At 43.7% G+C, this 278385-nt stretch overlaps 3 protein-coding genes across 5 annotated transcripts; all 3 read left to right on the forward strand.

Annotated features, from left to right (window-relative positions):
- Positions 1 to 23365: 23365 nt before the first annotated feature.
- FKBP5 (FKBP prolyl isomerase 5) lies at positions 23366 to 139941 on the forward strand. Of its 3 annotated transcripts, XM_055571613.1 has the most exons (13): positions 23366 to 23523; positions 29116 to 29220; positions 47130 to 47160; positions 74034 to 74159; positions 84444 to 84588; positions 102492 to 102634; positions 103573 to 103687; positions 122690 to 122846; positions 127293 to 127383; positions 129874 to 129957; positions 134339 to 134524; positions 136657 to 136896; positions 137614 to 139941. In XM_055571613.1, the coding sequence occupies exons 4-13, from the start codon at positions 74055 to 74057 to the stop codon at positions 137719 to 137721; spliced, it is 1374 nt and encodes a 457-aa protein (XP_055427588.1). In that variant the 5' UTR covers positions 23366 to 23523; positions 29116 to 29220; positions 47130 to 47160; positions 74034 to 74054; the 3' UTR covers positions 137722 to 139941. The 3 variants fall into 3 exon arrangements, with proteins under 3 accessions (XP_055427588.1, XP_055427587.1, XP_055427586.1); XM_055571612.1 differs by lacking the exon at positions 47130 to 47160 and having other exon boundaries at positions 74031 to 74159; XM_055571611.1 differs by lacking the exon at positions 47130 to 47160.
- Positions 139942 to 235239: 95298 nt separating this feature from the next.
- Positions 235240 to 250124, forward strand: TULP1 (TUB like protein 1). Its single transcript, XM_055571617.1, has 14 exons — positions 235240 to 235378; positions 235477 to 235528; positions 235893 to 235971; positions 236231 to 236398; positions 237064 to 237213; positions 238458 to 238763; positions 239112 to 239230; positions 242411 to 242416; positions 242509 to 242679; positions 242843 to 242955; positions 243943 to 244054; positions 244136 to 244234; positions 246578 to 246749; positions 249544 to 250124. Exons 1-14 carry the CDS (start codon positions 235332 to 235334, stop codon positions 249675 to 249677), a joined length of 1728 nt encoding a protein of 575 aa, XP_055427592.1. The 5' UTR covers positions 235240 to 235331; the 3' UTR covers positions 249678 to 250124.
- Positions 249888 to 273833, forward strand: TEAD3 (TEA domain transcription factor 3). Its single transcript, XM_055574423.1, has 14 exons — positions 249888 to 249999; positions 250129 to 251145; positions 260456 to 260707; positions 262595 to 262659; positions 267880 to 267942; positions 268760 to 268771; positions 269315 to 269452; positions 269560 to 269609; positions 270197 to 270258; positions 271072 to 271205; positions 271379 to 271552; positions 271730 to 271870; positions 271975 to 272127; positions 272357 to 273833. Exons 1-14 carry the CDS (start codon positions 249888 to 249890, stop codon positions 272468 to 272470), a joined length of 2487 nt encoding a protein of 828 aa, XP_055430398.1. The 3' UTR covers positions 272471 to 273833.
- The last annotated feature ends 4552 nt before the right edge of the window (positions 273834 to 278385 follow it).

Below are 278385 nucleotides of genomic sequence, written 5' to 3' on the forward strand. Positions count from 1 at the left end.
CTGCAAGTGATGGGCTGGGTTGGGTGGTCAGTGGAGGCTGCTGTAAGGACAGTTACCTTTGAGCTGAGACCGAGATGGCAAGAACAAACCAGTATGTGAACGTGCGGGGCCTTAAGGTTCTAGGCCTAGGAAAAAATCACTTGCGAAGGGCCTGAAACATGACGGAGCTTGGTGTCTTTCAGGTTTAGAAAAATGTTGGGTTCATTACTCTCCAGCAATTCTAGGCAAGGATCATTGTACTCATTTTGTAGAGATGGAAACTGGGGCTCAGAATGGTTAAGTTCCTTGGCCAATATCCTAACTGGTAGTCCAAATTTGGGCTCTAAATCCACTGCTCTTTTTTTTCTACAAAGTATCATGTTGCTGTACAACCAGTGTCCTAAATTATTTAGAACCATCCAGTTTCCAAAATTCTGCCTCACTGTTCTCTGGACATTCACCCTGGACCTTCTCTGTGTCCCAAATCATGACTTCAAGCCCTGTCTCTGCCACGTTCTACCAGCAGCAGCCGAGAATGGGCGTATCATCCCCCTAAGCCTCAGTTTCATCATCAGCAAATAGGGAGAGTAAGAATCCCAATGGCATAGGCTTGCCAATTGAGGATTGAATGAGGTCATCTATGTACGGTCAGTACAGTGCCTGGAGCAGGGTACACATTCCACTTGTGGTTGTTCTTAAAACTGGGGTCGCAGGAGAATGGTTCTGTCACCACATGCAGGCCTCTGACGCATGTGCGGGGCCTGGGCGCTGCGGGGGCAGAGGGCAGCCGGGAGGGCCTCTTCCCTTTGCCCAGCCGCCGGCTTCTCGTGCCGGGATCCCATACTGACACATCTTGTACTTCCCGTTTCCAGGGAAATTCCTCGCCTCTGGACCGCACCCGCCCTTGAACACCTCCCGGTCTCTGGGCAGAGCGCAAGCCAGACAGAGCTGGGGACAGTGAAGTGGCCATCCTCAGCCCTGTGTGTGCCAGGAGCCCCCCCTCCCGGGGGGTGGGGGGAGAGTGGCCCCGCTGCAGGAGGGCAGGGGCGGCAGAGGGAGCCTGGTGTGGGCGGCTGGGACAGAGTCCTTCTTGAAGGAGGTGGGGACCCCGTGGAGTACGTGACTTCTGACCCTTCAGCCTGCATGCTCCAGTTAGCAGGACAGAGACCCCTCCCCACGCATCCCCAGCCTTCTCGGGCTTTCTGCCCTGCGGGGAGGCCCTGTCACCCCGCCCCCCGCAACACCCCTCCCAGGCATCCTTGAGAGGACCAGCTGGAGCTGGGGGCTGGGAGCAGGCAGAGTCCTGCCAGGGCTCTCAAACCCCTAGCCTGTCTCCCCCTACCCCTCCCTCGACCCGACTGCTGCGCCGCTTCCAGGTTTAAAGCAAAACCTGGTTCCATCCTTTCTGCTGCTCGGTGGTGCTGGCACTGCTGCCTGGGGTTATTTTTAGCAGGGATGCGGGAACGCACATTTCTCCCGGACTTTCACTGGGGACACCCCCACCCCGCCAGCCAAGACTCCCCCTAGGGAGGCTGTTTCGGAAACCCCCCCTCCCAGAAAGGGGAAACGGGTGTGCTTTCTGTTCCTCCAACTCACCAGAATAGGAGCTGCAGTCAAGCCTGGGGCTACCCTGGTGGGAAATTCTAGGTTCCAAAGCCCATGGGCTGCCCTCATCCCTGGTCTCTCTGTTCCCTTAAATCTGGGGGGCCTGATGCCCAGTGTGTGGGAGTTGGGGTCCAAGGAGAGCCAGCATTATGGACTCCATGGGGGCACCAGTTATTCTGGGTGGTGTTTATGTGGATACTTGCTTTATAATTCATTAAACTGATCTTGCCTGGTCTGTGTATTTCTCTGTATGGGTGTCTTTTCTGCTAGCAGTAGTTTATTGAGGTATAACCAATACCCAGTAAAATGCACAAATCTTAACTGCACAGCTCAGTGAATTTTGACAAATATGTATACCTGTGTAACCATCACCTAGATCAAGACTTTGAACGTTTTGAGTAACCCTAAGTTCCCTTTCTTGACTAAGAAACCTATATGCAGGTCAGGAAGCAACAGTTAGAACTGGACATGGAACAACAGACTTTCCAAATAGGAAAAGGAGTACGTCAAGGCTGTATATTGTCACCCTGCTTATTTAACATCTATGCAGAGTACATCATGAGAAACGCTGGGCTGGAAGAAGCACAAGCTGGAATCAAGATTGCCGGGAGAAATATCAATAACCTCAGATATGCAGATGACACCACCCTTATGGCAGAAAGTGAAGAGGAACTAAAAAGCCTCTTGATGAAAGTGAAAGAGGAGAGTGAAAAAGTTGGCTTAAAGCTCAACATTCAGAAAACTAAGATCATGGCATAATCAATAAAGCAGAAATAGATGTTTTTCTAGAACTCTTTTGCTTTTTCCATAATCCAGCGGATGTTGACAATTTGATCTCTGGTTCCTCTACCTTTTCTAAAACCAGCTTGAACATCTGGAAGTTCATGGTTCACATATTGCCGAAGCCTGGCTTGGAGAATTTTGAGCATTACTTTACTAGCGTGTGAGATGAGTGCAATTGTGCGGTAGTTTGAGCATTCTTTGGCATTGCCTTTCTTTGGGATTGGAATGAAAATGGACCTTTTGCAGTCCTGTGGCCACTGCTGAGTTTTCCAAATTTGCTGGCATATTGAGTGCAGCACTTTCACAGCATCATCTTTCAGGATTTGAAATAGCTCAACTGGAATTCCATCACCTCCACTAGCTTTGTTCATAGTGATACTTTCTAAGGCCCACTTGACTTCACATTCCAGGATGTCTGGCTCTAGCTGAGTGATCACACCATCATGATTATATGGGTCTTTTTTGTACAGTTCTTCTGTGTATTCTTGCCACCTCTTCTTAATATCTTCTGCTTCTGTTAGGTCCATACCATTTCTGTCCTTTATCGAGCCCATCTTTGCATGAAATGTTCCCTTGGTATCTCTAATTTTCTTGACGAGATCTCTAGTCTTTCCCATTCTATTGTTTTCCTCTATTTCTTTGTATTGATCGCTGAGGAAGGCTTTCTTATCTCTTCTTGCTACTCTTTGGAACTCTGCATTCAGATGTTTATATCTTTCCTTTTCTTCTTTGCTTTTCGCTTCTCTTCTTTTCACAGCTATTTGGAAGGAAAGTTATGACCAACCTAGATAGCATATTGAAAAGCAGAGATATTACTTTGCCAACAAAGGTCCATCTAGTCAAGGCCATGGTTTTTCCAGTGGTCGTGTACGGATGTGAAAGTTGGACTGTGAAAAAAGCTGAGCACCAAAGAATTGATACTTTTGAACTGTGGTGTTGGAGAAGACTCTTGAGAGTCCCTTGGACTGCAAGGAGATCCAACCAGTCCATCCTAAAGGAGATCAGTCCTGGGTGTTCATTGGAAGGACTGATGCTGAAGCTGAAACTCCAATACTTTGGCCACCTCATGCGAAGAGCTGACTCATTTGAAAAGACCCTGATGCTGGGAGGGATTGGGGGCAAGAGGAAAAGGGGGCAACAGAGGATGAGATGGCTGGATGGCATCACTGACTCATGGACATGAGTTTGGGTGAACTCTGGGAGTTGGTGATGGACAGGGAGGCCTGGTGTGTTGTGATTCATGGGGTCGCAAAGAGTCGGACACGACTGAGCGACTGAACTGCACTGAAGTTCCCTCGTGCCTGCTCCTAGTCAGGCCCCACCCTTGAGATGACCAAGATCTGATTTCTATCCCCATATTTATTGGAAGGACTGATGACTGATGCTGAAGCTTAAACTCTAATACTTTGGCCATCTGATGCGAAGAACTAACTCATTAGAAAAGACCCTGATGCTGGGAAAGATAGAAGGTGGGAGGAGAAGGGGACAACAGAGGATGAGATGATTGGATGGCATCACCGACTCAATGGGCATGAGTTTGAGTAAGCTCCAGGAGTTAGTGATGGACAGGGAGGCCTGGCGTGCTGCAGTCCATGGGGTCACAAAGAGTTGGATACAACTGAGTGAGTGAACTGAACTGAAGACTGGTTTCGTGTATGTGTGTGTGTTTTACAGGTTAGAAGAAATATAGCTGCTGTCATAAAAGAAAGAAATGGGCAATAAAAAATTTAACATGAAAGGGAGCCTGAAAAAAGGAGGGTAATTGGAATTTGAAAAAAACTAAGGAAAAATTGGCATGGAAATGGGAGGTTCCAAACTAGCTCAACCCCTCAGCTTTGGGACTGGAGGGCTTGGGATATTCCCCTGAGCAGAGAGGCAGTGAGCAGGGCTCACTCCTGGGCTCACTCCTGCCAGGGCTCCTCCTGGGTCCAGCTGCCCCCATTTTCTGCTAGAGATCCAGGCCCTTCCTCCAGCCCCCTCACCACAGCAGGGTTCAGCAAGGCCAAGGCTGCAAGGAAATGGCACTCTCAAAGGGATTCACCTAGAGACAGGGAGAAGTCAAAGCCTCTGTTCAGTCAAAGTTGTTAGTCTTTTCTGCCTTCCCTTTCAAGATCTTTGTGATTCTGGGCCTCCTTCACCCTACATGAAGGGGAGGGGAAAGGCTGAGGCTCTCAAAGGAGGGTAGGAGAGGAAGAGTCAAGGAGCCCATCATTCCTTCTTTCCTTTATTTTAAAACACTTATTTGGGACTTGCCTGGTGGTCCGGCGGTTGAGACTTTGCCTTCCAATGCAGAAGGTGCTGGTTCGATCTCACATGCCTCACAGCCAAAAAACCAAAACATAAAAAACAGAAACAATATTGTAACAAATTCCATAAAGACTTTAAAAATAGTCCATATCAAAACAAGCCTTAAGAGAAAAACACTTCTTTGAGCACAAGATACAGCACCCACGTTGCTGTATCTTCTGCTCCTGCTGGAGACTGGAGAATGACCATGACAGACTTCAGCTCCCTAGGGAGTCAAAGATAGCATTCCCAGGCGGGCCAAGGCCTTATGCCCACTTCCTGATGGAGAGGAGGGGCTCAGAGAGGTACAGTGACTTGGTCAGTGCCACACAGCTGGCTGCTGGCGGAGGGAGGGGGTCCCCGACTCAGCCTAGCTGGGGATGAGAAAGCAAAGGAAGCGAAACCAGCAGCCTGGCTCCTCGGCTTCCTTCCTCGCAGGCTCTCAGGAACAGCAGAGTGAACGCGGACCTGGAGGGCAGGAGCCTAGTTGCGTCTAGGGCTCAGAAGCATGTCCTCTCTATGGGCCTCGGTTTTCTCCCAAGTCCGTTGAGGAGACAGCCTCAAGAGGAGCTTTAAGCTTCCTTTAGCTCTAAGTCTTTCAGGCGAACTGGGCATCTTCCTGCCTCAGGGCCTTTGCTCAGGTTTTTCTCCTACTGGAAGCCCCTTTTCCCTCCAGCTTCCTTCCTCTGACAGCCTCCCAATCTTTTGCCATCTAATCCCAGGGCTACCCCCTGAGGCCCTTGCAGTCCAGGGCATTTTTTGAGGGGGTATCCCCCAGGTCTCCACTACCAGGACAGGCAGAGCCTCCCTCCCTTTGTGCCATCCACCTCCCACCTTGGGATGGGGCCTCCTGTGGGGTGAGAAGGTGTTTGTTCTGTCAGCCACACCGGAGGCAAAGTGAATTTTTGCTCCCACCCCACATTTCCATGTGCTCCTTTCAACTTGCTGAGAATGAGCTCATCCTTCCTCGGGGCCTGCAAGAGGTTGTGCCTTCCTGCTGGGCAGCCAGCCCTGCCCAGGGCATCAAACTGGGGCCCTTTTGGCAAAGGTGGCTGCCCTGGGAGGCGAGCATAGGAAGGATGGGAAGGATGGGCAGGGTTTCAGGCAGAAGGATGGCTGCTCTGCCTCACCTGACCCATTCTCATTCACAGACACCTGGGCAGAAATCTTTGCTACCACAAACATATGGCTCCTGTTCCCATCGCCACACCCAAACCTACGCCTACCCACTTGCTCACAAACAGACCGGCAACTTTGTAAACATGCACCCCATTGCTCCCTCTGCCCCTCCCCCAGACAGGCATTGCGCACATGATCATCACACATAGACACGTGGGCACACACAGACACAAGGGCACACATGTGGGTGCATCACAGGCAACAGTCATGCCCACAAGGACCTTGCGGCAGGGAACACTCACATGCATGTGCACACAGGCATGCATGTTTGCACACATGCACATACTCTCCTCTCCACCCTCAGCTCTCAGATGAAGGGGCCCAGCTTGTACTTGGAATGAGGAGAGTGCTCCATCAATGGGGTCTGGTGTCTCTGGATTTATATCAAACTGGAGAATTTTGTTCCCCAACTTTCCATAGGGATGGCCCTATGGGAAGCAGGGAAAGCCCTAAGAGCTGTGAGCTCAATCCAGGGCGGCAGCTGGGGTGGGTGACAGACAGGAATGGGGGCAGGAGGGTGGGGGGGAGGACTCTGTCGCTCTTGGGGACGATGTCTCCAAGGAGGCTCGTTTTGCTAGGCTGATCTCTCCGCTTTCACTCTCATGCTCTTCACTCCTTTCCATCCATTCATGGGCCTCAGGCCCATGTTCTCTTCCTATGTGGGTGTGTGGAGGGGGGTGGGTGGAAGTCTTTGAAGAGGGCCCAGTCCCAAGCTTGATATGGCATCTCTGAGGCTAACAGCAGGGTGCCAGGCAGGTTGGCCCCCCTCAAGTGGAAGTGGGGGCTTCGCTTGGATTCCTCCAGGGCAGCACAGCAGTAGTCCAGAGAACAGGAGGTGGAATGGTTGTGTTTGTGACGTAGTTACCTGATCTAGAGGGTCGGGCAGGGAGCAAGCTTGGATTCTATTAAACCCAGTTTAGCTGCAGTCAGAGTGCGCCTGATGTGGTGTGGGGGTGGGTGGGGAGAAGGGGGGGTGGATTCAGAAATGAGTAAGACACAGTAACTATTTTCTTAGAGTGAGTGAGTGTGTGTGTGTGTGCGTGCGTGCGTGCATGCGTGTGTGTGTGTGTGTGTGTGTGTATGTGTTTTGGGTGGTAGCCCATGAAACCCCACACAGGCAGAACAACCCCTGGGAGGAGAATTTAAACACAATGTGCTCCGCACGGAAGCCATCACCTCTGCCCGTCCCTGCCCAGAGCATCACAAACGCGCCCTCTGCCTGACCCTCCTGCTGGGCTTCCTGTGTGGGTTTATTGTTAATATAAGGCCATGTCGTCCCAGGGCGACACCTGGGGGGCTGCCCCAGCCCTGCCCTCTCCTACCCCAGCCGTCAGCCCCAATCCTGTGGGTTTTCTCGTCCCATCTCTTCCATCTGCTGTCTCCTTTCAGGGTTCATGGTCTGGGCATCTCTCACCACCTCCCTCCTGGACTTTGAAGGGATGGAGGAAGTCTCACATCCAGGTGTATATCATCCCATACACTGTTGCCACGAGCACCTGCCTCAGACAGTGGCTGTCACTTAGAGGCCTTCACTGGCTCCCTACTACCATTAGAATAAAGTCCTAAATGCCTGACACAGCGCAGGCATCCATCTGTATACAGCACGCGCAGCACCCCTGTACCACGTAGTCTGCCCCCAACTCCCAGTTCCCCCAACTGGCATTGCTGGTGGACACCTCTAAGCCTTCGTATGTGCTGTTCCTTTTGCCTGGAATGCCTTTCCCTCATTGACCTAGCAAGGACCTCCTCATCTTTCCAGACTGAGGTGGGGTCCTTCTTGGTCTCTATGAAAACACATTTTATCAGACTGCTAACAAAAGCGACTTAAAAAAGCCACATACTAGGCACTCTTCTGACTCATCACTTGATATATATTATATATACATATAAACTTGTTTAATCCTCATAACAACCCTGATAGAGATTATCATCTTTATTTATAGATTGGGAAATTTGATACCGAGAATTTAAGTGACTTATTCACCTAAGGTGATATGCCTCGTAAGTGGTGGAAGCTAGCTGAAGAGTCTATGCAGTTAATCCCTACACTACACTGCCTCACTCACTATTGTGTTTGCTAATTTATATAGCTTTTGAGCAATCAGAGTCAGTTAATGTCTGATGAATAAATAAATGAGTGACTCATTAAAATTGAATGGAATGAAGAAGTAGGGCTCCTCCTCATTTATAAGATTCTGCCATGCTAAAGCTGTTTTATAGAACATAGAACAGTTTAAAGAAAATAGATTTTGAAGAAAAATCCCATACATCGTGTTTTCATCTTATCGTCTTGCTTTTTATGTAAAATTTCCATGGATCTCTAAGCCTACGTTTTTTTCAAGTCAATGGAGACAAATGTCCTGCTTCTAATGACCTGCTTACCATGTGCTGCTGCCCCCAGGGAGACAGACCCACTGAGAAGTGGCCCAAGGCAAGGTGAATTGTGGCAGATGCTGGAAGCGCATCCCTTCTCATCACACAGGCCTGGGACAGAGTCATCCCACCCAGGGATGTCAGTGAGAGCTTTCTAGAAAGGATGAGATTTGGGTTGAGTCTTAAAGAATTGGGATAACTGTCAAGAAGGGAGACGGGCGGGGAAGGCCAGTGAATGTTTGGACTCCAGAGTTGGGTGGTAGGAAGGGCAGGGCAGGAAGACGGGAGAGGGAAAAAGCATGTGATGGAAGGTGAGACCAGGCAGGTAACAGTGTCTGGTGGTGTGGCAGGTGTGAAATCACCTTCACTTCCACGCCAGGCAGCTGTACAGTTTTGAACAAGTGGCTGATTTTAAAAGTTTCTGCAGGAATTCTTGGGTGAACCAGAGGTTAGTGCTTTTACTGCTGGGTCCCAAGTTCAATGCCTGGTTGGGGAACTAAGATCCTGCAAACCACAACACATGGTCAAAAAAAATTTTTTTTTAATTTTCTGCTCTCCTGCGGGCAAATTGATCATTTAAGCCTGGAGAAAAGCTCAGATGAGCATCCCCAGGACAGGATAGATTGCTGATCCTCCAATGCCAACAGCTCAGTTCTACACTCACCTCTGGAAGGTGGTATAGCTTAGAGGGTAAGCCATGATTCTGCCACTTGCTGTCTTGGCAGGTCATTCAACCCGTCTGTGACACAGTTTCCTTAAGTTGTCATTGAAGATTAAATTAGTTAAAGCGTTTAATTATCTAGATCATTGGAAGCATCCAGCTTCTCACAGCTGCCAGTAGACTCTAGCTAGTATGGTCACTGCAGCCAGAGGTCTTCATAATGGTGTTAAATTTCATTGAGTTATCCCTTGTCTGGGCCACAGGATTGAGCCTTTGCTGTGTGGTTCCTGTTGCCCTCCTCACTCACCAAATGCCCCAAGTCAGTGCCCCCAATTTTTGCCCCTGCCCACTTAATGCCCTTTTCATACTGTTCATGGAGTTCTTAAGGCAAGAATACTGAAATGGTTTGAGAAGGGAGTGACAGAGGATGAGATGGTTGGATGGCATCATCGACTCAATGGACATGAGTTGAGAGAACTCTGGGAGATGGTGAAGGACAGGGAAGCCTGGTGTGCTGCAGTCCATGAGGTCGCAAAGAGTCAGACACGGCTGAGCAGCTGAACAACACCCTGTACCCACTGTGCTGATACACTGGCTTCTTGCGATGAGGTTAATTTTGCTTTGTGCCCGTAGGGCTGGGAACGAGAAAGCAAAGCTGCGAAGAAACCTGAGTAAATACTTCCTGGGAGTGCTCAGGGCATGGGGCCAATTTCAGTTCGAGAGTCAGCCAGGTTCCACACATGGGAGTTAAGTCCCTGGGAGACGGCACTGGTGCCTCAGCGTCTCCTGGAGTGGGTGTGGGGTGCCGGCCACCTCGCAGCCCTGCAGCGAGCCAGGCCTGGGAAATACCTGTTGGTTCTTTGCATGGCAGGGTGAGAGCAGAATCCAGCTATGCAATTACAGGCTGAAGATCCTGAGAACCAGGCTGGGATGGGCTACAAATGTGGCCCCTCCCAGCCTAGGTTCAGGTGGCAAGGTGATTAGCTTCCAAAATAGAACCTGGGCACTTTCCTGGGGCCAGCCCAGTGGGCTGCTCCTTAGCAAACCCCCAGGGCTTTGATGATTCTCTTTGAATGATCAAGTTCACCTTCCCACCATTCTGCCCTTCTTAACCTGCTCCTAGGGCTTTCTCCTAACACCTTCCATCCTGCAAAAACTTTCTCTTAAATATTCTAAGGCAGAGTTTCTCTTTATCACTTTTTTTTTTAATAGTTTGATAATGATGTGCCTTGGTGAGATTTCCCTTGTGTTTATCCTACTTGGGGCTCATTCATCAACTTTGGAACAGTTTCTGTCATTACTTACCCTATCCCAACTATTGTGTCTCAAAGATGGTTTGCAGGGAACCACCTGGGAGCTTGTTAATGACGTCCCACCCAAATAAGAATCCCCTGGGAGTCTGTTTTGAACAAGTTCCTGGCTGAGTCTTTGGTGTACTGAAGGGAGACCACTTCAAGGAGACTGTGAGTGCTCCAAATGGAGGGCCTAGGTGTCACGCCTCTCTGTGTCCCTGAAGGGCCTCACTGTTGAATGGAACACTCAGCTGCAAGGGTTTCTCTTCATTCATTGAGTCAGCAAGATTGGTGCCATCTGCCTTCCCATGCTACTAAAGCCCGATGCTGAACGGATGACCCTTGGACTCATGAATTTCAGGCACCAGGTAGCAGAGGAAAGAGACTCCGTGGGTGCTTTAAGAGGCTCCCCCAAACCCACCAAGGATGCTTCTGGGGAAAGCATGCCTGCTGACATAACCACATGACCGGGCGTGGGAGGAACTTCCTTGGTGGCGCAGTGGTAAAGAATCCGCCTGTCAGTGTAGGAGGCAGGAGTTCGATCCCTGGTCTGGGAAGATCATACTGTGGGGCAGCTAAGCCAGTGCACCACCACTTCTGAGCCTGTGCTTTAGAGCCTGGAAACTGCAACAAGAAACAACCACAGTGAGAAGCTTGTGTACCGCAACTAGAGAGTAACATCTGCTTGCTGCAACTAGAGAAAAGCCTGCACAGCAACAAACGCCCACACAGCCAAAAATAAATGAATAAATAAATATTAAAAAAAAAACAACAAGGGACCCCTGTCCTCTGTAAAATGCAGATAAGCATTTCTGTATGGAGGGTTGAGATGAATGAGTCAGACTCAACAGTTAGAAATTCTGGGTGACAGGTTTAATTCTCTTTGGAGTTAGGAGTAGAAAGAAGAACAAGTAAGGAGGTTAGAAATGATTATTTGCAAGCTACTTCCTAGAAAATACAGTGGGAAGCAGATAATGTACCAGACAAGTAAATAAGCAGGCACATGGTTGTTTTCCATCAACTTTACTGAGGCAAAAATTTACATAATAATACAGTACACCCATTGTACAGTTTGATGAGTTTTGACAAATGTGTTTGCCTGGGAAACCTCTATCACAACATAGATTATTTTCTTAAAAAATTTTCTTTGTTCCTTTTCGCAGTCAATCCCCACCTGGCCTAGCAGCCCCTAATCTGCTTTCTGTCACTTTGCATTAGGTTGGTATTTCCTAGAATTTCAAGTACATGTAATCACACGCTTTTGCAACTGGCTTCTTTTGCTCACCATAGTGATTTTGAGATTTGTTCCTGTTTTGGCATGTATTAATAGTTTTTTCCCCTTTGATTGCTGTATATTATTCCATCATGTGACTGTACCATTATTTGCTATCCCTTCTCTTGTAGTTGGAGGTTGTCCTTTTTAAAATATTTGTTTATTTGGTTGCTCCAGTTCTTAGAGGAGGCATGCGGGATCTGTGAACTCTTAGTTGCCACATGTGGGATCTAGTTCTCTGACCAGGGATGGAAGCCGAGTCCCCTGCTTTGGGAACAGAGTCTTAACCACTGGACCACCAGGAAAGTCCCTGATCATTGTTTGAGGCTGTTATGACAAAGTTGCTATGAGCACTCTTGTACAGCTCTTTCTGTGAACATACATTTTTGTTTCTCGTGGGAGCAGAATTGCTGAGTTATAGGGTAACTGTATGATTAATGTTAAAAAAAGTTACCAAACTGTATCCCCAAGTGGCTGTATGTTCCCACAGGGAAAGGACAAGAGTTCCAATTTTTCCGCAGCCTTGCCAACTCTTGGTATTGTTGGTCTTTTTCATTTTAGCAGTACTGGTTAGGTGTGCAGTGGTCTCTCACTGAAGCACACATATGCCCACTTCTCTAACCTCTTCTAGGACCGCTGCCCCCACCCCCACATTTTTCCCCAGTCTCCCTGACCGTCTTTCTGTTTCTCCCATGTTCTGGGCTTTTTTCCTGGAATTCTCATCCTCTCAAACTTTCCGTAACTCGTTCCTTTTCATGGTTCAGTTCTCAGCACAACTGTCGCCTCCTCAGAGGCCTCCTCACCACCCTCGCTGTTGGTGTCCTCAACATTTTTGATCATATTACTGTTTTTTCTTCCTTTGTAGCAGTGAGTCCTATGTGAAAGAATCTTATTTGTTTGTCTACTTGTTAATTGTCTGCCCAATAATAACATCAGTTCCAGGACCAAACACACTTTGTGTTTTTTGTTTATCTAGAGCTTAATAGAGTAAATGTTCAATGTGTATCGTTGAACAGATTTGCAGTCAAAAATGGATGTTTGATATATTGATATTTGAAGTTCTAGGAATTAAAGGGTATGCATATCAACAGAGAAAAAATATTTAAAGCATAAATTACTTTTATTGCCTGGGAAAATTTGGTTTTGCATGTACATATGTTTAGAAGTCTAAAAATACAGAAAAGTAGAAAGAGGAGGAATATCAACTATAGTTCCACCAAACATTGTGGTTTTAAAATGTAAATCACTTAACATTATTAACTAGGTTTAAAATTTGATTTTTTTAAAGTTAATATTAACTTAATTAAATAATATTTCAACATGGAAAAAAAACAGTGTATCCTTCTGGAAAAGCTACTCATATACAAACATAGCTATAGCTATCTGAATTTCTTCCCAAAATAGTACCATTCTGTGTACATTGCTTCTCACCTTAGTTTTTCATTTAACAATTTATCATAGAAATCATTCTACATCAATATGTTTATTGGTTAAGATTAGGTTCAGCTACAAGTGATGAAAAATTCAAAATATCAGTGTCCTGAAAACTTAGACATTGATTTCTCTTCCACTAATGACTTCCCTGGTGGTTCAGATGGTAAAACATCTGCCTACAATGCGGGAGACCCGGGTTCAATCCCTGGGTCAGGAAGATCTCCTGGAGAAGGAAACGGCAACCCACTCCAGTATTCTTGCCTGGAGAATCCCATGGATGGAGGAGCCCGGCAGGCTACAGTCCATGGGGTCGCAAAGAATCGGACACGACTAAGCGACTTCACTCAATGAAATCCAGAGGAAAGTAGCCAGGCAATACTAGGACTACACAATTATCAAGGACCCAGATTCCTTCTGTCTTTTGCTATGCCATACTCAACATGGGGCTTCTACCTCATGGTCCAATATGGCTGTCTGAGCTCCAGGCATTACATCTGCATCTAGCCAGAAGAAAGAGGGGAAAAAAAGAGAGAGACATCCTTTCTCCCATGAAGACATTTCCTATGACATTTCTGCTTAGCTCCCATTAGTCAGAGCACAGGGACACATCTAGTTACAAAGGAGGCTGTGTTCTAGGTAGATATGCATACCAGTTCAAAAGGCAGATGGGGGAATCCCCTGGTGGTCCAGTGGTTAGGATTCTGCACTCTCATTGCTGAGGGTGAGGGTCCAATCCCCCTAGGATCTTACAGGCTGCAAAGCATGGTCAAAAAAAAAAAATAAGCAGAGGAGAAAAGGAGAATGGATATTGGGGGTGACTAACAATCTCTGCTAGAGTATACCTAGATTTGCCTCATTTTCAAAACTGGAATTTTTTTTATATCCAACTGTCCAGTGGAAAGTGGGAGCCAGTCACCAAACCTCTTGTCCTACATTTCCAAATAGAAATTTCCAAATTCTCCCTGAGGTGTGTGATTTGTAGAGCTATGATCCAGCTGCAAGGGAGGTTGGGAATTTGAGTTCTGATTTCCAGGTTGAGAGGTGAAATTTGTGATAGAAGAATTTCCCCAGATACAGAAACGCCATTTAGAATTCAGACCATTCCTCTTATCAAAGACAGCTATATACATTAGACAAATACTTTTGAATCTTAAAAGCATCAAAAATCTAGCAAGGTAGTGAGGAATTACTGGACCAAGATACACGAAAAGAATCCAGAGAGATTAGAGTTGCTAGATAAAATACAGGACTCCCACTTAATTTCAGATAAACAACAAAATATTTTTTAGCTTAAGTATGCCCATGAAATATTTGGGACATAGTGGTACTAGAAAATAATTTGCTGTTTATTTGAAATTAAAATAAACTTGATGTCCTGTGTTTTTGTTTATTAAATCTGGCAACCCTAACAGAGAAGTGAGTCCAGCACTCGGGGCTGCTTTTACCCAAGGGCATTTGCCAGTCTGAGTCATCAGAGAGGCTGAGCTGTGCTTTTGTATAGAACTGTAATTCAGGGCCTCCCGAGGTTGGAGATTCTGATAGACCACTCCTGTGGTAGGCTATTCCTTCAGTGACCCCCCAGGGAACCATAACTATGGGTATTCTCCTGACTCTGGGCTGGCCCTGTGATACACTTTCCCTGATAGAATGTAGGGCCAGTGATGTTGCGCTGGGCCTGGTTCAAGCCTTAAGAAGATGGCTTCCATATTTTGGCTCTGGGGGATGCCAGCTGCTACGTAAGAAGTCCTACTGCCTTAAAGAACTGGGACCTAACCGAGGAATGGGTGGCAGGTGCCCAACTAGACTTCAGAATTGTCATGGACCTGTGGCTGCTATAGGGTTTCTCTGGTGGCTCAGATGGTAAAGCATCTGCCTGCAAAGTGGGAGACCCGGGTTCAATCCCTGGATCGGGAAGATCTCCTGGAGAAGGAAATGGCAACCCACTCCAGTAGTCTTGCCTGGAAAATTCCATGGATGGAGGAGCCTGGTAGGCTACAGTCCATGGGGTCACAAAGAGTCGGACACGACTTCATTTCTTTCTTTCTTTGTGGCTGCTATGTGTCTGCCACTTTCTCCTTTCTGAACAGGAGTATCTATTGGAATTTTCCTTCTTCTGCCTAACCATTACCTGAAGGGAGTAGATAATTTGTCTCTAATTCAAAGTTGTCAGATTCAGAGAATTCCTTGAGAAACCTCAATCATACGTGGACCTGAATTAGATGATGAAATTACGGACCTCAAGTTCAATCTTGGTACCGTAATGGGGTGAGATGGGAAGGGGTCTTTTTTAATATTTATTTGTATTTGGCTGCTCTGGGTCTTAGTTGTGGCATACGGGATAGTCAGTCTTCATTGTGGCATCTAGGATCCTTAGTTGTGGCATGTGGGATCTAGTTCCCTGGATAGGGATTAAACCCAGGCCCTCTGCATTGGGAGCATGGAACTTAGCCATTGGACCACCAGGAAAGTCCCTGGGGAGAGAGGTCTTGAGAGGTGTATTTTGCATATGGGAGGAAGTATATCATTAGGGGACAGAGGGCAGATTGTGATAGATTATTACTTCAACGGGCCCCGGTGAACCACGTATCTCTGAAATGACATTATTATAAGTTCCCTCCCCTTGAATCTGGGCTGGCCTGTGATCTGCTTTAATGAACAGAACATAGTGGAATGACACGGTCAGTTCCAGGCCTAAACATTAAGAAGGCCTGGCAGCTTCCACACTTGCCCTTTGGAGGAAGCCAACCACCATGTTTAGAAGCCCAGTTATGCAACTCAGTGGTTTTAATGTTCTCACAGATATATGTCACCATCACCGCAGTTAACTTTAGAACATTTTCATCACCTCAAAAAGAAACCCTGTGCCATTTACCTATTATCCTCCTATCCTTTCTTCCCCTACACTCCCAGTTCTAAGCAATCTCTAATCTACTTCCTCTCTGCTGTCTCCTCTCTTATGGACATTTCATATAAATGGAATCAAACAATATGCAGTCTTTTGAGACTGGCTGCTTTTACCTAGCATAATGTTTTTGGGATTCATCCATGTTAAGAAGGCAGGGGACGTGGGTTCAATCCCTGGTCCGGGATGATTCCAAATGTTGCGGATCAACTAAGCGTGTGTACCACAACTACGGAGTCCAGCAGCTACAACTACTGAGCTTGTGCGCTGCAATTACCGAAGCCTGCAAGCCCTAGAGCCCATGCTCTGCAACAAAAGAAGCCACGGCAAAGAGAAGAAGCCTGTGCACCGGAACAAAGAGTAGCCCCACTTGCTGCAACTGGAGAAAGCGTATGTGCAGCAACGGAGACCCAGTGCAGCCGTAAAAAGTAAACAAATAAGATTCATCCATGTTGTAGCATCTATCAGTACTTCATTCTTTTTATGGCCAAATAATGATTCACTGTATGGATATACCACATTTTGTTTATCCATTGATAGACATTTGGGTTGTTTCACTTTTTGGCTATTATGAATTTATGCTAATACTTAAGTTGGTGTACAAGTATCTGTCTGAATCTTTGTTTTCAAATCCTTGGGGGTATATACTTAGGAGCAGAATTGCTGGGTCATACAGTAATTCTTTGTTTAACATTTTAGGAAGTGCCAAACTATTTCACATTCCCACTAGCAAAACATAAGGGCTTTGATTTCTTCCCATACTTATCAACACTAGTCGCCTTGTGGAAAATCAGCTCACCATAGATGCATGGGTTTACTTCTGGATTCTCAGTTCTTTCATTGACCTAATATATTTCATTGTCAAGGATATGTATACCCATGTGCTGTTACCAAGAGTTGATTACTGTTGTCTTGCAGTAAGTTTTAAAATCAGGAAATGTAAGTCTTCCTACTTAGACTGTCTTTTTAAAGATTGTTTTGGCTATTCTAAATCCCTTGCAATTTCATTTAGAATTTTAGAATCAGCTTGCCAATTTCTGTAAGGAAGTCAGATGGGAGTCTAATGGAATGGTACTAAATTTGTAGATCAATTTTAGAAGTATTGTCATCTTAACGATGTTAAGTTTTTTGATCCATAGGATGTTTTTCCAGTAATTTAGGTCCTTAATTTCTTACAATGTTTTATAGTTTTCAGTGTATAAATTTGGCACTGTTTTGGTTAAATTCATTCCTAAGTATTTTATTCTTTTTGATGCCATTATAAATGAAATTTTCCTTAATTTTATTTTGTGCATTGAAAGTGGATAGAAATATAATTGCTATTTTAAAATGTATCCTTTATATTTTATTATTTTAAATTTATTTATTTGACTGTGCTGGGTCTTAACTATGGCATGTGGGATCTTTAGTTGTGGCAGGAGAGCTCTTAGTGGTGGCGTGTGAGATTTAGTTCCCTGACTAGGCATTGAACCTGTGTCCCCTGCACTGGGAGCATGGAGGCTTAGTCACTGGACCACCAGGGAAGTCTCACAATTGCTATTTATTATTGATCTTGTATCCTGCAACCTTTTTGAATTTATTAGTTCCAACAGGTTTTTGGTGGATTCCTTAGGATATTCTGTACACAATACCGTGCCATCTGTGAACAGTGATAGTTTTACTTTTTCCTTTCCATTTCCTTTCCTTTGTATGTGTGTGAATGTGTTTTTTATTCAAGTATAGTTGATTTACGGTATTATATTAGTTTTAGGTGTACAACAATGTGTGTGTGTGTGCTCAATCATGTCCAACTCTTTGCAGCCCCATGGACTGTAGCCCATCAGGTTCCTCTGTCCATGGGATTTCCCAGGCAAGAATATTGGAGGGGGTTGTCATTTCCTTCTCCAGGGGATCTTCCCAACCCAGGGATCAAACCCAAGTCTCCTGCACCTCCTGCATGGGCTGGTGGATTCTTTACCACTCAGCCATCTGGGAATCCCAGGTATACAATGTAGTGATTCAATATTTTTATAGATTATATTCCATTTAAAGTTTTACAAAATAATGGCTATATTTCTCTGTGCCATATGATAAATCTTTGTTGCTTATGTATTTTTTTTTAATGTTTATTTTTCGCGGTGCTGGGTCTTCGTTGTCGCATGGGCTTTTTCTTTAGTTGCGGCCTAGCTGTGGTACGTGGGCTTCTCATTGCGGTGGCTTCTCTTGGCGCAGAGCACAGGCGCTAGGGTGCGCGGGATTCAGTGGCTGTGGCACATGGGCTTAGCTGACTCACGGCATGTGGGATCTTTCTGGACCAGGGGTCAAACCCCTGTTTCCTGCATTGGCAGGTGGATTCTTTACCACTGAGCCACCACGGAAGCCCCACTTCTGTATTTTATACATAATAGTTTGCATCTTAATCCCATACTCCTATTTTGCCACTTCCCCTTCCCTCTCCTCAAGGGTGACCCCTAGTTTGTGCTATCTTTAAGTCTGTTTCTGTTTTGTGATATACATTTGCGTGTTTTATTTTTTTAGATTCTACATATAAATGATACCATAGAAAATTTGTCTTTCTCCATCTGACTTACTCCACTAAGCATGATAAATTCTAGGTCCATCCACATTGTTACAAATGGCAGAATTTCCTTCTTTTTTATGGTTGAGTAATATCCCATGTAGAAGTAGAAGTGAAAGTCGCTCTGTCGTGTCCAACTCTTTGCGACGCCCCGGACTATACAGTCCATGAAATCCTCCACGCTAGAGTGGGTAGCCTTTCCCTTCTCCAGGGGATCTTCCCAACCCAGGGATCGAACCCAGGTCTCCCGCATTGCGGGCGGCCTCTTTACCAGCTGAGCCACAAGGCAATATTCCATTATATATATATGTGTGTGTGTGTGACATTTTCTTTATCCACTGACCTGTTGATGGACACAGGTTGCTTCCATATGTTGCATATTGTAAATAATGCTACTATGATCAGTGGGGTGCATTTATCTTTTAGAATTAGTGTTTTCATTTTCTCAAGCTATATACCCAGGAGTAGAACTGCTGGATCATATGGTACTTCGTTGTTGTTGTTGTTGTTGTTTTTTGAGGAACCTCCATACTGTTTTTCATAGTGGCCAAACCGTGGGTGCCTTTTAATTTCTATTTCTTGACTAACTGCTCTGGCTAGGACCTCCAAAGCAATAGTAAATAGAAGTGGCAAGAGTGGACATCCTGTTTTGTTCCTTATCTTGTTTTCTGGACTTGTCCAATTTTTCAGTATTAGGTATAATATTTCCAAGTTGTGAGCTCTTTTGCAGCTATTCTACCAGGTTGAGCACGGCTGCCTATCTTTACAAATGAAGCTTTATCATTATATAGTCAGGCCATTCATTTATGTGCTGTCTATGGGTGTTTCGTACTATAATGACAGAGTTGAGTAGTTATGACAGAGGCCATATGGCCTGCAAGCCTAAAATATTTACCATCTGGACCTTTAAGAAAAAAAAGTCTGCTGACATCTGTTTCAAACTGCTAAATCTGGGGACAGTTTGCTATGAAACAGTATATAACCTAAAAAAAAAAAAATCCTCCCAGTTTTGAATGGGACCTCAGAGAATTGTAGCACTGCCTAAGGGAAATCCATAAATGAACAAACCCTCCTGCAGACTCTTCAAGTTATCAGAGAGGCTCAAAACCAAAAGCCCTGAAATTGGGTTGCATGCATGCTAAGTTGCTTCAGTCGTGTCTGACTCTTTGCTACCCTACGGATCATAGCCCGCAGGGCTCCTCTGTCCGTGGGATTCTCCAGGAAAGAATACTGGAGCGGGTAGCCATGCCATTCCTGAAGGGAATCTTCCTGAGCTAGGGGTTGAACACGTGTCTCTTACGTCTCCTGCATCGGCAGGCAGGCCCTTTACCACCAGCACCGCCTGGGAAGCCAAAAGTGGGTTCAGGATCCTAACTTGCTAGTGTTTCCCCAGGATGGGGACACAAACGGAGATCCTCTCTTTTTCCTTCTTTCTTTTAGAAATCATTTTACTTATTTAGCTGCACTGCGTCTTAGTTGAGGTATGCATGCAGGGTCTTTGTGGCACGTAGAATCGTTTAGTTGGGACATGTGGGCTCTAGTTTCCTGACTGGGGATCGAACTGTGGTCCCTTGCACTAGGTCCTCAGAGTCACAGCCACTGGACCACCAGGGAAGTCCCTAGAAATCCTTTCTGGAGGAAGATATCATTGCTGCCTCAAATGATTTTTTAAATACAATGTCCAAAACATAACTAGATACATGTGGAGATAAAACAGCATGAAGGAGAATCAGTAGGGAAAACTGACAATGAGACCCAGGAGAACTCCAGATTGTGCCCTGCCGCCCACCATGGGCACAGACCCTGAAACTACTATACTTACTATGTTTAAGGAGAGAAAAGCCAAACTTGAAAATTAAGTAGGGCACTAAGAGAAAATGACATAGCAGATCTGAAAAAGAACCAAATAGAAATTCTAGAACTAAAAAAAATAAGAAATAGAATAACCAAATTTGAGAGCCCAGTGGAGGAGAATTTTTTAAAAAGCTGAAGAGAGAATTAGTGAATTGAAAGAGAAGAAAAATTTTTAGAATAAAGCATTTAAGGACAAAAGACAGAAAAAAACAGAAGAAAGGGATGTAGTGAGAAGGTATAATATATATTTCAACTAGGAGCCCAGAAGGAAAGAGGAAAAGGTATAGAAACAGTATTTGAACATATAATGGCTGAGAGTTTTTCAAAACTGATGAAAAAGTATATAAAAGGTGATATCCATGAAATGACAGATACTCATCCCATGATATTGTGACTCAAAATCCTTCATTTACAAATCTGCCTTTGAGAGGATTCCAAAACCAATATGGAGGTGGCACTGTAGCGAATGGAATAGTGCCCAGGAGGGCTGAGTTCAGGTACAAACTCTGCCACCTCCTAGCTATGCCACCTGGAGAAAGTTGCCACACTTCAGTTTTCTCAACTGACAGGACCAGTAACACAAGCCTTCTCCACATTATCATTGTGAGAATGAGGGATACAGTGTATGAGAACAAACCAAGTGAATGCCAAATGTTTTTTCTTATTTTGGCTGCACTATGAAGCTTCTGGGATCTTAGTTCTCTGATCAGAGAATGAACCCACACCCTGAGCAGTGAAACTGTGGAGTTCTAACCACTGGGCCACCAGGGAGTTCCCTGTGCCAAGTGCCTTAAGTAAGATATGGCTTGAGCAGTAGCCAGGGGCATTGACAGGGACAGGTGGGACTGACAATTTGTCCAATTGCAAAATAAAAATGTGGGCCCCTTGTTAAAAACTTATTAAGAATTTCAAAACAGCGACAACAAAGCGTTAATCAGAACACGGGTCACAGGCCGGTGAGGCCTGCTGTGGTGACAGGTTTTGCAAACTGCTCTGTGCCTGAGGAGAGGGTTGCTCACCCCATACCCGGGTGTTTGTAGCTGGGGCCCATGTTATCTTCGAATTCTGAAGGGCAGCAAAGCTCAGGGAAATTGCAAAGCACGCGTGTTTCCAAGTGCTGAGGAGGGCAAGTGCAGTGACCGGAGTGGTTTTCTGAGAGAGGGTGGGGCCAGCCTGGCTGCCATCGGAACTGACTGTTCCCCCACAGACTCTGGACCAGAAAAAAAAAAAAAAAGCCTGCAGCTGTATCTACAGAGCCTGTTGTTGTTTGCTGCGGTGTGTTACAACACAGCCTGGCAGCCTCCCGCGTCTTTCTCTCTTCCTCCGCCTAGTCCCAGGCCATGTGACATGGCCACACGGCATAGCAGATTTGACCACACGGTTCCTGCTGTTCCCTCAGTTACTAGGCTCTTCCAGGTCTGCATTCTTCTTGCTCACGCTATGCCCCCTCTCTTCCACCCCGCCCCCCCACCCCGAGTTTCTTTTCTTCCTCTTCCACATCCATCAGCCTGGCAAACACCATCTCTTAATACTCTTTTACGACTCAGATCTAGCGTCACCTCTTCAATGAGGCCTTCCCTGACTCCCTTCCCCAGGAAGAGCCGATTGCCCTGCTCCTGGGAGTCCACCACTGGTCTATGCATAGCGACTCCCTATGCAGGTATCTTGTCACAATCTATGAAACATGAGGCCCATGGACATGCAATGTGGATGGCACTGTCTCTTAGGTCTGGGACAATGTCCTCTCACCTCACTATACCGTGCACATAGCACAGTGCTTAATTCCATGCTGTTAAAAAGCATGTGGGTGTATGCTAAGTCGCTTCAGTTGTGTCTGACTCTTTGAGACCCTATGGACTGTGGCCCGCCAGGCTCCTCTGTCCATGGGGATTCTCCAGGGAAGAATACTGGAATGGGTTGCCATGCCCTCCTCCAGGGGATCTTCCCAACCCAGGGACTGAACCCGTGACTCTTGAAGTTCAGGCCTTGGCAGGTGGGTTCTTTACCACTAGCATGCCACCTGAGAAGCCCCATTAAAATCACAGTAGATGCTTAAACGATTGGTGTTAGTATGCAGAACTAATGCACAAATAAACTGTTTCAGTGACACTTCTTGGCACCTGGTAAAAAGGTAAGCTTCTAGGCATTGAAGCAGGGCCTTTGCCCTCATTGAGGAGGTTTCAGTGTCAGCTCTAGTGGTTGTTTCTGCGGGTGGCACCTCTTGAAGGCAGGGATGGTTATTTGTAGAAGAAGCTCTTCATAAGTACCTAAATGACCCTAGGTGATATAGTGCTGAGGCCAGATGTGGAGTTGGAAGATGTTAGGTTTCCATAGGTAATTATTAAGCTCCACAGCTGTGGGACTTCAGGTTTCTGTTTCCTCAAAAATGAGGAGATTGAGCGAGCCACTCCCTAAGGCCCAGGAGCTGCTAGTCCAGTCCCCTCCATCTGAATCTTGGTTTGGTCATTTCACTCCAGGGGCCTGAGCCCCCTCCTCAAGTCCAGCTGCTCAGCAGACCTACCCGTTGGCAGGCGGAAGAGAATACAGACATCTTTTAAGAGAACACAGAAATCCTCTGCTGTCTCAGTCACCTGGGATCTCATGTTTGAAAGGTAGAAGACCGTGGGAAACCCTAGTCTTAACAGTCCCTGAGTGTCCAGAGGCAAGTGCTACGTGCTATGCTTCTCCAGATGGGACTTTTTTCCTCCAGTTCCAAATGGACAATACCAGTTTCCCTGGTATTGTTTCCCGGGGCTAACCTGGCTTGCTTACCTGACGCAAACAAGCCTGGCCTGCCCCTCTCCATCCCCGGATCAGGTCGGGTGGGCGGACCGGAGGGCAGAACTGTCAGAGAGAGGTCCCAATGTGAAGTCCACTAGCTTGCTTGAGCATTAGTGTCCTCGGAGGTAAGGGATGGAGTGAGGGGGCGTCGGTCAGTTTCCTCCATCTCTTCCCTACAGCGCCCACAAAGGGGCAAGGGCTAGACACGTGGGCTGGCGTGGGGGAGGCGGAGGTTACACCGAGGCGGAGGTGCAAATGACCCGGGGCGGGGCCTTATTTGCATGGACGGCGTTCGGCCGCCAATCGGGATGGGAGGAGCGACAGCCCGCGCGTCTTTTGGGGGCGGACTGACAGCCCCGGGGCCCTATGGGAGGCGGGTCCTGCGGCCCGCGGGGGCGGGACTGCGCCGGGCGCTGCCCCGGGGAACTCGGGCCGCTTCGCGGGCGCTGCCAGTCTCCGGCGGCGGCGGCGTCCGGCGCGCGGGCGGCCTGCTGGGCGGGCTGAAGGGCCGGCGGCGCGCGGCTGAGGCAGAGCGACAGAGCGGGCGAGCCGCCACGGCGACAGGTACCGGCGCCATGGCCATGGGGGGATGAGGCGGGGTGGCCGCCCGGCCCCGGGAGCCGCGTTCCCTCCTTCGCGGTCCTGCCGCAGCTGCGCTGCTTCCTCACGCGGGGCCCCAGCCCGGGAACCGCGCTGCGGGGCTGGCGGGGCCGGGACTCCTCGGAGCGGGCGCGCTGGAGGCGCCCAGGCTCCCCCGCGGGAATCCTCTGCGTCCCGCCGGGCGAGCGGGGCCGGGGCTCCCTTCCCCTCCTGGAGGCGCGGAGCCGGGCGGCCGCGGGAACGTCTCCCCGCCCCTGCCGCGCTCTCCCTCAGGGAGACGAGGCCGGTCGCGCCCCGCTGGTCCTCACTCGGCTCTTTTTTTTTTTTTTTTTTTGGTTTCCCGCCCTGGGTAACAGGTCCCGGCTCCGGCTCCCGTCTCGGCGGCCCTCGACTCGCCCGCCGCCCGGCGCCCGAGAGCCAGGCGGCCCGTGAGCCGCCGCCGCCGCCGCCGCGAGCGGGAGAGAAACTTCGGTCTCCCGGCCCCGGGCGGCGGGAGAAGTGGGCCCGCGGTGAGCCGTGCGCCGGGACGCATCGCGGGCGCGATGGAGCCTTGCTCACCTGGCGGGCCCGCCGTGGGAGGGATAACGGAGCGTCCCGCCGCAGCCGCGGTCCCCGGCTTTCGGTCTGCGCTCCCGGGGCGGTGGGTGTGGATATGCGCGTTCGCCGCCTTTCACCTGCAGCCCCGGGAGGGGGACCAGTGACTGGGAACACGGCCTCCCCGCCCTCGACTGCCTGTAGAGGGGACCGGGGCAGCGCCGTTCCAACAGGTGATTATCCCAAGTGCCAGGTGAGAGCCACTGAAAAGTTGTTTCAGGGTTCGATAATTCAATTCACTCCCTGGGCTTTGTTAAGCCTTCTCCCATAATGATTTTTTTTCTTTTTTTAAGGTGTGCTGACCGCAATATCGGAGTCAAAAACCAGTATTGATTGGGGTGCGGGGTGGGTGGGGAAAGTGGGGAGTGTCGCCAGCGTGCAGATTGCCTTCTTTCCATTGACTTGGCCGGGAGGAACATCTTAGTTTAAAAATCGGTTTCTGCAGTGGTGGTGAAAGCATGCATAGTAAGGTACAAGTTGTAAATGGAGAATGCAGAGCTCGAGATATCCTTCGCTGTGGTTCAGGACAGAGTGTACAACGTTTGGCCGCCATTCAGTAAATTCTGCATGAAGCAGTTTGAGCTCGTGGTTTTGGATTTACTTTACAAGAGTGGAATAAGGCTAAGCTTTGAATGGGAGCTTTCTTTGCCTCTCTGAGGGCACACAGGAGTGTTTATTTTCATTGTCTTCTCGTTTTGTTAGATTGTAGACAAGCGAAAAGTTAAGGCTTATTTTGGTTCAGTATTTTTAATAGTCTATGGGAATTCTCCTTCACCCATTCCCCCCCTCCCCCGCCCCGCATAAGAGTATTTATTTTAAAATTCGAGGGTAGAGTTGAACAACTTTTTATTCTTGTGGAAGTTTTTATGTTATACTTTCACTTATTTTCTGTTTCTCTCTCTCACAGCTGACCTCACTTAAAATCTACAGTTATGGCCCTGACCAATTTAGGGCATTTATAGAAAAAGTTTTAAAATAATATATAATTATTTTAAAATATATTATGAAGGTTTAGATAACTCAGATTTTTCTTATGTTTTTTTTTTAAAATGTCTGTGCTGGATATGATTTGAATAAGAGATGTAAGGAACTTCTTAAGGACAGTTACACTTTTGATTTAATTATGTTATTTTATTAGTGCTTCATTGAATGGTAATTTTAGTCACACGTTAATTAATAACACCTTTGAAAGGTGCAGTCTAACCAATAGGGTAGTTGTGACTGTTCGGGATTTTTTTTTTTTTAATCAAAGATTTTATAAAAAATTTTTTTGTTTCTCTAAAACAGGCTTATCTGCTGTGAGTTCTTTGTCTTTCAAACATGAACATTTTAAAATATTGGATTAGGCAACTAGTGAAGTCTTCAATTTTCTGTTTATTCTTGCATTGGAAAAAGAACTTATTTCGGTTGTTTTGTTTCCTAAAGTCTTAGCTTAGAACAATCAGTCTAGAGAAGGAAGAACATCCTCTTTCTATAGCTGTACAAGAAATTATTACTGTTGAAAGCTGAGTTGGCTTTTCGATGCTTAGCGAAGGTAGATTGAGCAGTGACTTGTTCAGAGTGGGTTTTATTCTGTATAAGTAGTTCTGAGGAATCTTACGAGACTAGGGTAATGGGTGATCTATATAATTGTTGTTTAAAGTGTATAGGAGTATATTAGTCTAACTATTGTGTATAATTAGAAGTTTTAAGTTTTTATCTTGTGATGCTTAAATGTGCCACATACCATAAATTAAAGCTGTATTTCATAGTTTAATTTACAAAAGCATGTTTTGGGAACTTTAACTGTAAAAGTGCCTTTTAATTAAAATACTGTTTTCAAATTCAATTTTTACATGTTTTAATTACTGATTTCTGTCCACTTTTAACTTGTGATAGACCGTATCGTAAAATGGTCAACCACGTTATAGTTTCAAAATTAAATATAAGTTGAATTCTTACATCTACATAATAAATGTTGGGAGTATTTTTAAGTCACTTACCCTCAGGTGTGGCTCCTTTTGAATTTGGGGGTGGGCAAATATTTTTGATTAAACAAAGCTACAGAAAAACAGGGACACATGTGAAACAAGCTACGTTTGAGGGTAAATCACATGATACTGTTAGATAGTAATACTTATTTATTTAACAGTAAAATGCATGCTGTATCTGTTATTAAGAATATTTTCTGTAGGCCTTTAATATAATTTTTCACAATTCCTAACCAAGAATCTATATTGTACATATTTTGGCACACTGAATTCTGTACTTATTTTATGCTGAACAGTTAAATATTTTATACTTTTTATAATTCTGAAACTTTTTGAACTTTCTAACCTAGCTGATTAAGTAATCAGGTTTTGTTTTTCATTATTTTACATTCTGAATTTTTTTTACAGTGCATTTTTAACTTCTGACATTATACCAGGAAAATTAAAAGTTTAAGGAAAATTAAATTTACAGTCAGTCATTCAAGACTAAGTGGAAGTTGGTAGGTAAATCATATAACTATTGATTTAAAAACAGTAGCCACTTAAGTGGGTTTTTTTTTTTTTGCAAAAAGATGCTTATTTATTGTGTAAAAGATAGTTCTGCCAAATGAAACAGGTTAAAGTAATTTATAGCAGGACCTTGTGGACGTAACTAAGTTCCTAAGGATATTTCAGTAGTAGTTAAAACACTAAAATTCAAGCACTCAAATTATTTGTACTTCATTTTTGTCATGATGAGGCTTGACCTGCATTCAGCTGAAACTCAAACATGTAAGGCTATAATCCTTAAATGTGGCACGTATTTTAGTGTTCTAGCCTTTAGGAAAACAGCTAGTTAATAAGAGTGAAGGACCACCAGAGGGAGTATGGGGTCTACACATTTGATTTGATCTATTTTCTACTCTTGGTCTGGAAAAGAAACATTTTAAAAACTAGGAATAAAATTTTAGCTCTCTAAAACAGGCAAAAAGATATTGAAAGTTGGGAATTGTAGCTCTTTGGAACTGCTCTTATTTTTGTAACACTTAATCAAGTTTGTTTTTTTCTTTTTATAAAAAGGTACAGTTACTAGAAAAATAAAAATTATGTATTTTCAGAGTGCAATAATGGGTTTTTAAGTAAACAGTTCCACATCTGTGAAAGTTATGGAACATCCGAATGTTAAGAATGTTTTTTAAGATTAAAAATACAGTCCATTTGAGTTGTATGGTCTTGAAATTGCTCATTTTTTGGAAGGAGGAATAAAAGATGGAGAAAGATCAAAGACTAGAAGAGGGGTTTTTTCCCTTTTGTAGTCTGCAAACGTTTGCTAAAGCAGGCGATGGTAAATTTTTGGAACCATTTGTGATGTTCAGTTTGTAGTCTTGGCCGTTTGTGTGTGATGTTAAATGAAGAACCACTCCTAGTCCCCTGCAAATGATCATCTGATGATCAAAAACAGGGTTGGGGATTTCAAATTGATCTCATCAAAAATCCAGTTTGTGTGTATGTTTCTCAATGTTCCTGTCTCTGGAAATTAAAGATCCTTGTAGCTGCTGAAAGTTACACGTGGAATCTGAAGGTCAGAATGTCTCTGTCACAGATAGTGCTGCAGTAGGCTGCTTTTTGGAATGGAGGTCTTTTTCTGAATAAGGGTGAAATGGCCTTTACTCATGTTAAATATTAGCCAATGGAATTATTTCCATGTTTAACTTTTTAAAAAAAGCAAGACAATAAAATAAAATCTTGTAACCTTGACATATTTTGGATTTTACCCCCTAGCATTAAAAAATTACTTCATGATGGATGGTCATATTTAACGTTCTGAAATTCTAGTTTGGAAAGGGGATCTGTTGTGAAAAGATGGTATTTCACTGATGCGAAATAGAGTAGCTTACATGGAGAGAAATTTGTTTCTCTTTTGAATTATACTTAGGTTAAAATATAATATACTTATTAAGAATTGAAATGTCATCTAAATTTATTTTCATTGTGAACTTTATAAGTTCATTTAATATATCTTTGGGGTTATTCCTAGGTAGATCTCTCAGAGTCCATTTGTGTACACACACACATAAATACATACACACAGGTAGGAAGATAAATATCTATACTGTATGTATTTGCATTATATATGTAACTGTATATGTTTATTATATGTATACATATAAATCATCTATATGACTTCACAGGCTTATTTATATGTGAATTCTTTTTTTTCAAGTGAAATCTTGCTTCATCAAGAGGAACAAAGTACATGTCCACACAGAAACTGATAAAAATGTTCGTAGAATCTTTCTTCACAATAATAATAAACTAATGACTCATGGTGGCTCAGAGGTTAAAGCGTCTGCCTGCAGTGCAGGAGACCTGGGTTCAATCCCTGGGTTGGGAAGATCCCCTGGAGAAGGAAATGGCAACCCACTCCAGTATTCTTGCCTGGAGAATCCCATGGACGGAGGAGCCTGGTGGGCTACAGTCCATGGGGTCGCAAAGAATCGGACACGACTGAGAGACTTCACTTTCACTTCACTTTCAATGACTCATACAATGACATAGAAGAATCTCAGAAATATTATTCAGAGCAAGAGAAGCCAAACACATGTATGTATTGTTAGATGCCATTTATAAAAAATATAAGAACAGACAAAACTTAGGTATGGTGATAGAAATCAGGAAAGCAGTTTCTGGGTAAAGGCTGTAGATAACTGGAAAGGGACAAAGGGGAACGTTTTCTGTAAAGAAACTCTTCAGTTTTCAAAAAATTAATTAATATGACTTTGCTGGGTCTTTGTTGGTGGCATGTGGGATCTAGTTTTTTGACGAGGGATCAAACCCTGGCCCCCTGCATTGGGAGAGTGGAGTCTTAGCCATTGGACCACCAGGGAAGTCCCAAAAGGGAACTTTTGAGGGTGATAGAAATATTCTATAGCTTGGTTTGGGATTCGAGTGATTAAATTCACGTATACGGTTTCAGGGTAATTTTTAATTTTCATATATTTTTAACTTACAGAACAGTTTCAAGACCAGTACACAGAACTTCCAGATTCATCAATTGGTGTTGTATACATTTGTTCAAATTTACCAAGCCGAATATTTAAGATCCGTGCATTTTATGGTATGTAACTTTTACTTTCATAAGGAAAAAAGCTATAAATATTTGTTGAAGATGAGAATGACTTTGTTATCTGAAAAAAGTGAAATACCTCAATTTGAAATATGAAAGCAGTACTTTAATAATGTAGAAAAAGAATTACTGACATGTCTTTTGTCTCTATATGTATCTGTGTTCCTTCTCTCTGAAGTCTCATGACATCATATTTCTGTTAGAAGAAACAGAATCCTGAAAATGATTCAAGGCACAATTGCCAGCAGGGAAACTGGTTCATTTTGTTATGCTGTGTAAGGCACCTAGGGAACAAGACTGCTACCCAGTGAGAGCACCCTGGGAATTAAAGGTACTGGTAATCCCCGTTAAGAGGGTTGCACATCTTCAGTGTGCTAGGTTTTTCTCCAACATGTACAATCTTTACTGTCCTAGAATTCACCAAAGAAGAGGGAAACAAATTTGGTTGTTCTCTTTGGGTGGTATGTATAATAGGGAGGAAAGAGTGGTGTGTACTAACCATATAAACTAGTCTTGATCATAGGTAAGTGGTAAATCTAAATGGTGAATTTGGTGCTCTCTATTAGTTTTAGTGCTGCCATAGAGTGATTTGAGGTAAACCTATTTAAGTCATATCTTAAAATATGTCAGTCGTTAAGACATTCAACTTTTTTTTTCTTAACTTACTATTTTATGTAAGCTTAAATATGTTCTTCACAATTTAGTATTGGGCATTATTTATGGATATTCACTTTTCATCCTTTTTTTTTTTTTTTTTTTTGCATCTCCATAAGAAATTTGTTTATTTGGTTATACTAGAGTGGAAGATGATTTGAAGTAACAGGAGAACTAACCAACAGGCTTAACAAATTAATCATTGATGACTGGGGATAAACACTTATGTTGCCTGTACTAACCAAAACTGTACATATATATTGTCTGTAAATTTTTTCCTTAACAAATATAAGTTCTTTGATGAGAAAAATGACAAACGTCGAACTTGGCCAACATGGGTAATAGGACTGACTTTCTTCATTTAGTGAACACGCTCCTGTTCCTCATGTCCTGTTCTCCCTTTTATAGACACTAAATTTCACTGATCTGTTGAGCATGAATAAAGCATTATTTGAAAAAAAATTTAAGAATTTTGTTTTGAGTTGTCAAGCCTTAACTGCAGATAGAACTTTAAAAATACTTATAGGTAGTTTTTCTTTTAGACTTTTTATTATGAAAGTTTCAAACATACACAGAACTGGAGACACTAGTATAATGAACATCTATATACCTATTCTCCAGGTTTATTAATTATCAACAGTTCAGTTAACATGCTTTTAAAACTGTTACATTCTCACAAATATTTAAAACAGTAGTATACCAGATTTTTTTTTTCCCCCAAAATTTTGTTGTACATAGAGAAACCTGAAAAGTGGTGTGTTTTAGTTCACACTTAGCTTTGGACGATCAGTAATTCTGAAACCATTCTTATTCTTAGTTTCTTTCCGTCAGTTCATAGCCTGGAAAAGAAAGATAAATTTTTTGGCTTTTTCTTTGTAGTAAATTAGTTCAAATACACTGTAGAATAAAGTACTGTTCATCTGAAAAGTTAGATTATCTTCAAAATGTAGTGTCTGAGGAATGCTGTTGTTTAAATGTTTCGCTGTTATTTTCTCTTTCTCTAAAAACTAAGTCATTGCTGTGCTTTTTTAGGCTCCAAATCTGTATCTTCTTGAGGCCTTCCAAAACTGAGGCCCAAATTTTCACCTGTGTCTTGAAACTAAATATGTTTAAATACCAACTCTGTAGCAACTGCACACCAACACCCCCTCCCTCCACCCCCAGTCGAAACACTTTCTTGACTTTCTTCTTTAGCTGTTCGTGACACGGTTATTCTTACTGGTCATTTTTTTTTCCTCTTACTCTTCCTTTACTTAAGCTCAGTGAGTCACTAAATCACTTTGTTTCTAAATTTATGCTTTTTTGTCCTTTTCATTTCCACTCTAATTGTCCTAATTTGGGTAACATGTTAGCAGGAAGTTATCCTTAATCTATAATGAACGTGATATATATCAAAATTAAGATATATTACTAAAGTAAAATAGGGCATTTTCTTCCCTTTCAGAGAAGGCTTCAGTCTTAAAAGCAAACACATAATTTTTAAGGCCTAGGAAATCATTGTGTTTGAACCAAGGTGACGTAGATGATCTCCAAACCACTCAACCTGGTGAATGATGGCCGGCAGGGGTATAGGTGCAGACTTCCTTACCACAGAAATGGCCCAAGTGAGTTCCTTCTAGCCCAGAATATCTGCAGGTGCTTTGCAGTGGGGCAGATACTACGTGTATGTAACACATTTTCAGGACGTCTTGTGCTTCTGTGGTAAAAATAAGGGATCTATTGGTTTACCTGAAAACTCTTCTCCTGTTCCTTGTGGCAAATTTCCTGTCCAAGATAGTTCTCATCAAAAAGCCATTATGCCAAAAGTGACTTGACACTCTTATCTCATTACTTTCCCTTCTCTTTACAGGCTCCTAGAATTGAGGTTTGTCAGAAAGATAGCAACTGAGGTTAGTTGAGAGGATGTAAAATAAAAATGGGAAAGTAAGGGATGTCTGTTGCACTTCACATGAGCAGTAGCCAGCCTCCAGTGGTCTTGGGCCTGAGTCCTTTCCAGATGGATTGTAGCTTATGAACTTGGCTTGCCTTTGGTCAGCTTATGGAGATCTTTCTTCTTTCTGCTCTTCTGGGAATTGTTTGAATTTCCTCCTGGTGGAAATCAGGATGCAATTTTACATTACTGACTCGGGGATAAGAGAATAAAATTTGATACTGTTTTAGATAATCCAGTATATCTGATTATTTTCTTCTGTGGGAAGTAGGAATAATACAGGGATTCTGAGATGCTTATGCAGAAATTAATGGTTATTCAGAGTGGAAAATGGAGGAGAAAATTACACCATTTATAGGAAGGCTAGTATGGTGGGGGCTAGACCTTTGATAAGGAGTATTGCTACATGATCTTGGGCAAGTTACAGTTGTTAGGATTAGTGGGATCCTTCTCTATAGTACAGAAACTAGAGATAAGTCCTAGGGTATAGGGAGTGGGGGAGCCTGAAGGGAGAAGGAATGGGATGGAAGAGTTTCCAAGGATTATTTTGGTTTAAAATATAAGTTAAAATCTTCCTGAAGTTTTGGGGATGGCAGCTCTGCCTGTGGCATCAGAATGTGGTCCTGAGGCCCTCTTGCACTGTGAGAAGCTGTGCCTCTTATCCTGAATGCTTGGTGTTCAGAATAGTGCTGCAGAGTAAGTGAGAGTTGAATTGAGTTGTTAGGACTGATTTTGTCTTCAGGGTGTTTTGTGGTTGGGTGGAGACTAAGAGTCTGGTTAGACCCTTAGGTAAGACTGTCACCACCGCTTTGTGATATGGGACAAGATACATAGCTTTTCTCTGAGCCTCAGTTTCCTCATCTATAATATTGGGAGGTGCATGCAGTATTAATACCTACCTAAGGGCTGTGAGGTTTAAATGAGACAATACATACAAAGTACTTAGCCCATAACCTGGCATATGTCTTCAGTAAATATTAAATACAATTATAGTTTCATTAATAAGCAGTTTTGTGTTTGGATAATAAGTTCTGTTAGGTTCTAAGTGTTGTTACAGAATAAATAAGATCCTGTCCTTAGACAAGATAGAACATGTACACAAAAGATAAGTAACAACCCAAGTCCTGTGGTAAGTGATAAATGAGTGGTGTACTTAAGAACTCGTGAGGCAGGAGTAATTGCTAAGCTGATGAGAATTTCAGGAAGGTGACGGAACTCCACCTGAGCTTTGTAGGACTAGTTAGCAAGTTAAGGGGATAGGCTCCTTGGAGCCAGACTGCCTGTGTTAGAGTCCTGACTCTGCTACTGTGTAATCTTCAGTAAGTTACTTGACCTCCTTCCTAGGATTGTTGAGAGAATTAAATGAGTTAGTACATGCCAAGTGCTTAGAACAATGCCTCAAATGTGGTTAGAAGACCCAGCACAACCCCAAAAAAACCCAGAAACAAGCCATGTAATTAGCGCATGATAAACTGTTGCTATAAATTGAGAGAAGGGAGAATGCATTTCAGGTAGAACATTGAATGACAACGAAGGGGAGGTATGGTAAGTTTGTTTGAAATGATGAAGCCGAATGGATTCAAGGGAATAACCTGTGGAAAATAGTGGGGGATTGTGTTGGGGCAGAATTATGAGTGATTAAGCCAGGGACTGTGACATCTTCTCCATATATTTCGGGGGAACTTGGGAAGATGTTTTGGGTTATTGTAAAGCATCCTTGTGTGCTTGAATAACATTTCTAAGTCGTGTCTCTTGCATTTCTCACTGTCATTCCTGATTTCAGTGTAACTTAAACTGCTGTTCATACTAATTTTGACAATGAAGTTCATGATCCTCTACTTTGAACCATTATGGCTCTTTAATCTATCCATTTCTTTTTGTAAACATGTATTTTGGCTAACTTTCCCTATTTCTCTCCTTATTCTATTTGTTTACATAATGCTTTTTCCTTTTCTTCAAAGTTTAGTGGGTTTCTGCTGTTTTCCACTCTGCCCTCAAAAATCCCAGTAGAGATCCTAAATCACCAAAGTCACAAAGTAGAAAGGGATAGGGCAAAAAAAGGTGAGGAAAGTGGGGAAATATTCTCTAGTCCAGCAGTCTTATTTTACAGATGAGGACATTGAGGTCCAGAGGAAGTTATGTGAAGATCCACAGCTAATAATTAGCAACCTATACCTTTCAGAGCTAAACAAGGGCTGTTTTTGTTTTTGTTTTTGTTTTTACACTGTTATCCTAGTATGATTCTTAACAATCTGGGTAGGAGTTAGAGTAGTATCACTAATAATATTTCTACTAACAACTATCAGACCCCAAGGTAAGAATAATTTTACTGCTAGGAATAATGTGATAATAATTCACTCTCTTCTTAATGAGAAGCCCATGATTACACCTATTAAACTAGCATTACTATTCTTTTTTTAAATATAAATTTATTTGTTTTAATTGGAGGCTAATTACAATATTGTATTGGTTTTGCCATACATCAACATGAATCCGCCACAGGTATACACGTGCTCCCCATCCTGAACCCCCCTCCCTCCTCCCTCCCCGTACCATCCCTCTGGGTCGTCCCAGTGCACCAACCCCGAGCATCCTGTATCCTGCATCAAACCTGGACTGGCGATTCGTTTCATATATGATATTATACATGTTTCAATGCCATTCTCCCTAATCATCCCACCCTCTCCCTCTCTCACAGAGTCCAAAAGACTGTTCTATACATCTGTGTCTCTTTTGCTGTAATGTTTAAAACCAAACTCCAAAGTGTGCTTTAGAAAGAAAAGGATTTCTTTTATTTTTAAAGTTTTAAGTTATAAATAGTATTATAAATAACATTCTCAAAAAAAGTGGACATTTTGTTCCTATCATAGTGGAACACAGGTTCTCTTATAGAGTGATTGATGGGCCCGTAAGGTTAGCATGAAATGTTGGGAACTATTGTACTTTCACCTCACAGCCCCCAAACGTGTACTTCTGCTCGGACAGTTGTCTCTAAGCTTACATCTTCTTCAGTGTCTTACGTAAAGGTGAGAAGCTTACTTAAGCAGTGTACTCTTCTAGATCGTTTTCCTACCTAGATGTAATCTGACAGACTATATTTTATAAAGCCCTAATCTTTATTTAGTGTCTGGATACTCTAGTTGCTCAATAAATGCTTCCTTCACTTTTTACAGAGCACGTAATTTTTTCTCAGTAATGTCAGTTCCTAATCTCTAAATCACTGTCACACCACTTTTCTGCTCTTGCAGTGTCTTGTTTTAACTTTGGCAAGATGCTCCTCTTGTGTTTTGAAAACTTGTGTGATGTGCAAATACTTTTTTAGTCCCTTTAAGCATAATTTTATGATAAAATTATTTCACAGCTGGTAATATTTCCATGTTCTGTATTCTTCCCCAAGATGAAAGAAAGAAGAAGTGTCATGGGTTACATAAAGACGCCCCTGACCTCTCTGCTCATCCTGCCCTATCCCTTAAAAAAAAAAGGCTTCTAACCAGATTCATTTTTACTGAAATACGTATTTTTCTTTATCATTTTCAAACGCCGTGAAGCTGAAGTGTATATACACAAAGAAGAACTGTGTCCGTGTCCTCAGTGCTTTGTATCAGATCCCTTAGTTGTATTGTCTAGGCTTTAGTTTCTTTTTCCTGTCTTCATTTTTCTGAGGATTTTTTTCTCTTATGATCTGCAACTTGTTTTGTATAGATGATTATTCTTTATAGGAAATTATAACTTCTATTTATGCTAATAGGAAAGATAAATACTTCAAAATTAAATTTTGGATTTTTTTGATAGCTGTGTGTGTGTTTAAGGATCTCTTAGCCTCTTTCTTCAAATTATAGGAGTTTGTTTTCTGTTTTTAAATTTTTTTCTTGTAAACTGTTTTATTGTTTTAAAGAAATTTGTTAAATTATATTTTATGAGTGGTTTTTAGCCTTTGTTTCTATATACATACAAATATATATATAGAAGCAAAGGCTTCTATATATATATTTATAGAATATATTCTTTATATATATAAATCATTGTGTATATAATATGTGTACTGTGTATAATACTATATTATATATGTAATATATAGCATAAATATTGTATATGTTAATATAATTTAGCTTTGGGTGTAAGCCTTCCAATTCTCGTATGATGAGAGAGAAAGGAACAATTGGTTTTTGTAACCTTTATATAAATTATTTGGCTGTCTTGCTTACTCCATTTATTATTTTCCCTTTTTTATTTGTGGCTTCTGTAAGTGGAGAGCTTTAATATTATACATTCTTATAGACTGTAGTCTTTGTTATAAAATGAATTTATTTCTTTTTCCATTTTTAATATGACTATTTAGATTTTCTGTTCAACTTATGGTATATTTTTGTTTAGTTTTTGGTTAGATTTGTCAGTTTGTAGTTCATTTTCCTATTGTTTTTGTTCATTTTATTCATATCTCCTTTAATAAACTATTTGGTATTACCATGTGCTGAATATTTTCGTGTTTGTGTATCTGTAGCTGCTAAACAGGTGTGACTGAGTTTTCCTCTTTAAGATTCCTAAGTAAATATTTTTATACCTGTTATCTGTTTTGCATCTGAAATGCTGGTAACAGTAAACAAAATTTTAGTACAGTTTATGTGAGTTAATTTTTTATGACAGTTATCTAGCTTTGCCAGGCCAATTTTGTTAGAAAATTGGAAACGTTTAAAAATTAATAATTCTCCTAATCTAGTGTCCCTAATTTAGTAATTTGTTTTGATTCTAGTCTTTTATTTTGAGAACTCAGCAATGACTTTTAAAAAAAGGAATCATGAAATGTGTGAAACAATTTTAAAAGGGGAAAGTAAAGATACATTTTAGGACCTACATTTTTTGTGAATTGGATTAACAGATTATTCAGTGATATAAAGATACGTCTTTTAAATTAAGTTTCTTCTATATTCATTGAAAAGATTTGATATCTTGTAATTAAAATTAAAAGGCAAACACTATTAAAAACCAGAATTCAAGCATCAAATAGTTGAGAAATAATGAGCAGGATGAGAGTGGAAAGAAATCTCTAAACCAATAATCTGAGGCAAGATATTTTCTGTATTTAAACATTGAATTTAGCTCTGAGCTTCCTGGCAAGCAAGAGAAAAAAGGGAATAGGATGGGTTTCATCGTTATTGTCTAATAAAGAAAGCTTATCAGTTTTTAATGAGAGAGAAACCTTTTCTGAGTTCTAAGTGTTATGTGAATTCTTAAAAAGGAATATATTTATATTTCCATTTTTATACCTTAACTATTGCTGTTGCTGTGTGTTAGCTGTCATATACCATTCATATGCACTGTAGTTCTATTTGGTCATATTAAGTTTACATCCACTGTTGTCAAAAGTGGAAATACCATGGCTAGGGTGTGTTTATATATTGCCTCTAGAATTGTAGCCACTGACGAACAGGAAACTGAAAGCTAAAAGTTCAGGAAATGTATTTAAACTTTGTGGAAAGAATGTATAGGATACTTTACTGAAATCCATGGCTGTTTGAAGACTAAAAAATTATGTGTGCATTTAGTTAGAGAATAATAATATGGATTCTTACAATGCTGTCAGATGCTTAAATATGATAATAAATACAGTATGCACATTGTGTGCCAGGAAAATTGTGCAATGCTAGAAAAAAATGCAACGGATTATTATATGTGTTCAGCTATACTCTCAAGAAATAAAACAGCTGGCACAGCAGTCGAATTCTTCAAGGATGTCTTATTTTCAGAGAATTACAGAGTGTTGGTTTTAGTTTTAGTTCCAGGGAAGGAGAGGTCCCTGTTTTACAAGATAGTCCATTTCACTCTTAGGAAATTCTAATGGTTAAGTTTTATTTTCTCATATTGGGTTGAAGTTTGTTCCCTTGTAATTTATTCATGTACTCTATAGTTTTCCTAGTTTTGAAAAGAAAATAGTTAACTGATAAAAAAAAATTAAAAAAAAAATACATTTCAAGTGTTTGGGTTTTGTTTGTTTGTTTTAGGTATTGTGGCATTTTAGGTGCCTCAGGAAATACTAAAGGTTGAGGTCTTTATTTTTGAAGTGGTTTAGAAGATTTCTGTCACGGGACGTATGATTAACGTGTATGCTGGGTAACCTATTTCTTACTGTTTCTATACTTACCTGTTTTAACAGGATGTGATCTATATGGTTTCAACATTCTTATTGTTTGAAACAACGTGAAGTTTTAGTAACTTCTTAGAAATGGGAATTTTCTAATACTGTGTTTTGTTGTTGTTGTGGTTGTATTTCAACAAAAGAGGTTGGTTATGATTCTTTCACTCCAGTTTTGTGATTTGAAGTTACAGTCACTCAGAATATTCAGGGACCACATTAAATGAGAATTCTATTTATTACAAAGTTCTTCTAGGAAATTTAGCTGTATTATATGTCAGCAATTATCATTTTAATAGCTTCATTAAAATTAGCCTTTTTCAGAATTGATTGGATTTGGATCTGTCATGTTTTTGCCTCTGAACTATTGGGATGGCCAGGGGGCTTGAAGGAGCTGACTGGTGGGACTGGGGATGGGCCTACCCCCTGGGGTGAGGAGCAGTGATTCCCTGGTGGAAAGTCCCAGAATGCTGTTTGCAGTAGAGGGTGGAATGGGCTCTAGGCTGACAAAACAAAGAGTCTTAACCAGGCCAGACCATACGGGGCCTGGTGTAATGAGTTAGGGGGGTGGACTTTAGGCAGTAGCTGATCTGTTTTTGTAACAAAGGGTTCTTTTCAAGAACAGCTCTTACTTTCTCCTTATTGTATAGTACATGTTTATTGTAGAAGAATTTAGTGAGTATATATAAATCCATACAGAAAAGAAAAATTTTCTATGTTTCTTCCCTTTTGAATTTTCTTAGCTAATTTCCCTTAAATTTCGTTTACCATCTAAGTTACTTTTTAAAATTTATTTGAAATGGTGCTTGTTGAATTGTTCTTTCACAAAGTGTGTCTCTGATAACTTTTTCAGTTAATTATGAAGGAGATAGGAGTTAACCTTTAAAGCCCTTGTTTTTGTTTGATGTAATTATTCTATTAATTTCTATCTATTTTATGGGAAACTATAGGCACACAGTGAGAACACAAACCTGAAAGTCAGAGTGGTTCTTACAAGGCAAACAGGAAAAATGGAGCAGGGATGAGGTCCTTCTTGTTCACCATTATGTCAGTATCATCAGGTACAGTGCCCGACATGTAGTTAGTGTTCCATAAATAATTGTTGAATGAATGGATGAGTTTCTCATTAAGCACTTTGAGTAGCTCATAATTCCTGCACTGTAGATAATCAAGTTCAATTACATTCATCCAAAGTTAGAGTCTTTGCTGTGCTCAGTCCTGTTTTAAAAATGAAAGTTAAGATGATTTTTTAAAAAAGATAATGTATGTGCACACACACACACACATACCATACAAAAAGTAAAACTCCCTTGTTTCTTTCTCTGAATCCCTTTCTCCAGAATTTGCTACTGTTAATGACTGGTATTTTTTTCCTAGATATTTTCTTGCATTTACAAATATATGTACATTTTCTTTATACATTGTTGTATAACTTGCTTTTCCCCTTCTTAAAGGTCTTTCCATTATCAACTCATATGTAACAGCTCCATTTTTAAAGAATTTTTTAAAAATTATTTATTTATTTGACTGCAGTGGGTGTTGTGACATCTTTAGTTGCAGCATGTGGGATCCAATTCCCTGACCAGAGGTTGGATCTGGGCCCCCTACACAGGGAGTGCAGAATCCTAGCCACTGGACCACCGGGGAAGTCCTTGTAACTGCTTCTTTATTTTTAATTGCTGCTTAATATTCCACTGTGGAAATGTATAATAATAGTCAAGGAAGTTTCAGTAGTGTGCCCACCTTTTTTTTTTTTTTTAAACCATTTCACCAATATTGTGTTTAATAACCTTCCACATGTAATTTTGTTTTCTTCTGTGAGACTATCGGAGAAGGCAATGGCACCCCACTCCAGTACTCTTGCCTGGAAAATCCCATGGATGGAGGAGCCTGGTGGGCTGCAGTCCATGGGGTCGCTAAGAGTCAGACACGACTGAGCGACTTCACTTTCACTTTTCACTTTCATGCATTGGAGAAGGAAAGGGCAACCCACTCCAGTGTTCTTGCCTGGAGAATCACAGGGACGGGGGAGCCTGGTGGGCTGCCATCTCTGGGGTCGCACAGAGTCGGACATGACTGAAGCGACTTAGCAGCAGCAGTGAGACTATCTACAGGATATTTCCTGGAAGTGCTATCGGAGGGCTAAAGGATATTTGCACTTATACTTTTTATCAGTTCAGTCACTCAGTGATGTCCAACTCTTTGTGACCCCATGGACTTGAGCACACCAGGCTTCCCTCTCCATCACCAACTCCCAGAACTTGCCTCAAACTCATGTCCATTGAATCAGTGATGCCATCCAACCATCTTATTCTCAGTCGTCCCTTTTTCCTCCCGCCTTCAATCTTTCCCAGCATCAGGGTCTTTTCCAGTGAGTCAGTTCTTTGCATCAGGTGGCCAAAGTATTGGAGTTTCAACTTCATCATTGGTCCTTCTAATGAATATTCAGGACTGGTTTCCTTTAGGATTGACTGGTTTGATCCCATTGCAGTCCAAGGGACTCTCAAAGAGTCTTCTCCAACACCACAGTTCAAAAGCATCAATTCTTCGGCACTCAGCTGTCTATATAGTCCAACTCTCACATCCATACATGACGAGTGGAAAAACCATAGCTTTGACTTGAGGGACCTTTGTTGGCAGAGTAATGTCTCTGCTTTTTAATGTGCTGTCTAGGTTGGTCATAACTTTTCTTCCAAGGAGCAAGTGTCTTTTAATTTCATGGCTGCAGTCACCATCTGTAGTGATTCTGGAGCCCAAGAAATAAAGTCTGTTACTGTTTCCATTGTTTCTGCATCTGTTTGCCATGAAGTGATAGGACCAGATGCCATGATCTTAGTTTTCTGAATGTTGAGTTTTAAGACTACTTTTTCACTTTCCTCTTTCACTTTCATCAAGAGGCTCTTTAGTTCTTCTTCACTTTCTGCCATAAGGGTGATGTCATCTGCATATCTGAGGTTATTGATGTTTTTCCCGGCAGTCTTGATTCCACCTTGTGCTTCATCCAGCCCAGCATTTTGCATAATGTGCTCTGCATATGTTAAATAAGCAGGGTGACAATATACAGCCTTGATGTACTCCTTTCCCAATTTGGAACCAGTCTGTTGTTCCATGTCCAGTTCTAAGTGTTGCTTCTTGACCTGCATACAGATTTTCTCAAGAGGCAGGTCAGGTGGTCTGGTATTCCCATCTCTTTAAGGATTTTCCACAGTTTGTTGTGATCCACACAGTCAAAGGCTTTGGTGTAGTCAGTAAAGCAGAAATAGATGTTTTTCTGGAACTCTCTTGCTTTTGTGATTGATCCAGCAGGTGTTGGCAATTTGATCTCTGGTTCCTCTGCCTTTTCTAAATCCAGCTTGCACATCTGGAAGTTCACAGTTCATGTACTGCTAAAGCCTGGCTTGGAGAATTTTGAGCATACCTTGCTAGCACGTGAGATGAGTGCAATTGTGTGGTAGTTTGAACATTCTTTGGGATTGGAATGAAAACTAACCTTTCCCAGTCCTGTGGCCACTGCTGAGTTTTCCCAATTTGCTGGCATATTGAGTGCAACACTTTTACAGCATCATCATTTAGGATTTGAAATAGCTCATCTGAAATTCTATCACCTCCACGAGTTTTGTTCATAGCAATGCTTCCTAAGGCCCACTTGACTTTGCATTCTAGGATGTCTAGCTCTAGGTGAGTGGTCACATCATCGTGGTTATCTGGGTCATGAAAATCTTTTTTGTATAGTTCTTCTGTGTGTTCTTAGCACTTTTTATAGATGTTGGAAAATTCCCCCTTAAAGATAGCATACTGCTTTGCACTCATTAAGGACATGAGTTGTTGTTTTCTAATAAGTACATGCATTCATTTTGTGGGTTAGAAGAGTTCAACTTTTGAAAATGAATCCTCCTTCTGGTAATTTGAGTGGTTCAGAAGATGGATTAAATCAAATATCCCCATTGCCTGACATAAGTAATTGAAGTCAAGTGGAAGATGGTAGCCTATACTTTCTACAGACTTAGAGTATACATTACACTGATCCAGATGTGAAAGATCAAAATGTTGGTTTTCAAAGGTTTTGTCTCCTTGGGATGTTTAAGCTCAACATTTACAAGTGACCGTCTGAAAGGATGGAAGGCCCTGAGTATTGGTTTGAGAAGTTTGGTTTCATTGTTCTCAGGAACTATTTTAAGTCCTTGAACTGGTGCGTGTACTGTATGAGAGAGGTTTACTGGTGGTATGTACTGAATGAATAGAAGGGAGTGAGTAGGCTGGAGGGCTGTGGTGACTCAGGAAGGAAAGGAAGAAAACGCAGAATGTGGTGATAGCTGTGGGATTGAAAAGCTCAGACGGTAGGAAGCAACGTGCAGTTGGCAGGCCCTGTCGATGAAGTGGGGAAAGTGAAGTGTTTGAAGTTGCGGAAGAACAGCCAGACAGTGCAGATGATGAAGTCAACAGAGAAGGGGCCAAGTTTGGAAAAGTTGATTAAAAAAAAAAAAAAAAAAGTAGGGCTATAAAAGGGTTCTTAAGTATCTCTAACCAGGCAATTCAAGAGAGAATAAAAAACTGGAGAAAGGAATCGGAAGAAATTAACTAGATCTGGAAGTTATCTGCAGATGAAGTTGAAATTAAGAGTGGATGAGTTCTGGGATGAAGTGGTTGACAGGGGAAAAGCTGTTGATTGAAAACTACATTTTGAAAAGAGGTACTTGCAGTAATGGGCTTCCCAGATGGCTCAGTGGTGAAGCCTCTGCCTGACAATGCAGGAGACGTGGGTTCGATCCCTGGATGGGGAAGGTCCCCTGGAGAAGGAAATGGCAACCTACTCTTGTGTTCTTGCCTGGGAGATCCCATGGACAGAGGAGCCTGCTGGTCTACAGTCCAGGGGTTGCAAAAGAGTCGCACACGACTTAGTGACTAAACAACTTGCAGTAATAGGAGATGGGATGAAAAGAGCAATTAAGAGAAGAAGTCAGTAATCTGAGAAACAGGAAAAGAATCGGGAGAAATCTTATTGGGAACTCACCTTCGTTTTGTTTTTTTTTTAATGGCCTTATTTTTAAATTTTAATTAATTAATTTTTTGGCTGCACTACGAGCCATGTGGGATCTTAGTTCCCAGAGCAGGGATCAAACCCCAGTCCCTGCATTGGAAACATAGAGTCTTACCACTGGGCTACGTGGGGAGTCCCTCACCTTCATTATTTTTCTCTACATATGGTATTGTATTTACTGGATGTTTTCCAGGCAGCTGCCATGTTCCTCCTTTGGTGTAATACCTCAGAAAATTTTGCTGTGTGTATTTTAAAGTTGGAGTTAGTTTTATTCCTGAAGTTGACTATTACACTTGAAAAAAAGTCTTGGAAAAGTAGTTTTGGTGTCATGCTCTGTGCTCGCTCTGTGCTCCTTCTTTGTGTGGTTTCATAAAATCTTTTCATTTTGTTTTAATATCTGTGGGTCCAACACAAGAAAAAAAAAATGCCAGCTTATTATTGACTAGATACAAGTCCAGATACCTTGTGCATTTTAACTGATCATTTAAAAAATGTTTCTTGGCTTTGGAAACTCAGCTAATAACAAATGATAAGAATGAGTATCTTTTTTTTTTTTTTTTTTTTAAGAAGAACGTAGTGTGAATTTAGAGTGTACTGTCATGGTGCTTGTCAGGATGGAGCCTAGTCACAGGAAATAATCTAGAGTCAAAGCCAGGGCCCTGTGACTTCACCAGAGTTAGTAGGTGAAATGGTTCAAATGCAGGCTCAGGAGTCATTCTGCCTGGTTCCACTGCACATGAGCAGTATTATGCCCCTGAATTTCACCATCTGGACATGCTAATAATAGTTTGTATATCAGGGTCATTAAGAGGATCCATCCTGGAAGAAAATTAAAGAGAGACGGGAAATTTTTAGATAAATACGTGTGCCAGGTGGTAAGTGGGGGAAAATAACGGTAGGCTTGATTGTCGCTGTTCCTTGCTCTTTTATACTGGGTAATAGGGAGGGTCTGCCTGATAAGAAAGTGTTTGAACAGAGACCTGCTGGAAGTGAGGAAGCAAACCAGAGACCAGTGAGGAAGCTGATTTGGGGCAAGAGTTTCAGGTGGAGGGGACAGCAAGTGCAGAAACCCTGAGGAGCGGCATATTGAAGGTACAGCAAGAAGGCCAGAGTCACATGGGCAGAGTGAGAGGAGGAGCAACAGGAAATAATTTCAGAGATAGCCACTGACCAGCACGTGGGTTTTCCCCCCTTTATTCTTATTATTTTTAAAAATCTTCATTGGCGTTTAGCTGCTTGACCATGCTGTGTTAGTTTCTGCTGTGCAGCAAAGTCAATCAGCTGTGCATATGCATGTACCTCCTTTTTCAAATATCCTTTCCATTTAGGTCACCACAGAGTACTGAGTAGAGTTCCCTGTGCTATACAGTAGGTTCTCATTAATTACCTGTTTTATAAATAGCATCGATAGTGTACATGTAGAGTTTTAAGCATAAGAAGGATTTGGCTTTATTCTGTGTGAAATGGGAAGCCGTTGGGAGTATTACCAGAGTTCATTTTTTAAGTCAGTCTGATTGTCACTTCTTTTCTTAAAAATGCTTCAGTTCTCTACTTGCTTTGGAATAAAAGTTCAAATGCTTTCTTCTGGCACACAAGGTCCTTCATAGTCAGGCCTCTGCCCATTTAGCATCATCAGCTTCCTTCCCACATGTACCCTCCACTTTAGCCAAATTGGGTTACGTGCAGTTCCCTGCATGGGTCACAGTGATTTGTGTCTTCGTGTTTTTCTGCACGCTGATTGTCCTGGGAGACACTCTCGCCCTCAGCTCACATGGTCATGGCTCTGTTTCAGAGGGACCTCTTTGTGCTCCCAGAGCACCCTGTGCCTTGTTCTCTCACCGTCCCCTCCCCAGCCACTTTGTACTCTAGTCGCAGAGTCTTGTTATGTGCTGTGTTCTTTTACCAGCCTTGATTTGATTTCACTCTTGCCACACCCTTGCCAGTTGAAATTTTGCCCATCCTTCAAGAATCAGCTGAAACACTGCAATCTTTTCTCCCCTTTATGAATCTTTATAAACCTGCCGTCATAAATACTTTGTATCTTTGTTATACTTAATCATAATTATCCTGAGTTAAAATGCTTCTCTGCCTTACCTCACACAGAATCCTCTGCTTGACTCATTTCTAAGTTTCTGTTGTAGCCCCCAGTATAGTGTCTTGCACAGATTTCACATTAAGTAGATGCTCAGGGTATGTAGGATTTATATGATAATTAGAAAAACTGTTGGGTTTCAAGCTGATAAGCTATTGGGTTTCAAAAGCAGCACAAATGAACTGTTAAAGTGAGATGCCTATTAAGAAAACAAATTTATTGTAACATAGTGTTGATGATGGCATGGTTACTCTGATTCTCTCATATAGTTACTACTGCCAAAAATTAGTGCACCCCTTTTGATATGTGTCGGAGAAGGCAATGGCACCCCACTCCAGTACTCTTGCCTGGAAAATCCCATGGACGGAGGAGCCTGGTAGGCTGCAGTCCATGAGGTCGCTAAGAGTCGGACATGACTGAGCGACTTCACTTTCACTTTTCACTTTCATGCATTGGAGAAGGCAATGGCAACCCACTCCAGTGTTCTTGCCTGGAGAATCCCAGGGACGGGGGAGCCTGGTGGGCTGCCGTCTATGGGGCTGCACAGAGTCGGACAAGACTGAAGTGACTTACAGTTTGATATGTGTAGTTTGGCAGGATGTATTCAGACATAAATGTCCATGGTTTTTTTTTTTTTTTTTTTTGAGTTAGTGATACTCCTTCTGGAAATCATCTTCAGAAAATAATGCAGACTAGAATAACAATTACAATAGCTACCTCTACAACTAATGTTGAAAGTTTACTACGTGACAGGCACCATGTAAAGCCCTTTACACACATTACTTTATTTCTCAGAATCCAAAGACGTATCGATGCTAGTAATCTCATGTCGTGTATGGGGAAATTGAGGCACAAAGAAGTTAACTGACTTGCTGCCATGTTGTCAAGCCGAGAGTCCTACAAACAGAATTCATACCCCTAATTTTATAATGTGATAAAAGCCTAGGCACAAAACTATTCACAGCTGTGTTACATAGAGTAGATAAATTGGAAGCAATGTATATAATTAATTATGGTTCATCCATTCAATAGATTAATCTTTTAATAGCTTTATTGAAATAAAATTCACATAGTATTTATCTCTTTAAAGTCTACAAGTCAGTGGTTTCCGGTATATTCACAGTTACACAACTATTACCATTACCCCACTTCAGAACACTTTATCACCCTCGAAGAAATCTCATACCCATTAGCAGTCACCCCCTTTTCCTGATTACCCAATAACATCACCAGTCTATTTTCTGTCTCTATAGCTTTGCCTGTTCTGGACATTTTGTATAAATGGAATTGTATAAGATACAGCATTTTGTGCTTGGCTTTCATTTAGCATAATATTTCAAGGTTCATCCATATTGCAGCAGGTTATAGTACTGCATTGCTTTTCATCACTGAATAATATCCTAATGTATGGATATATGATTTTTATCTATCTCATGGACATTTCTGACTAATGTCTAATGGACATATCCGACTAATGGACATTTGGAGTGTTTCTACTCCTTAGCTATTATGAATATTCATGTCCAGGTTTTTGTGTGCACATATTTTCATTTTTCTTGGAATTGTTGATCAGATGATAACTAAATTTTAGAGGAACTCCCAGACTATTTTCCACAGCAGCTGCATCCTTCTACTTTTCTCCTAGCAGTGTATGAGTACTCCACCTTCTCTACATCTTTGACGATACTGGCTGTTATTGGTCTCTTTGCTAATAGCCATCCTCGTGGTTTTGGAGTGCTATCTCATTGTGGTTTTGATTTGCATTTCCTTGATGCCTAATGATGTTGAGCATCTTTTCGTGTGCTTATTTGCTGTTTGTAAATCTTGTCTGGAGAAATGTCTGAATCCTTTGCCCCCTTTTAACTGAGTTATTTTTTTTATTATCGAGTTAAAGGAGTTCTTAGTATATTCTAGCTACAATCTCATTATCAGATATTTGATTTGCAAAATTTTTCTTTCATCCTGTTGTGTTTTCACTTTCCTGATGGTGTCCTTTGTAGCACAGAGTTTTTAATTTTCATGAAGGCTGATGTATTTTTTTTTTTTTTGCTTTCAGTTTCACATAAGAAAACAGTGCCTAATCCAAGGTCAGTGAAGATTTACTCCTGTGTTTTCTTCAGAGTTTGATAGTTTTAGCTCTTATGAGGAGGTCTCTGGTCCATTTTGAGTTGATTTTTTGTATGCAGTGTGAAGTAGAGTGTCCAACTTCATAACCGTTTGCATATTGAGATCCAGCACCAGTTGTTGAAAAAAGGCTGATCTTTCTCCTATTGAATTGTCTTGGCACGTTTTTCAGATATCAATGGACCATAAATGTAAGAGTTTATTTACCAGCTGTCAGTTCTGTTCCGATCTATGTGTCTGTCCTCATCTTAGTACCACACTATGTTGATTCCTGTCACGTAGTAAGTTTTGGCACCATGAAGTGTGAGTCCTCCCAACTTTGTTCTTTTCAAGGTTGTTTTGACTGTTTTGTTCAGTTTTGCTGTGAACCTATAACTGCTGTAAAAAATCTGTTTTTAAAAAAGGACTCCTAAATTGTGGTGTTGGGATTATGGTGATTTCTTTCCTCCTTCATTTCCTAAACTTGCTGTAACATATAACTATATTATATTTATAATTTAAAAAATTTTAGTTTACACGGTTTGGCTAATGGAATACTTTTTTTTTTTTTTGGTAACTCAACAGGCAACTCTTAGCTTTGTAGCTAAAAACCAGAGTAACCCAACTTTCCAGGGAGAATGTATGAAGGTGAAGAGCTGGGGCATAAGGTGACGGTTAGAATGAGCCAGACTCAGATTTAACACTCGGCTCCATGGATGCGCCTTTATGTCTCCAGTCAGTTTCCATCAGTTTCTTCTTTGCCATCTCACTCTCCATTAAAAGCCTCCCCTCTCACCTTAACTAAGACTTTCCTCCAAATATTTAGGTGAATTTTTTGAATCTGGCTAGTCTGTATAATTGCCATCCATAAATGGAATGAATGATGATTGAGTAGCATTAGGGCAAGGATCCAGATGGTGCAGTCTGAGCTGCATAAGTCACTTTGATGGAAGTTGATTTTGAGAAGTGGACGGGGGAAGTCATCCAAGCAGAGCTCTTTACTGACTTCTCTGCCCTTTTGTTCCTTCAGCTCTTTGCATCTGTGTATATTGTTTTCTTAGGAAATCATGGTGAGGGTAGAGATCTGCAGGTGGTGCTAGTTAAAAGTTTAAATAGGTGCACAGAGAAGCAAGCCTGTGACCGACTCAGTGACAGACTGCTTTTCCTGTGGTGTTTGTCAGTACCACTACAGAGTGTGTGTGTGTTTTAAATAGTCTGGGGACTTTCTTTCCAGTGGAAGCAGTGTTAAAATCTCAGTATATTGAAATACTTGATAGGTTTGTGTATCATAAGTGTCCATTTGAAGTTTGTTTCAAAACAAAAGCAAGTTTTATAGACCTGCAAAAACTATTAATACCAGTGTCAACCACAAGCCAACTTTTTTGTAGTATTAAGACTTTGAAATATTAAGATGATTTGCACTGTATTTTTTAGCTGAATTAATAAAAGAAGGGGATTTTTAACCCGGATTTTTTTAAAAGCTGTGTTATATTTATTAATTGCATTTAGAAATGTAAAATCATACTTTTTTATTCTCATAAGGCTTAAACTTCTTACATATGTTAAAGAAAAACGAGATGCTGAAGTTATGCAGGTTTTCAGAAATATTTGCAAAGCCATAGTTTTGACAGTTGTCTTAAAATCAAATACCTGCCATTTTAGGAGAGAGATGTCTTATTGCCAGTTATAGGTTTTGGCTTTTGTAATATTATGGAAAAACTACATCCTTTAGATTTCAGACTGTAAAAATTAGTTCTAAATAATTCTTATTTTATAAAATACTTTCTTCCCATTTGAAGTTCCATTCATAATTCTTGTGTCTCCCTTTATCTTAAAATACTTGCTTAAAAATACACTTGCAAGCTTGTGCTTCTGTCCAACATAGGATAACAGAGATTGGATTTACTCTCTCAGCTGTAATCACATAACAAACGAACAAACAAAACCTCCATAAAAAAATATATGAAGTTTCAAACACTGAACAACTGGCAGCAAAGGATGATAATTCCCAAGAAAGCAGAAACAGAGAAGTCTACAATTATCATAGCTTACTGCCTGGAGAGAGTTTCCAGGCTGCAGCATGGGACCCAGCCTCATCCCAGCAGTCTCTCTAGTAGAGGAGACAGAGCTGGAGGTAAAGGAGGCTATAGTTCGGAGAAGAGGGCACAAAAAGGAGACAGAGGTCTGCAGAGTGTTCCCCCTTAAGCTTTCAGATGAGTAATAATCAGTGCATATGTTGTATGGAAGCTACCTAAAGCCAGGAACCATCTGAAGAGAGTAGAGGGAATAATACCTGATTCCTTTTCAAGGTTAAAGTGGTATGTATTCCCACCAGCCAAAGGGATTAAACCTCCCAAGCCACAGGACATCGGGTAGTGTATTCAGAAAGGTGTTGCCCCAGCAGTGGTGCTAAACTATAGACTGCTCTCAGCCCTTCTAACAAAGCTTAAAAATAGGCCTCAAAAGGATCAAACTGTTCTGACTTGCTTCACTCTGTGTAATAGGCTCTAGGTTCATCCCGCTCATTAGGACTGACTCAAATAGTTCTCAGAAACCAACACAAGATTGTAAAGCAATTATCTGCCAATAAAAAAATCAGTCATTGTTGACACCATTTAAAAAAAAAAAGGATCAAACTATTTCCAAGTAATTTAACTGCACCCCAGAACAAAGCTCAAAATGTATAGTTATACAAAGGCTAGCACTCTGTTGTCCAAAAGATAACAAACAACAAGTGTTGGTGAGGATGTGGAGAAAAGGGAACCCTTGTGCAGCTGTTGGTGGGAATGTAGATTGGTACAGCCATGGTGTGGAGATTCTTCTAAAAATTAAAATAGAACTACTGTGTGATCTAGCAGTTCCACTCCTGGATATTTATCCAAAGAAAACAATACTAATTAGAAAAAATATATGTAACCATACGTGCTCATTGCAGCATTATTTACAATAGCCAAGATATGAAAGCAACTTAATTACCCATCAGCAGAGGAAAGGATATCGCAGATGTGATGTCTTTATACGGTTGTTAAGTCAGACAGAAAGATTAATAATGTGTGATTTCACTTACATGTGGAATCCAAAACACAAAACCAATGAACAATCATAACAGAAACAGCATTACAGAAACAGAGAACAAACAGGTGATTGCCAGAGGGGAGGGGGCTAAGAGAAAGAAAGAAATAGGTCAGAGAAATTAAGAAGTACAAACTTCTGGTTGCAAAAAAAAGAGTCAAGGGTCTGAAATGTACAGTGTGTGGAATATAGTCAGTAACTATGCATATCTTTGGTGACCTGTTGTGACTAGACTTTCTGTGGTGATCATTAGACTTACTGTAATTATCATTTTGAAATGTACAGAAATACTGAATCACTATGTTGTTTAACAGGAACTAACAGTGTTGTAGGTCAATTATAATTCAAAAACAAATTCATAGAAACGGAGACCAGATTTGTGGTTACCAGAGGTGGGGGCAGGAGAAGGGGAAATTGGGTGAAGGCAGTCAGAAGATACAAACTCCCAGTTATAAGGTAAATAAGTACTAGGATATAATGCATAACATGATAAATATAATTAACACTGCTGCTGCTGCTAAGTCACTTCAGTCGTGTCTGACTCTGTGCGACCCCATAGACGGCAGCCCACTAGGCTCCTCTGTCCCTGGGATTCTCCAGGCAAGAACACTGGAGTGGGTTGCCATTTCCTTCTCCAATAATTAACACTGCTCTGTGTTATATAGGAAGGTTGTTAAGAGAGTAAATCCTGAGTTCTCATTGCAAGGAAATTTCTATTTAATTTTGTATCTGTATGAGATGATGGCTCTTCACTAAAATTATTGTGATCATTTCATGATGTGTGTAAGTCAAACCATGTGCTGTACAGCTTCAACTTATATACAGTGAAAGTGAAGTCACTCAGTCGTGTCCGACTCTTTGTGACCCCATGGACTGTAGCCTGCCAAACTCCTCCATCCATGGGATTTTCCAGGCAAGAATACTGGAGTGGGTCGCCATTTCCTTCTCCAGGGGATCTTCCCGACCCAAGGATCGAACCCTGGTCTCCTGCACTGCAGGCAGACTCTTTACTGTCTGAGCCACCAGGAAAGCCCTCAACTTATACAGTGCTAGATGTCAATTATATCTCAAAAAACTAGAGGGGGAAAAAAAAATAGCACCAACGTAAAATTCACATTTGATCTCTAATCAAAAGCATCAGACTTGCAAGGAAGCAGTCCTTGAGGAGGAAAATTAAAAAATAGAAACAGATCCAGAAATGACATAGGTGGTAGAATTAGTGGACGAAAACGTTATTTTTGTTCACTAATATCTAGCACTGTATTATTTGAAGGTGTACAGCATATGGTTTGACTTACATGCATCTTAAAATGGTCACAATAAGTTTAGTGAACAGCCATCATCTCATATAACTGAACAGTAGACAAAAAAATTAGTAATGATTTAGAAGAGTTAAACTAATATCAACCAACTGACCAAACTAACGTTTATATGACATTCTACCCAATACAAGCAGAATATGTATTTTGTCCAGTTGTACAGAAGAACATTTACCAACACATTTTAGTCCATAAAATAGTATCAATAAAATTACTTAAATCATAAAAGGTATGTTATCTAACTGAAAGGGAATTAAATTTATAGTCAACAATAGAAAGATATGTGGAAAACTTTTAAACATTTAGAAACTAACTGATTTTTAAGAAGCTCATGAGTCAAAGGAAAAAAAGATGAATTTAGAAAGCATTTTGTAGTGAATGAAAACACAACATATCAAAATTTGTGGGATGTAGCTAATGTAATGCTCAGGGGAAAATTCACTAAATACCTACATTAGAGAAAGTCAAGTTGAGCAAATCATTGTCCTCAGCTTCTACCTTGAGAAACTAGAAGAGAATATCAGACCCATAGTAAGCAGAAGAAATGAGCTAAAGATCAAAGCCAAAACCATGAAATAGAAAAACAGAAAGTTAATGAAATCAAAAGCTGGTTCTTTGAGAAGACCAATAAAACTGATAAACCTCTATCCTGTTGGATCCGGAGAAAAAGACACAAGCTAGCAGTGTCAGGATGAAGGAGTCAGCAAAGCTGCAGATACTGTTGTCTTTAAAAGGCTGTGTAAACAAAGGGTATGAATGATTTGATGTCAGTACATTAGACACTTAAATGAAGTGGATACATTTTTGAAAGATACAAAATACCAGTGCTCACTCAGGAAGATATGAATAGCCTGAATAATCTTATGTCTGTTAAAGAAATTGAATTCCCCCAAAGAAAACTCTGGGCCCGGATGACTTCCCTGATGATTTCTAGCAAATATTTTTGGAGGTCATGATACAAAATTTAAACAAATTCTTCCATTAAGTTGGAGAGAATCCTTCTTAACTCATTCTATAACAATTGTATTGTCCTGATACTAAAACCAAATACACTACAAGAAAAAGTTACAGACTAGTATCCTTCATGAACACAGATGCACAACTCTTAACAAAATTTTAGCAAATACACTCCAACAACATATAAAAAGATAAAAAAATACAGTGACCAAGTGAGATTTGTCCCAGGAATTCAAGGTTGGTTTGACATTTCAAAATCAATATCATATAGTAAAGTAAAAATGGAAAACCCTGTGATCAATTCAATAGATGCAGAAAAAGCATTTAACAAAATCCATCATTAAAAACTGCCAACAAATTAGGGAAAGAAAGAAACTTCCTCAGTCTGATAAAGGACATCCATGAAAAACTAATAGCTGAAATCATACTTACCACTGAAAGACTGAATCCTTCCCTTCCAACATTAGGGACAAAGCATGATGTCCACTGTGAGTCACAACTTGGATTCAGGATTGTACTTGAACTTTTAGCCAGTGCAGTCAAATAAGAAAAGAAATAAAAGGCATTCAGATTGGAATAGAAGAAGTAAAACTTTATCACAGATAACATGATTGCCTATGATTTCTTTAAAAAGAAAAAAAGCTATTAGAATTAAGTGCACTTAGCAAAGTGGCCCCCTTTATGGATCACATCTTTGTGGCAAAGAGACTCGCATAATTCAGTGAAGTTATGAGCCATGCCGTACAGGGGCATCCAAGACAGATGAGTAATAGCGAAGAGTTGTGAATCAACTCCGAACATTCATTGGAAAGACTTGCTGAAGCTCCAATACTTTGTCCACCAGATGTGATGAGCTGACTCATTGAAAAAGACCCTGATGCTGGGAAAGGTTGAAGGCAGGATGAGAAGAGGGGGCAGAGGATAAGATGGTTAGGTAGCATCACTGATTCAGTGGATATGAATTTGAGCAAATTTCTGGAGATAGTAGAGGGCAGAGGAGCCTGGTGTGCTACAATCCTTGGGGTTGCAGAGTTGGACATGACTTAGCAACCGAACATCGACAAGCAAAATTGCAGGATATAAGATCAATACAGAAAAGTCAACTATATTTCTATATACTAGAAAACAAACAGCCAGAAGTTGAAATTTTAAAAGAATACCATTTGTAGTAAAATTTGAAATACTAAGTACCTAAGGATAAATTTCCTAAAAGATATGTAAGATCTCTCCACTGGAATCTATTAAATATTACTGAGAGGGATTAAGGAAAACTCAGATAAATGAAGATATACTGTACTCAAGGATTGGAAGCTCAATATTGTCTGTTTTCTCTAAAGGTATAGATTCAGTGCAACCTCAATCAGAAATTCAGCTGGCAATGTGTAGAGAGTGTCAAGTTGGTTTTAAAGTTTATATGGTAATGCAAAGGTCCTAGGATAGAAGAGGGCTTCCCTTGTGGCTCAGCTGGTAAAGAATCTGCCTGCAATGCAGGAGACCTCGGTTTGATCCCTGGGTTGGGAAGATTCCCTGGAGTAAGGAAAGGCTACCCACTCCAGTATTCTGGCCTGGAGAATTCCATGGACTGTACAGTCCACGGGGTTGCAAAGAGTCGGACATGACTGAGTGGCTTTCACTTCACTTAGAATAGAAGAATAGAGAGGACTTAAAACCATCTGATTTCTAAAACTTACTATAGCTACAATAATGAAGACAGTGATATTGATGTAAGTAGACCCATGGAACAGAAAATACGGTCAGTTTCTGAGTACAGTGCCAAATCAATTAAATAGAAAAATGGTTAGTGTTTACAACAAATGGTAGGGGAACAACTTGATATTCATATACAAAAAACTAAATCCATACCTTATTCCATACCTTATATGCTGCTGCTAAGTCGCTTCAGTCGTGTCCGACTCTGTGTGACCCCATGGACGGCAGCCCACCAGGCTCCCCCATCCCTGGGATTCTCCAGCAAGAACACTGGAGTGGGTTGCCCTTTCCTTCTCCAATGCATGAAAGTGAAAAGTGAAAGTGAAGTTGCTCAGTCGTGTCCGACTCCTAGCGATCCCATGGACTGCAGCCCACCAGGCCCCTCCGTCCATGGGATTTTCCAGGCAAGAGTACTGGAGTGGGGTGCCATTACCTTATATATAAAAGTTAATTCAAAATTGACTATAGACCTAAATGTAAGGCCCAAATCAATAAAATTTTTAGAAGAAAATATTTTTGATTTTGGGTTTGGTAAAGATTTTTAAGATACAACACCAAAAGCATGATTTATAATAGAAGAAAAAGATAAATTGTACTATATCAATTAAGAACATCTCTTTGAAAGCCACCTTTAAGAGAATAAAAGGACAAGTCACAGACTGGGAGAAAATATTAACAGATCACATCTGATTAAAGACTTATATTCAGATTATATAAGGAACTCTCAAAACTTTAGAAAATTAAGTCAAAATGGACAGTTCACCAAAGAAGATACACAGATAGCAAGTCAGCCCATGAAAAGATGATCAACACTGTTACTCATTAGGAAAATGCAGATTAAAATCACAATAAGACACCACTATGTAGATGTTAGAATGTCTTCAGTTAAAAAGGCCTACAATACTATTAGTGAGGACATGGAGCAGCTGAAACGTTTACACACTTCTGTACAAAATGGTACATCTACTTTGGAAAGCAGTTTGCCACTTTCTTAAAGACCTAAAATATACACCTGCTCTGTGATTTAGCCTTTTGCACACCTAGGCGTTTATTTAAGAGAAATGAATGCATATGACCACATCAAGATTTGTACCCAAATATTCATAGCAGCTTTATTTGTAATAGGCAAAAATTGAAAACAGTCCAAGTGTGCATCAACAGCAGACATTGTGCCCTGCCTCATGCAATGGAATACTACACAGCAACAAAAAGGAACGAACTATTGATACATGCAACAATGTATTTTATTCTCAAAGTAAGAGAAAGAATTCAGGAGGAAAAAAAGACATTCCATTTATATGAAATTCTATAAAATACTATTCAGAAAGCAAATCAGAGATTGCTCTGATGTATACCAGAAAGAAGTGAATCATAAAGAGATACAAAGAAAATTTGTGGCTGACAAATATATTCATTATGTTGATTGCAGTGATGGCTTTATGAATACGTATATGTATGTCAAAACTTACAAATTGTATATTCTTTAAATATATGCAGTTTATTGTCAACTCTTAAAAAAAATTTTGTGTGTTCTACATTTGCGGATAGCAAGCTGCTTGCATTTCAGAATCAGATAAGGGACTCAGTTTTTAAACTAATTTTTAAGTGATTAAGTTTGAGGTGAGAAAACATGCACTGTATTTATCAAGTTTACTTATAATTTTTAACTTATTACAAAATTGAGAAACTGAATAAATGTTCTAATTTGGGCTTTGTGAAAGTCTGAAGTATTTTTTATAATAATGTATCAAATGTTAGATTTAATTCTGTTGTCAGATTAGAACATGGTAAACCAACTGGATGGTAAATAAATGGAGAGAGAGGAAGGAATGTTGAAAGAATACTGAGTGTAAGATGGTGGAAGTCAACAGAATTCTAGGCTTGGGAGACATTCTTACGATCTTGTTTGGATGACTAGGTGTCTAAGGTAGATAGAAGAATAAAGATCCCTCCAAAGATGCCCACATCCTAACTCCTGGAATTTATTAATGTTACCTAACAGAGAAGAAGGGACTTTGCAGATATGATCAAGGTTAAAGGTTTGAGGTGGGGAAATTTTCCTGGATTATCTAGGTGAGCCCAACATAATCACAGGGATTCTTAAGAAAGCAGAGAAACTTTCCCATCTGTGGCCAGAGGGAGAAGGTGACCATAGCACCATCTACATTTGGGGATAGCAAGGATGACCAGAGAGAAGACGATATTGCTGGCTTTGGAAATGGAAGAAGTGCGCCATAAGCCTGCTTATATAACTTATATGCAGAGTACATCATAAAAGCCAGGCTGGATGAAGCACAGCTGCAATCAAGATTGCCAGGAGAAATATCAATAACCTCAGATATGCAGATGACACTACTCTTATGGCAGAAAGTGAAGAAGAGCTAAAGAGCCTCTTGATGAAAGTGAAAGAGGAGAGTGAAAAAGCTGGCTTAAAACTCAACATTCAAAAAACTAAGATCATGGCATCTGTTCCCATCACTCCATGTCAGATAGATGGAGAAACTATGGAAGCAGTGACAGACTTTCTTTTCTTGGGCTCTAGAATCACTGCAGATGGTGACTGCAGCCAAGAAGTTAAAAGATGCTTGCTTCTTGGAAGAAAAGCTATGATCAACCTAGATAGCATATTGAAAAACAGAGACATTACTTTGCCAACAAAGGTCCGTCCAGTCAAAGCTATGGTTTTTCCAGTGGTCATGTATGGATGTGAGAGTTGGACTGTGAAGAAAACTGAACGCTGAAGATTTGATGCTTTTGAACTGTTGTGTTGGAGAAGACTACTGAGAGTCCCTTGGACTGCAGGGAGATCACACCAGTCAGTCCTAAAGGAAATCAGTCCTGAATATCCATTGGAAGGACTGATGCTGAAGCTCCAGTTTTTTGGCCACATGATATGAAGAACTGACTCACTGGAAAAGACCCTGATGCTGGGAAAGATTGAAGGCAGGAGGAGAAGGGGATGACAGAGGATGGGATGGTTGGATGGCATCACTGACTCGATGGACATGAGATTGAGGAAGTCTGGGAGTTGATGATGGACAGGGAAGCCTGGCGTGCTGCAGTCCATGGGGGTTGCAAAGACTCAAACACAACTGAGCGACTGAATTGAGCTGATGGGCAGCCTCTAGAGTCTGGAAAAAGCAGAAGACTCTTTCCTAGAGCATCCAGGAGGAGTGCAGCCGTGCTAGCACCTTGATTTTAGGCCAATGAGACCCATTTCTATCTTCTGCGCTCCATAACTGTAAGATAAGAAGTGCATTTTGATATTTGGCAAAACTAATACAATTATGTAAAGTTTAAAAAATAAAATTAAAAAAAAAAAGTGCATATTGTTTAAGCCATTACATTGGTGAACTGTTGTGGCAGCTGTAGAAAATATCTAAGAGGATAACCCTCAGAATTAATAAAGTTTTACCAGAAGGTTGCAGTAGAAAGTGAACTCTATGATACCAGAATAACTTTTTCCATTCCTTAGAAATTGTTTTCCATTCCACATATCAAATGTCATTTTCCTATAAGGTAAAACATGCACTTATTCATTAAAAAGTAATCCTAGATATAAAACGTTAGAGTTGGAACTTCCTTGGTGGCTTACTGGATAGGAATCCGCCTGCCAAGGCAGGGGACGTTTGTTTGTCCCTGGTCCGGGACGATCCCACACACCCTGGAGCAGCTAAGCCCGTGTGCTGCAACTCCTGAGCCCAGGTGCCCTAGAGCCTGTGCTCCGCAGCCAGAGAAGCCACCACAGACACCCCTTGCTCCAACTAGAGAACGCCTGTGTGCAGGATTGAATGCTCAGTGCAACCAAAAATAAATTTTTTTAAAAATTAGGAGTTGGAATAAACCTTAGATTTATCACTCTAGTCTAACGCCACCCCCTCCACCCCCGCCCCCAAAATTTACAGATGGAGAAATGGAAAACTGAGCAAGAACCGAAGATCCTGTAGCTTAGTTACAACAGGTTTGAGGTTAAATTCAGGCACAGGGCAGTACTCTACCGTATACATGCCCTATAATTAGAAATTTGTTCTGGAAACATGGAATATATGAGTCATTCCAAAGAGGGTGTTTACTTGGGAAGATAGACAAATCTTTATCTAGCTGGCAGGTTTCACTTAGGAGGTTAACTTGTCAGCTTGGAAGGTCCTCTCTTAGGTATGGTGTCATTCTCCAGGTTAGATTTTTCAGAGTAGACCTAGAAAAGGAATATAGTCAACTGATAATTAAATTTCAGTGCTGATGCCTTACACTGTCTACTATTTTATTATCTTTACATTGATTGCTTTTGAATGTTACAGTTCATTTGTGTTCATCAAGTGCCTCTTGTATGTCCATTTACACTAGGTGGTGGGGGTTCAAAAATGAATAGGACACACTCTGCCTGTGTGATGTTTACAGCCCTTCTGCCATATGTTACCTTGTTGTCCTGTTCTTAGAAATCATCAGCAGACTTGGAATCAAACTGATCCTAATGAGTCAACTCAAGTTAATATACCTCTGTGGCACAGGTGGAAATTTAATTTTTCTATCAAAACATGAATAGAGGCTCACTCCTGTGTTTACCCTTAGCAGCGTGTAAGTTCTATGGAAATTATTTCATCTGTACTGCCACAGGGCATAGTAATCAGAAGTGAGGTTGGGACATTAAAGTTTGAAAGCCAATTTCACTTTCCTAGAAGCAATTGCAACTGTACTTTTATCTTTTTTTTTTTTTAATATTTATTTTTATTTGTTTGGCTGTGACCAGGGTCTTAGTTGCGTCTCTGATCTTTACTGAGACACGCAAGATCTTCAGCTGCGACTTATGGGATCTAGTTCCCTGATGAGATCAATCCCAGGCCCCCCTGCATTGGGAGCACTGAGTCTTAGCCACTGGACTATCAATTAGGGCGCCCCTATACTTGTATCTTAATTACCTTGTAGAATCTGATAACTCCCAAATGTATACTGTCACCCAGAGCTCTCCTGAGTGCAGGCTTCATCTCCCGACTGCCTTCTGGATCTCTTACAAGCACCCCTCACTCAACCAGAGTTTGCTTCCTCTACATAGGAGGCACTCCACCATGTTTGAATTAAATTGAACAGAAAGAATAAAAAATCCTAATGAGTGCAATGAAGTATTTTCATCATTTCATCTTTTTTAAAAAAAAACTTGTCTTAAAAATCATGAAAGAAATACATACTTAGCGTTAATATTTAAATGATAAAAAATTTTACAAATGAAAATTCCTTTTTACCCTCCTAAATCTCATTTTCCAGAGGTAACACTGTCTTAACAGTGGTTAAATATACATTTCTTGTATATATTAGTAAATGTACACCATTTTCTTCCTAAAAATAGGATCATACTAATTCTTCTGCAGCTTCCCATTCACTTCATAGTACATGTTGGACAGTGTTCCAACTTTCATGTCATTGTTAGAAGATTGCATATCTAGAATAAGGGCTTCCTTGTGGCTCAGCTGGTAAAGAATCTGCCTGCAGTGCAGGAGACCTGGGTTCAATCCTTGGGTTGGGAAGATCCCCTGGAGAAGGGAAAGGCTACCCACGTCAGTATTCTGGCCTGGAGAATTCCACGGACTGTATCATCCATGTGGTTGCAAAGAGTCGGACATGACAGAGTGACTTACACTTTATCTAGAATAGCTAAGACCTCACCTGTTTCCTACGAATATTTTTAGAGTTTAGTTGTCTTAACTCTAGGAAAGAACAATGATGAAAAAGACATTTTGGCATGTAATATTTACATAATTGTAATCCAGTGCTCTAAAATGATTGTATACACCAAATCTATACTGGGAACCATAGTTGGTTACTGCAAGTAATTGTGATATACCACATTGTCTGTACCACATATATTGTCCCTTTTGACATCATCGAGTGACTTTGGTTTTGTTTACAGCCCAGAGAACCAAATCATTGGGCACTGTGCATTCTAACAACACATTTCATTTATTACAGTGGTGTTCTTTTTTAATGGATGGACATCTACAAAATCCTTTCTCAGTTCATTTGTTTTGATGTTTTTGATGTTTAGACTCTTAGCTCAGTATTCTCTTTAGATTTATCTCATCCTTTTTAAAGACTGAATAATATTCTTATGGTATGAATGTCAATTTTCATTTAAACATTCCTCTTGAGGAAAACCTTACTTTTATTTAGCCATATTAATTTAGCTGTAAGTTAAAGAAAGTGAAGTCACTCAGTCGTGTCCAACTGTTTGTGACCCCATGGTCTGTAGCCTTCCAGGCTCCTCCGTCGATGGGATTTTGCAGGCAAGAATACTGGAGTGGGTTGCCGTTTCCTTCTCCAGGAGATCTTCCTGACCTAGGGATTGAACCCAGGTCTCCCGCATTGTAGGCAGACACTACCTTCTGAGCCACCAGGGAAAATCTATGCTTGTGTTCATACTCTCAAATCATTACTTTTTTGTTTCCCTGTGACTTTTTCCCCTGTGTATTTAAGCTTGTCTAGTTATTTCTTATTCTTAAGGCTTCACTCTTCAGTTCCCTTTCAACCAAAGCATTTTACTGTTTCCCTTTGTAAGCATAATGTGAGTATCAAAATTCTCACCTGTCACTCTTGCATCTTATACATACCCTTCTACTTTACATTCACGTATGCTGCCTTTCTCTCCTTTCTGTTTAAGTGCTCAATCTTCACCACTGCCTAGTGCCTTTGGGAGATACTAGAAAATGAAGTCACTCAGTCGTGTCCGACTCTTAGCGACCCCATGGACTGTAAACTACCAGGCTCCTCCGTCCATGGAATTTTCCAGAGTACTGGAGTAGGTTGCTATTTCCTTCTCCAGGGGATCTTCCCTGACCCAGGGATTGAACCTGGGTCTCCCCCATTGTAGGCAGATGCTTTACCATCTGCACCACCAGCGAAGTCGGGAGATACTAGGGAATACATAAAATCCGCATTTTTTTTCCTTAAAAACTTTTTAGCCACATACGTATCCATGGGAGGTGTCCCATTTTATTCTAAGAATCTTCAAAAACATTTGGGAGGTAATTGCATCCATAAAGTAAGGACATGCTAAGAAAAAATGAGAAATCAGATAATAAGAGTATACAGAAATAAACATTATTTTTAAAAATTCTTTGTACAAATTAAGTGACAACAGTGGACATGGCTGACAAACAAAAGGTGATCTAGAAATTTCATCAAAAGATATCTTTTAGGATATAGAGCAAAAGGACAAAGATGGAATCTGAGAGAAAAGACCAATGTTTCTCAACCCTGTGTGCACACTAGAATCATCTGAGATGCTTTCTAAAAACACGGATATCCTGATCACAGGCCAGTTCCATCCAGACTCTCTGAAAGTGGGTCCACAGGCATCAGTGACTTTTTAAAGCTTCTTGAGTACTTCTGATGTTTATCCCAGAAACATGTTTAGGAGACCTGAAGGATATAACCAGGATATAACCAAGGATATACCCAAGTCTGTCTAATAATACTTCTGGAAGCAGAGGACAGACATTGAAGGAAAAGAAATAGTAGGAACTTCCCTGAGATCTCCAGAGACTTGTTTTCAGTATTTAAGGACTAGGATGTTAAGGCCCTTGCACGGATGAAGGAAAGAAGACAAATGCTATATATATCCTAGTGGTATAGCTGAACCTCTGGAATAAAGAAAATTTTTACCTCTTTATAGAAGAAAATGGGAGCCACCTTGTGCACTCGGGAAGGAGGGAAGCCTGCCTGTCCTAATTGATGGAACACTGCATCTGCTGTCCCCAGGCGGGGCTCTGCTTAATTTCTCTGCTCTTTGGGAGGGTGTCCAGGTTCCCTTGGGAAGAGCTGTTATAGTTGGTGTTTAGAAGGCAGTTTGTTCTTTGTTCTCTCCTTGGGACTGATCTCTTCTGCATTCTAGTTCAGGGATACATTTTTTCTTGTTTTCAAGCTCAGAGCTTTATAAGTTTTTCTGTCTCTCCAGTGCCATTTCAGAGGGAGAAAGTTGACCTTGGTCCTGTCTTTCAACATTTGCCATTTGGATGTTCTCGTGTTTTCTAGATTTTTTGTTTTGTTTTGTTTTAATACTAATTTAACTCTTTGCCTCCTACTCATTTAAGAACAGTAATTTATCCAAGTAAATGGTTAGTGACAGGAGTAACTATAAATTTGGTCTATTAACTTTGCTTTCTTCAATAATTACTGGGAAAAGTGAATTTACCAAAGCATTGTATGCATCTGAGAGAGACAATAAAGGAGGAAGCAATTTGTAGCTATCAAGCGGTAGTTCAATTTAGGATTCTCTTTCCTCTCCCATCTTTATGATTGGACATCCCGGAATCTTTGGTCTCTCCCTCCAGAATTGATGCAGAACGCTTCTGGAGGCATGACTCAGAACTGTGGGATTGCACTGGAAATGCAGAAGGTGTCCTCAATTAAGGGGAAGGTCAGAGGACTAAGGAGAGTGCAGTGGTTACGTACTTCACGTTGCTGAGCAGTTATCACCACCACTCTCTTTCAGAACCTGTATATCTCCCCCAAAAGACACTCTATATCCGTTAAACCACTACTCTCTATTCTCTGCTCTCCCAGCCCCTGGTAATCTTTATTCTATTTTCTGTCTCTGTAAACTTGCCTATTCTATATACTTCATATATGTAAAATTATACAATATTTGTCCTTTTGTGTCTTATTTTACTTAGCATAACATTTTCAGGTTCCTCCATGTTGTAGTGTGTATCAGCATTTCATTCCTTTTAATGGCCAGATAATATTCATTTTCACATATATAATTCATACTGCACACATAACCATATTTTGTTTATGGACACTTGGATTTTTTTCTAAACTTTTGGCTTTTGTGCATCATGCTGCTATACCTGTTTGAGTCTCTGGTTTTACTTCTTTTGGGTACACACCCAGGAGTGGAATGGCTGAGTCCTATGGTAATTCTACGTTTAAGAGGAACCACCAAACCTTTCCACAGAAGCTGCACCATTTTACATTACTACCAGCAGTGCATGAGGGTTCCGATTTCTCTACATCTTCACCAACACTTTCCCTTTTTTGATAATAACCATCCTGATGAGTGTGAAGTGCTATCTTATTGTGATTTTGATTTGCATTTCCTTTATGAATAATGATGCTGAACATCTTTTCATGTACTTATTGGTTGTTTGCATATGTTCTTGGAGGTTTCTTTTTTAAAGGAGGAAAAGTAAATGTATGAACATGTCTTAGAGTGTTTTTTGTCATCTCTGCATTCCCCACCCCAGTGTAAAGAACTGAATAACTGGAGGGACATAGGTGACTAGATACAGTGTGCGATTTCATATAGACGTATAGTCTATACATTTGGTGTTGCTTCCTGTGCGTGCATGTATATCCTGTCTTTTATATGTATGTATTGTCTATAGATAGATAACTCCTCCTGACACTCCTCTGTGACTGGACTTGAGAATTACTGGCCTGGGATTGAAAGTAAATGAGGGCTTTCCAGTTCATCCTTTCATGAATATTCTCAAAATTAGGATGCACTTACACTGCATTCAGTCTTAAGCCCTTCCTTGTGTTTTCTTCCTTTTGTGCTTTAGTTGTAGGAGACTAAAAACCTTTATGGCTCAGACATATGTGGTACTTAAAAATGTAATTTTCTGTGCTCCTACCAAAGTAGCCAGTTTCTCTATTCTTTTCTGCCTTCTTTCTGAAAACTCTTGCTAGACAGTAGGATAATCTTTGATACAAGATACATATATTTTAACAAAGAGAACAATGAGTAGATTATGTAATATGCAAGGTTAATTTAGTGGATAAACCTTTAGAATGATTTCTCACTTGGGGGAATATGACAATATAGTTAGGTAAATTGAAGTTTTCAGTGCAGTGTTGATGAAATGCTCAGCATAGTCTCATTTTTCTGTGCTGTCTCAGGTGTTTGCTGACCAGCACTTTGGAGAATGCATGCTTATCCATAACAGAACGAACTGTGTGTTCTCTTTCTGAGGCACTGGGCAACAATTTCCCCCTTTGGACAGTTCAGAACAGTAAGCTTTATCATAGATTAATATCCATAGCTACAGAGTGATTTTAAATCCAGAATAAATGTAGGGTAGGGAACAAAGACACAGCTCTCTTATAAAAAAAGTGAAACTTTCTCAGTGTGTCCAATTGGTTTTTAGGAAGTATCTGTTCTTACAGCCTTTTTTTCATGTAACACTGGATCAGAGAAGTTTTTGTTTGTTTTGTCTGATTCAAAAATCTGTATCAGATGGCATAACTGGAATTAAGGGTAAGTACTTAGAAAGTTCAGTTTATTTATTTATTCTTCCAGATTCATCTGCCTTTGAAAGTTCAACAAAGCTTTAGTTTGGTTTTTATCTTTGTGTTTTAAGTATTTGTGCTACTTCTTTTCACGTGGACTCCATACTGGTCAAAATCATTTTCAGATCACGAAGGTTATTTGTATCCCTTCAAGTGTTAGAACCAAAACTGAAGAGCAAATTCTTTTATCAAATGATATTTGTAAAGCTTGCAAATCAATGTATACAAGTTCCCTATTTATTTGAATTTGAGCAAGCCACTGTTTCTAAAGGGGAGGGTTAGAACCAAAAGAAAATGTTTTTTTGAATCACAGAGTTTTCATCTGAAAGTTTAGCTGATCACCAAATGACGAACATTCAGAAGAAAGGCCTTGCCTTTGGATGTGTTGCATTCGTGCTTTCTGAATGCTTTGTTTTTAGCTGTTTGTGCTCACACAGGCTGTCAATAATTTGAAAGTAAGAGGCACACATCATGGCACCTCATCCCTAAATGCTTCAGTATGTCTCCGCTAAGAATGAGGAGATTATTCTATACAGAACCACAATACTATATCACACTCTAGAAAGCTAACATTATACAATAATGGTAAGGTAATGTATAGTCTGTTTTTCCAAATTTTCCTAATTCTCCTCAAAATTTGCTTCTGTAAATTTTTGTTCCTCCTAATCCGGTATCTAGCCAAGGATCACACATTGCATTTGGTGGTTGTGTCTCTTTAGTCTTTCTAAACCCAGAGCAGGCCCCTTTCCTTTCTTTAAATGTTTTTTCTTTTATAACATTAACATTTTGAGGAGTCTAAGCCAGTTGTCTTGTAGAATGTTCCACACCCTAATTTTGTCTTTTCTTCTTGCTTAGTTTCAGGTGGAACGTTTTTGGTAGGAACCACTTGTGTACTCCCTGTTACACCACAGCAGGAGGCACAGTGGTACACCAGCCTGTGTTCAAGAAGGTGCAGAGTGTGGTCACGATGTAGGTTACTTGTGTGATCAGACCACTCCACTGGAAAGCCCTTTTCCTTTTTTTAAGTATAAGTAGTCTGTAGGGTCATGCTTTGAGACCCTCTGACTGTCCTGTTCCCTAATAACCTCTCACTTGATGGTTTTAACTTGTTTAACTTGATGTGGTTTCCCTAGGGGTTTACTGATGGATGTCAATGTATCTGTAAAGCCCGACCTCCAAAATATTTAAAAGATCTTTTCTCCCTGTTTTTGAAGCACTTTCTGCAAATTTCTATGCATGAGAGAAGTGTTTTGTGAGTGGTAGGTTACTAGAATTTGGGTACAAATCTTGTTCATCTAATTTTCCTGTCTTGCCCAGCATCACATACAACAACTAGGTACTTAGTTTTTGTTGTTTGTTTGAGAACACTTTGTTCTGACCTTTCCCTTACCCTGAGCCAAGCATTTGGATCTTTGGTGTCGGGTATAAACTGTACTAGTAAATAAAGCAAAGGGGCTTAGCCCCTGGTTTTTGGTGTTGTCTTTGAAGATTTTTGAGTACAGCAAAGTTTGATTTGTGTCTTTGTTGACATTGAAGTAAGTTTAGGTCAACTGGAAGTGAGTTAAGATACATTTAGTTGTTTAATCATCAGTTTTATCAATAAGACATTTGTCACAAGTATAAAACAGTTCTTTTTGACTGTGTAGGCAAGAGGATCCCACAGTGACTTAGGGAGCCTTAACGTCCTTTATTAGCCTAATACCGAATAACTGTGGAAGTTACTAAGTCTTGACTTTTCCTGCTCAGCCACTAGAGCTGTTAGGGAATTCGTCATGACAGCAGGCAGTGAGATGTTTTTTTGTTTTGTCTGTTGATTAGCTTTTCAGTATTTGCCTTGCATGAAAAGGTGTCTGTCGTTTTAGATGACTGATGATAATAAGAGCTAGTATACTTTTAACATATACATTATACCATTTAATTCAGAAAGTCACTCTGTGAAAGGAGATGTTACTGTTACTCTGATTACACAGGTAGAGATAAAAGGCTTGGAGAAATTAAAAGTAAACAACATCACACAGCTTGTAAGAAGCTCCAAATTCCTTGCCCTTTCTGTCTTATCAGTCTAAAAGGTAGAGGTGTTCTGGAGAATCTAAATAAGGACAAACCATGACCCTGCTCTTAGGGATCTCTTAAATCTGGGCCTTCTGGTTCAAGATGGCAGACTAGAAGGATGTGTGCTCATCTGCAAGAACACCAAAATCCCAACTAGCTGTTCAACAACCATTTATAGGAGGACGATGCAACTGACCAAAAAAAGATATCCCGTGTCCAAAGACAAAGAAGAAGCTGCAGCGTGATGGTAGGACGGGTGCAATCATGATAAAATCAAATCCCATACCTGCCGGGTGGGTGAGCTGGGGATCCAACAAAGGGACTGGGGATCCCCAGGGAATCTGACCCTGAAGGCCAGCAGTATTGGATCACAAGACCTCCACAGGACTGGGGGAAACAGAGACTCCAGTCTTGGAGGGCACAAACAAAATCTTGTGCACACCAAGGTCTAGAAGAAAGGAGCAAGTGGCCCCACAGGAGGCTGAACCAAAACTACCAACTGGTGTTGGAGGGTGTCCTGTGCAGGCGTGGGTTGGCAGGGGCTCACGACAGGGACGGGGGCAATGTCCCCCTTGGTGTAAGCCCTTTTGAAGGTCCCTGTTAACTGTACTATAGAGCCCAGGGCTGATTTGTCTCAGGCCAAACAACTGCCAGGGAGGGAGTGCAACCCCACTCATCAGCAGATAGTTGGATTAAAGCTTTACTGAGTAAGGCCCTGCTCATCAGAGCAAGACTTAGTTTTTCCCACCACCAATCCCTCCCATCAGGAAGCTTACACAAGCTTCTTAGCCTCCTCCATCAGAGGTCAGACAGAAGAAGCAAGAAGAACCACAGTCCCACAGCAGCTAAAACAAAAAGCACATTACAGAAGGTTCATTAGAATGAAAAAGCAGAAAGTTATGTCCCAGATGAAGGGACTAGATAAAACCCCAGAAAAACAACTAAATGAAGTGGAGATGGCAAACTTCCAGAAAAGAATTCAGAGTAGTGATAGTGAAGATAATCCAGAATCTTGGGAAGAAAATGGAGAAGATGAAGAAATGTTTTATCAAAGACCTAGAACTAAGCTAGTAGTGGTGATAGAATTCCAGCTGAGCTACTTGAAATCCTAAAAGATGATGCTGTGAAAGTGCTGTACTCAATATGCCAGCAAATTTGGAAAACTCAGCAGTGGCCACAGGACTGGAAAGGGTCAGTTTTTATTCCAATCCCAAAGAAAGACAATGCCAAAGAATTTTCAAACTGCTGCACAATTGTACTTGGCTCACACACTAGCAAAGTAATGCTCAAAATTCTCCAAGCCAGGCTTCAACAGTATGTGAACCGAGAACTTCCAGATGTTCAAGCTGGATTTAGAAAAGGCAGAGGAACCAGAGATCAAATTGCCAACATCCATTGGATCATCGAAAAAGCAAGAGAGTTCCAGAAAAACATCTATTTCTGCTTTATTGACTATGCCAAAGCCTTTGACTGTGTGGATCACAACAAACTGTGGAAAATCCTTAAAGAGATAGGAATACCAGACCACCTGACCTGCCTCTTGAGAAATCTGTATGCAGGTCAAGAAGCAATACTTAGAACTGGACATGGAACAACAGACTGGTTCCAAATTGGGAAAGGAGTACGTCAAGGCTGTATATTGTCACCCTGCTTATTTGCAGAGTCAGTTCAGTTCAGTTGCTCAGTCGTGTCCGACTCTGCGACCCCATGAATTGCAGCATGCCAGGCCTCCCTGTCCATCACCAACTCCCGGAGTTCACCCAGACTCACGTCCATCGAGTCAGTGATGCCATCCAGCCATCTCATCCTCTGTCGTCCCCTTCTCCTCCTGCCCCCAATCCCTCCCAGCATCAGAGTCTTTTCCAGTGAGTCAACTCTTTGCATGAGGTAGCCAAAGTACTGGAGTTTCAGCTTTAGCATCATTCCTTGCAAAGAAATCCCAGGGCTGATCTCCTTCAGAATGGACTGGTTGGATCTCCTTGCAGTCCAAGGGACTGTCAAGAGTCTTCTCCAACACCACAGCTCAAAAGCATCAATTCTTCGGCGCTCAGCTTCCTTCACAGTCCAACTCTCACATCCATACATGACCACTAGAAAAACCATAGCCTTGACTAGACCGACCTTTGTTGGCAAAGTAATGTCTCTGCTTTTCATTATGCTATCTAGGTTGGTCATAACTTTCCTTCCAAGGAGTAAGCATCTTTTAATTTCATGGCTGCAGTCACCATCTGCTGTGATTTTTGAGCCCCCCCAAAATAAAGTCTGACACTGTTTCTACTGTTTCCCCATCCATTTCCCATGAAGTGATGGGACTCGATAAAGGACAGAAATGGTATGGACCTAAGAGAAGCAGAAGATATTAAGAAGAGATGGCAAGAATACACAGAAGAACTGTACAAAAAAGATCTACACGACCCAGATAATCACAATGGTGTGATCACTGACCTAGAGCCAGACATCCTGGAATGTGAAGTCAAGTGGGCCTTAGAAAGCGTCACTACGAACAAAGCTAGTGGAGGTGATGGAATTCCAGTTGAGCTCTTTCAAATCCTGAAAGATGATGCTGTGAAAGTGCTGCACTCAATATGCCAGCAAATTTGGAAAACTCAGCAGTGGCCACAGGACTGGAAAAGGTCAGTTTTCATTCCAATCCCAAAGAAAGGCAATGCCAAAGAATGCTCAGACTACCTCACAATTGCACTCATCTCACATGCTAGTAAAGTAATGCTCAAAATTCTCCAAGTCAGGCTTCAGCAATATGTGAACCGTGAACTTCCCTGATGTTCAAGCTGGTTTTAGAAAAGGCAGAGGAACCAGAGATCAAATTGCCAACATCCACTGGATCATCGAAAAAGCAAGAGAGTTCCAGAAAAACATCTATTTCTGCTTTATTGACTATGCCAAAGCCTTTGACTGTGTGGATCACAATAAACTGTGGAAAATTCTGAAAGAGATGGGAATACCAGACTACCTGATCTGCCTCTTGAGAAATCTGTATGCAGGTCAGGGAAGCAACAGTTAGAACTGGACATGGAACAACAGACTGGTTCCAAATAGGAAAAGGAGTACGTCAAGGCTGTATGTTGTCACCCTGCTTATTTAACTTCTATGCAGAGTACATCATGAGACACGCTGGGCTGGAAGAAGCACAAGCTGGAATCAAGATTGCCGGGAGAAATATCAATAACCTCAGATATGCAGATGACACCACCCTTATGGCAGAAAGTGAAGAGGAACTCAAAAGCCTCTTGATGAAAGTGAAAGAGGAGAGTGAAAAAGTTGGCTTAAAGCTCAACATTCAGAAAATGAAGATCATGGCAGTATGTCATGGAAAATGCTGGTCTGGGTGAAGCATAAGCTGGAATCAAGATTGCTGGGAGAAATATCAATAACCTCAGATATGCAGATGATACCACTCTTATGGCAGAAAGTGAAGAAGAACTAAAGAGCCTCTTGGTAAAGGTGAAAGAGGAGAGAGAAAAAGCTAGCTTAAAACTCAGCATCCAAAAAATGAAGGTCATGGCATCGAGTCCCATCACTTCGTGGCAAATAGGTGGGAAAACAATGGAAACTGACAGACTTTATTTTGGGGGGCTCCAAAATCACTGCAGATGGTAACTCCAGTCATGAAATTAAAAGATGCTTGCCCCAAGTTAGAAAAACTATGACCAACCTAGACAACATATTAAAAAATAGAGACATTACTTCACTGACAAAGGCCCGTCTAGTCAAAGCTATGGTTTTTCCAGTAGTCATGTATGGATGTGAGAATTGGACCATAAAGAAAGCTGAGTGCTGAAGACTTGATACTTTTGAACTGTGGTGTTGGAGAAGACTCTTGAGAGTCTCTTGGACTGCAGGGAAATCAAACCAGTCAATCCTAAAGGAAATCAGTCCTGAATATTCATTGGAAGGACTGATGCTGAAGCTCCAATAGTTTGGCCACATGATATGAAGAACTGACTCACTGGAAAAGACCCTGATGCTGGGAAAGATTGAAGGCAGGAGGAGAAGGGATGACAGAGGATGAGATGGTTGAATGGCATCACTGACTCCATGAACATGAGTTTGAATAAGCTCCAGGAGTTGGTGATGGACAGGAAAGCCTGACATGCTACAGTCCATGGGGTCACAAAGAGGTGAACACAAAAGAGCAACTGAACTGAGAAGAACTAAAGAACAGACAAAAAAATAAATACACTAGAAGGAATCAATAGCAGAATACCTAAAGCAGAAGAAAGGATAAATGACCTGGAAGACAGAATGGTGGAATCACTGCCGCAGAACAGAATATAGGAAAAAGAATGAAAAGAATTGAAGACAGCCTAAGAGATCTCTGGGACAACATTAAATGCACCAACATTCACTTTATAGGGGTCCCAGAAGGAGAAGAGAAAGAGAAGACTTGAGAAAATATGTGAAGAGATGATAGCTGAAAACTCCTTAACATGGGGAAGGAAATAGCAGTCCAGGAAGTGGAGAGTCCCAGGCAGGATATAAATCCAAGGAGGAACACACCAAGACATAGTAATCAAACTGACAAAAATTAAAGACATAAAATATTAAAAGCAACAAGGGAAAAATGACATATAGGGGAACTCCCATCAGGCTATCAGCTGATTTTTCACCAGAAACTCTGCAAGCCAGAAGGGAATTGCACTTTAAAGTGATGAAAGAAGAAGAACCTACAACCAAGAATACTCTACCCAACAAGACTCTCCTTCAGATTTGATGGAGAAATCAAAAGCTTTCCAGACAATCAAAAGTTAAGAGAATTTAGCACCACCAAACCAGCTTTACAACAAATGCTAAAGGAACTTTTCTAGGCGGGAAACACAAGAGAAGGAAGAGACCTGCAGAAAATAAACCCAAAACTGTTAAGCAAATGGTAATGGATCTTACATATTGATAATTACCTTAAATGTAAATGGATTAAATGCACCAGACATAGATTGGCTGGGCAGATGAGAACATGTGCATGTATGCAATTCTACTTAACCACTTCACTCTGCTTGACCACCCCCCCAGATTGTATAATTATTTTATAGTGCCAGGTTAGTCATGTTTCCATTATGGCTTGCAGTTGTAATAATCTTCTATTTTTGGTCTGGCTATTGAGTGTGAAAACTGTTCTTTTTGTTTGTTTGTTTTGATTGTGAAAACTGATAAACATCTTTTACTATTGTGATTGTGCAACTCTTACTTAATACCATTGTATTATGACTGGTCAACAGAAAAACAATAGAACTCTATATCACCAAAACTACCATTTAATAGAAAAACCTGTAATCACTTTTTAAAATCCAGATGCGTATCAGAATTATTGGAATTTTTGAAAAATAAAAATGCCCAGGTATTGCTTTTTTTCTTCAGAGCTCCAGATATGTTTCTAATGAGCAGCCATGTTTGAAAACAACTGAACTACATGATGATCTTTTACTTTTATCTTGTTTGTTCCACTTTTTCTATTTCATATTCATTGCTCCCATTTCATTTAGTTTGTTTTCCAGTTTTTCCATCTCTTCTTTTTTGTTTTTTGATGTTCTTTCTCAAGCCTTTATCAACTAGTAGAAAAGTTTGTATACATATATGTAAAAACAATATGTATAGTAAATATATTTCAGAAAACTTAGAATTTTTGCCTAACTATAAATTTTATGACATTTTGATTCTACTTGTTTGACTTAGTATGAATAGAATGCTAGATTTCTAATTAAAAAAATAGATATGCAACAACAACAAAGGTTTACTGTGTAGCACAGGGAACTATATTGTCAGTTCAGTCGCTCAGTCGTGTCCGACTCTTTCCGACCCCATGAATTGCAGCACGCCAGGCCTCCCTGTCCCCATCACCAACTCCCGGAGTTCACTCAGACTCACGTCCATCGAGTCCGTGATGCCATCCGCCCATCTCATCCTCTGTTGTCCCCTTTTCCTCCTGCCCCCAATGCCTTCCAGCATCAGAGTCTTTTCCAATGAGTCAACTCTTCACATCAGGTGGCCAAAGTACTGGAGTTTCAGCTTTAGCATCATTCCTTCCAAAGAACACCCAGGGCTGATCTCCTTCAGAATGGACTGGTTGGATCTCCTTGCAGTCCAAGGGACTCTCAAGAGTCTTCTCCAACACCACAGTTCAAAAGCATCAATTCTCTGGTGCTCAGCTTTCTTCACAGTCCACCTCTCACATCCATACATGACCACTAGAAAAATATGACCATAGCCTTGGCCAGACAGACCTTTGTTGGCAAAGTAATGTCTCTGCTTTTTAATATGCTGTCTAGGTTGGTCATAACAGTCAGTGTCTAGTAATAACCTATAATGGAAAATAATTTCAAAAATAATATATGTGTATATGTATAACTGAATCACCTTGTTGTGTACCTGAAACACTGTTAAGTCAACTATACTTCAGTAAAATATACATATTAATAAAAAATTTTAAAAAGATCTCTTCAATCCAATGCATGTGTCTTCTTATGAATATATTACAGAAAACAAATCAATGGAAGAGCTAAGAAAGTAAAGGGCAGACAACTGCAAAATAGAGGGTTAAAGTTGGTACAATGAAGGTAGCATTTGAGGGAAGGTACAATGAAGGGAAGAATGGGAAAGAAAAAGAATGCCCAAAGTATGGAGATGGGAAAGCACAGGACTTGTTGCAGGAGAAGCCTGGTCTGGTTTGGCTAGAGCGTGAGCCACATGTGAGAAAGTAAAGAAAGTAGTGGAGGCTCGACCTGAAACATAGGTTAGGGTCATGTTGAGGAAGGCGTTGAGTGCCATGGTAGAGAAGAACATCATTCTGTAGGAAAACTTGAGCAGGAAATGAAAAATGTGGCTCTATAAAAGAACCAATAATCATCATGATAAATGTTTACATTTTTAAGTTATGACTTTGTGCTCATCCCTTAACATTTGTTATCTCCTTAATGCCTCATAGTAACTATGAACTATGGACGTGGAACTGAGGCTCAGTGATCTTAAGTAGGTTGGCAAATATCAAACATATGGTGGGAGCTGAGGCTCAGACTGGGGTCTATCATTTTCCAAAGCCTTGTCCTATTTTCCACTGTGATAGATTGCTGTTTCTTTTATCAGATCACCTGATAAGTTCTTAATTCTCTGTCAAGAATATGGTTGTAGGAAAAGGACATTTTCAAGTTCTGAAAGGACGACTTCTCAATGTGTAATCATACTAAGGAATATAATCACTGCCAAGCCTGACTTGTGCTGCTCTCTAATTTGGGACCAGAGCTAGATGGGAAATTGAAGATTTGGATGATGTTTTATTTACATGCCTCATGACATCAGTACATGCTCATAGCAAACGTTTTTATTTTCCTTTTTGGTGTTAAACCTTATTGGCCCTATGTAAATCTTGGGTCAGGTAAAGCTGTGTTTCTAGGGGCATTTTAAGATACATAATGAAGTGATACTTCTCCTAGCTAAAATTTGTTTCTTCTCAGCAGGTTTTCTACTTTTAAAAAACAATGACTACTGATGAAGCTGCCAAGAACAATGGAGAAAGCCCTGCAGCAGCTGTTGCTGAACAGGGAGAGGATATTACCTCCAAAAAAGATAGAGGAGTATTAAAGGTGAGGCCATGACATGTAAGGAAATTTGCTATCTGGAAAGAGTGTTAATAAAAATCTTTTTTTGTTTTTGTCTGGAGGTGTAGATGGATTGGGGCTTCCCAAGTGGTGCAGTTGTAAAGAATTTGCCTGACTATGCAGGAGACGCAAGAGACGCGGGTTCCATCTCTGGGTTCGGAAGATCCCCTGGAGGGGGAAATGGCAACCCACTCCAGTATTCTTGCCTGGAGAATCCCATGGACAGAGGAGTCTGGTGGACTACAGTCCATGGGATCGCAAAGAGTCAAACATTACTGAGCATCTGAGCATTGAGATGGATTATGTTTATTGAGACTTACCAAGTACCAAATGCTACAGCTAAATTCTCATTTGGTCTTTATAACTGCAGGTTTATTTTTAATCCCAGATTATAGATAGTAAAGCTGAGGGCTAGCTATGTAAATTAACTTGCCCCAAATCATGTATCTCAGTAAATGCAGGTCTGAGGATTTATGTTATGTCTGGCTCCAAAAAGACTGTCTCTCTCTATTCTCACCAGAGTATAAATGGGCTATTATTTTAATATTTAAGTATATTAAAGCTGCTGCTGCTAAGTCACCTCAGTTGTGTCCGACTCTGTGCGACCCCATAGACGGCTGCCCACCAGGCTCCCCCGTCCCTGGGATTCTCCAGGCAAGAACACTGGAGTAGGTTGCCATTTCCCTCTCCAATGCATGAAAGTGAAAAGTGAAAGTAAAGTCGCTCAGTTGTGTCCGACTCTTAGCGACCCCATGGACTACAGCCTACCAGGCTCCTCTGTCTGTGGGATTTTCCAGGCAAGAGTACTGGAGTGGGGTGCCATTGCCTTCTCCAATATTAAAGCTAGTTAATGACAATTTAAAAAAAAACTTTCTTAAAAGAAAAAAAAGTTAACTTGAAAAGTTCAAAAGGATTTGTTTTTTACATAGAGTTCCTGTGTGTAATGAAAACATTTTTTTGAGGTTTAATCAGAGAATGTATCTCACTTTTGAATTAGTGTTCCTCCTTAAAAACACTTTTTTCACTCTGTAATTATGTTTACAAGTGGTTTTTTTTTAAACCTCACAGAGGTCTTTTGAGACAGAGCACATTTGATTCTCCCATTTATATATGGAAGATATATGTGCTGTTATTCCATATAACAGAGAGGTTAAATGGGTTTAGTCATAGTAAGTTCTTTTTTCTCCTAACTGTTGTGATATATTCAGGTTTTGTAAGGTTAATTTTTTTGCTGAAAAGATTGAACTTTTTAAGTATTATCAATAAGCTGAGTTTTAATATAACCTATGTTATCAGTAGCAAATGAGATTTTTCTTTTAGTTTGTTTTGGCTAATCTTGCTTACGGGAAAGCTTTCTTCACATATTCACAAACATCAATCTCTTCTGAATATACATGTTTTACTATTAGCTTGGTATATGCTAAGCCAAAATTTGAAGACTTGCAAAACAAAGATTTTAGCATTATAGATGTGTACCATGCTATCTTCATTCAGAGGGCTTTCAACCCTGTAGCTCTGTGAATTCAGTTCAGTTCAGTTTAGTTGCTCAGTCGTGTCCGACTCTTTGCTGCCCCATGAATTGCAGCACGCCAGGCCTCCCTGTCCATCACCAACTCCCAGAGTTCATTCAGACTCACGTCCATCGAGTCAATGATGCCATCCGCCCATCTCATCCTCTGTCGCCCCCTTCTCCTCCTGCCCCCAATCCCTCCCAGCATCAGAGTCTTTTCCAGTGAGTCAACTCTTTGCATGAGGTGGCCAAAGTACTGGAGTTTCAGCTTCAGCACAGTTCTTTCCAAAGAAATCCCAGGGCTGATCTCCTTCAGAATGGCCTGGTTGGATCTCCTTGCAGTCCAAGGGACTCTCAAGAGTCTTCTCCAACACCACAGTTCAAAAGCATCAATTCTTTGGCGTTCAGCTTCCTTCACAGTCCAACTCTCATATCCATACATGACCACTAGAAAAACCATAGCCTTGACTAGACCGACCTTTGTTGGCAAAGTAATGTCTCTGCTTTTCACTATGCTATCTAGGTTGGTCATAACTTTCCTTCCAAGGACTAAGCATCTTTTAATTTCATGGCTGCAGTCACCATCTGCTGTGATTTTTGAGCCCCCCAAAATAAAGTCTGACACTGTTTCCACTGTTTCCCCATCTATCTCTCATGAAGTGATGGGACCAGATGCCATGATCTTTGTTTTCTGAATGTTGAGCTTTAAGCCAACTTTTTCACTCTCTACTTTCACATTCATCCAGAGGCTTTTTAGTTTCTCTTCACTTTCTGCCATAAGAGTGGTGTCATCTGCATATCTGAGGTTATTAATATTTCTCCCGGCAATCTTGATTCCAGCTTGTGCTTCTTCCAGCCCAGCGTGTCTCATGATGTACTCTGCATAGAAGTTAAATAAACAGGGTGACAATATACAGCCTTGATGTACTCCTTTTCCTATTTGGAACCAGTCTGTTGTTCCATGTCCAGTTCTAACTGTTGCTTCCTGACCTGCATACAGATTTCTCAAGAGGCAGGTCATGTGGTCTGATATTCCCATCTCTTTCAGAATTTTCCAGTTTATTGTGATCCATAGAGTCAAAGGCTTTGGCATAGTCAATAAAGCAGAAATAGATGTTTTTCTGGAGCTCTCTTGCTTTTTCGATGATCCAGTGGATGTTGGCAATTTGATCTCTGGTTCCTCTGCCTTTTCTAAAACCGGCTTGAACATCTGGAAGTTCACGGTTCACATATTGCTGAAGCCTGGCTTGGAGAATTTTGAGCATTACTTTACCAGCGTGTGAGATGAATGCAATTGTGCAGTAGTTTGAGCATTCTTTGGCATTGCCTTTGGGATTGGAATGAAAACTGACCTTTTCCAGTCCTGTGGCCACTGCTGAGTTTTCCAAATTTGCTGGCATATTGAGTGCAGCGCTTTCACAGCATCATCTTTCAGGATTTGAAATAGCTCCACTGAAATTCCATCATCTCCACTAGCTTTGTTCGTAGTGATGCTTTCTAAGGCCCACCTGACTTCACATTCCAGGATGTCTGGCTCTAGGGAGTGATCACACCATCGTGATCATCTTGGTCATAAAGATCTTTTTTGTACAGTTCTTCTGTGTATTCTTGCCACCTCTTCTTAATATCTTTTGCTTCTGTTAGGTCCATACCGTTTCTGTCCTTTATTGTGGCCATCTTTGCATGAAATGTTCCCTTGGTACATTTGGTTCCCTCTAATTTTCTTAAAGAGATCTCTAGTCTTTCTCATTCTATTGTTTTCCTCTATTTCTTTGCATTGATCACTGAGGAAGGCTTTCTTATCTCTCCTTGCTATTCTTTGGAACTCTGCATTCAGATGCTTATATCTTTGCTTTTCTCCTTTGCTTTTCGGTTCTCTTCTTTTCACAGGTATTTGTAAGGCCTCCCCAGACAGCAATTTTGCTTTTTTGCATTTCTTTTCCATGGGGATGGTCTTGATCCCTGTCTCCTGTACAATGTCACGAACCTCTGTTCATAGTTCATCAGGCACTCTATCAGATCTAGGCCCTTAAATCTATTTCTCACTTCCACTATATAATCATCAGGGATTTGATTTAGGTCATACCTGAATGGTCTAGTGGTTTTCCCCACTTTCTTCCATTTCAATCTGAATTTGCCTGTAAGGAGTCATGATCTGAGCCACAGTCAGCTCCTGGTCTTGTTTTTGTTGACTGTATAGACCTTCTCTATCTTTGTCTGCAAAGAATATAATTAGTCTGATTTCGGTGTTGACCATCTGGTGATGTCCATGTGTAGAGTCTTCTCTTGTGTTGTTGGAAGAGGGTATTTGCTATGACCAGTGCATTCTCTTGGCAGAACTCTATTAGCCTTTGCCCTGCTTCATTCTGTACTCCAAGGCCAAATTTGCCTGTTACTCCAGGTGTTTCTTGACTTCCTACTTTTGCATTCCAGTCCCCTATAATGAAAAGAACATCTTTTTTGGGTGTTAGTTCTAAAAGGTCTTGTAGGTCTTCAGAGAACCGTTCAACTTCAGCTTCTTCAGTGTTACTTGTTGGGGCATAGACTTGGATTACTGTGGTATTGAATGTTTTGCCTTGGAAACGAACAGAGATCATTCTGTCGTTTTTGAAATTGCATCCAAGTACTGCATTTCGGACTCTTGTTGACCATGATGTGTGAATTACTCATCCCAAACTCCAGAATGCCTCTCAAAGACAGTGGAAATTCTGCAGGTTGTTATCTTCTGCTCTTTTATCTTTTCAGAACACTGGTACAGAGAACAACTTGCCTCAGGCCCTTCTTTGTTCTAGGGAGTAAATCCAATAGGATTTTTAGGCCTGTAAGAAACATTTTGAGATTGTAAACCCTTTAAATCTTACCATTTATCACTGTCTAAAGCCTCAGGTTTCACCATAGGGCTTTTGGTTAAGATTAAATAGGTCTGTGGACTTCCCTAATAGTCCAGTGGTTAAGACACCAGACTACTGCAGGAGCACAGGTTCGATCCCTGGTCAGGGAACTAAGATCTTGCATGCTGTGCAGCACGGCCAAAAAATCAGTTCAGTTCAGTTGCTCAGTCATGTCTGACTCTTTGTGACCCCGTGGACTGCAGCGTGCCAGGCTTCCCTGTCCATCACCAGCACCCGGAGCTAACTCAAACTCATGTCCATCTAGTCAGTGATGCCATGCAGCTGTCTCATCCTCTGTCGTCACCTTCTCTGCCCGCCTTTGATCTTTCCCAGCATCAGGCTTTCTTTTCAGTGAGTCAGTTCTTCGTGTCAGGTGGCCAAAGAGTTGGAGTTTCAGCTTCAGCATCAGTCCTTCCAATGGAATATTCTGGACTGATTTCCTTTAGGATTGACTGGTTGGATCTCCTTGCAGTCCGATGGACTCGCCAGAGTATTCAGCACCATAGTTCAAAAGCATCAGTTCTTCAGTGCTCAGCTTTCTTTATAGTCCAACTCTCACATCCATACATGACTACTGGAAAAATTATAGCATTGACCATACTCACCTTTGTCGGCAAAGTAATTTCTCTGCCTTTTTAATATGCTGTCTATGTATAGACAGCATATTAAAGGAGTAAGTGTCTCTTAATTTCATGTCTACAGTCACCAAGTGCAGTGATTTTGGAGCCCCCCAAAAAAGTCTGCACTGTTTCCCCAACTATTTGTCATGAAGTGATGGGATCGGAAACCATGATCTTAGTTTTCTGAATGTTGAGTTTTAAGCCAACTTTTTCACTCTCCTCTTTTACTTGCATCCAGACTCTTTAGTTCTTCTTCGCTTTCTGCCATAAGGGTGGTGTCATCTGCATATCTGAGGTTATTGGTATTTCTCCCAGCAATCTTGATTCCAGCTTGTGCTTCATCCAGCTTAGCATTTTGCATGATGTACTCTGCATATGTTAAATAAGCAGGATGATAATGTACAACCTTGACGTACTCCTTTCCCAATTTTGAACCAGTCTGTTGTTCCATGTCCAGTTCTAAGTGTTGCTTCTTGACCTGCATACAGATTTCTCAGGAGGCAGGTCAAGTGGTCTGGTATTCCCATCTCTTTTAAGGATTTTCCACAGTTTATTGTGATCCACACAGTCAAAGGCTTTGGCGTAGTCAATAAAGCAGAAATAGATGTTTTTCTGGAACTCTCTTGCTTTTTCTAAGAAGAAGATTAAATAGGTCTATTAACTGCCATGACCTAGGGCAATTTAGTAACATATCTGTGAGAAGTTTCCTCATTTGTAAAATTTGAATAATAATACTGCCTATCTCATAGAATTAAGATTATATAAAGCATTTAATACAGTGCCATGTTTGTAATTGTCTCTTATTAACTCATATATATATATATATATATTTTTTTTTTTTTAAGACCAAGGCAGATCTGAGAAGTCAGTCAGAAACTAGCCCAGTAATATAAAATTTCTTTATGGAGCTTACATTTTTAAGCTGAATTGAGACTAGGTTGTTTTCTTAAGACATCTCCAGATTTAGGCACTAAACTCAGCTTGTTGGGGAAACCTGAAGTAATACCACAGTATTACTGTGGATGTAAACAGCGTTGACTCCCTGGGTGCCCTTCACTCCATCAGCCCAGTTACTTGGTTATAGTCCTAGATATGCAGATGCCCTCCAGGGGCAGCCGAGGCTCCCCAGTACCGCATGCAGTTCATGAACATGAGCACTTTCAGAATATTGTGAGATTTCTCTTAGATTAACGTTTTTGGATACATTTTTTCCTCTTGAGCCCTAGAAGGGCAGTAATGGTTCTCCTGTTTGTTTTTTTTTTTAATTAGCTTTTTAGTTTTTAAATTATAACTATTTTTTCCCAGCTGTATTGAGATGAAATATAACATGTAAGTTTAAGGTGTATAATGTGATGATTTGATACATTTAAATGTTTCGAAATGACTACCACAAAAGGGTTAGTTCGCCCCTTCATCACCTCAGATAATTATCATTTCTTTTTTGTGGCGAGAACATTTAAGATCTATTCTCTTAGCAGTTCTCAAGTATATAATACACTGTTGTTAATTACAGTCACCATTCTGTACATTAGATCTTGAGAATTTAATTCATGTTATGACTTGGAAGTTTGTACCCTTTGACCACCATCTCCTCATTTTCCACCATGCCCTTTTCCTCTGACAACCATCATTCTGCTCTTTGTTTCTGTGAATTTAGCTTTTTTAGATTTCACATACATGTAATATCACACCATTTATGTGTTTCTCTGACTTACTTCACTTAGCATAATGTCCTCAAAGTACATCCATGTTGTCACAAATGGTATGGTTTCCTTCTTTCTTGTGAGTGAACAATATTCTGTTATGCCTATGTATGGGTTTCCCTGGTGACTCAGAAGGTAAAGCATCTGCCTGCAATGCAGGAGATCCAGGTTCGATCCCTGTGTTGGGAAGATCCCCTGGAGAAGCTAACCAGCTAACCTGCCTCAGAATTTTGGCCTGGGAAACCCATGGACAGAGGAGCCTGGAGGGCTACAGTCTGTGGGGTCAGACACAACTGAGTGACTAACACTACACAGTACATATATATACCACATCCCTATTCAGTATTTCTTTGAGATAATAATTTCATTTCCTTTGGATTTATACCCAAAAGTGGAATTGCTGGATCATATGGTAGTTCTAGTTTTAATTTTTTGAGGAAAGTTCATACCATTCTCCATAGTGGCTGTCCCAGTTTACATCCCTATCAGTAGTGCGCAAGGGTTTCCTTTTCTCCAAATCCTTATTAACAGTTGTTATTTGTTGATTTTTTTTTGTAATAACCATGAGTTCCGTATATATTTTGGATATCAAATATATGGTTTGTGGATATTTTCTCCCACCCCATAGGTTGCCTTTTCATTTTGGTGATTGTTTCTTTTGCTGTGCAGAACCTTTTTAGTTTGATATTCTACCTATTTATTTTTGTTGCTTGTGCTTTTGGTGTCATATCCAAAAAAATGGCTGCCAGGATTAATGTCAAGGAGGTTTTCCCCTTGTTTTCCTTCACATGTTTTATATAGTTTCAGATCTTATGTTTTAAGTCTGTTGTTGATTTTGAGTTAGGTTTTGTGAGTGGTGTAAGATAGGGGTCCAGTTTTATTCTTCATGGGGTTATTCAGTTTTCCTTGGCACTTTTTATTGAAGAGATTATCTGTTCCTCATTGAGTATTCTTGGCTCCCTTGTCAAATAGGAGTTAACAGTGTATGCTGAGGTTTATTTTTGGGTTCTTGATTCTGTTCCATTGGTCCATGTGTCTGTTTTTATTACTGTAGCTTTGTAATATAGTTTGAAATCAGGAAATATGATGCCTCCAGGTTTTTTCTTGGGATTGCTTTGGCTATTTTGGGTCTTTCATGGGCCTGTTCTTCTATTTCTGTGAAAAATACCATGGGAAAGTTGATATGGCTTGCATTGAGTCTGTAGTTGTCTTTCAGTGGTATGGACATTTTAGCATTTTTAATTCTCCTCATTCATGAACATAGGCTGCCTTTTCCATTTATGTGTGTCTTCTTCAGTTCTTCCATTAGAATCATGCAGTTTTCAGTGTACAAATCTTCTACCTTCTTGATTAACTTTATTCCTAACTGTTTGATAGTTTTGGATGCTATTTGAATGAGAGTTTTATTGAGGTATAATTTAACAGTTTCTTAGTTTCAGGTGTGCAACATGATGATTTGACATTGGTATATATTATGAAATGGTCACCACAGTAAGTCCAGTTAATATTTGTCACCACACGTAGTTTGAAAATTTTTTTGTGCTGAGAACTTTTTAGATCTATTTTCTTAGCAGCTTTCAAGTAGGCATTACAATATTATTAATTGTCACACCCTGCTGTACGTTACATACATGGCTTACTTATTTTGTATCTTTTGACTCCCTTTACCCATTTCTCCCACCCTCCCCTCAAACTCTGACCTCTGGCAACCACCAATCTGTTTCTGTTCTGTATATCTGTAAATTTGGTTGTTGTTTTTTTTTTCTTTTTGGATTCCATATGTGAGGTCATACGGTATTTGTTTTTTTGTGTCTGACCTATCTCACTTAGCATAATGTCCTCAAGGTCCATCCATATTAGAAACGGCAAGATTTAATTCTTTTTTATGACAGAATAATAATCCATTGTGTGTGTATACAAACATACATATATATATATATATATTTTTTTTTTTTTTTAATATTTATTTATTTGGCTGTGCTGAGACTTAGTAGTGGCATGTGAGATCTTGTTCTCTGACCAGGGATCGAACCCCTTTTCCCTGCTTTGGGAGCATGTAGTCTTAGCCACTGGACCACCAGGGAAGTCACCATATATATGTATATATATTTTTTTCTTTATGCATTCATTTATCAGTGAACATAGGCCGTTTTCATATCTTGCCTAATGTAATGAACATGCAGTGAACATGGGGTTGCATATATCTTTTTTCAGTTAGTATTTTCATTTCTTTTGGATAAATACCCACAAGTGGAATTGTTGGATCACATGGTAGTTCTACTTTTAGTATTTTGAGGAACCTCCATACTGCTTTTCATGACATCAGTACCAGTGTATATTCCCACCAACAATGCACAAGGGTTCCCTTTTCTCCACATCCTTACCAATACTTGTTATTTCTGTCTTTTTGATAATTGCCATTCTGATTCATTTGCATTTCTGGGATTTTCTCTACAGTATTTCCTCTTCAGATATTTTGTTGTGTGTAGAAACACAACATATTTCTGTATATTGAATTTGTAATCCTGCAGCTTTACTGAATTGATGAAGTTCAGCTTTTTATGAAGTTGCAGTTTTTTTTTTTTTCCCATTTAGAATGTCTGGGGTTTTGAACTAAGAAAGTTGTAGAATCTTAGTTCACAGTGTTTATATGATGATATGAGGGTGGAGCAAGGAGGTTATATCTCAAGAAAGAATTCAGGAGCAGATAATTCTTTCAATAAAAATTCAGACCCTTCCCCACAAAAGATGTTTAGTTACCATCCTCTGTTATCTAGCAAAAATGATTAATTTGGCATAAGTGATTGACAGAATAAATTATACACCACATGCCTGGATTTGATTTTCTTTTCCCAGAACTTGACCAACTCTATTAGTGTCTTGCTCTGCCAAGAACAAAATAAATATACTGGATTTTATGATAGTTAAATATTTTTCAACTTGGAACTTTCTGACATTTCCTTTACTAGAACACAAGTTATTCAGTATCATATCAAACTTTTTTTTTTACACATTGCATATTCTTCAGATAGTAAGAAGTATAACCTGTTGTATCAGAAAATTGGGCTTTTTGAAATAAAACCAAACTAATGGAATCTAGTCAGAAGCTAATGTTTTTAGCAAAGGAGAGAAGTGAAAATCTTACCTTTGAAACTTTGCTTCAGACTTACTTTTAAATGTTTTTGAAAGTCCACTAATCTTTTTGGTCTAATTCAGTTTGTACATGAACTAGCTGTGTGTTTTCAGAGATTTTAGTGTCAAAACATGGGGCATTAAAGCAATAAAACAAGCTCTATTGGTTTATTATTTTGAGAGAATAGTGTGGTTAACAGTAAAATTAAATATAGTATTAAATATTTAGTGGTATAGGACAGTTTTCTAACAGTGAAGGTTATTGCAAGAACTGGGAGGGAGGCCTTTAGAAAGGACAGACAGTTGTTTACAAATCTGCCTGAGTGACGTGGCATGGACTGAGAGACATTTTTATTCTCAGATTAAAAGAAAAATGTTTAACCTCCTTTTTTCTTGACGTTTGTCTTTCCTAGATTGTCAAGAGAGTGGGAAATAGTGAGGAAACACCAATGATTGGAGACAAAGTTTATGTCCATTACAAAGGGAAATTGTCAACTGGAAAGAAGTTTGATTCCAGTCATGATAGAAATGAACCATTTGTCTTTAGTCTTGGCAAAGGTAAGAGGGTTTTTTTTTGTTTTTTTTTTTTTGAGTTGTGTTTTGCTTAGATTTATTGCTATTTATACTATGTGGGAGCTAGTAGATCTTATCCTTGCCAAAAGTGAAGATATTTTGGAGCAGTAGTTATCAAAGTGTGGTCCATGGATCCCTGTGGGGTCCCTGAGATTCTTTTGGGGGTCCATAGTGTCAAAAATGTTTTCATTATAATACTGAGATGTTACTTACTATTTCTTACTGTGTTGACATTTGCACTGATGGTACTAAGCTGCAGGGGTGAAAAACTGCTGGAGCCTTAGCGCAGATCTAGGCAGGGATATCAGATCACACCAGTAGCAGTGTGTTCTTCCTGTCCTCACTTACCGCTTAAATAAGAAAGACAAAGGAAAGCAAGTTTCACTTAAGAATGTCCTTGATGCGGTGTAAAAAAATATTCATTTTGTTAAATCCTAATCGTTGAGTTTCACATTGTTTTGGTATTTTGAGACAGATGGGAAAACACACGTAAAATACTACGCCAGCCCCCCGCCGCCCCCCCGCCCCCTACACACAGAGGTTATCTCAAGGGGAAGCACTTGTGCACTTTGGTTGAGAACTGAACTGGCTGGATTGTTTCTGTGCAGCATCATTTTTATTTGAAAGGGCAAGCTGTGATTATTCAGACTTGGCTATTCTGTATTTGGAAGATAATTTCTTGCAGATGAATGCAGTGAGCCTGTCACTTCCAGGACAACAAGTGACAGTGTTTCTACCATTGAGTTTTCAGGTGAAAAGTGCAGTATGGGAAAATTTGTATCTGCTACTCAGAGCTGGTCAGCTTCCCAGAATGTAAAAGATTTCTGAATAGATCAATGAGTATAAATGAATGTGTTTTAAGATAGTATACAATGAAATATGTTAACATTTGGAAGATTGTGTGACTCAGTGAACAGTATTTTCCCAGGGACCAATGCAGGATGTTACAAAATCACTCATGAGTAAAAGGTCCATTGGATGGATTTTAATGTAACATCATATGAAAAATTCATTGATATGATCTCAGATTCCACATTGCAACTGACCCTTATGAAACTAATACCTGTCCAATTTTGATGTAGTATCAGATGATTGTATTCATGATTATCCGAAAAGGCTGTTAAAAAACTCCTATCTTTTCTATTATCTTTGTGGGTTTGGATTTTTTCCATATACTTCAACCAAAACTTGTAGTTGCAACAGATAAATCTAAAAGTAGGTATGAGAATCAAATTGTCTTTTATTTTCAGACACATTTTACATCTTCTCACTATTTTTGTTTTGTTTTGTTTTGGGGAAATATAATTATTTTCCATAAAAATAATTTATGCTAACATATGAAGCTATTGTTACTTTAAATGAACTGGTAAAGATGTAATAAGGTCCTAAGAAAAAAAATTGAGAACCACTGTTTTAAAATCTTAAATGTGATTTGTTTTACTAATTTCTTTATAAATACTTTTAAATGTCTTCAGTTAGTTTAGTATTCTTTTTTTTTCACTCTTGGAAAAAGCATACCCCATACAAATTGAACTTCATGGACCATGTGACTTGTTGGAAGTGAGTGGCTGAATTACAAAGTCCTTTTAGCTTTGTCAGTCACAGATAGAGCAGATTTTAGTTTGTTCCCAGGCCAAGTGTAGGAGAAAGGAGGCAACCCCCCCATCCCATTCACCACCATGCCTCAGTGTTGAATAATTTCATTCTTTTTTCCGACTCTACATGTTAGTTGAGTTGCTAGCTAAGCAAAGATCTGGGAAAGGAAAAAGCAAGAAGCTAAAGAGTTAAACTCTTTCTGAGTTTCTGCTTTCCTTGTACCCATAGGCATTTGTATGTCATGGCGACTTCTGCTTCCTGTCCAACAGTCCTGTCTTCAAGCTCTAATGCTGGCTGGGTCACTGCCCCCTTCTCCTTTGGGTCCTTTGAGTTGATGGCTCATGGGAGATTAATCTTGTGTTTAGTAAGATAGCAGTCAAAATCAAGTACAGATTTTTTTCCTTAACATAGCAGAAAGTGACAACGGTGAAACATTTTTTCATTCTTGCTGATGTAGGGATGTGAACCTCCAGGGCCACCAGCATGGCTGTGGCATCATTATTTAATTGAGAGGACCCCAGAGTAAATGGCCTCATCAGACCTCTTTGTTCCTGCTGCTCCCCCTTTGAATTTCTGTCTTGGAGTTGGTAGATTTAAGATAATAGGTCTTCTGTCACCAATTATCTTTGCAAGAAGACTGAAAAATTGCTGAGAATCTATACAACCACCTTCTGTACCCAGATTTTCTCAGTAAAATGCACTATGGTGAAAGTAATGGAAATTAAAATAAACAAATGGGACCTAATTAAACTTAGCTCCCTTCATTGTGTAAAAACTTCTATCAGCAAGGTAAAAAGATAACCTTCAGAACTGGAGAAATAAATAGCAGATGAAACAATGGACAAAGAACTAATCTCCAAAATATGCAAGTAGCTAATAAAGCTCAATAACAGATAAACAACCCATTCAAAAAATAGGCAGAAGATTTAAACAGACATTTCTCTGAAGAAGACATACAGATGGCTAATAAATACATGAAAACATGCTCAACATGGCTTATTATTAGAGAAATGCAAATCAAAACTACAATGAGGTATCACCTCACACCGGTCAGAATGGCCATCATCAAAAAGTCCACAAACAGTAAATGCTGGAGAGGGTGTGGAGAAAAGGGAACCCTCTTGCACTGTGGTGGGAATGCAAATTGATACAGCTACTATGGAGAACAGTATGAAGATTCCTTTAAAAACTAGGAATAAAACTACCATACGACCCAGCAGTCCCACTACTGGGCATATACCCTGAGGAAACCATAATTGAAAAGACTCTATTTCCATAAAATAGAACCCCAGTGTTCATTGCAGCACTTTACAACACCTAGGACATGAAAGCAACATAAATGTTCCTCAATAGATGAATGGATAAAGAAGTTGTGGCACATATACACATTGGAGTATTACTCAGCTATAAAAAGCAATGCATTTGAGTCAGTTCTGATGAGGTGGATGAACCTAGAGCCTCTTATACAGAGTGAAGTAAGTCAGAAAGAAAAAGACAAATACCATGTATTAATTAACTCATATATATGGAATCTAGAAAGATGGTACTGATGAACCTATCTACAGGACAGCAGTGGAGATATAAAGAACAGACTTTTGGACACAGTTTTTAATGTTTCCTGGAATTTTGAGCTGAGAAGAGGCAGCTTTCAGTTGACGTGGTACCTTCGACACGCCTATCTAGAGGTCACATGGTCTCATGGGGAGTGCATCCGGCTGGGTGTTAGGGAGCCAGCGTTCCTGTCTTTGTTCTTCCCTGTGGTATGTTAACATGAATAGGTCACCTAACCTTCCCTACTCTTACAAAAAGAAGCGTCTGTAGAAGAGCTTTAAGATTAGTCCTGAGTCTGAGATTCCATTCTTGTATATTCTGTGAAGAGTACAGGGACAAAAACTGTAAAGGATTAAACCCAACACAAAAACAAAAACCTTTAGAGGATCCCTGAAGATGATAATTAGGAATATGAGGCTAGAGCAGTATCACTGTGGTAAAACTTCTATAACATAATGTGTTTAGTTGCCTATAAAACAAACATTGGCTAGGCAGCTTAGTTTTATACCTATATGTTATGGCAGTAACTACTTCATCATAATGAAAAATAATACAAATGGACTCCAGCATAAGTATTGTACACTGAACTTTCTTGATTCCTTATGTACTGGACTTACTGGCTGGCTTTACAATGGAGGGGAAAGAACTGTGTTACAGCAGTTTGGGTCCTCACTCCTGTTTACTGTGCTTGCATACAGACCTTTTAAAACAATGCTTACGCATCTTTTTTAGCCTCAGAAAGTAACTGGATCAATCTAAGACAGCTGGTTATTACCACTATAGAGTGTGTTACAGAAATTAGAATGAAACAATGATGGTTTCCCTCACTGAATTTTTTAAAGTAAATCTTTATTACATATTCTGAATCCCTAGAACTGTTCCATAGCCCATCTTAAAAGAAGCTAAAATAAGAATGACTCAGGATTTTCAAGTATGCTTCCGTAATAGGGCTTTTGTTCTTTCCCTCTCCCTCCAGCAAATATGCTGTCACTAAAATTGGGAAGGGATGGATTTGGGGGCTGCAATAATTATATCTGGTCTGTTCTTATAAGTAAATCTAAGGACACTAACGCTTCACCCACCTACCCCTATGAAGATCTGGTGATTTTTGATAAAAGGCTATTTCAGTGAAGTTGTCTTTGGTGTTCTTGGTATATGACTAAACACAGTTGGGAATTATGAAGATAAAAATCTTATCTCTTATATTCTTCCCTCAATTTGAGAAGACAAACCAGTCATTTTGGATTTTTGACATTACTATTCTTCTTACTATTGAGAGTAAAGCGTAATGAAGTAAATGTGAGTGATCTGCCTTTAATCTAACCTTATTAGATGCATCATGATCCATGATTATTGTCAGTCATTAGCATACTGGGGTAAAAGGGAGAAAGTATATGTTGAAAGACTAATAGCGAATACTTTCTAGGACTTGCAGTGCAAGGCAAAGGGCTTATATGCATTATCTCATTTAATCCTCACATCAACCCTATTATTCTTTTTTTAAAGATTTTTTAAAAAATTTATTTTTGGCTGTGCTAGGTCTTTGTTGCTGCATGGACTTTTCTGTGGTTGAGCTGAGCGAGGGCTGCTCTCCAGTTGTGTTGTGCAGGCTTCTCATTGCGGTGGCTTCCCTTGTTGCAGAGCGCAGCTCTAAGGTGCGTGGGCTTCAGTAGTTGCAGCACACGGACTCGGCAGTCGAGGCTTCCAAGCTGTAGAGCACAGGCTCAGTAGTTGCGGTGCACGGGGCTTAGTTGCTCCGTGGCACATGGGATCAGGGATCAAACCCAGGTCTCCTGCATTGGCAGGCAGATTCTTTACCACTAAGCCATCAGGAAAGCCCCTACTGTTATGTTTTAGATTCTTTTTTTTTTCATTTAACAAATATTTATTGAGCTGCTACTATGTGATTGATTTTGTGCTAGGAGCTGAAAATATAACAGTGGGCAGTACAGTTATGATCCTGGTTGTCTAAAAGCTTATTTGTCAATAGAGGATACAGATACTAAAACAAATACATAATTTTAAATGTGAGGTATTTAAAATTTATACAGACAATTCAAGAATTCATAAATGTAACTTTACTTTTTTGCATTCAATTTTGCTCTGGAATGCCCTTTTTTTTCCCAATAGTGGGAAATTCCCAATCTTGCCATCTTCAAGTAACTCAGTCACTCCTGAGTATATTTTAGATTTTTGGCACAATCTATTTAGTATAGTTTAGGTGGCAGTTGACTAAATATGGATATCCATAATAACATCTGTGTCTTGATTTTTTTTAAACTGGGGTACTATTTACATATATTAAAACTCACCCTTTTAAAGGTATAGCTTGATGGGTAATAGCTATATGACCACCACCACCACAATCAAAATATAGAACCGTTTTCTCACCCTAAAAATTTGCTTATAGTTCCTGGGCCATGCAGTCACTAATCTGGTTTCTGTTACTACAGTTTTGCGTTTTCCAAAAATTCATATAAATGGAATCATATGTCATCTTTGGCGTTTGACTTCTTTCACTTACCATAATGATTTTGAGATTCATACATGTTGAATTTCAAGTAGCATTTTACAAGTATGGAAATACTACAATTTGTTCATCCATTCAAAAACTGGACATTGGAGTTTCCAGTTTGGGGCTATTGTGAATAGTGTACTGAACATTCACACACCTGTCTTTGTGTGGATATATTGGGTAAATTTATTTTGGGGTAAAGACCCAGGAGTGGACTTGTTGATCACATGGTGAACATATGTTTAGCTTTAAAAGATGCTACCCTACTGTTTTTTTTAAATTGTCTGTACCATTTTGCATTTTCACCAGCAAGGTTTGAGAGTTTGTTTTTCATATCCTTGTCATTTGTTAGTGTTGTCAGTCTTTTTAATTTTAACCATTTTAATGCACATGGAATGGTGTTTGACTTTGGTTTTCAGTTGCATTTTCCTGGTAATTAGTCACATTGAGGGTGTCCTTTCTTGTGCTTAGTGTACATTTGTATGTTTTCTTTTGTGAAGTATCTGTTCAAATCTTGTGCCCACTGAGTTGTACCCTGTAAGACAAGCACTTAATCAGATATGTATTTTGCAAGTGTGTTCTCCCAGTCTCTAACTTGCCTTTTCATTTTCTTTTATTTTTGCCTTTTCACTTTCTTAATCAGTCTTTGAAAGAACACAAATTTTCAATTTTAATGAAATCCACTTTACCAATTTTTTTAAATGTCTTGAAAGTGGAAGTGAAGTCGCTCAGTCGTGCCCGACTCTTTGCGACCCCATGGATAGTCTGCACCAAGCTCCTCCGTCCATGGGATTTTCAAGGCAAGAGTACTAGAGTGGGTTGCCATTTCCTTCTGCAGGGAATCTTCCCAACCCAGGGATTGAACCCAGGTCTCTCACATTGTAGACAGATGCTTTACCATCTGAGCCACCAGGGAAGTCCTAAAATGTCTTGCTGCTGCCAAGACGCTTCAGTCGTGTCCGACTCTGTGCGACCCCATGGACTGCAGCCTACCAGGCTTCTCCATCTGTGGGATTCTCCAGGCAAGAACACTGGAGTGGGTTTCCATTTCCTTCTCCAATGCATGAAAGTGGAAAGTGAAAGTGAAGTCACTCAGTCATGTCTGACTCTTAGCAACCCCATGGACTGCAGCCCACCAGGCTCCTCCATCCATGAGATTTTCCGGGCAACAGTACTGGAGTGGGGTGCCATTGCCTTCTCCCACAATGTCTTAGGTACCTACTGTAATTAGCTATTTTAGTTTTCTTTTAGTTGGTTTTTGTTTACATATGAGGAGGCAACAGGTAGAGTGAGAGCACAAAGTTATAATTATTACTATTATTTATAGGTCTAATAATTAGCCCAAAGTTATACAGTAAGTGGCAGAGCCAGTTACACAGTTATGGCAGAGCCATAACTCTTTCAAGTTATGTTAGATATTAAGGTTTAAAACTAGCCCCAAAACTAGGTACAGAAACAAAGTAGGTCCTGGTCCAGCAGAATTTACTGAGTGCCTGCTGTATACCAGACATTTTTCTTAAAGGAATGATGTAGTTAATGAGGTTTATCAAAAGCAAAATTATTGCTATTATATGCTTGGTATTGGTGCCTAGTTCCTAGTTTTAGTTTTAGTTTTATTTGAAATGGGTTTTTTTTTAATGTTTTATATTCATTTTTGGATATACATATATATTGTGAAATAATTACCACAATCAAGTTAATTAATACCTACATATATCCCCCTTCTCTTGAGCCTCCCTCCCACCCCACCCCTCCAGGTCATTACAGGGCACCCAGGGGAGCCCCCTGTGCTGCGCAGCAGTTTCCCACTAGGGAGCTGTTCTATACTTGGTGCTGTATGTGTCAGTTCTGCTTTCTCAGTCCGTCCCACCTTCTCCCTCTGTGTATACAAGTCTGTTCTCTACGTTTGCGTCTCTATTCCTGCCCTGTTTTGTTTTGTTTTGTTTTTTAAACATATTTTAGGCCTTGACAACATTTTACAGCGAGTAAAATACACTCACTAGTAACGGGTAACCATACAGCCAGTGTCCTGTGGGTTGTTTGTGGTTTAGCCATATGTTCCCTTTAAATTTCTATTGATACTCTTGCTCCTCTGTAAATATAGTCTTAACATCTGTTTACCTTTTTTTTTTTTTTTTTTTTTTTTAACATGCAGTTTAGGAGCATTCAGGATTTGGAGGGAAGGCTTATGGGCCAAAATATTCAATTTTTCTGTCCTTCCCAAAAATGAGAGCCAGAAAGACAACAAACTTTCAGTATTTTCTTTGGATTTACCTGGTACTTTCCAATGAAGGAAGAATGCTTCCAGTTTTGTCACTGAGCAGATATTAAGGAGAAGCTGATTTAGGCATGGGTGAGAGTAGACTAGGGGAAGCTAACATTTTTAATTCCATGTAGATATTGCAGCATGGACTGTGTTCCTTTATTAAGTGTAATATTTGGTGGTAAGTTCTTTGGGAAATAAAAAATAATTAATACATGACTGCTGACTTCAGGTATCTAGCAGTTTACTCTGGTAGCGTTGACTATGATGGCTGTCCCAAAACATTATTTTTTCTCCTTGTCTTTGAAATGATAAGTCATGAGGATGGGGAAAGATCATCCAGTGATCAGTTTTCTTAGTAATTAGAGCAATGGCAAAAACAGAATGTAACATAAGACATATGAACACTTTAAAAGAATCTTAACATATAAATTAGTTTGTTGAATTCATAATCATATCCTTTTGGTAGGGAGTGGGGATGATTTATCAGAGTTCTTTTTTATAAGACATTTAAAAAATAAGATAAAATTAATATGAGGAAAAAATATACAGGAAAAACTTTATCTAGTATGAAAAGAAGAAAGACAATGTCAATATTATCAATGATTTCACATGCAAACATACATTTAAAAGTTAGTCATTAATTTTATCAAGGATGCCAAGACCATTTATTAAGGAAAGGAAACCGTTGACGCTGGGAAAGCTAGATATTTACATGCAAAATATGAAGCTAGACCCTTGATATGTAAAATTTAAATGAATCAAAGCCCTAAATATGAGACATAAAATAGTTTTTTTTAGGAGAGAACTTGAGAAGAAAGCTTTATGACTTTAGATTTGGCAATGATTTCTTGAATAAGACACTAGAAGCAAGGCAGCAAAAGTAAAAAGTACATAAATTGGCTACCTCAGAATTAAAAACTTCTGTGCATCAAAGGATACAGTAATGGAATGGAAAGGCAGCCTAGGGGTTCCCTGGTGGCTCAGTGGTAAGGTATCTGCCTGCCAACACAGGAGATGGAGGTTTGAGCCCTGATATGGGAGGATCCCACAGGCCAGGAGCAACCAAGTCTGTGTGCTACAGCTATTGAGGCTGTGTTCCAGAGCCTGGAAGCCACAACTACGGAGTCCACATGCTGTAACTACCGAAGCCCGCACACCCTAGAGTCTGTGCTCCGCAACAAGAGAAGCCACTGTGATGAGAAGTCTGCCCACTGCAACTAGAGAGTACCCCCTCTCACTGCAGCTGGAGAAAAGCTCGTGTAGCCATGAAGACCCAGCACAACCAAAAATAAAAAATAAAAGTGAAAAAAATTAAAAACCTATTTTAAAAGGCAGCTTAAAGAATGGAAAGAAATATTTGTGAATCATGTATCTGACAAGGGGTTAATATCTTAAATACTTAAAAGAACTCCAGCAGCTAATAATCATCCAGCAGCTAAAACCCTCAAATAATCTGATTATAAAATGGACAGTGGAGATGGGATGGAGGTTCAGAAAGGAGGGGATATATGTATACCTATGGCTGATTCATGTTGAGGTTTGACAGAAAACAACAAAATTCTGTAAAGCAATTATCCTTCAATAAAAATTTTTTTAAAAATGGACTTAAATAGACATTTCCCTAAAGAAGGTATACAAATGTACTAGAAGCATATGGAAAGATGCTCTGCATCACTGAATCATTAGAGAAATACAAATCAGAACCACAATAAGATATCACCTCATATCCATCAGGTACTATAAAAAATATTACAAGTGTTGGCATGGTTTTGGAGAAATTGTGCATTGTTGGTGGGAATGTAAAATAGTGTAGCCACTATGGAAAACAGCATGGGAGTTTCTCAAAGAAAAAGCTAACCTATGATCCAGCAGTTCCATTTCTTGGTATATACCAAAAGAACTGAAAGGAGGATCCTGAAGAGATATTGTACACCCATGTTTGTAACATTATTCATTACAGCCAAAAGGCGGAAGCCACCCAAATGTTTGTGGGTGGGTAAACAAAATGCCTTAATGTACTTACAGTGGTATATGCGTGCAGTGGAGTATTATTTAACTGAGCAAAAACTGATGAAACTTGAGGACATCATACTAACTGAAATAATATAGTCACAAATAGCCAAATATTGCATGATCCCACTTACATCTAGAGAAATCGAGAGTAATCAAATTCATAAAACAGAAAGTAGAATGAAATCTTGCCAGAGACTTGGGGCAGGAGGAAGTGAGTTTTAGTGAGTGGAGTCCTAGTGTTGCAAGATGAAAAATTCTGGACATTGGTTGCACAACAGTTTGACTATACCTAATTGAACTGTACACTTAGTGGTTGAAATGGTCATTTTTATGTACGTTACCACAATTTAGTCTTTCCCTTTTTACAACACCCCCCCTCCAGGGTGGTATGCTTATTACAACTGGAACCTACATTGAACCTATAAAATTTGGTTTTGTTTTGTTTTTTAATCAGAAAAAATTATATAATACTCTGCAGAAAGAAGAAAAAAGTACAGTGCATTGTTTTTATACTGAGCTTTAAGTATATATTCTCATTTCATATTTTGTTACTAATAGAATAGGACTGCTGACACTGATAAATTGTACTTGAGGTAGTAAAATTGAAGTCCAGAACAAGTGGGAGAATAAATTGTGTTTTTATATTCTCAGTGTATCATACCTATAATTAAGACTCTAAAGAGACCAAAAGATCACCAAAATCAAGAATCTTAAAAATGTTTTTGCTTTGACCCAGTAAATCTGCTTTTAGGAATCAGTTCTAAGGAAATAGGTAGGAGCTTGCTTAACCAACTCCAGTGTAACTGGTACTCTCCATTCTGCTTGTAAAGACGCTGAGTGATACCCCTTGTTTCCTGTTCTTTGGTGTGGCCCTGCACTCTGCCTCAGCCAGCTGAGAGAGGCATCAGTGTCCTTCAGCCACAGACCACTAGAAACACAACTGTAGTGAACAGGTTGCATTTATTACTCATACAGCCTGCACACCATGAGAAGCCAGGGGTGTCCCAGTAAGGGTGTTTGAAAGGCCTGTAGGATTGGGGCTCGTATTAGGTGATTTGGAAAGAGTTTAAGGAAGGGATTTGCTCTGGATCGATATTGTGGAAATGCAGATGATTCTTTGGCTATCTTAGCAGATCTCAGCTAGGAGGAGGGCTGACTGGAGTGAGGCTTGAGCTGTACCTGTAGAGAAGTGGCAGTCACTCCTGTCACCAGGAGAGGGGGATGTTTGGTATTTTGTAGGTTGCACAGGGACCTTGTTTTTTGTCCATGCTCAGACAAAATTTTGAAGTGTTCTTCTTTTGTCTCACTTTTTCATGGTTTCAGAGTAACCCTGTCCGATACTGATGTTTTGTGAGATTGTTATGTCCAACAGGAGGATAGCATGGCTTAACTGGGTGCCCTGGGCCCATTTCAGAATCACCAAGGCCGAGCTGTGTCGGGCAGTTTCTAGACATTAGGGCCCACTTTTTTCTTTCTCAGATTCTTTCTAAGTATCCGTTTAAACTTGCTTATACCCAGTATCCTTTTTGTAATCATGCAGTTTCATTAGATAGTATATAAAACACTGAAATTATATAACATATAGATATAATGAGAAAGGGGAATTATTTCTATGAAAACTAAGTTGAACATCTTTGGAAAGATTTGTTAAAGTGAATTGCTAAAAGTCTATTTAAAATGGCTATTGAATTAGGGGTGGGTAAATGCCAGGTGAAATAAGTAGGCCATTCAGAACAAATTTTTACCAGACGGATTCTACATACTGATTACAAGTTCTTCTACTTCTTACTCCACTTTAAAGATATCCACATTGTAAATTGCAAGTGCAATACTGTAAATGTGATTTATATAGTGAAGATGAAATAGGACTCTTATTATACTCAGAGACAAGGCTTTGGCCTTCTAACACAGAATTAGTGAATTAATACACTTTTATAGGTTTTAAGTTTAAAAACTTAGGAACTTGGAATGTCAGGTCCATGAATCAAGGCAGATTGGAAGTGGTCAAACAAGAGATGGCAAGAGTGAATGTCAACATTCTAGGAATCAGCGAACTCAAATGGACTGGAATGGGTGAATTTAACTCAGATGACCATTATATCTACTACTGCGGGCAGGAATCCCTCAGAAGAAATGGAGTAGCCATCATGGTCAACAAAAGAGTCTGAAATGCAGTACTTGGATGCAGTCTCAAAAACGACAGAATGATCTCTGTTCGTTTCCAAGGCAAACCATTCAATATCACAGTAATCCAAGTCTATGCCCCAACCAGTAACGCTGAAGAAGCTGAAGTTGAACAGTTCTCTGAAGACCTACAAGACCTTTTAGAACTAACACCCAAAAAAGATGTCCTTTTCATTATAGGGGACTAGAATGCAAAAGTAAGAAGTCAAGAAACACCCGGAGTAACAGGCAAATTTGGCCTTGGAATACGGAATGAAGCAGGGCAAAGACTAATAGAGTTTTGCCAAGAAAATGCACTGGTCATAGCAAACACCCTCTTCCAACAACACAAGAGAAGACTCTACACATGGACACCACCAGATGGTCAACACCGAAATCAGACTGATTATATTATTTGCAGCCAAAGATGGAGAAGCTCTATACAGTCAACAAAAACAAGACCAGGAGCTGACTGTGGCTCAGATCATGAACTCCTTATTACCAAATTCAGACTGAAATGGAAGAAAGTAGGGAAAACCACTAGACCATTCAAGTATGACCTACATCAAATCCCTGATGATTATACAGTGGAAGTGAGAAATAGATTTAAGGGCCTAGATCTGATAGATAGAGTGCCTGATGAACTATGGACAGAGGTTCGTGATTTTGTACAGGAGACAGGGATCAAGACCATCCCCATGGAAAAGAAATGCAAAAAAGCAAAATGCTGTCTGGGGAGGCCTTACAAATAACTGTGAAAAGAAGAGAAGCGAAAAGCAAAGGAGCAAAGGAAAGATACAAGCATCTGAATGCAGAGTTCCAAAGAATAGCAAGAAGAGATAAGAAAGCCTTCCTCAGCTCCAATGCAAAGAAATAGAGGAAAACAACAGAAAGGGAAAGACTAGAGATCTCTTCAAGAAAATTAGAGATACCAAGGGAACATTTCATGCAAAGATGGGCTCGATAAAGGACAGAAATGGTATGGACCTAACAGAAGCAGAAGATATTAAGAAGAGGTGGCAAGAATACACAGAAGAACTGTACAGAAAAGATCTTCACGTCCCAGATAATCATGATGGTGTGATCACTCAGCTAGAGCCAGACATCCTGGAATGTGAAGTCAAGTGGGCCTTAGAAAGCATCACTACGAACAAAGCTAGTGGAGGTGATGGAATTCCAGTTGAGCTATTCCAAATCCTGAAAGATGATGCTGTGAAAGTGCTGCACTCAATATGCCAGCAAATTTGGAAAACTCAGCAGTGGCCACAGGACTGGAAAAGGTCAGTTTTCATTCCAATCCCAAAGAAAGGCAATGCCAAAGAATGCTCAAACTGCCGCACAATTGCACTCATCTCACACGCTAGTAAAGTAATGCTCAAAATTCTCCAAGCCAGGCTTCAGCAATATGTGAACCGTGAACTTCCCTGATGTTCAAGCTGGTTTTAGAAAAGGCAGAGGAACCAGAGATCAAATTGCCAGCATCAGCTGGATCATGGAAAAAGCAAGAGAGTTCCAGAAAAACATCTTATTTCTACTTTGTTGACTATACCAAAACTTTTGACTGTGTGGATCACAATAAACTGTGGGAAATTCTGAAAGAGATGGGAATACCAGACCACCGGACCTGCCTCTTGAGAAATGTGTATGCAGGTCAGGAAGCAACAGTTAGAACTGGACATGGAACAACAGACTGGTTCCAAATAGGAAAAGGAGTATGTCAAGGCTGTAAATTGTCACCCTTCTTATTTAACTTATATGCAGAGTACATCATGAGAAACGCTGGACTGCAAGAAACACAAGCTAGATTCAAGACTGCTGGGAGAAATATCAATAACCTCAGAAATGCAGATGACACCACCCTTATGGCAGAAAGTGAAGAGGAACTCAAAAGCCTCTTGATGAAAGTGAAAGTGGAGAGTGAAAAAGTTGGCTTAAAGCTCAGCATTCAGAAAATAAAAATCATGGAATCCGGTCCCATCACTCCATGTGAAATAGATGGGGAAACAGTGTCACACTTTATTTTTGGGGGCTCCAAAATCACTGCAGATGGTGACTGCAGCCATGAAATTAAAAGACGCTTACTCCTTGGAAGGAAAGTTATGTCCAACCTAGATAGCATATTCAAAAGCAGAGACATTACTTTGCCAACAAAGGTCTGCCTAGTCAAGGCTATGGTTTTTCCTGTGGTCGTGTATGGATGTGAGAGTTGGACTGTGAAGAAGGCTGAGCGCCAAAGAATTGATGCTTTTGAACTGTGGTGTTGGTGAAGACTCTTGAGAGTCCATTGGACTGCAAGGAGATCCAACCAGTCCATTCTGAAGATCAGTCTTGAGTGTTCTTTGGAAGGAATGATGCTAAAGCTGAAACTCCAGTACTTTGGCCACCTCATGCAAAGAGTTGACTCATTGGAAAAGACTCTGATGCTGGGAGGGATTGGGGGCAGGAGGAGAAGGGGACGACAGAGGATGAGATGGCTGGATGGCATCACTGACTCGATGGACATGAGTCTAAGTGAACTCCGGGAGTTGGTGATGGACAGGGAGGCCTGGCATGCTGTGATTCATGGGGTGGCAAAGAGTCGGACACGACCGAACAATGAACTGAACTGAACTGAAGTTTAAAAAAAGTTTGACATCATATATATGTTCTTTTTATGATTCTTCACTCGAAGCAACATTTTAAACTAACCTACCACCTTGGTCCTAATGAGTCAGGTGAGAGGCTTTTATAAAGAAGTCTAATTGTTTATTAGGAGAGTAATGAAAGCATGGCATATTCAAAAGATGAAATTGCATATAGCTATTAAAAGTCATATTTTCAGATACTGTCTTTTAACAGAAAAAAATGCCCATATAAGTGTAAAGAGTAGGCTACAAAATCAAATAAACTATGACCAGAATTTTAAGAATGTATATACAAAAATTTAATATGTGTACAAAGTAGACATACACAATTGGAAGAAAATGAACCAAGAAATTGACGTTTTATTCCAGATGCTGAAATTGCCTATATTTTTTTTTCTTATTGTATTCTCTGTGTTTTTATATACATTCCAAGTGTTCTATAATGAGTTTTTGTTTTTTTAAATCGGGGAAGTGCTTTTTATGAAGAGGCCCAAGATGGACAGCTTTAGAAACATATCCATGTTCATATCAGGCTGGCTCTTTGCTCAACATGTTTCATTCAGTATCTGAAGTTCTGTGTAAGAGAAACTTAAATGTTCCTGAATGAGAAGAAAAGCCAAAGGCACAGACATGATTTATATAGCTTGGGGCTCCTGTGGATTTAATAGCCAGACTGCTGTTTCCAGCTTCTCAGGCCTACCATAGACATCATCTGTGAATTAAGCTTTTGCTGATTGCGCCAATCCCCAGCCCAAGGCAAAAGCCACTATTTGTGTTCTGTGTTGGTGTTCACCATATCCTTAAAAAAACAAACAGGGCATGTGTCTTTCTGCTGCACTAGCCAGACTACGTTGCATGCTTCTTAGATGGAAGAAGGGAACAGCCACTTTCAAATTTTTAGAACCTAGACAGACCTTTGCTCCTCAGTAATTGGCTAAATGTCTTGAACAAATATACAGTAGTACCCCCACAATATGATTTCCTCTTTCCAGTCAAAGAGGGTGTAAGGTATTATTGGTCTTAAAATAGCAGAGTTGAGAGTAAAAAAAGTTCTGTATGGACCACACTAAAACCAGTCATAGTCTTTGAGGAGCATCAATGACTCTGAAGCAGCCTGTCCACAGCAGACTTTACATTTCTTCCGAAGATTCTAGACTGTTCACTTTGGAACCGTGTGTGGGCATATATATTGATGTAGCCCTTTTGGAAGGGCAGTTGGGCAATATCTATCAAATAGAAAGTGCACATCACTTTCGCACTTCTAGGAATTCACTCTCCAAATATACTTGCACAAAATAGGCAAACATAAGGGACAAAAATCCTTATTAGAGTACTGTTGATGATAATGTTTCTCAAGAGTAGAGTGACTGGAATATTCTGAAGCCACTGACAATGAAGTAGGTCACTATGTATTTATGATGATGATGACGACGACTGTTCTTTATTCAGTGTATATAATAGCCAGGCACTTGAATTCTTACAACAACTATATGGCAAGTACTATTATTATCTACGTTTTGCAGACAAGGCAACTTGTACAAGGTCACACAACTAATATGGGCCAAACCTGGTATTCTAATTTATGCAGTCTGGAGTTAAAGCAGGCTGTATTGCTAACTTCTAAAATTCATATCCTCGTATCAGCTGATGAATAAAGATATAAGTGTGTGTATATATACATATATACACACATATAGAAATTATAAACATTTATATATATTTATAGCATTTTATAATGTTATATATTTATATATAATTAAAATATATGTATATATATTTTATATACATAAAAAGCAGTTCCGACCTGAATGTATAGTATGCTGTCCTTTTGTTTTAAATTTTTTAAAAAGCAGTAGTGCACACTGGAAAGATACAAAAAAGAAAATACAACAGTGGCTTCTTATAAGGAGGGGAATGAATGACTTTTCACTTATATCTTTCTCTCTTAGGTGTTTGTAAAAATAGGCATGTATACCTTACATACACTTTAAAATAAGTATATCTGATATTTTGAAAAGTTGTAATGCTTAAGAGTAAGCTGAAGTCATAAGTCACAAATGCTTTGTCCATCTCTACTTATATACGTTAGCATAGAGTTCCCCTTATTTTAATCATCCTTACTGTAATCCTACCATCAGCTCTCAGTTCAAGATAACAGCTGTCTTCAAAACTTTGCTCTTTCTGGTGTTCATTGCTCACCTGGTCTCACTTTGAATACTCAAGTCTTTGACAGAGCACCTCAAATTTGTATATCATCGCTTGAAGTTTTGTACATTCTCTGTTGTTTTCCAGAGGATTTGGGTTAAGCTTCTTCCTGGTGGTCCAGTGGTTAAGACTTCACCTTCCAGTGCAGGGCGTGCGGGTTTGATCCCTGATCGGGAGCTAAGATCCCACATGCCTGTGGCCAAAAAAGCCAGAATAATAAAACAGAAGCAGTAGTGTAACAAATTCAATAAAGACTTTAGAAATGGTCCATATCCCAAAAAAAAAAAAAAAAAATACAGTTTTACAGTTAAGCAGTAAACTTTTAGTTTCCTGGAAATAAGCAAAAAAAAAAAACATTCTGAGTTCTGTAGTTCTTGTGATTTGGCAGAAGAAGACACACATCATTCTGGTTTTTTAGAAAAACAAAAACCACTTTTTTTTTTTACTCTAAATTTTGAGGAGAAATCTGTTTCATGGGCCGTTTTATGCAATTTATACTTTTCCAAATGCTTCTTGTTTGTTGTTTTTGTCTACCCAACTAAATTATAAGCTTTCTTAGGACAAATTCCATTTTCTATACTATTTTTATTCCATCTCTGCCTAGAAAACACGCACTTATTCTTACAGTTGAAATTATAAATTAAGCAACAACTGCAGCCCAGCCACATTTCAGAGATTATGTTACTGCCACTTTTCAAAGACTTAGTCTTTGAGCAGTTTAGAATCTGATACCACTTTCATGCTTCTCAACAGAGAATCTTCTCTGTTAGCTCTCAGGAAAAAAAAAATCACGATTTGTTTCTTAGTGTGTAACTTTTACTGAGTTTTTTTGTAGCCCCTGCTTCCTAGCTGAGAAGTATATAGTTTAAGGAATGGGAAATGTGTTTGATTTTTTGTTTTGTGAAAGTCTTAAAATATAGCCTATAGCTTTCAACCACTTTTTCCTTTCTCCTAGGCCAAGTTATCAAGGCATGGGACATTGGGGTGGCTACCATGAAGAAAGGGGAGATCTGTCATTTACTGTGCAAACCAGAATATGCATATGGCTCGGCTGGCAGTCTCCCCAAAATTCCCTCGAACGCAACTCTCTTTTTTGAGGCAAGTACGTGTGTGAGGTTGCCTTGCTAGCGCCTGCTCTGCCCCAGTGCTGCCTCCAAGGCGGCAGGCAGTGCCACAGGCTGAGCTCGCTATTGAGGATCGGGTCCACTTTGTTTATTTTGGGGCTTGGCGTCTTGAATTGTTTCCCACAAACCCAAGGGGTGTGTGCCAGTGCTTTCTTAGAAACGTGTCTCTGGCACAAAACGGTCATATCCAAATAAACAAAAGAAACCAGGCTTAGAAATAAAGGTTCTGGTCAGTGGTGTGAGTTGTGACATACTCAGACCTGACCAGAGGACAGGATGGGAAATGTGGGAGATAAATGTTGAAATACACCTAAACCAAGTTGTAAAGCTATTTTTATGACAGAGGTTTATGACTGTCCCAGATCTCACTTCCTCATTAGAAGCAGTAGGTGGTGATAAAATGTTATGCATCCTGTGTTGAGTCACACATATTTGGCCACACTTAATTAAAAAATTAAGAGGGAAAATGACTGAAACATTGTACCCAGGTAAAATACACCTTTAGTTGGTTGTAGGCCTGATTCATAGGGTTTAGTCTTACATTTTAAGAAGGGAATTCCATGCATCTGGGGTGAAAAAGTGGTGGCCTCTAGAGTTAAACAAAGTAGTTTTGGGCCAGAACTGTGTCACTCTGGCGTTTTGCCCACAAGGCAGTTTTCCTAGTATTTCCTGTCTGTCTTTGCAGTGTAGCCCCACAGGATGTGGTCCTAGACATTATCATTACATGAAGGTTCTTTCCAGGTATTGAAAAGTGCAGTGTTCTTTTTTCCCTGCTTTTCCAATAACTGAGAAGCAGATAAATATAAAACAGAGTTTTGTTTTGTAAAATGAAGAATAGTTGCCCTAGCATTTAAGTATGTTAAATTGAGTTTGTTTGGGCCATTCTCAGCCATATCCCTTTTTCCTTTCTAGATTGAGCTCCTTGATTTCAAAGGAGAGGATTTATTTGAAGATGGGGGCATTATTCGAAGAATCAAACGGAAAGGAGAAGGGTATTCAAACCCAAATGAGGGAGCAACAGTAGAGAGTAAGTACTGCTGTGAGAGGTCCCAGTTATGTGGACAAAATGGAGCTTTCCTTTTTAAAATCTTTAAACGAATAAATGTACTGAATATTTATCTGTAGAATAGTTTTAAATTGAACATTTATTTAATAAGGACTTCATTTAGTAAATATTCACTCAACCTACATGCGCCAACACTGTACCAGGTTCTTCAAACTCTTTAAAAAAGTGAGTAAAAGGTAAGCCCATCCAATAAGGAATTCTTAGTCTGTGGACTCCTTGGTGTGCCAATAGCCATATTAGTTACCTTACATATTTATTCATTTATTTCTCACAGTAACCTTTTGAGGTATGATTAATTATCCCTAGGCAAGAAAAGTGAGTTCAGAGAAGTTACATAAATTACCCAAGATTACGTTTACTAAATAGAGCAGTAGATGGTAATGCCCTTCAAGGCTCTCAAACTCATCTCACAGGCTGTTGTCAGGATAAAAAATGGTTCATCATATTAGACAGATCAAAACTGGGGATTAATTTATTCTGTTTGGTGTCAGGAGACCTGGGTTCAAGTTCTGCTTAGTCATTTATAGAATTACCTGAAGCTGTTTCATTTTTTTGTTTTATTTGCTAAATAGGGTGTAAGAATAGGGTGAGGACCAGGGTAGCGGAGCACCCTTCCCCCTCCCAGAGGGAGGTGTGCACATACCAGGCGCCACTGTGTACACCACTTGTCACTGTGCCCTCCGGTCAGCACCTGCCCCTCTCCAGTGCACAGTGCACGCTGGACGACAAGAACCTTTCTTCATCTTTTTGTTTCCAGCGTCACTTACAGAGCCTTACACACATTTGGTGTTCAGCAAATGCTTTCTGCATGGATAAATGTTTGTAAGATGCCATTTACTAAGCGAAAGTACTTCAAAAAGACAGTTGTGAGAAAGCATAAAGAAATAACATCCATTAAAATTTTTTAAAAAAATCAAGGGAATTCTCTGGCGGTCCAGTGGTTAGGACTTAGCACTTTCACTACCGTGGCCTGGGGTTCAGTCCCTGGTCAGGGAACTAAAGATCCTACAAGCTGTGTGGTGCAGCCAAAAAAAAGTTGTTTTTTTAAATCAGTAAGGGATTAGTCTCCAAAATTTATAAACACTTTGATCCTTAACAGCATTAAAACACACGGCCCTCTCAAAAAATGGGCAGAAAACCTAAATAGACATTTCTCCAACAAGGAGATACAGATGGCCAACAGGCACATGAAGAGATGTCCAACATTGCTAGTTATTAGAGCAGTACAAATCCAAGCCTCAATGAGATAACACCTTACACTGGTCAGAATGGCTATCATAAAAAATTCACAAACAACAGATGCTGGAGAGGGTGTGGAGAGAAGGGAACCTTCCTACACCGTTGCTGGGAATGTAAATTGGTATAACCACTATGGAGAACAATATGGAGGTCCTTAAAAAACTAAAAATAGAGCTACCATATGACCCAGCAGTCCCACTCCTGGGCATATACCCAGAGGAAAGCATGATCTGAAAGGATCCGTGCACCCCAGTATTGATTGCAGCACTGTTTGCAATAGCCAGGACATGGAAACAACCTAAATGTGTGTCAACAGAGGAATGGATACAGAAGCTGTGGTGCATATAGAGCATGGAATATTACTCAGCCATCAAAAAGAGTGAAACAGTGCCATTTGCAGCAATGTGTGCAGACCTGGAGAGTGTCCTACTGAGTGGAGTATGGCATCCCTTACATGTGGGATCTAAAAAGAAATGATACAGCTAACTTACTTGCAAAACAGAAACAAGACCAACTTACGGTTCCAGGAGGAAGGGATAGTTAGGGACTTTGGGAAGGTCGTGTACACACTACTATATTCAAAACGGATAAACAACAAGGACCTATTGTATAGCACATAGAACTCTGTTCAGTGTTATGTGCCAGCCCAGATGGGAGTGGGGTTTGGGGGAGAATGGTTACATGTATGTGTACGGGCTGAGTCCCTTTGCTGTTCACCTGAAACTACCACAACTTGTTAATTGGCTATACCCCAGTACCAAATAAAAAGTTTAAAATTTGAAAAATAAAGGTTTCATTTGAAATAGCATAATGAACTAGAATATCTAGGAATATATGTAACAAAAAATATGTAGGAAGTCCCTTACAGGGAAATTATAAACTATTGAAAGACTAAACTAAATGGATTGTGTGCCCCAAAAAAGAAATACACACATTAAAAAAATCAAGTCACTAAACAAGGATGGTCACAGGAATGAGAGTTCGTTTTTAAAATGTAAACTAGAATAGTTGATTCTCTCATCTTTAATGTTTCATATTGAACCACAACATTATTTTACCTTCTATTTTGAACCCATTTTTCATTTTCACAGGTCTGGTAAATTAGTTCAAATTTCGCTTTTGTTTAAATTGGAAACAGTTATAAATAGTATTGTTGTCCTATTGTAGTTAAAGTGTTTAGATAGTTATCATTCTTGATAAGTTTAGAATAGATGAAGAAGAGCTCAGATGTATAACGTTGGAGAAGCACCTAGACTAGGAGCTGAGAGAGAGGGTTCAGACTGTGGCCAGCTCTAACTGGATGTTGCCTCTCTAGCTTTAGCTTCTTTCGTGTACAGTGACACAAGGGAAGCTGTCTTGATTTCTAAGGTCCTATTAGCCCTAAAAATTCTATGACCAAATTCTAAATGTTTATGAAAGTTATAGAAATAATAGGAAATTCTCTTCAGTATATTAATTAGCATTTAGAAATCTTGTCTATAACATTTTTAAAATTTTTATTATGAAAATTTTCAAACATGCAAAGTAAAGGATTTTTCACCTATGCTACAGTGACTTCCCTAACTCAGCAATTTATGTTTTAAAACTAGAGGTTTTTGTCAACTAAAGTAAAAGGAAAAACTTCCCAGTTATAGGCAATACCACAAAGCTACCACTGCTAAATTAAATCAAATCTTGCTTTTGGTAATATTTTCAACGGGAGTCATTTTTTTTAATGTTTCACTGAAATAATTTTTAACTTTCAGAAAAGTTGCAAAACTAGTACAGAGAATTTCCTCTTAGCTTCCCCTTTACTTAACCACAATACATTAGCAAAATCAGGAAATTAACATGGATTCAGTGCTATTAACCATTCTGCACATCTTAACTTTAATGTCACCAGTTGCCATGTTGATGTCCTTTTCCAGCACACCATCAAATTCAGCATCCAACATTGTAATTTAGTTGTCTCCTTCAATCTGTGACAGTTTATCATCTTTCTTGTTTTTCATGACTTTAACACTTTTGAAGATAACTGGCCAATTATTGTAGAATATCCCTCAATTTGGGTTTGTCTGATGTTTTCCCCTGATCAGATTGAGGCTACACATATTTGGAAAAATACCACATAAGTGATGTTGCGCCCTTCTCAGTTATCAGGAGGTGCATGACATTGGTCTCACTGCTGGGGATATTAACTTGGATCACTTGGTTAAGGTGGGGTCTATGTTTTTCCACTATAAAGTTACTGTTTTTCTGTCCATAATTACGAAGTGTCTCATTGGGAGGGAAATATTAGGAAACTATGGAAATAACCTCTTTTATATCACACCTTCACACACTAACTTTAGCACCCTTGAATGAATGATTTTTGTATGCAACAGTTATTACTGTGGTATATAATTTGCCTAATGGTGACTTTTCTATTTCCACTGTTTCTTCTACATTTAATTAGAGTTCTGCTGTAAGGAAGAACTGCCTCTTCTCCCCTGTTTGTTTATTCACTTGTTTACACCAGTATTGACCCATGGATATTGTTTTATTCTGTAGGTTATTGTTCATTAATATTCTTGTTGCTCAGATTGTCCTAGATTTGGAGATTGAAAATTCCTTCAGCTTGGCTCCTTTGTCCTTTCAACACTGTTTCTTGAGCACATGCTTGCTTTGGACACCACTGGATGTTCAGGGTTTATTTGGTTAATTTTCCTGCCCCAGGTGTAGAATCAGCCATTTCTCTAAGGAGCTCTGATTCCTTTTCCTGGAGAATGGTATTTAGAAATGAAGATTTGGGTGCTAGGTATACTCATGCTATGGAATGTTATTGCTTCTAGAAGCTCTTAAGAGGTCCAGGAAATACATGTACTTCAATGTGCATCTGTACATATCTATGTATACTTCTGTATTAGTATGTGAATATGTATTAACTCATTATTGACTAGAAACATACTAATACATTTTCTGTTACCTGAACTTTATTGACCAGAGACTTTTCAAGATTTATTTATAAATTGCTGGCCACAGGTGTTAGTTTCTGCTGAAATCCCCTGGTCAATAATACGTTAAAAACTATGGGTACGTACTGACACTTTCAGTTTCACCCCATCACAGATTTGTTTTAGCCTTCTCTCTGCTTCTTTGAAACTGCTTTCTCCTACAGTGAGAAACCTGGCTCTCATTATCCACAGTATATTTATTTATTTGCTTAATCATAGTATACACAGAAAGCAGTTTCAGAATTGCTAACCCATACCCCTCCAATATTCTTGCCTGGGAAATCCAATGGACAGAAGAGCCTGGAGGGCTACAGTCCATCGGGTCGCAAAGAGTCGGACATGAATGAGTGACTGAATGCACACACACACACACACACACACACACGCACGCACGCACGCACCGCCCCCCGCCCGCCCCCGTGAAAAACAGATTTCCTAAGTAGAATGTATCTTGAAAGTAGTTCCTTTTGTCCTGAGCCTGTCATACACTGAAAATACTACTCTCCAACTTAAGTTAGTTCTTTCATTTTCATTCCCTTCGTTGTGGTTATGTTCCTCACTTGTAATACAGTTAAGTTCATCTGTTATGTTTGCCTTCCATTGGCGTTCCCCTCACGCTCTGGTTGGTTTTAATTATTTGTTTTTGGGGTATATGAAACATTACCATGATTCTAGATGATATAAAAAGACACACTCAGAAGTGTTATCCCCCTCATCCTACTAACCTGTCCCATTACCTCATTATTTCCACTCTGTTCCTAAATTTCTGCCTCTTATAAGTAGCCAGTCTCATTAATTCTTGGTTTATTCTTGTATTTTTTTTGCAGAAAAGAGCAGATATATTAATTTTTTCTTATAATCCCTTTTTGCATGAAGGATAATATTCTATCTTATTCTATCTAATATTCTATCAATATTCTATATTGATATATATTATATATTGTATAATATATTGATAGAATAGTAGAGATCAATCAGTTCAGTTCAGTTGCTCAGTCGTGTCCAACTCTTTGCGACCCCATGAATCACAGCATGCCAGGCCTCCCTGTCCATCACCAACTCCCGGAGTTCACTCAGACTCATGTACATCGAGTCGGTGATGCCATCCAGCCATCTCATCCTCTGTTGTCCCCTTTTCCTCCTGTCCCCAATCCCTCCCAGCATCAGAGTCTTTTCCAATGAGTCAACTCTTCGCATGAGGTGGCCAAAGTACTGGAGTTTCAGCTTTAGCATCATTCCTTCCAAAGAACACTCAGGACTGATCTCCTTTAGAATGGCCTGGTTGGATCTCCTTGCAGTCCAGGGGACTCTCAAGAGTCTTCTCCAACACCACAGCTCAAAAGCATCAATTCTTCAGCACTCAGCTTTCTTCACAGTCCAACTCTCCCATTCATACATGACCACAGGAAAAACCATAGCCTTGACTAGACAGACCTTTGTTGGCAAAGTAATATCTCTGCTTTTCAATATGCTATCTAAGTTGGTCATAACTTTCCTTCCAAGGAGTAAGCGTCTTTTAATTTCATGGCTGCAGTCACCATCTGCAGTGATTTTGGAACCCAGAAAAATAAAGTCTGCCACTGTTTCCCCATCTATTTGCCATGATATATATCTATATATATATATAGAGAGAGATATCTATATATTAGATGTATATTATTATCTATATTATCTATAATATATATCTACATATTGATATCTAATATTCTATCAACATGCTATATTGATATATAATATTCCATATAGAATTCTATCTATTCTATAATATTCTAATATATTCTGTGAATAGAATTTTTGATATATTGGAATAATCTTTTATATAATTTTATTCTTTTCTGTCTCTAAATATATTAAGAAAAGGCAATGACTAATTTTTTTGTCTCTCTTGTTAGTCTGTATTTTCCTGGGGAATTTTAGAGTAAATGGTTTATTCTTTTTTATCCCAGAAGCCCTTTTGGGTTTTCTGGAACAAATCAATTTTATAAAAATTTGTTGTATTGTCAGTTGTCAAGGTTAAGGTGTTCCGCTCTCCCTCTGTGAAACCTATATGAAGCTCTTTGCAACTCTGTGTGGGAGGAGGACAGAAGGTTGACTCAGAAGTGGTCCCTGTCAGAAACCAAGATCACCTTGTTCCTTTTAAAGTCTTCTCAGTCTTGTCTTGACTGATGTGCCTTTTTTGCAGCATCACTATAGACTATTCAAAACCGAGTAGAAATCCTAGAACTAAGGTCAGTTGTGAAAGAAAAACTACAGACAATGATCATCCATTATAATGTGTCATTATAGATATACAAGAGGGACTGAGTTTCTGTCATTTCTGTATAAAGGTACAATGAATAGTCAGGGGAAGGGGCCCACAGGCTTCAGAAGTGATAGACACGAATTTTGAATCTCAGAACCACTACTTGATATTTTTATGACTTTAGACAAGTTCCTTAATCACCTTGAGCATCCATCTTTCTCATCTGTAAAATGAGAAGAAGAATTTTTTACCCCCACAGATTGTTGTGACAGTTAAGAAAGGTGCTTAGAATGTGGCAGACACTTAATTTCTTTATCTTCTATATTATGTTTATAGCATATGTTTTGCTGTCTTTAAATAGATTTAAGGAAATAAACCCTAGACTTCTCTTTCCCTTATACTCTCCAGCCAATCCATTAGCAAATCATTTTCCTTTACCAGGGTTGATCTGGAACCCATAATCAGTTTGTCTTTGGTAACAGTCTTTAAAATAATTATATACCTTCTTAGTAATCTTACCTAATCATATTTCTCCAGGATTTTTGTTGGTTGGTTTTTTGAAGAACAAAGTTATGGATGGAATCAAAAGGCTTATATTGAATTGTGATCTTTTGCTTCCTTTTAATGGTTTCTTTGTGGAAGACAGAATTGCACATTAATTTGACAGAACTTAATCTTTCTCAAAGAAATTGTGATATTTTACTCCCTCTGTCAGGATCCTAATGGTTGCAGATCAATAGATCCTGTTCCAGTGTGTGTTTTTATGTCAATTAAGATGACCATCTTGTAATTTTTATGCAATGCTGTCCTTTTTCCATTAAAGAAAAGTTACTGTGTTCTAAGGTCCTCTAATTGACATTATCATGATGACTGATACTTTAGTCATCATACTTTAGTTTCATTGCCAGTAGTGGCTACATTGTTACTTTTAAGCTTTATTTTCTTAGAAAAACCAATTGACTGACATACAGCTCTGAAGAGCTACCAGCTCCTCTTCCCCCACCTCCCATCTCTCACCTCTTCTGATTTGTTAACTTTGTGCTTGGAGTAGGTACATCAAAATGCTCTCTGAGTTAAACTAACTCTTGCCTCACAGTACTTTCAACCACATCTGAATGCAGAGTACAGACAGTCGGCAGTATTTTCAAATGTGGAAATTTCAACAGAGTGATCTACAGGGAGTTGAGTTGTTGGGAGTACCTTTCCCCCTCACCTTCTTTCCCTCCATGAATCCCACTGAAATGAGAGTTGGGGAAGGGAAGGGGATGGATGGAGAATGATTTCAAAAAAGAGGAAGAAATCCATGTTAGTGGTAGAAAACAGGAAAACTTCAAGAAGTACGTCAAAAATTATGAAGAATTTCTGGAATATGTAGATAAAATTGGACTGATGGAAACTAGACTCAGGAAACCCAACCCACAACAGGTGTAAAGACCTCTGCAGAGCTACATACTGTTCTTTTCCACAAACTTGGGCAGAACTCCAAGCTTGGTTAGCTGGTGCAAGGGAGCCAAAGCAGGCTATGGGGCAGTCATCAGGGTTGTTATAAAACAATACTGGATGCTTGGGGCTGGTGCACTGGGACGACCCAGAGGGATGGAATGGGGAGGGAGGAGGGAGGAGGGGTCAGGATGGGGAACACATGTATACCTGTGGCGGATTCATTTTGATATTTGGCAAAACTAATACAGTTATGTAAAGTTTAAAAATAAAATAAAATTTAAAAAAATTAAAAACAAACAATCAAACAAAAAAAACAATATGGAACCGCTGGGCCAGCAAGCCTCTTATGTAGCAAGTTCTCAACTTTGGCTGAATTTAGAATTACCTGAGGAGCTTTTAAAATCCTGATGCCCAGGTCTCAGTCCAGACCAGTTAAATAAGAATATTAGATCTCAAAGGATGGAACTCCAGGCATAAGGATTTTTTTTTAAAAAACTCCCCAAGTGATTCTACTTTGCAGCCAGGGATTCAGAATTACTACTGTAGGGCTTGGCTGTGACTTTTGCTCCCAGACTAAAGTCACTAAGGCTAGATTTCTAAAATAAAATAGGGATCTGCCTCGGAAGATTCCATGTGTTAGGACTTGGACTGCAGAATAAGAACATAAAGTACCTTTGAACTTTGAAAACAGATTTGAAGGGGGGAAAAAGTGAAAGAGCGACTCTGCCCAACAGTAAATAAGCTGAAGTGTCTTGTTCCTGAAGTAAAACTTTCTCCTACATCACCAGTGGAAAAAGGTGTCCTCAGCCTTCCTGTGCACATCATCTCAGCACATAGTAAATGCTCAATAAATATTTGTGGACTCTTCACCCAGAGATCCCCATGATCAACCCACCCCTCTTGGGAAAAGGTTTACCTAATCCAAGGCCTTAGAAAACCTGTGCCAGCTAACTAAACTCACTTGATCTTTCTGAATCCTTCCTTTATAATATGGCCAAATAATACAGAATCCTCAGCAGATTCTGAAACAGAAACACTCAGATAGACTTGTCTAAGTATTCAAAATACTAAGAAATAGAAGAGAACTTTCAAAATACTAATTACTATCTTCAGAGATATTTAAAACAGGATATTGAATTCATGACTCAAGATCAGCTTCTCTGAAAATGAAGAAGATAAGAAAGTATGTGTAAATTAAGAATGTGATTATCAAAACTGGAATACCAAGGAAGGATTGAAAAGCAAAATGGACAGTCTCAGAATCCTGAATTAGTGATACAAAAGATGGTAAAGAATATCTCAGAACACAGAGAAAAAAACCCAAAGAGATGAAAAATTAATCAAGGATAGGTAATATGTATCTTCCTAGAGGAAGAGAGAAGAATCTTAAGGTTGAAAGGGCCAGTTGATAGTGGCACAGGAGTGCATTTTCACCTAGATACATCCTGATGAAATTCCTCCCTCCCTCTTTCTTTTTTCTTTTCTTTCCTTTCAGTTGAAGTATAATAGACTTAAAATACTGGTTTCAGATTGGGTTGGCCAAAAAGTTCATTCAGCAAGCTGATACTGAATGAACTTTTTGGCCAACCCAATACATTAACAAAATGATCACTATGGTAAGTGTAGTTACCATCTGTCATCATACAGGGTTATTACAGTATTACTGACTGTATTCCCTATGCTGTACATTATATCCCTGACATTTATTTTCTAACAAAGTTTGTACCTCTTTATCTCCCTCAGCTATTTCACTTATCCCCACTCCCGTCTGGCATCCCTGTTGATTTCTGTATCTGTGACTCTGCTTCTGTTTTGTTAGACTTGTTTATTTGCTTTGTTTTTTAGTTTTCACATGTACATGAAATGAGATGGTATTTGTCTTTTTCTGACTTACTTTACTTAGCATAAATACACTCTATGTCCATCCATGTTGTCATAAGTGGCAAGATTTCATTCTTTTTATGGCTGAGTAGTATTCCATTGTGTTTATATCTGCTGAAATTTCTTAATTCCATTACTTAAAATTTTGCATGCTTCCAAAACTGTGCAAAGGACTAAGAATCAGAATGACCTTGTGAAACTACATACGAAAAGACGTTTTGAGCATTGTCCATGAGTATTTTGAACCTAAAATTCTATCCCCAGCCAAATTCCCACTTAACTATAAGAACAAAATTAACTATTGGGAGTATGCAGACTTGTGCCCTTTTTGGGGGGGGGGGGAATAGGATATACTATAACATCACAAAAGATAAAGCCAAGAAGTGAAGACTCATCCATAAGAAACATCAGTGAGCATAAAAGTAATTTCCATACCAGGACAGCTGAAGTTGGGATCCCTGAAATGGTAGAACTAATGTTAAAAATAGTAATTGTTTAACAGTCTGGGTCATTTTAACAAAATGAGATGCAGATGGGAAATGAAGGAAAATGAGAGGAAGGAAATTGGCTAAAATGATTTTCTTATTCAGATTCTGCCGATTAGTTCACTTCATTTCAGTCGTGTCCAACTCTTCGTGACCCCATGGACTGCAGCATGCCCCTGTCCATCACCAACTCCCGGAGCTTGCTCAAACTCATGTCCATCAAGTCACTGATGCCACCCAACCATCTCATCCTCTTTTGTCCTCTTTTCCTCCTGCCTTCAATCTTTCCCAGCATCAGGGTCTTTTCAAATGAGTCAGTTCTTCACATCAGGTGGCCAGAGTATTGGAGTTTCAGTTTCAGCATCAGTCCTTCCAATGAACACCAGGACTGATTCCTTTAGGATTGACTGGTTTGATCTCCTTGCAGTCCGGGGACTTTCAAGAGTCTTCTCCAACACCACAGTTCAAAAGCATCAATTCTTCGGCGCTCAGCTTTCTTCACAGTCCAGCTCTCACACCACAGCTCTGACTAGATGGGCCTTTGTCAGCAGTGTAATGTCTTTTTAATATGCTGTCTGGGCTGGTCAGAGCTTTTCTTCCAAGGAGCAAGCCTCTCTCAATTTCATGGCTGCATCATCTGCAGTGATTTTGAAGCCCCCAAAAATAAAGTCTCTCACTGTTTCCACTGTTTCCCCATCTATTTGCCATGAAGTGATGGGACTGGATGCCATAATGTTAGTTTTTTGAATGCTGAGTTTTAAGCCATCTTTTCCACTCTCTTCTTTCACTTTCATCAAGAGGCTCTTAAGTTCCTCTTCACTTTCTGCCGTAAGGGTGGTATCATCTGCATATCTGAGGTTATTGATATTTCTCCCAGCAATCTTGATTCCAGCTTGTGCTTCATCCGGCCTGGCATTTCACATGATGTACTCTGCATATAAGTTAAATGAGCAAGGTGACAATATACAGCCTTCCCAATTTGGAACCAGTTCGTTGTTCCATGTCTGGTGCTAACTCTTGACCTGCATACAGGTTTCTCAGGAAGAGGTTGAAATTAGTTCACATTGATAAATATGTGTGTGTGTGTGTGTGTGTGTGTGTGTTAAATGATTTGTTCAAAATTTAATTTTAGGTGCCAATAAGAATAGTATGTAGAACTTCCAAACCACCAGCATGAAGTGGACAAGTAAAGGAACAAGGAAAATTTGACTGAACTAGTAAAGGTAATAAAGGAAAAATAACAAGAAAACATTATATAGGAAATAAAAAATAAGATGGTAGGAATAAAATCAAAGTCATCTATCACAAAAAATATGAATGAGGTAAAGTCACCTATTAAAGGCAGAAATTCTCACGAGGTTAACACAAAGATGACAACAAAATATAGGTATGTGTTCCTTATAAATAATACATATGTTCTTTATAAATAGCACCAAAAACCAAAGTGAAAGAAAGTGAAGTCATGCAGTCATGTCCGACTCTTTGTGACCCTGTGGACTACCAGGCTCTTCCGTCCATGAGATTCTCCAGGCAAGAATACTGGAGTGGGTTGCCATTTCCTTCTCCAGGGAGTCTTCCCGACCCAGGGATTGAACCCAGGTCTCCCGCATTGGAGGCAGATGCTTTAACCTCTGAGCCACCAGGGAAGCCAAAAACCAAAATGGTCCAAAAATTGAAAATAGAGGAAGGATTTAATGTATGCCCGTGTTGAAATCTGATAGAGCTATCATTAAAGAAATGCAGATCAAAATTACAATGAAGTATCACCTCACACCAGTCAGAATGTCAATTATTTAAAAAATCTACAGACAATAAGTGCTGGAGAGGATGTAGAGAAAAGGGGACCCTCTTGCATGTTGGTGGGAATATAAACTAATACAACCACTATGGAGAACAGTATGGAGGTTCCTTAAAAAGCTAGGAATGGAACTACTACCATATGACTCAACAGTCCCATTGCTGGGCGTATACCCTGAGAAAACCATAACTGAAAGAGCCACACGGACCCCAGTGTTCACTGCGGAGCTTTTCACAATAGCTAGGACATGGAAGCGACTTAGATGTCCATCGACAGATGAATGGATACAGAAATGTGGTACATATATGCAATGGAATATTACTCAGCCATAAAAAAACACATTTGAGTCAGTCCTAATGAGGTGGATGAACCTAGAGCTTATTGTTCATCCACCTAGAGCCTATTGTACAGAGAGGTAAGTCTGAAAGAGAAAGACATGTAGTATATTAACACGTGTGTGTGGAATCTAGAAAGATGGTGCTGATGAACCTGTTTGCAGGGCAGCAGTGCAGACGCAGACAGAACAGACTTGCAGATGCAGCGGGCTAAGAAGAGGGTGGGACGAACGGAGAGGGAAGCATGGAAACCTGTGTATTACCATATGTAAACTAGCCAGGGGGAATCTGTGTGACACAGGGAGCTCAACCCAGTGCTCTGTGACAACCTGGTGGGGTGGGGCGGGGTGGGGCGGGGTGAGAGCTGGGAGGGAGTTTCAAGAGGGAGGGGACATGTGTATACCTGTGGCTGATTTATGTTGATGCATGGCACAAACCAGCACAATACTGTAATTACCCCCAATTAAAAATTCTTTAAAAAAAGAAATCTGATAGAACTATGAGGGTTTTTCTGGTTTTGTTTGTTTTTCACATGCTTTAATGCCCTAGCAAATTTTGTCCAATAAGAGAGAGCAGTTCTTGAAACCATTTTATTAGATATTTTCACAAAATAATGTTGTATGGTACCTGGGTCTAGAGCTTCCCTGGTAGCTCAGCTGGTAAAGAATCCGCCTGCAATGTAGGAGACCCCGGTTCAATTCCTGGGTTGGGAAGATCCCCTGGAGAAGGGATAGGCTACCCACTGCAGTATTCTTGGGCTTCCCTAGTGGCTCAGATGGTAAAGAATCCTGCAATGCAGGAGACCTGGGTTGGGAAGATCCGCTGGAGGGCATGGCAACCCACTCCAGTATTCTTGACTGGAGAATCACATGGACAGAGGAGCCTGGTAGGCTACAGTCCATGGGGTCACAAAAAGTCTGACGTGACTGAGCGACCAAGCACAGCACCTGGGTCTAAAATGGATAGTGTTTATTCTTTCAGATATTTCCATTTTACATAGCTCTAAAGGCCACCTTATGCAAAGAGTTGACTCATTGGAAAAGACTCTGATGCTGGGAGGGATTGGGGGCAGGAGGAGAAGGGGACGACAGAGGATGAGATGGCTGGATGGCATCACCGACTCTATGGACGTGAGTTTGAGTGAACTCCAGGAGTTGGTGATGGACAGGGAGGCCTGGCATGCTGCAATTCATGGGGTTGCAAAGAGTTGGACACGACTGAGAGATTGAACTGAACTGAAAGGCTGCTTAGTCACTCAGTCGTGTCTGACACTTTGTGATTTCATGGACTGTAGCCTGCCAGGTTCCTCTGTCCATGGGGATTCTCCAGGCAAGAATACTAGAGTGGGTTGCCATGCCTTCCTCCAGGGGATCCTCCCAACCCAGCGATTGAACCTAGGTCTCCCACATTGCAGGCAAATTCTTTACCGTCTAAGCCACAAGGGAAGCCCATATAGCTCTAAAAGTTATCTTCAAATCTTCAGGTAGAGTAAAATCTTAGTAGAAAATAATCTTTTTGTTATTTAAAAAATTCAGCCAATGGACCATTTATTTTAGAATAGTATTAAAAACAAAAGCTGCATATCAGTGAAGAATTTAAATAGCTCTTAAGTTTATTAAAAATAGGAGTTCTAATATATTCAAAAGGGAAAATTCCTATAAATGAGTGAAAATTACTGTTTTCCTTAATGCCCTGTTTTCAGATTAATCATTAAGTAAATATTTACTTTCTGGCCCTGAACTGTGTGTTGTACACACAGTTAGACACACTGCGAGGTACAAAAGCGTAAGAGATTGCCTTTGCCTGCTTTGAATTTTATTCACATTTTGACAGCACTCTCTGTGGAGCTATTAACTGGTTTCTCATACCAAGTTCTAATTTTTGTTTAATCTGGTATAATTTACCACTCATTGCAGGAAAATAATCATAGCTAACGTTCATTGAGTTCATCTCTGTGTAGCCGCACATAATAGTGTTTTCACATAGTAGCTGCCCTGACATATAAATGAGTAGATGTCAAGTATTGGGCTAAAAGCTTTAATTCAGTACCTAATTTAATCCTGTCAACAGTTAGCTAACATTGTTTCCCTAATGTATAGATGAGGAAACTGATCTTTGGATAATTTAAATGACCTTGCCTAAAGCCACAATTAAGTGACTGAATGGGACAGGAATCCAGCAGTGACTCAAGTGCTATACTAGTGTGAAGAGGAGAGAGTGGTGAGTTTTGTTGGTGTAGAATGTATTGCTGTGTGTATGCTTCCTGTTTAGACTAAGACATATAACCATTCTTCTGTTCAAGCAGCCAGGCTCCATGCCCGCTCTCAGCTAGCTTCTGTCCCTCAGTGCCTTGAGCAGCCTTCCAGAGGGGGGAGTTGACTGCCGTGCCTGAGGGGAGCAGTTTCTCTTCTGCTCAGTGATTAATATGCCTCTCCTGATTTGAGAAACCCATCTCTGGATCTGCCTCTTCAGGGGGTCATTAAGATCCCACTGTCTCTTGGGTGCTCTGCTCTGTTAGGCAGGAAACGCAGGCAGAGAGAAACTCCCTTAGCATGAAGTAGGCAGCAGAGAAAACCCTTGCTGAGTGGGAGTAACCTGTCACAACCTGGTTTTCTCTGGCTAAATGGCCAGTCTTGTCTAGTAGTAATGCCATTACAACATTCCCATTCAGATCCCCATGACCCAGTAATTGTTTTGGGAATGAGTGCAAAGCTATCAGACACCAACTACTATAATTAGAAAAGAGAAAAACACTCACCAGAGCTAACGTCTTTAGGCTGGAGGGATTACAGCACTTTTAAATTTTTTTTAAGGTTATGGGGCCTCTTTCTCAGTTTTGCTTCCTAAAATACAAATTATACCCAAAATGCAAGTTTTTCAATTCTTGCATTCCAGTGTTTTTTTTTTTCTTTCCTTACTGCAGTGCACTCTTTCCTTTCCCCCCCTATTTTAATCGGAGTACAAATTGCTGTCAGCACATCGAGTTCATGTGCCAGCCACATTCAGAACAGGGTGTTCTGTGCTCTTCAAAACAAAATTGCTCTAGGGCAGTAAGAGAACAATAAGTCAGAGCTCCAGTTTAAGTGATGTTTTGCAGCAGACCAGGCTCACTTGATGTGGTTACACTCGGATTTTGCAGGGAGGTTCGGGTAATTCAGTTTGGTTTGATTTCGTGGGGTTTGGAGGATCTCCCCCCTTTAAGTTACGTAGACTTGAAGTTAAGAGAAAATGTTGTCCCTTTCTAACTTGTGTATTTCTTTCTCTCCCCAAAAAAAGCCCTAAGTAGAAGCATCCTGTATGTACTTTTATTCTCTTTGGGCACGTCATAGATCATTTACTTCCCGTAAATCAGGCTGGTTGGAATTAGCAACAGACCTCCTGAGCCCTAGAGGCCGAGCTCCCAGTGAGTCATGATGGTTATTATTAAATATTTATTAAATGAGTATTTGCACTAAGTGATACAAGGTCAAAAGCAACCACAGGTCTTCCACAGCCAGAGCTGCCATGGTTTTCTTTGGTAGCAATTGTTGAGACAATTTTTTAAAAAACAGTTATGTGGGAGCCAGACATGTCTGCATCTGTCCCCATGATGGGGGACCGGGGCCCTGCTGTGGCGATCCGCAGGCATTTCTGTAGCTCCAGGATGGGGTGTGAGTTCTCATCAGCTGTCACATGAAACATGTCACACCAGTGTTCCAATTTTAGAAACCAGTTAACCTAGCGATAGGGTTTGCTAGTAGATGTAAACAATCAATGGGCTCTCTACTAGCTAAGGCTGTAACACCTCCTCTTGCATTGACATTCCAGATAATGTCAATATTAAAAGGTTTTATATACACACACAGACTGCTGTGTGTGTGCGCACATGCATATCAGTTTATCAGTTTAAGATTTTGTGGTACTATAGTGCTTGTTCAGGTTCAACCTAAAAGAGATTTAATAGAAAAAAAAGATTAGTTCCTCTATAAGGTAGTAAGTGTTTGTAAGCATTATTGCAAATGTTTCCCTATTGGGTGGCTAAAACACTGGTTCTCCCAGTATTATCTCTCTTAGACCAGCTGCGGTGAACTTTTTTTTTCCTTTCTTAATTTAATTATAATTTGACTTGAACTTTTTTTTTTTTTGCTTGCTTGCTTCACTTATCTTTCCCAACATGTTTATTAGTAGCCAGTCTTTTCTTTCCCTAACATAAAGGGTTGTCACATGTAAGGAGAATTTCTGAAATCATTTATAGAATCTTAAGATCAAGTATATGCATCAAGCTGAAAATCAGCCTAGGAAACTGACACACAGGCAGGAATCTTTCGCAGAGTGTCTGGATTTCCTGTTTTGAAAACACATTCAAAGTTGATCAACCTAAAACCACAACGAATGTACTGATAGCTTCCTCCCCCACTAAATGTTCTCTCCTTCAGGGAGGAAAACACTTCTAACAATAAACCTCACACAGAAAAAGTTGTGAGCTACTAGGATCATAAATCTCAATGCCTGAGATGTGCTACAGTACGTGGGCTGAAATTCACTTTGCTCAGCAAATCTTTTTTTCATGAAAAGTGTCATCACACTAGTCTAAATTTCTTAGGCAAATTTTAAAATATATAAGAACATAAACTTTTTAGAACTCTCAAATCCTTTAGAAATACGAGCTTTTACTCTAGTAAAAAAAAAATATCTTAAAAAAAAAAAAAATATTACTTGGCTGTGCCAGGGCTTAGTTGCAGCATGCAGACAGACATTTAGTTCCCTAACCAGGGATGGAACCCAGGCTGCCTGTACTGGGCGCACGGTCTTAGCCACTGGACCACCAGGGAAGTCCCTCTAGTAAAAATATCTTAAGCTTAGAATTTCCTACAGAATCTCTCAGGTGTGTACGTATTTGAAAATAATAAAGTTGAATTTATTTGGGACTGTTTCCGAGAGAACTTTCACCGTGCTGCAAGCTAAGTTGTATTTTACATAGAACGTTCCAAAGGTGAGTTAATTGAGAGTCATCTGTATCGAACAGAACAAAATTCCTCTATTCCAGCTCCACTCTGAGAGCCAGTCTAGCTGTTGCCCCTGTTTAGAGGGTCTGACTCAAATCAGGCCTTCTCTAGTTTGGCCCAAGTGTCTGGCTCCATCCTGTATCTGTGATGGGAACAAATCAGGATGGTATTAATCCTAGTGATTAGAAAAGGGTAGAGAACTTGAAAGCACAAATGTCCATGTGACATTTTGGCCCCTAGTATCTATGCCACTGCTGTTTACTCTTCAGGGTTTCTCCCATTTCCTAGGCCTGGGCTAAAGGTAACCTGATCAAATTACAGGAATTAGCTTTGAAACTAGTTTCTGGTCTGTGTCGAGAGTTACGTTACTGGGTCATAGAACTAATAGAGTTTTAGAGTTTCAAAGGAGCTTTGAGATTCAGAAGTTGAAAAGTATACATTGGAATTGAATTTGTATTTGGAACGTAACTGTCTCATGGAACGGGTGTAACAGAACAAGTTATGTTTAGTCTCTAAAGCAAATTATTGATCTAAAGTAAAGTAGCCCAACCTCGTAGAAAAGAAGCATTTTAGGAATTCATTACATTTGAATCGAGGCCATTATATTACAGAAGCAGGAATAAAGAATTTTTTATGAAAGATAAATTATTATATTGCTTTTTGGCTGCTGTGCTGTCGTGCAAACCATCCATTTTTCTTACTGAGTCAAAGACCTAAATGGAAAGGAATGAATATCCTTAATACTAAACATAGTTGGAAAGTTTCAGAGAATTGTTTATCCCAGAAGGAAAAGTCTAACCAATCAAGAGGAAAATACATATCTATATGCATTTTTTCCTATATTATACTAACATAAAGCCACTTATCTAATATGAAATTACCCTGAAAATGAGCTGAGTTTGAGTGCAGTGGCTAAGTAGGCCCTGAGAAATTGACCTCTTAACATATCTGAGGAGGTGGCTGAGAAATTTGATTTTTCAAGTTATTGTAGACTTGATTCCATCACATTTTACATTTATTATTCTACTAAGGGATTACAGCTGTGTTAGTTATTGATGATGTTGCCTTTGGCTTTTCCATTTTATTTAAACGTTTGTGAATGAGGTTAAAGCTCTTAAAAAAGAGCTTCTGTATTCAGTTAACCCTCGTATATCACTGGAGAAATAGCCATTCAGTTGTTTTTCAACCCAGACATCTGAAGCCAAGAAGATGTTTAAGCCTTTATCTACTTGGTATTAAATTTGTGGCATTTTGATAATTACCTACTAAATAGTTTTTCTTGTGTTACAGTAGAGGATATCTCTGTCAGCTTAAGTTAGAACTGTTTCCACTTTATTATCTGCTAAACTATCTTATTCATACAGTTACAGTAATTTTTAAGTTTAAACTTAAAACAGAAATAAATATGATTGCGCTTAAATTTCCCAACTGGGTGGACTAAGCTTCAACAGGACATAATGCATATGTCTCCAGATGCAAAGAAGAAGGGACTACTTTTATACTTTTATACTCTTTTATCACGGCCCTACATTAGCCAGTCACAAGGAGCAGCTCTGCTGACTGTCCTGTCTCCCCTCTCTCAGTCCACCTGGAAGGCCGCTGTGGTGGAAGGACGTTTGATTGCAGAGATGTGGGGTTCATCGTTGGTGAAGGAGAAGACCACGACATTCCAATCGGAATCGACAAAGCCCTGGAGAAAATGCAGCGTGAGGAACAATGTATTTTATATCTTGGACCACGGTAAGCAGTGTACTGGTTCAGTACACAGTGACTGACGTTATCTAAAGAACAGGGATACACTTGTTTTTTCAATCAGCATTTTGCTATTTTCAGTGAAGTTAATGCCAAGAGTGGAAACAATTAATTAAATCAGGCTACAGTTAGGGTGAGTTAATGGGGCTTATAATATTACAGAGGTTTGTAAGCCTGTTCACTTGATTGATGTGTGTTCAGGGTAGGACTGACAGGCAGTTTTGCCGGCCATGTTGCCAAGACAGGAAGCTCTTGCCCCTTCTCCCTTTTTCTCTGAATTAGGCTGGAGGCAGTAAAATGTGGGGGCTGGAAGTAGAAGCAACATTTGGATGATTTATTACCACTTGAATCTGTGCCACCTGTTCTTATACAGACTCTCTGAAAAAAGAGTGCTCTTCCTGGATCTAAAGGCAGAGGAGATGACTCATTTTTGCCTAAATTTTTCCCATCATAAGGATATCCATTAGCACTTCCAAGCTTAGAACTATCAGGCACTAACAGTCTTTCTTGTGAAAACATGTTTGGTATTATTTTTAGACCTAAAATTATACCGTGGATCTAACCCTTCTATCTTGAGAAATGGACCCTTGAGAGAAACCAGGGTGTTTTGATTCTATTTGTGTGAAAGTGCATCTGCTTATCTCGTGTCTCTTCTCTCCCTGGATCCTTGGGTTTCAGTCAGTAGGATTTTGAGTTACTGGGAATCCTGATGACCTGCACTTGCCAATAGGTATTCTTGTGCCTTTTGTACAATTGCGTGCCTTGTGTAGCCTTAGTCCTAATCCAGTGGCATATTTACCTTTGCCCTGACACTTGAGTCATAATTGTATTTCTCAAGTGATGTTCCAGTCATGCCACTAATCCACTTGAAAAGCCTTGCAAAATGCTCTACATCTCGAACCCTTTAGAGCCTTCACTGAGGCACCTTTTATTTAATACCTTCTTTTTCTCTGCCTTATTCCTTTCTGAACTAGTATATTCCCACCTTTGTGTTTTATTTGCATTTACTATGTAAATAGTAGTATGTACTTCACTCAGATGAATCTAGTTCTCTCTTCTATAAGAAACTATTTTTTAACTCAGGTGGGGCATAGACAGGCCATCTCTTCCATATCTAAGTAATATCTAAGTATTTTTAATCCAGCATCCCAAAGTTACATTAGTTCTAAGCTCATATAAAGAGAGTGGTATTTATGCACATATATTTTCAAATTTAAGTTCCTTGCAGAGGAGTTCTGCATGTATTGTAAACATATAATATTATATGAATCAGTGTATTACGTTTTGACCTAGCTGACAAGCCAGTTGTGGGAACAGATGTCTCAATTGTAATGGGCAGAGAGAAGCCAGAATTACCTTTACATTTATTAATGCAGATGGTTCCTTGTAGGTTTAAATTGTGGTTTTAAAAAAAAGAAACAAAAAAAAACATGCAGCTTACCAGCCGTGTATACTTGACTCTAAGTCTGTTTCCCTTTCTATAAAATGGGGATAGCAGTATCTGCCTCACAGAGTTGTGGAGGACTAAGTAAGAGAAGGCATGTAAGGAGCGTAGCAAAGTGCCTGACACACCCGGACCCTCAGCATATTGGCTGATATTGCTGTCCTGATGACTCTCCAATTTGACTCTCAGACCACAAGGAAAAGGAAACCCTGTTTTAACATGTGGTAGATTTTTCAGGCATAAAAGTAGGCAACAAGTTTTCATGAATTTCTAGGTCTAAAGGTTTTTCATATGTTTTGTGGAAATAGCATGGTTAGAAAGGAACACGTTATTCCTCTTTAAGATGTTGCTTAGTATGTTAAGGAGTCACGAAGTGCAATGCCTGTAACAGGAGACTGCCCACACGTGCACCATGTAAGTAAGATCTGTGTACGTAGAGAATCCGGGCGTGGGGGAGCGTGTGCAGTGAATTCGCTGGTCTTACCAGGTTCCCACTTAACAGACACACTGCAGCTGAGTGTGGCTATAAATATGGCTATTGGAAATATGTGTTTGGTATTACTCTTAGGGTCACCTGTATTTCATTCTCCAAAAGATTTCCAGGGCATATACCTTCTCTTTGATTCTGACAAGACTCCTTGACAGGATGTTTTCATAATAAAGAATTCATAAAACACATCCAGAGAATCCCATTTTCTCACCTCTCATCAGGACAATGTCTTTTAAATATGGTGACTGGTTAATCTTTCTTGTTTTAGGTAAAGTGTGGCTAGTTTTAACTTTTTTCTTCCTTGTCTTCTGTACGGCACCAACCCCAAACAAAAACAGGCTGTCAAGAGCCAGAGTATCTCATTATGAGGCAGTGTGGTTCAAAAACTAAACAATTTTCTGGGACCCACACAGTCTGAATTTAAATCCTGGCTCTACCACTGCCTCTGTGTGACTCTCAGGAAGCACTTCTGAGTCTTAGTTCCTTCATCTGTAAAAAGGGAATAATTGCATGTAAGGTACAGGTGGTTCTTGTGTGCACAGAGGGTATAATGGTCATGAGCAGTCAGTGATCCTCTGCTCTCCGCAGGCACCTGTCAGTTTAAGAACACTGATACTGGATTCCTTCTGTTACTGTAACCCAGCCTGTCTTTTGGTTAAGCCTGAAATTCCATTTGTGGTGGTCTTTCACTTGGGCTCCCCGGGTAGCACAGTGGTAAAGAATCCACCTGCCAGTGCAAGAGATAGTGGGGTCGATCCCTGTGTTGGGAAGATCCTCTGGAGAAGGAAATGGCAGCCCACTCCAATATTCTTGCCTGGAGAATCTCATGGACAGAGGAGCCTGGCAGGCTACAGTCTATGGGGTTGCAAAGAGTCGGACATGACTGAGAATGCATGTCTTTCAATCAGATGAATTTGTGGGTCCTTCCTCACCCAGCCTACTCCAGAGTAAATCAGACAAGCTTCTGTATAATTGGAAGTCAGTTTAGATGCTCCCAAAACAGTTCCCTGGGACTGTGTTCCATATACATCTTCACAGAATAGACTGTACAACTACGCTGTCAGTAAGCACAGTGCTCAGCAAGGACTCACCTGCCTACCTGCATCCCAGCAGTTAAAGAATGTCCTTTATTTACCAGATGGCAGAAACAAAATAGGAGATACAGCAGTCTGAGAGCTCAAAGTAGAAAACTAGTCACCACTTCCTACAGTTGGCCACTGGTAATTATGTCCGCTTTTATTTCTTCGCTGAAGATACCCTTTGCCCTGCTATTAAAACCGCCACACCCCATTCCCACAAGCTTTCAGTCCGTCTCTGTGCCTTCTCTGGCTCCAGCTTCCACTGTCTTGTGTGACAGTGGAGGTATGTGAGTAAACATTTTCTTCCTGAAAAATTCAGGCAGGGAGGAGAGAAGTGGTGCAGACAGCAAGAGATGAGTGTTCCCACTCCAATCCTCTTACCCCAGAGAAAACTGAAGCTATTAACACATCAATCCGGTTTTGGCATCTTTCATCCCATAGCCTGAGTGTTTGAGTTACTAAGTTTTTTGCAATGCCATTCCATATATTAAAGAGAAGTTGGCTTGAAACACATGGGAGTAGAATTATTCCAGGGAACATTTTCCTATTATGCTGGGCATTGTTCTACATGCTGGGAAACCGCTGAACCAGACAGACAAAGCTCCATCAGAATTTCCGTTCTCGTAGACGTGTGCTCCCTCGAATGGCTTGCATTTGTTAAAATCTTAAATGGTCTGAAAAAAACAGATTTCTATATCCTCAGTAATTCTATTCAGTAAGTTTGGCTAAAAAATGCAGTGTTTTGTAGTGTTACAGCCAGGGAGCTATGGGGATGCAGTGCAGCGTATTTCTCTTGATGAGGCGTTAGAGCTTGCTGGGGCTGCTTTTTTAAATTATATTTTGTGTTTTCTAGTATGCTTTCTAAAAGTCTTGAAGAAATACTGTGAGGATATATATCTTTTCTGGTGTGTGATCCTTTCCCCCCATTTATCTGACTGGAAATGGCACTTCTGGAAGGGGACAGTATTTTAAAGTTAAAAGCTCATTAAAACATACCTCTCCCACATAGCACTGTAACAATTATAGTGTCTGTCTTCTCTAGGTCCTGATGAAGCTTCAGTCCTGATAGTCAAATAGTGGCTGCTTTTTAAAAAAGAACCAGATATAAAATCAAGCAGAGAAAAAGACAGTGACATTTACAATTATATTAAGCAAGCTGTCCCAAGGAGTCCAGGTGTTGCATCACACAGGAATGTAAGGAAGAAGACTAAATGGAGCCTGGCTTCTTAAAAAACCACAGCAGTGGTACTTGGCACTGTATGTTCTGACCAACATCTGGTTTATCTTCAGGGTCTCTGATGTGTGTAGTTTGCAAATGAGAGCTCTATGCTAATGTGATGCGTCAAGATACCGAAGGAGGTGCCTAGAAATAAACCAGTTCTTTAAAGTTGTTTGGTTTTTTTTTTCCCTTTCCATTTCAGATATGGTTTTGGAGAGGCAGGGAAGCCTAAATTTGGCATTGAACCTAATGCTGAGCTTATATATGAAGTTACACTTAAGAGCTTCGAAAAGGTGAGAAAAGACCAACTTCTCTGAAATCATGACAGATTTTCTTCTCCATCCACTTCTTGTAAATTAGTATCTTACATTACCAGATGGTATAGATAGATGGTATTTGTTTGTATGTCGTGCTTTCCATGACCGAGTTTGTCCCCCGTCTCTGATGCTGCTCCTAAAGCACAACCAAGGAGCCCAGGGCTCTTATTTTGTTCCTGTGTGTCAGCCTTTTTTTTTTTTTTTTTTTTTTTATTAACTTTTTTGGGTAGAAGCCAAGACTTGTTCCCTTATTTGTTCCTAGACTTGTTCTTTTTGTACTTTTTTTCCTGGGTTGAAGACAAAAAGGTTCATGTTCTTGCCAAGCAGCTCCTTGGGGGAGTGGGGTGCAGTTTTCCAGGGCTGAACGGATTGTACCCTTCACAAGAGTTGCGAAGAGGCCGTCAGTGTGGCTCCAGGTTATTATCCAAAATACAAGGCTTCGTGCACCACCAGGCTCCATGAAAAGGGACACAAGGAACAAATCTGTTAACCTTAGACCTTTTCTTTTCATACCTGTCCAAGTAGAAAAAAGTGTTGGCCTCAGGATCCAGAAATGGCACGCCTCCTTGAGCATACTTCCATCTCAGATCCACCTCTGGAGGCTCCCGGCAGCAGCTTCCCTGGACAAACAAAACATTTGCCTGAGCTGGGTACACTGTCACATCCAGCTATGTCCCTGCCCACCAAAGTCCCCCTTCCCTGAGAGCCTTGGGAGTGCATTTTGTAGACATTTTTCATCCCCTCCCAGCGCTACCTCCATGTTCCTTACTTTAAGCTTTGGACTAGAAAATGACCATTTTTTTGTTATTAGACACAGAAAGGAAATCATTGTCCTGAGGGCCTCTTAATGTTGGGCTGAGAAAGGGGAGGACAGCTTTGGGATCCTTTCCTAATGGTGATGTTCCTAATCATAACACAAACAAACACATGCTCTTTTCACGGCTATTGCTTGTTGTCAGATAATGTCTTCTGAAGTCCTGATCCTCCAAAGTTGTCTTCATGGCACAAAGTGGTTTTAAATAGGGAAAAAGGGATCTTTTGCACATGGTTATTTAGGCCTTTGGCTTTCTTGTTTCCATTTCAGTAAAGTAACCCCCACCCCTTCCCATCGTGGCCCTGTGGCCCTGGCCCACTCAGGCGCCCTGTCACTCCTGAGTAGTACTGTGGTACACCACAGCAAGCCTGTGCTCAGTCACGGCCCCAAGGGCACATTTGAAACCACGTGATCAATCCACGAAGATACAGCAGTCCAACATAGGAGCACCTCAATATATAAGGCAGCTGTTAATAGACATAAAAGGAGAAATTGACAGTAACACAATCATAGTGGGGGACTTTAACACCCCACTTATATCAGTGAACAGATCATCCAGACAGAGAAATCAGTAAGAAAACACAGGCCTTAAATGACATATGACAGTTAAGACAAGATGGACTTAATTGATAGTTATAGAGCAGTCCGTCCAGAAGCACCAGAAGACACATTCAAGTGCACATGGAACATTCTCTAGGACAGGTCACATGCTGGGCCACAGAGCAAGCCTTGGTAAATTTAAGAAAACTGAAATTGTATCAAGCATCTTTTCTGACCACAGTGCTATGAGATTATACTTGAAACCATGTGACAGTGTGTGGTGATGTTGGTAGCAACATGATTTAATTTTCTGTTTTGTAATATTAAGAACAGATTTATAATCCACTGAAGCTTCATAATTCTTATCAGTAAATTGACAATGGCTGTGTCAGTGCTTTTCCCCTAAAGGACCTCAGATTGTTCTCGTGACTCTTTATGATCCAGCTGTTCTTAATAATAAGTGCAGTTGTCCCTGGACCCGTATCTGTAATGTGGGAAAGTAATGATACACACAAATTAGCAGGTGATCACGAAAGCGCTTGTTGATGTCTTTGCATCACCTCCGTCCTCCCACTTATGTTTTCCTTGAAATTCCCCAAGTAAACTTGTGCTAGTTTGGAGGCTCCAGGTCTGATTGTTTCACAGTGAATATAGACAATTACATGACCTGGAATTTTTAAAACTGTGTATGAGTATATAACTGTGACTTGCCTGCAGTAGTGTTCCCATTTTAGAGTTAAAAACTGAATCTTGAGAGAAACAGCTTGCCAAAATTGTAATAACAGTATAGAAGCAGAATGAGAAAAGAGGCCCCAGCTTTCATTGTGTGGCCTCACCTTGTAATTCTAAAGATGCAGTCTTTAAGAGTGCTCAGCAGTTCATGTTCCTTACAGTGTTACCACCCAAGCCTCCCTCTTGAGCAGCGTGGGTCAAGCTACACCTTTGTTCTCATGGAGGGTGAGTTGTAACCTACCAGCATCAGCAAGGGCACACAGTTTTAAAAGCCACTGTGTTTTGAGGTGTAGAAGTAGCTATAGTTTTTTCTTAGTTTTTTCAGCTGATGCTTTTTCCTTCTTAGTTCATCTAACCATCGTCACGCATTTATACAACAGGCCAAAGAATCCTGGGAGATGGATACCAAAGAAAAACTGGAGCAGGCTGCCATTGTCAAAGAGAAGGGGACTGTGTACTTCAAGGTACGTTGAGTCTTTGTACAATACTTTCCATCTCAAAGAATTTACTCAACTATGAGTGAATCGTGCTGATATCCCCTATCCTGAATTCTGTCAGTACCCTTCAGGATAACAATAAGCCTGAATTTTTACAAGTCTGTCATTTTCAGTATAAGAAATGATGAGGCAGAATGAATTAAAGTGACACAGAATACAAATGCCTCTTTTACACATTCTGATCTAGACTGTAATCATCCATAGCATCAGACCAGGTCTGGCTTGCCCACTCACCGTGTATCAGTTAAGGCCTAAAGCCCTGTGCTGGGAACATAGTGGGCCATCACCAAGTGTTTGTGCAACAAAACAAAGAATGAATAGAATAATTGTGAGCAAATAGTAGCATTCAAAGGGATAAGTTTCATATCATTTTCCCTTTCCACTGTTTTGGGGAAGTCACTTAGGTACATGATAAAAGTTCATGCACAGATTTCAAAAGGAACTGAACCCAATATAAAAAGTGCAAAGAGAATTTGTTACTAGATTTTTAAATAATAAATTGTTAGGAATCAACATAGGGTTGCCAGAAAGGCTAGTAACTCTCATTATTCACTCTAACAGTGACACCATGAGTATAACACCATCTGTCACTTTACCCGCTTAAATGAGTTGAGTGGGTACAAATCATAACTTAAAACATTTCTTACTGTGGGTGTAGATAATATATATTTATTTGTAACTCATATATACTGGATTCCTTGGTGGCTCAGAGGTAAAGAATTTGTCTGCAATGCAGGAGACATGGATTCTATCCCTCAGTTGGGAAGATTTTCTGGAGAAGGAAATGGCAACCCACTCCAGTATTCTTGCCTGGGAAGTCCCCATGGACAGAGGAGCCCGGTCGCAAAGCGTCAGACACAACTTAGTGACTAAATGACAATATCAACTCAGTGTAATAAAACAGCTTAGCTGTTCAGAAACTAATTGGTTGCTGATCACTCAGTGTTGCAAAGCCAGGTATCATATAGCTGTGTCCTGAATATATACAGAGAGATGGCCAGAATTTGTAATCAGCAGCAGAAATCAGTGCTAAAGTAGCTATACAATTATTGAACTTAGTTGTGTCTTAGCATAATAACTACAATAGTGATTTGTGTATTTCATAATGTTATGAACCCTCTTAAAATTACTGATGTTTGGATAAAACCTGGATCACACATATTATTTTTAACATGCAATTTGATAGACAAAATCTTTCAAAACATTAGTCTATTGGGGGAAAATTAATGAAAAGGTTCAGAACCACTGACCTAAGTAAGACTTTTTCTCCCAGAATGTCTCTGAACGTTTTGCACTAAAAAAAAACTTCCCTGGAGGCACCTTCACATTTATAGGTAACAGATCCTGGCGGCGATCTAGTTTTAGCTATACGACTTTAGAAATGGTAGGTGGGTTCCTATACACATTCCCTTTTCAGATGTCAGGGCAAGTTCCAGTCGGCCTAGCAGCCTTCCTGGGCCTCGACTTTTCAGGGTGTGTGACTTGGGCACAAGCGCAGGGGCCTAGTGTGGCGGCCAGAGCAGAGATGGGGCACGGTCATGCCACCCACACAGCGAGCCCTATTCTCAGTGACCTGTCGGCTTGGTTTACACCTAAGTGGGTAAGTCTCTGCTCTTAGTAGGGTAGGATTGTAGAAAGCTTTTAAATGGAAGTGATTTTGGTGTTTAGAGTGTAGACTCCTCATATGAACCTCTGAACACTAAAGAAAGGTAGGAGAGGATTGTCTTCATTTGGCTTTGAAAATAATTATTAAGCACATGTGACATGACGTTGTACCCGGCACTGTGCAGGTCAGCTAGGCAGACATGATTTGTGCCCTCATAGCTGGCAGCACTGTGTAAGACAGGAGCGTTAACTGTCACACCTGGTCAGTGTCTCTCTCCTCTGACTTGGAGGCGGAGTGGGAAGAAGGCTGAGGATACGTCTTACCAAGAGGTTCTTGCGCCCCCTTGTGCTCCTTGGGGATAAAGCATTCTTAAAGCAGCTGAGTGAAGGGTCATCTTTCAGCCACAGGACCCTTCGCAGACTCACCAGGTTTTGCTATGTTTTGACCACCATTACTGACCCAGGAAGCCAGTGCTCTGATTCAGAAACAAGTTGTCCATGACTCTTGGATTTTAGGTTAAAAACTCAAAACCCTCTTTTGCTCTAGAAGAGTGAAGGAAAGAGAAGACTTATCAACCTTGGCACAGTTGACATTTGAGGCTGTAAAATTAATTCTGTTTGGTGGGAGGTTCTGTGCATTTAGCAGTAGCCCTGGCCCCTACCCACTAGATGCCAGTAGTACACACATATTCTCATGACAACTAAAGAACATCTCTAAACATTACCAGATGGTCACCTGGGGACAGAATCACCCTAGTTGAGAACTCCAGTTTTAGTCCATCAGAAGCAGAAATTGCTCATTTTAAGTTGAGATATAAAAATTATATATACTATATATGAAAGGACTATCGAGAAAGTAAAATGCTCTTTAAGTGTAAAGAACATGTACATAAAGTCTAATACTTTGGGTGTTTTTATTTTCTTTCAGAAACTATAGCCTCTCTACCATTCTGATAGTTAGAACCTACTGAAGTGATCAGATCTGGTCTTTGTCCTCCCTGGCTCTTTCCTTCCTCTATGACAATATATTAGATAGAAAGGTAATTAGAGGAGGATGAGAGAGAGGAAGAAGAAACTAGACATAACAGGGAAAATGCCTGCCCTTCTCACTGAATCTAAACAAAGGGACAGCTTTCATTTTCACCCATATCTCCATTTTGCTCCCAGTGATTGAAAAACTTGATTCCATAGTTATATTCCTTTGACCTTACTATTTACTTAGCAAACCATCATCAAGAACCACCTCGTGTTAAACCCTGAATATTCCAAAAGGGATAGGGCATGATGCCTGTCCCCAAAAGCTTATAATCCAGCAAGAGAAAAGACAATGACAGAAAATGCCAGCCCCTGAAACTGGTAAGGACTTCACTCTTGAGTAGTGGGGCCTAAGGCTATGACAAACTACAAGGACAGCCAGCCCCCAGCTTATACCTGTGTGAAAGCAACATGCATCCGGTAGAAACCATACTTTGAATTTGGGTTTGCCTCTTCCCAGACTGGTGATGTCATCAGCAGTGAGCACAGCTCCCAGCCATGGGATCACGGGGCTGAACAACCGACACAGCGGCTCTGGACCCACACACCTTTCTGGTTTTCACTTTCAGGACAGTATTCAATAAATTACATGAGATATTCAGCACTCTGTTATAAAATAGGCTTTGTGTTAGATGATTTTGCCCAACTGTAGGCTGGATCACACTGAAGGTAGGTCAGGCTAAGCTATGCTGTTTAGTAGGTGAGGCATATGAAATGCACTTCAGTTTCCCTGGGCATACTGGGGGGTGATCCCCAGGTAAGCTGAGGAAGACTGTACCTTCAGATCCAGGCCCTCCACTTGGAACTGTGTCTACCCCATCCTCATCACAGGAAACTGACATCAGGGCTTCCTTTCTACAGTAATAGAGCATATATATCATTCATGTGAATTATACAGTTTTTATTCACAGTTGTTACTGAGTGAAAATATGATTAAGAGAAAAGTCTTTCTCATGTAGTCAGGTGACTAACACCTGTGTGACTTTTGTTTTATAGTTAGGTATGCTGGACAGCTGTTGATTGTGTATATTCCCCTGGTCTGTAGATCAGTGGTTAGCAGACCGCAGCCTGTTTCTGTAGGCAGGGCTCTCCTGGGACTCAGACCACAGCCTGTTTCTATAGGCAGGGCTCTCCTGGGACTCAGCCACCCCCTTTGTTTATATATTGTCTGTCGCTGCTTTAGTAGCCAGGACAGAGTTGCAGCAGAGACTGTTTGGTCTGCAAAGCCTAAAGTATTATCTGCCCCCTTATAGGAAAAGTTTGTCAACCCTTGGTTTAGCTAACGAAGGTCTGCTGGGTTTGGGACTAGCACTTACCAGAATACAGTATCCGCTGTCCAGGGCTGATCATCAGGAGAAGGGGAAAGTAACTTCCCTTCAAGTAAACTACTGACATAGTCTACAGCCACTCACAGGCCTTATGAAAGTTTGGTAAATACTGACACCAAAGAATGTAACTCAAAAGCCTTGATGCCCGTGTGCTGAAGAGGGTGAGATGGTAAGTGCCGGCGAAGAACATCACAGTGCCCACCTTGCAGCAGCTCAGAGGTCACTGGGGTCAAGAAGGAACAGGGAGAGGTGTCTGGAGAGCAGGACACTCGCGCACCCTGCTTGGGATGAGGGGGTGGTTCCCTTCTGAGGATCTGCTTCGCTCCCTTTGAACTCGCTCCAGAGCCAGGACAGCAAATAATTACTAGCTTCTCTCTCAGGGAGGCAAGTACATGCAGGCGGTGATCCAGTATGGGAAGATAGTGTCCTGGTTAGAGATGGAATATGGCTTATCAGAAAAGGAGTCTAAAGCTTCTGAGTCGTTTCTGCTTGCTGCCTTCCTGAACCTGGCCATGTGCTACCTGAAGCTCAGAGAGTACACCAAAGCCGTGGAGTGCTGCGACAAGGTAGAGTGTCCGCGGGTGGGATGGGTGTTACAGAGTCCGCATCTTTTTCCCTGTCTTCATGCTTAGTCATCCTCCACTTCCTCTCAGCCAGGGTTTGGTTTTTTCATTTTGTTTTGTTTGAGATTATTTCCCAGTAAGAACTGGGAAATTCAGAAAGTTTTTTTTTTTTCCTACAGTCATACTTTCCTTATGCCTAGACTGTTTATAATAATACATTATGAGTTAAAAGTTTTGATAAAATTAAGCAATATTTATCCATGACCTTAAGTCTGTGGCATTTGGTACCAGGTTACACAATTTTATAAAAACAGATTTAACTTATTAAGCCTTTTAGGTCTTTAAGAAGAGGCTGTGATGGTTCATCCAGGGATATTTACATATTTTTATTATATTTATTCACTGCCTAGGATTACACATAAATAATTTGCAAGACCCACAAAGCATCAGCATCCTCATTCCATCTGTATTGTTAACATGGTAAGCAGTGCCTAAGCACTAAAGACTGGTAGAAGTACCATATGTATGACTCTGTTCTTGTCTATACTAATGATGCTTCTGTGTCAGGAATGAGGTCCCAGAGTGAACACTGTACATTTTACTATGGGTACAAGCTAGTAACTGGATGTATCTTAAAGACAGACAAAGGGAACAAGAAAAGCAAGCAACTATTTCAGGCCTTCTTTGTAAGATTGAGTTTTAAAATTTTGAGTTTTGTGGATCAGTATGTTATATGAAATATATAACATGATATATTAAATATATTAAATGGCATTTTGCCTGAGAGAATAATGTTACTATTACATTTTTAAACCTTTGTTGTTCTTTCTTATAAAAGTAGTATAAAGTCATTCAATATTCAGACATTACAGAAACATCTAAGAACCTGAGTCCATTCATAAAATTCCCACTGACCCTCTCCCAAGGCCACGGTCATTCACGTCACACACACATTCCTCTTGTTTTTCAATTTCCATAAGTAGAGTAACATGTATGTGTACTTTTTAATGAGAATGTATAGATTTATAGTTCTATAAAATAAGGCCATCTTTCCACATCTTATCAGTTCATCATATTCCTTTTAAAGTCTGTTTAGTATCCAGTGCATGTATCTAGCAGTTTATTTAACCAACCTGTTTTGGTAGATTTCCAGGGTTTTGATATTACAAATTATATAGTGTCTCTCTGAACATGTATGGGATTATTTCTCTAGGATAAAATCCCTAGAAGTCAAAATACTGGGTCAAAAGACATTCTGTCAATATATTTAAATATGTTTAAATTTTAATACTTTATATGTTATTGAATATTATCAGTGATTCCTCAGTATTATTGACAATAGAAAATTCTTATTTTCATTTTTAGTTCTTGGTTACTAATTAAGTTGCACATCTTTTCATTACTTGTATTGAAATAACTAGTATTTCTTCTCTGAATTGCTTGTTTACATCCTAAGATTATAAAAAAAATAACCATTTGGTACTTACACCTACTCCAACTAGGTTTGCTTTTTAAAAAAATAATAACCCTATTATATTTTTATGGGGGTTTGCATGTAAATATATTTGGATTAGAATTTATTTTTGTGTTTATGAGATAAGAATCTAAATCTTATTTTCTACATAGAATCTCTTATTTTCTACATGGATAGTCATTGTTTTAGCCCCATTTATTGAAGTTAATCCTTTTTCTACATGATTTATGTTACTATCTTTGTGATTATTAAATCTTTTTTATATACATACACATGAATCTGTTTCCAAATGCTTTGTTCCACTAACCTGTTTTTTCATGGAGTACTGTTTTAATTTAGTAGTTTAATAGTATAGCTTTTTTTCTGGTAGGTCAAGTCCCCTCATTATTTTTGAGTTTACAGAAATTTTCTCAGCCACTCTTAGGCATTTACTTCTTCCATTGGCATTTAAAATGAACTTCTCAAAAGCCCTCCTCCCAACCCCCCTTGGGATATTTATAGAAACTGCATTAAAAAAAGAAATGAATTTGATTATTTTGACCTGTAGTATATAATTGCCTTGAGCCTGGTCTTTTCTAATTCCTTTGGCCAGAGACATTTCGCTCCAAATTCCCACAAGGTACATGGCATCCTTTCTAAAATATAGCCCATCTGTCCCCAGGCCCTTGGACTGGACAGTGCCAATGAGAAGGGCTTGTACAGGAGGGGTGAAGCCCAGCTGCTCATGAACGAGTTCGAGTCAGCCAAGGGCGACTTTGAGAAAGTGTTGGAAGTAAACCCCCAGAATAAGGCTGCAAGACTGCAGATCTCCATGTGCCAGAAAAAGGCTAAGGAGCACAACGAGCGGGACCGCAGAATCTATGCCAACATGTTCAAGAAGTTTGCAGAGCAGGATGCAAAGGTACGTGCAGAACCCACCCACCTTCAGGTTGGGGAAGGATGGACCAACCGCACCTCTGACTTCCATCCTAAGGAGGTTCCCGTAGGACACAGGCCCAGGAAGACAACCCAAGAGGCCACGAGGAGGGAAAAGGACTTCAGAGCCGATTGAGGCTGCTTGGATCTAGAGGACAAGCTGGGAGGGTGTGCGGTTCAGTTCACCAGAGGCACAGTCGTGAGGCCCTGGCATGTCCATGCAAGAGAAGAGGGGAATTAATTCCCTAGAAGTGCACTAAGGCTTTTATTATTATTTTAAAACCCAAACACAACACTTGCTTATAGAAACTTCCGAGCTTCCTAGGAAATAACCTCTGAAGGGGAAGCCCCACCCCATGCCCTTTACTTTGAGGCTTGAGAGCCAACCTAGCAACCCAAGAGGAGCAGTCGGCCCCCCGGACCGCTCAGGTGTATTCTGGTCCTCACTGACCGTCCACTCAGACGCTCGGTCACGTGGACTTGACGGTCAAAGCTGTCCCTGGGGTGGGCTGGTCTCTTTAACCAAAGAAAAGGGAAAGCTCCCAGGCTAATCGTGGCAGCAGCGCTGGGACTGACCAGCTGTGAGTCCCAATACAGTCGTGCTCACGCCCTCTTGTGTTAGACCTGACCGTCTAGAGGAGCCAGGAAGCAACTGGACGTTTCTTTTTTCCTCTAACCCTCTTGATTCCTGTTTGTTCCTTAGGAAGAGGCCAGTAAAGCAATGAGCAAGAAGACTTTAGAAGGGGTCACCAACGAAAAAGAAATAGGAAGTCCGTCGATGGACGAGCAGAAAGCCGAAGGGCACGTATGACACCACGCCACGGAGGGAAGAGTCCTCACGAACTCGGCCCCTCCTCCATGGGCTTTCACCCAACTCAGGACTAAACAGTGTTTAATGTAAAGTTTGTTATAGTCTATGTGATTCTGGAAGCAAACAGCAAAACTAGTAGCTTCCCAAAAAACCACCACCCTGCTGCTGCCCAGAGGTCTCATCACGGGGGCGGCGTGGGACCACTCCAGGTGGAACAGAGCAGCGCCTGTCAGTGTGGAGAGTGAGCCAGCACCTTCAGTCCTGCTCATTTCAGTTGATGTCAACTTGCAATATCCAATTCCGGGTCCCTTAAGATCATTCTAACAATTGGGGGCTGTCTGTTAGGTTTTACATTTGATTGAACTTTAATAGCACTGCAGAAACCTAGAATTCAATGCTTGATGAGTTTCTTCTTTCCTATAGTTGGGCAGGGGAGAGTTGAGGGTGGGGGAGGTTTTGTTTTCCAAATGACTGAAGTGCTCTGAATGCAAGCTGTTGGCGTTTTTAATGAACAGAACCCACTGTAGAGGGGCCAGGTCCCGCTCAGGTCCACAGCAGCATCACACACTTGAAAGCCAGAACCTCAGAGGCGTCTCGCTTGCTGACTTTGCCGCCTTAATCAAGCAACCCCTCTGTGAGAGCGGTTTCTGCCCCTCAGCCTGTCCCCTGAGGGGGACCCTGTCATTCCTAAAACACTCTTCCATGATGGTGAGCAGGAGGTTCTGGATTAGCCTTCCCTGCTTTGGATGAAGTTCTGAGACACTGAAATGTGAAGAGAGCAGTCAGAATTGTGCTTTTTCTTCCCTCCTCTGTCTGTTAGGAAAGAATGCTGCCTCCAGTAATGCCTGCTCCTTGCTACCGTTCAGTTTCTTACTTCCATTCTGACCTCTCCTATCAAGAATTTCAGACTTGTTCTTATATCTTTGAGGTGGAGTGAGTTTTTATTTAACCTATCTATCTAGGATCCTTGAAGCAGTTTTTTGTTGTCTTTTTAAAATTCCTGTCTCATAAACACGTGTATACTGATATATGGAAGTTTATTTACACTTTTTTTTTTTTTTTTTTACTTTTTACTACTAAGTAGCTTAATTTTTAAAAACAAAATCTGTGAGGTTGAAAAATCATTGCTCTTCTACATTAACCATTTTCCTTGCAGGTTTGACAGGCTGTAGCTTTCTTTTCCTGCACTGATCGCTGCTTTGTTCTGGTATGAGTTGTGGAAAAGAGTTGAAAACAGCTTCCCATGCAGGTACATCTAGCCTAAAATATCCAGTACTTGGGCATTGAATTAGGGCAAGTCTTAAATACGAACATGTAGTTGAATTTTAGTCCTTACGGGTAAGCAAGATTAAGCATGGCTTTCTAGTCCCACAGCCTAAGAAATAAGAAACACTCATAGGAATGCATTTGGCAACCCAAAAAACATTTGTTTCAACCTAGAACATCTCACCTTTTTAAATCCTAAAAAACACTGGCAATTATATTTTAGATTCATTTTTATTTTTATGGTGGTTATTTTAACAAAACACTTTTATTCTTGGGTTAGGACCCATGTTAAAACATAAAAATAAAGTCATTTCCTTTTTATACCAGTTTTCGTCTCTATGGAACAAATGGAATCGAGTTTCTCCTTTAATGATAACTAGAATTCTTTTTAATTTCTCATGTACACATTTGTCTTTTTTCATGAGGTATTTCTTTAAAAAGCCCCAATCTCACCTAGAGAATATAAAGCAAAAGTTGATTTTGCTTATCTGCTTAACTGTCTAGTATTTGTAGCTCTGTTGACTAGAGCATGACTCCAATGAGGCCAAGATTGAAATTAGATCCTAAAAAGGCCAGTTAGATTTTTGCAGGTAACAAGCAAAATAGTATTCCCAAAACTAGGTTCTCTTAGCCCACTGTCTCCCTAGTGTGTGTAATAGGTCACGGGAACAGAAAAGAAAGTGTGTGGAGGGGAGAGAGGGGAAGGGGTGGGCAGGTGGTTCAGAGGAGACTATTTTAAGGTGCCCATCACCACTCAAGACAAAGAAACTTCATGTATTCTTGTATCAGATTCAGTAATTTTAAACAATGTGTGTAGAAATCAACTGTCTCTTAGACTGCATTTGGAGTGGTGAGACAGATGAATTAATAGCAGATTGGTTTTTAAAACTATACAGATGTACTTTTTTGGTGTTCCTTAAATAAATTCAGAAAAACAAATGTGATTTCCCATTATTCTTGTTGTTGTGTTGTTTTAATCACTAAGTCGTGTCTGACTCTTTTGTGACCCCATGGGCTGTAATCCACCAGACTCCTCTGTCCATAGGATTCTCCAGGCAAGAATACTGGAGTAGGCTGCCATTTTCTTCTCTAGGGGATCTTCCTGACCTTCTCCTGCATTGGTGGGCAGACTCTTTACCGCTGAACTACCTGGGAAGCACCCCACCCCCACCATTATTCTTGGTTTTGCTCAAATAGTCTTCAATAAAAAGGTTGTTTTGGTTGGGAAACTACTTTCAGGGCCCAGCTGAAAAAATGAAACCTCAGAAAACTGACAAGAGACAACACTGTCCTGCTCCTTGCTCTAAGACACAACTTGAGATTAGCATTGGGGTACAGGCAATGGAATTATGCATCTTTGTTCAAATGAACCAAATAATCAGAAAAAGAAGAGGATTCTGTGTTTGCATTAACCAGTAGACATTCCACCATTTTCATTGTAAGGTAGGTTCAGTTTGGGAAGTGAAGAGGTTTAATTGTGCCCTTTAATAAATATGTAAAATATAAGTAAGCATGTGTCAGGCGCTGTTGTGTGTTAAACAAGTATTTCCTCTTAAGTAGCATTTTTCTTGGATAGTCACACTGTGAAGGCCTAAAGAGCTGATGTCACATACATTGTGAACCCTTCCTCAGTGCAAAACAAACCAGATATTAGATCCTCACTAGAATCTGGCTGCAGCAAGAAAAGGCAAAAGGTTTTCCTCTGCACCCTGCTGCTTTAGAGCAAACACTTCAGTATCTTTCTTTGGAGGGACCCTCACCTTTTTAACATACTCAAGGGCAAGTAGTGGAACCTTCAGTGATCTGCCAGGCATTGACATGGGGAAGGTTGGTACGAATTGCTAAGAACAGTGCATAGGAAAAGCTGCCCTGCAGCCACAGGCTTAAACGGGTCATAACTACGGGGTGCGTCCCATGCGTCAGACATTTACCCCTTGACGCTTCCACATGTAAAAGGATGTAGCCGCTGCACTGTTGCCATCTTCGGAATCACACAGAAGATCATGTGGTCCTTACTGAAACTATAAGAAAGGAGTTCTGGGATATGTATTTCAAACCTGGCTTAGTTGACACATTATAACTATTCCCCAAGTGTCTAAGCCTTTCCTGAGGCATGAAATATTTCTGTCCTGGGTCTACTTGGATGATGTGCTTTCTTAAATAACTTTAAAGCCAAAAATCATAATGCCTACAGCAAGAAGTTAGCTACTTAAAAGTTTGACCAAGGAGATAAACCAGGAAGAACAAGTAGCTAATGATTAGTATTTGGCAATGCAATGACTAACTCTAGTTACTCTACTGATTTGATATCTGCTTAGAACCACGTTTCCACAGTGAGAACTTCTGCTCTTTTCAGTGTAGAAACATGAACCCACCTATATGCTCTTGCCCTCTTACAGATACCAAAGTCTTCCTAAAGGTGACACCAGCCTAAACACAGTAAACTCAAGACCGTCTGCTGAGACATCAAGGAACTTATACATTCCTTTATTCATCCCCATCTCAGCATCTAGCACACTATACCCAAACTAGTACTCAGTAGATACTCAGCAAATTGGCTTCCTCCCCTTCACATCTCTTACATCTGTGGCCCTTCATTCCTGTTACCCGCCTTGAAATGTGGAGGCCAGAACCACATGATTTCCTAGCAACCCCTGCAACCTAATCTTGGTCCTTGAGGTGCTGGGAACCAGCCAACAACTTGACTCGGGGTGGATCAGCAAAATGCACCTATGGTCTTCAGGCCACAGTGATCTTAAATCTATTTCCACTCAAGGGTACATCAAATGTGAAGTGAACGAGGATTCTGGGAAGATTGAAGAATAGGCAGCACCAGGAATCTCCCACCGAGAACAGCTACAGCGGCAGAATCTGTCTGATACAACTATTTTGGAATTTGGGAGTTTATGAAAGCCTTACCACTTCCAGGCATGGATGGTAAATTGTAGGCAGTTTTTGTTCATTTCAGCTAGCACAATAGAAGCTACCCATCCACTACAACCAGCAACATGGCAGGCAGCTCTGCAAGTTTTCTGACACAGCCTGTGGGAGCTAGGGTGGGCAAACAGGACTCTGTTCCCTGGATATTGAGGATCTGTGCCCTGAGTGGGATTTCTGCTTGACTACTGAGATGCAAAGAGGTAGGCAGCTGTTGTCTCATCTCGCCCCATCAATGTAAGCCTCTGGCTCAAAAGTCCAGCAACGTTTTGCATCTTCCCCTCCTTTTTAGGAGCCAAACATTAAAAACTAGCACATTCAAAAACAACTGCCTATATGGGAAAAATGAGAAAGACCACCTGTGTCCAGGGAAAGGCTCACTAAGACCTGAAGACATTACGTTTATACCTCAAACTGACTCAGTACAAAGACAGCCTACAACAATCATAAAAATAAACAAAAACTCAAAACCCTGAGGATGAGAGAGAATCTGATTTCCAGAGTTAATGCCATGTTATTAGATTAAAATGGCCAGTGTTCAACAACAACCAAAAAAACTTTGCAAGACACAAAGAAACAGGAGGCCCATTTAAAGGAAAAAATAATTCAACAGAATCTTCCCTTGAAAAAGACATGACAGATACACAACCAAAATTTTAAACAACTGTCTTAAAGATGCTCGAAGAACTAAAGGTAGATATGGAGAAAGTCAGGCAAACAATGTGTAAACAAAATTGATCAATCAAGAGATTTTAAAAACCTAAAGAGAAGCCAAAAAGAAATTCTGGAGCTGAAAAGCACAACAACTGCAATGAAAAATTCACTAGATGTATTATTCCAAGGCAGATTAGAGCAGGCAGAAGAAAAAACTAATAAACATTAAGATAGGATGGTGGGAATTATTCAGACTGAAGAACAAAAAGAAAAAAAGACTGAAAAAAGTAAACAGAGCCTAAAGGACCTGTGGGACACCATCGAGTAGATATCATGAGAGTCCAGAAAAAAAGGGGCAGAAAAGTATTAGAAGACATAATGGCTGAAAGTTCCTAATTTTGATGAAACACACAAATGTAAACATCCCCAAAGCTCAACAAATTCCAAGTAAGATTAATTCAAAGGAACCAAAACCAACACATTGTAATCATACTTTCAAAAGGATAAACAATGAATCTTGAAAGCAGGAAGAGAGAAGTCAACACCCCTAAATCACATAAGTTTGCTTCCAGAGGGTGGTGTACTACTTGGCCCCTACAAGGACATCTCCTACACTGGGAACTTTAAACAACTTACCTAAGTTACAAATAACCACAGAGAATTAGGCAAAATGAGGCAACAAAGGAGTATGTTCCAAATGAAGGAACAAGACAAAAGCACAGGAGTACAACTAAGTGAAGTGGAGATAAGCAACCTATCCAATAAGGAGTTCAAAGTAATGATCATAAAGATGCTCAACATACCTGGGAGAAGAAAGGATCTCCAGCACAGGGTTGGATCCCTGGTCAAGAAACTAGATCCCACATGCCACAACTAAGAGCTGATGAAGCTAAATATTTTTTTAAATCAGTGGAATTTCATAGAACTAGAATAATTCTAAAATTTGTATGGAAACAAAAGATCCTAAATAATTGCAGCATTATTTACAGCTGCCAAAATATGGAAGCAACGTGTCTATCAATGAATGACTGGATAAAGATGTGTGTGTGGAACACTTTATAAGCCATAAAAAAGAATGAAATCTTGCCACTTGCAATGATATAGATGGGCCTAGAGATATTATTCCAAGTGAAATAAGTCAAAGAAATACTGTACAGTTTTATTTACATATGGAACCTAGAAAACAAAACAGATGAACAAATAGAATAGAGTCACAGAAGCAGCAACAAAAAGGTGCTTGCTAGAGGGGAGGGAGTGTGGGATGAGTGAAAGAGGTAAGAGAAATTAAGGTACAAACTTCCAGTTTCAAAACAAGTGAGTCATAGGGATGAAATGTACGGTGTGGGGAATATAGTTAATGTATCTTTGTATGGCACAGGCAGTAGCTAGATTTATTATAGTGATCATTTTGTAATGCACAGAAATATCTAATCACTATGTTGCAATGTTGAAGGTCAAATATACTTCAAAAAAAAAAAAAAAAAAGACAAGAAGTCAGTGGGCCAGTATATTCAAAGTGCTCAGATCAAAAGGTCAACCAAAAGTCCTCTACCCAGCAAAACTGCCTTTCAAAAGTGAGGGAGAAGATGTTCTCAGATAAACAAAAGCTGAGGGAATTTGTTACCACCAAGACCTGCTCAAGGGAGGCCTCCAAGGTGAAATGAAAGGATCCAAGACAGTACCTCAAAGGCATATTGAGAAATAAAAATTTCAGTAACAGTAAATACATGGGTAATAATAAAAGTGATGTTATAAAAATGATTTGTAACTGTCCTTAGTTTTCTATACGACCTAAGAGACTAACATATCTAAAGAAAAAACAATTATTAATGTAAAGTTTATATTACTGTAACTTTAGTTTGTAACTCCAAATCTTGTTTTCTACATAATATAGGAAACTAATACATTTGAAAGAATGATTACTTATGTATTGGGCACACAATGTGTGAAGATGTAATTTTAATGACATCAACAACTGAAATGATTGGGGATGGAGCTGTAAAAGACCAGTTTTGTATATTATGAACCTACTATAAATTGAAATAGAATGTTATAACTTTATGTTAAATATAATCTCTATGGTAACTGAAAAAATAACTATAGAGTATACAAAGAAGAAAATAAAAAGGAATTTCAACATTTCACTAAAAAAATTAGCTAAACACAAAAGAAGACAAATGCAGCAACTGAGGCACAAAAACACATAGAAAACAAATATAATGACAGATGTCTCTTCCTATCAGTAATTATTCTAAATATAAATGGATTCAACTCTCCATTCAACAGAGAGATGGGCAAAATGGATGAATACACATGATCCAAGTATATGCTTCCTACAAGAAATTCACATGACATCCAAAAACACAAACAGGTTGAAAGTGAAATTTAAAAAACATATATTCCATGCAAATTGTAGCCAAAATAGGGCAGGAGTGGCTATACTAACATCAGACAAAACAGGCTTTAAACCAAGAAAGTTTACAAGTCAAAGAAGAACATTACATATAAATAAATTGATGGAAAAAAAATGGAAACAGTGGCAGATTTTATTTTCTTGGGCTCCAAAATCACTGTGGATGGTGGCTGCAGCCACAAAACTAAAAGATGCTTGCTCCGTGGAAGGAAAGCTATGACAAACTTAGTGTATTGAAAAAGCAGAGACATCACTTTCCCAACAAAGTCCCATTTAGTCAAAACTATAGTTTTTTCCAGTAGTCACATACAGATGTGAGAGTTGGACCATTAAGGCTGAGTGCCGAAGAATTGATGCTTTTGAACCGTGGTGCTGGAGAAGACTCTTGAGAGTCCCTTGGACTGCAAGGAGATCAAATCAGTCAATTCTAAAGGAAATTAATCCTTAATATTCATTGGAAGGACTAATCCTGAAGCTAAAACTCCAATCCTTTGGCCACCTGATGCGAAGAGCTGACTCATTACAAAAGACCCCGATGCTGGGAAAGATTGAAGGCAGGAGAAGGGGGCAACAGAGGATGAGATGGTTGGATGGCATCACTGACTCAATGGACATGAGTTTGAGCAAGCTCTGAGAGATGGTGAAGGACAGGGAAGCCTGGCGTGCTGGTCGCAAAGAGTCAACAAGAGGTCCTCATCAGGGTTTCACAGTCTGAAGAATCCAGAGGCGCAGTGGCAAGAGTGCACAGTCAGGTCCAGCTCCATGTTGACAGGAAGTGATTTTTGTCAAGCCCCCTCTTCCTGCTTGGGACTTCAGTTTCCTCGCTTGTAAAAGAGCTGATATTTAACTTTCACATTTCAATTGTGGTTAAAAAAACATAAAATTTACCATCTTAATCATTTTTAAGTGTACAGTTGAACAGAGCTAAGCATTTTCACATTATTGTGCAACAAGTCTCTAGAATTTTTTCATTTTGCAAGAGTAAAACTCTATACCCATTAACCCAATTCCCTCTTCTCCCCTCCTGCCCAGCCCCTGGCAACAACCATTCTATTTTCTATTTCTATAAATTTGACTACTGTAGACTCCCTCATTAAAAGATGCTTTTAAAAGACACTTGCTCCTTGGAAGAAAAGCTATGACCAACCTAGACAGCATATTAAAAAGCAGAAACATTACTTTACCAACAAAGGTCTGTCTAGTCAAAGCTATGGTTTTTCCAGTAGTCATGTATGGATGTGAGAGTTGGACTATAAAGAAACCTGAGTGCCGAAGAACTGATGGTTTTGAACTGTGTTGGAAAAAACTCTTGAGAGTCTCTTGGACTGCAAGGAGATCCAACCAGTCCATCCTAAAAGAAAGCAGTCCTGAATATTCATTGGAAGGACTGATGCTGAAGCTGAAACTCAGATACTTTGGCCACCTGATGTGAAGAGTTGACTCATTTGAAAAGACCCTGATGTTGGGAAGATTGAGGGCAGGAGGAAAAAGGGATGGCAGAGGATGAGATGGTTGGATGGCATCACCAACGTGATGGACATGAGTTTGACTAGGCTCCAGGAGTTGGTGATGGACAGGGAAGCCTAGCGTGCTGCAGTCCATGGGGTTGCAAAGAGTTGGACATGACTGAGAGACTGAACTGAACTGAGACTCCCTCATATAAGCAGGATCACGCAGTATTTGTCTCTTTGTGATTGGCTTATTTCACTTAGCATAATGTCCTCAAGCTTCATCCATGCTGCAGCATACGTCAGAACTTACTTCCTTTTTAAGGCTGAATAATATTCCTTTGCATGTACATACCATATTATGTTTATCCACTCATCCATCAGTGGACACTTGAGCTGCATCCACCTTTTGGCTATTGTGAGTAACACTGTTACAAACAGAAGTGTACAAATGTCTCTTTGAGATCCTGCTTTCAAATCCCTTGGATACAGACCTAGAAGCAGGATTTGCTGGATCCAGTTCTACTTTTTGAGGAACCACCATGGTATTTTCCATAGAGGCTGCATGATTTTACATTCCCGCCAACAGTGAACAGTGGTTCCAATTTCTCTACATCCTCACCAACACTTGACATTTTCTGTTTTGCTTTTGTTTTATCAGCAGCCATCCTAATGGTTACAAGGTGATATTTCACTATGGCTTTGACTTGCACTTTCCTAATGATTAGTGATGCTGTACATATTTTCATTTGTTCGTTGGCCTTTTGTATATCATCACTGGAGAAATGTCATTTTAGTCCTTTCCCTATTTTTTTATTCTGTTTATTTGATTTTTTGGTTGTTGGGTAATAATAGCTTATATTTATAGTGTACATTTATATGTAGTGTACATTATTTCTACATTATAGTGAACAAACTATCCCCAGGACCAAACTAAGACAGGCAGTACACTGGCAGGCTATCACTCTGGTGTCATTTCAAACCCAGTCTCTTTTTTAAATGTAAATACAGTTGATTGATAATATTGTGTTAGTTTCATATATATAGCAAAGTGATTCAAGTTACATATTTTCAAATTATTTCTATTATTTCAAATTATCTTCTATTCAAGATATTGAATATTGATCCTTAAGTTATACAATAAATCCTTGTTGCTTATCTATTTAAAATACTATGTGCTCAGTCACCTCAGTCGTGTCCGACGCTTTGCAACCCCATGCATTATAGCCCTCCAGGCTCCTCTGTCCATGGGATTCTCCAGGCAAGAATACTGGAGTGAGTTGCCATGCCCTCCTCCAAGGGATCTTCCAGACCCAGGGATCAAACCCACATCTCCTGCATTGCAGGCAGATTCTTTACCGACTGAGCAACTGGGGAAGCCCCATTTAATATACTATAGTGCTATGTTAATCCCATACAACTAATTTATCCCTTCCCCTCTTTTCTCTTTTGGTAACTATAAGTCTGTTTTCTATGTCTGTGAGTCTGTTTCTGTTTTCTAAATAGATTCATTTGTATTATTTTTCAATTCCACATATAAGTGAAATCATATTTGTCTTTCTCTGACTTACTTAGTATGGTGTTTTCTAGGCCCATTCATATCGCTGCAAATGGCAACATTTCATTTTCTTATGGCTGAGTAATATTCCATTGTGTATATATGCACCTCATCTTCTTTACCACCTGAGCCACCAGGGAAATTGCCTCATGTGTACCACATCTTCTTTATCCATTCATCTGTTTATGGACACTTGGGTTGCTTCCGTGTCTTAACCACTACGAACACTGGGGTGTATGTATCTTTTCCAATTAGAGTTCAAACCCATAGTCTCTAAATATTTGCTAAATATTTACTTGGAGGGAAGAGGAATTAGGAGAAACTGATTTCCTGTTATCAAAACTTACATATATGGATATAGCATTATTCACATAGTCAAGACATGGAAACAATTTAAGTGTCCATCGAAGAATGAATAAAGATGTGGCGTATATATACAATGGAATATTATTCAGCTATGGCACCCCACTCCAGTACTCATGCCTGGAAAATCCCATGGATAGAGGAGCCTGGTAGGCTGCAGTCCATGGGGTCGCTAGAATCGGACACGACTGAACAACTTCACTTTCATTTTCACTTTCATGCATTGGAGAAGGAAAAGGCAACCCACTCCAGTGTTCTTGCCTGGAGAATCCCAGGGTCGGGGGAGCCTGGTGGGCTGCCATCTCTGGGGTCGCACAGAGTCGGACACGACTGAAGCGACTTAGCAGCAGCATAAGAAAGATATCTTGCCATTTGTGACATGTATGGATCTTGGGGGCATTATACTGAGATAAGTAAGACACAGGAAAACATACAGTATGATATGACTCATACACAGAATCCAAAAAAAGCCAAACCCATTGAAACAGTGGCGGTTACCAAGGGAAAATGGGGAGATGCTGTTAAAGGATACAGACTTGCAACTCGAAGAGAAATAATTTCTGGAAACCTAAGGCACAGCAGAGTGATTACATTCCATACACTGTATTATAAACGTCAAGGTCACTCAGAGAGTAGATCGCCAATGTCACCACCACAAAAAATAGCTCTGTGAAAGCAGAGGTTAGCCAGCACCAACACTGGCAGCCATGCGCGACACACAAACGCACCAAATCAAATGCAACATATAAATGCACTGAATCAAGTTGTGCACATCTTATTTACACCATGGTATAAATCAACTATATCTCAATTTTAAAATATATATATACGTAGAGAAAGATTCATTAATTCACTCCTACTGGCCACAGTCTGAACAAAAAGATTTTGGCTTGGTTCATTTTGTTTATTTCATAAAACCGTTCCAACTTTTCTGAGATTCTCCCTTCAGATTTTGGTCTCTGCTCTTTCAAGCCAGATAAGTTCTTGGGAGGCATATTAAAGGGCTGAGGATTTCGATAATGAAATGAATCACTCCTTGCCGGTAAACAGCATCAAGCCAAGCATTACTCAGTCTCCCAGTTTCAGCCGAGTGCCCTGCCAACTTGCAGGGGATGGAAACAGAGGCTCTGCAGAAGTGTTGGAAAACTGGTAAGATAGGTGGGTGCTAGCAGCAAAGCTTTCCATCTCCTCTTGAGGGTGCTGGATCAAACTGTCCTTCAGCAGTTACATAAGAAGACATCTGCAGAGACCTGAATGGCCTGACACATGCTTTTGATGTACTGATTTTGAATTTTTTAACTAGGAAATATTTGTAAGAAACACATAAGCATTCAGCTTCCCTGGTGGTTCAGTAGTGAAGAATCCACCTGCCAATGCAGGAGACACAGGTTCGATCCCTAGTCCAGGAAAATCCCACATGCCAAGGAGCAATTAAGCCCGAGCACAACTGCTGAGTCTGTGCTCTAGAGCCTGAGAACCGCAACTACTGAAGTTCACATGCCTAGCCCCGCACTCCAAAACAAGCCACGCACCACAACTAGTGAATAGCCCCGGCTTGCCCCAGCTGGAGAAACAAAGACCCAGCACGGCCAATAAGTAAATACATTAAAAAAAAAAAAAATAAACACCTAAGTGTAGAAAATAACGATATCCATTTATCCACCATGATGCATAAACACGTGGTAACATTTTTCATTTTTAAGAAATAAAACGTTTCAGATATAGCTCAAGTCCCACATCTTTTCCCTGACCCTCTCTCCTCAGAGGTACCTATTACCCTGAAGTTAGTGCATGTCATTCCTGTGAATGATTCTGTTTTTACTGTGTACTTATTTTCAAATCGTCTAGGCTATCGCTTTGGATGTTGGTAAGTTTCACATAAATGATAGTGATGTGGCCGTTTGCCACTATTTTGTTTGGTGTCTGAGGCCCCCTCCCAGCAGGTGGAAGAGTCCCTTCGCCACAAGAGCTAAAAGGCCAGCGGGCCGCCTTCCCAGCTGGGGACAGGCCTGTGACCAAGTGAGGCTCCGCAATCGGACCACAGCACCCGACAGCAACGGCATTGCTGAGCAAAGGGCCTGGGGCTTGGCTGCAGCCACAGAGTTTGGTCCTGGATCTCAGCTCCGCAGCTGGTGACCCTGGGAACTACCTTAACTACTTACAGTTAAGAACCTGGTTGAAAATGATACTTTTGCAACTCACTTTTTTCATTCAACTTTTTTTTTAAGATTCAAATGAATATAATTGAAGGGGAGCAGAGTATGCCACCCCAAAATGTGCCATCTTGGCATACTGAGCTTTTGAATTAAAGGTACTTGAGAAATAGGAGAAGGAAGTGGCAGAAGGAATGGAGAAGGTACTTGAGAAATGGAGAAGGAAATGGCAACCCACTCCAGTGTTCTTGCCTGGAGAATCCCAGGGACGGAGGAGCCTGGTGGGCTGCCATCTATGGGGTCGCACAGAGTTGGCCACGACTGAAGTGACTTAGCAGCAGCAGCAGCAGCACTCCATCCCAACACTGCCACCCTTGTGACCCCATAGACAGAGACGTTAAACAAAGAAGGAACCTTAGGAGTGTCTGCAGTTAGCTGGCTACAGAGCTAGTGTGAACTGATGATGATGAGAAATAGGAGAACAGGCTGATCCTTTGTTTTCTGAACTGCAGATCTCCTGTAGTACGAACTGCAGGAGATGAACTTCAGTCCATTTTTCTTCATGCTTCCCTCTTTCTGTTCCTTATACTGATCATCTCAGTGCACTGTCTAAAAGTTTGCTGGCTCTTTTGCCTGCTCAAATATTTTGTTGAGCTCCTCGAGAGAATTTTTCACTTCAATTATTGTAGTTTTCAACTCCAGAGTTTCTGTTTGGCTTTCATTATAGTTTGGATCTTTTTGGATGTTCCCTGTTTAGTGAGATATTGCTCCTAGTTTTACTTTTTTTTTTTTTTTTAACTTACACGCAGATCTTTAATGTCTGATTTGGGTAAAGCAATAGTAACAATTTTTTTTTAAGGAATAAAATGTGTGTCTATATTCCCTCCTGAGTTTTACTTTATTCACTTAATTCTTTATTTCCAATTTTTTAAAAGTTATGTCTTTTTTAAAATTGAGGCATAATCGGCATATAATGTTACACTAGTTTCAAGTATACAACATGATTTGGTATTTGTATACATTGCAAAACCATCACCACAATAAACTTAGTTAACATCTGTAACCATTACATAGTTACAGTCAGTACAGCTGGTATAGTGGTATCATGCAAGATTCCCCCAGTTAGAATTTTTCTTGTGATTAGAACATTTAAGATTTACTCTTAGCAATTTTTAAATATGCAATATGGTATTAATTACAGTAGCCATGCTGTACATTATATCCTTACGACTTGTGTATTTTATAACTGGAAGTTTGTATCTTTTGATTCCCTTCACTCATTTCACCCACCCTTCACTTAGCTTTTTAGAAATTATTTTCTTTAGTTCCTTAAACATACTTAAAACGTTTGATTTGAAGTATTTTTCTAAGGAACTCCCTGATGGTCCAGTGGTTAGGACTCCACGCTCTCACTGCCAAAGGCACAGGTTCAATCCCTGGTCAGGGAACTAAAATTCCACAAGCCATGCGGAGCAACCAAAAAGTAGTATTTTTCTATTTTGTTCCATGTCTAAACTTCACTAGGAATGGCTTCTATTGATTATGTTTTTCTGTGTATGGGCCATATTTTTTGGTTCATGTCTCAATTTTTTGTTGAAAAATGAACATTTTAAATAATACAGTAACTCTGCAAATCAGATTCTCTCCCTCCCCAGAAACTTGTTATAATTGCTATTTTTTTGTAGTTTTTCTGTTTAGTGATGTTTCCAAACTAATCATGTCAAGTCTGTATTCCTTGTTGTATGTGGCCACTGAAGTCGCTGCTTAGCTTGATGGTCAGCTAATGATTGCACAGAGATCTCCTTAATCACCTGACATCAAGAGAACTCCAAATCTTTATCAAAAGGCTCTGCATGCACATTGGGATCAGCCTGCAAGCTGACAACTCTGAGTTAGCCTTTAATCCCTCCTTGCAAGGAGTCTCAAGGTCAGAGTGAGGTGAGAGCTTAGCACCTCCTCAGGCCTTTCCTTAGCAAGTGTACAGCTCTGGCCATGCCTACAACCTGACACATGCACGTGGCCTTCTAGAATCCTAGCAACATGCCAGTGCTTTTTAAGAGCCCTATGGACATCTCGTTTCCCACTTTTCCTTTTAAGATTTCTAGTCTATCATATGTTACAAATGTTAACCACTGCCTCAACACAGCCACAGAGGTAAACAGTTGCCCATCATATTGTTAACAAACACCTTCACCTCAACCCAAAGCAGGAAAAGGCTTTATGCATCAGATGAAGTGAGAGAGGTCAAACACAGATAGATTTCCAGGTAGAGTCTTCCAGGGCACCAGCAGACAGGTCAAACAATGATAATCCACTGAGAAAAAGACTTTGAAGTTCTAGACCTGTTATCTTATCTATACTTATTTTGGGCTGATTTTGCTTACTGAAAAATTCACTTATTGCAAAATTCAAACTTAAATTGAAGAAGGGAAAACCACTAGACCATTCAGGTAGGACCTAAATCAAATCCCTTACAATTATACAGTGGAAATGACAAACTGATTCAAGGGATTAGACATGACAGACAGAGTGCCTGAAGAACTATGGACGGAGGTTCGTGACATTGTACAGGAGGCAGTGATCAAGACCATTCCCAAGAAAAAGAAATGCAAAAAAGCAAAATGGTTGTCTGAGGAGGCCTTACAAACAGCTGAGAAAAGAAAAGAAGCTAAAGGCAAAGGAGAAAAGGAAAGATATATCCATCTGAATGTAGAGCTCCAAAGAATAGCAAGGAGAGATAAGAAAGCCTTCCTCAGCAATCAGTGTAAAGAAACAGAGGAAAACAATAGAATGGGAAAGACTAGAGATCTCTTCAAGATAGTGAGAGATATCAAGGGAACATTCCATGCAAAGATGGGCACAATAAAGGACAGAAATGGTATGGACCTAACAGAAGCAGAAGATATTAAGAAGAGGTGGCAATACACAGAAGAACTGTACAAAAAAGATCTTCATGACCCAGATAACCACGATGGTGTCATCACTCACCTAGAGCCAGACATCCTGGAATGTGAAGTCAACTGGGCCTTAGGAAGCATCACTATGAACAAAGCTAGTGGAGGTGATGAAATTCCAGTTGAGCTATTTCAAATCCTAAAAGATGATGCTGTGAAAGTGCTGTACCCAATATGCCAGCAAATTTGGAAAACTCAGCAGTGGCCACAGGACTGGAAAAGGTCAGTTTTCATTCCAATCCCAAAGAAAGGCAATGCCAAAGAATGTTCAAACTACCACACAATTGCACTCATCTCACATGCTAGCAAAGTAATGCTCAAAATTCTCCAAGCCAGGCTTCAACAGTACATGAACCATGAACTTCCAGATGTTCAAGCTGGATTTAGAAAAGGAAGAGTAACCAGAGATCAAATTGACAACATCCACTGGATCTTTGAGAAAGCAAGAGAGTTCCAGAAAACCATCTGCTTCATTGACTACGCCAAAGCCTTTGACTTTGTGGATCACAACAAACTGTGGGAAATTCTTCAAAAGATGGGACTACCAGGCCACCTTACCTGCCTCCTGAGAAATCTGTATGCAGATCAAGAAGCAACAGTTAGAACTGGACATGGAACAACAGACTAGCTTCAAATTGGGAAAGAAGTGAGTCAAAGCTGTATGTTATCACTGCTTTTTTAACTTATATGCAGAGTACATCATGCAAAATGCTGGGCTGGATGAAGCATAAGCTGGAATCAAGATTGCCTGGAGAAATATCAATAACCTCAGATATGCACATGATACCACCCTTTATGGCAGAAACTGAAGAGGAACTAAAGAGCCTCTTGATGAAAGTGAAAGAGAAGAGTGAAAAAGCTGACTTAAAAGTCAACATTGAAAAAGCTAAGATCATGGCATCCGGTCCCATCATTTCATGACAAACAGATGGGGAAACAATGGAAACAGTGACAGATTTTATTTTCTTGAGCTTCAAAATCACTGCAGACGGTGACTGCAGCCATGAAATTAAAAGACGCTTGCTCCTTGGAAGAAAAGCTATGACCAACCTAGACAACATATTAAAAAGCAGAGACATTACTTCGCCGGCAAAGGTCCATCTAGTTAAAGCTATGGTTTTTTCCAGTAGTTATGTATGATGTGAGAGTTGGATCATAAAGAAGGCTGAGCACCGAAGAATTGATGCTTTTGAACTGTGGTGTTGGAGAAGACTCTTGAGAGTCCCTTGGACTGCAAGGAGATCCAACCAGTCCAAGGATATCAACTTTGAATATTCATTGGAAGGTCTGATGCTAAAGCTGAAGCTCCAAATCTTTGGCCACCTGATGTGAAGAACTGACTCATTAGAAAACCCCCTGATGCTGGGAAAGGTTGAAGGCAGGAAGAGAAGGGGATGACAGAGGATGAGATGGTTGAATGGCATCACCAACTCGATGGACATGAGTTTGAGCAAGCTCCAGGAGTTGGTGATGGACAGGGAAGCCTGGCGTGCTGCAGTCCATGGGGTCGCAAAGAGTCGGACATGACTGAGTGACTAAACTGAACTGATGCTGCTGGTTTCCACTGTGAGTGAAGTCTGTTAGTTTTCAAAGCTAATACAGAGGAGTCCAGTAGTTAAGAATCCACCTGCCAGTGCAGGAGACATGGGTTCGATCTTTCCAGGAAGATTCCACGTGCTGTGGGGCGTCTAATTCCATGTGCCACAACTACTGGGCCCACACAGCCTAGAACCCGTGCTCTGCAACAAGAAGCCACCACAATGAGAAGCCCAAGCACCATGACCAGAGTAGCCCCTGCCAGCGGCACCTAGAGAAAGCCAGTGTGTAGCAACAGAGACCCAGCACAGGCTTTATCTATTGATTTAAAATAAATAAAAAAAATTTTAAAAAGCTAACAGAGTAGAAGAGAAGAGGATGGTACTAGGGGCAAGCTGGAACACTAAAAAGCTCAGAGGACTCTGGGAATGTGGCGTAGTAGGAAGTACCAGGAATAGGTCTCCCTACCTACACAACAATTGCGCTTGCAGAACTTAATTGAACTATTTGGGAACTCTGGAATATGCTGCAGGCTAGCAACTTACAGGAGAAGACATTAATGGTGAATGGTGGTTAACTGTGGTCGCTTTCAGCTCTTATCACAGCAGCAGACACACATCGCCGCTCCCAGCCATGTGGCAGGAAGCTGTGCAAGTTTTCCTGGGGCCGTTGTACACAGCCTGCAGGAGCTAGGGTGGTCAAAATGATTCCTACCTCCAAGTATTGGGTATCTGTGCCCTGACTGCCAACTGCTGCTTCTGATCACTGAGATGCAGACAAACAGGTGGGCAGCCATTGTTTCACCTTCCGCTATTGTGGCAAGGCCCTCCATCTCTGGCCAAGTGACTTCCAGGGGGATTTAAAGGGCCATGCACACCCCGCTCCCCTTTGTTGTTCACTCCTTGTTCTCCTTTGGAGAGCCAGATATTAAATATGAGGACACTCGAAAACACCTGCATGTATAAAGGAAATCAGAAAGTGATCACATATGCCCAGGGAAAGGCTCAGAAAAGACCTGAGAAGACGTTACGTTTGCACTTCAGACCGACTCTCAGCACAGAGACAGCCTACAGCAATCAAGAAACCAAATGAACAAATTAAAAAATACATGGGGAGGGAGGTTTGGAGGGGTGTTCAGGATGGGGAGCACGTGTACACCCGTGGCGGATTCATGTTGATGTATGGCAAAACCAATACAATATTGTAAAGTAAAAAAATTAAATAAAAATTAAAAATACAGCAAAACCTGGAGGAAGAAAATCTGATTTCCAGAATGAATTCCACATTATTAGATTCAAATGGTCAGAGTTGGTCAGAGTTAAACAACAACAACAAAAATCACAAAGCACACAAAGAAGCAGGAAAGTATGGACCAAATGATGGAAAAAATAATTCAACAGAATCTTTCCTTGATAAAGGCCTCATGGCAGATATACTACCAAAATTTTAAAACAACGATCTTAAAGATGTTCAAAGAACTAAAGAAAGATATGGAGAAAGTAAGGGAAATGACGTGTGAACAAAATGGAACTATCAATAGAGATTTTAAAAACCTAAAGAGAAACCAAAAGGAAATTCTAGGACTGAAAAGTACCATAACTGAATTGAAAAATTCACTAGACAGATTGAAAGGCAGACTGAGAAGACAGAAGAATCAGAGAACCTTAACATCAGATCAGATCAGATACTGTCGTGTCCGACTCTTTGCGACCCCATGAATCGCAGCACGCCAGGCCTCCCTGTCCATCACCAACTCCCGGAACCTTAACATAGGACAACAGAAATTACCGAGACTGAAAACGAAAGAAAAAAAGATGGAAGGAAAGTGAGCACAGGGCTTCCCTAGTGGTCCAGTGGTTAAGAATTCACCTGCCAATGCAGGGGACATGGGGTTCGATCCCTGGTCTGGGAAGATTGCACATGCTACAGAGCAACTAAGCCCAAGAGCCGTAACTACCAACGCCCACGCTCCTCGAGACCGTGTTCCACAAGGGAAGCCACAGCAAGGAGAGGCCCTTGCCCACAACAAGAGTAGCCCTTGCTCACTGCAACGAGAGAAAGCCCACATGCAGCAATGAGGACCCAGCATAGTCAAGGATAAATTAAAAACAATTTTTTTCCTGCACCCTCTGCATTGGAAGGTGAAGTCTTAACTTCCAGACCACCAGGGAAGTCCCTAAAAAAATTTTTTTTAAGTGAACAAATGGGATGGGGAGGGAGGTGGGAGGGGGATTCAGGATGGGGAACACATGTAAACCCATGGCTGATTCATGTCAAGGTATGGCAAAAACCACTACAATATTGTAAAGTAATTAGCCTCCAATTAAAATAAATAAATTTTAAATAAAAGTGAACAGAGTCTAAGGAACCTGTGGGACACCACCATATGGACATTGTGAGAGTCCAGAAGAAGAAAATGAAGTAGTGACAATATTAGAATAAAGGTTAAAAACTTCTCAAATTTGATATAAGACATAAATGAAAGTGAAAGCCACTCAGTTCTGTCTGACTCTTTGCGACCTCATGGACCTACACACTCCATGCAATTCTCCAGGCCAGAATACTGGAGTGGGTACCCTTTCCCTTCTCCAAGGGATCTTCCCAACCCAGGCATCGAACTCAGGTCTCCCACATTGCAGGCAGATTCTTTACCAGCTGAGCCACAAGGGAAGCCCAAGAATACTGGAGTGGGTAGCCTGTCCCTTCTCCAGCAAATCTTCCTGACCCAGGAATCAAACCAGGGTCTCCTGTGGATTCTTTACCAACTGAGCTATTGGGGAAGCCCAAGACATAAATATGAACATCCTAAAAGGTAAATAAACTCCAAGGTAGATTGACTCAGAAACCCAACCCAAGACAGATTATAAATAATGTACACTCTCAAAGGCCTAAGACAGAGAGCAAATCCTGAGAGTAGCAAGAAAGAAGTGAACCACCACATACAAAGGATTCTCAATAGGATGCTGAGTGGATTTCTCATTAGAATATTAGAGGCCAGAAGACAGTAGGTTGGTATATTTAGCGCTAAATGGAAAAAACTCAACCAAGAATCTCATATCCAGTCAAACTGTCCTTCAAATATGAGGGAGAAATCAAGACATTCCCAGGTAGACAAAAGTTGATAGACTTTATGACCACTAGACCAGCACTGTAAGAAATCCTCCAAAGTAAAATATAAGGACACTGGAGAGTACATTGAAGCAATACAGAGGCCCAAAGATCTCAATAAATGTATATCAGCAATTGTAAAAGCTAATACTAATGTAACAATGATTTTTAACTGCACTTGGTTTTTTACATTCTGCACGATAATAATACATTTAAAGAAAAAATTATAACGACTTCCCTGGTGGTCCAGTAGTTAAGAATTCACCTTCCAAAGCCGGGGACCCAGGTTCAATCCTTGGTCCAGGAAGATTCCACATGCCAAGGGGCAGCTAAGCCCGTGTGCCGCAACTATTGAAGCCCACACGCCTAGAGCCCGTGCTCTGCAACAAGAGCAGCCATTGCAATGAGAGACCTGCACACCGCAACCGGAGAAAGCCCGCGCTCAGCAGCAAGACCCAGCGCAGCCAAAAACAGAAAGAAATTCTACAAAAAAAGAAAACAAGTGTTACTGTAAAAGTATTATTGTAACTTTGGCTTGTCACTCCAAATCTTGTTTTCTACATAATTCAAGAAGCTAATGTAATTAAAAGAATAATTAGTTTATGTTTTTGGTCCATATGATATAAAAAGATGCAATTCAGTGACACCAAAACTGAAAGAGGTGGGCACAGAGCTGTAAAAGAGCAGGGTTTTTTATGTAATCCCCATGGTAACCATAAAGAAAATATCTACAGAATATATATACAAAAGGAAACAAGAACATTTCACTTAAAAAAAAATCAACAGAACACAAAAGATAGGAATACAAAAAATAAGGAACAAAATGCTCTAGAGCATACAGAAAACAACACAGTGACAGAAGCCCTCTGTGTATCTGTAATCACTAAATGCAAATGGATCAAACTCTTCAATCAAGATTGGCAGAATAGATGAAAGCACAGATTCAGCTATATGCTATCTGCTAGAGACTTACGTGAGATCCAAGGACTTAAAAAGTTGAAAGGGAAAGGATGGAAAAACATGTTCTATGTAAATACAAAACAAAAGACAGCGTGAATGGCTGTATTAATATCAAAAAACAGACCTTAAATCAAAACAGGTTACGAGAGACAAAGAAGGACAGTATAGGACTTCCCGGTGGTACAGTGGATAAGAATCCTCCTGCCATGCAGGGGGACCCGGGTTTGATCCCTGGTCTGGGAAGACTGCACATGCCACAGAGGAAAGCAGGCGCAAGTGCCACATCTACTGAGCCTGTGCTCTAGACCCCACATGCTGCAACTACGGAAGCCTGAATGCTGCAGCTAGTGTGCAACTAGTGCGCCCATGTGCTAAAACGACTGAAGCTCACGTGCCTAGAGCCTGTGCTCTGCAACAGAAGCCACCACAATGAAGAGGAGCCCTCGCTCACCACAACTAGGAAAGCTCATGAGCGACAATGAAGACCCAGTGCAACCAAAACTAATGTTTTGAAAAGGACAGTTTATATTAATGAAAGGCTCAATACAGCAAGAAGAGAAACAATATAAACATGTATACACCTAAAGACAGACTCAATGGACACAAGTTTGAGCAAGCTCTGGGAGCTGGTGATGGACAGGGAAGCCAGGTGTGCTGCAGTCCATGGGGTGGCAAAGAGTTGGATACAACTGAGCAACTGAACTGAACTGAATGACAGACCATCAAAACAAATGAAGCAAAACCTAACGGAACTGAAGAGAGACATAGGTCTAAAACAGTAGTTGGAGACTTCAATACTCAACTTATAAAAATGGAGAGAATAATCAGGCAGAAGCTAATTAAGGAAACAGGACTCAAGCAATGTAACAGACGACCTAGATCTAAGATACACACGCAGAACACTCGACCCAGTAACAGCATACACATTCTTCTCAAACGCACATGAGACATTTTCCAAGGTATATCATACGTTATGCCACAAATTATGTCAATAGATTTTTAAAAGATAGATACAATCCAAAGTATACTCAGAAATCAATAATATAGAGAAAACTGGAAATGTATTTACAAGATCATGGAAATGAAACAACATACTTTGAAACAATCTATGGAACAACAAAAAAAAGAAAATCAGAAGGGAAATTAGAAAGTACTTAGAGATGAATGAAAACAAAAAATACAACATACCAAAACTTATGGTACATGGCAAAAATGGTGCTAACAGGGAAATTTTTACCTATAAACATGTTAAAAAAAAAACCAGGAATGTTTCCAATCAACAATCTAATTTTGCAACTTAAGAACCTAGAAAAAGAAAAGAGCAACTAAAACTAAAGGCAGCAGAAGAAAGGAAATAATAAAAACAAGAGCATAGATAAACAGAATAGAGAAGAGAAAACAAAGTCAGCAAAACCAAAATTGGTCTTCAAAAAGATCGACAAAATTGACAAACCTTTAGCTAGGTGGACTAAGACAAACAGAAGGAAGACGCAAATTACTAAATCAGACATGGAAGTAGGGACATTTCTAACAATGCTAAAGAAATAAAAAGGACATTGTAAGACAGTGCTACTCTATGCACAACTGTACACACACACACACACACACACACACAGACACCCAGATGAAAGAGATAAATTCCCAGAACACAAAACCCAGCAAAAGTAAACCAAGGGACTTCCCTGCTGTCCAGTGCCTGAGACTCTGTGCTCTCAGTACAGGGGGGCCCAGGTTCGATTCCTTGTCAGGGAACCAGATCCACATGCTACAACTAAGAGTTTGCATGCCGCAATTAAGATCTGGTGTGGCCCAATAAACAAATAAAAATAAGTATCTTTAAAAAAAAAAAAGACTAATTCATTAAGAGAAAATCCAAGGAAGCCAGAGCATCAGTTGCTGGTGGTCTTGCACAGCCCAGAAATGAGGTGGGGGAGGCAGCTCTCCACCAAACAGTGATGCTGCAACAGGTCCTGCAGGGCAGCCTGGCAGCAGATGGGTGTGCGGCCACCCCAGGCTTCCACACCAACTTCGGCCACGTGTGGCTGTGCCTGCTGGGGTGCATGTGCTGCCTGGCCACACATGGTACTGATCAAGGTGCGGTGTGTCCAGGTGGCCCACGTGCCCATGGCTGTCTCACCGACTACACCTATATGAGTAGATGGAGTCTCCCATATTTTCCAGGGAAAGGATGATATCATTTTGGACCTGAAAAGAAATTCTAGAATCCGTATGAGTGGTCTGATGTACTAGTCTATGGTATACCTGACCACCTGCAGTTTGTTCCTGTTCCCTGGAGAAGCACTTACACTGGACCCTGGCTTTCCACAGATTCTTCTACTTTTTACAACACAATGGCCATAGCACACCAAAGTCAGCTTTCACTTCATCTTTCTTAAGATAAAGGAAGCAAACGCAGATGGAAAGGCCCCAGAGAAATAAGAAATCAAGGACTCCCTAAAAGTGACTATTCTTTTTTCTTTGAATACAGAGTGGATGGTCTGCAGATAAAATACTCTGTTACCTGTTACATACTCCATTTTAATTTTAACAGACCCAACTGTTTTTTAATTAGCAATGATAACTTTAAATTTTATTCAGGTTTTTTTTTCCATTCTGATCTGAAAGTATTCTCTAATTTTTAAATTTCTCTAATGTTTTTATTTCTCTAATACTTTGGTTAAAATAAAGAAGAGTGGCAAAATGATATTTTATAATCATTGCTATTTCTATTATAATATTTTAATGCAGTTGATTTAAAGAACACTTTTTTGATTGTACACATCCCCTTCTAAAATCTCAGGTTTCTCCTAAATGTTTTTGGATCAGACTACATTTTATATCAAAAATAGTCCTTTTAAAAAATTTCTATTTCTATAAAATTCAATGAAAAAGAAGATGGAATAACCAGATTTCCCCCAAATACTGTATAATAATTTATTGTTATGCTTATCCTAAAGTTCTGCAAGTACATTTTTAGTCTTTTGTGTTCTTTTATTGTGGTTTTATATATATATAGTAACATTTACAATCTTTAAATTAAATTCATTGGTATTACGTACAGTCATAGTGCTGCACCATTTTATCACCACTGATCTCTAGAACTTTTTCATTTTCTCAAACTGAAACTTGGTGCCCATTTAATCTTTCATTTGCAAGAAACAGCAAACTGCAGATTCTGGGACAACCCATATCTTATTTACATGAGGAGTTATCACAGAAAGCACATAATTTATATTTTTTATTCATTTACTCAGTTTTTAAACAGGTGTTGAGTGGGTACTGATGATAAGCCAATAGTGTGCTGAGGATGATGTTGAATAAACCAGATGAAGTCCTGCCCTCAGATCTTACAGTTTGTTCTCTTCTTATTGTGGGAGGCAGAATAAAGCCCCCCCGCCAAAGATGTCCATGTCTTGATCCCTATACCTGTGATTGTGTTACCCTGCAAGGCAGAACGGGATTTTGAGGGGTAAGTTAAGGATATTTGTTTGTGTGTATATTTCTTATGTTTATCTATGTACTTATTTTTGTATCAAAAGAGAGGAAAATCTGAGTGAGTTATCAAAATCCTCCCAAAAAACAAAAGTCTAAGACCAGATGGTTTCACTGGTGAATTCTACCAAACACTTGAAGAAAAATTAATACCAATCCTTCTCAAACTTTTCCAGAAAACTGAAGAGGTGGGAACACTACCAAACTCATTTTATGAGGCCAATATTTTCTTGATACCACAACCAGACTAGGACACTACAAGAAAAGAAAATTACAGGCTAATATTCCTGATGAACATAGATGCAAAAAACCTCAACATAATATTAGCAACCCAAATTCAACAATATATTTAAAGGATTATATACCATGATCAAGGAGGATTTATCCCTGGGATGCAAGGATAGTTCAACACCCCCAAATCAATGTGATACACCACATTAACACATGAAGGATAAAAACTATATAATCATCTCAATAAATACAGAAAAAGTGTCTGACAAAATTCAACATCCATTCATGAAAAAATTCACATCAAAGTGAGTCTAGAGGAAATGTACCTCAACATAAATAAAGGCCCGATACCACAAACCCACAGCATACTCAGTGGTGAAAAGCTGAAAGTTCTTGCTTCAAGAACAAGAAAGGATGCCCACTCTCATTGCTTTTATTCAACACAGCATTGGAAGTCCTAACCACAACAATTAAGCAAGGAAAAAAATGAAAGGCAAGCAATTAGAAAGGAAGAATTAAAATTGTCACTATTTACCGCTGACAGGATGTTATATATAGAAAACTCTAAGAGTCCCGCTCAAGACGGCAGCATAGGAAGATCCTAAGTACACCTCCTCCTATATACACACTGTGTCTACAGTTACATGTGGAGCAATGTCCTCTAAAAAATGAAACCTAAGAACTGGTTCAGTGACTTATACATGAGGCAAACAAGAAAGAGATCACACCAACGTGGGTGAGAGAGGCTGAGAAACAGCCTTGCCCACCCCTGGTCCGGCAACCCACAATCAAGTGGGGACACCAGACCTGGAGCTCCTACCTGAGAGGTAAAGGGTCTGAGCCCCACATGGAGCACCCCCACTATTAAAACCTGAGAACTGAGGGAATTCCCTGGCGGTCCAGTGGTTAAGACTCCACGCTTTCACTGCCGAGAGCCCAGGTTGGATCCCTGGGCAGAGAACAAAGATCCTGCAAGCCATGTGGCAGGACCAAAAAATAAATAAAAATTTTTCAATAAAACCTGAGAACTGAGCCCCCAAAACATTGAGCTTTGAGGGCTTGCATCCACAAGAAACACAAGGCTATAAGGAACTGGGAAATGGCTCTTCAAGACCTCATGTAGGGATTTCCCTGGTGGTTCAGTGGTTAAGAGTCCACCTTCCAATGCAGGGGACACAAGTATGGTTCCTGGTCAGGGAACTAAGACCCTACAAGCTGCACGGCAACTAAGCCCGAGTGCTGCAACTCGAGTCCACGTGCTCTAGAGCGCCACGACTAGAGAAACCCACACACCACAATGAACAGCCCATGCAGTCAAAAAAAAAAAAAAGACCTCATGCACTTGGATTCACCTACCCCAGAGATCAGCCGAATTAGAGCTGCCCACACTTTAAGTGAAAAGGCTCATTGGTTGGTCTTGGAGCACCAGCCTGACAGGCAAGCATCCGGTACTCTCTGTCGGGGGAGGCTGACAGATGCCATGTTTGTGTTCTCTGTCTTGCTCCAGTGGGTGGGCACTGTTTCTTACAGCTCCAGGCCTTTCTTTTTTTTTTTCCAGCAAGAGCTTTTACACACATCTGGTGGCCCAGCTTTCGCTGCTGCTGCCCAGAAGATGCCTCTTGATCACCTGGATCTGCAGGCTCTGTTGAGGTGATTATTTAATTTACTGAATAAAAAACTGACACAAAGAGCCAAGCAAAATGAAGAAAGAGAGGAATATGTTCCAAGTAAAAGAACAAGGAAAAAAGACTTCAGTAAAACAGATAATTTACCCCCCAAAGATTTTAAAGTAATGATTATAAAGATGCTCACCAGGAAAAATTCCCTGGCAGTCTAGAACTCACACTTTCATCTGCTGTGGCCCCAGGTTCAATCCCTAATCTGGGAACTAAGATCCCACAAGTCACAAGGCACAGCCATAATTAAATAAATAAATATTGAACCAGTGACAGCAGTCTCACTTGAAAAATATTTTAAATAAGTAAATAAAATACTTAGGCATAAATCTCTCCAAAGTGGTGAAAGACTTATATGCTGAGAATTATAAAACATTAATGAAGGAAACTGAAGATGATTCAAAGAAATGGAAAGATATTCCACGCACTTGGATTAGAAGAATTAATATTGTTAAAAAGCAAAGTAATTTACAGGTTCAATGCAATACCTATCAAAAGACTCATAACATTTTTCACAGAACTAGAACAAATAATCCTGAAATTTATATGGAACCATAAAAGACCCAGAATTACCAAAGCAGTCCTGATGAAAAAGAACAAAGCAGGAGGCATAACCCTCCTGTACTTCAGACAACACCACAAAACTAACCAAAACAGCCTGGTATTGGCACAAAGAGAGAGAGATGCAGATCAGTTGAGCAGAACAGAGAGCCCAGAAATAAACCCACACACCTATGGACACTTAGTCTTTGACAAAGGAGGCAAGAATATACAATGGGGAAAAGACAGTCCCTTCAGCAAGTGGTGCTGGGAAAGTCGGACAGATGCACATGAATCAGTGAAGCTAGAACACACCCTCACACCGCATACAGAAATAAACTCAAAATGGCTTAAAGTTGTAAATGTAAGACACAACACCATAAGAGTAGAAGAGAACATAGGCAAAACATTCTGAAATAAATCATACTAATGTTTTCTTAGGCCAGCCTCTCAAGGCAATAGAAATAAAAGCAAAAATAAACAAATGGGACCTAGTCAAATTTATAAGCTTTTGCACAGCAAAGGAAACCATAAACCAAATAAAAAGCCAAGCTATGGACTGGGAGAAAGTATTTGCAAATGATGCACCCAGCAAAGGGCTTAATTTCCAAAATATGCAAACAGCTCATATAATTCAATAAAAAAACAAACAACCCAGTCAAAAAATGGGCAGAATACCTAAATAGACATTTCTCCAAAGAAGACATATGGATGGATAACAAGCAGATGAAAAGATGCTCATCATCATTCATTATCAGAGAAAAGCAAGTCAAAACAACAATGAGGTACCACCTCACAGATCAGAATGGTCATCATTTAAAAAGCCTACAAGTAATTAATGCAGGAGATAGTGTGGGGAATAAAGGGAACCCTCCCCCACTGCTGGGGGGAATGTAAACTGCTACAGCTACTATGGAAGAAAGCATGGCGGTTCCTCAAAAAACATAAAACTAGCACTGCCATATGATCCAGCAATCCCACTCCTGGGCACATAACTGAGCAAAACTATAATGCAAAAAGATACAGGCATCCCTACATTCACAGCAACGCTATTTACAACAGCCAAGACATGCTGCTGCTGCTGCTGCTGCTGCTAAGTCACTTCAGTCGTGTCCGACTCGGTGCGACCCTATAGACGGCAGCCCACCAGGCTCCCCTGTCCCTGGGATTCTCCAGGCAAGAACACTGGAGTGGGTTGCTATTTCCTTCTCCAATGCACGAAAGTGAAAAGTGAAAGGGAAGTCGCTCAGTCGTGTCTGACTCCTAGAGACCCCATGGACTGCAGCCTACCAGGCTCCTCTGTCCATGGGATTTTCCAGGCAAGAGTATTGGAGTGGGGTGCCATTGCCATGGAAACAAGCTAAATGCCCACTGATGAATGAATGGATAAAGACGTGAGACACACACACACAACTGAATAGCACTCAGTCACCAAAAGGAATGAAATAATGCCATACTGCAGCATATGAATGGACCTAGAAATTATCACACTAAGCAAAATAAATCAGAAAGAGAAAGACAAGGGCTTCCCTGGGGGTCCAGTCGTTAACAATCTTCCAAAACAGGGGATGTGGATTTGATCCCAGGGGGTCAGGAAACTAAGATCCCACACGCCACAGGGAAACTAAGCCCACATATCACAACTATTGAAGGCCACGAGCCCCAGTGAAGACCAAGCACAGCCAAAAAGAGACCAATATCATACAATATCACTCATACGTAGAATCTAAAATATGCCACAAATGAACACATCTACAAAGTGAAAACGGACTCACAGATACAGAGAACAGACTTATGGTTGCCAAGGGGGAAGGGAAGGATTGGGAGTTTGAGATTAGCAGAGGCAAACTATTATACATAGGGTGGAGAAACAACAAGGTTCTGCTGTTACAGTGCAGGAAACTGCATTCAGTATCCTGCGATAAACCACAGTGGGGAAGAATATACATATATATGTATAACTGAGGCACTTTGCTATACACACAAACAAACACAAACTTGCAAATAAACACAACATTGCAAATCAACTACACTTCATTAATTTTTTAAAGACAATGGCTAACAACAACAAATGCAGAAGAAAACAAGCATTGAGGGCATGGAGAAATTTGGAACCCTTATGTGTTGTGAGTGGGAATATAAAACTGTTTAGCTGCTTGTGGAAAACATATGACAATTTCTAAAAACTTAACCATAGAATTATCACATGACCCAGCAATTCAACAACTGGAGTATATCCCAAAGAAATGAAAGCAGGGACTCGCACAGATACCTGCACACCCATGTTCACTATAGCATTATTCACAATTGTCAAAACAGAGAAGCAAATCTACTATAATTTAAAAAAAAAATTTAAAGTAGAAGCAACCTAAGCATCTGTCATCAGGTGATGGATGAATAAAATACAGTATAATCATACAATGAAATATTGTTGCTGTTCAGTTGCTAAGTCGTGTCCAACTCTTTTCAACCCCATGGATTGTAGCATATCAGGCTCCTCTGTCCTCCACTATCTCCTGGAGTTTGCTCAAATTCATGTCCATTCAGTCAGGGATGCTATCTAACCTTCTCATCCTCTGCTGCCCCCTTCTCCTTTTGCCTTCGATCTTTCCCAGCATCAGGGTCTTTTCCAATAAATTGGTTCTTTGCATCAGGTGGTCAAAATACTGAAGCTTCAGCCTCAACGATAGTCCTTCCAATGAATATTCAGGGTTGATTTCCTTTAGGATTGACTGGTTTGATCTTCTTGCAGTCCAAGGGATTCTCAAGGGTCTTCTCCAGCACCACAATTTGAAAGTTTCAGTTCTTTGGTACTCAGATTTCTTTACGGTCCAACTCTCATATCTGTATATGACTACTAGAAAAACCATAGCTTTGACTATACGAACATTTGTCGGCAAAGTGATGTCTCTGCTTTTTAACACCCTGTCTAGGTTTGTCATACCTTTCCTTCCAAGGAGCAAGCATCTTTTAATTTCATGGCTGCAGATACCATCCACAGTGATTTTGGAGCCCCAGAAAGTCACTGTTTCCACTTTTTTCCCATTTGCCATGAAGTTATGGAACCAAATGGCATGATCTTAGTTTTCTGAATGTTGAGTTTCAAGCCAGCTTTTTCATTCTCCTCTTTCACCTTCAAGAGGATCTTTAGTTCCTCTTCACTTTCTGCCAGTAGAATGGTGTCATCTGCATGTCTGAGGTTGTTGATATTTCTCCTGCCAATCTTGATTCCAACTTGTGATTCATCCAGCCTGCCATTTTACAAGACATACTCTCCATATAAGTTAAATCAGCAGGGTGACAATATACAGGCTTGATGTACTCCTTCCCCAATTTTGAACAAGTCCATTGTTCAACGTCCAGTTCTAACAGTTGCTTCTTGACCTGCATACAGGCTTCTCAGGAGAAAACTAAGGTGGTCTGGTATTTCTATCTCTTTAAGAATTTTCCACAGTTTGTTGTTATCAACACAGTCAAAGACTTTAGTGTAGTCAATAAAGCAGAAGCAGATGTTTTTCTGGAACCCGCCCCCACGTGCTTTCTTCACAATCCAATGAATGCTGGCAATTTGATCTCTGGTTCCTCTGTCTCTTTGAAACTCAGATTGTACATCTGAAAATTCTCGGTTCAGATGCTGCTGAAGCCTAGCTTGTAGGATTTTGAGTATAACCTTGCTAGCATTGAAATGAGCGCAATTGTGCAGTAGTTTGAACATTCTTTGGCATTGCTTCTTTGGGACTGGAATGAAAACTGACCTTTACCAGTCCTGTGGCCACTGCTGAGTTTTTCAAATTTGCTGACATATTGTGGAGAAGGCAATGGCTACCCACTCCAGTATTCTTGCCTGGAAAATCCCATGGACAGAGGAGCCTGGTAGGCTGCAGTCCATGGGGTCGCACAGTCAGACACGACTGAAGCAACTTACCAGCAGCAGCAGCTGACTTATTGAGTGCAGCACTTAAACAGTATCATCTTTTAGGATTTTTAAATAGCTTGGCTGGAATTCCATCACCTCCATTAGCTTTGTTTGTAGTAACGCTTTCTAAAGCCCACTTGACTTCATACTACAGACTGTCTGAAATAAGGAATTGTTCATTTAATGGGTACAGAGCTTCAGTTGGTGATGATGATAAAGTTCTGGAGGTGGATTGGTAACAGTTATACAACAACATGAATGTTGTTGTGAATGTACCTTAATGGCATTTTACACTTAGAAATGGTAATTTTTTTAAAAAACTTTTTATTTTGTATTGATGTATGCTGCTGCTGCTAAGTCGCTTCAGTCGTGTCCGACTCTGCGACCCCAGAGATGGCAGCCCACCAGGCTCCCCCGTCCCTGGGGTTCTCCAGGCAAGAACACTGGAGTGGGTTGCCATTTCCTTCTCCAATGCATGAAAGTGAAAAGTGAAAGTGAAGTCACTTAGTCGTGTCCGACTCCCAGCGACCCCATGGACTGCAGCCCACCAGGCTCCTCCATCCATGGGATTTTCCAGGCAAGAGTACTGGAGTGGGGTGCCATTGCCTTCTCTGGTATTGGAGTATAGCTGAAGGCAAATAACACTGTGATAGTCTCAGGTGAATAGCCATATATATACATGTATCCAAACTCTTCCCATTCAGGCTGCCACATTACACTGAGAAGAGCTCCATGTGCTGTACAGTAAGTCCTTGTTGATTATCCAAAAAATGGTAAATGTTACATTATATATTTTTCCACAATAAAAAAAAAGAGTGACAGAAAATTAAAGACATTTTTAGGAAAAAAAGAGTGCCTGAATGGATTAAAAAAAACAACAACAAGACCCAGGACTTCCCTGATGGTCCACTGGTTAAGAATCCACCTGCCAATGAAGGGGACACAGGTTGAATCCCTGGTATGGGAAGATACTACATGCCACAGAGCAACTAAGCCCATGCACCACATCTGCTAAGCCTGTGCTCTGCAATAAGAGAAGCCCATGCATCATAACAAACAGTAGCCTCTGCTCGCCACAACTGGAGAAAGACTGCACACAGCAAGAAGACCCAGTGCAGCCAAGAATAAAACAAATAAATATGGGGGGGGGGGAACCAAGACTCATCGGTGTACTGCCTACAGGAGACTCCCTTCAGATGCAAGAGCACACACAAACTGAAAGTGAACTCATGGAAAAGATATTCCATACAAATGAAAATCAAAAGAAAGCTAGGGCGGCTATACTCATATCTTACAAAATTGACTTTAGGATAAAGAGAAAAAGAAGGCAATTACATAAGGATAAAGGCATCAATCCAACAAGACATTTATAAATGTTAATGCTTCCAACACAGGAGCACCCAAATATACAAAACAATTATTATCAGACCTAAAGAAAGAAATACACAGCAATACAATAATTTGTTGTTGTTCAGTCACTCAGTCATGCCTGACTCTTTGCAACCCCATAGACTTTGCAACACCAGGCTTCCTTGTCCTTCACTATCTCCCAGAGCTTGCTCAAACTCATGTCCATTGAGTCGGTTGTGCCATTCAATCATCACATTCTCTGTTGTCCCCTTTTCCTCCTGCCCTCAATCTTTCCCAGCATCAGGGTCTTTTCCAATGAGTCAGCTCTTCACATCAGGTGGCCAAAGTATTGGAACTTCAGCATCAGTCCTTCCAATGAATATTCAGGACTGATTTCCTTTAGGATTGACTGGTTTGATCTCCTTGCTGTCCAAGGGACTCTCAAGAGTCTTCTCCAACACTACAGTTCAAAAGCATCAATTCTTCAGTGATTGGCCTTCTTTATGATCCAACTCTCACATCCATACATGACTACTGGAAAAACCATAGCCTTGACTAGGCAGACTTTTGTCAGCAAAATAATGTCTCTGCTTTTTAATATGCTATCTAGGTTGGTCAGAAGCATGGCCGAGAGGAGCTACCCCTAGCCCAAGGTCAGGGGTGGCGACCGAGAGTGCCAGGCTGCATCAGCACAGGAGCGGCCGAGAGGAGCTACCACTCGCCCGAGGTCAGGGCGGTGGCCGGGAGGAGCAACCCCACATCCAAGGAGCAGCAGCTGCGCAAGTGCAGGAGGGCCAAGAGGAGCTACTACACGTTCAAGGTCAGGAGGGGCAGGCGTGAGGAGACACCCCTCGTCCAAGGTAAGGAGCAGCAGCTGTGCTTTGCTGGAGCAGCCATGAAGAGATACCCCACATCCAAGGTAAGAGAAACCCAAGTAAGATGGTAGGTGTTGTGAGAGGGTATCAGAGGGCAGACACACTGAAACCATAATCACAGAAAACTAGCCAATCTGATCACACAGACCACAGCCTTGTCTAACTCAATGAAACTAAGCCATGCCGTGTGGGGCCACCCAAGATGGGCGGGTCATAGTGGAGAGGTCTGACAGAATGTGGTCCACTGGAGAAGGGAATGGCAAACCACTTCAGTTTTCTTGCCATGAACAGTATAAAAAGGCAAAATGATAGGATACTGAAAGGGGAACTCTCTGGGTTGGTAGGTGCCCAATATGCTACTGGAGATTAGTGGAGAAATAACTCCAGAAAGAATGAAGGGATGGAGCCAAAGTAAAAACAATACCCAGTTGTGGATGTGACTGGTGATAGAAGCAAGGTCCAATGCTGTAAAGAGCAATATTGCATAGGAACCTGGAATGTCAGGTCCATGAATCAAGGCAAATTGGAAGATGGCAAGAGTGAACATCGACATTCTAGGAATCAGCAAACTAAAATGGACTGGAATGGGTGAATTTAATTCAGATGACCATTGTATCTACTACTGTGGGCAGGAATCCCTTAGAAGAAATGGAGTAGCCATCATGGTCAACAAGAGAGTCCGAAATGCAGTACTTGGATGCAATCTCAAAAATGACAGAATGATCTCTATTCATTTCCAAGGCAAACCAGTCAATATCACGGTAATCCAAGCCTATGCCCCAACCAGTAATGCTAAAGAGGCTGAAGTTGAATGGTTCTTTGAAGACCTACAAGACCTTTTAGAACTAACACCCAAAAGAGATGTCCTTTTCATTATAGGGGACTGGAATGCAAAAGTAGGAAGTCAAGAAACACCTGGAGTAACAGGCAAATTTGGCCTTGGAGTACTGAATGAGCAGGGCAAAGGCCAATAGAGTTTTGCCAAGAGAATGCGCTGGCCATAGCAAACACCCTTTTCCAAAAACAAAAGAGAAGACTCTATACATGGACATCACCAGATGGTCAACAACGAAATCAGATTGATTATATTTTTTGCAGCCAAAGATGGAGAAGCTCTATACAGTCAGCAAAAACAAGACAGGGAGCTGACTGTGGCTCAGATCATGAGCTCCTTATTGCCAAATTCAGACTTAAATTGATGAAAGTGGGGAAAACCACTAGACCATTCAGGTATGACCTAAATCAAATCCCTTGTGATTATACAGTGGAAGTGAGAAATAGATTTAAGGGACTAGATCTGATAGACAGAGTGCCTGATGAACTATGAACAGAGGTTCGTGACATTGTACAGGAGATAGGGATCAAGAACATCCCCATGGAAAAGAAATGCAAAAAAGCAAAATGGCTGTCTGAGGAGGCCTTACAAATAGCTGTGAAAAGAAGAGAATAGAAAAGCAAAGGAGAAAAGGAAAGATATAAGCATCTGAATGCGGAGTTCCAAAGAATAGCAAGGAGAGAGAAGAAACCTTCCTCAGTGATCAATGCAAAGAAATAGAGGAAAATAACAAAATGGGAAAGACTAGAGATCTCTTCAAGAAAATCAGAGATACCAAGGGAATATTTCATGCAAAGATGGGCACAATAAAGGACAGAAATGGTATGGGCCTAACAGAAGCAGAAGATATTAAGAAGAGGTGGCAAGAATACACAGAAGAACTGTACAAAAAAGATCTTCATGACCCAGATAATCACGATGGTGTGATCACTGACCTAGAGCCAGACATCCTGGAATGTGAAGTCAACTGGGCCTTAGAAAGCATCACTACGAACAAAGCTAGTGGAGGTGATGGAATTCCAGTTGAGCTATTTCAAATCCTGAAAGATGATGCTGTGAAAGTGCTGCACTCAATATGCCAGCAAATTTGGAAAACTCAGCAGTGGCCACAGGACTGGAAAAGGTCAGTTTTCATTCCAATCCCAAAGAAAGGCAATGCCAAAGAATGCTCAAACTACCGCACAATAGCACCCATCTCACACGCTAGTAAAGTAATGCACAAAATTCTCCAAGCCAGGCTTCAGCAATCCGTGAATCGTGAACTTCCAGATGTTCAAGTCGGTTTTAGAAAAGGCAGAGGAACCAGAGACCAAATTGCCAACATCCGCTGGATCATGGAAAAAGCAAGAGAGTTCCAGAAAAACATCTAATTCTGCTTTATTGACTATGCCAAAGCCTTTGACTGTGTGGATCACAATAAACTGTGGAAAATTTTTAAAGAAATGGGACTACCAGACCACCTGACCTGCCTCTTGAGAAACCTATATGCAGGTCAGGAAACAACAGTTAGAACTGGACATGGAACAACAGACTGGTTCCAAATAGGAAAAGGAGTACGTCAAGGCTGTATATTGTCACCCTGCTTATTTAACTTATATGCAGAGTACATCATGAGAAACACGGGGCTGAAAGAAGCACAAGCTGGAATCAAGATTGCCGGGAGAAATATCAATAACTTCAGATATGCAGATGACACCACCCTTATGGCAGAAAGTGAAGAGGAACTCAAAAGCCTCTTCATGAAAAGGAAAGAGGAGAGTGAAAAAGTTGCCTTAAAGCTTGACATTCAGAAAATGAAGATCATGGCATCTGGTCCCATTACTACATGGGAAATAGATGGGGAAACAGTGGAAACAGTGTCAGTCTTAATTTTTGGGGGCTTCAAAATCACCGCAGATGGTGATTGCAGCCATGAAATTAAAAGGCACTTACTCCTTGGAAGGAAAGTTATGACCAACCTAGATAGCATATTGAAAAGCAGAGGTATTACTTCGCCAACAAAGGTCCATCTAGTCAAGGCTATGGTTTTTCTAGTGGTCACGTATGGATATGAGAGTTGGACTGTGAAGAAAGCTGAGGACCGAAGAATTGATGCTTTTGAACTGTGGTGTTGGAGAAGACTCTTGAGAGCCTCTTGGACTGCAAGGAGATCCACCAGTCCATCCTAAAGGAGATCAGTCCTGGGTGTTCATTGGAGGGATTGATGCTGAAGCTGAAACTCCAATACTTTGGCCACCTCATGCGAAGAGCTGACTCATTTGAAAAGACCCTAATGCTGGGAGGGATTGGGGGCAGAAGGAAAAGGGGATGACAGAGGATGAAATAGCTGGATGGCATCACCAACTCGATGGACATGAGTTTGAGTGAACTCTGGGAGTTGGTGATGGACAGGGAGGCCTGGCATGCTGTGATTCATGGGGTTGCAAAGAGTTGGACATGACTGAGCGACTGAACTGAACTGAGGTTGGTCATAGCTTTTCTTCCAAAGAGCAAGTGTCTTTTAATTTCATGGCTGCAGTCACCATCTGCAGTGATTTTGGAGCCCAAGAAAACAAAGTCTGTCACTGTTTCCATTGTTTCCCCATCTATTTGCCATGAAGTGATGGGACCAGATGCCATGATCTTTGTTTTTTGAACGCTGAGTTTTAAGCCAGCTTTTTCACTCTCTTCTTTCATCTTCATCAAGAGGCTCTTTAGTTCCTCTTCACTTTCCGCCTTAAGGGTGGTATTATCTGCATATTTGCGGTTATTGATATTTCTCCCAGCAGTCTTGATTCCAGCTTGTGCTTCATCCAGCCTGGCATTTCTCATGATGTGTTCTGCATATACAGAAAGTGAACTCATGGAAAAGGTATTCCATACACATGAAAATCAAAAGAAAGTTGGGTAGCTATACTCATATCTTACAAAACTGACTTTAAGACAAAGAGAAAAAGAAGGGAATTACATAATGATAAAGGAATCCATCCAACTCATTGAGTTGGCATCATCAACTCGATGGACATGAGTTTCAACAAGCTCCAGGAGTTAGTGATTGACAGGGAAGCCTGGTATGCTGTAGTCCCTGAGGTCGCAAAGAGTTGGACACGACTGAGCAACCGAACTGAGCTCTGCATATAATTTAAATAAGCAAGGTGACAGTATACAGCCTTGATGTACTCCTTTCCCAATTTTGAACCAATCCATCGTTCCATGTTTGGTTCTAACTGTTGCTTCTTGACCTGCATACAGCTTTCACAGTAGGCAGGTAAGGTGGTCTGATAGTCCCATCTCTTGAAGAATTTTCCACAGTTCATTGTGATCCACACAGTCAAAGGCTTTAGCTTAATCAATGAAGCAGAAGTAGTTTTTCTGGAATTCTCTTGCTTTTTCTATGATCCAATGAATGTTGACAGTTTGATCTCTGGTTCCTCTGACTTTTCTAAATCCAAGTTGCACACCTGGAAGTTCTTGGTTCACATACTATTTGAAGTCTAGCTCGGAGGATTTTGAGCATGAACTTGCTAGCATGTGAAATGACTGCAATTGTGCAGTAGTTTGAACATTCTTTGCCATTGCCCTTCTTTGGTATTGGGGTGAAAGCTGACTTTTTCTAGTCAGTTTTCATTCCAATAATACAATAATCCAATAGAATAGCAGGGGATTTCAGTGCTTCACTTTCATCAATGGATAGATCATCCAGACAATCAATAAGGAAACAACCTTAACACTTTAGACCAGATTAACAGATATATACAGAATACTCTACTCAAAAATATATAGAACACAATCTTCAAGTATACAAGGAACATTTTCCAGGATAGATCATGTTAAGCCACAAAACAAGTCCCAGTAAACTTAAGAAGATTGAAATCATATCAAGAATCTTTTCTGACTATAATGGTATGAAACTAGAAATAAATTACAGGAAGAAAACTGGAAAATTCACAAACATGTGGAGATTAAACAACATGCTACTGAACCACCAGTGGATCAAAGAAAAAAGAGATTTTAAAAATACCTGGAGAAAAATTAAAACAGAAATATGATATACACAAACTTATGAGATACAGCAAAATCAATTCTAAGAGGGAAGTTCATAAGTGATTTAAAAAACCTACATCAAGAAACAAACATCACGAAAACATCATTCTCAATGATGAAAAGCTGAAAGCTTTCCCTCTAAGATCAGGAACAAGACAAAGATGCCCACTCCCACCAGTTATTTTTTTAATTTATTTATTTTGGTTGTGCTAGGTCTTTGTTGCTCCGTGGACTTTTCTCTAACTGTAGCTAGCGGGGGCTGCTCTCTCGCAGTGGTGCATGGATTTCTCACTGCAGCGGCTTCTCTTGCTGTGGAGCCCAGTTCCAGGGCATGCAGGCTTCAGTGGTGGTGGGGCACGGGCTTAGGTGCTCCGTGGCACGTGGGATCTTCCCAGACCAGAGATCATACCCGTGTCTCCTGCATTGGCAGGTGGATTCTTTACCACTGAGCCACCAGAGAAGCCCTCGCCACTTACTAAACATGGTACTGGAAGTCCTAGACAGAGCAATTCGGAAGAAAAATAAAAGTCATCCAACTCAGAAAGGAAGAAGTAAAACTGTCATTGTTTGCCAATAAAAAGATATATATATATATATATAACCCTAAAGACTCCACCAAAAAACTGTTAGAGCTAAGAAATGAATTCGGTAAAGTTGCAGGATACAAAATCAACATACAAAAATATGCTGCTAACATTGAACTATCAGAGAAATTTAAGCAATCCCATCAAAAAGAATAAAATATCCTGGAATAAGGAATTGAAAGACCTGTACACTGAGAACTACAGACACTGATAAAATAAACTGAAGACACAAATAAATGGAAAGATATTCTATGCTCATGGAATGGAAGAATATTTTTAAATGTCCATACTACCCAAAGAAATCTACAGATTCGATGCAACCTCTATCAAAATTCCAACAGCATCTTTCGACACATTTAGAATAAACAAGTCTAAAATTTGTATGGAACTACATAATACCTCGAAGAGCCAGAACAATCTTGATTAAGAAGAACAAGGCTGGAGGCACCATGCTTCCTGACTGCAAATTATACTACAGTGCTATAGTGTCAAAACAGTAACGGTACTGGCATAAAAACGGACACAGAGATCAACGGAACAGAATAGAAATCCCAGACATAAACCCACACACATACGGTCAGCTAATTTATGACAACAGTACCGGAATATACGATGGGGAAAGGACAGTCTCTTCAATAAATGGTGGGAAATGAACAGCCACATGGGGAAAACTGGAGAGCCGCAGGCAAAAGGAGGAAACTGGATCACTGTCGTACATCATACACAAAGATCAACTGAAATGGATTAACGAGTTGAATGTAGGACCACCCTGGTGGTCCAGTGGTCAAGAATCCACCTGCCAATGCAGAGGACACGGGCTCGATCCCTGGCCCAGGAAGATTCCTTATGCGGTGGGGAGACTCAGTCCATGCAGTGCGACCACGCAGCCCACGAGCTGTGACTACTGAGGCTCGTGCACGCTGAAGCCCTTGCTCCACAACAAGAGAAGCCCCCAGACTGTAACTGGACAGTAGCCTTCACTCGTTGCAACTAGAAAAAAAGGCCACGCACAGCAACGAAGACCCAGAGCAGCCAAAAATAATACAAGTTTAAAAGAGAGTTGAATGTAAGACTGAAATTAAAATTAAATTCTTAGGAGAAAAAAATGGAGTGAAACCTCCTTGACATTGGTCTTGGCAATGATTTCTTGGATTTGACACCAAAAGTAAAGGCAATAAGAGAAGGAGGACAAATAAGTGGGACTTCGTTAAACCAAAAAGCTTCTATACAGCCAAGAAAACCATCAACAAAGTGAAAAGGCAACCTATCAAATTAGAGAAAACATTTTTGCAAAGCACATGATGGATAAAGAGTTAATGTTGAAAATAACATGGAGGGGGTGGGATGAATTGGGAGATTAGGACTGACATATACACACTATTTTATACAGAGTATAAGATAGGTAATTAACGAGAACCTACATAGCTCGGGGAACTCTACTCAGTGCTCTGTGGTGACCTAAATGGGAAGGAAATCTAAAAAAAGAGGAGATACAAGTGTATGTGGGCTTTCCTGGTACTCAGACAGTCTAGAATCCATCTGCAATGCAGGAGACCCAGGTTTGATCTGCAAGCTGGGAAGATCCCCTGGAGAAGGGAATGGCTACCCACTCCAGTATTCCTGCCTAGAGAATCCCACGGACAGAGGAGCCCGGCGGGCTGCAGTCCATGGGGTCGTAAAATGTCAGGCACGACGGAGTGACTAAACGACAAACTACAACATAAGTATATAGCTGACTGACTACTGTGCAGTACAAACTAACAACATTGTGAAACAACTATACTCCAATAAAAATTAATTTTAAAAGGATATGTCAATACTCTAAGAAGAATATTAGAAGTATATACAATAAAATCCTAACAACCGTTAGAATGAAAGTTTTGTTTTCCATAGTTGTCCTTTCCTGTGTTTCTATCTCTTTTATAGTATGTTTTACGTTTTTAAGTCAGAGGGGAAAATGGACATTTCAAAAGAGTGAAGAGAATTTAGAGTCCTTTAATACTAAAAAGTAATAAAAACCACATGTCTATTACTTAGGCATCAAAAAATAAATATTTCTTTAAAAAAACAGAATATAAAAGAACTCATATACTTCAAAAGAAAAGAATAATCCAGTTAAAAGGTGGGAAGAAGAAATGAATAGACATTTTCCCAAAGATAGACAAATGGCCAACAGATACGTGAAAATGTACTCAACCTCACTGATTATCAGAAAAACACAAATCAAAACCACAATGAGACATCAATTCCTATCTGTTAGAATGGCTAGTATCAAAAAGATATGTGATAGTTAAGTGTTGGGAGGATGTTAGTATACTGTATTGGTGTTTTTCTTTCTGGCTTACTTCACTCTGTATAATAGGCTCCAGTTTCACCCACCTCATTAGAACTGATTCAAATGTATTCTTTTTAATGGCTGAGTAATACTCCATTGTGTACATGTACCTTGTGCAGTTAGTGGGTCTCTGAATTGCTATTGCCACAGCCACTATGGAAAACCATACTATTCCTCAAAAACTGAAAAACAGAACTACCATGCAATTCAGCGATTCCATTCTGAGTATTTATCCAAAGAAGACAAAAGCACTATCTCAAAAAGACGGCTGCAGCCCAATGTTCACAGCAGCATTATTTACAACAGTAAGACATGGAAACAAGTTAAATGTCCATTGATGGATGAATGAATGAAGAAGTAGTAAATAATATATATATATATAGATTTATATATATAATTCCATATTATATAAGTAGTGAGTTATACATATAATTATATATAATTCCATAATATAATACATATAAATATTATATGTATATTAATTCCATTATAATGGATAATCGCATATTATTCAGTTACAAAAAGGACAGCTGGCAATTTGTGACAATATGGATGGACCTTGAAGGCATTATGCTAAATAAAATTAAATTCATACAAAGAAACACAAATACTGTATGACCTCATTTATACATAGAATAAAAAAAAACTCTCACAGATACAGATAACAGAGATAGCAGTTGCAGAGACCAGGTGAAACAGGTGCAGGCAGGCCATCAGTAGGTATAAACTTCCAGTTATGAGATAAATAACTCCTGAGGATTAACGCACAAGATGGTGACCACTGCATCATATATTTGAAAGTCGCTAGGAGAGCAAATCTTAAGTTCTCAACAGGAGAAAAAATCATTATAACTACTATTTGTGTGGTGGTAGATGTTAATGTATATGGTCATTGTTTCAAAATACATACATATATCAAATCACTATGTCCTACACCTAAAACTAATATAATGCTATATGTCACTTGTATCTCAATCTTTTAAATATCTCCCAAGAAAAATCCTAGGGAATTCCCTGGCAGTTCAGTGGTTAGGACTCTGTGCTTCCACTTGCAGGGGGCCCAGGTTTGATGCCTGGTTGGGGAAATAAGATCCCGTGAGCTGTGCACCATGGCCAAAAAAAAGGAAAGAAAAGTCCTTGATGTGACAGCTTCACTGGTAAATTCTACCAAACCTTTAAATAGGAGCGAACACCAAACCTTCTCAAACTTTCCCCAACAACTGAAGAGGAGGCAATACTTCCTAATTCATTTTCTGAGGCCAGCATAACCCTAATACCGAAGCCCGACAAAGCACTACAAGGAAACTACAGACCAAATCCTTTATGAACATTGATACAAAATCCTTGACACGTTACTAGCAAACAGAAATCAGCAGCGGGAGAAAATATTTGCAAACGAAGCAACTGACAACGGATTAATCACCAAAATATTAATATATAAACAGCTCATGCAGCTCAGTATTAAAAAAAAAAACCAAGTAACTCAATCAAAAACCGGGCAGAAGACCAGAACAGACATTTCGCCAAAGAAGACATACAGATGGCCAAAAAACACATGAAAACATGCTCAACATCACTAATTATTAGAGAAATGCAAATCAAAACTATAATAATACCAGTCAGAATGGTCATAACAAAAAATCTACAAACAATAAATGCTGGAGAGGTTGTGGAGGAAAGGGAACCCTCTTGCACTATTAGTGGAAATGTAAATTAATATAGCCACTATGGAGAACAGTATGGAGGTTCCTCAAAAAGTGAAAAAATAGGAATGCCACATGACCCAGCAACTCCACTCCTGGGCACATACCCAGAGAAAACCATAATTCAAAAAGATACACGTACCTCAGTGTTCACTATTCACAGTAGCCAGGACATGGAAGCAACCTAAATGTCCATCAACAGAGGAATGGATAAAGAAGATGTGGTGCATACATACAATGGGATATTACTCAGCCATAAAAAGGAATGAAAATAGTGCCATTTGGAGAGATGTGGATGGATCTAGAGACTGTCATACAGAGTGAGGTAAGTCAGAAAGAAAAAAATATGTCACACATTAATGCATATGTGTGGAATCTAGAAAAATGGTACAGATGATCTTATTTGTAAAGCAGAAAGAGAGACACAGAGGTAGAGATCAAACATATGGATTCCAAGGGAGGAAGGAAGGGTAGGATGAACTGGGAGATTGGGGTTGACATATACACACTGTTGATACTATGTATAAAACAGGTAACTAATGAGAACCTACCCTGTAGTACAGGGAACTCTTCTCAGTGCTCTGTGGTGATCTAAATGAATGAACTATCTGAAAAGGTTCACATGAACAATAAACTATCTGAAAAAGAAATTGAAAAAACAAGTCCATTTACAACAGCATCAAAAAGAATAAAATATTCAGCAGTTAATTTAACCAAGGTGGTAAAGACTCATACAACGAAAAGTACAAAAATCACTGAAAGAAATAAAAGACAACAGAAATAAACAGTAATATACCGCATGTTCGTGAACTGGAAGACATCATTATTTAAAATGTCAATGCTACCCAAACAACCTACAGATTCAATGCAATCTCAATCAAAATTCCAATGATTTTTTTTTTCAGAAATAGAAAAACTCATTTTAAAATTCGTATAGAAACTGAAGGGCCCTGAACAGTCAAAACAGTCTGGAAAAGGAAAAACCAGATAGCTGATTTCAAAACTTACTACAAAGCCACCATAATCAAAACAGTGTGGTTTTAACATAAAGACAGACATATAGACCAATGGTATAGAATAGAAATGGCCCAGGAATAAACCCTCACCTATATGGTCAAATAAATTTTGATAACAGTGCCAAGACCATTCAATGAGAATTTGTCTTTTCAACAAATGATGCTCAAGAAACTGAGTATCCTCATGCAAAAGAATGAAATTGGGCCCTTATCTCATACCATATACAAAACTTTTAACTCAAAATGGATCAAAAACTTAAATATAAGACCTGAATTAAAGCTCTTAGAAAAAAAATTGGACAAGAGCTTCACAACACTAAATTTGGCAATGATTTCCTGGATATGACACCAAAAGAACAAATAATAAAGAAAATTAGACTTAATGAAGATTTTTAAAATTTTGTACATCAAAAGACATTATCCACAGAGTTAAAAGGCTGGGAGAAAATATTTGTAAGTTGCCAGGAGCCGGCGAGAGGCACTCCACTCATGACAAAGGTCATGAGGAAGGAGGCTCAGCATACGCAAAGGCGGGATCGAGCCTCAGGAGTCCCCCTGGATATTCTAGAGCATCTACCCCCAAAAAACCAGAGTCTGCCTACTTTATTGCTTTGTGCTCTCACCTCTGACTTTACTGGGGGCTGTCCCCCACCACCATCTCGCTCTCTCTGACAAAGAGTTAACTTACAGCTCCAATTAATAAAGTTCCTGGGCATTAGGAGTGTTTAAATCCAAACCCCTCAGATAGCTCTCTAACTCGCCTGACAAGTTTACCTGGACTCCTACAGCTATGCATAGGATTGTTTACAGTCTCCCAGCCTCGAGAGGCACAGGAAGCTTAAGATATTCAAATAGCTTAGAGCCTCCCAGAGAGTTAGAAACTGTCAGAATAAACTAGTAAAAAGATTTCATTGATGAGCCAATGCTTGCTGCCAAGTTTCCACATCTCCTGTATTGTATCCTTGAACATGTATTAATTAATATAGTTGGTATGTAGAAAAAATAAGTAGTGGCCTTGGTGTTAGCAACTTTAGACCCTTAAGGTAATAAATTCTTTCCTTTGTTGTAAACCCATTACACCTCTGCCCTATAGGAATGCAATTTTATCTAACACCTTCGGAAGATGGCGCCAAACCTTAAAATAATTACTCTTAGAGAAAATAAGTCTTACGGTTGACAAACCTTTGTCAAGAGTTATAAAATGTTAATAGGCCTTCTGGCCAGAAGATGATGTAAATCACCTAAACCATTTGTATACGATAAATTTGCAGGAAAGAAACCCTGGTTTTTGATAAGGATCAAAGACTGCTGACTTTGCATGATTTCACATCCCCTATTATCCTCTATGTGTAACTAAGGGTATAAAAACCCCTGTTGAAAATAAAGCTACGGGCCTTGCTCACCAAAGCTTGGTCTCCCCATGTCATTCTTTCTTCTCAATTTCCAGCTGAGTCTCCATCTGGAGCGTGGAGGTCTTCTGTGACCATTTATTTGCCTGGGCTTCTAAGACCCACTCAAGAAGGTGTCTAAGAAGGTGCCTGCGGCCTCCGTGGTCAGAGCTAACCTGGTGTCACAGGTTATATTGATTTTCTGCGTAAACCAAGCTACTCAGCCTCTTTTCTCCACTGAATTTTCCTACTGAGCTATCCTCATTCTATTACTCTTTATATCTCTAATTAATATTTAAATAGTCGCCGACACCGTCTCCCCTTCGAATACCCTGGATCAGCCGGGGCTGGACCTTGGCAGTAAGTCATGTATCTAAGGGCTTAATATGTAGAACAAATACAGAATTTCTAAAACTCAACCAAAAAACAACCCACTTCAAAAATGGGCAAAAGATTTGGACATTCCTCCAATGAAAATAAACAAATGGCCAATGAGCACAGGAAAAGATGCTTAACATCACTCAATCAATAAGGAAATACAAATCAAAACCAAAGTGAGATAGTATCTTATACCCATTAGGATGGCCACTATCCAAAAAACAGCAAATGTTGATGAAGAGGTGGATAAACGGGAAACCTTGAGCCCTGTATGGGCAGTTTCTCAAAAAAATCAGAAACATAGTTAATATAAATTAAAAAGTGAAGTGAAAGTGTTAGTCGCTCATTTGTATCTGACTCTTCTTTATGACCCCATAGATTGTAGCCTGCCAGGCTCCTCTGTTCATGGGATTCTTCAGGCAAGAATACCAGAGTTGAGTTGCTATTTTCTACTCCAGGGGATATTCCCAACCCAGGGATCAAATCTGTCTCTCTTGTGTCTCCTGCATTGGCAGGCAGATTCTGTGCCACATGGGCAGCCCCTCAATTTCTAGTACCAATTCTAAAAACTTACATACATATGCTTCAGTTCAGTTCAGTTGCTCAGTCGTGTCCGACTCTTTGTGACCCCATGAATCGCAGCATGCCAGGCCTCCCTGTCCATCACCAACTCCTGGAGTTCACTCAAACTCACGTCCATTGAGCCAGTGATGCCATCCAGCCATCTCATCCTCTGTCGTTCCCTTCTCCTCCTGCCCCCAATCCCTCCCAGCATCAGAGTCTTTTCCAATGAGTCAACTCTTCGCATGAGGTGGCCAAAGTACTGGAGTTTCAGCTTTAGCATCATTCCTTCCAAAGGAATCCCAGGGCTGATCTCCTTCAGAATGGACTGGTTGGAGCTCCTTGCAGTCCAAGGGACTCTCAAGAGTCTTCTCCAACACCACAGTTCAAAAGCATCAATTCTTTGGTGCTCAGCCTTCTTCACAGTCCAACTCTCACATCCATACATGACCCCTGGAAAAACCATAGCCTTGACTAGATGGACCTTTGTTGGCAAAGTAATGTCTCTGCTTTTCAATATGCTATCTAGGTTGGCCATAACTTTGCTTCCAAGGAGTAAGCGTCTTTTAATTTCATGGCTGCAGTCACCATCTGCAGTGATTTTGGAGCCCCCCAAAATAAAGTCTGACACTGTTTCCACTGTTTCCCCATCTATTTCCCATGAAGTGATGGGACCAGATGCCATGATCTTCGTTTTCTGAATGTTGAGTTTAAAGCCAACTTTTTCACTCTCCTCTTTCACCTTCATCAAGAGGCTTTTTAGTTCCTCTTCACTTTCTGCCATAAGGGTGGTGTCATCTGTATATCTGAGGTTATTGATATTTCTCCCGGCAGTCTTGATTCCAGCTTGTGCTTCTTCCAGCCCAGTGCTTCTCATGATGTACTCTGCATATAAGTTAAATAAGCAGGGTGACAATATACACATGCTTACTATATTACTAAAACACCATGAAATCCTTGTATTGCCAATAGATGCTGGGAACTTCACACTGCATCCTTGAAGAGGCAGAATTCCATTTGCAAGAGGGCCATGTAGTCCTCCCAGCCTGATGGAATAGCTCCCTCCCTGCCCTCATGGTATATATCTTGGAGAACTTAAAGCAAGGCTCAAAGAGGTCTTTGTACACCCATGTTTACAGCAGCATTATTCACAACCGCTAACACACAGAAGCAACTAAGCGTCCACAACTGATGAATGGATAAGCAAAATGCCGTGGACACGTACAATGGAATATTATACAGCCTTAAAAAGAAAATTCTCCAAAATGTTACAACACGGGTAAACCTTGACAGCATTTTGATAAGTGAAATGAGCCAGTGAAATTAAAGACAAATACTGTATGATTTCACTTGTATGAGGTACTCAGAGTAGTCAAATTCATAAAGACAGAAACTAAAATGGTGGTTCTGGAGTGGGAAGAGGGAAGAATAGGGAGCTGTTATTTAAAAAGTATAGAGCAAAAAAAAAAAGTATAGAGCTTCAGTTTTACAAGATGAAAAGAAATATGGTGATGAATTGAGACAGTGGTTGCACAACAGTGTGAGTGTATGTGATATTACTGGACTGTAAAGTTTAAGGTGTTAAATTTTATGTTACATGTATTTCACACAATAAAACACAAATTTACTAAAGACTTCACTGTTCTAAGAGTCAGCCATTTTTCTTGCATAAACACTCCCTGAATCATTGCAAGTCTTTGGTAAATTTCCAGAGTTTGGGAAAGTTAATTCTGACCATTTTAGCCAGTTTTCTCATTGCTTTTATGGAAGAAATTTTGGAGATTCTTACGTTGGTGTTTTTTTCCAATACCCATGGTTTCACATTGTGAATATCTCTGTGGCTGCCTGCTTTACCACCTGGGGAAAAGTAAAGATTATAATAACCCCAGGCCATTAGGAAAATTCCTGCTGGCCTGCAAAAGGGTCCCAGCTCTACCTGAAAAGCTCACCTCAGGCAAAGACGAATAATCAAAGAGGACCCTATGCAAAGATACTAGAAGGAAAGAAAGGAAAAAAAAAGCAGGACAAATGTGAACACCGGAAAACGCTTGTTAGGAAACTGTTACCACAAAGCAGGTGAAAAAAAATCTGACCAGATATTTCATCTTCCGTTTAAAAAAAACAACTCTTCCATGAAACCAGAGCCCAAGAATGAGACTAAGAAGATGCACGAGCATTGCATAAATAACGAGCAAAACATGAGCTGGCAAAACCCAGGAGACAAGTGAAAGAAAGAAAATTATAGTAGCACAGAAGAGAAGATGAAAGGGTCTCAGGAAAAACAGACTGAGAAACACAGAAGAGGGTTTGGAAAACTGGACTTTTGAAGAGTGAGCAAGATAAATGGAAATACTTACACAGGCTTAAAAGGAAATAACATGCATGGCAAAGACAGAGAAAGAGAATGAGAGCGAGCGAGCGAGACAGAGAGAGATCCCTAGGGAAGAAAATCCAAAGAGACTTGAAAACAGAATCTTGACTGCTTTCGGCCATGAGAAAACACACGACGTGACACCTGGAAAGGCCGGGTCCCTGGGAAAGGGGATTACAAACAGTGAAGACGTCCAATGCTGGCCGTTACTGGACTTCAAAGATAAGAATCCTTTGAACCGACAGGCAAACAGATCACATCTGGGCTCACATGACCCTACAGCTGTATTTGGTGTTGGAGCACAGCGGAGCTAAGACAGGCTGGGACCCTTTGCTGCAGCGCCTGCACCTGGACAACACCTCTCCTCCAGCAACAAAAGGCAAAGAAATGATATGGGACTAAAAATAACTGTATGCATGAGCAGCTGGGGCAAATTCTGGACCAAAAAAAAAAAACAGAGACCAAAAAATCCACCTGCCACTTCTGAAGAGTCTGGAGCAGAAACAAGGTGTTGGAAGCAAAGGCAGGGTACTTACACATGGCCCCTGCACATACCACCGCCTGAGGGGTGGGCAAACCGCCTAAGCCACCCCTGCAGCCTGACCCCTGGACACACCTTCACTCGGTATAAAGAACAAGCTCGCCCGCTCCAGTGAGAGCAAGAAAGCAAGGGAACCTGTTGTTCTCACCCCCCCCGCCCAGTACTGCAGCAGGGTCCCCAGCAAAGCCTTGCCTGATTTCCTGCCTGGCCTCTAGTCAATTTCTATTGACTGGGGAAGGCTAAGAACCCTGGTTGGCATCAGATTTATGGCGCCCAAAGTGGGACAGTTGTCCCCTTCTGGGGAGATCTGGGCATCTCCAGAATCACTGGATGCAGTTTTCCCATGGGTGACAAGTGGCCACCTGAGCCTCTTGGTCCAGAGTCATCCCCTTTGCTAAGCCTGCCTTCCTGCCCCCTGGAGGCTTCAGCACCCTCATTCAGACAATGCATTCCCTTCCCTGCTGTCCTTTTCCCTTTCCTGAGATCGCTCTACTTCTCTGTCTTCTCCATCTTTGACAGTGGACGTCAGGCATCTAGAGCATCACTCCTCTCAACCTGTCACCTGATCCCTCTGGCTGGCAAGCTCACCTGGACAGGTGGTGAACAGAGGTGGGAGCAGGCTCTCCCTGATGCAAGGCTTATGAGAGTGATAGAGGTTTCAACCTCACATCATGTAGTGGCTGGAAGTCCTATCATCCCAGGAGTCTCCCCTTTATTTTCCTGCTGTCTCTTTCCCTTTTTCAGTCTTTTCTGTCCCTCCTCTCTGAACCTCTCCCTTGATCCTAATACCTTCACTGCCAGCCCCTTTATCATGAAAACTGCTTGTTTGTGTCTTTAAGATTTTGGCATTGGCATCTTTGTTTCACGTAGTCTTATCTGTCCAACTGCTCCTGCCAGTCTCCGCCAAAATCGTGGGCATGGCGGAACATTTAAATCTTGAAATATAAATGCAACCCACTTTGCTGGAGAGTCCAACCTTGGGTTGCTTGGTGGGATTTTAGAGAACACAAAGAAGAGAAGGAGCTTACATTTTTCCCTCCTCTGCTTTTGCAATGTAACTATTCTGCCTGGGCTCTCAGTAACTGACTGATTCATGTGTAGTCCTCCAGACTAAAGAAAAAAAAGGTGGGAGGCATTTTAAATTCAAACAAGAGGGCAGATTTCCCTAGTGGTCCAGAGGCTAAGACTCCACACTCCCAATGCAGGGGGCCCAGGTTCGATCCCTGGTCAGGGAACTGGATTCCACATGCCACTGCTGCTACTAAGTCGCTTCAGTCGTGTCCGACTCTGTGTGACCCCATAGACGGCAGCCCACCAGGCTCCCCCATCCGTGGGATTCTCCAGGCAAGAACACTGGAGTGTGTTGCCATTTCCTTCTCCAATGCATGAAAGTGAAAAGTGAAAGTGAAGTCGCTCGGTCATGTCACACTCTTAGGGACCCCATGGACTGCAGCCTACCAGGCTCCTCCGCCTGTGGGATTTTCCAGGCAAGAGTACTGGAGTGGGGTGCCATTGCCTTCTCCGCCACATGCCACAGTGAAGATCAAAGATCCCATGCCGCAACTAAGATGCGGTGCAGCCAGATACATAAATAAGTATTTTATTTTAAAAGTGCAAATTCCAGGACTTCCCTGGAGGTCCAGTGGCTTACTCTGTGCTTCCAACGCAGGGGGTGTGGGTTCGATCTCAGGTTGGGGAACTAAGATCCCACATGCTGCGTGTTGCAGCTTAAATAAACAAATTCAAGTGAGAAAACTAGATTTCTGGTTCTACAGAAGTTAGCTTGATTGGCTTAAGCTTGTGGGTTTAATTAACACAGACCTGACTTTAGATTCATCAGAATTCAGTATAGGACTTTTCTGGCGGTCCAGTGGTAAAGAATCCACCTGCCAATGCAGGAGACACGGGTTCGATCCCTGATCTGAGAAGACCCCACATGCCGCAGAGCAACTAAGTCCATGCACCACAACTATTGAGCCTGTGCTAGAGCCTGAGAGCTGCAACTCCTGGGCCCACGAGCTGCAAGTACCGAAGCCTGGGCGCCCTAGAGCCTGCGCTCTGAACCAGACAGACCAAGGCATTGAGAAGCCCGAGCACCACCGATAGATAGCCCCCACTAACACAACTACGGAAAGGCAACCACAGCGATGAAGACCCAGCATGGCCAAAAAGAAAGTAAAACAGGACCTCCAAACTTTGGTAACGTAAAACTAAATTAAGTTACATGATAGGAATTCATTGAATACAGAGGCCACTTCAAATAAAATATTGGGAACATTAATGGCTGAACAGGCCTAAATGTACCTCTTTTGACTTCTTGCAAGAAGTTTGGTGCCACCTTGAGATGTCCTCTACCAATCTATAGAATGCTAATGTAAAAGACAACTCCTGGTTGCTTAAAGAAATGATGTGTTTTTAGAAAAGAAGGTATAAGGAATGGGAATATATTTTGTTCAAGGAAAAAGGGTTGGTTTGTCCTGAAACTGATTATTTCTAAATGAAAAGAATAAGAAACAAAGTCTGGCTACAGAAAAGTGCAGAAGGTTTGTGGAAGAGGAACACTGAGAAAAGAATTTTGTATGTGGTCAGGATTTTCTTTTTTTTTTTTTTTTATCACTTCACTGCCTTTTTTTTTTTTTTACTTTACAATATTGTACTGGTTCTGCCACACATCAACATGAATCCGCCACGGGCGTACACGTGTTCCCCATCCTGAACCCCCCTCCCACCTCCCACCCTGTACCATCCCTCCGGGTCATCCCAGTACACCAGCCCCAAGCATCCTGTATCGAACCTGGACTGGTGATTCATTTCTTATATGATATTATACATGTTTCCATGCCATTCCCCCAAATCATCCCACCCTCTCCCTCTCCCACAGAGTCCAAAAGACTGTTCTATACATCTTTGTCTCTTCTGCTGTCTCAAATACAGGGTTATCGTTATCATCTTTCAGTTATCGTTACCATCTTTCTAAATTCCATATATATGCGTTAGTATACTGTATTGGTGTTTTTCTTTCTGGCTTACTTCACTCTGTATAATAGACTCCGGTTTCACCCACCTCATTAGAACTGATTCAAATGTATTCTTTTTAATGGCTGAGTAATATAATACTCCATTGTGTATATGTACCACAGCTTTCTTATCCATGCAACTGCTGATGGACATCTAGGTTGCTTCCATGTCCTGGCTATTATAAACAGTGCTGCGATGAACATTGGGGCACGTGTGTCTCTTTCAATTCTGGTTTCCTCAGTGTGTATGCCCAGCAGTGGGATTGCTGGGTCATAGGATTCTCTAAGGTTGGATTAAACTTAATTAGGTAAATGGATTTTTTTTTAAGATAGGCTGATGCAAGACTGGATTTGGCCTCTTTCTCATAAGAGAACAAACTTTCCCTGGAATGCTGCTTTTGATAACAGATTGCGTGAATTTCTGTGCCTTTAAGTGATCTGCATTTACTTTTGAAATCTTTTTTTTCACCTTAGCTCAAGGAATAATTGTTTCACAGTGACCTATGATTCTATCTGACTGGGTTATTTTAAAGCTTTATGAAATTTTTGACAGACTTTTCAAATGTCAAATTCTAATTAAAGTTCTTTTGACCTCCAGCTAGCTTTGGGGTGCTTCAAAGGGCCCCTGGACCATCCCAAAGCGAGATCCTAAACTAATTGGCTTGGTATGTTAAATCATACGGGAAACTGTCCGAACTGGCTGTTGCCTGTGTCAGATGGAAACATCAGGCTCTCCCCACCTTGACTGCAGCCACCAGACAGGGGAAGGAACTCTGGGTTCTTCTGCTGCCAAGTCTCTTACCCTACTCTATGTCCAAAAATATCCCCTGTGGGAATACTCCCACCTCTAGGCCTGCAGGTCCTGACCCCTGTGGCACTTTCTGCCCAACTTTAATTCCTCCAGGAGTTCCTTTTTGCACCCCTCGCTCCAGGCCTTGGCAGCCCATATCTTGCTACAGACTACCTATGGGGCTGGCCACCTCCAAGAGGCCCATATCCGAGGCTTTATAGCTGCTCAGTCTTGAATACAACCCGACCTGACACCAGGAAAATTGTTACAGGACATTGGCATTCTAGGCAACAGATCCCCCTTAGCAAGAGTCATGGTTTGAACCATGACTGGTGCAAACATCCACTACCAGGGGACACCGCCGCCCCCACCCCACCGGCAGGAGGGACTGAGTACCAGAGACATCTGGATGAGTGATAGGGGAATAGAGGAAGCCCCAAATCCCATTAGGTAAGAAGGGAATTTGGAGGACACTCCAACCCTCTTCTGACAAAAGTCTCCTAGTCAATGTCTCTGGGATGCTGGACTTCGTTTCCAGGAGCACTCTCAACTGCAGGGGACTCAACATGGGAGGACCCTCTTCTGAGCAAGAAGAAACACCTCTGGAATGTATTCCCCCAAAATGGAAATTTTTAAAAACAGAGGGCTGAAAAGGCAAGAACTTAAATCCTATGGTAACAATGCATGGCCTTTATATAAGTTGAGGGGGATAGAGGAATAAAGGCCTAAAATGGGTCTTAAATTACGATACTATCTTGCAATTGGCTCTTTACTGTCACAAGATGGGAAAATGGACTGAGGTTCCCTATGTTCGTGCCTTCACGGTTCTTTACCAAAACCCTGCCCTCTGCTTCTGTATTCAAGTCTGAGGAATTAAAAAACACTCCCAACATTTCTGATGATCCTCTTTTAACCTTTCCCAACTTTCAGGGAGGAACCCAAGTCTCCCCTGCTTTTCCAGAGCCACCTATTTCCCTAGGGGCACCTATTCCTTCAGATCCCTCTGCCCAGTCCCACACGCCACCTCCCTATGTCCCTTTATGGTCTCTGCTACCCCAGGAGAGAGACTAGTCCCTCTGGGATAACTTGTAGTGGAACTTCCTATCACCCAAGATCGGGAAAAGTGTGCCCTCTGAGGAAAGTGGCAAATGGTGATGAGACAACCAGAGTACACGTGTCCTTCTCTTTAACCCATTTAGCCCAATGCAGACAGAGCCTGGGCCAATTTTCTGAAGACTCTAGTATGTTTGTTGAACAGTTTTAGGCCCAAACTCTGGCCCTTGATTTAACTTGGAAGGATGTCCAAATAGTCCTACCTACTTGCTGTGCCCCTGAAGAACATCAGAGAAGTATGGACAGCAGCCCAGGGGCCTGGGGACCACCTTGCCAGGGACCAACCCGGGCATTTTGTTGTGGGTGGAGATGCAGTCCCAAATCAGGAGCCCCACTGGAATTATAACTCCTGGAGGGAACAGAAGCCAAGAAGCCCACAATCCAGTGTGTGTCAGAAGGGATGAGAAAGCGCGTCAAAAAGCCAGTTAACTATGGATAGTTAAAGAACTGACCCAAGAAAAAAAAGGAAATCCAACCCTCTTTCAGGGATGGTTTGTGGAGGCTTTTAGAAAATTTCCTAACACTGATCCATCCTGAGGGTCAATCCCTGCTGGGACAACATTTTACCAGCCAGTTCGCCTCTAATATTAGGCAGAAACTCCAACAGTTACAATTAGGCCTACAAACCGCAATGCCCCAATTCCTAGAGGTGGCCTTTGGGGTATTTAATAATCGAGATCAAGCTGAGGAGGAAGAGAGAAACTGGCAGGAAAACAGAAGACCAGGGCTCAGGCCAAGCTTACAGCCACAGCCGTCAGCCACGCCCTGCGACCACAGGACAACCCAAGGGGACAAGGAAGCTTAACCATCCACCTGGAGGACAGTAAACCAACAAGAGGGATGCTTCAAATGTAAGTCGACCAGCCACTGGGCCCAAAAGTGCCAAAAAGAACCCCCTGGTCCACGTCCAGTCTGCAACAAACAGGGAGACTGCAAGTGGGATTGTCCCCAGTCCTGAAAGGGAATGGGGGCTCCCGCTCCTGAGACGGCCACGCTGGATGACTGAGGTGGCCTGGCAGCTCTCCTCAACGAGACATCTATCTCCACATAGGAGTCCTGGGTTGTCCTTGACATGGTAGGCAAGAAAATCAATTATTAATCGATATGGGAGCCACTTACTCTGCCTGAGCTCTCACACTGGGCCTCTTCCCTCCAAAACCTGTACAGTGACTGGTGTGGACGGAAAGCCCATTACTTCACTAGGTGTCTCACTAGCCAATCCGAGCCGCATTTAATCTCACATGGCTTTCCAGCGGTGCCTGAGTGTCCTGTTCCACAACTGGGGAGAGACCTGCTCGGCTCCATGGGGCCATATCACGATTAACAGGCCCCAAGCAACCTTCTCTTGATTTGAAGACAAATCAGCTGGAAGAACAAGAGCCTGTTCCCAGCCATATTCTACACATAGCAAACCCTACAGTTTGGGACAAAAGAATCCCTGGGAAGGCTATCAAGTCACTTATCCTAACAAGAGACAGTACCCTATAAAGTTGGAAGCAAAAAACGGTTTGCAAACTCTCATAAATAAATTCTTAAAACACAGCCTCTTAGTGCCTGGTCAGTCTCCATGCAATACCCCTACTTTGCCAGTTGTTAAGGCAGTTGGGAATGTGGAATGGTGCAAGCCTTAGCGCAGTAAACAAGGCAGTGGTCCCCATATATCTCTTACAGCCGATCCTTATATTAGTTCAGATTCCTGGAGATGCCAAATGGTTTACTGTGCTTGACCTCAAGGATGCCTTCTTTCGCATCCCAACTCATTCCTCGTCTCAGTATGTCTGCCCTCAAGTGGATGAACCCCTACTCGGGCCAAACGCAACAGTACCTGGGCAGTATTGCCTCAGGGGTCTCAAGACAGCCCACACTTGTTCGGTGGTGCTAGTGGTAAAGAATACACTTGCCAATGCAGGAGATGCAAGAAGACCCAGGTTTGATCCCTGGGTCAGGAAGATCCCCGAGGAGGAAATGGCAACCCACTCCAGTATTCTTGCCTGGAGAATCCCATGGACAGAGGAGCCTGGCGGGCTACAGTCCATGGGGTCACAAAGAGTCGGACACAACTGAGCAACTAACATTGGGGCTACAGGATCTCCCAGAAAAAAAAGCTCAAACCTCAAAGCAACAAGTTAAATACCTGGGATATATTATAAACCCTGGAAGCAGACAGTTATCTCCTTATAGAAAAGAAGCTATATTAGGCCTAAGTGCCCCCAAAACAAGCGAAAAATCATCCTTTCTTAGGTGTGGCGGGATTTTGCAGAATTTGGATTCCAGGATGCAGACTAGTGGCCAAGCCTCTGTATGAAGCCACTTAAGACCCAGATACAGAACCGTTACTCTAGACTGGTTCTTAATAACATCAAACAGATCCTCACCCAAAGCTCCTGCTCTGGGTCTCCCAGTTTCAAAAAGCCATTTATTTTGTACATAGCTGAGAAGCTAGGGGACAACTCTGGGGGGGTCCCTGTACAAAAGCTAGGAGAAGTTCCTCAGCCTATAGGCTATTTTTCCAAACAACTAGATTCTGTGGTCCATGGCTGCTTCCGGGTGGTAGCTGCCATCTCTTTATTACAGGAAGAAGCTAACAAGCTTACCTTTGGAGTGCCACTGGAAGTCTAGACCCCTCATCAAGTACAAGGGATTCTGGAGATTAAAGACCACCATGGGCTTACTGGAGGCCATCTTACTAAGCACCAGGCTTTACTCCTTGACGCCCCAGAACTAACCCTCAACACCTGCCACACCCTCAGCCCCACGACACCAATGCCTGCAGAAAGCCCAGAACACAGTCCTGCCTTGAAACCTGTGACCAGGTTTATGCCTGCAGCCCTGACCTAACAGACCAGGCAGTAGACAACCCTGAGAAGAATGGTTTACTGACGGCAGTGGTTTCGTTGGAGGCGGCAGGGCAGGGTATGCTATTGTGAGAGCCTATACTGCTACAGAAGCAAAACCTTTGCCACCTAACACTTCAGCCCAGAGGTGAGCTAATGGTCCTAACTCGAGCCTTAACCTTAGAAAAAGGAAAAACTATAAATATATGCGTGCGCTTGGTTGTTAAGTCGTGTCGGACTCTTTGTGACCCTGTGGACTGTAGCCCACGAGGCTCCTTTGTCCGTGGGATTCTCCAGGCAAGAAAACCGGAGTGGGCAGTCATTCCCTTTTCCAGGGACTCTTCTCGACCCAGGGATTGAACCCCAGTCTCCTAAACTTCTGGCAGATCCTTTACCGTCTGAGCCACCAGGGAAGCCTGGTACATGAATACGTGTACAGACTCAAAATATGCCTTGTTTTACATGCCCATGCAGCTATCTGGAAAGAAAAAGGATTTTTAAGTACAAAAAAAATCCCTGTAAAGTATGGGGCTAAGGGACCTCCCTGGTGATCCAGTGGCTAAGAAGCCACCTACCAATGTAGGAGACAATGGTTCAATCCCTGGTTCAGGAAGATTCTACATTGCCGTGGGGCAACTAAGCGTACGTGCCGCAGCTGCTGAGCCTGCTAGCCTACAGCCAGTGCTCCGCAACAGGAGAAGCCCGCACTCTGCGACTGGAGAGAAGCGCCTGCTCACGGCAACTAGAGAGAGCCTGAGCATGGCAACAAAGACCTTGTGCTGTGCTCAGTCGCTCAGTCGTGTCTGACTCGTTGCGACCCCACGGACTGCAGCCCACCAGGCTCCTCTGCCCATGGGATTCTCCAGGCAAGGATACCGCAGTGGGTATGCCCTCCTCCAGGGGATCTTCCCAACCCAGGGATCCAACCCAGGCCTCCCACAATGCAGGCCAATTCTTTACCGTCTGAGCCACCAGGGTAGCCCAAGAATACTGTAGTGGGTAGCCAAGACCCAGCATAGTCATAAAGAAATTAAATATATGGGGCTAAGATTTGACATCTCAAAGAAGTGACTCAAAATCCAAAATAAGGAACAGTCATTCACTGCCGTGGGCACCAAAAGGAAATTGACCTCTGAGTATCTACTGACGGAACAAGGAGGGGTGCGGCCATTGCCAGCACTGCTTGTCGCCATATGTCAATACCTCGTTCCAGGCAGAAACCACTGTTGAGAAAATCCAACAAGTCCCCTGGCTTCAGCAGACAATTAACCACCAGAGCTTGCTATTCAGTGTGGACAGGGAAACCGGAAGTTGGTTCTCTAGTTTGTTCTCTTGCATCCTACAGGATATAAAAAACTTTTTGGCAGGAGGTTTTCATTTTCTTATAACCCTTTTCTTTTCAGTCACAGACTTGGTCACAGGTTTACAGCAGTACTCCGATGTCTTCCCTAGTGTTGTAAACCTGTGACTAAGACTTTTTGGGCCAAGGAGGAGACCTGGAACCAACAGGTCCAGAGCCTCTATTCTAAAAATAGAGAAACATGTTCAACTTTAACCCTGAGAGTAACAAAACATATATACCCGAGCAGAATGGCTTCTTAGCAGGGGTAACAGATCCTCCCCTGTCTGGTCAACAGGTAAGGAAGCCCTCCCAAAGTTAACCTGGCTCCTTCCCTTCTGAGGCCTTTTAAAGGCTACTATTGTTGTTCTCCTTTCTGGTCCTTGTTTGATGAACCTTTTGTTGAAGTTTGGGTCTTTTAGGCTCCAACAGTTGGAAGTAAGGCTCATGATGGCTCAAGGAATTCAACCCACTCCAGGAGAGAGTGGCCCAGGTCCCTACGGGTCCTTGGAACAGTCAGCAAGGGACTTCTACACCTCTTGGGTAGGCTAGAGTCTGCTGCCTCTGTCCAGCAAGAAGCAGTTTCAGAAGATGAGACCTTCAGCCCCTTACTCCTTAAGAATAAGGAAGTCTCTCAGAGGGCATTGAGACAAGCTGGGACCTGGGACCCTTTTGCTGAAATGCTTGCACCTGGACACACCTCTTCTCCAGGAACAAAATACAAAGAAACTGTATGGGACTAAAAATAACTATGGGTATGCAAAGTTGGGGCAAATTCTGGACGAAAGAGATCAAAATACCCAACTGCCACTTCTGAAGAGCCTGGAGCAAAAAAAAGGGTGTTGGGAGCAAAAGCAGGGTACTGCACATGCCCCCTGCACCACCAAAGGGGTGGGCAAATCACCTAAACCACCCCTCCAGCCCAACCCCTGGACACACCCTACCCTCATCCCATATAAAGAACAAGCTTGTCCCTGCCCAAGAAGCAAGCAAGCAAGGGAACCTGTTTGTTCTCACCTGCCCAGCACCCCTGCTTCAGCAGGGGCCCCAGTAAAGCTTTCTCTGAGCTTCTTGTCCAGCCTCTAGTCAAATGCTATTGATTGGGGAAGGCCTAGAACCCTTGTCCATATCCTGAGCCAGCAAGGCTTCAAAAGGCAGGAAAAAGCAAACACTGCCAAGACACTTATACTCAAACAGTTCTGAACAAGCAAAATGAGGAATATTGTTCTCAGAAGGCTTCCTCAGAAAAGGCTCAAAGGTGAAACTCAGCCATGCAAGAGGGAAAGTCAAAACAGAAGACCTGGAGCCACAGGTCTCCTGGGATGACTCCTACCTCTGAGGTCACTGCTCCACGTCACACCCTGGGTGTGCTCAGCCACTCAGTCAAGTCCAGCTCTTTCCCACCCTGTGGACTGTAGCCCATCACACTCCTCTGTCCATGAAATTTTCCAGGCAAGAATACTGGAGTGAGAAGCCATTTCCTTCTCCAACGGATCTTCCCAACCCAGGGATCGAATGCCACGTTTCCTCATTACAGGCAGATTCTTTACCACTGAGCCACCTGGGAAGCCCACATTTCATACCCCAAGTGGATCTTTTTAACACCCTCTTCTCTATACACAAAATTGTTTTTTCAGTAATAATCACTTTTCTTGACTCATTCTTCAGTTTTGGCGGATTCGTTTTGATGTTTGGCAAAACTAATACAGTGTTTCAGGTTTAAAAATAAAATATTAAAAAGAGTAACTTCAAAATTTAAAAATAATCAAGTATTTTACGTATGAAAATTTGCACTGACCAAAGAATACACACACACACACCTTGCAGTTTACACTCAATTTTGCCATTTAAAATTTTAAACACAAAGTAAAAACTTTTAAGTGATCATATAAAGACAGAATTGAAATTATATCAGTTCTGTGTGATAATTTTTACAACCACTGTGCCTTCAATGTTTATTTCATATTCACTAATTAAATGCAGGAATATGCGGTACAGCTGGAGACACAATACAGCCAAAGTGAGCTTGGAGGATTTCATACCTCGAGGTTCCTACTTTCCTAATGAAAGCTATTGTAGATCAAGTGTGTGTGAGTGCAATGCGTCAGGGAAAGGTTTTCTATTATACAAATTGAGATTTCTCCAAATGAGCTTCCAGGTAGACTAAAAAGGATAAATAATAAAAATATGCTAATTTGAAGCACACAATGAAATTCTGTGCTTTGAAATTCAGTAATAACCAAGGCAACTGGAACCAAAGATTTGGGGAAGGGGGCATTTTACCACTAATACTGTTGAGGATTGCCAGTGCAAGGTTTTACAATAAAAAGCCAGCACGATGCTCAGTTTTATAATTGTTTTCAAAACTCTCCTACATCTGTCTCATCCATTTTACTTTCTGCAGCCTTGCTACAATCTAAGAAGTCACAGATAAAAGAGTAAACGTGGGCAGTCATTAAAGACGGAAAATAGCCCCACTTTATACTGAAGGTGGACCACCTAAAGCAACACAAGGTAACATTTCAGCAGCAAATCTCCACAGACCGCGCGCTCCCTCAGTGCCAGCACCTGCGGCTGCCATGCCTACTGCCCGCCCGAGTCCAGCACCGGGCTCTCCCCAGTCCTCCTGCCCCTGTTACCTGCCCCTGGAAACTCACTGCTCCAGATCCCCAGCCAGGAGGGTACTCACGCCTGGAAGTGCTGCCCCCTCCGGTACAGACACACCTGCCATGGAGAAGGACGTCCCAGTGGCTGCTCCGGAGCTGCATGCAGGGGCAGGCAACAGAGCCCAGAAGACACTAGTGCATGGGGACGTGAGGGTCATGGCCAGCGGAGCAGTGACAAGACGTTGCCGGAGAAGACCGAACAAGACCTGGAAAGGATAATCCAGGAGTCCCACCTGTGAGAAGAGGCGGGCAGTTTAACAGCCCACAAGCTGAAGGACATTAGTGCTTCAGAATTTGGCCAAATTGTCCTGGCCGCCAAGGAGAGGGCAACTGTTTTTGATCTAGAACCTGTGGTTTTCACCGAGCACCTGGAAGCCTATAATTATTATTACACTTTACTGGGAATTGGTGCATTTTCCATTTTCTTGCAGGGAACTTTCTTTTCCATCAAGAGGAGAACATATCAAAGGCTTGGCAGAAATTCTTTTCTTATTAATAAAATAAGCTATTTCAAAACGTAAATTTATGAGCAAAAGAGCAAAGCAGCTATGATCTCTTCTGAAGGGAATAACGTACAAAAAGGAGAACTCACCTGAAGAGGTGCTTAGGCTTTACGATGCACTCTTCTAGAAGGCTTGAGGATCCAGACAAAATTCAAGGGGGAAAATGTTTGGCGTAAGTGGTGGAGGATGGAGGGAAGGAAAGAGAGGTGAGATTGGGGGTGGAGGTGTGGGGATGGGGGCGGTGGAGAAAAAAGACAATGTAAAGGAGATGCGGGAAGCCTGTAACGACGAATTTGGTGAAACTTTAGGAAGGAAAAGAAAAGCCCGTAAAGAAACAAGACCGATTAGAAAGAAGATGAAGTCTGAATGCCTTCAAATTCTAAAGGAGAAAAAACACAGGATTTCAGAAGAGCTCGGAGCTCTTACTTGCAGGAAGTGTTTGGGATGAGCGAGCATTCCAAGCCTTCCGCCGACTCCCTGCAAGAGCTCCCCCAGCTGGCCACACAGCGCAATCACAGGGGGGCTTTAAAGCCTCGGGACCCTGGGCCCCATCTGCTTCCAAAGAGCTTCACTGCATTGGTGTCAGGTGTAGCTTGATTGTTGGGCTTTACAGGCTTCCCGGGTGACTCTAGTGGGCAGCCAGGATTGACAACCAGAAGCTCTGACTTCTGAAAAAGAAAGAAATTGAAGTTTTTGGAACATTGCATTATACCGTTGACAATCGTTCAGTGCAGTCGCTCAGTCCTGTCCGACTCTTTGCAACCCCAGGGACTGCAGCACGCCAGGCTTCCCTGTCAATCACCAACTCCGGAAGCTTGCTCAAACTCATGTCCATCGAGTCGGTGATACCATCCAACCATCTCATCCTCTGTTGTTCCCTTCTCCTCCTACCTTCAGTCTTTCCGTTGACAATGTCAAGATGATAATGCCTTAAAGCTGGAAAAGGCCATGAATAAAATTGTAGTTAAAAAATACTGTGCTTGAGATGGAAAAACTCAAAGGTTCATCATAACCAATCTGTGCTCTATCCATATGCTAGGATACCACTCGGTGATTAAAAAAAAAAAGGAACAATCTTATTTTCAAACAGGCACCAAAGATACATCTCCAAAACACGATGCTATGCTGAGGGGAAAAAAAAATCAGACACAAAAGAGCACTTTCTAATACATGGTTTTGATTATGTGATGTCCAAGAACGGGCAAAATTAGTCTGTGATGAAATCAGAACAAGTGGTTGCCCCTGGGAAGTAGAGGTGGGAATTGACTGGGAAAAGCCACAAGATGGAATGTTCTCTACCTTACTTTGAGTAGTGGCTATACAGGTGCAAATGTTGTCAAAATTCATCAAACTGGACACTTAATATTTTTTTGCATGTAAATTATACTCAATTAAAAAAAATACCCTGCACTTTTGAAAAAGAGACCATTTCTAATCAAATGGGTGATGAGATATAAGCCTGATAATAGCTACATCCTGTCACAGAGATGGTGGGGGAGAAATGCAGAACCTTGAGGCAGAGAGCAAACCTTTAAGTACTGCATCAGCAGAGAAAGGAGCTCAGAGGAGAAGCTGGCTTGAAAAAGGATGAATGGGGGAATTCTCTGGCGGTCCAGTGGTTAGGGGGCTTCCCTGATAGCTCAGTTGGTAGAGAATCCGCCTGCAATTTAGGAAACTCTGGTTCAGTTTCTGGGTCGGGAAGATCCCCTAGAGAAGGGAAAGGCTACCCACTCCGGTATTCTGGCCTGGAGAATTCCATGGACTGAATAGTCCAAGGGGTCACAAAGAGTCGGACACGACAGCGACTTTCACTTCCCAGTGGTTAGGACTTGGTACTTTCCCTGCCCTGAGCCCAGGTTCAATTCCTGGTCACCACTCCCACCCCCACCCCCACCCAAAAAACCCTTACTATTGTCAAAAAGAAAGAGAATAAACGGGAGGAGAGCCGAAGCTCTTAGCTGAAGAGGAAGCAAAAACACTTCTAAGCACAGAATTCAAGAACAGGAAGGCAAATTTTAGGAAGGAGAGAGGAGGAGAGAGGAGTGATCAGTCTAATAAAACCCAAATTCCTCTTCAGGATCAGAAAAATAATGACAATTCATGAGCTCCTCTTGCTACCAGGAGAGCTCTTGATGGAGAGAAGAACCAAGCTGCCAGCCTGCGACAGAAATTCACAAAAGTAAAATCAAAGACAGGATTCCCTGGTGGCTCAGTGGTCAAGAATCTGCCTGCCAAGCAGAAGATGTGGATTTGATCCCTGGCTTGGAAAGATCCCTTGGAGAAGGAAATGGCAACCCACTCCAGTATTCTTGCCTGGAAAATTCCATGGACAGAGGAGCCTGGCAGGCTACAGTTCACAGGGTCACAATAAAATCAGACACGACTTAATGACTAAACAACAACAAAAATCAAACAGCAATGCTTCAAATACCAGTAACTTCAAGTCCAATTCCAGAAAGATGGGACCATAAAATCCTACCATAGAGAGGTCCTCTAAGCCAAGCATCAGCAAACTCTTCTCAGTAATGGGCCAGACAGTTAGTATTTTAGGCCGTGCAGGCCTTAGGGTCTTTATGCATTAAACACTGCCATTATAGCATGAAAGCAGCCATAGAAAGACACAAGTGAATGGGGGTGCCTATGTTCCATAAAACTATCTACTGGGTTGGCCAAAAAGTTCATTCAGGTTTTTCTGCAAGGTGTTATGAAAAACCCAAATGAACTTTCTGGCCAACCCAATATAAAAACAGCTGTCAGATCATTGAAGACAGGCCATGATGGCTGAGTTCATTCCAGTCAAAAGGGAGTAGGAAAGGAGAAGCGGCCCGCACAACTCGGAGTTGCGCACATCACTTGCATTCACAGTCAGTGGCCAGAACTTAATCCTTGGGTCATACCAAGCTGCAGGGAATGCTGGAAGTGTGGTCTACACCGTGAGCAGCCGTATCTATCAAGAATCAGGCATCTGCCACTCCAAAATCTAGTAGACCTAATAAACAAGTTCAGCAAAGTTGCAGTCAATATGCAAAAATCATCTGTATCTCTATACACTTAACAATCAACAGTCCAAAAATGAAACGGAAATTAAGAAAACAATTCTGTTCACAAAAGCATCAAAAAGGATAAAATACTTAGGAGTAAATTTAACAAAAGAAGTGCAAGACTCATATGCTAAAACCTACAAAACATCACTGAAAAAAAATTAAAGACCTAAATAAATGGAAAGACATCCTGTGTTCAATGGAAGACTTAACTATTGTTAAGATGTCAATACTCCCCAAATTCGTCTATAAAATTCAATGCAATTCCTGTCAAAATTTCAACTGCCTTTTTTATGAAAATGGATAAGCTGATCCTAAAGTTCATAAGGAATTGCAAAGGATTCTGCCTAGCCATAATAATTATGAAAAAGAACAAAGTTGGAGGACATATTTCTGGTTTCAAAACTTACTATTAATCAAAGCAACAGTTAACCAAGACTGTGTGTGTTACTAACATAAAGATAGACATAGAGAGAAAAACAAAACTGAAAACCCAGAAACAAACCCATACATCTATGGTCAGTTGATTTTTGACAAGGGTGCCAAGACCACTCACTGAGGAAAAAGTAGTCTTTTTACCAGTGGTCCAACTGGATATTCACATGCAAAAGAATGAAGCTGGACCCTTACCTCACACCATATATAAAAAGCAACTCAAAGTGGATCAAAGATCTAAACATAAGAGCTTAAACTGTAAAACTATTAGAAGAAAACACAGGGATAAATCTTGGATTTAGCAATACACACACTTATAGTCACAGAATCTTAACACTTCTGGAAGATAATAAGAATCCACTGGTAATACTGACTACATCTAAGGAGGGAAACTGGATAACTGAGGGGTCGAAAGAAGGGGAATTACTTTCAAAGGTATATTCATTTTTACCTTTTGAATGGTCTAGGATATGTTTATAATATCTATTAAAACAATAGAATTTAATTTAAAATAAGCCAAAAACAAATGGCAGGCTGGATTTGGCCAAAGAGGTTGCCTAGAAGGCGATGGCACCCTACTCCAGTACTCTTGCCTGGAAAATCCCATGGAGGAGGAGCCTGGTGAGCTGCAGTCCATGGGGTCGCTAAGAGGCGGCACGACTGGGCGACTTCACTTTCACTTTTCATTCACTGGAGAAGGAAATGGCAACCCACTCCAGTGTTCTTGCCTGGAGAATCCCAGGGACCAGGGAGCCTGGTGGGCTGCCATCTGTGGGGTTGCACAGAGTCGGACACGACTGAAGCTACTTAGCAGACATGCTCTAAGTCAAAATGGCTCAATGTAAAGGAAAAAACTCACTTCCTCCTGTGTCTCCGTTCAGTTCAGTTCAGTCCCTCAGTTGTGTCCGACTCTTTGTCACCCCATGGACTGCAGCACGCCAGGCTTCCCTGTCCATCACCAACTCCCGGAGCTTACTCAAACATCGCATCGGTGATGCCATCCAACTATCTCATCCTCTGTCATACCCTTCTCCTTCTGCCTTCAATCTTCCCCAGCATAAGGGTCTTTTCCAATGAGTCAACTCTTCACATCAGGTGGCCAAAGTATTAGAGTTTCAATTTCAGCAGAAGACCTTCCAATGATATGCAGGACTGATTTCCTTTAGGATTGACTGATTGGATCTCTTTGCAGTCCAAGGGACTCTTAAGAGTCTTCTCCAACACCACAGTTCAAAAGCATCAATTCTTCAGTGTTCAGCCTTTTCATGATCCAGCTGTCACATCATACATAACTACTAGAAAAAGCCATAGCTTTGACTAGACAGACCTTTGTTGGCAAAGTAATATCTCTGCTTTTTAATATGTTGTCTAGGTTAGTCATAGCTTTTCTTCCAAGGAGCAAGTGTCTTTTAATTTCATGGCTGCAGTCACTATCTGCAGTGATTTTGGAGCCCTCAAAAATAAAGTCTCTCACTCTTTCCATTGTTTCCCTATCTATTTGTCATGAAGTGATGGGACCGGATGCAATGATCTTAGTTTTCTGAATGTTAAATTTTAAGCCAGGTTTTTCACTCTCCTCTTTCACCTTCATCAAGAGGCTCTTTAGTTCTTCTTCACTTTCTGCCATAAGGGTGGTGTCATCTGCATATCTGAGGTTATTGATATTTCTCCCGGCAATCTTGATTCCAGCTTGTGCTTCATCCAGCCTGGCATTTTGCATGATGTACTCTGCATATAAGTTAAATAAGCAGGGTGACAATATACAGCATTGACATACTCCTTTCCCAATTTGGAACCAGTCCATTGTTCCATGGCCAGTTCTAACTGTTGCTTCTTGACCTACATACAGATTTCTCAGGAGGCAGGTCAGGTGGTCTGGTATTCCCATCTCTTTCAGAATTTTCCACAGTTTGTTGTGATCCACACAGTTAAAGGCTTTGACATAGTCAATAAAGCAAAAGTAGATGTTTTTCTGGAACTCTCTTGCTTTCTCAAAGATCCAGCGGATGTTGGCAATTTGATCTCTGGTTCCTCTGCCTTTTCTAAATCCAGGTTGAACATCTGGAAGTTCACAGTTCACGTACTGTTGAAGCCTGGCTTGGAGCATTTTGAGCATTACTTTGCTAGTGTGTGAGATGAGTGCAATTGTACGGTAGTTTGAGCATTCTTTGGCATTGCCTTTCTTTGGGATTGGAATGAAAACTGACCTTTTCCAATCCTGTGGCCACTGCTGAGTTTTCCAGATTTGCTGGCATATTGAGTACATCACTTTCACAGCATCATCTTTTAGGATTTGAAATAGCCCAGCTAGAATTCTATCACCTCCACTAGCTTTGTTTGTAGTGATGCTTCCTAAGGCCCACTTGACTTCTCATTCCAGCATATCTGGCTCTAGGTGAGTGATCACACCATCGTGGTCATCTGGGTCATAAAGATCTTTTCTGTACAGTTCTTCTGTGTATTGTTGCCATCTCTTCTTACTATCTTCTGCTTCTGTTAGGTCCCGACCATTTCTGTCCTTTATTGTGCTCATCTTTGCATGGAATGTTTCCTTGGTATCTCTAATTTTCTTGAAGAGATCTCTAGTCTTTCCCATTCTATTGTTTTCCTCTATTTCTTTGCATTAATCACTGAGGCAGGCTTTCTTATCTCTCCTTGCTATTCTTTGGAACTCTGCATTCAAATGGGTATATCTTTCCTTTTTGCCTTTGTGTTTAGCTTCTCTTCTTTTCTCAGCTATTTGTAAGTCCTCCCAAACAACCATTTTGCCTTTTTGCATTTCTTTTTCTTGGGAATGGTCTTGATCACTGCCTCCTGTACAATGTCATGAACCTCCATCCATAGTTCTTTAGGCACTCTGTCTATCAGATCTAATCCCCTGAATCTATTTGTCACTTCCACTGTAAGGGATTTGTTTAGGTCATACCTGAATGGTCTGGTGGTTTTCCCTACTTTCTTCAATTTAAGTCTGAATTTGGCCTGGTGGCTCAGAGGTTAAAAGCGTCTGCCTACAATGTGGGAGACCTGGGTTCGATCCCTGGGTTGGGAAGATCCCCTGGAAAAGGAAATGGCAACCCACTCCAGTACTCTTGCCTGGAGAATCCCATGGATGGAGGAGCCTGGTGGTCCACGGGGTTGCAAAGAGTCGGACACGACTGAGCAACTTCACTCTGGCAATAAGGAGTTCATGATCTGAGCCACAGTCAGCTCCCAGTCTTGTTTTTGATGACTATATAGAGCTTCTCCATCTTTGGCTGCAAAGAATATAATCAATCTGATTTCGGTGTTGACTATCTACTCCATGTGTAGTCTTCTCTTGTGTTGTTGGAAAAGGGTGTTTGCTATGACCAGCGCGTTCTCTTGGCAAAACTGTTAGCCTTTGACCCGCTTCGTTTTGTACTCCAAGGCCAAATTTGCCTGTTACTCCAGGTGGCTCTTGACTTCCTACTTTTGCATTCCAGTCCCCTATAATGAAGAGGACATCTTTTTTGGGTGTTAGTTCTAGAAGGTCTTGTAGGTCTTCATAGAACCGTTCAACTTCAGCTTCTTCAGCATTACTGGACGGGGCATAGGCTTGGATCACCATGATATTGAATGGTTTGCTTTGGAAATGAACAGAGATAATTCTGTCATTTTTGAAATTGCATCCAAGTACTGCATTTTGGAGTCTTTTGTTGACTATGATGGCTACTCCATTTCTTTAAAAGAACACAAGGACCTAAAAAATAGTACAAGGGATTCTTGTCCTCACACTACTACAAAATCGCTTCTGACACCAGGTCTGTGTGTGCTTGGTTGTTTTTCACACGTTCAAGCAGCTCTGTGCTATCAGCTAGGTGTCCCACAGTTTAACTCAGTCTTGACACTACCTGGAGATCACGTCTGATCCCACAGGTTAAGGACTCAGTCCACAAGACACCCCTACTCCCAGTTCAGATGCCAATCAAAAGTCCAGACTGGGGACTTTCCTGGTGGTCCAGTGGTTAAGACTCCGCCTTTCAATGTGGGGGAGCACGTCTGATTCCTGGTTGGGGAACATGTCACAGGGTGTGGCCAAAAATTAAAAAAAAAAAAAGTCCACGTTGTTACTTGCATTTCTTTTTTAAAAAAATATTTATTTACCTCCTTATTTGGCTGCATCGAGTCTTAGTTGTGGCATGAGAGGTTGTCGTTGTAGCATGAGACCTTTGTTGCATCATGCAGGATCTTTCGTTGTGGTGCACAGAGTCTCTAGTTGTAGCACACGGATTCCCTGGTTGCAGTGCACAGGCATAGCTGCTCCAGAGCATGTGGGAGCTTAATTCCCCCACCAGGGATCAAGCCTGAGTCCCCTGCATTGAAAGGTGGATTCTTAAACCACTGGATCATCAGGGAAGTCCCTGGTACTTGCATTTCTGACCAATGAACTACAAATTTCCCTCCTCAGTTTCAATTAATTTCCTAGAGTGGCTCACAGAACTTGGGAAAACATTTACTTACTAGATTATCAGTGTGTTATAAAAAAGATATAAGTCAGGAACAGCCAGATGGGAGAGATGCAGAGGGTAAGGAATGTGGGAAGGAGGGTGGAGTTTCCATGCCCACTCAGAGCAGGCCACTCTTCCAGCAGCAGCTCAGAAAGTCTCTGAACCCTGTCCTTCTGGGGGTTTTAAGGAAGCTATATTATGTAGGCATGACTGATTGGGTCATTGGCCGTTGATGACTGAACTCAATCTCCTCTCCCCTCCCCAGAAGTCAAGGAGGTAGGGCTGAAATTTCCAGCCCTCTAATCAGTGGTTGGTTCCCCTGGCAACCAGCCCCCATCCTTTGGGGCTTTCCAAAAGCCACCTCATTAACACAAAGCAGCTGTGATTGAAAGAAGTTTTTCGTGACTAAATACAAAAACACTCTTTTTGCCTTTATGGCTCTGAAGCTGTTTCATGAACCAAAGACAAAAGACCAAATGTTATGACCAAAAAAAAAAAAAGCTCCCATTGCTCTTATCGTTTAGGAAATTCCAAGGATTTTAGGGGCTCTGTGCCAGAAGCAGGAAGAAGACCAAATACGTATTCTTATAAGTCAAACTTCTTTCGCCCTCCACTGAAATCGGCAGGGCACTCTATCCCCAGTAAATGAGGAGTATCAGTTCAGTTCAGTTCAGTCGCTCAGTCGTGTCCGACTCTTTGCGACCCCATGAATCGCAGCACACCAGGCCTCCCTGTCCATCACCAACTCCCAGAGTTCACTCAGACTCACGTCCATCGAGTCAGTGATGCCATCCAGCCATCTCATCCTCTGTCGTCCCCTTCTCCTCCTGCCCCCAATCCCTCCCAGCATCAGAGTCTTTTCCAGTGAGTCAACTCTTCACATGAGGTGGCCAAAGTACTGGAGTTTCAGCTTTAGCATCATTCCTTCCAAAGAAATCCCAGGGCTGATCTCCTTCAGAATGGACTGGTTGGATCTCCTGGTAGTGGGTAGGTGAAATAAATCAGAGAGTTGAAAATAAGGGACCCCCCCGCCCCACAACGGTGGACCCAAGCAGACAATACACTGACCCGGCTGATTAAGCCATGTGGATGTGACACCAGAAGAACTAATTTCCTTAGGAAAGCCATCTCCCAAGTCAATTTTTTAATACTTATTTTTTTATCTGGCTGCACCAGGTCTTAGTTGCAGCACATGAAATCTTTCATCTCTGTTGCAGCATGCAGGATCTTTCTGTTGCAGCATGCAGGATCTTTCCATTGCAGCATGTAGGATCTAGTTCCCTGACCAGGGGTTGAACCTGGGCCCCTGGTATTGGGAGCTCATAGTCTTAGTCTCTGGACCACCAGGGAAGTCCCTCCCATGTCAAGTTAATCCAATCCAGTATTCATGTATTACTTTCCTGTGGCTGCTGTAACAAATTATACAAACTTGATGGCTTAAAACAACAGAAATTTACTCCCTCACACTTCTAGAGGCCCTAGAGGAGAATCTGCTCCATGCTGCGTCCAGTGGCTGGTTGCCAGCAGCCCTTGGGCTTATAGCCACATCACCCTCATCTTTCAGGCCAGCATCTTAAAATCTCCCTTTGCTCCATCTTCACATAACCGTTTTCTCTATCAAACTTCCTCTGCATCCCTCTTGTAAGAATATTACATGTGTGTGCTTTCAGGGACCACTTGGATAATGTAGGATAGTTACCTCATCTCAACACTCTTAATCACATCTGCAAAGATCCTCCCACCCTCACCCCACCTCCACCCCCAGGATTAGGATGTGGATATCTTTCATGGGCACATTGATTCATTCAATACACATGACTCAACCCTTTACTGAATATTTATATAAGTCAGCATTCAGTCTTTAGTTCAGTTCAGTCGCTCAGTTGTGTCTGACTCTTTGCGACCCCATGAACCGCAGCATGCCAGGCCTCCCTGTCCATCACCAGCTCCTGGAGTCCACTCAAACCCATGTCCATTGAGTTGATGATTCTATCCAACCAGCATTCAGTCTTACGGGTATGCAAAAATTTATAAAACAGGGTCTTTGACTTCTGATTTTAATCAAGTTGATGTGTTCCCCCTTATCTGGAAATCATCTGTATCAGTCAGGGTCCAGTCAAGAAAAGAGGTTCCAGAGATCTCCCTGGTGATCCAATGGCTAAGACTCCACGCTCCCAATGTAGAGGCCCTGGGTTCAATCCCTGGTCAGGGAATTAAATCCTGCATGCTGCAACAAAGGACTAAAACTGCCAAATAAATAAATAAAAGAAAACAGGTTTCATACTAGTTATTTTAACAGAATGTGAGATAGGACATTGATTAAACAGGGGCTGGAGGACTCAAAAAACAAAAGTAGGACACTGAGGTCGGACCAAGATATATGCTACTCCAAGAAGCAACTCTCACCTGAAGCGCTGGGGGAATGATGAAAAGACGCTAAAAGGGAGGCCTCCAGGGACGGCGGAGCCTGGTGGGCTGCCGTCTATGGGGTCGCACAGAGTCCACAGACACGACTGAAGTGACTTAGCAGCAGCAGCAGCTTGGAGGTGAGTTCTGGACCTCTGAAAAGAGGTGGGATCCGGTGGCTGCTACCATCCCAACTGCTCCGAGGAAGGGATGGTACTGGGCTCCACCCCCAAGGAGAGATGCTGTGTCATCATGTGAGTGTATCAAGAGACTTCGGGGAGGCTGAAGCCTGGACCCCCAAATCAAGCTGGAGGCGGAAGCCAACGCTGCCCCGGGGTGATTTGCGCCCACTGCTGGTGAAATGGAGAAGGCAATGGCACCCCACTCCAGTACTCTTGCCTGGAAAATCCCATGGACGGAGGAGCCTGGTGGGCTGCAGTCCATGGGGTCTCTAAGAGTCGGACACGACTGAACGACTTCACTTTCACTTTTCACTTTCATGCATTGGAGAAGGAAATGGCAACCCACTCCAGTGTTCTTGCCTGGAGAATCCCAGGGACGGGGGAGCCTGGTGGGCTGTCATCTCTGGGGTCGCACAGAGTCGGGACACGACTGAAGCGACTTAGCAGTAGCAGCTGGTGAAATACTGCGCAAGCCCAGCAAGCACCTGACACGTCTCAGCTCCGGCCGCCTGGTCTTCCCTCTAGCTCCCTCTGCTGGCAGAAGCCCGCAGGACGCTATCTAGCAGGAGAAATGCCGCCGAGTTCCAGCTCCAGCACATCAGAGCAGAACACAGAACGGTCGATTAGGAGCGGAAAGACAGTAACAATCCACCCAAGCCACCCCCTGGCTCCTCAGCATCCAGTTCCACCCTGCCACCTATATTTGAACTTCCATATTCCAAAAAAACAAATTGACGCTTCTGCCTAACAAGCTAGATCCAACTATCCTTCAAATAAATGAAGATATTCTCAGCCTTTCCCCAAATGGGGACACACTAAGTCTGTACAGCCATCGCTAAGTGATGTTAATGACTGCACTGATGCTGATAATATAAAGCTATATATATATATTTCTTTATATGTATATGTGTTTGTGGGGCGGGGGGCAGGAGCTTCCCAGATGGCCCTAGTGATGAAGAACCCGCCTCCAACGCAGGAGATGAAAGAGAAGTGGGTTCCATCCCCGGATCGGGAAGATCCCCTGGAGGAGGGCACGGCAATCCTCTCCAGTATTCTTGCCTAGAGAATCCCACGGACAGAGGAGCCTGGCGGGCTATGGTCCATAGGGTCGCAAAGAGTCAGACACGACTGAAGCAACTTCACACACATGCATGTGTGTATGTGTCTTATGGGTAGAGTTGGGTCTCCCAAAAGGATGGGTTAATGTCCTAACAGTACCTCAGAATGTGACCTCATTTAGAGATAGAGTCTTTGCAGATGTAATAAAGTCTAGATGAGGTCATTAGGGTGGACCCTAATCTAATCTGACTGGTGTTCCTACAGGAAGTGGCAAAGGATATGTGAAGATATGGACCCAGAAAGAACAGCATGTTCTCAGAGGCAGAGGTTAGGGTGATGTGTCTACAAGCCAAGAAACCACCAGAAACTGAAAAAGAGGCAACAAAAAAGTATTCCCTTGAGCCATTGAAGAGAGCATGATCCTGACCACACCTTGATGTCAGACTCCACCTCCTGAACTGTCAGAGAATAAATTTCTGTTGTTTTTAAGACATTCACCCTGTGCCTTTGTTACGGCAGCACTAGGAAACTAGCTGTGTGTGTGTGTGTATGTGAGTGTGTGTGTGTGTGAGTGTGTGTGTGAGTGTGTGTGTGAGTGTGTGTGTGTGTGTGTGTGTGAGTGTGTGTGTGTATAGAATAAATAAAGTGTACCTAGATAGCCTATTCTCATTTCGGTAATTCACTACAAGACTGTACTTGATGTCAATAACTTCTTTCTTCCATTCCCCGTTCTGTGTTCCTTCTCCCTTCAGCTAGCACCGTAGCTGGTTGAATTACTTATGTGGTGGGGTAGCCCTTTATTTAATATGAAGGATATGAGTTCTCAGTGGTCCTGCCTTTTGTTGGTTGCTATTGTTTTCCATTCACTTTTACTTGGGAATGTGAAGCACTAAGAGGCACTCCGGAACACATCCCTGATTCTAGATGTCTGACCTCACTGTGTGAGGTCCCCTTTTCCCTTAGTTACCAGGTTCAGTCATTCCAGCAGGTAGAGTAACCCCTTCCTTTACCTGTGGGCTCAGTGACATGAGGAGCCCCAACTGACCAGGAAGCAGTCTCAGCTTCCAGGTCAATGATATCAATGTCATATCCCATGGCAGAAGAAATTTCTCTACTGGGAATCATGATCTTTAAACCAGCAGAGCTCAGAACTGCAGGAACAGGAGCCATCCATAGACAGATGTACTTATGAAAGGAACCATGTATATTTTCACTGTTTGATTTCCAGGTCTGTATATTCTGGGTGCTTCTTCAAAAGTTCATCCTGTAAGACGAACCCCATATTTCAAGATGTTGTCTCTCTTGTGACTTGATGGGTCAGATGACTCCCAGTACCTAACAGGCACCTCAGAACAAACAGCCACTTGATGTCCCATCCCCAGACATTCAGTCTCCACCAGGTCCCAGCAAGTGTGCAGCTAAACCAAAAGGAAAGTAGTTCTCTGCACACCACAGCATGGAATTGCTCAGCAAACTTACATGTGTGTGCTGTGATTCCCCATCAGGGCTTCCTCGGTTGGATCGTAAAAGGCCCAAGTGATGGAGCCATTTGCACTTCAGCCTGAGCCCGCTACACAGCCTGCCTCTCCCTGGACCCCGCTCGAAACTCAGTAAATGGATCTGAGTTGTACACTCCCCGTGATGTGCATCGCCCCCTGTATTCATTTCCCAGGACTGCTGTAACAGGTTCCCACAAACACAGATGGCTTAACACTGCAGAAAGGGGACTTCCCTGGTGGTCCAGTGGGCTATGACTCTGCGGTCCCAATGCAAGGGACCTAGGTTCACTCCCTGGTCAGCAAACTTGATCCCACATGCCGCAACAAAGGTTGAAGACCTCGTGTGCTACAACTGAGACCTGGAGCAGCCAAATAAATAAACAAATAAATTTTAAAAAGACAGAAGTTAATTTTCCCATAGTTCTAGAGGCTGGAAGTCTGGTATCAAGGTGTCACGGGGCCACACTCTCTCAAAGGGTCTAGGTGAGAACTTATCACATGACGTTCCACCTCTCAGCTTCCGGTTTGTTCCAAGCAGTTCTCAGTGTTCCTTGGGTTGTAGACACATCACTATAATCTCTGCCTCCACCCAAACCTGGCCTTCTCCCTGTGTGTCCGTGTCTTCATGTGACCTTGGCGTCTTCTTACAAGAACACCAGTCATGTTAGATTAGGGTCCACCCTAATGACCTCATCCTAACTTGATTACATCTACCAAAACTCTATTTCTAAATGAGGTCACCTTCTGAGACATAGGGGGTTAGAATGTCAACATATCTTCTTGGGAAATGCAATTCAAACCACAACACCTTCGAAATCCAAAGGGACCCATGAAGCATTGGGCCTCATCTTAGGTCAGAGGCAGTAGAAAGTACCACGCTCACCTTTAAGGAAATAACCCAACCTGCACCAAACCCCTGTGTATCCCCAGGAAGGTTGTTGAGATGGCAAGTCCCTGCATTTTCACGGGCTTTGTCTCCCACCCTCTGGCTTGGTTGGGCCTTACTAAGGTGTCTAAAGTCCTTGCTCCTCAGGTCCTATCAAATGAGCATCGTCAAGGCCATGATGATCTGTCAGATACTGGGATGATGAAAACCTCTGCACACTAGGTTATGAGAGAACTAGAGGGTTGACTTAGCCCTGAAGAAGACTGTAAACATATACTGTTGGGCCTGGTAAGTGATTTAAACCGCCTTTGGTACCACTTGCAAGCTGTTACAGAGAAAATATCATTTGCCAGGTCAGTAGTGCTAACCAGGGGGACATGCAGCCGTAATAATTTGTTCCAATAAAGATGATGCATCTAGAACAGCAGGTGCAGTTGGAATCACCATCTGATTATGTTTACAATGAATTACAGAAATGCTCTCTTAAAGCCATCTTTTTTTGTACAAGCCAAACAGGTAAGATAATAAACGGGGGTGTGCCAGGTAGCATCATCCGTGTTGCTTCCCCATGTTGCAAAATTGCTTTTACTTTACTACCTGGTTGCTGCTGCTAAGTTGCTTCAGTCGTGTCCGACTCTGTGCGACCCTATAAACGGCAGCCCACCAGGCTCCCCCATCCCTGAGATTCTCCAGGCAAGAACACTGGAGTGAGTTGCCATTTCCTTCTCCAATGCATGAAAGTGAAAAGTGAGGTGAAGTCGCTCAGTCGTGTCCGACTCCTAGCGACCCCATGGACTGCAGCCTACCAGGCTCCTCCGTCCATGGGATTTTCCAGGCAAGAGTACTGGAGTGGGGTGCCATTGCCTTCTCCTACTACCTAGTTAGGGAAGGTTAATTCTGAGATTCTTCTTTGTGGTACTTACTGCCAAAATAGCCTTTTTACCATGGTTCCGAGAGCTAATATGAGGATTCTACTACTGGCCAAGTATTCATTCAAGAACTAGGAAAACAGTCACAGGATGGGTCTGTGATTCTGCTTGGCTCCTTGTGATTTAGACTTTAGCCAAAATTCCATTTATCATCTGACCACCATAAGGCCCTACTGGCCTTTTTGGTTGCCAGGAATTAATGACAATTCAAAACCAGTATCTAGTGATCTCCAAAGAGGCTGAGAATGTCCCTTTACCCAAGACACAGCTACCCTAGTAAATGGCGGCAGGGTCTTTGGAGGAAAGCTTGGAAGATATATATTGCATGCTTACAGGAGCTTGCAAGATCCCATCTCAGAGGGACCCCAGCCTCAAGTCAGTCAAAGGGCTCTGAGGCTATGAACTGCTTTAGGTCCATAGACTGGGTGGGGACTGTGACCATTACTGTGGGAACTAAGGGTTCTGGCTTTGTAGATTAAGAAATATTTTATAGGTTGTTCATCTATTTTATTCCTAGGGATACCGTGGCCAATTGGGAACCCTCAAAATCCATACAGATCAAAACATTCTGACTGCCATTCTCCAATGTCCATGATGTTTCTGGTGACTAAACGCTGCCCTGTAGCCCCTCCTGCTCCAGGACTCCGGCTTTCCCATTGAAATATGGGAGCCCGTCTCAGGGGTGGGCCCCCTGGTATTCCTGGCCTATGGGAAGCAGCCAGCACAGAGCTGGCCGAGGACACTGGTACAGAATCCCTAGTGCCCTCGGAGGGATTTGTCCTCTGGGACTTCACAGGGGATGCAGTGAGGCGGAGATGTGCCCATCACACATGACAAACCCACTTCACATTTCTTCCCTCCTGCACGTTGGGACTCTTTCTACATAATTTCAGGGACGTGCTAGCACCTCAACTTCACTGAACGGAGTCAATCACTGAGTCCAGGTTTTAGTTAATCAACCAAGCAGAGACTTTTCTGGTGGTCCAGTGGTTTAGACTTCATCTTCCAAATTAGGGGGTGCGGGTTCAATCCCTGGTCAGGGAGCTAAGATCTCATATGCCTTGTAGCTAAAAATGGAAGCAATATTACAACAACTTCAATAAAGACTTTTAAAAAATGGTCCACATTTAAAAAAAAAAAATCAACCAAGAAAACTGCTCAGTAACTCTCCCAGCTGTACCAGCTGACACACCGGGAGAGGTGGCAAAATAAAATAGTGACAGTCCCTCCCCTCTCTGTGTGTAAATCCCTTCAAAGTGTGACTTGACTGCAACTCCTGTCAAGGGGACACCTACGTCTCCACCCCCTTAAATGCCACCTGGGCTTGTAATGTGCTGTGACCAACAGAATATGGCAAAGGTGATTTTGTGGGTTCTGAGACCAGGTCCCCAGAACTTTTGTAGCTTGAACTAGCTCTGACTATCCACTCTCTCACTGCCCTGAGACTTCCAGGGAAAGGAGCCAGGATGGTCCTCCTGGAGAATGAGAGACCACACGGCCCCACAGACAGCCAGCACCTACAGGCTGACTGTCTTGGGGTGTTCCCCCAGCCCCAGCAGAGCCACCAGATGACTGCCGCCAGGAGAGACCAGCAGAAGAATCACCCAGCTGAGCTCAACTAAACTGCCAACCCACAAAATCACGACCAAATAAACCAGCTATTGTTTTACACCACTAAGTTATACAGCAACGGATAACCAGGGCACACAAACCCAGTGTGATCTCATATTGATGAACCGAGGAACAGAAAGACCATCTCTGAGGAAACCAGAAAATAATGAAAACTGCAAACTACAAAGCGGGCAAAGGCGGTGCCCAAAGCAACTGAGATGAAGAATCAGGGAGGGTGGGGAGTTAAATGGAGAGAGGATGCCTACAACTTGGATCTCAGGCAGGGCCAGCAAAGAGCAAGCCCAAATGAGGGGCCTGTCCTTGGTAATAGTAGAGCCTCAGGTATGACCATACGACAGAGAGCTGAGGCCAGGTGAAGGCAAGGTCACAGGTAGAGAGGAGTCAGGGGACTGAGGGGCCAGGGGAGGAGAAGGACCATCTATGTGAACACTGAACATGTAAAGAATTATGGCTGGAACAAACAGTCCATTGAAAAATGGCCAGGGCTGGGACTTCCCTGGTAGTCCAGTGGCTAAGACAAGTGCACTTCCAAAGCAGGAGGCCCAGATTCTATCTCTGGTCAGGAAATAGATCCCAGATGCTGCAACTAAGAGTTCCCATGCCGTAACTAAAGACCCCATATGCTGCAAGAAGATCGAAAACCTGGTGCAGCCAAATAAATAAATGGGCAGGGGCTGAATAGACATTTTTCCCAAGAAAGATGTACAGATGGCCAACAGGTATATGAAAAGACATTGAACTTCACTAATTGTTGGGGAAATACAAATCAAAACCGCAATGAGACATCACCTGTTGGAACAGATATCATCAAAAAGACAAAACATAACAAGTGTTAGTGGGGATGTGGAGAAAAGGGAACCCTCCTGTACTGTTGGTGAGAATGTAAACTGGTGCAACCACTATGGAAAACGGTATGAAGGGTCCTCAAAAAAATTAACAAAAGAACTATCATACAATCCAGCAATTCCACTTCTAGGTGTTTTCTCTAGGAAAACAGAACCACCTATTGGATAAGATACCTGCACCTCATGTTTATTACAGCATTATTTACAAAAGCCAAGATATGAAAGAAACCTAAGTGCTCATCATGGACCATCACCTGCCAGACTCCTCTGTCCATGGGCTTATCCAGGCAAGAATACTGGAGTGAGTTGCCATTCCCTTCTCCAGGAGATCTTCAAGACCCAGGGATCAAACCCGCACCTCTTGTGTCTCCTGCATTATAGGTGGATTCTTTAGCAACTGTGCCACCTGGGAAGCCCATCGATAGATGAGTGGATAAACAAGATGCAGTATATACATATGTGTGTATATGGGCTTCCCTGGTGGCTCAGAAGGTAAAGAATCTGTCTGCAATGCAGGAGACCCAGGTCTATCCTTGGGTGGGGAGGATCTCCTGGAGAAGGGAATGGCCACCAACTCCAGTATTCTTGCCTAGAGAATTCCATGGACAGAGGAGCCTGGTGAGTTACAGTCCACGGGATCACACAGAGTCAGACACTACTGAGTGACTAACTCTACTACTACTATACAACAGAATATTACTTCAGTTCAGTTCAGTTGCTCAGTCGTGTCTGACTCTTTTCGACCCCATGAATCACAGCACACCAGGGCTCCCTGTCCATCACCAACTCCCAGAGTTCACTCAGACTCATGTCCATCGAGTCGGTGATGCCATCCAGCCATCTCATCCTCTGTCATCCCCTTTTTCTCCTGCCCCAATCCCTCTCAGCATCAGAGTCTTTTCCAATGAGTCAACTCTTCGCATGAGGTGGCCAAAGTACTGGAGTTTCAGCTTTAGCATCATTCCTTCCAAAGAAATCCCAGGGCTGATCTCCTTCAAAATGGACTGGTTGGATCTCCTTGCAGTCCAAGGGACTCTCAAGAGTCTTCTCCAACACCACAGTTCAAAAGCATCAATTTTTCGGCGCTCAGCTTTCTTCACAGTCCAACTCTCACATCCATACATGACCACTGGAAAAACCATAGCCTTGACTAGAATATTACTCAACCATAAAAAAAATCATGAAATCTTGCCTTTTGAAACAACATGGATAGATCTACAGGGTATCATCACATCAGATCAGATCAGATCAGTCGCTCAGTCGTGTCTGACTCTTTGCGACCCCATCAATCACAGCACGCCAGGCCTCCCTGTCCATCACCAACTCCCGGAGTTCACTCAGACTCACAGCCATCGAGTCAGTGATGCCATCCAGCCATCTCATCCTCTGTCGTCCCCTTCTCCTCCTGCCCCCAATCCCTCCCAGCATCAGAGTCTTTTCCAATGAGTCAACTCTTCGCATGAGGTGGCCAAAGTACAGGAGTTTCAGCTTTACCATCATTCCTTCCAAAGAAATCCCAGGGCTGATCTCCTTCAGAATGGACTGGTTGGATCTCCTTGTAGTCCAAGGGACTCTCAAGAGTCTTCTCCAACACCACAGTTCAAAAGCATCAATTCTTCGGCGCTCAGCTTTCTTCACAGTCCAACTCTCACATCCATACATGACCACTGGAAAAACCATAGCCTTGACTAGAATATTACTCAACCATAAAAAAAAAAAATCATGAATTCTTGCCTTTTGAAACAACATGGATAGACCTACAGGGTATCATGCTAAGTGAACTAAGTCAGACAGAAAAAGACACTGTATTATTTTACTTACATGAGGAATCTAAAAAGCAAATGAACAAACAACAAAATAGAAACAGAGTCAGAGATACAGAGAACATATGGTTGCCAAAGGGGTGAGGGGAGAGGAATGAGTGAAATAGGAGAAGGAAATTAATACGTAGAAACTTCCAGTTTCAAAATAAATGAGTCACAGGGATGAAATGTACCACGTGGGGAACAGAGTCAATAATTATGTAATATCTTTGTACAGGTGACAGATGGGAACTTATTGTGGTGAGCCCTGTGTCATGCACAGAAATACTGAGTCACTAAGTTGTGCACCAGGAACTAATACAGTGTTGTAGGTCAATTAGACTTCAAAAAAATTATGACTGGAGTGGTATTTAAGAGAAGGTGCAGTGAATTAGGTTCACTGAATTAGGTTCCCTTCGAGGAATCAGGAGTGAGCAAGGGCCAGTAGCTCTGTAATACCAGTTCGGTTAAATAGCATGAGATTTAAAGCTGTGGGGCGGGGGGAAGAAGGAAAGGTCACATTCTGAAAGTGGAACGAGTCGATCGCCGACCCCACCTCTTCTTGGCCCCATGGCAAGAGGAGTGAGAGAAAGAAGACAGTCACCATTTGAGCTAGTGGAGGGGAAGGCCGTGTCCCCAGGGAGACTTGGTATTCCAGAAGAGCTAGGAGACAAAGGAATTGTCCACAGAAGACAAATCCCAGGGTGCTTCCCATGTCTGAATTTGGACGGGCTCATGAAGGGTTTTTAGTAAAGGAGCAGAAGACGGGACGAGAGAAGGGAAAGCCCGGCCAGACTAGGATTAGATACAGGGAGGAGGCTGAGCAGAGGCCATAAACAGGGATGAAGGGTGTAATGAGATTAGTCTGCGGCAGAGCCGTAGTGGGGCTGGGTGGCTGGCAAGGCTGTCAGGGAGAAAACTCATGCAGAGACGCATATATAACCACACCGTGCAGAAGCAATTCTGTGTATTCTGGGATTGTATATGTCTTGCCAGGTGTATCCAGTAATATGGGATGCTCACTATCTTCAAGTCCGGCTAAGGACATGGGGAAGGTGGGCTTTTCCAGAACTCTGATTCCTATTAAGACTTTTCCAAGACTGGTCAAGACAATGATGAGAAATCCAGCGTAACAGAAGAGCACACGAACAGATACCAAAATAGATTTGATTTAAAATGTGACAATGCAGGATTTCAATTTGGTGAGGGAAGAATGTACTTTAATAAGGGTTGCTGACTCACTGGGATCCCACCAGGGAGAAAATGAGTTAGCACCACCACCTCTCACCATAGCCAAATTAAAAAAAAAAAGAAATTCAGATGGTTTAACTGTGTACATGGGTTCGCTCACCCAAAACTACTCACTCAGACTCTTCAGAGGCTGAGCCACAGGATCTGGATTTTAAATAAGACACTGTGTTCTTGCCTGGAGAATCCCATGGACAGAGGAGCCTGGTGGGCTGCTGTCTATGGGGTCGCCCAGAGTCGGACACGACTGAAGCAACTTAGCAGCAGTAGCAGCAGCAAGCACCTAAAAGGGACTTCCAAAAGGGACTTCTTTTGTGGTCCAATGGTTAAGAATCTGCCTTGCAATGCAGGGGACATGAGTTTGACCCCTGGTCAGGGAATTAAGATCCCACATGCCACGAGACAGCTAAGCCTGTGCGCCATGACTAGACGGTCCATGTGTTGCAGTGAAAGATGATGCAACAAAGACCCCACATGCTGCAACTAAGACCCAACGCAACCAAGTGAACAGATGTTTTTAAAAAACAGCACTAAGGACTTCCCTGGTAATCCAGTGGTAAAGAATCTGCCTGCCAATGCAGGGAACACGTGCTCAATCCCTGCTCCGGGAAGACTCTACATGCCTTGGGGCAACTAAGCCCGAGTGCCTGTGCTCCACAACAAGGGGAGCCGCTGAAATGAGACGCCCCTGCTCCCTGCAGCTAGAGAAAGTCCATGTGCAGCAACTAAGACCCCTGCGCAGCCAAAAATAGATAATTTCTTAAAGCACTAGAAAATATAGCCATTATCTGTTGTTATTGCTGTTTTAGTCACTAAGTTGTGTCTGACTCTTTTGCAACCCCATGGACTGCAGCCTGCCAGGCTTTTCTGTCCATGGGATTTCCCAGGCAAGAACACTGGAGTGGGTTGCCATTTCCTTCTCCAGGGGATCTTCCAAACCCAGGGACTGAACCCCATTTCCTGCATCAGCAGGGGGCTTCTTTACCACTGAGCCATCAAGGAAGCCCCCAACAATTATCAAGAAATAAATTCAAAGAGAAAAAATTTTAATTAACTGAATAAGTGTATGCATACATATACACATGAGTACACATGTACACACACACACACACACACACACACACACACCACATTCAAAGATTGGAAGGCAAACTTCCAGGATACAAACTTTCAGTTATAAGATTAATAAGTTCTGGGGGTATAAAATACAGCATGGTGATTATAGCTAATAATACTCTATTACATACTTGAAATTGCTAAGAGAGTAGATCTTAAATGTCCTTACCACACAAAAGAAATGGTAATTATGAGACAGGATGGAATGTTAGCTAATGCTATGGTAGCAATCATTTTGCAATTTATAAATGTATCAAATATCACATTGTATACTTTTAACATACACGTGTTGTATGTCAATTATATCTCAATAAGCTGGAAAAAAAACACAAATTTTGTTAGGTCTTCCCCATCTTAAATCTCTTCTTAATATGTGTACATTTTTTTTAAAGGATTAGGAGATATGAATGCAATGCAATCAAATCAAAATCTTCATGGGTTATTTTTTCGGTAGAATGTGACAGGTTGATTCTAAAATATGTATGCAAATGAAATATGTATGTAAATGAAAAAACAAAACAGCCCAACATGGGAATATTACTCAACTGGATAGCAAAACTTGATAAAGTACAGTGATTAGGAGAGGGTGATACTTGGGCCAGCATAGACAGACTGAAGAAGACTGGAGAGGGACACAGAGGAGGACAGGAGTTACGATCTATGTGGCAATAAGAGCACAGGCAAAGACGAGCCTTTTCAATAAACGGATTGAGTGTTCACATGGGGAGAAAGTGAAGCTTGATCCTTGCCACACACCATAAACAAATAATCTCGGGTGAGCTATCATCACATGGAGGGCAGAACACTCAAGATTTCACGAGATGATAGAAGGTGAAAGAAAAGGTTGAGGATGAAAGCCTCGGGGGAGTGACAGATGACATTTCCTGACACGAAAGCACCAACCTTACGTGAAAAGCCTGACAAATTTGGTTTCATTAAAATTAATAAGTAATTCCATTTGTACAACCCTCTAAAACAGGCAGAACTGCCCCCATGGTGTTTAGGAAGGCATCCTCAGGCTGAAAAAGATGGAAGGATGCGAAGACCCGATCAGGGCAGTGGTTCCATAAGGGGCAGGAGGGGCTGAGGCTTTGAGTCTGACAGTGTTCTGCTTTGTTTTTGGGCCTCGCTGTCCGAGTTCCCTGATCAGGGATTGAACCTGCGGCCCCTGCACTGGAAGCACAGCATCGTAACCACTGGACTGTCAGGGAAGTCCCCGCTGTTGTCTTTCTAGACCTTAACGAGGTTACATGGGAGTCGGCCTTGTAATAATACATTCACTTGTATATTTATGTTTTATGCTTTTTTCTGTATCTATAAAGGTTTTAAGAAAAAAAAAATCTTCCATGTGATTCTTTTGTTTTGTTCTTTGGCTGCACCATGCTGACATGCAAGGTCTTAGTTCCCTGACTAGGGGTGAAACCCACGACCCCTGCGGTGGAAGCAGAGTCTTGATCACTGGACTGCCAGGAAAGTACCCCCTTACCCATGTGATTCTGATGAGCAACCACATCTGGGTACCCCTCGTCTAGAGCCTCAGTGGAGCAGCCCTGTAATGGCCAGGTCTGTTTCAGGTGATAGAGTCCAATCCTGACTCATGGATCTCAGACATTGACTCACATAGCCAAAAAGCCCAGGGTAGTTTCAGGAATGGCTAGTTCCAGATACTCCAACAAGACTATTAGGAACCTCCTGTCTTTGCTCAGCTTTTCTCATTATCCTACAGGCTCTTGACCCCAGGACAGCCCCGGCTAAGTCCTACCAGGTGAGCCACAGGAGCAGAAAAAAGTGTCCCCTCGGGTTGGCTCTCCCAGGGTCACCCCTGACCCAATGCTGTGGCCAAGGGTCTGAAATACGATTGAGGGTATAGTCAGCCTCATTCGCATCATATCCATATGGGAGAAAAAAATCAAGTTTCTTCCAAGGAATAAGTGAGTGTCGTTACCAACGGAAAAAAAGAAGACCAACAGGGATCAATGGGCTGGAAGCCCCAATGGGGTTAGAGGAAAGGTGTGGGGGAGGAGAGTGGGCAGGGGTCGGGGAGGAGACTGTCACTAGAGACTGGGGCGTCTGAAGTGCAATTTCAGAGGTGGAGCAGTTTTGGGTGATGACAGGGACCGGGGTGTGGTCTTGGGGGTGGGTGGCAGGGCTGTCAAGGAGCCAAGTCCCCAGGGTGTTGGAGGCTGAAGTGCTCATGCCCAAGGTCTTCATTAGCAAGGGTGGAACCCTAATAAAATGTGGCCACACATGATCCAGTCCCAGAACGGCACCAGAAACACAGCCCATCAGCCAATGTAATTAACAAGCAATTTCATTCTTTGGTCACACCTCTTGGAGGATTTAAAGGGAGTCAGGTACATAGTTCAAAGCCACACTCATTAAACCCCCTTTTCCTCTCTTCTCTTTCTTCATGCCCCGAAGCTACTCAATCTCCATCTGCCACCAAAAAAAAAAAAAAAAAGAAAGAAAGAAAGAAAAGAAAAAACGCTCCTCTTCCACATCTAGCTCAACTCAGCAACTACTTTCTCATGCGGAAGAATCACTCTTTTTCAGGAAGGGAAGGCAGGGAGGAGAAAGTGGACCTGTAATTACAGGACTCTTTTGGGGATGGGGGTGGGGAAGGGAGTGAGAACACATCTCTGTGCCCAGCCTCTCCCTGACCATTTTTACCCCATCACAAGGAGAGTGACCTGCTACATGTGAAATAGATAACTAATAGGGACCTACTGTACGGCACAGGAAACTCTCGTCAATAGTCTAAAATGGCCTATATGGGAACAGAATCTAAAAAACAATGGCTATGGGGCTTCCCTGGTAGCCTAGTGGTTAAGAATCTGCCTGCCAAGGCAGGGAACCTGGGTTCAATCCCTGCTCTGGGAAGACTCCACTTGCTGGGGAGCAACTAAGTCCATGCACCACAACTACTGAAGCCCGTGCTCTAGAGCTTTCAAGCCACAACTACTAAAGCCTGGGCACAGAGAGCCACGCTCCGCAACAAGAGAAATGCCTGCTGTGTGTATAACTGATTCACTTTGCTGTACACCTGAAACTAACACATTATAAATCAACTATACTCTGATTAAAAAAAAAAACAACTAAGGAGAATGACCTAGGAGGAACATAACAACAGCTACTAGGGGACTTCCCTGGCGGTCCAGTGGCTAACAGTCTGCACTCCCAATGCAGGCGACCCAGGTTTAATCCCCGGTCAGGGAAGTAGATCCCACATGCCGCAACTAAAGCAGATCACACATGGAGCAGCTAGGGATCCCACGTGCTGCAAGAAAGATCGAAGATCCTGCATGCTGAGACCCGGTGCAGCCAAAATAAACAAATAAATATTTAAAAAATAATAATAATAACAGCCACTGGGAGGACTGGCAGGCGACGAAGCAAAATGAACACGAGTTTTTACATTCGTGGTCCTCAACTTCATGAGCCCTCTGCTTCAAGAGCCTCCATCTCAGAACCTGGAATTCGTACTAAATAAGCAGAAACCCTAAGGCCAAAGCTCAAGCAGGAGCCACTTTCTCTTCTCTGTTAACAGACCTAGTAGGTTTTTAAATTTACTTTAACAATAAACATGGACTTGTTTCATTTAGTATAATAAATCAAGCATTAACATTTTGAGGAAAATCATTCTGAGGCTGTCAGTGGCATTGGTCAATTCTAGACCTTCCACTTTAAATCTAACAAAAGTTAATGCAAATTTAAATAATAATAAAGTACTATCTCTCACCCATTAAATAGAAAAAAAAGGTAAAATAATAGAACCAAAAGTTGGTGAAGTTACAGGGAAAAAGGTGTATCCATACATTATTAGTGTAATCCTCTTTGAGGAAAAGAGATGATTGACAATCAACACTCATCAAATTCCACATATATTTATTCATAAATTTATTCAAAAGAAGAAAATCACACTTACCTTCTCACTCTTCACCTGTATCAACCCTCCAGGGCTGGGCACAGATCATCTTATCTTTTTTCCTAATTGTTGTATTGTAGTAAAATAAACATAATATAAAATTAACCATCTTAAACATTTTAAAGTGCACAGTTCAATGTCAGCTGCTGGTGTTTTTCAGTAGTTAGGTTGTGTCTGACTCTTTGCAACCCCATGGACTGCAGCATGCCAGGCTTCCCTGTCCTTCACTATCTCCCCGAGTTGACTCAAATTCATGTCCATTGAGTTGGTGATGCTCAATGTCAGTAGCCTTCATATTATTGTGCAACCAGCCATCTCTGGAACTATTTTTATTTAGCAAATCTGAAATTCAGTTACCATTAAACAATAACTCCCCATTGCTCCCTCCCCTCAGGCCCATTATACTTCCTGCCTCTATGAAAATAATTCGACTATTTTAGGTATATCATATAAGCAGAATCATACAGTATTTGTCTTTTTATGGATGGACTTATTTCACTGAGCCTAATGTACTCAAAGTTTATCCATGCTGTAGCATATGTCAAAATCCCCTTTCTTTTTAAGATTGAGTAATACTTAATTGTATGTTTAGACCACATTTGCTTCTGGAAAAGGAAATGGCAACCCACTCCAGTATTCTTTCCTGGAAAGGTCCGTGGACAGAGGAGACTGGAGAGCTACATACAGTCCACGGAGTCACAAAGAGTCGGACACAACTGAGCATGCACACGTGCAGGCATCACATTTGCTTACTCATTCACCTTGGAAGGACACCTGGCTGGTGTCCACCTTTCAGCAGTTAAGAATAATGCTGCCGTGAACATGGGTGTTCAAATACCTCTTCAGGATCCTGCTTCTAACTCTTTCGGGCATATACCCAGGTCATGTGCTATATACTGTCTCATCTTTGGAGGGGGTGGGTGTGGCCTGGTTTCTGAATCAGAGGGTATGAGGAGGTTGGAGGGGATTGGCTGTGTGACCTTGGGCAGGACACGCTCCCTCTCTGAGAGCAGATCACGTTTCCAAACAGGGACTTCTGTTAACCAGACACATGCCCAAGCCCGTTTTCCTGGGAAATTCTAATTCAATGCCTGTCCTGGGACCCAGGAATTTGGAATTTTTTGAAGAGCCTCAGGTGATTTTTATCATCAAACAGGTTTGGGAATCACATGGCCCGAGAATTTCTAAAGACCCTTGCAGCTGTGACATATGACTTCAGTGATGAAGAGACTAACCTGGAGTCTGACTGATTTCAGTTAAATTCCTGGTTGCCAGTCACCAGCACCACCTCAGTTTCATCCCGTAAAGGAGGGTAATGGCGCCTACCCCAGGACTCCTGCATGAAGTAAATGGAAATGAAAGAAAATAAGGCTTTAGCATTTACCTAGTACTCAAAAAAGTCCTCTAATATCTTTGTGTTATTCCCAGTCGTCCGCTCCTTCAGCCTGACTGTTCTTCTCGCAGTGGGTGGGTTCCTGTCGCCTCCTGGTGGTAAGACTAAGTCAGTGCACACACCCTGACTTCCCCGTTTCCCCATCCAGATCAGATCAGATCAGATCAGATCAGACGCTCAGTCGTGTCCGACTCTTTGCGACCCCATGAATCGCAGCACGCCAGGCCTCCCCATCCAACTCTGCCCCAACTCCCACCCGGCCCATTCCATCCCAAGCTCACCCTACTCAGAAGTCTTAGGCCCCTCCGCGAGGGTGGAAGATCAAGGCGGGAGGGGCTGGGGTCTGAGGCTCCCAGAGTCCATTCCACAGCCTCAGCCTAGGGATGGTGAGTCGTTGGCACTGACTCCCTGGATGGTCCTGCAGAAGCCACTTCTGTCCTGACTCCTCCTTGATGGTAAGAATGGAGCTGAGTGCCAGTTCTATGCTAGAGGTCTTATAGGTATCATCTCATTTGATCTTCACATAAAGAAGAGGGACTTAGAACCTTTCCCACAGACGAGGAAATTGAGACTTAGAGAAGGTAAGTGACTGGCACAAAATCACACAGCTTGGCGACAGTGAAGCCGAATCTCAAGCCCAGGTGGATATTTTAAAAAGGATTTTATTTTCTTTTTCCAGAAAGGAAGGCTACAGAGTTAGAAATTTTCACCAAAATTTAATATAATGTTTTCAAAACAGCCACAGGCTTTTCAGCTCTGGACACTCAGGTTACGCAAAAACCTTGTGAAACTGATTCAGCCAGGCAGATCTTAAACTATGGTTATTTCTATTAAGCTAGAAAGCCTACAAACTAGTGATTATCTGCCTGGGCTGGACACTGAATTCACCTGGGGAAGCTTAAAGAATATTCATGCCTGGGCTCCACCCCAGAGATTCTGGTTAATTGGCCTGGGATATGGCTTCAGCTCCCCCCTGAGTATTCTTGTGGGCAGCCCGTGTGAACCACTGCTCTAAACTCACTCCGTCTGTTTTCTGTTTCTTGGGGCTCGGGGCCCTGCTCTCTGCTCTGTGGGTAACAGCAAACTTCCCATAAACGATCTGGGCCCAGGCGTTCCACTTGCCCCAGGTTCACAGGTGCACCGGGGGATGACCGTGCCACGTGACAGCCCCAGCCTGGAGCAGGAGACCTGGTTCTACCACTGAGCGGTAACTGGAGGGCGAACTTCTGTGCGCACCAGGACGCACTCTAGAGTGACGCCCGAGGGTGTGGGGCACCAGGTTCTGCTGCGTACTAGTTGTGTTGGCCTTGGGCAAGTGACTGCACCTGTCTGTGAAGTTGCTGGTATGGAAAGCATGTATGAAAGTAAAAATCGACGGCACAATATGGCTAAGTATTAAATGAGCTAATTGATAGGAAACCCACTTAGAACGATGCCCAGTACCCAGCAATCTCTCAATAAATGTTCCGGCTACAGCTGCTGCTATTATTATTCCTCACTCCGACAACAGCGCCGGGTGCGGACTGCTCACCGAGAGGTCAGAAGAGAAGAAATCCTCCTTCCTTTTTCAGAACTACTGTTCTCGCAAATCACAGAGAGCCCCGCCCAGAGGCGGGCACAGGTCTGAGCTGGCCAATCAGAGAACACCCATCCTAGGACTTAGATCCAGGGGTAAGCAAGGGACCAAAGTGCAGCCAGTCAGGCCTCCGCTTGGGGGAGCTAATGAGCTCAGGGAGTCGTCTGAGGTCACCTTTCCCAGGAACGCAGAGGGGAGCAGAGAGTGAGAGGGAGGGTCTTGGGGACGCCTTTTGAGCCCCTGGGTACAGCCATGCCAGAGGTGAGACTGCCTCTAGCTCACCCAGTTGAGGGTGCAATCCTTTTGTGCTTATGCTGCTTTACACTGGGCTTCTGTTACCTGTCACTTCATAGTCCCTGTTCACCCTCAAGGATTCAGTTGAGACGATGTCCAGGAAGTGGCTTCTTATGCGGAGGTTGGGCCTGAAGGCAACTGTTAAATCAGGGTAATTACCCATAAGTGATGGAGAAGGAAATGGCAACTCACTCCAGTATTCTTGCCTGGAGAATTCCATGGACAGAGGAGCCTGGTGGGCTACAGTCCACGGGGTCACAAAGAGTGGGACACGACTAAGTGACTAATGCACACACACACACACACACACACCCATAAGTGAAAATCGCACAGAGCAGAATTGCCCTTGACAATTCCTCAGAGATTGAGGAGGACTAGAGAGACATCACAACCAATGCAAAGTGTTCCCCTGAACCTATAAGGGCCATTACTGGGACAGCAGGAAAAACCTATCGGTCTCTGGCCAAGGGTATTCCAGAGTTCGTCACACTATTCTTGAAACTTATGTGTCAATTTGAAATTGTTTCAAAAATAAAGAAAAAAAAAAACACCACTGGAGGAAAAAAAGTGAACATTGGAGGGGAAAAAAAGGAAAAGTTTTTGAAGAAAAAGTCTCATAAATCACCTGTCAAATAGTGTACCTGCCACAGGCATACACCACATTGGAGACACACGGACTTTGAACAACAGCCAGGCAGCTGCTCCACCAGGGGTAGAAGAAGGCCACATCTCCTCCCCTGAGCACTAGGTGCAGAGACAGGTATTTAAGGGCCCACTTGTGCCAGAAATCTGTATCTTTAAACACTAGAAACACTAGAGTCACATGTTGCAGGATCAAGACAGAATAAGAAACAGGCAGGGTCTCCCCTCCCCATTCACAGCATCCAAGATAGTTCTTTGTCTCTCTCCCCATTTAGTTACTCATCACTCACCGTGGGCCCTGGAGAGACAGCTGTGAACAGAATGGACAAAGTCCCTGGCCTCAGGGAGCTTTTCTTCATAGCTCCTGTGACATCATTCAGAGACCTGTGGGGAACTACCCAGTGAGGAGATAGTATCCTCATTTCTTGAAGGCCTCTTGGAGACGGTGCTGGGCTGAGTGGTTCTCAGAGTCAGGTGGGCATGTGAATTCCCAGAGGCTATGCTAGAATGCTGAAGGCTGGGCCCCAGCCCAGAGCTACTGATAGTCAGAGGTGAGGTCTGCGCATCCACGCTTCTAACGTGTTCCCCAGTAATGCTGCTGGTCCAGGGAACCTGCTTTCAGAATCACTGCTTTACTGCAAGGAGTAATTTCAAGAGTAAGCATTTCAGAAACCCCAGTAATATTATTTGTCATGTTCTCCTTTTCTAGAGGAGACATCAGTGCCCCAGTTTTGTTCTCTGTGCCTCCCAATAACCTCATCTCACAGCCTGTGCATTCCATGAGGAGAAAACCAAGCTGGAACCCCATTTTCAGCTCCTTAGGCCAGCGCCCAACAGTCACCAGGGCTTCCTTCAGCCCAGGCTCTGAGCTCAAACAGCTGGCCTGAATCCTGCTCACTCCCGCCTGTCCTCCTGTGAGACCCTGGACAGTGGCTTAATCTTCCTAAACCTCCGTTTCCTTATCCAAGAAGCAAGGCTAAGACTAGGACCCTGGGGACTTCCCTGGTGGTCCAGTGGCTAAGACGCCAAGCTCCCAATGCATGGGCCTGGGTTTGATGCCTGATCAGGGAACTAGACCCCACACGCTGCAACTAAGAGTTCACATGCCATAGCTGAGAACCGATGCAGCCAAAAAAAAAGACTAAGACCCTGGCACTGCAAGGCTAGAGCTCACTGAGAGAAACTCCCTTCTAGAACAGTCTGCCAGGGGCTATGTGACATCAATACACCCTGATGGATAAAAGAAGCCCCAACCTTCAACAAAATAAAGCTGACAAAAATCGGCCATTTCAAAGCTCAGACCTCTTTTCTATTTTCCAAGAGCCTGAACACCGCTTCAGGCAGCTGGAGTTTCCAGGTTTCTGAAAAGCCCACCTGAATGGATCCTTTCACAATACAAATGTATTTGCCAGATTGAGAAACTGAAGCTCAGGGCAATAGGCTCTAAGCAAGGGGGATAACTTCCCTAAGGTCACCCCGCTGGGACATGGAAAAGCAGAACGCATGGGTCTGTTTCTGGGTAAAATCTCCAGCTCTTAACCACTGCTTCACACTTTCTCCAAAATCCCCTCTTTTCTCCTTTGCACCACACAGGCTGAGCCAGGGAGGGCTGGGTTTGAGTCTCTTAGGGACTGGGCCTTACTTTCCTTATACATAAAGCACCACACAGCTGACCTTGATAAGACATCGGTTCTACGCCAGGCACTGCACTAAGCACCGAACATGGATGAATCCATTTGATTTTCACAACTTCCATAAAGTCAGATACAGTTATTGTCAGCACTTTACAGGCTAGAAAATGGAGAGGTGAACTCATGTGCTCACCTGCCTTTCAAAGTTTCCATAGGGACTAGAGATAACACAAGTGAATACCGCACACCTAGTAGGCGCTTGTCCATGGAATGGCTCCACCAAGCACCAGCTGTGTGACCTTAGACAAATTACTTAGCTTCTCTGAGCCACAGACACACAAGTGTGCTATGAGAATCAGCTGAAAGCACTGGGAACAAGGCCTAGCACATGGTAGGAGTCGTTATTGATCAGCATCCTAGTCATTGGTGGTAGCAAATCTTTGTCTTCTGAAAGTAGATTTAATTTTAGGAAATAGCTAAAATTCCAGTGGAATTGAGTCTGGTGACTAATGCCAATGGTCAAACAGAAATGTCATTTTTAGACCAGAACAAAGTGTAGTTACCAAGTCTCAAGCTTGTTTTTCTTTGTGGAAAGGCTTGGTGTTCTGGTGTCAGAGCAGAAGGTACCAGAAGATATCTGTGTTCTTTTAAAAAAATTTTTTTTGGTATTTATTTGAATGTTCCAGGCCTTAGTTGCAGCATTCGGGATCTTTTTTTGTTTTTTGTTTTTTTTCTTTTAATTGCAGCATAAGAACTCTTAGTTGCGGCATGCAGGATCTAGTTCCCCGATCAGGGATCAAACCCAGGCTCCCTGTATTTGGAATGCAAAATCTTAGCCACTGGACCACCAAGCAAGTCCCTATGTGTGTTCTTGACATGAATCTTATCACTAAACTCTCATTTTCAGCAAAGTCTTGATGGCCAATCCTAAACCTACCCATCCTTGGCCCAAATCTAAACATTGACACATCTCTAAGTTTCCCACCCATGCTTACACTGTGAAAAGTGAAAGTGAAACTCACTCAGTCATGTCCAACTCTTTGCGACCCCATGGACTATGGAATTCTCCAGGCCAGAATACTGGAGTGGGTAGCCTTTCCCTTCTCCAGGGGCTCTTCCCAACCCAGGGATCAAACCCAAGTCTCCCGCATTGCAGGCAGATTCTTTACCAGCTGAGCCACCAGGGAAGGTCCCCAACAAAACTCTGAAGATTCTTTTTATTCTTTTCTGTGTTTCATTTGGCTATTTTCTGCTTCTATCATGATCTGGATCCAGACTAACTCTCCAAGGATTAAAAACATGTCACTGCATTCAAAGTGTACAAAATGTGAATACATTCTCCTCAAAGTAACTAAGTAAATGTTAAACTTTTTAATTAAAATTATTTTTATGTATGTTTTGAAAAGTGACTTTTCTTCGAATATATTCAAAATGATACATTAAAATTTGAAGGCAAATATAGTTTACACTTAATAAATATCCCCCAATTAATCAAATTTAAATGGTTTTTAGAAGTTTTAATTTCATCTTATTTAACACTTTTAGGAAAACCGAACTGTTCTTAAAATATCATCCCATTCTTCATCCAACATGAAGAATTGCTACCATGCTTCACAAGTCATCTCCAGACTTATGCAGGTACACATTACGGTGAATTAATAGTCTATAGTGCTCCTCAGCTGCTATGTGCAACAGGTACAGAGATAATGCTGATTCACGAAACCCTTCAGAACAGGAAAAAAAGCAACTAAATGGACACTTTGTTATGTAAGTGTTGATCACACGCATGCAACCCAAGAGGATAGATCTGAGAAGTGAATTTACCTTTTCTTTCACGTTTAAGTTTCTGCTGCTCAGATCTGCCCCCCAACTCAGGAGCAGAGTCCATCTCTGGTGTCGGCCAAAGCTCAGCCCACACACCTCCTACAGGCGGGTTCAGGAATCTTTGCTTTTGAGAAGGGTGGGCAAGAGAGAAGTGTCTCTGGGACCCCAGCAGGGTTGGAACCTGGATGTTTAGGGTTACAGCCCGCTGAGCCCCAGGCTCCCCATGGTTCTCGGCTCGGACATGTTTGAGGTTAGAGATTCCCTCTGAAGGGTGGTTCTTGGGCTTAAGTCCTGGTTGAGGCGGCTGTGGCTCCCACTGCTACATTGTGCCAAGTTCTTTGTTGCTTGGAAACATGTTCTTAAGCTGTGCCCTTTACCTGGAACATTCTCTTTCCTAGTCTTTGAAATCCTTCAGGTCTCAGTTTAAAATGCCCTTCTCAAGGACTTCCCTGGTGCCCCAGTGGCTAAAGCTCTGTACTCCCAATGGAGGGGCCTGGGTTCCATCCCTGGTCTGGGAATTAGATTTCACAAGCTGCAACTAAGACCTGGCACGACCGAATATTATAAATAAATAATTTTTTTTTAATTCCCTTCTCAGCCTCATCTATCCTCTAAATCCAGGCTGGTCCGCCCTGCTAGTCTCATGGAACCCAGTTCTTTCCTTTCCTGGCAGTTATTAGAATTAATAATAATGATATCATTATAACTGGGCTTCCCTGGTAATTTGCATATTCATGGCTTTGCTCTCTTCCATTTCTCACAAGAATGGAAGCTCCATGAGGGCAGGGACCACATCCTTTTGTCCATCATTGTATAACCAGTGCTGTTTGGCACAGAGTTGGTACCCAGGAAATGCTTGCTGATGACTCTCAGCTGTGAGTTTCCTTACCTTTAATATCAAGGTGTTACTATCTGCCTCAGTGGAGAGAGAATGGGAACAATGACCTGATGCACAGTAGCTGGTCAATAAATGCTGCTCCGGTTATCACACTTTCAGAGGCAGATGAGGACTGAGGAATCTTGGCAGTGGGGACTTAAGAGCTATTTACAACTGAGCGACTTCACTTTCACTTTTCACTTTCATGCATTGGAGAAGGAAATGGCAACCCACTCCAGTGTTCTTGCCTGGAGAATCCCAGGGATGGCAGAGCCTGGTGGGCTGCCGTCTTGGGGTCGCACAGAGTCGGGACACGACTGAAGCGACTTAGCAGCAGTAGCAGCAGGGCTGGATGTGGAGAAGGAAATGGCAACACACTCCAGTACTCTTGCCTGGAAAATCCCATGGATGGAGGAGCCTGGTAGGCTACAGTCCATGTGGTTGCAAAGATTTGGACACGACTGAGTGACTGAGCAAGGGTTGGATGGATTTCGTGGAACGGCTGCAGCAAAAGTATGGAGGAGAGGAAGCACAAAGGCAGCAAGTAAACCTACGGGGCTGGATGGAGAGTAGGGTTTGAGACAGCCCTGTAGTGAGAAAGGCAGACTGGGGCCAGGTCAGGGAGAGCCTGGAACACCAGCCCAGCGCACTTAAACCTGATCGTAGGGACACAGTGATGATTTTGGAGCGAAGGTGTGAACTGAAGCAGCAGCATTTTAGGAAAATTATGTATGGCAAATTGGGACCACGTGGACCAAGGACGTGGAGAAAAACAAAAAGACTATTTCATTCAAAATCCATCTAATCATTATGACCATATAAAACATAAAAGGGCTAAAAGCAAAAGCTCTGACAGGAGACAGTTCTGGTTACCATCTGGCCGATGCTAAGCAGGTCACTTCATTTCTCTGGGACTCAGTTTCTCCACCTATAAAATAGAAATAATAATCTCTACCTCACCTGTGTCAGTGAAAATCAAATGAAATAGGGAATTCCCTGACAGTCCAGTGGTTAGGACTCAGCACCTTCACTTCTGTGGCCTGGGTTCAATCTCTGGTCAGAGAACTAAGATCCCACAAACCTTGTGGGCATAAAAGGAAAAAAAGTGCTAATTTACTCATGCAAAAAATGAACCCCAACCATGTGCCAAGTTGTGTTGTAAATGCTGAAAAACAGAGATGAATCCAAAGTGCTCTGAAAAGGGGCACATAATTACCAATTTTTTGTCTTTTTTTTTTCTTCTAATTACCGATTTTTGAGCGTTTACTGTATGTGGCTTTCCACCTGTCATCTCATTTAATCTGCACAACATCCTACCAGGCCAGTGCTGTTGTTAAACCCATTTCATAAAATGAGGAAACAGAGGCTCAGAGAGGTTAAGTCAGTCACCCAAGGACGTTCAGCTCTTAAGCAGCAGAGTTTAAGGCTTGTGCTCAGGGCTGGCTGACCCATGCCAGAGATGGCTGCCTCCCTCCTAGTGCTAGATCTTTGAATACATCTGTTTCCAACCCTTAGGTCTCTACCTTGCTGTTCCTTTTCCAGCAATAAACCATCCCACCTTTTCTTTTTTCTATTTCTTTTTTTTTGACTGCAGAACTCCCCTCCCCTTTCAAGTTTTAGATCAGGTTTCAGGAAGTCTCTAGGACCCCGAGTTGGGTCCCTCTTCTGAGCTTCCTCTGCACTTAGCCAAACCTCTCCTATGATATTAATCATACCAACACTATATTTCCTTGTCTCTAAGCTTTTTAAAAAGCACCTTCCAGGACTTCCCTGGTGGTCCAGTGGTTAAGACTCTGCACTCCCAATGCAGAGAACATGAATTCAATCCCTGGTGAGGAAACTAAGATCCCTCACTAAGATCCTGTGTGCTGCATGGCAAAAACAAACAAACAAACAAACAAACAAACAAAAAAAACTAGCTGAATCAACAAAACTTAAAAAAAAATTCATAAAAATTAACTAAAATATATTTTAAAAAGCATGTTCCTTATCATTAAGAAACATTTACATTTACACCCAGAATATAGGCATATTTCTTTATAAAGTATATACACATGCATGTGTCAATCCATATATATTAAATATTAGTAAATCTTGATTCTTTTTTATGAAAAATGAAGATACATACAGGATCTGATCTCATGTTTTCTTCCCATGCCCCATTTACCACCACCAAATTACAAATCAGCATCTCTAAGTCAAAGCTCAGGGCATGGGAGGACCTCGTACAGGGACGCCAACCTTCAGGCCGCTGGGGATCTGAGATCTTGTGAGTTCAGCCTCTTCTCTTAGTAGGCCACGCCGCGCGGAGGGGGAGGGTGCTCTGGGCAGAAGCCCCTCCCACAGTCCTGCCACCCTCTGGAGCCTGCAGGAGGTGGGGGTGAGGCTGAGCCTGGATTAGCTGGGGCCGGGGGCAGGGAAGCTTCTAGAGCTGCAGGGTGGCCAGAGAAGTGGGTGCAGCCAGGCGCGGGCACCATGCCGCTGCAGGACGACACCCTCCGAGAGGTGTGGGCCTCAGACAGGTCTGGAAAGCCCCCACTTCACCCTACCTGAAGCCTGGTGGGGGGCTCAGATGGAGGGTTTGGGGAGGGAGACAGGCTGATTCCTTTGCTACCCTCAGCGGACACGAGGAGGAAGGCCGGAGCCCTGAGGTCCAGCAGCGCACCAAGCAGGTAGGTCACCCGGCTTGGGGAGGAGACAGAGAGCCCCCCACGTAGCACAGGGGATTTGGGAGCGGGGCAGCCTCTGGGGGTCCTTACTTCCCTGGAAGTTTGGGCTTTATTTTGTTCTTGCAGGAAAGGGGTGTTTGGGGGGCATGGGGTGTCGCGGGGAGGAACCTGGGCTTTGGGACATTGGAGGTGTCCATGAGACGTCGGAGAGAGTCATCCATCGTGCCCCAGGAAGGGGCGCAGTTCCCCTCCCGATAATCCGCGGTTATTTCTGGCGGCTCAAGGGATTAGAAGGGTGATGGGCAGCCCTCAGAGTCCCCCCCATCTCCTTCCTTCCTCTCCCTCCTCTTGACCCCCCACTCCGCAGCGACAGAAGTTGAGGAAGAAAAAGCCAGAAGCCCCAGAGGCTCCCTGCCCCACGGGATCCAAGCCCCGGAGACCTGGAGGTGGGCTGGGGGTGGGGGAGGGAGCCCCGGGGCACCCCCAGGGTGAGGGTCCCGTGAGGGAAGGCCCGCAGGCGAGGAACGAAGGGGAGGGGGGTGAGCTGGGGGATAGGAAGAGCGGAAGGATGAATGAAAGCCGGGAGAGCGGTGTCCAAAGTGAAACAGAGCCCCGGGGAGCCCCCAGAGTGAGGAGCCCGAGGGGGCGCGGGCACCTTCGCAGGAAGGGGTGGGGGTCACCCCTGACCCGTGCATCTCGGCTCAGCCGGGCGGAAGGGGAAGCCGCGGGAGGAGCCCGCGCAGGGACCGGCTGAGGCCCGGGCAGCGCAAACAGTCTACACCAAGTTCCTCAGGGACCCCGAGGCCAAGAAGCGCGACCCCCGGGAGACCTTCTTGGTAGCCCGCGCCCCAGACGCCCCGGACACGGAGGACGGTGAGCGAACCCCAAGGGAAGGGGGCGTCTGGAGACCAGCAGGGGAGCGGGCGACTGGAGAGGAGAGGTTGGACAGGAACAACAGAGGGTGAGAGGCAGACAGCTGGGGAAAACAGCGTCTGCATCCCTGGCCTTGGCTCTGAACTAGGAAACCCTTTATGCTCGTGTTCTTTTCCCCATTTTCCGGATGGGGAAACCGAGGCACAAAGGAGCAGTTAAGAGCTCAGCCTTAGACCAGGACTAGGGGCCAGCGGGAGCTCAGATGGGTCTGGCTGGGAGTTAGAAAGAGAGACAGACCAGGGTAGGGAGAAGCAGAGTGGGAGAAGCAGGCACGAGTCTCATTAGAAGGGATGGAAAAGGGGAAACTGAAAGATGCCAGGAGGGTGTGTGACAGCCAGAGAGAGAAGAAGGGCCTGCAGAGAAGCGCATTTTCCCAGAATAGGATTGCCAAGCCCCCAGCGTACCCCCAACTCCAGCTCTCGTGTGACTTGCACGCTGTGGAAGACTTTGGGGTCACCGCATTCTTTGAGAATCTTCCTTCTGTTTCTGTTCCAGAGGGGAGCCTCCTACCCCTGGCTCCTTCACTACCTCCCAGAAATCTGGAGAGACCCGCAGAGATTAGAGGACCCACCCCAACCCCCATATTGATGAATTTCTACCTACAGGGGATGAGGAGGAGGAAGAGGATGACCTGGAAGATGAAGACGAAGAGGAGGAAAAGAAAGAAAGAGTCCGCCTGCCTCCCAAGAAACCCCCCAAAGAGAAGGCTTCTACAGACATCAAGGAGAGGAAGACCAAGGCCCAGGGTCCAAAGGGTGGGTGTTGAGGGTCCAGAGGGGGCAAAAAGACACACAAAACTGGGCCCAGAGGGGCCTGGGGGTGCATGGATGTGCAGGGGTTGAGACATCAGAAAGCTACCAGGTGCCTGGACCCAAGTATTCCATCCTTTGGTGATTTCTTCCCTCTGCATGCTGTATCGGAGAAGGCAATGGCACCCCACTCCAGTACTCTTGACTGGAAAATCCCATGGACAGAGGAGCCTGGTAGGCTGCAGTCCGTGGGGTTGCTAGGAGTCGAACATGACTCAGCGACTTCACTTTCACTTTTCACTTTCATGCATTGGAGAAGGAAATGGCAACCCACTCCAGTGTTCTTGCCTGGAGAATCCCAGGGACGGGGGAGCCTGGTGGGCTGCCGTCTGTGGGGTCGCACAGAGTCAGACACGACTGAAGCGACTTAGCAGCAGCAGCATGCTGTATGCTAAGTCACTTCAGTTGTGTCCTACTCTTTACAACCCCATGGACTGTAGCCCGCCAGACTCCTCTGTCCATGGGATTCTCCAGCCAAGAATACTGGAGTGGGTTGTCGTGTCCTCCTCCAGGGGATCTTCCCAACCCAGGGATCAAACCCATGTCTCTTGTGTCTCTGCATTGGCAGGCGGGTTCTTTAGCACTAGCACCACCTGGGAAACTTCTTCCCTCTAATGATCCTTAAATTAATATGTGCCCCCCTCACCATCACCACCATCCTCCCAGCCCCCTGCTCAGGGTGTGCTGAGCCAGGGAGGGCAGAGGATTTTCATGTTCTTGGTGAGTTTTTAGTTTTGTTTTTTTAACTCAATATGAATTATATTTATAATTTTTACAAAAGTATCCAAGTGATTATAATAAAAATCAATCAGTGAGTAAATACTGTGATGGCTTCCTGGCTGGGCACCTTGCCCTACGGGCGGGTGCTGGGGTCTGATGTAAATGTAGACACATAGCTAGGACCTTGGGCCTCTCGAAGTGGGAGGACTCTCTGTAGCTCTGACCAGAGAAGGTTTGCAGGATTTCTGATGGAGATAGGGTGGGAGCTGGGGTTCAGAGTTTCCTTAGAAGGCCTGGCATTCATTCATTCACTACTTATTATACTCCTGGTGTTCATTCAGTTCTTTCTGGACTCAGGGTTAAAAACAAGACAAGCAGAGGAGCTCTGAGCCTCCTAGGGGACTGAAGGGACAATGAGTGAGGTGGAGGGTGTGACTCGTCTTTGTCTAACCCCCACCCTCCATTTCCAGGAGATCTGGGAAGCCCTGGCCCCCCACTGAAACCTCTTCGAGTTAAGAAAAAGGAGGCTCCAGCGGGGGAAGGGACCAAGATAAGAAAGATGAAGAAGAAAGGTGAGCCTAGTCTCTGGAGGAGCAAGGGTCTCTGGGTGTGGGGCTGGTGGGGGTGGGGGTGTGACCTCTTCACTTCCACACCAGCAGGGTCCGGGGAGGCTGACAAGGACTGCTCCGTGAGCCCAGGCACAGTGAAGAAGACACCAGCAGCCATGTTTCTGGTTCCCGGGGAGTGCCCAGCGGAGAAAGCTCTGAAGAAGAAGGGTGGGTGGTGAGCTTTGGTGAGCTCTGGTTCCGGACCGGTGAGCTCTGGTTCCGGGACGTCCAGGGGCAGTCAGCTGTCAGTGTGGAGGGGCGGGTAAGGCAGAGGGGGTAAGGCGGAGGTTCTCAAGTCGGAAGACTTGGGGGCACCTTGACGCCCACTTTAATAAGCCGTGTGGCCTCAGGACAGGGTCTTCGCCTTTCTGAGGTTATTCCTTTCCGATAATAGTGAACTGGGGTTGCTCCCCTGTGGCTGTGGGAAGGGTCCAGGTGAGGCGTGGGTGTCCCTTGTAGATCGTGATGTGCCCCTGCCAGGGTAAGGGGCGAACAGGCTTCCCCTTCCATCCCCAGGAACTCCCAAAGGCTCCGAAGAGGAGAAGAAGGAGGAAGGGGAGGAGGACGATGAGGCGGCCGCTGCGATGACCAAGAACAGCAATCAGAAGGGCAAAGCCAAGGGAAAAGGCAAAAAGGTGGGAGCCCGGAAGGGAGAGGGCGAGGTCCCTGCTGGGAGCAGTGGCAGGGTTTGGGGGACCTGGGTGTGGGGCCTCGTGGGCTGGGGCCATGGAGTTCCTTGGGGTTAGAATTCTTAGCTCCCTCTTTGGTGACAGGGTATGAGGACAAAGGGAACCAGGTTTGTAGGAACAGAAGAGGCAGTTGCAGGGTCACCAGGCTGGGACTGGCCACCCGGGGGCCTTATGCTGTCTGCCCTGAGCCCTCCCCACTGCAGCCTAACCATCAGACACAGCCGGAGGTGCTTGTATGGCCCCGCCTGAAAGCACACACATTTTCTGTACCAGGAGGTGGAGCACAGTCAGACAGGCACAGACGTACACACCCCCGGGCACAGGGACTGACTGACAGCCAGCTGACTGTGATTTATTAAAATACTTCTACCCTGCTGCTCTGAGACTGCTCAGAATGCTTCTTCCTCTCCCACCCAGGACCTCCCAACCTTCCAGCAACCAGAGGGTTAACACTAGCTCTCAAGGGCCTTCCAGGACCTTCCTCTACCATGTCCATTCTGATTGGGCAGTCTCCAGGGGCAGAACATGTTGTTAAATATATTGAATGCTGCCCCTCCTCACAAACAGGACTCAGGTACCAACATGCACAGGCTGGAGTAAGCAAGAGAGAGGGGTCCAGCTGGAGAAGGTGATGAAAGCCTTTGAGAAACAGGCCAGGAATGGAGAGATCACCCCGAGGGCAGGGCCTGGGGGGTGAGGGTGGGGTCTTAGCTTTGTGGGTTTATTCCTTTGTACAAGAGTGGTCAGGTCTCGAGGGACTGATTCACATGGGCCAAGATCACCAGATACTGATGTATAGACTGAAAGCCCAGTTTATTATCTTCCAGAAAGAATATGCAGGCATGCAGAGCCTTTAATATAGTAGGCCCTTGAAATTCACCATATAGAAATGTTTAAATGAGTTCCAGCTTTCTCCATACCACATTCCAAACATAGTCCTCAGTTTCCCAAGATTCTTCTGCAGCAGCCTAGAGTGGAGAAGAGATGCCCACTCACCCGGAGGTTAAGGGCCCACTTCCCAACACCAGCCTCACTTCACACCCAGTGCAAACCTGTCTTCAGCAAAATGGGCAACCTCAGCCCACCAGGGCTTCTTGGTGGCTCCCAGAGAGCATTTACTCCTCAAATGCACATATCCAGGTGGCAGTCCCTTCTCTCCCCTGCTGAGAAAGTTGGGGTTAGAATCTTGGTTGCCCTTCATGTGAGGGACAGAACATATGAGCAAAGGGTACTAGCCTTGTAAGAACAGAGGGGCGATAATCAGGCCACCCTAGGGCCTAATGCAACCAAAGAGTTATTAAAAGTTTTCAATGAGCAAAATGAGCTCATTTATTCATTTGTTGTATTGCTATGTGACAAACCACCCCAAAACTTAAAACAACAATTCATCCTCTTAATTTCTATGAGTCAGAAATCTAGGAACAGACTCACAGACTTAGAGAACGAATTTACGGTGGCCAGGGGGATGGATAGGCAGAAGGGATAGTTAGGGGGTTTGGAACGGATATGTACACACTGCTATATTTTAAATGGATAAGCAACAAGGATCTGCTGTATAGCACAGGGAACTCTGTTCAATGTCATGTGGCAGCCTGGATGGGGGGGGGGGGAGTCTGGGGGAAAATGGATTCAGGTATAGGTATAGCTGCGTCCCTTCACTGTTCACCTGAAACTATCACAATATTGTTAATCGGCTATACCCCAATACAAAATAAAAAGTTCAAAAAGAAAAGAAATCTAAGAGTAGTTTAGCAAGAGTAGTTCTGGCTCAGGGTGTCCCATGAATTTGCAGTCGAGATGTCAAGTGGAGCTGCACTCATTCTCAAACCTTGACTGGAAATGGAGGATCTACTTCTAAATTGGTTTACTATCATGATTGTTGGCTGGAGGCCTCTCCAGAGGCTCCTTGAGTGTCCTTATGATGTGGTAGCCAACTTGCCTCAAGAGTTCAAGAATGGCCCAAGAGACAGAGCAAGGCAGAAGCTGTAGTATCTTTTTTGACCTAGCTTTCAAAGTTCCCGCACATCACTTCAGCCTTATTCCATTGATCACAGAGACCAATGTGGGAGGGATCTACACTAGAGTATAAATACCATCTTGGAGATTGGCTGCTACATTCATTGGGTATTTACTTTCTGTTAAACTAACAGGTGGCCCTAGTGGCAAAGAACCCACCTGCCAATGCAGGAGATGCTGGAGACGCAGGTTCAACCCCTGGGTCAGGAAAACCCCTGGAGGTGGGAACAGCAACCCACTCTAGTATTCTTGCCTGGAGAATCCCATGGACAGAAGCCTGGTGGGCTATGGTCCATGAAAGTGAAAGTGAAAGTGAAGTCGTGTCTGACTCTTTTCGACCCTGTGGACTGTAGCCCACCAGGCTCCTCCGTCCATGGGATTCTCCAGGCAAGAGTACTGGAGTGGGTTGCGATTTCCTTGTCACAAAAAGTCAGACACAACTGAAGTGACTTAGCACACCTGCACATAGTAACAGTAGTAGCTAACACTTCTAACACCATGTGCCTAGAACACAGTAACCCAAACCTTCAGCCTCAGCTCAGTTCACTTCCTAAGAGCATCCATGTGATGGAAGGTCTTTCGACAGGCTGTGCATCTAACAGAAGACTGGGCAGCATTCAACATCCAGCTGCACCTCTTACTAACTGTGTGAATTTGGGCAAGTTATTAAGCCTTTCTGAGCCTCAGCTTCTTCACCTGTATAAAGAGACCAACCACCTCAGTAGCTATAGATAAGAAGAATGATAATATTCCAAAGAGGAATACTTGGAAAGTGCATAGAATAATTCCTGGCACATCGGTAGACTTTCTATGAGTGTCTGTTAAATACATAAACTAAGGTCTGTCCCAGATATCCACCCCCATCCTGCATACTTCTCAGGTGAAACGAACTGAGTCACAGAGTTGTTAAAAATTAACAAACATCATAGACAGTTAGTGGTGGAACCAGGATTTGAACCCAAGCTGTCTGGCTCCAGAGCCTTGGCTCTTAACCACAAGCTAAACAGAATCTTAATAAAGCACAAAGCTCCCCACAGCCTGGCGAGCTCGGGGGAGGCTGAGGGGCCCGGAGCGAGCACTGCAGCAGCCTCTGTTCTCTCCCCCAAACAGAAAGCGGTGAGTTGCCCTGCCTGCCTCCGGGCTCCGGACCTGCTGAGGGCTGGGGAAGATGGTGCTCTGGGGCTGACGCACCCTCTGCCCCGACTCAGAAGGAGGACAGGGCCCCATCCCCACCCGTGGAAGTGGACGAACCCCAGGAGTTCGTGCTTCGGCCTGCCCCCCAGGGCCGGACGGTCCGCTGCCGGCTGACCCGGGACAAGAAGGGCATGGACCGGGGCCTGTATCCCTCCTACTTCCTGCACCTGGACACCGAGAAGAAGGTGGGTCGGAGGAGGGAGGGAGAAGGGAGAGGGGAGGGGCCCGGACCCGAGTCGAGAGCCAGAATGGGGGTGGGGGCTTGGGGGCAAACGGGCCTTCCCCTCTCCGCACTCCCTTCCCGCTCGCCTCTGTCTTCCAGCGCATCTCCGCTGCCCCTCTCCCCAGGTGTTTCTCTTGGCCGGCAGGAAGCGGAAACGCAGCAAGACCGCCAACTACCTCATCTCTAGCGATCCCACCAATCTGTCCCGAGGAGGGGAGAATTTCATTGGGAAGCTGAGGTGGGGCTGCGGAGCTCGGGGGCCAGTCACCTCTGCCCCGCTGTGCAGAGTGCCCCACCTCAGACACGCTGGAATTGTCCCCCGGCCCCGGGCTTCTCTATATACATGGACACTTGTCCGCTTTGATACATGTAGATCACTTGGGGATCTTCTTCAAATGGTTCAGTGAGGCGAGTTCTCTGGTGGTCTAGAGGTTAAGATTCTGGGCTTTCACTGTGGTGGCCTGGATTCAATCCCTGGTTTGGGAAACAGATCTTGCAAGCCCCAGGGTGAGGCAAAAAAAAAAAAATTGGGTTCAGAGGGTCTGGGCTGGGAGTGAGCTTCTGCATTTCTAAGACGCACTGGGGTGATGCCCATGCTGCTGGTCCGGGAACCTCACTTGGAGTAGGGCATAAAGTCCATGAAGCCGGGATTATGCTTGTCTTGTTCGTGGTTGAATTCCTAGCACCTGGCACATAGTAGCTATTCAACAAAGAGTTACTAACTGACCGAACGAAATAGTCAGCACCCACCCTGTGTTAGGTCTCCCCTTATACCTCATCCAGTCCTCACCACAAATCTGAGAGATGAGGAGAAAATGAGTCCCCAAGTCAGGCTTTATGTCTTTACTAAGCACATATGTAAGGCCTACCTATGTGTCAGAGGTATTTCTAGGTAACTTGCAAATATTAATCCATTCAATAATCTTATCAACCAAATTGATAGTAAATACTATTACCACGCCCATTTTACAGATGGGGAAGTTGAGGCTAAGAGTTTAAGTCACTTGCCTGGGGTCATACAGCTAGTAAGAGCTGAGGATTGAAAGCTGCCCAGTCTCCCTGTAGATCCAGGTTTTAAAAAGACTTCATGCAGAAAGCCAGGGGCAGGGTCCTAAGACACACCCATGCTTGAGGCAGAAAGCTCTTAAGCTTGGCTGTGAGGAGGGGTCTGGAAGAAGGGGTGGGGAACCCCCTCAGCCCCGCCCCCAGCTCCACCCTCTCGCAGGTCCAACCTCCTGGGAAACCGCTTTACCGTCTTTGACAATGGGCAGAACCCGCACCGCGGCGGCAGCACGGACGTGGGGAGCCTTCGGCAGGAGCTGGCGGCCGTGATCTACGTGAGAGTGCCCTCTGTCCCCTTGTGCCCTGCGGCAGGCCCCTTCCCTCGCCGAGTGGTCTAATGCGCATCTCCCTCCCAGGAAACCAATGTGCTGGGCTTCCGAGGTCCCCGGCGCATGACAGTCATCATTCCTGGCATGAATTCGGACAACGAAAGGGTGCCCATTCGGCCTCGCAACGTGAGACCCGCACCTCCCTGACACGCCTTTCCCTGTGGGTCTTGCTCCCTAGTTACCGGCTTGTAACCCACTTCCGGGAAGCCTGTGGGGTGGGGAGGGGGTGTTCGGCCTAGCCAATACCCAACCCGGAGCACACCAATCGCCCCGTCACAAATTCATTCTGGCAACTTGCACAATAGATTCAGTTTGGAGGGTTTTCATTGAACTCACTGAAACGAGCACAATAGGGTTGGTTAGTTGTGTTTGTGTGTGTTGTTTTTTTTTTTTTCGTGTACATCAAAATCATTCATTCATATATTCATTCAACACACATACATTGAGTACCAAGTATTAGTCTAGGCAACTGCAGACATCAGTCAACAAAACTAAGATCTACCCTCATGAACCTGGCATTCTAGTGGAGGGAGACAGACGATAGACAAAGACTGTGATAAGTAAGTAAATTGTGTAGTGTGTTAGAAACTGGTATTTACTGTGGGAGGGGGGGCGGGGAAGAAAAAGTTGAACAGGGAAAGGAGATGAGATGTGTGTGTGTAGGTTTTGATTTAAATTCAGTGGTCAGAGTGGGCCTCACTGAGCAGATGAAATTTGAAGGAGGTGAGGAGCAACCCTGCAGATATCTGGGGAAAGATCATGCAGGCAGGGAGAAGAGCCAGTGCAAAGGCCCTGAGGCAGGAGAGTGCCTGCTGAGTTTGAGGAGCAGTAAGGTTGCCATGGTGGCTGGAGGAAGATGAGGTCAGAGAGGTGAGACTGAGGGGCAGGTGAGCCTGTGTATCTGGTTTTTACTCAGAGAAACAGGAACAGCAGGGCTTTGGGCAAAGGAGTGATATGATTTGACATTTTAAAAAGCAAAGGCTGTTTGTGTGTGTGTGTGTGTGTGATGTAGGCAAGATGGAGAGCTGGCCCAGAGAGAGGGGGCCTCCTTCAGTGTGCCAGACCCACGCTTTGCCCCTCAGCACTGCAAGCTGAGTGAGCCCGGGATTTCAGAGACGGTTGACTGGCATGTCTCATACTCACAGTGATGTCACTTTACTCATTTACAATGAAAAAGAATACTCCCATCAGCTGATCACACATCCTTCCCTGCTGGAAAGCCACACTGGAATAATCAGAGACCTGGCCAACCCATGGGGCACAAGCCCTGGGTGGCTCCTGTCTTTAGGAGCCTGTGTGTTCCACAGCTGCTCCTCCCATCCTGGAATAGACACACAGATCCTCCAAAGGCGGTGCCTGCCTTGGGCTTAGTAAGAACTGACACCCAGAGCTGCTCTGAATCTCTTCATCATCAGTTCATTCATTCTACAATCATTTATTAATGCCAGGTATTGAGGATGTAAAATCAATACAAGAGGTACCATCAAAACAATATCTGATATTTATTGAACATTTACTCTGTGTGAGGAACTGCTCAAAACAACACTTCATGCACTATTAATCACTTAATCTTCACAACACCCTGTTATGAGGGAAACTAAGGCACAGAGTTCAGTTCAGTTCACTTCAGTCACTCAGGTGTGTCCGACTCTTTGTGACCCCATGGACTGCAGCATGCCAGGCCTCCCTGTCCATCACCAGCTCCCAGAACTTGCTCAAACTCATGTCCATTGAGTCAGTGATGTCACCCAATCATCTCATCCCCTGTCATCTGTAAGGCACAGAGCCATTAGTCAAATCCTGCGCCTGCTGTTAGGGTATCTAATTCTGTCCATAACAGTGCAGTGGGAGAACTCATAAGAGCGAGGTGTTATGGAAATTCAGAGCTAAGACATTTAAATCAGACTTGGGGTCAGGAAGGCTTCTTGGAGGACACAATCTTGAGTGGACTCATTCTAAGCCATGAACGTGAACAGGTGACAAAGAAACCGAGAAAAGAAATACATGTCTCATACAGACCCTGCTCCTTCCTTCCAGAAACTCTTCCAGGACATTTTAACTACTCTGTACCTATACATCTCTTGAAGCTCAACTGTGAGCTCCTTGTAAATCCTAGAATATCTGGTTCATCCTTGTGATAGATGCTAGTGTGTGGCCTAAGACCTCTTGGGACCAATGGCACAGAGCCCCTCCTGTGCGGCAGATGCTACTTTTCACTTTCCAACCCTCCACTTTGGCATCCCACAGCCGAGCCCATTCTCCCAGACATACATCCTGGCCAGGTGGATGCCACAGATACTGTGGGTGTACTCAAAGAAACCCTGGCCACCATGGCCATTGACACCCAGGCTGCACACATATATAAGAGCACCACAGGTCCCCAGCCACTGCCCCACCCCATCAGTCCCAAGATATCTCAGCCAGCTCTCACTATCCTGCCCCTAATACTGCCCACCTCTCACACCCCAGGCCAGCGACGGGCTGCTGGTGCGCTGGCAGAACAAGACACTGGAGAGCCTCATCGAGCTGCACAACAAGCCCCCCATCTGGAACGAAGACAGTGGCTCCTACACCCTCAACTTCCAAGGCCGAGTCACCCAGGCCTCAGTCAAGAACTTCCAGATTGTCCACGCTGACGACCGTGAGTATCTGAGGACACAAGCCAGGCTGTTCCCCACCACCTCCAAGACCCCAAACCTCACTCAGGTCTTTCCCTCCCCTCTCCCCCTGCCATCTCCCTCTCTCTCACACACACACACACACACATGCGTGTGCTGGAGTGGAGCTGGCCTTTATCCCTGGAGCCAGAACATTCAGGAAGGTCACTCTCTCCTGTGGGGGCACTCACATTGTACCCCCCAAAGAGCCTCAGATATTCCAAGCAGCTGTCTTCAGGTGCATTGTTTTCAGGGCCTCGTCCTAGCACTGACCAGAGCCTGGGCAGATGCTGGGCTGTTCTGGGTAAGACTGTGTTGAAGGGACAGTTATGCTGCTAGAGTTCAAAAACCACTGAAAGGGAGTTCCCAGGCGGTCCAGTGGTTAGGACTTGGTACTTTCACTGCCATGGCCTTGTCAGGGAAATAAGATACTGCAGTTCAGTTCAGTCGCTCAGTTGTCTCCAACTCTTTGCGACCCCATGAATCGCAGCACGCCAGGCCTCCCTGTCCATCACCAGTGCCCGGAGTTCACCCAAACTCATGTGCATCGAGTCGGTGATGCCATCCAGCCATCTCATCCTCTGTTGTCCCCTTCTCCTCCTGCCCTCAATCCCTCCCAGCATCAGAGTCTTTTCCAATGAGTCAACTCTTTGCATGAGGTGGCTAAAGTATTGGAGTTTCAGCCTCAGCATCACTCCTTCCAATGAACACCCAGGACTGGTCTCCTTTAGGATGGACTGGTTGGATCTCCTTGCAGTCCAAGGGACTCTCAAGAGTCTTCTCCAACACCACAGTTCAAAAGCATCAATTCTTTGGCGCTCAGCTTTCTTCACAGTCCAACTCTCACATCCATACATGACCACTGAAAAAAGCATAGCCTTGACTAGATGGACCTTTGTTGGCAAAGTAATATCTCTGCTTTTTAATATGCTATCTAGGTTGGTCCTAACTTTCCTTCCAAGGAGTGAGCGTCTTTTAATTTCATGGCTGCAATCACCATCTGCAGTGATTTTGGAGCCCCAAAAAATAAAGTCTGACACTGTTTCCCCATCTATTTCCCATGAAGTGATGGGACCAGATGCCATGATCTTAGTTTTCTGAATATTGAGCTTTAAGCCAACTTTTTCACTCTCCTCTTTCACTTTCATCAAGAGACTTTTTAATTCCTCTTCACTTTCTGCCATAAGGGTGGACGTGTCATCTGCATATCTGAGGTTATTGATATTACTCCCAGCAATCTTGATTCCAGCTTGTGCTTCTTCCAGCCCAGCGTTTCTCATGATGTACTCTGCATCATGTACTGAAAGTGGAGCCTAAAAGCCACGAGGCTCTGCCAAAAGTAAAAGTTAAAAAAAAACAAACTTATGGGCACTTCCCTGGTGGTCCTGTGGCTAAGACTCCATGCTCCCAGTGCAGGGGGCCCAGGTTCAGCCCCTGGTCAGGGTACTCGGTCCCACATGCAGCCACTAAGACTCAGCACAGCCAAATCAATAAATATGAAAAAAAACCCCCCAAACTTATAGCCCAACCCCTATGTGGCCAGAGAGGATGCTGAGGCTCAGAGAGGGCAGTCCCTTACCCAAGTCTCTCAGCAACTGCAGGCATTACTTACCCTGGCCCTCAAATTTTATTTCACAAACACACAGTGCTTTCTGTGGACCAGACAGTGTTCTCAGGACTTCACAGATACTGATTCATTAAATCTTTTCAACAACCCTGTGAGGAAGGTATTATTATTATCCCTATTGGAAGGACAGAGGAGGCTGGCGTGCTGCAGTCTATGGAGTCACAAAGTATCAGACATGACTTAGCGACCGAACAGCATTTGGCAGATGAGAAAACCGAGGTGCAGAGAGGTTGAGTAACTTACAGCTTGTGAAGGCAGAGCTGGGGTTAGAACCCAGGTAGTCTGTCTCCAGTGCCCCACTCCTAACCCCATCAAGATAATTGTCTTTCAGGAGTAGGAAGTATAAGTCAAGCATTTCTATTCTCTTTCCAGTGAGGTCAAAGGCCTGCCATCGTAGAATTAGGGAAAAAAAAGATATACTCAGAACACAAAAACATCCCCTGTTACAAGCCTGGGGAAGAGGTCCCCACTAGGTTGAAGGGATTTGGATACGGAGCAGTATCTCCTAGGGATTTTCCAGGTTCCCAGGATTGGTTAACATTAAACGAGATCCCCACCCCCACTCCATCCTAGGGATGTGCCCCCAGTGTCATCTGTCCTGAAGTCTTAAAAACCCATCTCCAGATCACATTTCGGGTGGAGCCTGGTCTGCCTGGGTTGGGGGTATTTTTAGCAACATCCTGTCCCATGGATGCCGGGGGAAGTGTTGGGATGGGGGCTGGGAACCTGGGACAGATATGAGGTAGGGGTTGAGTGAGGGCACTGGTTGAGGCCATGAGGCTGGTGGTCTCAGGACTTGGGGTCTAGGATGAGAAGAATGGGGTAAAATCGCATTAGTTGGAAAGGAAGGATTCTAGGCATAAGCAAGTTTGACTGGTTACTACAATGCGGGCAGGTCATCTGCCTAGCCCTGGGCAGTAGAAGGTAAGGCAGGGTCCTTGCCCTCAGGGGCTTACAGTGGCGGGTACGGCGGCAGGCAGGCTTATTGGGTGAGATAAGAGGGTGCATGGATGGAGGGTGACTGAGATGGTGGCTAAGGACTGGGATCCCAGTGCAAGGGTGGGGGCCCTTCCCTCAATGATGAGGGCTTCGTCTGCCAGGACAGAGCCCGCGAGGTCTCAGGCCGCCTCCACCCGTGTCTGTGTCCATAGCCGACTACATCGTGCTGCAGTTCGGCCGCGTGGCCGAGGACGCCTTCACCCTAGACTACCGGTATCCGCTGTGCGCCCTGCAGGCGTTCGCCATCGCCCTCTCCAGTTTCGACGGGAAGCTGGCCTGCGAGTGATCCTAGTGATATCCCCAGCGCCCGCCCGCCAGGGCTGGGAAAAGGATTCGCGTTGGAGGCTTGCACGGTCCCTTCACCAGAACCTCTCGATGAAGACTTCTCCCTTGTCGGGGGGGCTGACCCCTCACCGTCTCCGGGTGACCTTCATTCACTGCCCAGCCTGGCACGGTGGGGTGGGGGGGAGGAGCTCAGACGGCGGGTCGGACGGAGATGAAGAACATCTGGAGTTGGAGCTGCACATCTGGTCGCGGAGCTAGGCTGCGCCGCTTCACCAACACCACCCCCGCCCCGCGCCCCAGTCACTTCCTGTCCAGGAGCAGTAGTCAGTGTTGTTTTAACCCCCTCTGGGACTGTACTAGGGCCCGGAGGAGCCGGCGCGGGCTCAGAGGAGGGGGCAGGTGATGAGGGACGGAGAGCCGGTACCCACACCCCCAATAAAGCCGCTTCCTAGGCCAGGACGGGCAGCGGTTCTTCAGCGCGTGCGGAGAACGAGGCGGCGGGAAGGGTCCGGGGGGCGGGCTGGAGGCCTCCGTTCCCCCACCCCCGTCCCGCTCCGGCCCCGAGGCTCTCCCGCGTCCCCTCCCACGCGCCCATCGCGGGTCCTACCGAAACTCGGCGGGCTCGCGGTGTCGAGAGGCCCCCTGCGGGGGCCCCCGGGGAGCCGGGACGAGAGGGAGGGCCCCGGAGGTCCAGGAAGAGGGGGAAAGGGAGAAATTCGAGAAACAAGCCTCTCGGGGAGAACCAGACAAACCGGGTTCGGGCAGGGCGGGCGCAGCCTCTAGGGCGGGGCCGGTTCTGGGGCCCCGGGAGTCGGGGGTGCGGGCCCCCGGGCCGGAGAGGACGTTCCGCCTCGGCCGCTCGGGACTGGGGGGGGTGGAGAGTAAGGAGCCCCGAGGCCCGTGCGCCCCGAGGCTCCGCCGGGCTCCTAGTGACGCGGCACCCGGGCCCCGGCCCCGACGGGAGTCCTGCCCTCGAGGCGGGAGCTCCGCCCTCGGCCCCGCCCAGACCGGAGCCCCAGATTCCGGCGGGGAACCGGGGAGGTGGGGGAGTAGCGCCCGGCGTTCCAGGCAGGTTAGGAGCGCCGCTCCAGGCGGGCGAGGAGCGAGGCGCCCGGGCGCGGAGAGGCCGGGCGGGCTGCTGCGGGGGTCCCGGAGCCCCAGGGTGGGCGGCCCGGGCGCCGGCGGGGGGCGGCCCCGCGCGGCCCCGCCCCTCGCGGCCGGTGCCCGCCCCGCTCCGCGCCCCGCCCCCTCCTTCCCCGCAGCCCCCACCCCCAGCCCCGGCTCCTCAACACAAACTTTCCGTGCGGCTCGCTCCCTCCTCCGCGCCCGGCGCCTCCCGCTCCGGCCCGGCTCATTCCGCACATTCCGGTCAGCCCCCTCCCCACGACCCCCCTCCCCCGGCCCCCCTCTTCGCTCCCTCGGGCCCGGCGGAGCCGCCCGGCCGGAGCGCCCCCGCGAGATCGGACCAGGTAAGCCGGGCGGACGCCGGGAGGAGGCCCCGCTGGGAGAGGTGGTGTGGTTGGTCGGTGCTTTGGGGGGTGGGGAGCAGTCAAGTGGGGGCTGGTTCCCAGAGCCATTGTCCAGCCTGAGCCTGAGCCCCGGATCTGGGTGCCGGGAAGTTTAGAGGAAAGGGGGAGAAGCTCTCCGGGAAGCCCCGCCCACCCTCCCACCAACCCCCCGCGACCCGGACGAGTTGTTCGGGGGGAGGTCGGGGAGCCGCCAGCCTCGCCCCGGTGCCAGCGCCTGTCCAGACGTCCGCATTTGGGGGTGTCGGGGTCGGGATTCGGGGGCCCGCACGGTCTGGGGTTGGGGGGCCTGCCACCGGGGAACTCGTCCCCGCAGCGCCCAGCCCCGGGCCCCGCCGCCCTTTGGACTCCCGGCTGGCGCTCTCTCGGAGCCCGCCCGGCCCCAGCTCCACGCAGGCCTCGGGCCGGGCCTCCGGGCGCCCAGGCTGGCTCCCGCGCGCGGTGCCCGCAGCCACGCCGGACTGTGGACGGTGTCTGGCAGCCAAGCTTCACGACCCCGGGCGTGTGCCCCCTGTTGGGGCAGGGGCTTAAGTTGCCTTCATTTCTGCCGCCGGCGTCAGGGTGGAGGTTTCAGAGTTCCAGCCCTGAGCTCTGTGAGCCTGGTTCCGAAGGGGACTGGATTTGGGGCCTTGTCTTGGCCACACACTTCGTCAGAGCCCGTGTTTAGACTTTAGAGGACTTGAAGGCGGCTTGTCTCCTCTAACCCTAAGCCCCACCGCACACTCACCACCCCCACCATTGTCTGTCATGCCCTCTACTCCTGCCTGGGGAAGGAGAGCTGGGAGCGCCTGTCTGCCTCTGGTTTCCAGCCTAGCGGGGCCCTGGGGCAGTGTCATTGAGACCAGACCCCACCGTGTCACCTTTCCGGGAGAGGGGCCCTCATCCAGGGCTGCAAGATTTTTTTTTTTTTTTTTCTGTGAACAAGGGGGATTGAGGCCTTGGGGTAGAGCTTCTCAGGGGAGGGAAGCCGTCCCTCACAGCTCCCTCTGTGTCTTTTCTCTCTCCAGGTAGAGGCAGAACCAGGTCAGGCCTGAACTTGTAGCGGAGTAGAGCAGGGGGTGGGGGTGGGGGCTGGACACAGCTCAGAGGGGCTGGTGCCCAGGGCGGCTCTGTGTATCCCGCCTCCTGCAGCCCCAGAGCAGGGGGGCCAGGACACCTCGTTGGCCAGAATGCTGGGGGCAGCCTGGGGCAAGGAGGGAAATCTGAAGTTGCCAAAAGTTAGAGTTTTGGTGAGAAATGAGGTCTTCCTCCCACCCAGATTCTGGCAGCTCTTTTTCCCCATAGAGTTGCCACCACAGACCATGGTTCTGGGGTCTTCCTGGATCCCTGCTCACCCTGTGAGCAGGCGATGGACAGATGTCTTTTCTAGGACTAGGGTATATGATGAGGGGGACTCATGGGACCCCAAATGCCCCCTCCTCAGAGAGAGGCTGGGATCCAGTGGGAGTCTCAACTTCGTGGGCCTTCCCCTACCATCACTCCCCGCCCCCCAGGGAGGGAACAGTAATTAATGCTAATTAGTGCATTTGGCTGAGTAGGATGGTCAGTGATGCCCAGGTCAGAGCTGTGTGTATGTGTGTGTGTCCTGGGCTCTGCTCCCACATTCACCCTCAGGTTTGCAGATCTTGGCACATTCTGAACAGCTGGGGAAATATTAAAATGAAAAGGAGACATCTCAAACAGAGGAGGTCAAGAACTTAAGAGATCTGGCCCCAGCTCGGCAGTGGGCCTCAGTTTCTCTGCTTGGAATCCAGGACTTCTCTGGTCCCTTTTCTCTGAGCTTCTCCAAATCTCTTTTTGGTTCCTGGTCAGTCGGCCTTCCCATCATGGAAACTGAACCTGGTGGGATCTGGAGAGGTGAGTGGGTGATCAAGTGGGTCTAAGGAAGAAACTGAGGGCTGACCGGGGGTTGACTGAAGACAGCGAAGCCAGTGAGAGGGGCTGAGAAGGTTACGGCAGCAGCCATCAGGGGGCCAGGGGGGCCAGGTGGAATCAGAGAACAGCCCTGGGAACTGGCTGTGGGGTCTGGCAATGAATGGTGTTCAGAGGCCACCTGGATGGCCAGCCCTCTCCCAGACCCCTCTGAGGGCTCAGGGTTGAAGCTGGAAGGGAGCAAAAACTGCTAGTCCTATCCACCTCTTTGTTCAGGAAGGGAGAGGAGCCAAGGGGTCCGGCTCACAGAGAGGACCGTGCGGGGTGGCGGGGGGAGCTGGTGGTGCCAGGTCCCAAGGAGCCAAGAAAGAGGGCTCCCAAGGCTGCAGCTCTCCATGGAGGTGGCCGGGAGGTCCCAGCCTCTGCTTCCCATGTGGGGTTCAAGGGGTAGCGTTGAGGATCCAGGTCTCCGTGGACCCCTGGGGCCATGGCGGGAGCTTCTCTGCTCAGAGCTGGGGTGGAGACCAGCTGATCACACTTGGCCCTGTCCCTGTGGCCTAGCCCCATCCTCCCCTTCCCCCAGTGTTGTGCCAGCCTAGGGTGGTCTGCCGGAGAGGCACTGCCCCTTGGGGCTCTGCCTGTCTGCTCAGGGTCCTGCAGGAGGCTGGGACCCACAGGCGCAGGGGACCAGAGAACCCTGTCCCTCTGTGAATCCGCAAAGCCTCAGCCCCTGAGGTTTCCTAGAGTGCTGATTGCTTCCTGTGCTCCCTGCCAGGCCCACAGGACCGGAAGTGATAGAGGGAAGCGGGAGTGCAACTGTGTGTGCGGCTGGACCTGTGTGTGTGTGTGTGAGGCCGAGAGGGACCCTCTGTGGGTGACACCGTAGGGGTGGTGCATGTGAGGGGAACTGGGGTGAAACCAGTTCATGTGTGTGACTTCACAGGACGGAACTGTATGTGACATTGTGACTTTGTAACATGCATGTGTGAGAGACGCTGTGACGTTCTCAGTGTGTGACGCTGCATGCATGCGTGTGTGTGTGTGTATGTAGGGGACCTCTGTGTGTGTGAGGGGCCATCACACGGGGTGGGTTTGTGAAAGAACCTGTCTGCTTGACCAGTGGTGTGAGCTCACATCCCTGTCTGGCACTGACTGGCTGGAATGCTGATGCGCCACCTATGAGGGCCAGTGCGACCGTGTGATGCTGTGTGTGTCCGAGGCAGAATGAGGCACACTGTGCCGGGTGTGCTCACATATAACACGCTAAGACGCCGTTGTGACGTGATGGACTCTACCTAGTGCAGCATGCGAGTGCTGAGAAGCCGTGGCGATGGCTGAGCGTGAAATCAGGTGTGTGGGTGAGACGGAGAAAGAAAGCCCACACGCCGAGGGTCGGTGCCGCTTGCGGGGTGAAACTGACCCTGTGGGCAGTCACCTCTGTGGTGGTTTGAGATAGTGGGGCCGTGGGGGTGACACCCTTCAGGGCTGTGGCATATATGGCGTGGGATGCCGTGTGTGTTGAATTTGAGGGCCCGTGACCCCGTGATCGTGGCAGATCACAAAAAAAAACTGTTAGAAACAAAGGATGTAATTAATGCTGCTGAATTGTGCACTTTAAAAAGGTACTTTATCGTGTATATTTTATCACCATTTAAAAAAAAATTAAGGGACTGCCCTGGTGGTCCAGGAGTTAAGACTTTGGTGCTTCCACTGCAGGGGGTGCAAGTTTGATCCCTGGTAGGGCTGCATGCAGCCCCCCCAAAAAATGTTTTTTTAAAAGGAAAGAAATGAGAGAGATGCAGGTGACAGTGGATGTGCGGGACAGTGGCTGTGAACAGGAGTGTGTATGTTTGAGAGAGAGGAGGGGCCCAGGGCAAGCTTCTGTGTTTATACATGACATTGACAGTGTGACTTTCCCGAGGAGGCAACAACCAACTGAGGGACGGGTCACAGCTCGGTGGGTGACCCAGAGTCCAAGGGGCCCTCTGACACGGTGAGAACTGCGAAACCCAGAGTCACCCCTTTCCTGCACCCTCGCCCTCTCCAGCCTGGATCCCTGGCCTTCCTGGACTGGGTCGGGATGAGGAGGCTGGACAGCGGCTCGGAGTGGGGGGTGAAGTCTGGGAAGTGGGCCCCTTCTCTCTGCAGGAGGTTTGAGGGCTCCCAGCCTCTTCCCTCCCTCCTACACTGCTGGAGGGGGGAGACAGTGAGGGGGAGCCTTGGAGAGAGAAGCCTGCGGGGGCTTCCCTGCCCCCTTAGCTCCCTGAGAAGCCTGTGCCCTAGGAGAGGGGGTGGGTGGGTGCAGAGGCTGGATTCCCAAATTGGAAGCACATTAATAAGCTGGGCAGCGGGGGAGCCCCCTTCACCTCCCTCCTAGTGGGCTCTGCAAATTGCTTCCTCCTGTAAAAATCTCAGCCTGGCTCTAGGGAGGCGGGTACTCCCTCCCTAGCCTGGCAGGGCGTGGTCACTTGGCAGGATCCCGGGGGTGGGGGGGGGTGTGGGGTCCTTGGGCTGGAGGTGGGGGCGGCGGACACCATCCGCATCCCACCCGCCCTGCGGTCCCTGTCCCAGCACAGCACAGCTACTTCTAGGGTGGGAGCCTCTGGCAGCTGGAGAACAGCTGGCCCCGCGGTGGGGGTGGGTGGGGAGGAAGGAGGGAAAGACGGATGGGGGCGGGGAGGCTCCCGAGCCTTCCTCCACTGCCGGCCCCATCCTCAACCCCCCGGCCGGTCAGCCTTGCCCTGCCCTGCCCTGGTCTGGAGGCAGGGCATTTGGGATGAAACTGCTGATTTCCTGATCTTCCCACCCTTTGAGTGAGGTTCTCACTCAGCATGAGAGCATTTTGGGGGCTGAGTTCCTGCAGGAGCGGACAGCTGCTGCCACTACCCCCAGTGCAGACATCGGTTCAATCTCCTCCTCGGTGGGGCTGCTACCTGGGGAGAGTGGGGGGGATTGCTGACACCTGCCTGGACTGGCCTGGCTTGCATCTCCCACGAGGCCCAGGCTCTGGGGAGGCCCAAGCTTCAAGTCTGTCCCTGCCCCCGCTTGAAAGGCAGTAGAGAGCGGGTGGTTTGGAGTTGGTGGGGTGGGAGGGGCTGGGGTGGGCGTTTAGGTCCTCTGTGGCAGCCCCGGCCTCCCTGGCTTCCACCTCTGGAGCTGTCCAGCCAGTTATTCCAGCAGGTCTGGCCCCAGGGAGGGGAGTGGGCTGCAGAGTACCCCTTATCTCCCTCAGGGCCCTGAAGCCTGCTCACCTAGCCTCCTATCTCCCACCTGGCCACCACCCAGAGGCATCTTCTGACCTCCCAAGGCCCTGGGAGAAGGGGAAGCAGGTGTGACTGGTCAGATCGAAGGTAAAGGCCATATGAGAGCACAGAGGCCCGCAGGCCCTGCAGGAACAGGGAGAGGGGAGGTCCTCTGAGAGGAGGGGTGGGGAGCAGTGGGCCAGGAGGGGGCCGTCACCCTGGATGCGGCCCCAGCCCCCAGCGATGGCTCCCCTGTCACTCCTCCCTTCCCCTTTGGTCTGCTCGGGGCTCGGGGTCTTTCTGTCCTTGACTCCGTCTGTCTCTTTCTCTCTCCCCCCACCTTCTGGTTTTCTGTTTCCGCACAGCCTGACCATGTCTTGGTTTATTGATTGGCCCCTTTCAGCTGGGTCTCCTGTCTTCTCCGTCTTGGTCTCCGTCTTTCTGTGTCTCTGTTGGTCACAGTCACCCGCCCCCTCCCCGCAGTGTCCGTGGAGCCTACTCTCTCCAGCGCTCTACCTGTTCGTCTGTCAGTCTCTCTCCGGATCTCACTCTCTCCCTCCTGTTCTCACTCCAACTTTCCCTCTCTGGGTCTCTCACCCTCTGACCGTCTCCTCTCTTTTGTCAGTTTTCTTGGCTGTCTTCTCTTCACCCACTCCCAGACTCTCCCCCATCCTGCACCCCCCATCCCTCCACCCTCTTTGCCCCTCACCTGGGTCTTTCTCCCCCTTCTCCCACCTGTCTTGAGAGCAACGCAGAGGCTCTGCACACCTGGGCCAGCGACAGTGAGCGGCTGGGGGCTGCCACCCCTGTGAGCCCCACCATGGAAAGGGCAGATCAGACCCTAAGCTGAGTGGGGGCTAGCATCCCTGGGGTCAGCCCCCTTCACCATTGGCCTCAGGATTGGCCTCAGTCCAGTCCTGCAGCTGGCTGAGGGGAGCCTGTAGCCTCCTCCCTCCCCGCAGGCTGAGTCCCAGTGGTTTGGAGTCTAAGAGAAGGAGGGGGGCCCACTCTCTGTCCTCGCCCCAGGGCAGTAACTCTGGGAAGGCCAGAGCGGCTATCCAAGCTCTCCACACTGACCCCCCTCCTGAGTGACATGGAAGGACAGAGACCCTAGTTCAGCCCCCAGCCAGGCGCCACTGCCCACCTGCCAGTGCCCCCGGGTGTGCCTCGGTCTGGGGGGGCGGTGCAGATATTCTCACTGGGTGTCAATCTGGGCACCCACACAGCAGCATAACCTGCACACACAGTGCTCCTGGGCATGGCTGTGTGGGGTGGGGAGTTACCTGCGGGCCCCTAGGTGGGTGCCTCGGGCCCCCAGGAGTGTGCCTGGAAAGTGGGTCTTGCATGTAGCCTGTGAGCCAGTGGAAGGGACGGTGGTCCCGCTTCTCTCCTTGACTTGTCCTTGCGGCCGCCCGCCCCCCGCCCCCCCGGGGCTCCCCTCCCCCTCGCCAGCTGCCAGCAGTCCCGGCCAGGGGCCGCTGCCCCGCCCCCCCCCAGTCTGTCCCAGCTCCCAAGCACTGCTGTGTTCGCCATATTTGGCCACAGTGCTCCTGCGGGGGGCGGGGCGGGGCTGACATCACCCTGAGAAGGGGGGGCCCCCCCGCCGCCTGGGTGAGGGGAGGCGGGCAGAGACTTGGGGGAGGCAGGAAAGTTGCTTTGGAAAGTCTGGGGCTGGCAGGGCCCCCCATGCGCCGGGCCCCTGCTGCTCAGAGGGAGGCCTCAGGGAAGGATTTGGGGGGAAATGGGCTGAGGAATCTGTTGGGAGGGGTCTTAGCTCATCGTAATCCCTCATCTGCCTCCCCTCTAGAGCCCACTCATCTGTGGCACTGTCAGACCTGGGGGAGGCTTTGCACCCCAACTACCCCAGTGCAGGAGCCGCTGTGGTCCCCCCACCCCACATTGCCCTCCCCCCTTTATTACATAGACTTGGCCTCAAGGGGTTGAGGAGGGGATGGAGTTGGGGATGCAGTTCCTGGGCTGAATAGAGAAGTGTGGCCCTTGCGACCCGTCAGGAGCACGGCTTCCTCTCTCCATGGCTGCCCTCTGGTGTGTCTTGAAGGCCTTCCAAGGGAGGGTTATGGCAGTAACCTGGGGGTCCTTGAAGTTGCTCCAGCCACCTGGGTTGAGGAGATCCCCTGGCCCAGACCCCACTAGGCAGACTGAGGATGGTTGCCATGACAGCTGGGTCTCCTTTCTTTCTGCAGATGGTGGGACTTCTCATCTTGGTTAAGAGACCGAAGTTAGATTGCCTGTGTTCAGAACCAGCTTTAGTACGCACTAGCTGCGTGTCCTTGGGCAGATTGCCTAACCTCTCTGTTCCTTGGTTGTCTCATCGGTAAAGTGGAAATAATAATAGTAGCCACCTCATGGGTGACGGTGAGGATGAAGTGAGTCAGTGTGTGTCAAGTCCTAGACTAGTGCCTGCCATATGCAGGTGCTGTCGTTTGTAGTGACGTGAAGTGTAAACTCTGTGTCCACCTGACATTCAGGCAGCAGCCCCCGCCAGGCCCTCCCAGGCTGCCAGCAGCCACCTTCACGCCTTCCAGAGTAAATAGGTGGTCCCCAAAGGGAGAACCCCACCCATTTGGCAGGACCTGAAATTCTTGTTTGAAGGGAAAGAATTCTCTTCCCTGGCTTCTGTGGGGGTCTCCCACCTGGCTCCCTTCTCTCCGTTCAGCCCAGAGCACATCCCAGAGTCTAGCCATCTGGGGCTCTGCAGCTCCCTGGACCCTGAGAAAGCCCTGGACGTGCAGTTCTGAGGCTGAAGTGGGCCGGGGGTGAGCCGAAGGGCTGTGTGTGTTGGGGGACTGTCTGGGTGTGGTCTACTTTAATAACCCAGCTCGGCGTGTGCAGGGAACTCAGAGTTTATAGAGCCCCGGCCCTTCCACCATGTGGGCCAGGGCAGGGGCGGGCGTGTGGGTGGTTTATGGGCTGCTGTGGGGCCGGGAGGTGCGGGAACAGGAAGTGGGATGGAGGAACGGGTGGGGTTGAGCAAGGCTGTCAGCCTGGCACCTTCTCAGCTGCTCCTTACCCCCTAGCATCACTCCATTCTCCAGGATTCCTAGGGCAGTTCCTGCCCTGAGATTAGGTTCCTTGGCAGGGTTCTCATGAGTTAGCTTTTGAGGAAAGCAAAACCATACCCTCCCTGGATCAGGAACCCTCATCTATGGCAGGTCCTTGGCAGGGTTGGGTTGATGCTGGGGGAGAATAAGGGGTGAAGTGTTAGTTGCTCGGTCGTGTCCAACTCTTGCGACCCCATGGACTGTATAGCCTGCCAGGCTCCTCTGTCCGTGGAATTCTCCAGGCAAGAATACTGGAGTGGGTTGCCATGCCCTTCTCCAGGGGATCTTGCCAACCCAGGGATCGAACCTGGGTCTCCGACATTGCAGGCAGCTTCTTTACCGTCTGAGCTACCAGGGAAGCCCACGGGTGGGGGTCCCTGATCAGGGCTCCTGATGACAAGGAGGAGGAGAGGCGAGGCTAGAGGCAAGGAGCCCTTTTGAGAGCCGCAGAAATCCTTGGCCCTGCCCGTGTGGTCCTCCTCTCTTCCTCGTCATGGTGCCTTTGGCAGCTGCATGGTCTTGTGAGCCTGTTTTCCTCATCTGCATAATGGGCATCACTCTTTGCCGCCCCCCCGCCAACCCCTCCCAATGCCACCTTAGTTTTGAGGGTTGAATGAATATGAAAGTGCAGGTGGTGGTGGTTTAGTCGCTAAGTTGTGTCCGACTCTTGCGACCCCATAGACCATAAGCCCACCAGGCTCCTGTGTCTATAGGATTTTCCAGGCAAGAGTACTGGAGTGGGTTGCCATTTCCTTCTCTGAAAGTACTTTTTCCCCATGAAAGTACTTTTTCCTCACAAAAGCGCTGTGCAGGTATAAGACATTTTATTGTTGCTCTTGATCCCCACTAGTACCATGTCTTGAGTGTTAATGAAAGAATCTCATTTCATTTTAACCCTCACAATCTCAGGGAGACCCTTCCTTCCTTTTAATAAGGCTCAGAGAGGTGGAGTCACTCATCCAAGGTCACACTGACTAAACCACCCCACCCTGGAGCACTGGCCCGGCCCCGGGGTAGGAGATTGCTGTTGTCTAGAAGGGCCCTGTCCTACCTAACCCCTCTGCTTCTGCCCCCCAGGCTCAGGCTGCCCAGTGGGCTCAGGCCCAGAGCCCAGAGCAACCAGCACAATAGCGTCCAACAGCTGGAATGCCAGCAGCAGCCCCGGGGAGGCCCGGGAGGATGGGCCCGAGGGCCTGGACAAGGGGCTGGACAACGACGCAGAGGGCGTGTGGAGCCCGGACATTGAGCAGAGCTTCCAGGAGGCCCTGGCCATCTACCCGCCCTGCGGCCGCCGCAAGATCATCCTGTCGGACGAGGGCAAGATGTATGGTGCGTGCGGGGAGGCAGGGGACCCTGGGCTGGACTTGGGGAGGCGCCTGGCCCTCTCCGCCCCTCCCCCTGCTCTCTGCCCCCTCACCCAACCGGTTTGGCGAAGTCCTTGCGGGGCCTCCAGCCCTCCTAGGGCGGGCGGGCGGGCGAGTCTGGGCGTGCAAGCCTGTGTGTCTGGATCCTCCTCACAAACAGGCCAGGCTTGCCCCCTCCACCAGAGTGCAACCCACACGCGACACCCCCTGGCTGCCCCTCCTCTCCTCGCCCTTGCTGGCCTGGAGGTTTCGGGGTGACTCAGTGGGCCCCGGAAACTGGGTCAGTTCAGTGTGTTCTGGTCTGGACTTGAACACAGGTCCCTCTCCTAGGAGGATGTCGGGGAGGGTCCCTCTCCTAGGAGGATGTTGGGGAGCCCCCCGAGGGCTGAGTGTAGAGCAGGGGCTCCCCCCATCATGGGGCGGTTGGGGAGGGGGACTGCAGGGTGGTGAGAGGCCTGCTCTAGGACAGGGCCCGTGTGGGGAAGAGGGTCTCACCTCCTCCCAGGCCTCCTGCTTGCCTCCCTCTGCCACCTGGCCCACCTCCTGCCTCCAGAAGGGAGTGTCCCCCCCACCCTGTTCCTTCCTCAGAGGGCTCTCCCAGGGCTGCATTTTTGGGATAACTCAACCCTTCTGCTCCTGGCTCCTTGCCAGCATCCTCCGGCTCTCTGGAGTGGGGCAGGCCATCAGCCCGTCCGCGCCCGGTGTGCAGCGCCGTGGTGGGAGCAGAAGGGAGACAGCTGGGCTGCCTGGGTCCCCTTCTCCTCCCACGGGCACACACCCACCGCCAGCCCGGGCCCACTCGTGGGGTAGGCAGGTGTTCCCGGGTGCCTTCCCCGGGATAGGGGCCACCTGCCCCCACCACCACTTCCCAGATGGCCGGGGCAGCCCCGCAGGGTATTTTTAGACAGGGTGGAGGGAGTGGGGTGGAGGGGGCAGGCAGGAAGGGAGGGGCAGTGGGCCTGGTTCTGTCATGGAAAAGGAATTTGGAGAATGTGGCCCTTCTGCGAGGCTATGGAGTTGGGGGGCAGGGGCCTGGAGTTGGGGTAAGGGGTGTGCCCCCAGGATGCTGCATACACTGCACCGTGTGTCCAAAGCACCACCCCTCGCTTCACAGGGCCAAGCCCTCGGACACTGGCCAGCCTCTGGGTCCCCCGAGGGTCTGGGCTGCAGAGCAGAGCACCCCCATCCAAGGCTGACGGGCTGAGCCTGCTCTCACAGGGCGGAACAGACACTGGGAACCAGTGACTTGGGGGTGACAGGCTCAAGGACATGGTGATGTGCTCAGTGACACCTCTGGACCCAGGATTTTGGTGTAGGAGGCGTGCTGGGGACCGTCCGGGCCTTCCTGCCTGTTTCACCAGAGAAGGGCAGGGACTTGTCCAGGGACTTCTGGTGGCCAAGACACCAAGACAGGGACCCAGGGCCCAGAATTCTCACAGACACATAGGGATGTGTGCCCAGGAAGAGATGCCACACACACACACCTTCGTTGACAATACAAGGGGGAAGGAAGCCCTGCCCGGGGCTGGGAGTTGGGGGCCCAGCTGTCCTGCCGCCCTTCAGCCGCACCTGCCCCTGTCTGTCTCGCAGGGAAAGCCCGTCAGGCCGCCTGACATTGTTCCTCCTCCTGCTCTGCAATCCCTCCCCCAATAATCAGCCCCCCCAGGTCCTGGAGGCCATAGGGGAGCCCTGGGACTTCCCCTTCAGCTGCCCTGCTTGTGCCCCTTGGAGGGCACAGAGTGGGGTGGTTTGGAGTGGAGACAGAGATGGGGGAACAGGCGTGGTGTGGTTTCCAGCTGGGGAGGGACTCTCCTCTTTGCCCACTTCCCATTTTCCTCTTATCCCAATCTAGGTCGAAATGAGTTGATCGCACGCTATATAAAATTGAGGACGGGAAAGACTAGGACGAGAAAACAGGTAAGAGATGATTTATACTGTGCACACCCCCCACCCCAAAAGACACCCTCTTCCCTGCCTCTTTCAGCCCCTTCACAGCCGAGCTAGCCCACTTCCCTGCCCACTTCCTCGGATTCGCCCCATTACTCAGCCCTGGTTCCCCGACCTGGGATCAAACCTTAGCCACCCGCATTGGGAGCGAGGAGTCTCCTCCTCCACTGGACCTCCAGGGAAGTCGCCGCTGTCCTTTGTGACCGCCCCCCTCCCCCAGATCTTTGGTTCAGCGACCACAAATCGCTGGGCAACTGTGGCAACTCTGTGTCCCTGCCCCGAGTGGCTCACTGACCAGGCAGGGAGACGGACGGTTGGACAGGTGAGTGCAGAGGAGGGCAGCGTGGCTGAGATTGGAGTGTGCGCTATCGGACAAGCATCTAACCCTGACCAGCCAGGGGAAGGGAGGAGGAAGGGCTGGGAAGGCTTCCTGGAGGAGACGATGCTCAAGATGCCTTTTTTTAAGAAGGAACAGATTTAGGCAGGCAGGAGGAAAGAGAGATGATTCTTCCAGGCCGAGGAAGTTGGCTGTACAAATAATAATTGTTAACGCCTCCAGAGTTGACTTTGTGTTCATGTATTTAGTCCTCATAGCAGCCTTGTGAAGTAGGTACAGTAATTATCTCCCTCTTACAGGTGAGGAGACCAAGGCGCAGGAAAGTTAAGTAACTTCCTAAGGTCACTTGGCAGGTTGGCAGTTGGATCCACTGGACAGGAAAAGAGATTTCAGTTGGTGTGGTGTGTGGAGGGAGGGGTGGAGACATTGAGCTGGCGCCCCAGGGCCAGGTTTCCCTGGGGGCAGCTGGGGGCCTGGAAGGGACTAGATCAGGGAGTGGCAGCTGTTAAGGCCTGTCGGCCGAGCACCCGAGGCAGTGCATAGGGAGGGCCAGGCGGAGGCAAGGACCTAGGTCAGCCACCGTGGCCTGGACAACGACCGTGGGTAGCGATGGTGGACACGGAAGAAACTGGTGATCTCGGAGCTAGTCATCTAGGCTTCCAGTCCAGGGAGGAAACCTGAACGGAGCCCTTTAGGGTGGGTTGCATGTGGGGTGAGAGAAGCAGGCTGGAGTCAGGGACCTGGAGAACCAAAGTCAGCACCGCCCAAACCTCCTTGTCTGGGTGGGATTTGGGCCTTGCCACCCACCCCCCCAGATCCCCCCTGTCTCCAAGGAAGGTTCTGGGTCCACTCACCCAGTGTGGAAATTGCTCCCTCATTGTTCAGGCCTTTATTAGTCACTCTGCCTGGGCCCGCGCATGGTCGTCGTTGTTAGTTTCTTATTTATTTCATTTTACTTGGCTGCACCAGGTCTTCCTTGTGGCACACAGGATCTAGTTCCCTGAACAGGGTTTGAACCCGGGGCTCCCTGCGTTGGGAGCTCAGTGTCTTAGCCACTGGACCACCAGGGAAGTCTCTGGGCCAGCTCAGACCGTACAGCATTTACTCATTTAGCAAATCGTTGAAGCTACTACTGTGTTCTCCCAGCACTAGGGATTCCGCCAAGAACCGGACAGACAGGGCCCAGTTCCCTGAAGCCTGGGGCCATGGGAGGAATACTAGCTGTTCAGCCCCTGGCTTCAAATACTTGCTCCTCTACCTGCGGGCTGGGGATGCCTCACCTCCCAGCCTCTGTCCTCAGCTGTTCAGTTAGCTTAAGTGTAAAACAGAGTGTATTTGTGTAAGAATTTGCCACTTCTATTGCTATTAGTATTATAGTCATTACGGTGAAGGATTATGGTGAAGATCGCTCAGTTGTGTCCGACTCTTTGCGACCCCATGGACTGTAGCCTACCAGGCTCCTCTGTCCATGGGATTTTCCAGGCAGTAGTACTGGAGTGGATTGCCATTTCCTTCTCCAGGGAACTTCCCGACCCAGGGATTGAACCTGGGACTCCCACATTGTAGACAGATGCTTAACCGTCTGAGCCACCAGGGAAATCCCATTATAGTCATTACAGACCACCATCCCAGGTACAGGAAGAGGGGACTGTCTTGGGCAGGCGTGTCCTGCTTCACCCAAAAGACGTGTTTATAGGAACCTGTTGGTCAGAGTGGGAAGGGGCCCAGGGATCTTTAAATGAGACCCAGGGAGGGTAGCAGATCCTCTGAATTCTGGGTCCAGCATCACACCTGCTCCTGGCCAGATATCCCAAGAAGGCTGGCTGAACAATGACATTTTACATACTAGCTGTTGGTAAGCTCAGGATTTTAAAAACCTCTGGCTTTTGTCATTTTGCAAGGGTAACACTCCTCTTACTTTATTATTAGAGCTCTGATGTCTGATATCTCCTCAAAGAGGGACCCAACCTATAGTTGTGAGAACAAGGCGTGTCTTTATGTGTCACAAAGAGCAATGCAAGGTTTTTTGGTGGTTTTCATTTTACTTTTAGCTGAAAAAAAAAAATGCAGTTTTTAAATTTATTTTTTATAGCTACTTACACCAATTAATGGGCTGCCCTCATAGCTCAGTTGGTAAATCATCTGCCTGCAGTGCAGGAGACCTGGGTTCAATTCCTGGGTTGGGAAGATCCCTTGGAGAAGGCAATGGCAACCCACTCCAGTATTCTTGCCTGGAGCATCCCATGGACAGAGGAGCCTGACAGGCTACAGTCCATGGGATCACGAGAGTCGGACACGACTTAGCGACTAAACCACCACCACCCCAGCAGTTAATAGCAAGTGCAGGGCCTCCGTGGGCTTCCCAGGTGCTCGGTGGTAAAGAATCTGTCTGTCAAGTAGAAGATGTGGGTTTGATCCCTGGGTCAGGAAGATCCCCTAGAGAAGGAAGTGGCAACCCACTTCAGTGTTCTTGCCTGGGAAATCCCATGGACAGAGGAGCCTGGAGGTCTACAGGGCTGGGGTCACAAAACGTCAGACACGACTTAGCGACTAACTGACAGCAACAATGCCTGCGTGTTGAAAGCACAGCTAATATTACATTAGGGTTAAGTCCCATGTGACTTTCAGCTGTCACCGAGTTGGCCATCTGGAGATAAGTCCTCTGGGCTAAGGGCCTGTTGGTGGTGGCCAAGTGGGCTCTGCTGTCAGGCCACTTGGGTCCAGCGGTGTGACCTTGGATAAGTTGCTTAACCTCTCTGTGCTTTGGCATCATCATCCCAATCATATTAAATTGGGAATAATATTAGTGCCAACTTCTTAGCATTGCTGTAAAGCTCAGATGAGTTGGTACATGTAAAGTGCCGGGAACAATAGTAACTGTGTGGAACTTCCCTGGTAGTCCAGTGGCTAAGACTTCGAGCTCTCAGTGCAGGGGATCTGGGTTCAATCCCTGGTCAGGGAACTAGATCCCACATGCCACAACTAAAGATCCTGCATGTTGCAAAGAAGACCAGGTGCAGCCAAATAAATAAATAAATAATACATTTAGTAACAAACAAAAAAAATACTAGCTGTGCTCGGTAAATGCTGGTTATTGTCATGATGTGAAGTGATCAAGAATCTTGCTGGATGTAGGTGTGAATCGTGGGCGCGGTGAGATGAGAAGCACTCATTCGGGTCCTCACCAGATAGCAGGGGGCCTTCCAGCAGCCCTTACTTAGTAACTTTTAATCCATGATTAAAAAGAAAAACTGTTTCTTTGTGATGATAAAAACAATTTGCAAGGCAAGCCAACAGCAATTGCTGATACTGAAAGTGAAGCAGCTTAGAAGATCCTCCAGTTCCTCCCAGCTTGTTTCATGGGGGAAAAAAAACAGAGACGTTTAGTTCTCTGAGGCTCAGGGTCAGATCCTTGACAATGTCAAGGGGGTGTTGTGCAAGCCCAAGGCGCACACATCCAGATGGTGGCTAGCTCAGTTTTGCCAGTTGAGGGAGGCTTCAGGAAGGAGGAGCTGGAGAAGAAATGAAGTTAAGAGGATATACTGTGTACACAGAGAGAGTACACACTGCCATGTGTTAGTCTGAGGGGAAGAAAGGCATGCTGGGGAAGGGAGCTGCGTGAACAAAGCAGGAGCGAGACCAGGCCTGGTTCCATAGGCTGGCAAGCTGGGGTCTTCTTGGGAGGACTTAGGCAGAGGTTCAGGGGAGACCTTCTGTAAGGGATTTGGCCTTGATGGGTAATCTGGTGGCCAGCAGGGGCATTATGGCCATGGCTAGCCTCTGAGATGCCAATTGGAAAAAAAAGGGGTCCAGTGAGGAAGAAGTCACGCATTCTTGGAAGAATACAAAGATGCTCTTCCTCTGTTTTTTACCAGTCATCTTTTAATGGGTGTTAATTCTCCATTAGGATGTGAAAGGATTCAGGGCTGCCAGGCAAAGGTCATGGTCAGGAATGCAGAGTGTCCCTTCACATCGGGCCCTCTTCAGTGGTACTTGCGTGGCCACTTGTGTTTGAAGTCCTTGTAAGAATGGCAGTGGTTGAAAAGCTTGTAAGCTGCCAGCACCATGGAAAGTCCGGCAAGGCTTCCTTTCTTCACATTGACATACTTGTTGTCATACTCGTGAAATGCCCAGCAGTGCCCTTAGGGGCGAAATCCTGCGTCGGTATCCAGCTTAGCAGCTCCCCTGTTTGGATATCCAGGAGCTTCTCCAGCTGGTGGTATGACTGATGCCGTCTTGGATTCCAGGGGTCTCTCTTCCTTTGCTTTAGATGCAGTCCTGCATCAGGGCACACGGCTTGGCCAGCAGAGCTTGAGCTAGATTTTAGCCCTCACTGGTCAGGTGCTCTTACACAGTGAACAACTTGTACAACTGTACATGGTAGTCCTGGAAGCCACAGTAGGCTCATGATCAAGACAGGCCAAAAGAGAGCGGAATTGGCAGTGCCAAGGGGTGTCTGCCCACAGGGGCCCCACAGTTCCCCCCCACTTACAGTTGGTCCCAGGAATAAGGGCTGGGATGCTCCTTGCCCGTGGCCACCCCAGCTATGCCTCCTCACTGTCTGTGTTTTCCTCTCTGGCCGGGCACGGGGCGGCCCCTAGGTGTCCAGCCACATACAGGTTCTAGCTCGGAAGAAGGTGCGGGAGTACCAGGTTGGCATCAAGGTATGTCAGGCACCTGACCGGGGCCTCCAGCCCCCTTCTCACTCACGGTGCCTCCTCCACTGTCTGCGTGGCTCAGGCCTCTGCCTCGGCTGGCTCTCCGGCCCCTCTATGGCTGTTTGCTGGCTGAAGCTCTATTCTTGCCTCTCCTGTTTTTTCTGCTCTTTTTCTCTTTCCTTTCTCTCTCTACAGGTCTCTAGCCACTTGCAGGTTCTAGCCAGGCGGAAGTCTCGGGAGATTCAGTCCAAGCTGAAGGTAGGGGGTCCCCTGCCACTTGGCCTGGCCTTGCCCGGCCCTGGTGCTGCTCTCTGACCCCAACCGGGGAGAGGGAACCGGTTGTGGAGCTATAGGTGGGCAGCATAGGGGTCTCAGAAATATGAGAAGCAGAAGAAGCCCAGTGGCCGCCTCATGCTGCACAGGGCCATGGTCCCTGGAGACAGGAGGAGCCCAGGAGGACAGCCTGCCCGACAGCGAAGGAGAGGAAGACCATCTGGGGGCCACTGAGGCTCAGCTCTCTTCTCCTCCATTTTCCTTTTCTCCTTCCTCCTAATTGCTGCTTGCTAATTGCATGGGGACTTCGGGTGGGCAGGGAGGAGACACGGGGTGGGGGGGACTGGCAGGCATGGCCGTTCCTTGTCTTGGGCACTCGATCCTGGTGGCCCTGTGGCTGAGGATCTCAGAGCCTGGGCTTATGGCCCCAGCCTGGGTAAGCTGCACCTCTTTTCTGCCCATGGCTGCCCAGCAGACCAGGCCTCCTGCCCCTGCTCCTCTGCCTGAAGCACAGCCCCAGTGGGTGTGGACAGACCCAAAGGGCCCCAGCTTGGTCCTCTAACTAGATCTCCAGCCCCTCCACCCTCATCCTGCCCTTTCCAGGGCACCCTCAGCCGACACGGACTCCCTCCCGGTGGCAGGGGGCTGGGGGAAGGTCCACAACTGCCTCTGAGCTCCCCTGGGCCCCTCAGGACCCCAAGAGCCAGGTGGGCATTGAGAGGAGGGCGGTGAAATGACATGCCCTCCACCCCATCCGGGCTCCTCTGTGTCTCATCTAATCCATCCTCCTTCTCTTCCACAGGCCATGAACCTGGTAAGTAGCACTGCCCCTGCCCTGAGGGTGGGGGAAGGGCAGTGGGTGGGAAAGCACCTATGCAGAATTTTCAGAGTATGGATTGCGAAATCAGTGTAATAGACTGTGCAAACAGCGTTTTTTTTTTTTTCCTTAATGGATGATAGTGGCTCTTAAACTTCAGCTTGTATCAGAATCACCTGGAAGGCTTAGGGAGCCAGACTTCTCGGCCTCACCCTGAGTCATTAGGTCTGAAGTGGGGCCTGAGAATTTGATTTCTAATAAGCTTCCAGGGGATGCTGGTGTTTTGTTGGTCCGCGGACCAGACTTTGAGAACTGCTGATGAAATAGAAACTATGAGTGTTTGACACACAAGCAAAATAAAAGGAAATATTTTTCACGTATACTGGGTTATGGAATAAAATAAAAGTATCTCTTACTGTGGATTGTAATCAGAGGGATGATGTACACGTAGGAGCGAGGGCCTGGTACAGGGCCCCTGAGGCAGGCCCCCATCCTGTCTCTGGCCTGGCTGAGGCCTCACAGGGCTCCTCTCCTCCCCAGGACCAGGTCTCCAAGGACAAAGCCCTCCAGAGCATGGCATCCATGTCCTCTGCCCAGATCGTCTCTGCCAGTGTCCTACAGAACAAATTCAGCCCACCCTCCCCTCTGCCCCAGGCCGTCTTCTCGGCTTCCTCACGGGTACGGGGGTCCTGGGATGTGGGACTGGGGTGAGGGAGTGCCTTTAGGGTAGGTGAGCTGGGGGTCCTGGATACTGAGGGACCCTGGCCTTTGTCCCATCTCTGCAGTTTTGGAGCAGCCCCCCTCTCCTGGGACAGCAGCCTGGACCCTCTCAGGAGTGAGTATTGGGGGATAGCCTTCCGCCACCGTCTTCCTTCCCCTGTCAGCCGCGCTGGACTTCCCTTCCCATCTGGGTTCCAGCAACAGCTGAGCAAAATCTTAAATTAAAAATAGAGGGTTGGAGAGCACCAGTTCAGAGAGCTGATGCTTCTGTCTGTTCATTCATGTGTTTGTTTATTCATCAACCACTTGTCATCCATCTTACAATTATTTTTCACTCAGTTAATCTCTGAGTCAGTCTTTCAGTCAACAAGTCGGGTAGCCAAGTACTCTCAGCTCCTTCAACTCCAGGATGAATTTCTTCCTAAGACACGCCCTCAGTTTAATGAGCAGGTCTGCAGGGTGGGGTTTGAAATGCTACATTAAATGTGCACATCAGTTGTGAGATGCAGCCAGACTTCATAAAAGTTAACACATGAAGCAAACAAAACACTTGGGAGTTAGCTGGTCGGCATGCATTTCGGGGAAGTGCACAGGAAGCCGGGTTCCTCCCTACGGGGGTCCCAGATGAGGCCCATGCGACTGGGCCAGGTGGAAGGTGGGGAAGGGGGCGACTCTCTAACCAGCCCGTGCTCCTGTCTGCAGCATCAAGCCCTTTGCACAGCCAACCTACCCTGTCCAGCCGCCCCTGCCGCCAGCGCTCAGCAGTAAGTTCCCACTACCTGTCCCTCCTTCAGGACCTGCACGTGTGCTCGGGAGAGCCTGTGTGTGTGTGTGTGTGTGTGTGTGTGTGTGTGTGGAACAGGCCAGGAATAAGCCCCTTATAGGTGTGTATATATAGAATTCCTTCTAGGAAAATACACCAAAATCTTCATGGAGTTTCACTTCTTCTAGGTATTGGGGTTCTGGGTAGTTTTTCTTTTTCCATTTTCACTTTTTTTAAAATTTTTGAACTTTTTACTTTGTATTGGGGTAGAATGGCTACCCACCCCAGAATTATTGCCTGGAGAATTCCATGGACAGAGGAGCCTAGCAGGCTACAGTCCATGGGGGTCACAAAGAGTCAGACACAACTGAGCGACTAACACTTGTGATAGTTTTAGGTGAACAGCAAGGGACTCAGCCATACATATACACGTATCCATCCTCCCCCCAACCACCCCCCACCAGTCCAGTTTGACACATAACGTTGAGCAGAGTTCCCTGTGCTGTATACAATAGGTCCTTGTTGTTTATCCGTTTTAAATATAGCAGTGTGTACATATCCATCCCTAATTATCCCTTCCTCGCAGCAACCGTAAGTTCGTTTTCTAAGTCTGCCTTTTCACTTGCCTTGTATTCTCTGTTTGGACACACATTAACAGTGACACAAGGAAAAATCCACGGGTGTACATTACTGAGGCCACAACACACGGGGGTGCAGGGTCCGTGCTGCACACAGGCCAGGTGCAGGCGGGGGGCAGCTCTGCGTGTAACCGCACAGCACCCCGTGCCGACGAGGGTCCATCTCGTCCTCCCAGGTTACGAGCCCCTGGCCCCGCTCCCCTCATCTGCTGCCTCTGTGCCCGTGTGGCAGGACCGCACCATTGCCTCCTCCCGGCTGCGGCTCCTCGAATATTCCGCCTTCATGGAGGTGCAGCGAGACCCTGACACGGTACCGTGGGGTTGGGGGCAGGGTCTGTGCGGTCCGGGGCCGCCGCTCAGGGTCATGGGGCTGGGACACCGTGGTGTGGGGGGCGGTCTGTCTCCATGCAGCCTGTCGCCCCCCCGCCCCGGGGCTTGCACACTTGTGTGCTCTCCTGACCCTGTACTGGGCCCTCCCCACAGTACAGCAAACACCTGTTTGTGCACATCGGCCAGACGAACCCCGCCTTCTCAGACCCGCCCCTGGAGGCAGTGGATGTGCGTCAGATATACGACAAGTTCCCCGAGAAGAAGGGTGGCCTGAAGGAGCTCTATGAGAAGGGGCCCCCCAACGCCTTCTTCCTCGTCAAGTTCTGGGTGAGCTGCCCTTGCCCCTCTGTCCCCGACGGCCCCTGCCAGGAGCACAGTGCCCCCTGGGCCCGCCCCTGCCCTCTCTGCCTGGGCCTGTGGGTACCATGCAGGCGATGGGTCCCCGGGCAGGATGCCTCCCTTGGCCTCGGGCAGCACCTCATGCCACCCGGCCCTCTCCTCCAGGCCGACCTCAACAGCACCATCCAGGAGGGCCCAGGCGCCTTCTATGGGGTCAGCTCCCAGTACAGCTCGGCCGATAGCATGACCATCAGCGTCTCCACCAAGGTGTGCTCCTTTGGCAAGCAGGTAGTGGAGAAAGTGGAGGTGAGTGGGGGGCCACAGCGAGGGAGGGGGCCAGGGGATGGGCTGCTGGGAGTGGGCCGGCCGAGTGACTCCTGCCCCCCGCCCACCCCCTCCGGCTCCCGCAGACTGAGTATGCCAGGCTGGAGAACGGGCGCTTTGTGTACCGCATCCACCGCTCACCCATGTGTGAGTACATGATCAACTTTATCCACAAGCTCAAGCACCTGCCAGAGAAATACATGATGAACAGCGTCCTGGAGAACTTCACCGTCCTGCAGGTGCAGAGGCGGCAGGGGGCACCCAGGCACAGGGGGAATGGGGTGGGTCAGGGGGCACCTGGGCACAGGGGGCATGGGGGTTAGGGGGCACCCAGGCACAGGGGCCTTGAAGCAGGGGTACCCAAGCCCATTCCTCAGAGGAGGAGCTTGAGCCCCTGAAAGGAGGACCCCTCCCCACACCCCAGCCCTGGGTTGCCTGACCTCCCGTCTCTTCCTACCCGACCCCCAGGTGGTCACCAGCCGGGACTCCCAGGAGACCCTGCTCGTCATTGCTTTCGTCTTTGAAGTCTCCACCAGCGAGCACGGAGCCCAGCACCACGTCTACAAACTCGTCAAAGACTAGGGTGCCCTTGGCCCCCACCACCACCGCCACCACCACCAGGATCCAGGACGAGTATCTTTCCCACACGCCTGCCTGGTCCCCCCACCCCAGGTCCAGGATGGAGGACTCATCCACCTGCCAGGCCTCAGGCCCAGGACCCGGGAGGCCTCCCCAGCCACCCCTGCACGTCCACTCCCTGCCACTGTTCTGCGCTTTCATTGAAGGAGGAGAGAGGCGGGGCTCAGCGCCGGGCCCAGCCCAGCTGGACGCTGACCACCATCACCAGCTATGCCCAGCCTCAAAAGACTGGGAGGACGCCTTCCAGCTCAGGGGTGCGTGGCTGCTGACCTTTCAGGGGACTGTGGTGGGCGAGGAGCCGGAGTGCAGAGGCCCCGGTTGGGGGAGTGTTGAGCTGGGGTCGTGTTGGGAAGAGAGAGGGCCCGTGCTTTCTGTGTGCCTGTGGTGTGCCAGGCCTGGGGCAGGCCCCCGCATGCCATCCTCAGACCCTGAAGGGCAAGAGTGGGGCTCAGTGTCTCCCTTGAGGGACCCGGGGGAGAGGCGGGCAAGTTGGGAGTCCTCCCCCAGGGCAGCCTGTCCCTAAAAGCCCAGGTTTACACTACCTCCATAGGGTGAGGGCCAGCCACAGGGGTCAGAGGGAGTCTGCACTGAAGGGCCAGGGTGGCTGGGGGGTGGGTGTCTAAACAGACCCCAGGGCCCTACCAGCCTGCACATCCAGGCCCCGGGGGCTTCCTGGTCAGATCCAAGCTTCCCGGCCTGGCCTGGTCCCAGCCCCGCCTTGAGAAGCCTCCCTGTGGGCAAAGGTTCCCAGGGGCAGGCCCGGGCTCCAAAACAGGCTGGAGGGTCAGGTCCGAGGATGGAGTCCCAGCCCCCGGGGAAGACCCGTGGCCCAGGGAGAACGGGCAGCAGAAAGGTTTGACAGTTTCTCTTGCCTGAGACTTGCATCTGGTGGTGAACCCTCGGGGGACGCCATTCTCTTCTGTTCTCCCACCTCAGTCTCTCTGGCCTGGAGCGGCGGCTCCCCGTACCCAGACCTGGGACTGCTGGTTATGCCTCCCCATCACCCAGGCCCCTCCGCCTCCAGCCGCCGCCCGTGGGTATTTATGAGTTTCATATGAAGTACTGTGCCCCTTCCTTCCACCGCCCCTGAGCTTCCTGAAGGTCCTCACAGTTTGCATATTGCTCAGGCCACCTCCAAACCCAACCTAGGTTTTATAATGTATATTATATATTTTTTGTGTATTTTTTAAAATCCAGCTGTGATGGGTTATATCATACATGTGGCACAAGGCTGGGGCAGAAGGCCTGAAGGCCCGGCTCCTGCTTAAAAAAAAAAAAAAAGAATTAAAGTTATTTGTTTGTGGGCTAGTTGTGTGCCCGGGTGGTTGTGTGCCCTGTCTCCGCTGGGCGGGGGTGGGGGGGTGGGGGGGGCAGTTCTATCCACACTTAAAATAGGTATGTACTGGGACTTCCTGGGTGGTCCAGTGGTTAAGATTCTGCGCTGCCAGTACAGGGGGTGCGATTCAATCCCTGGTCTGGGAACTAGATCCCACGTGCCATGGGGTGTGGCCAAAAGATTAAAAAAAAAGTATCATTAAAAGAATAGACATGATTCAAGGGTCTTGTGAAAGCTTTGCCGACTCCAACCTTTCTCCTGCCAGCCCCCCCACCCCATGAGTTGAGCACAGAAGTGTGACCAGCGCTGGCCTGAGCCCTGTGTTGCAGTGTCTCTTTAAATTCGGTGACTTGCCGCAGGTGACTTCAGTACTGAGATGGGGCCCCTGTCAAATCCACACAGTCCATAGGGGCCACTACGGGTTTTACCATCCCATCCACACTCCCCATGTGAGGAAAGAACCTCAGGGAAGTGAGTGCTCCCCAAGTGGGTGGCTGCTCACTGGGGGCAGCCAGATTCCAACCTGTTCTGTGCCTGGAAAACCTCTCCCCTTTGAGCTCTCCTGTGCTCACACAGCTGGGACCACGTGTGGGGGGAAAGGGGGTGGGGAGATGGTGAACTCAGTGGACAGCTGTTATCCAAAATTCAAATTTAGGGACTTCTCTTGAGGTCCTGTGTTCCCACTGCAGGGGGCAGGGGTTCAATCCCTGGTCAGGAAAGTAAGATCCCGTGTGCCGCATGGTGTGGCCAAAAAAAAAAAAAGATTCAAATTTAACTGGGTATCCTGTATTTTCATTTGCTAAATCTGGCAACCCTACACTGAAATCTAGTTTCTAGATCATTCTGGCCCAACTTCCAGTTTTGCAGATGGGGAAACAGAAGAGGTTAAATGTTCTCACTCAGCTGTCAGTGGCAACACCAGGACTTGAACCTGGTCTTCTGACTTCAAGCCTAGCCACCTAGTATACTATTGAATAATCAGGTGGCCTTTTGTCTTGGTCCACTGCATCGGTGGGACCCGAGACTGTTGCTCGCAAGATGGGGAGGGTGCCTGGAGCCCCAGCCAGATGGAAGGGTGTCCTGCAGACAGAAATTGGTTTATGAGAAACCTGCCTTGTGCTAGGCCTAGGGCTGGATACAAAATCCAATCTCTACTAATAGGTGAATATATCTGTTGGGTGCTTGAATCATCCTCACATGGATTATTGCCTTCACGCTCCTGGAGTAAACAGCCTCCAGGTAATTTCTATTAGAATAATGTAGGTCTCATAAAAACTCAAGAAGTGAAATTTGACTGCCCTCCTCACTTGCCACCCCCGCTCCCACATACAAATGCAACAGATTCGGGGTGGGTGAAAATTACATAGTTCTGATGTCTCAAAATATTGAAGGAACTTGATAAGAAGGTGGGTTTTATGAACCTAAAACCTAGGGCTCTCTCCTGGAGGAAGCTCTCCCTGCCCAGGGTTCTGTGGGAAGCTGTAAGGAAAGGCCAGGAGAGCAGGGACCCAGAAAGGCCAGTAGTCCTGCCCCCTGTTCCCGTTCCCATGTCCTTAGGGAAGATGGAGGTGGGGCGTCATTTTGCCAGGTCCCAAAGCCTGAGCGCTGTCATGAGGTTTCCGGGGGGCTCTCTATTTCCCTCTAGAACCAACACTGGCTTCTCAGGTGGCTCAGTGGTAAAGAATCCAATGGCCAATGCAAGAGACACGGCTTCAGTCTCTGGTTCGGGAAGATCCCCTGGAGAAGGAAATGACAACCCTTTCCAGTATTCGTGCCTGGAGAATCCCATGGACAGAGGAGTCTGGAGGGCTACAGTCCACGGGGTCTCAAAGAGTCGGACACAACTTAGTGACTAAACAACAACAAATGCTGGAGAACTGGGCCCCCCAGATTTCTTAACTCGGGCACACTAGGCTTTAGAGTCATCCTAGAGGCTGGGCTTGGCTAAGATAGCTCAGCTGTCACTTATAATCAAATCAGTCTGCTTTCCCCTCCTGCCTCCCACTCTTTGCTCTCTACTGTGGTGCTATGGGCCTCTGGAGGGCAGGCACCATGGCTCCAAACAGCTTTTGAGCAGGCCAGCGGAAGGCAGGGAGTCACAGTAGTTTAATATAGTTTTTAAGGACTCCTGCACCAATACATAAGGCCTAATAGATCTTATAAAGTGGGGAGTGGGTTTAATTTTTAAATCCAGGTGATGTAAATCAGTAATCCAGTAAGACTCAAGTTTCCAAGAATTTCCAAAACATACCCATAGAGTTTCCAAAACTATTTTTATTAAGACCTGGCACTTCTACCACAGAGGGTTAGGGTTAGATCCCCGATTGGGGAACTAAAATCCCACACGCGGCACAGCGAGACAGAGTGGTTGCGGGGCAGGGGCGCGAGGGTGCGACTGATTCTAAAGGCACCTAGTTCTCCCCACGCATCACCATTGATGAGACATCTGTCCTCAGGATGACCTCCATTCCATCTGTCCTACAGCCAGCTGAGCCAGATAAGCAGGTATTTATGTGCCAGGTCTAGAACACACATGTATGTAGCTATGCCTAATTACCATTTTATAACCGCTGTTTGAGTACCAAGTGCCTGGCACTGTGCAAAGCACATCATGCTTTTAGTAGGTACCTTCTTCAGCTCCACTTTCAGATGAGCTTTCTGGAAGAGGCTGGCTCAGTAGGTACCCATCGTTTCTGAGTGGTAGAACTGGGATTCACTTAGGCAATGGGGGCCTCAGCCCAGTCTGGTCTTGCACCCCACAAATTATATGCAGCTGGTCACAGGAACCTCCTCTGGGAAACCCTTGCTTTGCTGTGATGCTGCTCATGACAGCATAGCTGCTGGCACAGTCGGTCTCCCAGAAGGGATTTGCTTTCATCCCACAGGCTGTGATCATTCTCTCAGAATTGGCCACCGAAGGTGCACTTGGGGCCCGCCTTATGGGAGGCTTGCTGCTGCTGCCAAGTCGCTTCAGTCATGTCCGACTCTGTGCGATCCCATAGACGGCCTCCTACCAGGCTCCTCTGTCCCTAGGATTCTCCAGAACACTGGAGTGGGTTGCCATTTCCTTCTCCAATATGGGAGGCTTGCTGGCCTTCACCTAATCCCTCTCATACCTTTTGCTATCAGTTTAGTTCAGTCGCTCCAGTCGTGTCCGACTCTTTGCGACCCCATGAATCGCAGCACGCCAGGCCTCCCTGTCCATCACCATCTCCCGGAGTTCACTCGGACTCACGTTCATCGAGTCAGTGATGCCACCCAGCCATCTCATCCTCTGTCGTCCCCTTCTCCTCCTGCCCCAAATCCCTCCCAGCATCAGGGTCTTTTCCAATGAGTCAACTCTTTGCATGAGGTGGCCAAAGTACTGGAGTTTCAGCTTTAGCATCATTCCTTCCCAAGAAATCCCAGGGCTGACCTCCTTCAGAATGGACTGGTCGGAGCTCCTTGCAGTCCAAGGGACTCTCAAGAGTCTTCTCCAACACCACAGTTCAAAAGCATCAATTCTTCGGGGCTCAGCCTTCTTCACAGTCCAACTCTCACATCCATACATGACCACAGGAAAAACCATAGCCTTGACTAGACGGACCTTAGTTGGTAAAGTAATGTCTCTGCTTTTCTATATGCTATCTACGTTGGTCATAACTTTTCTTCCAAGGAGTAAGCGTCTTTTAATTTCATGGCTGCAATCACCATCTGCAGTAATTTTGGAGCCCCCCAAAATAAAGTCTGACACTGTTTCCCCATCTATTTCCCATGAAGTGATGGGACCAGATGCCATGATCTTCGTTTTCTCCAATGTTTTCCTTTTGCTATACTCACCTTTATAAGAGACAGGACAGAAAATGTAGTCACTTGTGTACCCTATTCCTCTGGTTACCAAATCATAAATTTTCCCCGTGTTGCCTTTTTTCTTTGGCTAACAAAAACCACACAGCTTCAGAAAATCCCCTAAATCACTTAACTCCCAGCTTTCAATGGGAGTTAACTTTACAAACTTTAGTTTGCTCCCATTTTCCTTGAGTTGGCCAAAGTTTGTTCTGTTGGTCACTTTGTCCAACTCTGAAACCCCATGGACTGTAGCCTGCCAGGCTCTTCAGTCCATGGGATTTTCCAGGCAAGAATGCTGGGAGTGGGTTGCCATTTCCTTCTCCAGGGGATCTTCCTGATCCAGGCATTGCAGGAAGATTCTTTACCATCTGAGTTGTAGGGAACTCCTTTTTTTACTGTGCCAGCTTACAAAACCCAGAGTGAACCTTTTGGCCAACCCTATACTAGGAATAAAACTTTTTCCTTTCAGTAAAATTGAACTCGTCAGTCGTAGCCAGCTTTCCCCCCTCCATACCTACTGGCAACACTGTTCAACAGGCCTAGGTGTTTTATCACTAACTGCATTACCAGAGGAGCAAGTCAAGACTATCACATTGAGAACCAAAATTAAATGCTCATCAGATGATTAGGTGTAATAGTTACAACCTAAGCCAAAATGACAAATCCCTTTGGTTAATACCCTGATGCTAGGAAA

The sequence above is a fragment of the Bubalus kerabau genome, chromosome 3, assembly GCF_029407905.1.
Source record: "Bubalus kerabau isolate K-KA32 ecotype Philippines breed swamp buffalo chromosome 3, PCC_UOA_SB_1v2, whole genome shotgun sequence".
NCBI lineage: Eukaryota > Metazoa > Chordata > Mammalia > Artiodactyla > Bovidae > Bubalus > Bubalus kerabau.

Bases quoted from the DNA above. Each gene is read 5' to 3' on its own strand.
- FKBP5 (XM_055571613.1), top strand. From the start codon at position 74,055: ATGACTACTGATGAAGCTGCCAAGAACAATGGAGAAAGCCCTGCAGCA. The intron at 122,847-127,292 runs GTAAGCAGTGTA...TTTCCATTTCAG, and splicing joins ATTTTATATCTTGGACCACG to ATATGGTTTTGGAGAGGCAG. The intron at 127,384-129,873 runs GTGAGAAAAGAC...TTTATACAACAG, and splicing joins CACTTAAGAGCTTCGAAAAG to GCCAAAGAATCCTGGGAGAT.
- TULP1 (XM_055571617.1), top strand. From the start codon at position 235,332: ATGCCGCTGCAGGACGACACCCTCCGAGAGGTGTGGGCCTCAGACAG. The intron at 236,399-237,063 runs GTGAGCGAACCC...TTCTACCTACAG, and splicing joins CGCCCCGGACACGGAGGACG to GGGATGAGGAGGAGGAAGAG. The intron at 238,764-239,111 runs GTGGGTGGTGAG...TTCCATCCCCAG, and splicing joins GAAAGCTCTGAAGAAGAAGG to GAACTCCCAAAGGCTCCGAA.
- TEAD3 (XM_055574423.1), top strand. From the start codon at position 249,888: ATGAAGAACATCTGGAGTTGGAGCTGCACATCTGGTCGCGGAGCTAGG. The intron at 250,000-250,128 runs GTCAGTGTTGTT...GCCGCTTCCTAG, and splicing joins CTTCCTGTCCAGGAGCAGTA to GCCAGGACGGGCAGCGGTTC. The intron at 272,128-272,356 runs GTGCAGAGGCGG...CCCGACCCCCAG, and splicing joins AGAACTTCACCGTCCTGCAG to GTGGTCACCAGCCGGGACTC.